The 243,793-nt window shown below is 56.4% G+C and overlaps 16 protein-coding genes, 3 long non-coding RNA genes and 2 pseudogenes across 41 annotated transcripts; 7 read left to right on the top strand and 14 right to left on the bottom strand.

The window, feature by feature from the left end:
* The first annotated feature begins 247 nt into the window (after nucleotides 1–247).
* Nucleotides 248–2,741, top strand: LOC103284661 (5-hydroxyisourate hydrolase-like). Its single transcript, XM_028143362.2, has 4 exons — nucleotides 248–413; nucleotides 764–903; nucleotides 1,845–1,980; nucleotides 2,475–2,741. The coding sequence occupies exons 1-4, from the start codon at nucleotides 354–356 to the stop codon at nucleotides 2,562–2,564; spliced, it is 426 nt and encodes a 141-aa protein (XP_027999163.2). The 5' UTR covers nucleotides 248–353; the 3' UTR covers nucleotides 2,565–2,741.
* A 54-nt stretch (nucleotides 2,742–2,795) lies between these two features.
* GAS8 (growth arrest specific 8) lies at nucleotides 2,796–16,294 on the bottom strand. Its single transcript, XM_054711030.1, has 11 exons — nucleotides 16,236–16,294; nucleotides 14,682–14,759; nucleotides 12,899–13,096; nucleotides 12,415–12,621; nucleotides 10,632–10,686; nucleotides 9,838–10,043; nucleotides 9,171–9,338; nucleotides 8,755–8,841; nucleotides 6,438–6,647; nucleotides 4,308–4,373; nucleotides 2,796–3,139 (listed from the first exon to the last, which is right to left on the bottom strand). The coding sequence occupies exons 1-11, from the start codon at nucleotides 16,236–16,238 to the stop codon at nucleotides 2,990–2,992; spliced, it is 1,428 nt and encodes a 475-aa protein (XP_054567005.1). The 5' UTR covers nucleotides 16,239–16,294; the 3' UTR covers nucleotides 2,796–2,989.
* Nucleotides 16,295–20,082: 3,788 nt separating this feature from the next.
* On the top strand, nucleotides 20,083–28,603 carry DBNDD1 (dysbindin domain containing 1). Its single transcript, XM_008140007.3, has 4 exons — nucleotides 20,083–20,188; nucleotides 26,205–26,354; nucleotides 26,690–26,830; nucleotides 27,706–28,603. Exons 1-4 carry the CDS (start codon nucleotides 20,158–20,160, stop codon nucleotides 27,861–27,863), a joined length of 480 nt encoding a protein of 159 aa, XP_008138229.3. The 5' UTR covers nucleotides 20,083–20,157; the 3' UTR covers nucleotides 27,864–28,603.
* A 1,485-nt stretch (nucleotides 28,604–30,088) lies between these two features.
* LOC103284848 (AFG3-like protein 1) lies at nucleotides 30,089–49,084 on the bottom strand (annotated as a pseudogene).
* On the bottom strand, nucleotides 33,221–34,254 carry LOC129147724 (uncharacterized). Its single transcript, XR_008554994.1, has 2 exons — nucleotides 33,726–34,254; nucleotides 33,221–33,594 (listed from the first exon to the last, which is right to left on the bottom strand). It is a non-coding gene; the product is annotated as an uncharacterized LOC129147724 (long non-coding RNA).
* A 257-nt stretch (nucleotides 49,085–49,341) lies between the features above and the next one.
* Nucleotides 49,342–62,080, top strand: CENPBD1P (Putative CENPB DNA-binding domain-containing protein 1). Of its 2 annotated transcripts, XM_054710329.1 has the most exons (3): nucleotides 49,342–50,296; nucleotides 61,182–61,276; nucleotides 61,724–62,080. In XM_054710329.1, the coding sequence occupies exons 1-3, from the start codon at nucleotides 49,765–49,767 to the stop codon at nucleotides 61,745–61,747; spliced, it is 651 nt and encodes a 216-aa protein (XP_054566304.1). In that variant the 5' UTR covers nucleotides 49,342–49,764; the 3' UTR covers nucleotides 61,748–62,080. The 2 variants fall into 2 exon arrangements, with proteins under 2 accessions (XP_054566304.1, XP_054566303.1); XM_054710328.1 differs by lacking the exons at nucleotides 61,182–61,276; nucleotides 61,724–62,080 and having other exon boundaries at nucleotides 49,354–49,397; nucleotides 49,486–51,524.
* DEF8 (differentially expressed in FDCP 8 homolog) lies at nucleotides 54,147–68,125 on the bottom strand. Of its 2 annotated transcripts, none has more exons than XM_028143380.2 (12): nucleotides 68,097–68,125; nucleotides 63,438–63,571; nucleotides 63,060–63,157; nucleotides 62,073–62,222; nucleotides 61,090–61,231; nucleotides 59,683–59,847; nucleotides 58,995–59,122; nucleotides 58,678–58,791; nucleotides 57,502–57,582; nucleotides 56,649–56,789; nucleotides 56,407–56,516; nucleotides 54,147–55,357 (listed from the first exon to the last, which is right to left on the bottom strand). In XM_028143380.2, the coding sequence occupies exons 2-12, from the start codon at nucleotides 63,559–63,561 to the stop codon at nucleotides 55,255–55,257; spliced, it is 1,356 nt and encodes a 451-aa protein (XP_027999181.1). In that variant the 5' UTR covers nucleotides 63,562–63,571; nucleotides 68,097–68,125; the 3' UTR covers nucleotides 54,147–55,254. The 2 variants fall into 2 exon arrangements, with proteins under 2 accessions (XP_027999181.1, XP_054566305.1); XM_054710330.1 differs by lacking the exon at nucleotides 68,097–68,125 and adding an exon at nucleotides 66,480–66,497.
* Nucleotides 68,126–71,673: 3,548 nt separating this feature from the next.
* TUBB3 (tubulin beta 3 class III) lies at nucleotides 71,674–78,807 on the bottom strand. The gene is made up of 4 exons (XM_008140012.3): nucleotides 78,722–78,807; nucleotides 74,255–74,363; nucleotides 73,724–73,834; nucleotides 71,674–72,997 (listed from the first exon to the last, which is right to left on the bottom strand). The coding sequence occupies exons 1-4, from the start codon at nucleotides 78,776–78,778 to the stop codon at nucleotides 71,922–71,924; spliced, it is 1,353 nt and encodes a 450-aa protein (XP_008138234.1). The 5' UTR covers nucleotides 78,779–78,807; the 3' UTR covers nucleotides 71,674–71,921.
* Nucleotides 78,808–81,113: 2,306 nt separating this feature from the next.
* On the bottom strand, nucleotides 81,114–82,902 carry MC1R (melanocortin 1 receptor). Its single transcript, XM_028143388.2, has one exon. The coding sequence runs from the start codon at nucleotides 82,734–82,736 to the stop codon at nucleotides 81,741–81,743; it is 996 nt and encodes a 331-aa protein (XP_027999189.2). The 5' UTR covers nucleotides 82,737–82,902; the 3' UTR covers nucleotides 81,114–81,740.
* A 3,071-nt stretch (nucleotides 82,903–85,973) lies between these two features.
* TCF25 (transcription factor 25) lies at nucleotides 85,974–100,622 on the bottom strand. Of its 3 annotated transcripts, none has more exons than XM_008140013.3 (18): nucleotides 100,318–100,622; nucleotides 98,769–98,933; nucleotides 97,749–97,823; nucleotides 96,574–96,692; nucleotides 96,027–96,092; nucleotides 95,461–95,543; nucleotides 94,199–94,329; nucleotides 93,756–93,855; nucleotides 93,000–93,093; nucleotides 91,675–91,767; nucleotides 91,476–91,581; nucleotides 90,714–90,873; nucleotides 89,493–89,580; nucleotides 88,905–89,063; nucleotides 88,663–88,753; nucleotides 88,290–88,369; nucleotides 86,556–86,628; nucleotides 85,974–86,230 (listed from the first exon to the last, which is right to left on the bottom strand). In XM_008140013.3, exons 1-18 carry the CDS (start codon nucleotides 100,507–100,509, stop codon nucleotides 86,072–86,074), a joined length of 2,034 nt encoding a protein of 677 aa, XP_008138235.2. In that variant the 5' UTR covers nucleotides 100,510–100,622; the 3' UTR covers nucleotides 85,974–86,071. The 3 variants fall into 3 exon arrangements, with proteins under 3 accessions (XP_008138235.2, XP_027999168.2, XP_027999169.2); XM_028143367.2 differs by having other exon boundaries at nucleotides 98,799–98,933; nucleotides 100,318–100,621; XM_028143368.2 differs by lacking the exon at nucleotides 96,027–96,092.
* A 1,610-nt stretch (nucleotides 100,623–102,232) lies between these two features.
* Nucleotides 102,233–127,336, bottom strand: SPIRE2 (spire type actin nucleation factor 2). The gene is made up of 15 exons (XM_054710438.1): nucleotides 127,030–127,336; nucleotides 117,753–117,796; nucleotides 113,296–113,652; nucleotides 110,623–110,703; nucleotides 110,355–110,519; nucleotides 109,906–109,992; nucleotides 109,583–109,706; nucleotides 109,311–109,480; nucleotides 108,580–108,769; nucleotides 107,383–107,504; nucleotides 106,597–106,731; nucleotides 106,403–106,470; nucleotides 104,309–104,336; nucleotides 103,483–103,598; nucleotides 102,233–103,174 (listed from the first exon to the last, which is right to left on the bottom strand). Exons 1-15 carry the CDS (start codon nucleotides 127,298–127,300, stop codon nucleotides 102,952–102,954), a joined length of 2,181 nt encoding a protein of 726 aa, XP_054566413.1. The 5' UTR covers nucleotides 127,301–127,336; the 3' UTR covers nucleotides 102,233–102,951.
* Nucleotides 127,337–134,170: 6,834 nt separating this feature from the next.
* Nucleotides 134,171–173,264, top strand: FANCA (FA complementation group A). Its single transcript, XM_054710424.1, is given in 43 exon segments — nucleotides 134,171–134,264; nucleotides 134,583–134,692; nucleotides 134,929–135,013; nucleotides 136,472–136,614; nucleotides 136,744–136,839; nucleotides 137,631–137,704; nucleotides 139,886–139,998; nucleotides 141,350–141,432; nucleotides 142,039–142,072; nucleotides 142,548–142,614; nucleotides 144,545–144,657; nucleotides 145,766–145,842; nucleotides 146,035–146,176; nucleotides 146,487–146,620; nucleotides 146,921–147,031; nucleotides 147,901–147,996; nucleotides 148,090–148,149; nucleotides 148,967–149,055; nucleotides 149,674–149,734; nucleotides 149,830–149,879; nucleotides 152,936–153,012; nucleotides 154,627–154,746; nucleotides 156,372–156,508; nucleotides 156,927–156,997; nucleotides 157,305–157,401; nucleotides 157,483–157,670; nucleotides 158,756–158,852; nucleotides 159,815–159,991; nucleotides 161,190–161,263; nucleotides 162,665–162,793; nucleotides 165,281–165,365; nucleotides 166,614–166,780; nucleotides 167,239–167,344; nucleotides 168,150–168,209; nucleotides 168,345–168,449; nucleotides 169,310–169,419; nucleotides 170,271–170,424; nucleotides 171,426–171,488; nucleotides 171,853–171,955; nucleotides 172,309–172,384; nucleotides 172,569–172,725; nucleotides 172,891–173,097; nucleotides 173,100–173,264. Coding segments are annotated over 43 exon segments (4,542 nt in total). The 5' UTR covers nucleotides 134,171–134,185.
* Nucleotides 144,218–144,499, bottom strand: LOC129147731 (40S ribosomal protein S27-like; annotated as a pseudogene).
* A 20-nt stretch (nucleotides 173,265–173,284) lies between the features above and the next one.
* ZNF276 (zinc finger protein 276) lies at nucleotides 173,285–184,712 on the bottom strand. 2 transcript variants are annotated; one of them, XM_028143369.2, is made up of 12 exons: nucleotides 184,270–184,712; nucleotides 182,926–182,949; nucleotides 182,117–182,420; nucleotides 181,765–181,811; nucleotides 181,223–181,669; nucleotides 180,282–180,360; nucleotides 179,211–179,294; nucleotides 175,387–175,497; nucleotides 175,239–175,314; nucleotides 174,815–174,932; nucleotides 173,953–174,052; nucleotides 173,285–173,879 (listed from the first exon to the last, which is right to left on the bottom strand). In XM_028143369.2, exons 1-12 carry the CDS (start codon nucleotides 184,478–184,480, stop codon nucleotides 173,633–173,635), a joined length of 1,848 nt encoding a protein of 615 aa, XP_027999170.2. In that variant the 5' UTR covers nucleotides 184,481–184,712; the 3' UTR covers nucleotides 173,285–173,632. The 2 variants fall into 2 exon arrangements, with proteins under 2 accessions (XP_027999170.2, XP_008138236.2); XM_008140014.3 differs by lacking the exon at nucleotides 182,926–182,949.
* A 289-nt stretch (nucleotides 184,713–185,001) lies between these two features.
* On the top strand, nucleotides 185,002–196,095 carry VPS9D1 (VPS9 domain containing 1). 2 transcript variants are annotated; one of them, XM_008140160.3, is made up of 15 exons: nucleotides 185,002–185,135; nucleotides 186,367–186,442; nucleotides 187,706–187,798; nucleotides 187,898–188,060; nucleotides 189,837–189,948; nucleotides 190,027–190,089; nucleotides 190,492–190,544; nucleotides 190,647–190,734; nucleotides 191,015–191,100; nucleotides 191,382–191,875; nucleotides 192,845–192,974; nucleotides 193,205–193,413; nucleotides 193,784–193,880; nucleotides 195,084–195,188; nucleotides 195,445–196,095. In XM_008140160.3, exons 1-15 carry the CDS (start codon nucleotides 185,037–185,039, stop codon nucleotides 195,536–195,538), a joined length of 1,962 nt encoding a protein of 653 aa, XP_008138382.2. In that variant the 5' UTR covers nucleotides 185,002–185,036; the 3' UTR covers nucleotides 195,539–196,095. The 2 variants fall into 2 exon arrangements, with proteins under 2 accessions (XP_008138382.2, XP_054566697.1); XM_054710722.1 differs by lacking the exons at nucleotides 185,002–185,135; nucleotides 186,367–186,442 and adding an exon at nucleotides 186,496–186,577.
* On the bottom strand, nucleotides 195,984–198,432 carry LOC129147675 (uncharacterized). Of its 2 annotated transcripts, none has more exons than XR_008554955.1 (5): nucleotides 198,361–198,432; nucleotides 197,797–197,898; nucleotides 196,836–196,935; nucleotides 196,169–196,290; nucleotides 195,984–196,069 (listed from the first exon to the last, which is right to left on the bottom strand). It is a non-coding gene; the product is annotated as an uncharacterized LOC129147675 (long non-coding RNA). The 2 variants fall into 2 exon arrangements; XR_008554954.1 differs by having other exon boundaries at nucleotides 195,995–196,072.
* On the top strand, nucleotides 197,238–201,065 carry SPATA2L (spermatogenesis associated 2 like). Of its 2 annotated transcripts, XM_008140015.3 has the most exons (3): nucleotides 197,238–197,340; nucleotides 197,623–197,926; nucleotides 199,272–201,065. In XM_008140015.3, exons 2-3 carry the CDS (start codon nucleotides 197,624–197,626, stop codon nucleotides 200,241–200,243), a joined length of 1,275 nt encoding a protein of 424 aa, XP_008138237.2. In that variant the 5' UTR covers nucleotides 197,238–197,340; nucleotide 197,623; the 3' UTR covers nucleotides 200,244–201,065. The 2 variants fall into 2 exon arrangements, with proteins under 2 accessions (XP_008138237.2, XP_054566714.1); XM_054710739.1 differs by having other exon boundaries at nucleotides 197,238–197,926.
* On the bottom strand, nucleotides 201,052–215,919 carry CDK10 (cyclin dependent kinase 10). 15 transcript variants are annotated; one of them, XM_054710731.1, is made up of 14 exons: nucleotides 215,888–215,919; nucleotides 213,475–213,615; nucleotides 206,024–206,096; nucleotides 205,422–205,489; nucleotides 204,993–205,077; nucleotides 204,791–204,893; nucleotides 204,437–204,504; nucleotides 203,708–203,760; nucleotides 203,480–203,549; nucleotides 202,871–202,930; nucleotides 202,467–202,590; nucleotides 202,241–202,380; nucleotides 201,935–201,987; nucleotides 201,052–201,625 (listed from the first exon to the last, which is right to left on the bottom strand). In XM_054710731.1, the coding sequence occupies exons 2-14, from the start codon at nucleotides 213,602–213,604 to the stop codon at nucleotides 201,528–201,530; spliced, it is 1,125 nt and encodes a 374-aa protein (XP_054566706.1). In that variant the 5' UTR covers nucleotides 213,605–213,615; nucleotides 215,888–215,919; the 3' UTR covers nucleotides 201,052–201,527. The 15 variants fall into 15 exon arrangements, with proteins under 15 accessions (XP_054566706.1, XP_054566711.1, XP_054566705.1 ...); XM_054710736.1 differs by having other exon boundaries at nucleotides 205,422–205,493; nucleotides 215,888–215,918; XM_054710730.1 differs by lacking the exon at nucleotides 215,888–215,919 and adding an exon at nucleotides 214,741–214,830.
* LOC129147676 (uncharacterized) lies at nucleotides 208,385–210,368 on the bottom strand. Its single transcript, XR_008554956.1, has 3 exons — nucleotides 210,354–210,368; nucleotides 210,068–210,236; nucleotides 208,385–208,475 (listed from the first exon to the last, which is right to left on the bottom strand). It is a non-coding gene; the product is annotated as an uncharacterized LOC129147676 (long non-coding RNA).
* Nucleotides 214,115–219,669, top strand: CHMP1A (charged multivesicular body protein 1A). Its single transcript, XM_028143394.2, has 7 exons — nucleotides 214,115–214,198; nucleotides 216,137–216,156; nucleotides 216,784–216,861; nucleotides 217,904–218,050; nucleotides 218,406–218,534; nucleotides 218,874–219,061; nucleotides 219,559–219,669. The coding sequence occupies exons 1-7, from the start codon at nucleotides 214,192–214,194 to the stop codon at nucleotides 219,578–219,580; spliced, it is 591 nt and encodes a 196-aa protein (XP_027999195.1). The 5' UTR covers nucleotides 214,115–214,191; the 3' UTR covers nucleotides 219,581–219,669.
* Nucleotides 219,670–222,267: 2,598 nt separating this feature from the next.
* On the bottom strand, nucleotides 222,268–232,457 carry DPEP1 (dipeptidase 1). Its single transcript, XM_008140021.3, has 11 exons — nucleotides 232,403–232,457; nucleotides 228,537–228,708; nucleotides 224,891–225,023; nucleotides 224,510–224,642; nucleotides 224,203–224,353; nucleotides 224,020–224,092; nucleotides 223,394–223,570; nucleotides 223,199–223,283; nucleotides 223,048–223,123; nucleotides 222,693–222,828; nucleotides 222,268–222,623 (listed from the first exon to the last, which is right to left on the bottom strand). The coding sequence occupies exons 2-11, from the start codon at nucleotides 228,638–228,640 to the stop codon at nucleotides 222,456–222,458; spliced, it is 1,236 nt and encodes a 411-aa protein (XP_008138243.1). The 5' UTR covers nucleotides 228,641–228,708; nucleotides 232,403–232,457; the 3' UTR covers nucleotides 222,268–222,455.
* Nucleotides 232,458–243,793: the final 11,336 nt, after the last annotated feature.

Raw genomic sequence — 243,793 nt, 5'->3', positions numbered from 1 at the left:
CCACCCTCCCACCTCCACCCGCCTCCCGCCCCGCCCCGCCCCGTCCCTCCCGTTCCGTTCCCTCGATCGCCGCCCATCCCGGCAGGTCCCAGCGATTTCACTTCCGGTGGGAGTCGCCTCTGCAGCCCGCAGGTCTGTGCGCCCCAGTGGCCCGCCCGGGCCCCTCCCGAGCCAAGTCCCTGGGGCCATACTGGTGGCACCGAGATGGACCTCCCCCCACAAACCACCCCATTGGGTTAGACACTCGGGTCCGGTCCAGGGAGGTGACAACAGGACAGGGGCGGCCGGGGAGGCGCCCTCAGGTGGAGGCGGGCGCGGGTGACCTCAGCTCGCGCCCTTTCCCTCTGCCGGGCATGAGCTCGGCGTCTGCCCCACGGCTGCGCGCGCTCCAGCGACACCTGGGCTCCCGGGAGGTAGGGCGGGGTTCGGTCCCGTTGGCCGGGGCTCCGGGCTGGAAGCCGGGACCGCTGAGCTGGGAGCACCGGGAGCGGCCTGGCTTCCGCACCAGCACTGACCAGCGGGGAGGGTGCACGCGGCAATGGTGGGGGGAGGGGAGGGTCCCAGTGGGGATGGACGGGGAGGGGGGGGATAGGTCCGCGTGGTTGATGACCTGCACCTCAGTGTGTCCACACCACAGCCTCTGTCATCCGCACCCCAGGGACATTTTGGGACTCTCCGTCCCCCAGGGCTGTTTGCTCCAAGTGTTGCCTCCTTGGGGCTGGTGTGGACACCAGGCTTGTCCCGTCCCTCTCTCCTGGCCCAGGGCAGAGGCATGGAGCCAGCCCGCAGCCCGCTGACCACACACGTGCTGGACACTGCCTCAGGGCTCCCAGCCCAGGGCCTCTGCCTCCGTCTGTCGAGGCTCGAGGACCACGGCCAGCAGTGGACAGAACTGAGGAGAAGGTAGGTTTGGGGTAGCACTGCGTCCAGAGCCCCTCCCTCAGCACAGGGCCCCCCACGGCCCCTGCCAACTCCTGAAGCCTTTCCCGTCAGGTCAGGGGTCAGAGGTCAGGGGTCGGCTCAGCTGGTGAAGGCCTGAGGAGGAACGGGAAGGCTTCCCCTCAGCACACAGCACTTTCTCTTCCTTTATTCTCACTGCACCTAGTGACCCTCAGACAGAGGCAGGGACAGCTGTGCTCTTCGTGGCCCTGGCTTCTGCCCCACGCTCAGCTCTGCTGGGGAGGCCCAGGCTGGCATTTTGGCACTTGGTGGCCCTGTGAGCAGGGGGCAGGCTCTTCCGGAGGCGGCAGTGGGGAGCTGGGCCCCAAAAGTTCAGGGCCTGAGGGTGTGGAGCGTGTCCCTCACAAAGGCCGCGGGCCCAGGTCCCACCTGAAGATCAGCTGTGGTCTTGGAAGAGCACGTGGAGTCCCCTGGGGGGCCACAGGGACCCATTCCCAACTCCCCAAAGTGCAGGGGAGCGGTGCTCTCTGTGACCACAGTGCCAGCTCACTTGCCTGCACAGCTGGGGTCATGGGGCACTGGGGCGCTCGGTGCACCTGGAACAGGAACTGACCCCGAAAGCCACACACGATGTACTACACGACTCGTCCAGGTTATAACACAATAGGAAGAGTATCATCCACCTTGCATTTTTTCAGTTTATGAATAAGCACACTCATAGATGGAGAGTACCTGGGAAAACATAGGTCAAATAAAGGGATGATTGCTCCTGGGGTAGAGTGTGGGAGGTTTTCCCTTTCCTGCTTCTCTGTGCTGCACAACAGCTGTTCCAGAGCCCCGGGCACTAGTCTCTCCCAAGTCAGGCTGCAGGGGTGTCTGAGGCTGCGAGGTGTGGAGACCCAGAGAGCCAGGCAGGGGTGCACCTCATCCTCTCTCCCCCACAGCTACACCGACCCCGATGGCCGCTGCCCTGGGCTCCTGCTGCCAGGCCAGATGAAGGCGGGCACCTACAAGCTGACCTTCGACACCGAGGGTTACTGGAAGAAAAGGGGGCAGGACAGCTTCTACCCATATGTGGAGGTGAGGGCACAGGCTGGCATGGAGTGGAGGTCTGTGATTCACCGTGACTCCAAGGTCCTGCAGTAGGCAGTGCCCCTCCCCCCTCTCCCAGGGCACTGGCAGGCAGTGAGTTCACCTGTTTTGAACTCCCAGGAGAAAGGTGTCCCTGCCCTGGCCCTGGGTCAGGCTGTGGGGGGCAGGGTCGAGGGTGACTCAGCCCCTGGGGACACAGGTGTTGAACAAGCCCCGTCCAACTCACTGGGCCTCACCTTGCTGCCCCCCTTCACCTGACCCTATTTCAGGGCGGCCCCTTGGGAAGCCCGGCAGGCCCAGGGGCCCTCAAGCCAAGAGCTTTATCTGGAGCGGATTCAGCCTTGTCAACAGCCCTAGTTTCCAGTTCGGCATCGGGCGCTGGCTGGTCTGGGGCTCCTGGGAGCCAGCCCTCGGCCCACAGTCCGGGCTTCTGCCTGGAAGCACGGGGGACAGTGCTCCCTCCTGGTGCCTTCTGTTCTCAGGTCGTTTTCACCATCACCAACGAGACCCACAAGTTCCACGTCCCCCTGCTGCTGAGCCCGTGGTCCTACACCACCTACCGAGGGAGCTGACCACCAGCTGGTCCCAGAGCACCAACGCCCTCACTGTGGCCTGAGCCTCCCCCAGCCCTCCACGGGGGCTCCATGCTCCTCGTGGGGCCTCAGTCCCACTTCCTGGGCGACGTTCCGGCCCCCAAGTCCTAGTGGCTCTGTGACTTGGGCATCAATAAAGTCGCTGTGGCACCTGCAGGCTGCCGCGGTCACTGGCAGAGCCGTGCTGGCGCTGCCCGGCATGAGGTGTGTGTACGGGGGCGGGGTGGCAGCTGGGAGGGAAACAGACTGGCCGTGGCCCTGGCGCTGCTTCTGCCCCAGTCGTGCACCAGGACACGCAGCAAACATGAAAGCCTTCATTTGCTGACCCAACAAATCAAAAAAACACACCTGCTGTCCGTGGGTGTAAAAGGGGGTGTCAGGCAGGGAGCAGTCCTGGGTGGGGGCTATGTTGGGGTGCTCACAAGTCCCGCAGGGCCCTGGCCCAGGGTCTGCCCAATCATGGCCGTCTCCAGGGGCTTGAAGCCCACGTTGTCCAGAGGGATCCCGAAGGCCAGGAGCTTCGCCTCGTAGGTGCGCAGCAGGTCGCTGTGGGCCTGGGGAGACAGCGCAGGTCATGTCGGAGGGCCCAGGAGCCCAGCAAGGGCAATGCCCGCCCTTAGCACACTCAGCTCTCTGGAGGGTGGGAAGGAGGGACCACAAAGACGACTGATGGGGAGCACAGGGGACCCCCACGTCCCAGAAGAGCTCAGGTATGGGCAACAGTGCTGCCAGGGGCAGGGACATGGCTCTGTCCCCTCCGGAAAACAGGCGTCTGTAAAAGGGTGAACGTCGTCGGTGGCTGGAGGGTCTGCAGAGGTGATGCCTGAGAAATGCCTGGAGCGTAGCCTGACTCAGAACAAAAACTCCAGAGGCCACATTGTCCTCACACCCGTGCTGGAACTCGGGTCAAGAGTTAGAGGGGGAACTGAGTGGAGCTCCAGAGGGAAGTGGGGGGCTGGGCCTGGCTCTCGCCATTCGCGGGGTACAGGCCTCCTGACAACTTGTGCAGATCCTCCCAAGAGCTGCACAGGCCAGCAGCTGGCACCGACTGTGGGTGCACACATACCAGGGCGCCGGGGCATCCAGGGGAGGGTCCGGATGGGCAGGCGAGGCGGGGAGGGGCCAGGGAAGGCCCCGCACACAGACGCCTTCATCTGAGGCTGCACAGCCCGGGGCTCGCCCGTAACAAGCACAGAAAACAGAACTGTGGGCACGTCTGAGGCCCCGTGAGGTGGCTGCTGCTGGTAGATGCGTGCTCAGGCAGCTATGTGTCTGCATCACCACAGGCAAAGCCCAGACAGCTGTGGGGAATGCCAGAGCGGGGGCGGGGGGGGGGGGGGGCCGCTGGGTGCAGGGCCCAGGCCGCTGGGACTCATGGGACAGACAGTGCGAGGGGGCAGGTGTCAAAGAGGCCTCAGCGCCAATGCGCATTTTCGGCACAGAAATGGCAGGCAGCTCTCATCAGACTCACAAAGGAGTCTGAAAGGTTAGACCTGAACTGCTCCCTGCTTGGAGGTGCAGACTCCCATCGCCCCAGAGGCCAGGTCAGGTGGGAGAGTGAGGGTCAGGGCGGGAGGCGGGAAGAGCTGCTGGAAGAGACCAGCCCTCCTTTTCCCAGAGGCAGGCAGGGCTGCCCTAAGCCACAGGCAGCGGGACCCTCAGGCTAAGGTGGGAATCAGGGTCCTGGGTGAGGGCGTGCACTAAGGCAGGCGGGGCTCCTACCTTGCAGACCCGGGCCAGCTCGTACTGTAGGTCCTTGATGGTGCTGTTCTTGGACTCCAGAACGTCCTGAGGAGAGAAATGCAGGCCTGAGCTGGAGACCTGTCTTTGGACCGAGACAGACTGAGCGGCCGTGGGTCTGGCGTCTGGGGCTCTAACGCTGACCCCAGATGTCCAGGGAATAGTGGCCTGGCCCCATCCATGTGTGTCCACACGGGGAGCAGGCCGTGCGGAAAGGTCCCCCAGGAAGAAAGGGAGACGGCACCTGCCTCTGTGCGGAGATGGGTGCTGAGAAGTGAGAGGCGCAGGCCTGGTGGGTTCCAACCAGGAAAGCCACGGGCTCACCCACACCCACCCTGGCCACTGGTGCAGCTGCAGTGACCCTATCACACCAGGGTGGTCCGCAGGGACAGAGGCACCAAGTCAGAGAGGAGCTGCCCACCAGACAAGCCCCTCCCATGTGCCTGCACTGCCCCAGCCCCGCCCCAAGCCTGTCCCAGGTGACCCGGGTCCCACAGGCACCGTGGCCCCCTGAGCCAGGATGCAGGAACGACCTCACCTTGGCTTCCCCAGCCCCTCCTCAATCGTGACAAGTCCATCCTGCTCAGCCTTCCCTGCAGGTCCCTGTGGGCGCTCAGATCCAGCCTGTCCTACCCAGAACCTTCCCCAGTCCTCCCCAGTCCCAAACTCAGGGAGACAGCTGACAGCTTCAGAATCCCCCCGCCCAGGTGGCAGCACCGTGCCAGCTGCAGGCCGCAGGGGCAGCTGGGTGGGAGGAGCGGCTGCAATGCTTCACATACAGATGTGGTGACTGACAGGCTCGTCCTCTGGGCGTGAGCCAAAGGGGTTCGTGTTCACCTGAACTGCTGACGGGACTCCCTGGTCGGAGCACTGGCCTGCACACCGAAGGGTCTCGGGCTCGGGTCCCAGTCAGAGCACATACCCAGGTTGTGAGTTCGACCCCTGGCCCTGGTCGGGGTGTGTGCAGGAGGCAACCAATCGATGTGTCTCTCTCACATGGATGTTTCTCTCTCTCTGACTCTCCCCCTCCCTTCCACTCACTCTAAAAATCAATAGAAAAATATCCTCGGGTGAGGATTAACAAAAATTAAAAAATACATTAAAAATCAATAATATTTTTTCAATGCTGCCTATGCTACTCCTCAGAATAAAACACACCTGCACCCAGATGGTGAGGAGGCCTTAAGCCGATACCCCAGACCTCTTTCTCCATGAAGACCCCGCCCAGCCCGGAGGGATCTGTTTCTGGGACAGGCCTCTGGAAGGAGACATGCAGGCCAGCTGCACACCGGATCTGTCTCCCAGGTCCCCACGGCCTGGCAGGAGCAGGCTGCCCAGTTGGCTGGGATCTGAGCATCGGTCACACTCCCCTGGCAGCACCAAGACCCCTTATCTCACATCACCAGTTCTGTTCGTGACGCCCCCCATCCCCAAAATCATGTCGGGGAGCAGAGGAACAAGGCCCACCTCCGGGTGAGAGGACCTACAGGTGCTGCGGGAGGCAGGAGCGATCACTCCCCTGACGCCTCAGCTGACCTGCTGGCCCGAGGACACGGCACCGAGGTCTCACCTGCCTTGAGTACTGCTGCACCCCGTGCCCGGGGCAATCCCAGCACAGAGGGGGCCATGAATAACTGGATTCAAGTCAACAAATGCTCCGGCCTCTGCCCAGATGTAGCTCCCTCTGGGAAGCCCTCCCAGCACCCACCAAAGAGGCTCACCCCTGCCTAACTGCCCAGGGGGGGGGCACAGCTTAGCGGCTTCCCTGGGAGTACAGGGGACTCAGCTGTCCCCCAGGCCTATGTCTGGGTCGGCTGCCAGATGCCCAAGGAGCTCAGGCCCACAAGTTCCAGAACAGTTGAGACCTAGAGCCTGACAGGCTAAGCTGAACCCATCCTAAGAAGTAGTGGCAGCGAGCTGAGTTCTGAGTGAGAGAGAGTGGGGAGCCCCTCCCCAGGGCTGACCGAGGTTGTTAACTGGGATGATGGAGGCTGCACATGCTTGGGGTCTCAACATGAGACAAGTGACCCCAGCCAGAGCCCTGCAGGCCACCTGCCGGGGCAGGGGCATGGGCGCCGCCCAGCTGCCTCCCGGAGCCCATTTGGCACTGACCTCCAGCTTGCGGGACACCAGGGACAGGGTTGCAGGGTCCAGGTTGGAGGCTGCCAGCACCTCGTTGAGCTGCAGCTCCTTCTTCTCCATGGCGGCGCTGAGGGCCTGCAGCTTGCGCTCCAGGAGCAGGTTCTTGAAGCCGGTCTTCTGCTGCACCTCCAGGATGGCCGCCGTGAACTTGCTGTAGAGCTCGTCCCGCTCCCGCTGCACCTGAAGGGACGCCTCCGCTGGGCCATCTCGCTGGCAAGAAGCCCTCCCACTTCTGCCCCTGGGCCAGGCACACCTTCCACTGGGCGTCTACACCGTGTCCTCCCACAGCCAGGGGAGCCTGTGCCGTCTACACCGCGTCCACCCACAGCCAGGGGAGCCTGTGCCGTCTACACCGTGTCCACCCACAGCCAGGGGAGCCTGTGCCGTGTCCACCCACAGCCAGGGAGCCTGTGCCGTCTACACCGTGTCCTCCCACAGCCAGGGGAGCCCGTGCCGTCTACACCGTGTCCACCCACAGCAGGGGAGCCGGTGCCGTCTACGCCGTGTCCTCCCACAGCCGGGGGAGCCCGTGCCGTCTACACCGTGTCCTCCCACAGCCAGGGGAGCCTGTGCCGTGTCCACCCACAGCCAGGGGAGCCTGTGCCGTCTACACCGTGTCCACCCACAGCCAGGGGAGCCCGTGCCGTGTCCTCCCACACCAGGGGAGCCTGTGCCGTGTCCACCCACAGCCAGGGGAGCCTGTGCCGTCTACACCGCGTCCACCCACAGCCAGGGGAGCCTGTGCCGTCTACACCGTGTCCACCCACAGCCAGGGGAGCCTGTGCCGTCTACACCGTGTCCACCCACAGCAGGGGAGCCTGTGCCGTGTCCACCCACAGCCAGGGAGCCTGTGCCGTCTACACCGTGTCCTCCCACAGCCAGGGGAGCCCGTGCCGTGTCCACCCACAGCCAGGGGAGCCTGTGCCGTCTACACCGTGTCCACCCACAGCCAGGGGAGCCTGTGCCGTCTACACCGTGTCCACCCACAGCCAGGGGAGCCTGTGCCGTCTACACCGTGTCCACCCACAGCAGGGGAGCCTGTGCCATCTATACCGCGTCCACCCACAGCCAGGGGAGCCTGTGCCGTCTACACCGTGTCCTCCCACAGCCAGGGGAGCCCGTGCCGTCTACACCGCGTCCACCCACAGCCAGGGGAGCCTGTGCCGTCTACACCGTGTCCACCCACAGCCAGGGGAGCCTGTGCCGTCTACACCGTGTCCACCCACAGCCAGGGGAGCCTGTGCCGTCTACACCTAACCCCTCTTGCCTCAGGCTACCCGTAGCCTGCAGGCCCCTCTGAGCGCCTTTGAGGGTATCGATCTGACGCACTCATGGGATTCCTGCACGTCAGTGGGAGGAACCTGGCCCACGGCGTGCCCTGCTCTGGCCCATGGCACACCCTGCGCTGGCCACGGAGCACCCTGCAGTAACAAACAGGGCGCAGGTGGCAATGCTCTGCCCTGGGCAGGCCCCGGACACTGCAAGGAGGACCTCTCAGGCTCGCTGGAAATCCAAGAAAAGCACATTCAATAGGACATTCTCCACCAATTACACATCAGCAGAGTTTGGAATTCACGAGAGCTGGTGCAGCAGGAAGTGGCCCATTGGGCACTTTGGGTGAGATCAACACTAGAACAGCCCTCTGGGCAGACTCTATCTGAAATCTGAATGCAAACCTCTGGCCCAGTAATTCCACCACCAGGAACTGACTTCCCTAAGGAGGCTCCCACAGGTGCACAGATGAGCTGACACTAGAGGACGAGCAGGCGTCCCTCAGGCACCAGCTGCTCTCGCCTGGGGAGCACTCGCCTGGGGAGCACTCGCCTGGGGAGCACGGGCGACACCACAAGGAGCTGCTATGCAGGTGCAATCTGCAAGCCGCAGGACAGACCTGCGAGATGGAAGGTGCTGCGCCTAAGGCAGGAAGTCCCACCCACACTGGACACACAGGAGGAGCTGGGAGGAGACTCGGAAGCTGTTAACACTTGTGAGGATCAGCGCTGAGCAGCCGGGGAACCCTCTTATTCTTACTTAGACTCAGGCCTCCATGGCTTCTTCCCACTGTGCACATAATAATTTCTACTAGATTCATGTATGTAGAGGAAAAGGATGCTGGCTGGAGGGTGGGCCTGAGGGGCCAGGTGGGCAAACTGCTCCCCACCAGGGATCTGCTGTGTGAGACCTGGGCCTTCCACAGAACGTGCCACGGGCTTCCTCGAGAGCCGGTAGGAGGAGCAGGCGACAGGACCTCCTGGAACCAGTCTTAGCTGGGCTGCTGGCTGCTCACCTGGATAAACCGCTGCTCCAGCACCTCGTGCTCCCACTGCAGGCTTTTGAGCTCTTTCTCGGTGACTTTCAAGCGTGCCTTTGTGCCCTGCAGAGAGGAGGGGTGGGCGCAGAAGGCACTCAGGGTTCAGGCACGCACACATGGAGGCTCCTGGAGATGGCGAGGCCAGGAATAATCTCCAGGAAGAACTGGCTCAAAGACACAGTGGCTCATCCCCACCACGGTGGATGTGGGCACCGACTCTACACCCCCCCCCACTCCTCACCCCCGTCTCCACTCACAGAAAATGGAGATTCAGACGCCCTCCCGCCCTAAGGGCCAAGCCCTGCACAGGCCCCAGGAGGCATTTTACGGATGTCCCTTCTCTCCTGAGCCCAGAGGAGCCAAGGAGGGAGGGGAATGCGGGTGACACTCACAACCAGGATCTGCTTGTCCCTTTCGTGGTCACCCAGTTTCTTCTGCATCTCGCTCATCTCCTCCCGGGCCTTCTGCAGCGGCTCCGCCAGGCGCCGGTTCTGCGCAGACACCTCCAGCATCTCCTTCTCCAGGTGCTCCTCCTTCTTCCGCATGTCTTCCATCTGCTCCTGTGGGCACAGGCGTGTGCAGGAGGGCTCAGCGGGCAGCGCCAGGGCTGCGAGATCACCTGCCACAGGCAAGTCCTGCCGCTGTGGGCACGCAGGCCAACGAGACCTGTTTTATGGAGACACACACACCTACTCTGAATGTCCTGGGAACGAGGTTTTCATGAGATTACGCTTTGTTCAGTACGCCGTGAAGGGCTTTCCGCAGTGTGGAAACCCCGTCCCTGCCAGCACGTGGGGGCAATGACACCTGCCCATGCCGCTATGCTAGGCTCCGACCACAGTCCTGCCTGAGCCTTTACTCTCAGAACGGACACTGTCCTACTCATTCTCCTACCCGACATTAGGGCAACAGCCTGTGTTCAGCTACAGGTATAGAGGGTTACATTCCCTGTGAATTTCAATCAAGAACAGTGAAGGGCATCATCAGGAACACTGTCATAAGGGATATTGCGTCTGGTGGGCGAAGAGCTGCGGGTGGACCCGGCGTGGCGCCCGGCACCTTGAGGGAGTTGATGAGGGCCAGGTTGTTGAGGGTGATGTCGTTGTAGTAGTTCTTCATGTCCGTGAAAGCCTCCTCGTGCCGCTGCATCAGCGTGCTGATCTGGCCGTTCTTCCTCTCCTCCACTTCGTGGATCTCGGTCTTTCTCCGCAGGTCGAGCTCATCCCTGAGCATCTTCATCTTCTTGTCATACTTGGCCTCGATCTCTGAAAGGCAGCGGCGCGCACAGCAGCTGAGCAGAGAGCAGCCAGCTGTGCCGATGCCGCGCACGCCCATCGGCCAGGGAGCAGGGTGGTTTCAGTGGGCTTTCCTGCTGAGGCTCAGAGGGCACGTGGGGCACACCCCACGCCTGCTGTCCTTTGCCCGTGGCAGTCATTGCTACTCCACCCCTGCAGGGCTCCCAACAGCTAAGCGTCAGCCCATCCCGTGGTCACTAGCCATGACCCCTGTGGCCATCCGGTCACCACACAGGGCTTTGTTACTAAAACTAGACAGACCGCCTCAGGCCAGGAGCCCTGGGAAAGACTAAGAACACTGCCCACGAGACTGAATGACCACCCCTGCTCCCGGCCACCAATCTCTGCCAGGAGCGGGGAAGTGGGTGGTGACCACAGCCTCCCCCAGCTGACATAGACAACACTGGGTTCTGGGGTGCTGAGGTCCATCAGCCTTAAACGACCAGACTCTCCTCGCATATCTGGGCTGTGCTGACCTGGTCTACCAGCCCCGTGAAGGGAAGCCCTGGAGAGGAGTCACTTTCTGACCGGATGGCACGCAGGAAGTGAGACACTGACCTCGCACTTGCCTCTCAAAGTCGTTCCGCAGCTTGGTGATCTCCTCAGTGTGTTTCTGCAAAGGTGGAAGCAGGCAGTTACGAGATGACAGAGAATCCGCTCGGCAAACCCTCTGCTGTTCTGGCGGGTGCCTCTGCTCCCAGCGCACAGACCACATCCAGAACAACATGGTTTTGGTAACTTCCCATTTCAAACTCACTTGGCTGAAGCCAGCTCTGAGCTTGAGAAAATGTTAACAGAGATTCTAAGGACTGACAGCAGCCGGCGGCCCCTTGCTGGCCTGCCTGCGGGATGGAGCCATGGCCACGTCTTCCAGACCTGCAGGCTCCACTAGGGCCTCCTCACACCTCTAGCTGTGGCTCAGAGCAACAGTAAGAATTATTTCAGTACATGGCTATTATATACAATTCTGAATATAAAATGGTAATTATTTTTATACAAAAGGGAACTCTGACCACATAACTGATCTTTATACAGGCCTTGGGTCAGCAGACAGCCTCACGTCACTGAATTCATTGGAAACCAGCCTACTGTGTGCCTATGTCAGGAGAGATCACACCATTCCTTTTTATTTAGTTACTAAATCCTCACTCCAGGGTATTTTTTCCCCATTGATTTTTAGGGAGAGTGGAAGGGACGGGGAGAGACAGAGAGAAACATCGATGTGAGAGAGACACATTGACTGGTTGCCTCTAGCATGGCCGGGGATCGATCCTGCAACCGAGGTACATACCCTTGAGCCGGAATCAAACCCTCGACCCTTCAGTCTGCAGGTCGATACTCTAACTATTGAGCCAAACTGGCTGGGGCCATTCTCGGGGGTCCAACACGTTCACACCCTCGGACTGGGCTGCAAACTCTGCAGCTTCAGTGTTTTCCAGGTCCGGTGGAGCCTGGCTCCCTTCACATGAGACGAATGTGCTGACAAAGGCTTCTCAACCTGCAGCCAGGAAGAACCTTCGAAACCCAAAGTCAGACGCACTCTCTCTCTGCCCAAACCCCCCACAGGCCTCTGACGCCGCCAGGGTCAAGCCTGGGCCTCCCATGGTTTCTGAGGCTGACGAGCTATGACCTACTTGCTCCTCTGGCCTTCATGCTGGCTCATCCCCTATCTCTTCTCCTGGCCTGGTCCCCACAGCCTGGATCAGACCTTACTGCCTTTACCCAAATGTCACCTTCTCAGTGAGCCATTCCCAGAACTCCATGAAGAAAAATGCAACCCACTCTCGTTCCCACTGCCCCGCTCACTCTGTCCTTCCTTATAGCCTAGGGATGTGCTGTGCGGATCTGACACATTATTTTGCCTTCTCTGCTCTGTGTAGTTTCTCCTTTGCAGACTACGTGCCACACGTGGAAAGGCATTTTACAGTCCTCCCCAGAGATCAGAACGGGGCCTGGCATCTTCCGGGCACCCCCACCAGCCTCCCTCAGAATGGACCAAAACCTCTCAAAAGTCAGCCAGGTGCTCAGGAGCCCAGCTGTATGACAAGCTGCCGTGGTGCCTGTGGACTGGGCTGCTGGACACGTCAACGGCTGTGTGTTTCCACATGCACCTGACGTGCAGCCTGGGAGAGCAGCTGGGGGTCAGGCGTCAGAAGCAGAGGAACCCTGACAGGTTTTACTCATGTCAGTTTGTTGCTCAAGTCTGAGACAGAATTCTGTACTTGACACCAAAGTAGATCTGCTTAGCTGCATGCTTTTAAAAGAATATTTCAGTTAATTGCCAAATGCAGGAGTTTTTAAACAAAAATGTGAATTCCCAGCCGCCAACGGCTGTACCCACCAGGCGCAGGTTCTTCACCACCACCTCGTTCGCCAGCTCCTGCTCCTTGAGCTCCACCTTCAGTGCCCGCATGTCCTTGCGCAGCGTGCCCTCCTGTGTGCGGTGCTCCTTCTGGGCCAGCTTCATGGCCACGGTGCCCTCAGCCTTCATCTCCGTCAGGTTGTTCTGATGCTCGTACAGCAGGTGCTTCACCTTCTGCTTGTAGACCTGTGGGCGGGAGAACTACCAATTGCTCACCAGCACACACACACACACCTGCACAGGCATGCTCTCCTGCTCGCATGCAAACACATGCTCACCAACACACACTCCTGCACACCCATGTTTACCTGTATGCACATCATCTTTTATAAAAAATACCTTCAGGTTCCCAGGGTGAAGGACACAAAGGGCTGTAACCCAAAAGCAAGGAGATAAAACGCCACTCACCCGACCCAGCATCACAGCAGTGACCTCAGTGGGACAGGTGGGCGGCCCCACTCACCTTGATCTCCACCTGGTGCCGCTCCTCGGCCTCCTCCATCTCCCGGTCTTTGTTCCGCAGCTCAGCCTTCTTCTCCTCCAGCTGCCGCCGGGTGATCTCCCAGAAGGTGTGGATCTTGTCCCGCTCCAGCTGGAAGTAGTTGCGCTCCTCCCGCTCTCGGTCCAGCTCCTCGCGGATGCGGTTGATGTGCCCCTCCACCTGCAGGCCCAGCAGAGACTGAAGGACCCAGCAGGGCCCATCCACCCGAGGGGCACATGGGAGGAGAAAGGCAAGCAAGAGGGAGGGGCCACTCTCATCTAAAAATCCTCAACAGCTGAAAGCAAGGAGGCAAAACACAGTGCGTCTGACTCGGGCCTCCACAGGAGACAACATCCTCCATCATAGGCCCTTAGTGCCACTCAGAGTCTGGTCATGGTTCAATTCCAGGCCAAGGCACATGCCCCAGGTTGCAGGCTCAATCCCAGGGTGGACGTGCAGGAGGCAGCCAATTGATGATTCTCTCTCATCAATGATGTTTCTATCTCTCTCTCCCTTCCTCTCTGAAATCAATAAAAGTATATATTAAAAAATTAGAAAATAGACAGCCCCAGAGTTGGATGCACAGGCTGTTCAGGGGCCTGTCTGCAGCTGCCTGGCTCTCACTGCCACCTGGACCCCGGGCCCTGGGCCCTGGCACCGGCCGCTGCCGAGGTGTCCAGGCCACTGCAGACCCACCACTGCAGGTCAGTGCTGTCTCCACAGGGACCGGAAGTACACAGGGAGGTAAGAAACAGCTCAATTGTTGGGGCGATGCAGTGTGCAGCCAGTGACCTCTCCAGAACACAGACTGGACGCCACCACCCTCTGCTTCAACTGGTTTCCCTGCACGGACAGTTCTCAATGTCATCACCGGGTTCTGAAGCTGTGACGACAAATGAGTGTGAGGAGACCAATGTTACCGCTGGCTAAGTGACACAAGAGCTAAGTTCCTCTGGCGTCTCATCCACGTTGTAACGATACGTTATTTAAGGACCTGCTGTAAAACAAAGCCACTCTTACCATCAAGGGCCCTTGCTCAACATCCAACTTCGGCTCATATGACTCTGTTAGTCTGCTTTGTATTTATTTTTTATCTTAAAACTATCCAAAGGCAGTAAGGGTGCTGACAGCAACACCAGTTGAAATAGAGCCCGCAGGTCCGTGGCAGATCACACAGGCAGTCCCGTCGTCAGAACACGGAGGCTGGAGTGGGCACCAGTTTACTCTCGTGATTTGCCATGTGCTGTAGTTTCCAGGAGCCTTTTAATTAAAATTGTGATTATACAATTACGTCATCTAGCCCCTGCCTTCATCAAGAAGGACACGTGGATTAAAATAATTCCTCATGTTTCATGGTAAATACACAAGAACACTATAATGCATGCACTATGTAAACAGCTCCGTAGCATCAGATGAATGAAGGGGTAAAACTGAAAGGGAATACAAAAAAATGAAAAATGGCTTTTATACCAGAAAAAAAACATTTCCTTCCAAATTCTTACCACCCTATAAAAAAGTTCTTCAGTGCTGTGCCTGCGAGCTTTGGAGCTGATGGGGATTATGGAGATGGGGAAGGATATGCTGGTTCAAACACAACTGCAGGAGCCAGAATGGGGGAGGTGAGCACAGAGTAGAGGGCAGGATGGGGGTGCACTGGTCTGACAGAGGTCCATGCAGACAAACAGCCAGAGAGATGAGGTGGAACAGCACCCACCCACCCACTCCACCCCAGGACTGGACCAATGCCCAGGGCCAGCCTGCTCACCTGCTCCTTGGTCATGTCCTCCGGAGCAAGCCCGTCAACAATCGGGGTTCCCTTGCCCTTCCCTTTCTTTTTGGGTGCCTGTGGTTAAAAAAGAGAGGCTTGGTTAAGGAAGGGAGGCTTTGGGCAATGGCTTCCCTTTCAGGCTGGCTCGGATCCCCTCCTGGTCATTTGGGAGGCGAGTACCTGCCTGGAACCTCCCTCTCCTGCTCACTGTCTTGTGCCCACCCCCCGGCAGCACATCACTCTACCCTGAGCTCCCACCCTTAACCACACGCACATTCTCTGCCGACACCTTTGGAGCAGCAAGAAGGAGAAAACTTCCTTTTCAGGAGAGAACATTTTTTTTCCCTCAGAAAGGAAGGGAAGGGAACTGGGCCAAATCCCCTCCTTAATACACGGCCGAGGCTGCCTTGGTGTGGATGCAAAATGTACTTGACCTCGAAAGGGAGAACCCCAATCAATACCAGTGTCAGATGTTACTTTGTTGGCTATAATGTCTGGTAACCACCACAGAGAAACAGGCAAGAAACTTTCGATCTGTGTTGGCAGAAATGCCTCGATGGCAATGATCAGGATGATAATATGAGGCTGTCTCTGTGCAAAATACGAAGCTCCTTCGGAGACCCTGGTGTGGGGAACCACAGCGGACAGCACCCACCCACCCTGGGGGCTCTACGTGGTTCACCACGCGCAACTGCTCAGCCGTCACGCCCCCTTTTACCAACTTTGACCAGATGAGAGACACTGAATTTCCAAATCCTGATCCTCTGCCCTCACTTCTCTCAACTGTCTGTGGCCCATGTTTGTGTGTGTCTACATGTGTCTGTAACATTTTTTGTGTCTATATCTCTCTGTAACATTTTCATGATTACAAACAAAATTATGTGGAAGTCTTATAAACATAGAGAAACAAAAAGAATATCCTATCCCTCAAGCTAGTCATCAGTAGAAGTATTTTGGTGGCCTTCACCCAGTTGATATTCAAACACCCATCCACTGAAACCTTCCCTCCTAATGTACTATTTAATCCCTCTTCTCCAAGAAGCCCACCCGCCAGAGGTCCCTCACCCGCAGCTTCTGGGACATTCACAGCCAAAGGCTCCCCACGGAGACATCCTCTCCACCAGCTACCTGCCCCATGCATCTGCCTGGAACCTGAGTTACTGACAACTCCTCTCTGGGGTGGGGTGGCGGTGGGGGACAGCTGACGGCCCTGTCACATGAGAGAGACAGATGAGGTCTGACTGCTCTCAGCCTCTGCTGTTCTGCACGGCAGGCCCTGCCTGGGCGCCCATGGCACTGGACATTCTGCCCAGGACCCCTTGCTGTAGAGAGACCTGCAACCGCCCTGGCACGCCCTAGGTTCTCCATCCCGGAGACTAGAGGTCCTAAGTTATGCCCTGCACCCCATTGTCCTGTATGGGGACACGTGTGCCCCAGGCCCCTGGGAGATCCCAAGGCTAGGACGGGCTGAGCCTTCCAGTCCAGGTAGGGCATCCCTCGGGTCTCGGCGCGCAGGGCCAGCTCCCGGGGCCGGCTCCGCGTCGTCCTCACCATGGCTCCAGGCGTCCGGACCCGCAGCGACCCACCGCGACCCGCAGACAAAAGCTCCCACTCCGCAGAGGCTGCGCTGTCTCCCAGCAACCGCTGGGCGGCCTCGCGAGATGTATCCAAGATCCTCGCGAGACTCCGCAGGCTGCCACAAGCCCTGGCAACGGTAAGAGCGCGTCCCTACCAACGCGCGCTGGGCCCAGTCCAGTGTTGCGGAAGTCGGGTAGGTCTGTCTGCAGCTGGGCATCATCCACACTCGTGATCTCCCCGGCAGCCCGAAACGCGTTTCCGTTGCTGGATATACGCACACATTGCCGCCCTCCCTCGCTGTTTCGTCCCCTTTTTACCTACAGTGCCTAGAAAAGCACATAGTAGGTGCTTGATAAAAATGCCTTTAATGAAGGAGGGAGGGAGGAATTATCCAAATCAGATTCAAAATTTGGGCTGAGACTCTGCCCGGATCCTGACCTCACCCTGTCCACCTTTGAAGATTCCTTCCCTGCTGGTTCGGTGAGGATGGAAAATAGCCAGGTTCCCACAAACCATCTGAATAACAAAATGTAAGGAAGCTCCAAAGTTTTGAAATCAGCAAGTGTCCCCTTCACAGAAGTAAACTGCTCAGCCTGAAGAAGCCTCTTCTGTAGCCCCTCCCCCCCTCCTGTTCATGGTGAGGACAAACTAGAAACTCTGCCCGAAGAATCCAGATGGGCAGAAAAAATGAGATATCAGTTCCTTTCCTAACCATGCTACAATTTCCGAAGGAATTTCCGATGCCTGACACTACACTGTTACCTGCATGTATCACTCTGTGTCCCCCAGAAGGCTGAGTGTTTGTCATAAGCTGGTGCCCATCTTTACAAGCCATTTCTGGTCTTTTTTTCCTACACTCTCAAATTTAGCATCCTCCTAACTCGTGGTTTTGCAGCAGGTTTTTTCATCTATTTGGGGATGAAGAGTCCACAATCTTCCCCTGCAGAGCTGCATCAGGAACACAGTGTGAGTCATGAAGAAAGGCTTGGCTCTGTCTGTCCCTGCCATGAAGGAATATGCCTTATTTGCTTGCTGGGCTTCAGACACCATCCAGTGTCAGGGATCTGAGAACCACAGTGATGAACCAGAGGGCCTTCCTCTTTGCCCAGCCAAGCCCTGATTGTTCTGGGAGTGGAGCAGCCGGTTGAAAGGGCTGCATTGACCTAGCTTGCACAGAGCTGCAATTTATTTATAGCAGGCCCTGAGGCCTTTGTGAGGTCTGGTCCTGCCACTGTGCCTGGGCAGCCAAGGCCTCTGTGCCAGACACCACTGGCCTGATAGGAGCCTCCTCCCCCAAGGCCAGGCCTCCTAGAGGGAATTTGGCAGGCAAGACAATGCAGCTGGATAACACAGTGGAGTAATTATTATTAATTAACATTTACTTTACAGACCCAATATGCTAGGCGCCTCATGCTGTTTTTTCCTTTAGAAGTCTGGCTCAGAGTTCCTGAGTTAAATAAATACATTAATAATAATTCCTTTCAGTAAAAAGGGCAAGAATAGGAAGGTTAACTCAGGATAACCAGACAGGGTGTTCATTTGTCGCAAACCAAGAATGTCTCTTGGTTCATCATCATGGATTGCACAGATGAATAGTTCATGGAGTCCCAGGGAGAACAGGGGGGAGGGGGTTGGGAAGAGATTAACCAAAGATCTTATATGCATATATACATACATTACCTATGGACACAGACAATAGAGTGGTGAAGGCCTGGGGTGGGGGTGGGGGAACCAGGTGAAGGGGGCAAGAAGGGGGAAAAGGGGGGATATCTGGAATACTATCAATAAAAAAATTTTAAAGAGTTAAAAAATGAGATCAGTCAAGAGCTGGTAATCACTAAATCGTGTGATGGGTACATGCTGGTTAATTGTGTTATTCTCTCTACTTTGGTTTGAAAATGTACTTAATAAAAAGTTAAAAGCCATGGCCAGCTTTGCTCAGTGGTTAGAGCGTCAGCCCGAGAACCAAAGGGTCATTGGTTTGATTCTGGTCACGGGCATGTGCCTGGGAGGCAACCAGTTGATGTGGGTCTCTCACATTGATGTCTCTCTCTCTCTCTCTCCTTCTCCCTACCTTCCACTCTCTCTGAAATCAATGGGAAAAAAATCCTCCAGTGAAGACTAACCAAAAAAAGGAAAAAATGTGAAAATAGACACTGGCCTCTGGATGCCTTTGACAAGAGTCCCTCTGTATACATGTATTCATCTCTCAAGCAGGCATTATTGAGCAATTACTGTTACAGTTACTGTGGCTGCATAACAAGTTATACCCAAGACACAGTGGCTTCATAGAGTGACATATCTGTTTTGCTCATGAGTCCCCCACTCAGCAAGGACTACATGAGAGAGTTCAGCTATTGGCTCCACATAGCACCCCACAGGGGATGGGTGCTCAAAGGAAACACGCGGTGGCATCCCCAGTGGCCTGGGCTTCCTCACCCAGGGTGGCTGGGCTCCAGCGGAGCTTTCTGAGAGATCCTCCTCCTGACCCTGCCTTGAAAGTCACAGAGCATCCTGCAGCCACATGCTACCGGCCAGAGCAGTCACACAGCTTGCCCGGCTTCAAGCAGAAGGAGTAAGATGGGGAGTCTTAATTGGAGTAGGAGGTTCTAGAAGACATGTGGAATGAAAAATATTGCCGGGACCATTTTGAGAAAATGCAATCTGCCACCCCAGCTGACTTTGAGCAACCAATGCCCGCACCACCCACCCTGTAGCTCAGCTTTGTACCTGAGAGGCCACATTCTCTGCCTCTCCGAGTGGCATAGAGACCAGTCAGTGGCTCACAAACTATAAGGGTTAGTCCCCGTGGGTCATTAAATCTTCGTAAAGGGTTTTAAACAACCTGCATCACCGACTGCCAGTGTCTCCAAGGCCTTGGGCTCTGGGCGACGGGAGCTGGGCTGTGCCGTGAAGGTTTGGGTGAGCTGAGGTTGAACGCACTGCCTGCCTTTGAGTGGGTGATTTGCCTGGAAGCCCCAAGTTCATACCCACCGCCCTCCTCTGCGAGCCTTTTCCGCTCTCAGCTGGGAACAAACCCTTTCTCCCGGTGCTTTTCTTTGGTTTGGTTTGTTTTTGTAAAAGTGCAGACCTTGGGCTTGGATTCGGGCCTCTGGCTTTGCAGTCTTAGTCGGGTTACTCACCCTCTCGTGCTGAGTTTCTACCCCTGAGAAACGAGGGTACCGTTTCCTTAGGATCACTGGGAGAGTTAATGCGAGGTTGTGCCCCAAGCGCTGGTGTGAGGTCCCACGCCGCAGACTGCATTTGGAGGTGGGACTTGAGCGAACCAATCTCTGCTTTCAGCCAGCCGGCCAGCCTCCATTCCCGGGAGCACCCCCCGCCCCCCACGTCGGCCAACGCCTCCTTATCTCCCATCCCCCACCCACGACCCCTCCAGCCTCGCCCCCCTCCCCACACCCCGGTTTCTTCATAACATGGATTACACCCACAAGTCCTAGGTGTTGGCCCCACGTTTGCCTCTCCTTGTGCGAAGCGCGGGATCGTAGCTGGCGCCCCATAAATATCTGGGGGTGAGCAATGAACGGAATTCAGCGCAGCTGCGGGACGAGTGTGCGCGCGGGGCTGGGAGGGCGCGGGTAGGTGCGGGAGGGTCCGCAGTGGGGCGAGGTCCCGCGGGCTGGGTCCGCAGGCCCGGGTCCGACAGGGGGCGCGCGCGGGCCGGGCGGGGCCGCACCTGTGCGCGGGGCTGAGGGAGGATGGGGTGGCAGGGGCCCCGGAACAGCTGCGTGCCCCGCCCCGCGGGCTCCTCCCCGCCGCAGCGGCACCCCGGCTGCTGCCCGATGCGCTGCGCCGGGAGCCGGGAGCCGGGAGCCGGGAGCCGGGCCGAGTCGCCGCCGCCGCTGCAGGGCCGCCTGGTCCGCGAGGCCGCGGCTGCATGGAGCCCCCGGAGGGCGCCCGCCCGGGAGGTGAGTGCGGCCCCAGCCCTGGGACCCTAAGCCGCGCTCCCCCGCAGCAGCCGCACCCCTTGTCCCGGGGACGCAGCCGCCGGGCCGCGAAGACCTCTGGCCGCGCCGGGCCCCGCCGCCCGGGATGGGGCTCCTCCCGGATCAGCCGCCGCCCTGCGGGGGGCTCCCAGAGCCGTCCTGTCCTCTGGTCCTCGGCGCTCGGGCAGCCGCGCCTGCCTGCTTCTGGGTGGGGGACCAGAGTTTCCCCGAACCCCTCCCAGCCGAGCCGTGGTTCCGGGAGTCAGGGGTGGGCGCGCCGGCCGGAGTTCGGGGTCCCGGTGGGCGAGGTTGGGGGGCGCAGCGCCCTCGGCCGCTTCTGCTTTGTTCGCTCCAACAGCGGCTGCCGGGGGAAGGGCGGTCGGGGGCGCAGCGGGGACCCTGTGTCCGCTGGGCGCAGAGGGGGTCCGGGAGGGGTGCTGCCTGCGGGGGTGGGGAGGGGCCTGGGCGAGCCCCAGGGACCGCGCGTCTAGGAGGGCAGGTGTGCACGGAGGGACGCTCCTCCAGCCGGTCCGCTGTCCTGACGGAATGAGAGGGAAACTGTAGGAACCCCCTCCCAAGCCCTTTCAGAAAGGATTTGTGGGTGCCGTTCATCCGACTGGGAGCCAGGATGCAAACGCAGGGCTCCAACCCGCCTGACCAGGCCCGGGTGCATCCTTGTTTCCTCGAGGTCCATTCCAGGGGCCGCTCCCTGACCACACAGGGACCCGCTGGGGGTCCCCCGCAGCGCCAGCGGCCTCCCCTGGAACCAAACTGCTGGCCCCGGAAGTGTCCCAGAGCGGTGGGTCCTTGCTGTCTGCAGCCCTTGTTGGGCCGGTTCATGCTAGAGGGTTGCCTGGACCCGTTACCCTCCCTGCAAGCACCACACACCAGGGGCTCGGGGTGCCGGGTTCCTTTGTTTTGTCACTTAAGGGAGGGATCCAGCCTTTTCTCACAACTGACAGCCCTCCCCCCCCACACACACTTCCCAGGGGCAGCTTGAGAGCAAGGGCTGCGAGGTGTGGGCTCCTGCGGGCGGGGGCAGAGGAGCCTAGCCACCCTTCAGTCTTCGAGTCCCACTTACTGGAAGCCCAAGATTAAGTCACCCGTGCAGACATGTTTCCCCGGGGCCTGTTCTGGGCAGGCAGGGGGCTGGTGTGGCCACGCCATGGGGTCTCACCAGGTCACACGTGGGTGGTTGTGACCGTCATCCTCTCGGTTCAGTAACTTTTGTAAACTTCATTTTGGAGAGAGAAGAGCACACGAAAGGAGAGAAAACAGTGTGGGAAAGCCCTGACTGCCACCTCCTGCTGCGCAACCAGACCCCACCAATCTCCTCCCTTCAGGAGTCATTTGTAGCAAATCTAGACACATTGTTTCATCCACAATTGTTTCTGCAATTATCTCTAAAAAATAAGGTGTTTGTAGGGCATCATTCAAATCTCATCTTGGACTTAAATGAATTAATATCTTAATAATCCAAGAGTGCAGATCCAGAGTTGACGAGATTAGGGTGTGTGGTGGGTAGTGAACTTCTTGAAGGACCCCAGCTGTTGACTCTGGAAAACTAGGGTTCTAGCCCACCCACAGGGAAAGAGAGCTGCTGAGCCTAAACGGGGTGAGGAGGAGGGGCAGAGTCTAGGGACCAGGGCTGGGGAAATGGGGTGCCGGTGCCCCACTTCTGTGACATCTCTCCCTCGCTGCAGCCTTCTTTATGACATTCATTAATTTCATTACTTTGTGTGCTCGTGGGTGCGCGCAGACGCCTCCTCGATGATGCTGGGGCAGGGCCCTGGACACACAGAAGGGAACTTGAAATTTGGGCCGTTCTCTGCACAGTTGTGCTGGAAAATAGGTCAGCGGCATAGCACAAGGTAACCCTATCCACTCTACACACATTAACAATCAGCCCTGGGGGGGCGGGCAGACTCTGGTACCCCAACTTCAGTCTCCCCACAGGGAGTGTCCTGGGCATCAGAGACATTCGCTGGCCTCGGCCCTGGCTTGCATGACCCAGCTTGTGGCTCCATCAGGCTGCCAAGCACTCTGCCCTGCTGTGCCCCAGGAAGAGCAGTGGGTTTGACCTGTGGGACATGTGTCCCTTTGTCCTCCAGAGATCAGACTAATTGACCAGAGAGCCTTTTATTAACTACTAGAGGTCCGGTGCACGAATTTGTGCACAAGTGGGGTCTCTCGGCCTGGCCTGAGATTGGCAATCGGGGCCATCTCACCCAGTCCTGGGAGGAGAGACCATGGGAGGTTGGCCGGCTGCAGGAAGTTGGCCCTGGGAGCGCACTGACCACCAGAGGGCAGCTCCTGCATTGAGCACCTGCCCCTGGTGGTCAGTGCGCATCATAGCAACCGGTTGACTGGTCATTCGGTCAACTGATCGTAATGGTCACTTAGGCTTTTATATTTTGAGAGATGGCATGAGTTTTTGGGCTCAGTCATTCCACAAACATTTATGATGCACCTACTGTGTACTAGGGCAAGCCCAGATCCTGGAGCTCAGACCCAGTCCCAGCCTCTGAGCCAGGTGCCTGGCACATAGTAGGTGTACAGCATATGGTACATGTCCAAAGTCATCCTGGCTTTGCCCTTTAATGCCAGCCAAAATCAGCCTTTGTTTCCATTGAGGATTTTAAAAATTGAGATATAAGTCACATGTGCTAAAATTCACCCTTTTAAAGTTTACAATTTAGTATTGTTAGTACTTAAGTTGAACTTAAGATGGTTCAACTTAATGATTTTTTTACTTTACAATGGCAATCAGCGCTAAGCATTCAGTGGAAACTGTACTTTGAATATTCAGTTCTGATCTTTTCCAGACTAGTGATACGATACTGTCTCTGTGGTGCTGGGCAGCTATTGGCTAATGTACGTGTTCTTCTGAGCAAGTTTGAGGTGGTCTGGACTAAGCTACAATGTTCAGTACATTAGGAGTCTTAAATGCATTTTTAAATTACAATACTTTTTCTTTTTTAATCCTTACCCAAGGATATTTTTTCCATTGATTTTTTAGAGAGTGGAAGGTAGGAGAGAGAGCAATACCCATGTGAGAGAGATACATCAATTGATTGCCTCCCACATGCCCCCGACCAGGGCCAGGAGCCTGCAACAGAGGTACATGCCCCTGACCAGAATCAAACCCGGGACCTTCAGTCCCCAGGCTGACACTCTGCCCAATGAGCCACACAGGCTAGGGCTACTTACAGTATTTTCAACTTACGACAAGTTATCGGGGTATAATCCTGTCATAAGTTAGGGAGCATCTGTATCAAAGTTGTGCAACCATCACCAGCATCTAATTTTAGGTTTTCAGCAAAGAAACCCTGTACACATCAGCAGTTATTCCACATCCTACACACACCCCAACCACCAATCTACCGTCTTCTCTAACTGACTTTTCTACTCTATGGATTTGCCTGTTCTGGACATCTGCACAAATGGTGTCCTAATATGTGGCCTTTTTGTGCCTGGCTTCTTGCACTCACCATGTTTAAGGTTCATCCATGTTATGGCGGGTGTCAGAGTGCCGTTCCTTTCTGTGGCTGAGAAGTATTCCAGTGATGGATGGACCCCATTCTGTTTATCCATCATCCATTGATGGACATTTGGTTTGCTTTCACTTTTGCCTTTTGTGACGCTCAGCGCTACTGTGAACATTTGCGTACAAGTGTTTGTTGCACCTGTGCTTTTGGTTCTTTTGGGTTTAAGCGTAGGAGCGGAATTGCTGGACCGTGCGGTGACTCCGCATTTAATAGTTGGACTGTCTAGCACCCTGGCCACATGCTTTACATGCCAAGCTCAACCCTGACCTTCCTGGACTCCTCTGTCCCTGGCATCTGCAGTGGCATATTGACTCTTAACCTCCCTTTCCATCGCAATCTTCTAGCCCAAGGATCAGTGTCCTTGATGGCAGAAGCTACATCTTCTTCCCCCACAGCTTGGAGACAGATCAGGGCACCAGGATTTACGGAGACCAGGCCACTGCCAAAGGAGATGGGAAAGACCAGACACGCACTATATGCCGTTGACTCTACGGCACACAGACACCCTGCTGTTTCTGGGATGTTGGAAGTTTATAACGTGTGCTTCTTACTGCCATGGTGCCTGTGCAGTCTGTCCCAGGGGCTGTCCGAGGCTCCCGCCTCCCTCTATCTATAAAGAGGCACGTGGACGCTCCCAGTCCCCCTTCCCCGCTAGATGGGCCAGGAGTGTGCTCTTTGGTTGAGGTCCTTTTGGGTCCCCCCAGCCCCCATCTTAGCACCGGTGGTCTTCATCCTTCCCACCTGGACTGTCACTTAAAAGTGCAAATAGATGGTGCCCCTCTCAGCTCAAACCCTCCAGCACTTGCCCAGCTGGCTCGGAGTAGCAGTCAACATCTACGTGATGCACCCCACCCATGTCCCCTGGGCCTGGCCCTGCTCCCCTCAGGTGTGACGCAGCTCCCGCCCATCTTCAGACCCCAAGAGGAGAACTGCTCCCCCACTGCTCCCCAGCACTGCCCGTCCTCGAGGGTGGGATCACCCACTTGGCTCATGCTATGGCCTGGCACAGAGTGTGCACTCAGGAGACCTTTGTTGGGTTGAAGAATGAATGAATGGATGCTTTCTTGTCTAGAGGAGGGCCCCACCCAGCAACAGAGGGACAGGGCAGCTGTGAGCAGACCCCTGCCTCTATCTTTCCATCTTTCAGAAGTCCGCTTCCGCCTGGGGAGGGCCCAGGAAACATTCCAGCTTCCCTGCGGGCACAGGCAGGGGTCTCCTCCCTCCTCTGCCCCTGCTCCCAGCCCTGCACCATGACCTGGGAATGGAGGCAGAGCGCTCAGACTCCATGGTCCCCTGGGCGGTGCCTGCAGGGAGTTGAGCCCCTCTCTAAAGCACAACGCTCAGCACTGTGTCCGCCCTCATGGCTGGTTGCGACGTCCACTTAGAGAGCAGAGCACTAGGCAGTGCCTGGCACAGAGCAAGTCTGAAAACCGAGAGGCATTGTCATAGTTATCACCCCAGAGCCTCCAGCCCAGTCACCCCGACAGGTCAGGTGTGGGAGTGTCTCAGGGTGTGACAGGCCCCAGACACTTACCCGGTGCCACGCTCCCCTTGAGGACACAAAGCCAAGTGTCCTGCAGACTCAGGCCCCCAGGGGCTTCCTTGGCCCAGCTCCCCCAGCACAGAGCAGGGTCCGAATCTCATCTCTCGTGGCCTCTGGGCAGGAAGGTGTCCTTGCCAGGCTGTGGGGGCCAGGACAGGGGTGGGTGTAACTCTACCCTCTAAGGATGCTCAGAAGCCACACTCCTGATGCAGCAGAAGTAGAAACCGGATCTCACGCCTGTCCAGCCTGGCCTGCCCACGTGAGGGCAGCAGGGTGCAAAGCTGGACAGGCCGCCCGCGGGCAGCAGGTACACCTTCCCTCAGCCCCATGCAGGCGGGTGGTGCCAGTCCCGAGGCCAGGCACACCGCGCAGCTCTGCAGCTGTAAGCCGGGGACCCTCCGGACCCACATGGTGGCGTCCAGGCTGCTGACTACAGTGGGGAGGACAGGCCCACCCTCACAGGCAGCTGTTGGCACCGGGAGCCCCAGCGGGGCCCCTCGTCGCGACAGCAGCAGCTGCTCCTGGGGCTTCATCCACTCTGACTCTGGCTTCCACCCGAGGCATCGCAAAACCCTGCTGGGGGCCCCCGGGTTGGTCCCTGGAGCCTACCTGCTCGGCTGTGGGGTCCCAGGGGACGTGTGGGAGCCTGTGTTGCTGTGGTCCCAGCTCCACCAAACACGGCCCTCAAGGGGCCTCCTGCCCTCACCTCACAACAAACTTAAATATGGAAAACGAGGAGCCTCCCCAGAGAAGCCCCCACCTCGTCTGGGGTCCTGGCCCGAGGCTGCCCCGAGCACCCTGCTCACTGTCCAGCACCCATGAGGCAACTTCTCAAGTCCTCCTGCCTGTGTCCTGGGATGAAGGAACCCTATGCGACCTCCCAGGTAAAGCATTCTGTCTTTTGCAGAAATAGTTAAGGAGATTGAGGTGCCACTGGCTGCCCTGGATGCCCCAGCCCCTGGGACAGGGGACAGCAGCCACTTAGCTGTGGCCGAGGAGGAGGAGGTGGGAATCCCAATACCGGCACCAGGGTTCCTGCAGGTCACAGAACGAAGGCGTAAGTATAGGGGAGCTGCCTGGCATGCTCCATGGGGACCTGTGACCCCCAGGGAGTGGGGACCAAGGGCCACATCCTGTCCAAACACTCCCCCAGTGTGGTGAGCACTAAGCTCTTCAAGCTTTTGGCTCGCTGGGCCTCAGCTGTACCATCTATAAGTGGGGCTCCCCAGAAGGCTTTTGGTCCTGAGTGTGGGGAGCAGAGTTGGGGGTCTGGCTGTCCCATCTTATTGGGGCCGTGCTGACCTTTACCCAGAGCCCTGGGTCTCCCCTGGGCCTCGTGGGGGCAGGGGGCCTCACGGATGACTGCACCAGTGACATGCCCCCTGCCCCCAGAGCCACTCAGCAGTGTGTCCTCCCTCGAGGTGCACTTTGACCTCCTGGACCTCACTGAGCTGACCGACATGTCCGACCAGGAACTTGCCGAGGTCTTTGCTGACTCCGATGATGAGAACCTGACCGGTGAATCGCCAGCTGGTGAGGCTGATGTTGGGACACGGTGGGCATTGGGGGAGGTCCTGGGGCCCGAGACGACTAAACACTGCTGCCTAAAATACCGTTTTTAAAAATAATTATCTCGATTGTGTTTAATTATTTGCCACCACAGCACTGTTTTACTCAACATTTCTGCATTCTACATATTTTTGTGCCTCCTGTTCCTACTACCCTCCTCAGTTCTGCTTTTCAAACACCACCAAGGCCAAAGGCACAGACCCACTGAAGGAAGAATTTACTAAATGGTCACTCGTTAAGCACCGTTGGCTGGAGCTCAGTTGGCTGAAGCACCGTCCAGCACACCGAAGGGTCACCATTTCCTTCCTGATCAGGGCACATACCAAGGTTGCGAGTTCGATCCCCAGCCTGGCTGGGGCAGGTGGGAGAGACAGCTGATCAATGTTTCTCTCTCTCTTCCTCTCCCTTTCCCTCTAAAAATGAATGAACATGTCCTCAGGTGAGGATTAAAAAAATAATCTAAAAAACAGTCACAAGTTAAGCTAAACACAGAGGAGGTGCCATTCACCCAACCTGGCCCCACCTCAGCGCAGCCTGACGTGGTGTCCGCTTTGGTTCCAAGGAAGCGTTGTCCTTGGCCCAAGACCCCAAAAGCCTCAAAATGGCAAGGCAGCCAGTGGGGTGAGTGGGACCAGGGACATTCCTCTCTCCCTGCTCAAACCCCATGTAGGCGGGGGGTTCAGACCCACGTCCTCATTGTTGGCACCCACATTTTCTAGTGCCCAGGGGACCCCAATGTGTGGCCGACACTGTGTTGGGAAGCACACAAGGGCCCAGCCCAGTAGCTTCAAGAGAGACGCAGGACCCCAGGCCATGTTGACCCACCCATGTTCCCACAGGCCTGCACCCACTGCCCCGGGCCGGCTGTCTGCGGTCCCCATCCTGGACGCGGACCAGGGCCGAGCAGAACCGCGAGAAGCAGCACCTCGGCGACCCTGAGCGGCAGCCAGCGATTGTGGACACGTTTCTCACTGTGGAGAGGCCCAAGGAGAACTAGGCCAGGCAGCCCCAGGACCCAGGCAGAGGAAATGTGATGTGGCTCCGTGGACACTCTGCCCACCCCACATGGCTCTGGGTCAGGGTCTCAAGGCACCCAGCACAAGCACAGCCCAGTGGCCTGATGTCCAATTCCTTCCTGGTCCCTGGATCAGGGCTGACAATGCCCGGGGATGAGACAGGAGTGGACTGGGCCTTCTGGAACCTTCTGTCCACAGGACTGGTGCTCTCATCTGTCACAAGGTTCCCGAGTGGATGCTGGGTGACGGGGGGATCTGAGCAGATGACTGCCGCTCTGCAAAGCCCTGGGGTCTAGCCAAATGCGTGGGTGGAAGAGTCTGTCCTGAAAACTTCCACCTTTGTCCAATCCTGTCCCCCTCCAGCCACCCAGGGGGCAGTGCCAGCCATGGGGCCCCTCCCAGGCCCAAGACCCTGCTCGTCTTGGTCCCTGCAAGACAGCGGGCCCACCCTCCTTAGCTCAGAACACCAAATACGGCACGACTGCCTCAGACTGCTCGGAGGTGGGCCACCTTCTTCCAGTCCCTTGCCCATGCTGTCCCCACACCCTGTCGATGCACATCCTGGCCCAAGGGGGGTGGAGGTGTGGGAGAACGTGGGCACAGCCCCTGGCCCCCAAATCAGGCCACCAGGCTCAGCTGCTCCCAACACTGCTTTTTCTGTGCTAAGGGACAGGACAGGCTTCTGGTCTGATTGCAAGTCCAAGATTGGTTTTAAAATAAATGTGTGAGCTTGCTTTTTGTTCCCACAGAAACCTGCCCTGATCGGTTCCCCACTGAAACCCCACTGACATGTGCTCCTCCGCAGGAGCCCTGGGCAAGAGGCCCCCTGTGCTTGGCTAGAGGAAGGCCCCCAGGCAAACCGGCCTGAGAAATGCAGGTGGTGGCCTTCCACGGAGGGGCAGGAGACACCCCCTCCCGCCATTCGGTGAGCAACAACACGGGGACACTGCCCAGGCACAGTCAAGAATGCCCCTTAAAACCCAATCCTTAAGGGTGGCCTGCCTGCCCCCTCCCCCGCACTGGGTATCCCCCCCTACATCCATCCTTCCTGCTGCTGTGGAGCTAATTACAGAAGCGGCATTAAAACATCACCCGTCCTAAGGCCCAACCGCCATCTCTTCCTTTGTAGCCGTCCCCAGTGTGGTGGGGGAGGGTGCGAGCCAGGGGGTGCTCCGTTTCCTCCAGCCTAAGCCCCTGGGGCCTGCTGTGCTGCACTCAGGGCGGCTTATTTGGGTCACCCGTCAGCGACCAGTGCCCTGACCTTGTCATCACAGTGAAGATCCTGCCCCTCAGAGGCCTGGAGCTCCAGGCCCAGAGTGAGGTCCTCACAGGGAGGCAGCCCGCAGGGACGGCCCCACTTGTGAGCACAAGGCCACGAAGGGCTGAAACCACCACCATTTTATTCACCTGAGAATCGAGGGCCCAGAGAACAGGCGCCCAGTGCATGGCAGGTGGTTCCTCAAACCCTGAGCCCCTATGGAAGGTTCTTGGCTGGTGTCCTGTCCACAGGCCAGGAGCTGACACAGAGCTCGTGGGGAGCTGGGGCAGGGGGTTGACGGGGGTTGGGGGGGGCCGATGGCCCAGAGAGGAGAGGGAAGGTGCAGCGGTAGGGGTGCCAGGCGCTGGGCCCGGAACCCCGGGAAGAGGCGCTATGCTCCAGGCTCTGGACGCCACAACTGCCCATCTATAATAATACAGGCGTAATATGCCAATTAGACCGGACGTCCTTCCAGATGAAGCCAGGGCTGGAGGGAAGACGGTGCCAGCATCCAGGGGAAGGCCGGCCTACTCTGCATGAATTTCATATATCAGGCCTCTAGTTTCCTCCATAACCACTGACAGGCCTTCCACCAACCCAAACGCTAACCAAATCCCAAAACCTTCCCTTGATAACTGGCTTAATTCTGCCCACTCACCAAACCTTGAGGATTTCTCCACGGAGCCAAAGCCTCCCTTCTCAGGAAATTAAGATGGCCAGCACTACAATCTGCCCAAGGCACTGTCCCCACCAAATGCACCCACTGCCACCTCATTGCAGGCATGAGGGTCCTGCACTCGGGCACCCCAGCAGGACATCCACTGTGGCCCATCCTCTAGGCACAGGGAGCACGAAGAGGGTCAGAGAACCCTTAGCTAAAATGCGCGCTTGCAGCCGTAAGTTTAATCTGTTTCCGGTGGTCCTGGAAGTGGTTTTCAAAGCAGAGTCCTAAGCTGGGCCCCCCTCCTCCCGCCCCTGGTTCCAGCCCTTCAGGGAGGGCTGTGTCCTCCTCCAGGCTGCCAGTGCCCTCCACAAACTCCTTGTAGGTGGACTTCCCCACAAAGGGCCGGGGGCCCAGTAGCTCCAACATGCCCGCCTTCTCCAGCACCTCTCTCTCCAGCAGCCACCTGCCCACCTGCAAACTATGGCTGCCTCCCAGGCCGCTCTCAAGGGGTTCATTTGATTCCTCCAGAGACAGCAGACGCCTCCAGGGAGGATGGCCGTGCCCCACCCAGTTCTAGCCACACTCACCTTGTCCACCTGCTCCTGGCACCACGTGAGCAGGTTCAGCATCCTGTCGGGGGCGCAGCCAATGCGGTGTCGCACTTCGTCAATAAGCTGGGCAGTGGCCTCGCTGAACGGCTTCTCCCCCAGCGCCTCGTCTTGTTTGGGGAAGTGGAAGGACACCTGGCCCAGCTTTTCCCTCATCCCAAACTGCACAACCTGGGAGCCAGCAAGCAGCCAAGACTGAGCCTGGAGGGACTTGGCCGTGCAGAGTCCTGTGCTGGGGTCACTGCCCTTTACCTGGGCATATGTTCCTCAAGTCGTCCTGGGCCCCCGTGGTGATCTGTCCTAAGAACAGCTGCTCGGCCACCCTGCCCCCCAGCATGGTGCACATGTGGTTGAACAGCTGCTCCCAAGTGTACAGGTACTGCTCTCTGGACAGCACTAAGCGTAGCCAAGGCCCCTGCCCTGGGGAATAATGGACACCTGCAAGGGATGGGGCGGTGCCCTCTTCAGGCCTGGTTCATTGATCTTTCTACAAGTGTGGGAGAGGAGACCCCCAGGCCCCACCACCAACCAGGGAGGTCACCCCGAGGGTTAACACGGAAACCCCTGCATCCTGCCTGTCCCGAAGAAGTTCTAGAGGACCCAGACTTCTACGGTGTCAGGTGGCTGGTGTCCAGACCCCACCTGGAACCAAAACTCCCTCTGCCTAACCACCCACCAAGGAATCTTTTGACAAATGCTAGACCATTACACTCCTTGAATGTGCCATGCCCACATGACCACCAGATGCAGCCACCCACATGGTGAACACTCGGGCCTAAGGCCAAGAGCTGAGCAGGGGGAGGCAGCCCGAGCCCCACTGCAGACAACCAGGAGGAGACTGGCCTTCAGCAGGGGGTCTGAGTGCTCTAGGAACCAGCCCACCACCACGTGTCCGGCCTCATGGTAGGCTACCGTCGTCTTCTCCATGCCTAGAATCCAATTCCCAGGGAGCCAGAGGTTGAGGAGGAACAGGCAGCTGGACACGGGTGCCAAGTGCCCTTGGCGCTCAGGGCATGTTGGGGTGTGAACCTCTGCTGGGCCAGGACAGACCCACAGGCTGCTTCCCACCCAGTGCTGAGCCAGCCTGGCAGCCACCCCTCCGCACCAGACACTGTGCTGCCTTCCACCCCAGCTCTGAAGGCCCCATGCTGCACAGCGACTGGCAGGAAGCATCTTGGCCGAGGGAATTCACTGCCACTTTCTGTGGCCTGACTAGACGGGATGCCTGAATCGTGGGGACAAGAAAAGATTCAAACTGCCCTCCTACCACCCAGCTGACAGGTAAGTGACAGGACACAAAGGGACAGAGCCCGGTTTTGTGACTGGCCAGCTCTCCAGAGCCACCAGGACATCCTCCAAAGTTGTGGGACTGGCCTTGGGTTATTCAGTACTCTACGAGCTTCTCTAAACATGTCACACGTTAGTAAAAAGTGTGAGGACAGATCAGCGACACCAGCCTGCTGACCTGGCCATGGACAGCTGCTCGCATGTCCATCCCTGGGAAGGCACTCTGGAGACCTTCAACCAACTGACTAGTTTCCCAAGCAGCTGAGCTGAGGATGGAAAGCCAGGCGGTGACCCTGCACGCACACGTACACACTCGCACACACAACACACAGCACAGCTGCTCACTGCTCCTCTCAACCACACTCAGCACCCACGTCTGGCTCTATGTCAGTGCCCCAAGGTTCCCATCTCTTTGAGATTCTAAATGTAGCTCTAGAAAAAACATGGAAGTTGTTGGCAGATCCAAAGTCCCAAATTTTGGTTTGGAAAACTGTCCATGGCTCCTGTGTGCTGAAGTGAACTGCGCCCTGGGGTGGGTGCCCCCGTAAGGGACATCTGCTCACCTCTGATGACCCTCTCAATGGCCTGCTCAAAGTGCTTCTGTTGTGCAAAAGGACTCAGGTGGCGAGCGGCAATCAGGGCTGCTTCATTGCAAACACTAGAGTATCAGCACCTGACCCAGGAGAGACGGCTGCCATTGGTGCCCAGCAGGCTTCATCCCCGGAAAGCCTCCAGCCGAGAGACCAGAGGGAAACCAGGTGAGCACAGGAAGGAAAAGGAACTACCTTGTCATGACCACTGTTTTAACCAGCTTTCTGGTTAAACAACTTATAAGGTTCAAGTTATTTAACATAAAATCCACATTCCATTCCATGTGTGATGCATCAGGTTCCTCCATCACAGGCTGGTGGACGAGTGCTGCTATGGACACTTGTATGGACTCTGAGGAACTGCTGGTCACATGGGGACTAGTTTACCCTGTGGAGAACCACTACACTGCTTCCCTCACCTGTACGACTGCACATCCCACCAGCAGTGTCTCCCACCCTCACCAGCTCTCCCTTCTGTCCATCCTTTACAGCCATCCGGGTGGGTGTGAAGTGCTACCTCACTGTGCTCGTGAGTTGCACTTTCCTAATGACTAACAGCACTCAGCGCCTTCCCATGTGCTTTTTGGCCATTTGTGTATCTTTGAAAAAGTGTCTACTCAAATCCTTTGCCCATTTTTAGACTGGGTTCTTTTGGTTGAGTTGTAAAAGTTCTTTATAGATTCTGGATTTCATACCTTTATCAGATGCATGATTTCCAAATATTTTCTTCCAGTCTGTTGGCTGGCCTTTCACTCACTATACAATGTCCATTGATATACAAAATTTTAGTTTTGAAGGAGTCTAATTTATTTTTTCCTTTGTTGCTTATGCTTTCAGCATCATACTAATTAGGAAACCATTACCAAAAGAGGTCATAAAGATTCCCCCCTTGTTTCCATCTAAGAGCTTGATAGTGAGTTAACATATATAAGGTGGTAGGGTCCAATTTCATTCCTGGTATGTGAACATCCGACTGTCCCAGCCCCATTTATTGAAGAGCCTGTTCTTTCCCCACTGAATGGTCTTCACACCCTGGACAAACTAACTGACCAGCGAGCTGTGGGCCTCTCTCTGTCTGTGGTTGTGCCGTAGCCATATTGTTGGCTAGAGCCGGTAGTAAGCTGTGAAGTAGAACAGTGTGAGTCTCCGCTCTGTTCTTTGACAAGATGGTTTGGGGTATCCAGGGGCCCTGCAGTTGCACGTGAATTTGAAGATCAGCTTCTCCACTTCTGCCTCAAAGGTTGTCCATGAGGAAAAGACAGTCTGGGTGGTCTACTCCAGTCTTTAACTTTGGTGTGTGAGTGACTGTGAAACCCCAAGGGGAGAAAGAGAAAGACAGAAAGCACATTCTGGGCAGGACACAGACCAGGGCCCTCCCCAGCCACCTGGTCAGGCGAGAAGTCGTCCCTCCCTGCCCTTCGCTGACAAATGCTCACCTGTGTGCACTGGGCAGGACACGAAGGAGACAGCGACTACAGAGGAAGGAGACAGCGACTACAGAGGCTACTGGCTCGCTGAGGTACCCACAGGCTTGCAAAAGGCTGCTGAGTAAGTGGGAAGCCCCCAGGAAAAGCCCTAAACCCCTGGGGTTGAAACCACTCTGGCAAACAAACAAGTTTTCTAGATCAGGTTCTTGGGTTTTAATTACAAAGAAGAGAGGCAAGCTAAGGGCTGCCAGGTGGGGAGCTTAAGCCCTTGAGTATGAAATGCAGCCTGGCTGTTCATTTCAGTGGGTCTGTCCTCAGACATAAATTTGGTTAATACAGTAAAAAATTACCAACTCTACACAAAATTAAAACAGAAATTCACATGGGTACAGATTCCTTTAGGGCCAATAACCTCCAAGGCCTCTGATAAATCTCAATAGATTCAAAGTTTTAAAGACAAAGATGGACACTTGCCAGGTCGATGGTATGACCAGAAACCAATTACACAACCTCCCAAGGTGAGTGGCATGGCCTGGCCAACACTCACCTGTGAAGCCCAGTGAGTGCCGTGAGCTTCTTCTCCAGGGTATCCGTACTGAGGCTCTTGTCTAACTTCAGTGGACACAGGTGTACCTTGAAGATGGAGCACCTGCCTTTGATGTCAGGGGGCCTAACAAAACAAGAGAAAGCCACAGCAGAGTCACCCGTACCACCTCGAAAAACCCCAAGGACAGCCTGGGGTTCCAGCACCTTCCTGGCCACAGGAGTCAAGAACAATAGCAGAAATAACCCAAAGGTTGTGCATGTTTGGCTCAAACCCATTAATCAAGTTGACGCTGGGCAACACCAAATCCGTGCCATGCTGTGCCGTGGCGTGGCATGCTATGATCCAACAATGCAAACACAAGGCCAGCCCAGGAGCTGGGTCCAGCGGCACTGAGGCTCTCACAGGAGAGCAGAAGGCAGACTCTGCTCTTGCACACTCTCTCGTTTCCAGTGCACTGCATACTCAGGAGACGAGGAACACAATTCGGCCACACCACTACCACCTGCATGGACTGACTCCAAAATCTCAATCAAAATTTCCACCACATACACAGCTCATGATTAAACAAACTTTTAACCAAGAGCACAAAGACCAGCCATGCCCAGTTTGGCTCAGTGGATAGAGCATCGGGCCGTGGGCTGAAGGGTCCCAGGTTTAATTCCGGTCAAGGGAATGTACCTTGGTTGCAGGCTCAATTCCCAGCCCTGGTCAGGGCACATCTGAGGCAAGCAATTGATGTGTCTCTCTCACATCAATGTTCTTTTCTCTCCCCGTCCCTTCCACTCTCTCTAAAAATCAATGGAAAAATATCCTTGGGTGAGGATTAACAACAAAATTAAATAAATTTAAAAAAATATCACAAAGACCAGAATCTGAGCGCCCAGCAACCACACTCACCAATATAAATCTGGCGGTCAAGCCGGTCAGGCCGCATCAGGGCCGGGTCAAGGATGTCGGGGCAGTTGGTGCCAGCTAGCACTAAGATGTTGGTGGCCAAGTTTAATCCTATGCATGAGAGAAGAGGGTGAGCCACATTCCTGGGCGTCGTTCCTCCTCCCTCTGGTCCTACCAGCATGTCCCTCTGCCCTTTTCCTAAACACCCACCTGTCCCCTTCCAGGCCCCTGCCAACCCCGACAGCCCACACTGGCTCTGCTTTCCCTCCCACTCACTGCATGCCCACAGCAAGTGGCTGCTCAGCCCAAACTCATGCCCAGGGCTGGCTCTGAGAGACCCTCCCAGACCCTTCACAGGAGGAAACAAAAGGCCACACTCTGGTTCTCAGTCCCCCATGCTCCAGCTGAGACACATCTCCATGGGTGGGTAACTAGGACCCCATGGCCTGCTCTCAGGCGCAGACCCCATCCAGATTCATCGCTGGTTCCTGCCAGCCTCTGGCTCCTCCCAGCGGATGGGTGACCTGCTATCATGTCAGTGCCCCTGGCAACCTGCCAAGGTCTCTGTTCACCCACATCCTGGCAGGCTCGAGGGGCCCAGGACCTGGTGCGGATGAGGGAAGGCAGTAGGGCTGATGGAGAGGAGGGCAGTGTGCCCACTACTGTTCTGTCCTGTCAGCCTCCCACGTCTAAATCTGATTAGAATTTCTGTGGAGTGCACTGGGGATGTTTTGGTGTGTGAAGAAAAGAACTAGCACAGGAGGCCTGTCTGCTCATCCTGACAAGGTGCCCTCCCTGCCTCTGGGACCTGGGATTTCAGGACAGTCCCCGCTGGGCCCTGACAAGAGGGGCTCCCTGTGCCTAGACTGTGTCAACAGTGTGGTTCCTGCTGAGCACCTGGCTTCCTCCTGGCGGCTGAGATGTGTGTACAGGCTGGGCAGAGGGTGCCACACGACCAGTCCCCCGTCCACTCTGTGTCCTCACGACTAGTTGCTGGGGAAATGAGTGGCCCTGGACTCGGCAGAGACAAGAAGCTGTGTCTTTTCCCTGTGCTGGTTTTGCCGTGTCTTGTCACTGTAACCAGTTACAGTTGTGAGTAGGATGACACCTGGCATTCTGGGAGTCCACCCAGCAAGTTGCTGAACCCAGGGTGGTCTCAGGGATCCCCAGTACAGCCTCAAGGCCAAAGTGGACATAAACCCTGTCAAAGATCCTGCGAAAGCGTCTCCAAATTCAAACACTGGCATCAGTGCCTAGACCAGTGATGGGCAACCTTTTGAGCTTGGTGTGTCAAACTTCGCCAAAAAACTGAGCATAACTCGGGTAGTGTGTCACTTTGAGGAAAAAACATTATTTCGCAAATGTTTCATCCTCAGGAGCAGCAAATGTTTCATCCTCGGCATGCGGCCGCCTCAGCGGCCGCGTGTCAACAGAAATGGCTACGCGTGTCAGTGCTGACACGCGTGTCATAGGTTCGCCATCACTGGCCTAGACACTTCCCGTGAAGCCTCAGGGGCCTGACAAGCACTCAGACTCACTTAGGGGGAGTCACTGTGCAACACTCGGCTGGGAGGAAGGGGAGGTCTGACCACAGGAAGCAGCAGGAGGCTCAGGGGGGGAAGCATGGCTGCCTCCATGCCATCCTGTGGGCACTGATGCCTGTGCTGACTGGTCTGCCTCTGTAGAGAAGTGGGAACCTCCCCATCCCCACTACCCCTTCCTGCTGGAGGAGGGCAGGGTACATGCGCCCTGGTCCTACTGTGAGCTCTGGGGGCTGTGATGATCTACCACAGCTTTCTCCATTGTGTCTGCCTGAGAACAGCCTTTCTTTGAAACAGAATAACTGGGGTTATCAGAACAAAAGGCTAGAGGAGGTAACATGAGGGCAAAGGGGCCTGCTCTCAGCAGCTGTGTCCACTCACTGTCCATCTCCACAACCATCTGGTTTAGGGTGACCTCCTGCTCACTCTGGCCTCCAAAGTGCCCACGGCCTCGCTTCCTACCGATTGCATCGATTTCATCAATGAACAAGATGCAAGGAGCGTTTCTTCGGGCCACAGCAAACATGTCCTGGACCTGAAATGGAAGTGCACAGGAAAAGCCGTTTGTTCTGAGTAAAAACAGGAGCAAGCCCTGTCCTCTGCCTGCCTGCACCTCCCTCCCTCACCTTTGGCTCACTGTGCTCGCCACAAGCCCCCACCCACCCCAGGGTGTCCAACTCCAGGACAAGGGCACATCCACCTACCCTTGCTGGCCCGACCCCCACAAACATCTCCAATACAAGAACTCCGACCCATTCACGGCGATGAAAGGCACGCTAGCCTCCCCCGCAGCTGCCTTGGTGAGAAGCGTTTTGCCAGTACCAGGAGGACCGGTGAGCATGGCCCCCTGAAACACAAAGGCGACACCTGGTTCTGAGACGGGCACCGGAGGAAAGGAGTGACAACAGGAATCCCATCCGATGCTGACCCTCCTCGGAAGCCGAGGTTTCCTTCAACACCTCTGCCCCCCGATCTCAGGCCACTGTGAGCATCAGCTTCCCAAGCTTGCTGGTCTCAACGAGTGTCGAGTGTTTCTTCAACTGTGAAGGCAGCACCTCTGTGGGCACCTGTGCTTCCTTGTCTACGAGTTGCCTTCCTCTGATTTAAAGTTTAAAATCACCAATTCATGCTTTTGTAACACACCTCAGTGTTCATTTTATGAATTACCATTACACCTGAAAATTTAGAAGAGATTTAAAGAGCGGAGTTTATATTGCTCCAATTCTGGTCAGGGCAGTGGGTTAGTACTTAATTATTTCAAAAGAGAGAACACCAGGATTTAAGTCTTTAAAAACAAAACCAAACTACGCACATACAGGTGAGAGGGAGGGAGCCACAAAACGTAAACCTGTAACAAGGCACTGGCACCTCACATCCCTGTGACCACAAATGTGGGATTCAGACACGGCATTGCCCACCACAAGGGTAACTTCCCATCCACGCCGACTGGTGACCACGCAGAGCAGACTCTGCTAGAGGACAGGCAGTGAGCCAGGGCCTGTGCCCACACTCACTGCAGGGCATTTCAGGGGTCCTTGTACTTCCTGCTGGAAGAGGCTGATAGCCACCGGGGTCCTGATGTCCTCAGCACCAACTGGAAGCCTCTCCCTAGTCCAGCCTGGTTGGGGGGGTGACCTGCAGGTGAGAGGTGAGTTACCTGGCTGCTCCCCACACTTGGTGCATCAGACCCATTTCCCCTAGTCAATACAAGCACCTGAAAGAAATCCTGAAAACAAACAGCAGCGCCCACTGCAAGAGCCAAAGGCCAAGCATGGTGTGTGGTAGCTGGGCTCCCTGCGGGAAAACCTCCCACAGGAGCAAAAGGCAGCCTGTGCACCTGTCACCCCACATGCTTTTCAGCTAACACTCACCAAACGGTAAAAGAAAGGCCACCTCCTGCCCTCTAATCTCCGGCTGACAGTGGTGCCCAACTGGGTGAAGCTGGGACTACTCAAAGGTCTCTGGTGGGCACTGCCCACAGTAGAGCTCGAAGCCTGGTCCTGAGCCCAAGACCTGAAGGGTCTGTGAGTCAATTTCGTATGAGATGCAACTCTTTCTGGAAAAAGGACTCATAGCTTCTGTCCAGTCCACAAAAAGGCACCAGGAGACAGACCCCGCAGCCAGAATGGCCAAGGCTCAGTTTCACCTGAAGGACACCCTGAGCCACACCCAAGCCCACACCATACCTGTGCCACCTGCTGGCCCTGGGCTTTCGAAGAGGCAGCTGCATCTGACCCCAAACCGGTTTGAGTTATATTTGTTTTAATTATATAAGTTGATATTATGTAAACTAATAAAAGAGAAGTAAAGAAAGTTGTTTCTTCAAAAACTAATTTGAAGGCTTATTACTGAAAAAAAAAAAAAAGTGCCAAATTGGGCAGGTGAGCCCTAACCGGTTTGGCTCAGTGGATAGAGCATTGGCCTGTGGACTAAAAGGTCCCAGGTTCGATTCCGGCCAAGGGCACATGCCCGGGTTGCGGCCTCGACCCACCCCCTCCCCCCCAGGTAGGGGATGTGCAGGAGGCAGCCAATCAGTGATTCTCTCTCATCATTAATGTTTCTACCTCTCTAGCTCGCTCCCTTCCTCTCTGAAATCAATAAAAATATATTTTTTAAAAATTGGGCAGGTGAGAAAACTATAAATGGGTAAGAAAAATTCATGAAAACATAGTCTGCACTCAGATGGCTTCAAAGTCCTCACTTCAATTCAGAGAAAACTGTCACCAACACATGGTTCATGTAGGACATTCAACAGAGGATCATGGCCACTGGGACCAAACTCACAGGAAGAGAGACAACACAGAATGTACATTTAAGTTAAAAACAAACACACCACACAGGGCTATGTTCTGTTCCTATGACTCCACTGCCTTACAGTTTAAAAATAATTTAACCCACTGTGGTCTCAGGCCAATCAGGTGAGAAGACTGTCACTGTTCTACTCGGCAAATGCTATTTCCACTCACTAATGCGATTAATAAAATACATTAGCATCACAGAAAGCTGCTGTCAACTACCTGTCAACCCTGGACCACAGGGACCTCTGGCTTTGACTTGGAGCTGGAGCAGTACTGCGTTTTCTGAAATCGATACCTTGGGAATTTTGGCTCCTAAGTCCTAGTACTCTTTAGGATTCTTGAGGAAATACACAAACTCTATAATCTCCAACTTGGCTTCTTTGCAACCAGCTACATCTGCAAACTGCATGCCGATGTTGTTCTTTAAGATCTTGGTCGTAGTCTCGCCCACACTGAAGAGGCCCCTTCCTCATCCGCCACGCCCAGTCCCCATCTGGCCCCTCCTCGCAGCATAGAGGATGCCAACCAGGAGAAGGGTGGGCACCAGGGTTCGCAAGAAAGAGCTAGAAAACCCAAGAAAACCACTCGTCAGGAGAAAGCCCATGAATATTACCTTCAGGCCACGGAGAGTCAGCAGTTCTGGGAGTGCTGTTGTTTTTTCATAATTTATTTTCATTGATTTCAGAGAGGAGGGGAGAGGGAGAGAGAGAAATATCCATGATGAGAGAATCATTGATTGGCCGCCTGCGACAAGCCCACAGTCCAGGTATGTGCCCTGACTGGGTATCGAACTGTGACCTCCATAGGTTCACACTCAACCAGTGAGCGGCTGGAACTGTTTTGATACAAAAGGGAGGGGTTTCTATAAAAATGTGTCAAAGCCCTGGCTGGGTTTACTCAGTGGTTAGAGCGTCACCCGAGACCAAGAGTCTCAGGTTCAATTCCTGGTCAAGGGCATGTACCTCGGTTGCAGGTTTGATCCCTGGTCCCTGGTAGGGGCACACGTGAGAGGCAGCTGTTGGATGTTTCTCTCTCACATCAATGTTTCTATCTCTTCTCTTCTTCCCTCCCTCTTTTACATTCGTTCTAAAAATCAATGAAAAAAATATCTTCGGGTGAAAACAAACAACAACAAAAAAGTATCAGAGTCTGTCCATGGCATCAAACCTTCCCTCAATTCTGAAGGCTCTTCATCCCACCCACGGGGGTCTGCCCGACTTCACCTATGGCTGGCCCATGTGGCAGGGAGGGGAGCACCCCAGCAGACCCAGCATGGCTTCCTCGCAGATGAGTCCTGCCCAGCCTAGTGTACCACTGTTTTAACCTACCTGATCAATTCTTTCCTCAATAAAAACAGAGCTAACAAATTATTTTCTTACTGTACATTAATATTATTAGCAGACGCCTGACGCGCTTGAAGAAAGCACACTCCACACCGCTCTGCCCAGAACCAGGCGCCCGTGCTGGAGCCGTCACTCACCCGTCACTCTCACGGGTGTAGACCACTGTCGCCTGGTTGGGAGCCTTGATGCCCAGCTTCCCATGAGCAGCCTCCAGGTTCCGCTCAAAGGTGTCAACGCTGCTGATGTTAAACCACACAAACCTCTGTGGAATCGAGATGTGAGCAGTGTGAGGTGCCCTCCCCACAGCCACCGCCTCGCTCGCCAACTCCACTTCCTGCAAAGCAGAGCCTAGTTCTGCAGGTGAGTCTGCTCACGACAGGAAGGTCCTCTGTCCTGGCCCATAAACCACAGGCCTTAGGTTTTAGATGGAAGTATAAAATTCTGTCTTTGTCCCTTGTTTTTTTGCCTTTTTATTCTTCTCTCCTCACAAACCTCGCCTTAGTGGTCCTCACATATGACTTGGCAAACTCAATCCTGTCTACTTGGAAGGCTGTTAGTGATCATGTCAGAGAGAGAAACAGTCACATGAACATGGGTTGCTGTTGGGTGGTGAATCAAAGGAGGCGTTTCTCTGAAAAACAAAAAACTACACTTTACATTAAAAAAACTGGAATGTCTTGAACCCAGCCCTCACCTCGGGTGATGTCCCAGGGGCAAGAATAACTCGCACAAACTGTTTGTTCATGGTCCACCCAGCAGAGAAGAGAAACCCAGTCAGAACAGCTGAGGTGCTGACAGGATGCTCAGCAGCTACCAAGGGCCTTGGACATGTTCTCCCCAGAGAGACAGCTAACGCTCTCCAAATACATAAGGGTTGTTTTCCTACTGACATGGACATTTTAACCCGGGGTATGTATGTATGTACCTATTTCCATTTTAATAAACAGGATCTAATTCAAGAAGAGGAATTAGAGTTTGAGACATCAGAGCACTAACATTCCAACCTGGCTCTAAAATACAAAAGGACCAGGAATGAGTCTTCTACTGACGACACAGGGAAGTCTTATATCCAGACCCATTCAGTAACACTCTTACCCCCCAGCTACCTGGCTGCAGAGACCACAGGAGAATGATGCCAATGAGAATAAGGACGCAGCCCCAATGGCCCACAGGCTGCTGTGGCCTCTGGACCCAGCTATCTGGGAGAAAAGCCCCTCGGGAAAGCAATCCAAGGACACATCGAAGGGATGCAAACTATAAGACAGTGAGCTCATGCATTCAACACAGGCCAGGAGGAGCCCAATAACAAGCCAACCTTGGTCAGCACAAGATGGTGATCACCTTCTGTACACCGTGACCTCCCAATGGTTTTTTTGCAGGAAGCATGTATTATATTTACTCTCATAAAAAAACACACAGAGGTGTAGGAAAGATTGCTACTGAAGTTTTGGGATGCTGCAGCCTTTTATTCCCAAACTAGAGGCCCAGTGCACGAAATTCGTGCACGGGGAGAGAGGGCGGTGTCCCAGAGCCCAGCCTGCACCCTCTTCAATCTGGGACCCCTGGAGGGATGTCTGACTGCCCGTTTAGGCCACTGGGATCGGGCCAAACGGGCAGTTGGACATCCCTCTCACAATCCAGGACTGCTGGCTCCTAACTGCTCGCCTGCCTGCCTTCCTGATTGTCCTTAAGCGCTTCTGCCTGCCAGCCTGATCACCCCCTAATCACTCCCCTGCCAGCCTGAATGATGTCTAACTCTCCCATGCCAGCCTTTTTGCCCCCAACTTCCCTCCTCTGCCAGCCTGCTCACCCCTAACTGCCCTCCCCTGTAGGCTTGATCGCCCCGAACTACCCTCCCTTGCAGGTCTGGTCCCTCCCAACTACCCTCCCCTGCTGGCCTGATTGTCCACAACTGCCCTCCCTTGCAGGCCTGGCCACTCCCAACTGCCTTCCCCTGCTGGCCATCTTGTGTCCACATGGGGGCAGGATCTTTGACCACATGGGGGAAGCCATCTTGTGTGTTGGAGTGATGGTCAATCTGCATATTACTCTTTTATTAGATAGGATAGGCTCTCCACTAAAGAATGTCTGTTCCAGGCCAAGACCTAGAAATGCATTTGGGGCTCAAGGGTGTCTATGTATAAGTCTACTTATTTCTGGGATACCCTAAGGCAGTATCAGGTGACCTCCTCAGAACCATTCAGGAGGGGCTGGGAGAGGACACAGCCCTCATTCACATGCTAAGCTTTTCCAGCTCACAGATCCTCTAAGTGAGCAGGACCAGGTACTTAGTCTCACTGAGCCAGAGAGGCTGCCCCCCAACAAGCACTGCAGGACTGAGCACAGGGCTGCACTGATGGGCTGGGGGTGAATGCTTCACCCTTAGGTACTGCAGGCTGTATTTCAGAACAAGCGTGTCACATCAGCATGTCAGACCTCCAAGAAACTCTAGAATCTTTACCAAATGCAAGCACGGGGGATCTGTCTTGCCCCTCCTCACAGCTGCACCTGCGGGTGGGAGGTCCTCACAGAACCGGCTGCAGCAGCCCCTCCCCACCCTACAGGGAGGACAGACATATGCACAAACAACAAAGGCCTCCGCCACAGACCCTGGTGGGAAACAATGGTTTCCAACAGCCACCATCACACAGAAGAAAGTCCAGATGTCAACCGTGTGTGATTTGGGGCAACAGGGACGAGTCCTCTGCTCTTGCATAAGGTTACACTCAGCCTGAGCAGCTCAGCAGCACATCACTCAACCTCAGGACCTGGAGGACAAGCCAGGGAGGGCTCTGCTGGTGGGACACCAAACACAGGGCAGCCCGCAGGGCAGGTATGTACTGAGAGAGAAGCTCTAAATCAGGTATGAGATGAAATGTAAGATGAATAAATAAACAGAACAAAGTCTTAGAAGCAAAAGCTAAAAAGGATCCAGTCAGGCCGTGATGCCAGGATACCTCCACCCAGCAAGATGTCTGTGCCCAAGGCTGGGCTGCTCAGGACTCAGTGCACAGGCCATGCACATGGACACACCACAGCCTTCCTGGTTGACAGACTATGAAGTCCCCTCACAGACCTCCCGCCAGGTAATACTGTACGAAGTGCTTCCAATCTTTCCCAGGATTTCGAAAGTAGAGGTAGGAAAATCCCATGGCAACACCTGCCCCCAGAACAGCCAGACTGTGGAAACCCTTGTCGTCCCAGGGGAACGCCCCCTGTGGAAGAAGAGAGCACATCTCACAGTTAATGACGGTGGTTCCTTCATGAAAATGGCTACGTATTCTTTTTTCTGACATGAGAGAAGTTGTCCAAACCCTCCCCTCACACTCTGCCATGTGGCCCCTGTGTGTGGTGACACCAACATTGGTCTTTGGTGGATGAAAACACACCCAAGCAGCGGCTCAACAGACCCCGGGAGAAGCAGGACTCCCACACAGAGCTCTGCCCTGGAGCCATCATTTCTGGTCTCCTCAAATTCAGATGGAACTCTCCATGTTTTCCTAAATTAAATTCCTTTCTCAGAATCTTTGAATTAGCTGCTCCAAAAGCAGCAACTGCTTCCTTGGACGGGCTGTCTGGTCTGGTGCTCAGATACGCACGAACCTTCTGGATTTCGCTTGTGTATCCACCAGGAAAAGGCATCTCCCTTTCTCCCTCCCCCGCCTCCAGCTGCTCCAGGCCCAGCATCCTTTGGTTCATCAGTTCCTAAAGAAAAGGAAGTCTGACCTCAAAAAAAATCACACATAACTCTGTAGAGAAAGAGGATTGAGAGAACAGGAAAATGCTTTCCAACATACATTTCCCTAACCCTGATGCAGGGCAGCAGGGGCAGAGTGGGAGCACGGGAGGGAAGGGTCGGGACCACACCAACCCCACACATTGCCAGACAAGAAGGAAATTTAAAACAATTTCCTCAAATCCCTAAGAAATCACCAGGGGCTGGTGCACACATGCCAGGCATAAAAAGTGACACTTGCTATGCTCCTGCTTAAATGCCTCGCTTCTTATGCTCCTGAATGCTCTGCTCTGCATAACTCCCCTTTTTAGGGAAAACGATAGTGCTGAGGAATAGCTTCAGATACACATGAAAGTCCTCCAATTTCACCTTGCTGGCCCCAGGACTGAGCTTCACTAAAAAACCTTTCCTGTTGTAGTCACCTCTCCACGCCAGTAGGTGGGGGAAGAAAGGAAGATAGTGATGAGACAGGCCAGCATGGGGGAACTTCTCAAGAAAACTGCAACACCAACATGTCACCCGTTCTCAGCACAGCCCTCTCAGATGAAGGATCCAGCCCCCTGCGTCTGTGCCTAAAGCGTGCACATGTAAAGTATCTACCAGTTCAGATTACACAAGTCCAGCTTGGAAGCACCCAGAAGCCCCACCCTCCGGAAGGTGCACGGAGAGACAGGTCTGACTCGGGATATGCCCCTCTGTAGTCTTGGACCCCCACTTACTTCACATACAATCAAGGTCCTAGAAAACTGGGCACACCCAAGGAGAAAACTCTAGTCTCCCCAAGTAACTAAATCCACTACACTTCTGATAGAAATTTCCAAAAGGTACAACAGCATACACAAAAGTGACAAGGGGGAAAACAGGAAACCAAAGCAAATACTAGCTTGCAGTGTCTGCCAGGGATTTAGCTTTGTTGAGCCTGTGTGGCATTTGATTTGTGATAAATATACCTTTGGTCTTCCTGGCAGAGCTCTTAAAACCCTTGTAATTACGCCGAAACCGGTTTGGCTCAGTGGATAGAGCATCGGCCTGCGGACTCAAGGGTCCCGGGTTCGATTCCGGTCAAGGGCATGTACCTTGGTTGCGGGCACATCCCCAGTAGGGGGTGTGCAAGAGGCAGCTGATCGATGTTTCTCTCTCATCGATGTTTCTAAATCTCTATCCCTCTCTCTTCCTCTCTGTAAAAAATCAATAAAATATATTTTAAAACACACACACACACACAAAAAAAACCCTTGTAATTTCCAGGTAACAAGAGACAAAAGGATGTCCTTTGTTATTCTTAACTAGCTCTTTCAAAAACACCCAGTTTGTGTTAATAAGGTGACTTCTGGGAAAGCGCTTAGGATAAAGGCTGGTTGGTAGGGAAACCAATTGATTACAGCCCCAGTTCCCTGTCCCAAAAGGGGGTAGAGTCTAGGGGTTGAGTTAATCACCAATGGTCAATGATTTAAAGAAACACAACAAGAACCCCAAGGGATGGGGTTCGGAGACCTTCCAGGTTGGTGGGCAAGAACACACCCACATGGCAGAGGGTGGCACACCCCAAACTCCAAAACTAGGGACTCTTCTGGACCTCGCTTGTGTATCTCTTCATTTGGCTGTCAATTCGAAAGGAGATTAACTAAAAAATTAGTGAATGCTTTAAAAACACTCCAATGGAAAGCTTTTGGCAGTCTTATGTGTAAAGTTGTTGGCCCTTTTGCTTTTTCTTGGAGCTGGTTTTTCGAAGTCTGTGCTTCTTTCACTCCCCTTCAAGAAGAAAACTCAATTTCTCCATCCCTCAGGAAGAAAACGGTGAGGTTTTGGCATGTGCATCACACTCAGAAAAGCAACCACACTGCAGTCAGGACTACGAGAGTAAGAGAGGAGACAATGTTCTTTCCCGACTTCTTGCTTGGTGAAATCAACACGCACCTCCAAGTCCTAAAGCTGGGACAACAGGCACGCCTTCCACTCCACACAGGGTCTCCAAGGGGCACAGAACAGAGCACAGTCCCACAGCCTGTCTGAAGGACAGATGTGTAAGACAGATGTGTGCCAAGCTAACTGCGGTTTGTACACTGTCTCAGTTCTGCTTTCCAAAGATGAAGCTCAGCCTGGTGGGTCCTTGGATGTGCAGAAAAAGAGGTTTGTTCCCACACCTCCCAAAAGAGGCAACTTCCTTCTGAAAGAGTTTCTCTTCCACCGTCTTTACTGGGTATGGAATCCGTGAAGATGTGGAGGTGCTGTGTGACCCAGAATGGTAAGAGCTTAGTGTGGCTCAATATGGAAGCTACAAAAGGGGGGAGGCATGGGCATCGGGGTCATCACACGCCCGCTCCTTGGTTCCCCCACTGTCGGGGAGACCCTGAGGAAGCCGCACTGGGTTCCCGGGAATCTTGTGCCGCCAATAACAGGTAGTTACCTTTGGGTGGTTTTGAACACAGCCGCTGGGAAAATGTTGTGTGGGCAGAACCTGCTGCTCAAAGCAGCTGCCTTGGAGGCACTGACATGAAAATGGGAAAGAGGATTAGCTTCTGAACTGGACTGCCTTTCCTCACGCTGGCAATTACAGGTGTGCAGGGACAGGGATTAAGCCCGAGGTGTAAGCTTGCTGCCTTTATTTCTCTGCTTAAATATCCCTTTTAGCCGAAACCGGTTTGGCTCAGTGGCTAGAGCGTCGGCCTTCGGACTGAAGGGTCCTGGGTTCGATTCCGGTCAAGGGCATGTACCTTGGTTGCAGGAACATCCCCAGTAGGGGGTGTGCAGGAGGCAGCTGGTCGATGTTTCTAACTCTTTATCCCTCTCCCTTCCTCTCTGTAAAAAAATCAATAAAATATATTTAAATAAATATCCCTTTTAAAAATTATTCCAACAGGAACTAACTTACTGCAGGAAGACATAAAAAACTTTTATTGCTACAGCTGTCAAAGAAAACTAACGGTTTCTTGACCAAGGCATTTTTGGTAACTAAAACTATTGCAGTCTCAAAAAACAAACATAATTCTAAGACTAAAATTATGTGAAACTTAAAAACCAAAGGATACTACATAATTTATATATGATCAACTAAAGATTAGTGTTTTTCTGGCCAAGGAGAGCAAATGCTCGTCTATACCCTGTTTCTTCAGTCCTCAAAGAGGAAAACTCTAGTTTTTACCATAAGCTGCTAATAGTTACATCAGTTAAAGACAGAACTAGAGACAATTTTTAAAAATTTTTAATTGATTTGAGAGAAAGGGAAAGAGAGAGAGACATCAATTTGTTGTTCCACTTCTTTACACATTCAATGGCTACTTCTTGTATGTGCCTTGACCAGGGTTCCTACCGCAACCTTGGTGTGTCGGGACAACACTAACCAACCGAGTAACCCGGCCAGGGCAGAACTAGGGATAATTGAGGTTTTTCACTACAGGTCAAAAGCCAGTATAATAAAAACAATCCCAATAAAAGCCACCATAACTAAAAATAAAAAAATAAAATCTGAAATCAAGATATCTTTCTTGTATCAAAACCCAACACGTAGGTGTATTAGGGGGGGAAATAATCAATGTGATTACTGCTCTCTGGGGTGTATCAATAAAAAAGTAAAACAACCTTAAATCATGGAGTAATATTTCAGATTCTAACCCAGGGGAAGGGGTACAACACAGAAGTATTTAAAAGTGGAGGTGCTGGAGCAGGAGGGTACAAACTGCAAGGCTCTGGTCTGCGGGTTCCTCTTTGGTAGGAGGGCTGCAACAGCGCCCACCTGCAGGACCGGTGTGAGACTTAAGTGAGAGTCTGTGAAGCTCAGCACGGAGGCCCCAGGGCAGCACGAGCGGTTATAGGTTGGGCGCAACGAGACGGCTGAATTAGAAACTCCTAACAATTCACAAAACTCTTTCGCGTCCATTAGCTCAACCAGTGCGGAGAGCAACTCTGCGAGGCAGACCAAGCGAAAGAACATCCGTGGAGCCCGGGCAGAAACGTGCTCGTGTCGGAGCGAGGTGCCGGGAGGAGCGGAACTCGAACCCAAGACGCTCAACCTGGGCTCTGCAGAGCAGAAAAGGAGGCGGGGTACCTACTGAGGTTCCCCAGGGAGCCCGCAGTGGGAACCGCTGAAAAGCGTGGAGGGGCAGCCGCCTCGGCAGCGGGGACCGAGCTGAAGCTGCTCTTGCTACTTTTCTGACCCCCTCATCCAGGCACCCCCAACACCATCCACCCCACCCCCAACACCATCCACCCCACCCCAACTCGCCCCCGCGCCGGCCGGCGCACTCGGATGGCGTCAGGCGTCACCCGCCTCCCGGAACCGGCGGGCAGCGTTTCCCCGCTTACTTGCGGAGCTATTTTGAGGGTTCTGAGGCCAGACCCGGCCGCTCTGCCAGGTCCCGGGCCACCGCGGCATCTCCACAGCTCGGCGAGCGGCCGCCACCAGCCGGTGCGACAGTAGCCGCCGACCACGCGCCGCTGGAGGGCGCCCCCGCGCAACGCAGTGGCAATCCGGTCGCGGGCTGAATACAGGCTTGGGGAGGCTGTCCGCATGCGCAGCGAGGCCGCGGAGCCAGCTCCCGGACCTCTTCAGGCGTCTACTTTTCGCCTGAGTTTAAGGATTTGAACGTGAGCGCCGCCTTCCCCTACCCAGAGAGCTGAGCACAGAAACCAGCAAACGAGTCGGACTAGGTGCTAGGAGGAGCGCTCTTAGACTTATTTTGAATCTGGCATATACAAGGGCACGCACTTCCGGGGTCCTCCATGGGCTGCGGCTCACGTAAGCGAACGCCACTCGCTCCCCACGGGGTGGGCCGCTGCGACTGGCGCGCGGAGGTGTGGAGCAAACGCGTAGCCTGCTGCCCGGGTAACCCTCAGAACGAAGGAACTGCTTCGGTGTGTGCTGTGCAGCGTTATTCCCCGTCACGACTTTTTGTTTGTTCTCTGGACCACAGAAACCCACTCCAGTTTTGATGCGCCTGCAGCTGTGCAGTCCAGGAATTTGGACACCGACGGGCTCCAGAGGCCCTTGCTGCCCGCCGTAGAGTCGAGGATGAAGAGCCTGTTGCTGGGCCACAGAGCTGGGCAAGCCTGTGGTGACCCACATCTCCGGGGAGGCCCACCTGTGTCTCTGCCAGCGGGTTCCCTTTGCCAAGTCCTGCAAGCGAGCCGAGTAAACAAAGGCCCTCTTTCCCCGGAGGCTGCTGTGATTTTATTACATTTTGGAGGCAAACATGCCCGGGAAAAGGCCCCTAAAGGTCATCCCAAATGCCAAAAGGGAACGGAAAGCAATTACCCTCGACGTGAAATTAGAAGTGTTAAGACGATTTGAAGTAGGTGAAAAGCTCAGCCAGATCGCGAAGGCCTTAGACCTTGCTGTCTCTACAGTGGCGACAATCCGAGATAATAAAGAAAAAATAAAACTGAGTTCACAAATAGCTACTCCCTTAAGAGCCTCTCGGTTGACTCGCCATCGAAGTGCAGTCATGGAGACTATGGAGCGACTGCTGCGCGTGTGGCTGGAAGACCAAAGCCAGCGAAACATGCCCCTGAGTGTTGCCATGATTCAGGAGAAGGCTAAGAGTTTGTTTGATGACTTACAGCGTGCACAAGGTGAAAGCTCTCAAAAAGAAACATTTAGTGCAAGTAAAGGGTGGTTTGTGAGATTCAAGGAGCGCCATTGTTTGCCCCACTTCAAGATGAACTGCACAGCTTCTAGCAACAAGGACACATACCTGGAAGTGCTGAAAAGTATTATCGAAGAAGGTGAGTACACCCCCCAGCAAGTTTTTAATGTAGATGAGATAGGGCTTTATTGGAAGAGAATGCCTGAAGGAACGTTTATTTCTGTGGAGGAGAAAGCTCAGCCAGGGTTTAAATCGTCCAAAGATCGTTTGATGCTGCTTCTTGGTGGCAACGCAGCTGGGGACTTTAAGTTGAAGCCCTTATCGGTGTACCACTCAGAAAACCCCAGGGCTCTGAAGGGATACTCCAAACCCAATTTGCCTGTGATTTGGCGCTCAAATAAAAAGGCCTGGGCAACCAGGAGCATTTTTCATGAATGGTTCACGTACTTTTTTTGTCCTGCTGTTGAAAAATACTGTGCCAAAAATAATCTAAGCAACAAAGCATTGCTCATCCTAGACAGTGCACCATGCCACCCAGTAAATCTGAATGATCTATCTGATCATGTAAGAGTGGAATATCTTCATGACAGTACAGCTGACTCCATCCAGCCCATGGGTCAAGGTGTAGCCTCTACCTTCAAAGCTCATTACCTGAGAAGGACTTTTGAGCACATGCTAGAAGCAACAGATGGGGAGGATACAGCTACGATCAGGGAGTTTTGGAGAAACTACAACATCTTGGATGCTGTAGACAACATTGCAATAGCTTGGGAGGCACTCAGGCCAGCAACGATGAACAGTGTGTGGAAGAAAATTTGGCCCCAGTGTGTTCAGTTCCAGAATTTTTCCCAAACGGATAACATTGCACAGCTTCAAAAAAACATTATGACCCTTGCCAAGACTCTGGCTTTTGAAGAGCTTGTGGAAGCTGATGTGGACCAGTTGCTACAGTCACACGAGGATGCTCTCTCTAATGAGGAGCTGATGCAGCTGGAACAGGAGCCAGCAGGAGAGGAGGAGAGTGAAGACACTCAGCCTGTTCTGCGTCAGTTAACCACAGGAGAACTCTCGGCAGCCCTCTCACATTTTGAGGCTGGCTTACAGATCCTTACCAGTAGCAGTCCCAATGATGAGTGGAAACTGAAAGTTTCGAGAGCTATCAGTGGTGCCATAAATTGCTACAGGGAATTGTACAATGAGAAAAAGCGACGCTCAAAGCAGCTATCTTAGGTTGTTTTTCAGTGTGTGTAACCAAAAGTTAAAGCCAGAAGCAACAAAATGACCTCAATGAATGAGGCTCAGCCAAGTCTCTCTGCTTCCAGAGATTTAACATCCCTGAAAACCCTATTTCTGATATATATATATTTTTAATATATTTTATTGATTTTTTACAGAGAGGAAGAGAGAGGGAATAGAGAGCTAGAAACATCGATGAGAGAGAAACATCGACCACCTGCCTCCTGCACACGCCCCACCAGGGATGTGCCCACAACCAAGGTATATGCCCCCGACTGGAATCGAACCCGGGACTCTTCAGTCGGCAGGCCAACGCTCTATTCACTGAGCCAAACCAGTTTCGGCTATTTCTGATATTTAATTTTGACACTTGAATATCAAATTTTGTCATTAAAATTTTATTTAAATATGTACTTTAAAAATTTGCATGAGCCCTGGACAGTGTGGCTCCGTTGGTTGAGTGTCATCTCATGCACTGAAAGGTCACTGGTTCAATTCCCAGTTGGGACACATTCCCAGGTTTTGGGTTCATCAGTTTCAGGCCCTATGGGAAGCAACCAATCAATGCTTCTCTCTCTAAAATCAATAAAAACATTTTTTTGTAAAAAAAAAGATTGCATGCTAGAATACTCATGAAAAAAAAAAAAAACAACTATGAGGAGACCAGCCCTTCTAGACATTAAAACACATTGGGTCTGTAATTAAAGCACTTTAGTAGTCAGAACTGTGGAATAAATTAGAAAGTCCAGAAATAGATAAAGGTAGACTTTTTTAAAAATAGCACATGACAACTTGTTAACCAATGTTAATTTCCTGATGTCTTCTGATAATTGCACCGAGGCCATGTAAGGTAATTTCCTTGGTTGGGAGGAATATACACAAGTATTGAGAGGCAGTGGCGTCCTCTCTGCAACCTACTGTCAGATGGTTCCGAGAAGAATGAACCAAATGGGGCAAATTGTTCACATGTAGGACATCCAGGAGACAGGTACATGAAAATGTTTTTGCAGCGTTTCTGTAAGTCTAAGTCAAAGTAAAAATGTTAATTACTATTTCATAACCTGAAAGGGGGAAAAAGATTGCATCTTCCCACTAATATCCAAAGTAGAGCTTTAGTTATTTGTAGCTGAGGTGTAGTTCAAACCTTTAGGAATAGGGTTGCTGACAGCTTATCTGGATCACAACTGGGTAGAGATGATGAGCAGAGATTTCCGAGGTTCTCTGGGACATAGCCCCTTTGCGATCCTGGTCAAATCTGCAGATTATATCTCTGTAGGAAAGTGAGGTTTGCACATGATTTGCAGTAGGGATGTATGGCTTCCTATAGTCCAAGGGTAATGGGAATAGCCTTGAGTTTCAGTGAGAGCCCTTGTAGTGGGCCCAACAAGATGTAACAGGCACGGGACCTGTGACGTTCTTGTGATGCTGGGTCAGTGAGACAATTCTTCCACCATTAGGACACAGCATTCTCTGCATGCCCTGCTCAGTGACCAGTGACTCCTAGACCCCAAACAGCCCATGAGACAGTCTGCATTCTCATCCATCTCATAGAATAAAGGAGACTGAAGGGAATCCGAGCACTCAGGCCTATGTCTGACACCCACGCCTGAGCTCCTCACCCATCAAGAGTGCTTCTCCCCAAACCAGATTAATGAGACTCAATTGGATGGGGCAGGTTGTGGGCTTTTCCTAGAACCTACAATTGGTTTGCCTGTCAACAAACTCTGACCTGTCCTTGATTCACCACACACAGCAAAGTCTAGAGAACACAGATTTAATGAGACAGTGGCTGCAGCATCGTTCCAGCTGGGTGCTCCTCGTTGCTCCTCTCTAAGGTGCTGGCTGTGCAAACTGGTTCCTCTGTGGGTTCTTGTTCTAGTGCTGTGGACTCAGACCACACGTGATTCTGTTTGGAGACTTGGTCATCCAGAAGGGATAGGTGGGGAAGAGGTGTTGGAGCAGGAGGTAATTGAGGGAGCCAAAATAAATTAAAAAAATAAAAAGCCAACTCTGTCCGACAAATGCCAGCATGCTAACGTTTCTTCTGGACACTGATTCTAACACATAAACTCAGGAATGGCTTATGTCCCCATGACAGAAATGTGCAGCTGTGAGAAAGGTGCAGAGCTGAGGCACCTGCCCTTAACCCATTGTACGCTGTAAGCATCTATAGACGCAAGCGGCGGACCTTCCCCACACGCCAAGCGTGTCTATTAAAAAAAAATGCTTTCCCTAAGTGGCAGCTCTGACCAACTTTAAAATCATTTTTTTGTGAGAAGTTTCAGCTGAAAATATTCAAGAACACCCAAATTGTATTATATTTATTTTTACAATATTCATTGCAAATTGATTTTTTAATTAAATTCAAAATATTGTGGCGTGTGGGGATGGTTTCTGTTTTGGACACGTGGTAGTTAACTGGTTAAACCCTCTGCAACCCTACCAGAGAGGCAGGCTGAGGACCTGCTGTTGACCCCGCCTTGCTTCTCGCTTCTGGCTTCTCGCTGTCACACTGAGGCAGGTCAGAGCAGACAGCAAGAGGATTGCCTAAAGCCGCCACATGACACTGTCTTGAGCACCCCTTGCGTTGGCCAGTGGCCAGAAAGCTGAGCTGACCCTTCTGCTGGCTGAGCCTCTCCTCTTGGGCTTCCTAGTCAAAGGTGATGGCAAACCCAGTGGCTGTGTTCTCTGCCCACCACCACTACCTGTATGTAACAGCCAATCACAGGGCAGGGCAGGAAAGACTCCCCCCCCCCCAGGCCTCCTCTCAAAGGCAGGGTCTCTGATGCATGAAACATCCCTGCAGATGTCGAGGTTGGCTGCAGCTCCCCCATGGAAGCGCTGTGGGCCTCATCCTCCGTCCGGGGTCCTTTGTCAGATGGGGCGTCACACACCTCGTGCTCATCTTCCTTCATTGACTCTAGGCTTCCTGCCTGAACTCACTGGAGCAAATATTCCCAGCACTGGACCTCAGGGTCCCTCAGAAAAGCCCCTGGCTGGTGGTCTTTGAGCTGTCCGGATTCCTCCACAGGCACTGTAGTGGGACAGACGATCTCAGGGGCAAATTTGGTCCCCAGAAATGCCACTCAAACCTACTGGAACCCTGGAACCTCTCCCAGGGCCACACCTGGAGGCAGGACCCCCAGCCACCCAGCTCAGAGCACCAGAGTGAGCCGGGCTAGGCTCAGTCAGGAGCCACGGCTGGTCCACCAGGGGAAGGAGCTCCATGGCCCCTTCCCTCCATGTTGCGTAGAAAGAACCGGTAACCTCTGGACTGGCCCTGTCGATCCCTGTTCTCTGCAGACCTCTAATCTATGGGAGAGAACCGTGGAGGCAGGGCCAGGCCCTTGGGAGACACCTGTAAAGAGCCTCAGCCAGGAACAACCAGGAGACCCCAAAGAGACAAGGGGTGAGGGATGGGAGCCTCCAGGTAGATCCCAGTCATCCACTACAGATAAGTCTCAGGCCAAGGCTGAGGGTGTGCAGCTGGCGTCCACTCCCCGGAAGCCCTCCAGGGTTTTTAGGGTAGCCAAGACCCAGCAGCCTGGCTCCAAGGACATGGGGGGCTCTTCACCATGGGGAAGACGAAAAACCCTCCTCCACTCCCCTGCCCATGGAGCCCTGCAGTGGTAGGGGGCACATCTGGCCCTCACAGCAGCACACCCAGAAAACAGCCAGGCACAGCCCTGAGTCCCAGCAAGACTGGGGGCTGATGGTCTTTGTGGTGCTTTCACCCTCTGGCCCAGTGGGTGAGGTCCAGGGGCTGCCCCCTAGGGGTGTCCAGAGCACAAGAAACACCTTGACTTTGGCAACGACCGGTAGGGTGGGCTCCAGAGAGGCTTGGGAAGGGTGCCCGTGGCTCTAGGCATCCACGTCTGGACCAGGCTCCTGGAAGAGAGACTGCTTCCGCAACATGAGCCGGGCACACTTGGGGCACGTGGTGGAGTTGTCATAGTAGCAATCCCTGGGGATAGTGACAGGCAGACAGGGTCAGACCCTGGGTACAGGGCGGGGCCTCTGATATAAAATGTTAGCAGTGAGTCCTCAAAAGCTTCCCAACTCAGGCTCCCTCTATAGTTGGGGAAACTGAGGCAGTGTCTCCCAAAGGGCACAGCAGGGTTTACCACATGGGCCTGTGACTGGCACCTATTAATGTCTGACGAGGACAGCCTGGCTCGGATCTCTTAGAGTCTCGGGGACCCTACCTGCCCCATCACCACTGTGCACTCTGCCCCGGGCACTGTGGAGGCACAGGGGCCCGTGAGCTAAATTTCTGAAGGGGGCACAGCAGCATTTGACATGTCACACACCATGCAAACGGCTAGCTCAAGGGACTTCACAGCTTCAACATGAACCCTTCCTGTGACAGCAATCCCAGTTGTGCAAAGCTGTGACGTCAGCTGCTGCTGTGACCCAACAGCAGGTGGCAGGAAACAACCACTGTGGGCAGAAGAGGGGGGGTGCTGTCCCATCTGAGGCCACTGTGAGAAGTTGTGCAGGGCCCAGCAGGCAGACTCATATTATTAGTAATTGTGCTTCTTAAACAGTTAAAATACTTCCTTCCAATTTATGTATATTCTTTTCCCAAACATTCAGGAAGTCTTTAATTCATAAATGCTTACGTTGTTTAACCTAAATACTTAATGAACAAAATGTTAGGCATTTCTTTTAGCGTAGAGAAGTTTGAGAAAATATCACTTGGACATTAGAAGTGCCAGGAACTAGATTTAGGAAACCATGGCCTATGCTAGTCCTGAGAGGCCAACCTCAGCCCTGGGGATAGGGAAGCAGGACAGCCGTGGGGCTCACACAGGGGCCCTCCCCAGCCCCACAGGTGTTTGTCCCAGTGGGTCTGGTGATGCAGGCACACGCATCAGGGCCTAACCCCCTATCTAGGATCAAAGCAAAGGGCTTTGAAAAGCAGGCAGCAAAGACCAAGCCCCAAACATCTTCCCCGTCCCTCTCCCTGTGGCTGGGCCCGGGGGGGTGTGGTGTGAGGGGGGGATCACCAACCTGTGGAAGACAGCGGAGCAGTCACTGCACACAGATGTGTGGCTGTCGAAGGGGAACAGCACGTCACCCTCTCTGCAGAGCTCACATACGAAACCCTTGGCCTGGCACCGCTGGGGGGGGGGGGGGGGGGCGGTGGGAGCAAGTCAGAGCTGCTCCAGAGACACCTGAAGCCAGGACACACCGCCCTCCCTGCCCTGGGGGCTGGGTGAGGAGAGATGCCTGGTCCTCAGTGGGGCACCCACCTCACAATCCAGCTTGATGTGCTTGGCGAAGAGCGTGTGGGTCTCGGTGAGCGAGCAGCCCAGGCGGCCCGTGTGCGCGTCCAGGAGGTCCTGGACTGAGTACATCTCATCGTTCTCCACAAAATGCTGCCGGTCCTGGAGCTACGGGTCCAGCAGCCATGACTCCAAGCCCCAGGCTCGCCCTTCCCCCTGCCCACCCACCGTCTGGGTCCCGGGAGCTCGTGGAAGAAACAGGTGTCAGCTCCTCCAGCCACACTGGCCACCTTGTTGCCGCCCACGCACCCCACCTCTGCCTGGCACACAGCTCTTCCTCCGGTCCTGACCCCAACATTCCCATCCCCTTCTCTGCCTGCTCTTGTCCACAGACCTCAGCAACCTCGGGAACAGCTCATTTTTCTTGTATTCCCCCCCTGAAGGGACCCTCTGAGGTGAGGCAAGGATCTTGTTTTGTTCACTGCTCCCCAGTATCTACAAGTGTTTGCCCACAGCAGGCACTCAGTGAGTACTGGCTGAACGAACAGGTAAGCCTTGAAAAGTGTGCTTCCTGGTCCGCCCTGCCCGGGCAGGCCTGCGCCTGGTCCACGTCAGGGAGTCACGTAGCGGCTGCAGGGACGATGCCTGCTTCTCACAGCGCCCCACACACTGATGTGATCAGAGGACACTTTCGGGGTAGAATGCCTGTTTGCTTATGACAGACCTGGTGTTGCCTGGGACAGTGTGGGAGGCCCTCTGCTAAAGGCTGTGGTGCCAACACAAACTGTCGAGCCATCTGAAAAAGACCTGCGCATGACGGGTCCTCATCTGTCTGGCTGTTTCCCACCTGCCCTCACACCTCCCTGGGCGGGCGTCTGACCTGCAGGAGCAGACGCGCTTCCATGGCTTCCTTGCAGGTGATGAAGTATGGCTTCATGAGCAGGATGTCCTGGCGCAGCTTCTGCGGACAAGAGAGGCAGGTGGGACCCTAGGCCAGGGCAGGGCTGCCCCAGGGCACTTCTGTGTGGCCGTGGGGGCCTGGCCCTGTAGGGAGTCGTGTCATCTGACACCCCCCAGGAAGGGCCTTGTTGTGAGTGCTCCGGCCAAGCTCAAGGGCAAAGCACAGCTTCCAGGCCAGCCAGGACCCTGAGGCTCCGTCACCCTGTCACTCTACCCCCCATGTCCGAGAGGGATGCAGAGCCCTCTGCAGCCCAGGTGGCCTTGGTTCTGCCTCAGTCACCTGCCCCGTAAATGGAATCTGATCCTTTCTGACTACCTCCTGGCCTGGCACTGCTGGGCGAGGAGAGATGCCTGGCATCTCTCCCAGCTGTCCCACCAGCCACGTCCCTCCTGAGCACTGGAGCTGGCTGGGCTGACCAGATTGCCACACGTGTAAAAGGCACAGGGAATTAAAAGACGGAGGACAAAAAAATAAAAAGAATGTAGCCACATTAAAAAAGTAAGAAGAAGCTGTTTTATATCTATATCTATATCTATCTATCTATCTATCTATCTATCTATCTATCTATCTATCTAACAGCCTAAGTGACCATTATGGCCTAAGCAACCATTATGACCGAAACGACCAGTGGACCAGTCGCTATGGAGCACACTGACCACCAGGGGGCAGATGCTCAACACAGGAGCTGCCCCCTGGTGGACAGTGTGCTCCCACAGCCAACCCCAGGCTGGCAGGCCCTGGCTGGCAGTTGGCAGCCAGCAGGCCCCAAATGGGACTGAGCGAGGCTGCCCTGATAGGCCCTGATTGCCGGCCAGGCCTAGAGACCCCACCCGTGCACAAATTTCGTGCACCAGGCCTCTAGTGTCTTAATAAGGTATAGTGACTATATTCAAACAATCTTCTGGGTATACTGGGTGAAATAAATACGTTATTCAAAATAACTTTACCAGCTTCTTCTTACTTTTTTAATGTGGCTACTAGAAATTTTCACATTTCCTCTGGGCCTAGAGGACAGCTGACGGGCCAGTAACCTAAGCAGGTGGGTCTCTCCTCTGCTCTCACAACACGGGGTTGCTGCCCCCACCCCCGCCTCACCCGGATTTCCACCAGCTCCTCCACGTAGTTGAACAGCAGAGGGTTGATCTCCCGAAGCCTGAGCACTGGCCGAGACACCATCAGCGCCAAATAACGCAGGCTGCAGCGGGACACCTGGGGGAACGTCAAGGAGTGGCCCCTCCAGCACACACCGGCCCCCCAGGCCCAGCCACGCCCCCACCGCCAGTCAGCACCTGACCATGCCCCTCTCCCCACGACCACGCCCCAGCCCACCTCCCCTCCCCCCCACACCAGGCCTCCTTGAGCCACGCCCCCTCACACACCCCAGGGCCGCACCCCAGCCCTCCCACCCTCACCTTGCGTGGCTCGAAGTCCCAGTTGTGCACCACGCGCGCCGGGATGACCGCCAGGTCGTTCCAGTGGCAGTGGCTGCAGTAGTACTGGCCCGTGTAGTCACACTGCCGGGCCTCACTGGGCACACCCCCTGCAGAGGGGGTGGGTTGTTACAAAGTCCGGGCTACTTTTAGGGTCCCAGCCACACGCATGCGCACAGGGCTTCTGCCGCACATGGTGCCGGTCCCATGGTCCAGCTAAACCCACCACACACAGGAGAAAGAGCCATGGGACATCAGGCAGGTCAGGGCGTCTTACTGCCCTCAATTTTCTCACCAGTAAAATGGGACAATAATAGGACTGCCCGCGAGGACTGCTGAGCGGACCCAATGAATCAACATTCCTACATCTCTAAGGCCTGACAGTGCGTGCCGACAGTGGCTTTCTGTGACAACAGGGCTGCACACGGGAGGCTGAGTGCAGGCCCACCAGCCCCGCGGTACTCCTAGGCGACCTGGGCTGGAACCCCAGTCTGCCTGTACCACCTGGAAAAGTGCCATAGCGGCCCCCGGTCGCTTCCCCGGGAGACAGACGGCACCTGCAGGAGCCATGCTGGCCTAGCCACTGATGTATCCAGTGCTCTCACCCAGATGTTGGCCTGTCACCCTGCCCAGGACAGCTGCCTCCACCTGCCCCTTCCTGGGCACTTACGCAGAGAGATGGGCGCCCGGCACTCGGCACACCGGTAGTCCTGGCTGTCCAGCCCTGCCTCTGGGCAGATGTTGAGCTCGTACTCGGCTTGGTGGCTGACTTTGGAACGCACGCAGGGCTTGGAGATGAGGTTCAAGCACTTGCTGTGACAGCGATAATAACACCCTGGGGGTGGGGGGACCAGTAATATGCCTCTTAGAGGTGGGGGGGGGGGGCGCGGTCCTGCGGCCCAGGCTGACCTTCAGCTGCCAGGAGCCCCAGAGGGGCTACTCGGATTTCCAGGCCAATCCAAGAGCTTCTCACCGCAGGGCCCTTGGCCTGAAGGAGTGTGCACTTTGCCCCTGAACTCCAGATTCGAACCTGCCATTCCCACCTGGACACCTAAAGGGCTTTAAACTGACCTTGTCTGAGTGGAATTAGGCTTTTCCTTACCAAACCCACCCCAGTGTTCCCATCTCAGCCTCAGAAACCTCATCATTCCACCTGCTGAGATGAAAAACTATAAATCCAACTGTTCTCTCATGCACCCGTTTCTAGTCCTTCAGCCAGTTCTTTAGTGACCACTTCTCACCCCCAACCGCCCCACCCTGGTCAGAGTGCCATCTTCCTCCCCCTCTACCTTGCATCCCTCCTTTAGTCCATGCTCAGCTCAGCAGCCAGAGTGACCCTGTTACAACTTAAGTATGTGCGGCACCTGCTGAGGCCACAGCTCACTCACAGGCCCAGCAACCTCTGAGCCCACATCAACCACACCTCCTCTCAGACACAACGCTCCAGCCACGCTGCTCTCTGCTCTTCACTGAGGACACCGCACACACGGACCACAGGGCCTTTGCACAGACACCTCCTGGCAGGAACCTTCTTCCCCAGATATATACCTGGCTTGTCCCTGACCTCCAAGTTTTTGCTTAAATGTCACATGATGCCTTTTCATTCCACCCTAAAGCCACACCCACCCCTCTCCCCGACACATGCTTTTCCCTTTTCTTGTTCTTCTTGACTGTACTCTACTGTCTAACACACCATGTCCTTCGCTTATTATCTGCCTTCCAATGGCGTGTTCTGCAGTGATGGAAGCGTCCCCTCTGCACTTCCCTCCTGTGGCCACTGAGCTCTTGTAATGTGGGTAGTACAACTGAGAAACTAAATATGTACTTTAATTCATTTAAATTTAAGTTTGAATAGCTATGTGTGGCTAGCGGCCATCATACCAAAAACGCAGGTGTGGATGGAGCCTGGTGAAGGCGGGTTTCCCTTATTCATGCTCAGGACTCAGTGAACACCAAGTACATGGTCAAGAATCATGTCACCTGAATACTAGATAACAGCAGCAGACCTGTGAGGTCTCTGCCCTGCCCTGGGGACCTGACTGCCCACCCAGAGGAGCCGGTCTGGGTCCCTGCCCACCTGTACAGGTGTACCAGGTCTGGATGAGCCCCCAGATGATGGTGTTACATTTGTCGCACGTCTGCTTGACACTCTTGCTCTTCTCCTTGTAGAAGCGATGCTCCAGGAGGACTCGAATGTTGGGCTCATCTTCATTGGGGTCCTGGAGAGAGCCCAGGGCGGGGTCACAGGTGAACCGGGGTCACAGGTAAGCCCCCTGACTTACTTCTTCCAGGCATCTCTTGTAACAGATTGAATTTCTCCCAATGTCACCCCTTTTCTCTTTAGCAATGGAACACCCCTGTGATCAGTCAGGCCTGGACCACCTTTTCAGCACCCCTTGCACCTGGGTGCTGCGCCTAGGGCCAAGGATATGTGAGCAGGAGGGACAAGACCTTCTCTGCCCTTCCTCCCTTCTTTTCTGCTGGCTCAGTGCAGCCCAGATGGGAGTGTGGCCACCCAGGGACTGTCAGAGCAACAGGAAAGGAGGACCTGGGGTCCCCATCACCATTACCTGCCACGGGTCCTGGGCCGCCTATGGCATCTCTATGAGTAAAATGACACATCCAAGTCCTTTAAGCCACTGTGGTTTGCAGTCTTTATTACCACAGCCTTATCTACATCCTAATGAATACAGCACTTTCCCAATTCCCAGGGACTCACGGGCCAGTGCAGCTAGGCCAGATGCATGGACTCCAGGACGACATTATAGACATGGTTTTTGGCTGCCAGGATCCATCACCCCGACCTTGTCACCTTCAGGAAGCCCCGCCTCCCAATCTGAGTCCCGTGGTTCAAGGTGGGACTTACTTCACCGGCTGGCTACAGTAGGTGGGCACATGACCCAGGACTGGCCACTTAAGATCAGACTGATGGAGAAGGAGTCTGCACATGGACCGAGAGCCCATCTCTCTACCTGCCCTCCTGCTAGCCTCTGCCAGCCCAGGCCTCCCGACTTCCACTCAGTTCCAGCTGCCTCCCTGGTGGGCTGGCCCGGCACCTGCCTTTAGTTCCTGGAGCTTCAGCCGGAGGTGGATGAGCCGCACGACGGCGTCCTTCTGCCGCTCTGACTGCTCCGGCAGCTCCAGGATCACCTGCTTGCACTCCTCGATGGCCTGCCGCAGCTGCTGGATGTCAGAGGCCAGGAACAGACCCTGGGGGGACACACCAGTCACATGGCTGCCCACGGTCTCCCGTCCACGCCAGACCCACCCTCATGGACAGGTAGGCCCAGAGCAGACCTTGCTCAAGGCTCAGGGAAGGTAGCAGCCCAGCAGGAACCGCCCACACCACCTGCCCCCCAGCTGGACCCATCTACCCACAGGCCTCTGAAGACCTCATTCAGGATGTTTTTCAAAATACAACTTCCTTCTTTTAGAAATTCGCTCGCTTCTCTGGCCATGTTATTTCACTAAAGCTGGGGAAATGACACTCGCCTGTCATCAAGGAGAGGAAGTGGCTTCTGGCTTAATCGCCAGGCCCAGAGACAGCCTAGCCCACCGCCCCCCGCAGTCCAGCACCTCACAGTGACCAAGCAAACCATGCAACAAAACATACAACAGACGAGAGTGGCCATCCCAGCTGCGTGGCTGGTGGGGGTTGTGGGCAGGGAGTTTCCCTCTCTCCCGCCCGCCCCCCCTCCCCCCGCAGATGTCTGCGGAACCCCAGATAAAGTCAGTCCTCACATTTGCTTCACAAGAAGCCAGAGTGCAGGGAGAGGAACAGCCCTACATGAGAATAGCAGCCCCAAACCCATTTCCCAGGTCCAGCCCTCCAATGGTTTTTGCTGATGGGTGTTAGGTGTTGCATGGGCCTCAGATGTAAAGAACCTTAGCTGAGATGCACATGACCCCTCTGCCTGCGGGTTAGGGGACAAGAAAATATCTGGCTCCTTACGCCTTGGGTGCTCACCAGTGTATCCCCACCCCCACCCCCAACCACACACACACACACACACACACACACACACACACACACACCCTGAACCTTACCACGGGGCGGGAGAAGTGGTCCTCAGACAGACCGAGATCCATCACGCGCTCGGCACAGTGGAACTCCGGCTCCCCAGGGGCCAGCTCAGGCAGGGTCTCTGGAGTGAGCAAGTGCAGGTGTGGAAGGCAACAGAGAGAAGTCAGTCTGCCTTTTCTTAGCGGAAAGCTGGGTAGCTGGGGGTCAGAGGGGCCCCTGAGGTTCAGGGAGCCCACAGGAGGTGCTGAGGGGAGCCTGGCCCTGCCCCATTTGCAAAGGAACGTGTGGAGAGAAGGAAGCTCCGGGGGGAAGCCAGCATCTTTCACCAGGGAGGGCGGGTGGGTGCTGGTGTGAGGGTCACACTGCCCACCCAGACCTCCTCCCCACCCCCCGGCACCCACCTTCAGAAGCGATGTCTGGGGCCTCCTCACCAGCCCTCTGCTCATGCTGCCTTGCCCCACGCTGCTTGTTGAAGGGGTTGAGGTGGGCCTGCCGGAACCGGGCCAACTTCTCATCATATTCCATAGCATCGCACCTGCAGGGCAGGGCAAGGCAGAGGCAGAGGTGAGCAGACAGCTTCCAGATCACCCGTCCCGACCCCTCTCTGCATTTCGGGGGTTTCAGAGGGATGCCTGGCCTCCTTCACTCTCCATGGTGATCCGGGTGGAGGCCCACACACCACAGCCTCCACCCTCAGCTAGGCCCAAACCAGCTCAGCCCCTCACCCAGGCCTCCTGGCGGTCCCCTCAGTAGGAGTGGTGGCATCCAACACACTCCCAATACTCACAGGCAGGGACAGGAGGACGTGACCTATCCCAGGTGCCCTGCAGGACAGCCTCCCAGCAGAGTCCTCTGGCCTCATTTAGTTCCAGTCCAGCCCCACCCTCACTGTCCGCTGAGAGGGCTCACTGCCCCCATGACACACACCCACCAGGACTCAGTTCCTCACTCCTGGTCCACAAACAGCTACTTCTTCTCCATCAGACCACCCCAAACCACAGCCCCGACCACAGCTCCGTGATGACCGCCAGAGCACGGTACTGGAAACCCTGGAGCCAATCTCTGCCACCTGCACGAGGCCTTGGGCAGGGCCCTTCCATGGCCTGGGTCCCGCTGACACTCCACGTGGCCTGCGTCAGTGGCCTCAGACCTTGGGATCCCAGGAAAGAGGCAGGAAGTGCCTACGTCACTGCCTGCACTGCTTCCCCGCCCGCCCTCGGCCCCGCCCCCTGAGAGCTCAGCAAACTGGACACAGGCTGCTATGGCTCCCAGAGAGGCAGGGGCTTTGGCTGGGGGCAGTTGACATCCAGGTCCCCACACCTAACTAGCTGGGCCACATTCCTTGTCCTCCAGGGAGAAATGAATCTACAGGAAGTAGAGTGTTAAGAAAAAGATTAGTACTAAGTGCCTGGGTGTGGGTTATGCTTTCTCTACACCCGTTTACAGTCAGAGGTAATTCCTAATTATAAATGACAATCCATCCTAGCCGGTTTGGCTCAGTGGATACAGCGTCGGCCTGAAGACTGTAGGATCCGGGTTCAGTTCCAGTCAGGGCACATGCCCAGGTTTCGGGCTCAATCCCCAGTAGGGGGCGTGCAGGAGGCAGCTGATGAATGATTCCCTCTCATCACAGATGTTTCTATCTCTCTCTCCCTCTCCCTTCCTCTTTGAAATCAATAAAAATATATATATGTTTTTTAAAAAGACAATCCCATGATTCTTACCTGCCCTCCTCCAAGAAAGAGAACTGAGCACAGAGGGGACAGCCCTACCCAGGGTCGCCCCCACCCTGCCCACTGCACCGTCAGGAACCCACCACCACCTCTGGGACCTGTTTTCCTGTCTGACCTCTGTGGTGGAATGTGGGCTGGCAGCTCCAGTCTGGCAGAGCCTAGCACCACTGACTGTCGGCCCCCAGGTCAGGACAGGGGAGGCCCAGGTGCATGGGCTCAAGCCCCCTCTCCTATTACCTGACGGCTTTAAGCAGCTCACACAGGGTGTTTAGACCCCGATGCCCAGTGACACGCCCCCCACCCTCCATGGCAGGTGCCAGTGTCCCAAAAAAGCACCCTCACCCTCCTTCCTGGGGTGACAAAGAGTCTCTGCTGGACCAGACTCTATTCAGGCTCCTGAACGTCTCCCAGGCCCATCTGTGCCCTTCTTGTGAAGTCAGTCTTGGCAAATATCCTGCTAAGTTAGTAAGTCAGTTTGGCAAGAGTCCCTCACCCTCACATCTGATTGGGGTCCTCGTTCCTCTCCCCACCCCTGCCCCCGCCTCAGCTTTCAGAGATGTTAGGTCCATTTAACCAGAATCCCCTGTACCCTCGACGTTACCGCTTAGCAATTTTTCATCCGCTGACCCCGTCCTGCCCCTGGCTATAAGCCAAGTGGCCAATGCTGTATTCAGAGTTCAGTTCCATACAGAGGTTTCTATCCCCTATTGCAATCCTCCTGAATAAAATATGTTTCTACTGTTTTAGCAACAGTACAGGTCTGGTTTTATGTTGATAGTGAGGAACCCTGGTGTGTTTTTTAATTTTTTTTATTTGTATTGATTTCAGAGAGGATGGGAGAGATAGGAACATCAATGATGAGGGAGAATCATTGATCAGCTGCCTCCTGCACACCCCACACTGGGGATCGAGCCTGCAACCCAGGCATGTGCCTTTGACCGGAATCGAACCTGGAACCCTTCAGTCCACAGGCTGACACTCGATCCACTGAGCCAAACCGGCTAGGGTGGGAACCCTGGTTTTCATCTTATCACATGATTTCCCAGCAGCTAGATGTTGTCATGTGACTATGTTCTGACCAATAGGATGTAAACAGAAAGCTCTCCTGAGACTTCTGGGAATTGTTCTTAAAAGGAGGGTGCCCCTCTTCCTCTCTCCCGGCCTCTTGTTGTCTGATGGGATGCAGACGTAAGGGGTGGAGCTGGAGCAGCCACCTTGGGTTGTGACACAAAAGCCCTGTATTGCTCACCCTGGGTCTTCATTAAAATGAGAAAGAAACAAACTTGTTTAAAGCACTGCTATTGGGAGGGGGATTTCTGTCTTTTGTGGCCAGAAGAGATCCTAACCTATCACCCCAGCATCCTTCTAGAAATCACACAAATTGGCCTTATTCAAATCCCAGCTCTGCGAGCGCCTCACTGTGTGACCTTGGGCAAATGCCTAAACCTTTGCTTTCAAGTTCTCATGTTTTAAATGGGGATAATAATGGTGCCCACTGTATAGTGTTGCTGTTACGATTAAATCAGTTAAATCAGGTTCTGAGCACCCTGGTCAGCACATAGTAAGCATCCCGTAGATACAGGGTAACACTTAACCATGGGCACTATTATTATCAAGAAGCAGACAGACCTGATTTACACCCTGCCTCTCCCAGCGATGAGCTATGTGACCCCATTTTCTTGTCATAAATAAATAAGGGAGCATGCCTACCTCCTGGGGTGGGTGGCAGGACTGAGTACTTGTATACGGCGGAGAAGTACTGTCCAGAGTTGCTGCTGAACAGATGGACACTGCCATCACGTGCCGACAGCCCGCCCCAGAGGTCTGTGCCTGGAGACCTCACAGAATTTAAAATACGGCCAGAGGAGCCCTGGCCACGGGTCAGGGTGCGTGCCGGGAGGCAACAGATCAATGTTCTCTCTCTCTACCACTCCCTTCCTCTCTCTCTAAAAACAGCAACAACAAAAACATATTAAAAATAGGTATGGCTAGAGGAACTCAAAGGCAGGATCAATTCAGCTCTGCCCAGCAGCTCTCATTGGCTGCCAGCCCCCTGCAAAAAGCTCTTTCATTCACCTCCGCGTGGGCGGTGCCAGTCCCAGGCCTGGCACAGAGGCCCTGGATAAATCAATGAGTGGGGTGACTTCACCTCTCTCGGCCTCAATCTCCCTTCTGACAAGTTGAAGAATCCCATTTCTCTCTGGGCTCCCAGGGGTGGACAGACGATGTTCTCACACGGGGGACCAGGAACACCAGCTACCCCACTGCCCACCAGGGTCACCCCACAGAGAGCTCAGCCCTCACAGAGGAACAGTCCGGAAGGCAGAGACTGGGAAGAATAAAGAAACCGGCCACCCTGGGACTACCTCCTCCGGAGAGTGCCCCTCTCGTGGGGGCAGAGGGCTCCCTGACGAGCAGTGAAAGGAAACCGAGGAATAAAGCCCAGGGCTCCCGGGTGCTGAGGGACCCCAGGCTGAGACTCTGACGCTCCCACCGTGACTGAACATGTCCTGCCTGTGGCTGGAACACCGAGGCCCTTATCACCCCAGCCACCCCCGGAGGTCCCCAGCATTCCTCCCGGAGAGGGAAGGTCTCCATCCATCCTATCTGCTCACACCTTGAAGGAGGCGTGCCAGGATCCCGCAGGGAGCAGCAGCAGGGTCACTGTCCCTTTAAGGATTGTTTGTCCCTGAAGCTGGGTAGGGTGGCCACCTCCGGCCTCAGGGACCCGGCCACCCCCAAATGGTACCTCCTCTACTTTCACTCCAAACAACAGGCATACACTCGGGGGACCCTCACTAACCAGCTCTCATAGGGGCAGGTCTGTTTCATTCCCCCGCCCCACCCATTTGATAGGTGAGGAAACTGAGGCTCGGAGTGGCCCAGCCTCCGCGGAGGGTGGCACAACCATGCGGGTCCCTAGGGCCTTACGAATCTCACTGACAGCGAGTGTTGACAGCCGGAAGCAGTGACAGGCAGTGACAGTGTCACGGGCGCGGGGGGGGGGGGCATTCCCCGTCTGGGGTGCTAATCCCTGCCCCAGCGTGTGAGGGACAGCCGAGGCCACCAACACCCCCTGCGCCCGGGTGAGGACCGGAAGGCAGGCGTCCCGACCCGGCGGGTCTGAACCCTCCTGGGCGCGGGCGGGCGCCTTGGGCGAGATCCCTCACCCCCTGCGTCCTCGGTGACCGCGTCGGGAAAAGGGGCTGCCCCAGCTCCAAAAGCGGCAGGCCGAGTGGGCACCCGAGGGCCGGGAGCCCCGGTTCCCTCCACCACCGGCACCCCCCGCCCTCACCGACCCTCCTGGGCTCCCCCTCCGCCGCTCACCTGACCGCCGCCGCCCTGGCTACATTGTATCCCGCCCGCCCTCCGCGCTACATTGTATCCGGCCGCCGCCCGCTGCTGCCGCCTGTGGCCCGGAGGCTCATGGCACGCGCGCCCGTCCTCGCCACGTCCCCCTTGGGGAAATGGGTGATACTTTATCTCGATACTTTATCTCGCCTGTTGAAGATGGTAAGGCCAGGCAAGGGTGGCGAGGGGCTGCATAAATCTAATCCACAACACTTTTGAAAAATTGGTGGCTTTTCTCTTTCTTAAACCCCAGGGGTTGAGCGGAGTAAAAGGAATAGGGAATGAGGGGCAAGCAGCAGCCCCTGCGCGCTGGTCCACCTGCCGACCCTAGGTGGGGTTCAGAGCTGTCGATCTACACGTTTTACAGAGGAGGAAACTGGGGCTCAGTGGAGGATGGGGGTGGTGGTGGTGCTGAAGCCAGTGTTCCCCGTCTCTGCTTTGCTTCTCTCTGTAAACCTCATCGCTGTCTTACACATTTTTACTCTAATTGTCTGTCTCCGCCCACTCACCCCCAGCACCACCACCACGGGAAACTAAGGGCTGGGCAAGGGTTTTGTCTGCTTTCTTCACTGCTTCTGGGCCTACAACAGTGAGCACAGTGGGCACTTAGTTCCATGGACGGAGGAAGAAAAGAGTCCCGAGAGGCTGGCCCTGCCAGGGGGGAATGTCCCACCTGGCAGGTGGCCCACTGCGCAGACGGGTGTTAGCACCAGTTGTCCAGCTGAAGATCCAGAGGGGAAAGTGCAAGTGCCAAGGCCCCAGGAAGCGAAAGCCTGCTGTGCCTGTGAAACGGAAAGCAGGTCAGTGCGGCAGGAGTTGGTTCCCGGAGTTGGTTCGGTGGAAGGGGAAGTGAGAGGACTGAGATGGGTGAGGTGCAGGCCATTGGTAAACACATGGCTTTGATTTGTGCTGAGATAGGAGGTATTGAAAGTCTCCTTTTTCTTAGCAGCTGATTGAAGCATTGTGCGCATACAATAAACTGCACGTGTGTACGTGTTCCATCTGAAAGCTCTGCCATGTGCAGGCACCTTTGCCATATGCAGAAACTATCGCCATAATTAAGTTCGTAAGCCTGCCTTGACCAGGTGCTTCCATTAGTTAGAACGTCGTCCCATACACCAAAAGGTGTTGGGTTCGATCCCCGGTCAGGGACTTGTTCTTTGCAACTGGAAAAGCTTCCTGGAGGGGAAAAGGGCCTGGCCACACGCTGGGGCCCCACTGCTTGCAGCGGTGCCTTCGGGCCGTCTCGCCTGTCTGCAGGCCTCAGTTTCTTCATCTGTAAGCATCTGCCTGTCAGGTTGTGACGGAGTGAAGAGCTCACCACCACGGGTGCTGCCAGGAGCCCCCAGTCTAGGATGATTGGCGTTAGCAACTCAGAAACCATTGCTTAGTATTAACATGCCCAAGTGGAGTGTTGTTTATCTGAAATTCCAGCTTCACTGGGCATCCTGTATTTGCTCTGGCAGGCCCACCCGGGCGTGAGGTCATCTCCTAGCTCCCAAACAGCCCCTGCACTTGGCCAGGCAGAGGGCACAGGGAGGGTTGGGGCTAGAGTGTGAATAGGTATGAACGCCTTGGCCCCTCACCCAGACTGCAATGGGCAGGTGGACCTGGGCAAGACAGCCAGTGAGGTGGCTGACCCAAAACACCTGCCACAGGGTCACCCACACTGGGTGGTGTCGGGCCTTCTAGGAGGTTCTGAGACAAAGCAGCCACGGAGCTGGCTCCTCCTGCCCCTCCTGCCCATGTGTCCCTGCAAAAAATTCCCCTCGTTAGTAATAACAGCCCGGCTGGCGTGGCTCAGTGGTTGAGTGTCGACCGATGAGCCAGGAAGTCACGGTTCCATCCCGGTCAGGGCACAGGCCCGGGTTGTGGGCTCCATCCCCAGTGGGGGGCGTGCAGGAGGCAGCGGATCAGTGATTCTCTCATCATTAATGTTTCTCTCTCTCTCTCCCTTTCCCTTCCTCTCTGAAATCAATAAAAATATATTTAAAAAATAACGACAACAGATACACAGAGGAGCTGACACTTGCGACCTTATTATGGACCACCTGCTGCTCTCACCACTTTCTGTGTGTGCTTCAAAGCCAGCTCCTCCAAGGCAGGGTGGCCGAAGGAGGTGGGACTGTCTGAGTGATGTGAGCAGAGATGAGGTCCTGTGGGCACAGGTGCTCGGGAGGGACGTGTGATTTGGAGCCATTTAAAGCAAAGTCGAGGAGGGCACAGCCTTGGGCCGGACACCTGGCTCTGCCACTTGCTAGCTGGCAGACATCCTCCCTGACCTCCATTCCTTTGCCGTGAAAGGTGGACAATGATGCAAAGGTCCAGTGAGAGGAGGCCCGTAAAGCAGTGGCCTGGGCCCAGCATGAGCTCCTGTGGTTGTTAGGAGCTGGGAAGACCTGGGTCAGCACCAAGCAGGTGTCTCAACTCCTTTTAGGTCACAGAACCCTTTGAGAACCTGAGCTGTGGACGCCCCAAATTTGTGGAGGCTGGCAGCCCTGAGAAGCAGCCCCCCCACCCGCCCCGGCTGTGGGGGAAGCCCTGCTGCGGTCCAGTTCCCGTCATCATGTCCATGCAGCAGTGAGAACCCAGCATAGGGCTCAAGACCGCTCCCCCTTCCTGCAGCCTCATGTGGGTGCTGAGCAGATGGGAGAGTCTCAGAGCCGCCCGGCACCTTGCAGGCGTCTCCAAGCGTCAGTTGCAAGGTTGCGCTTCTCTGTGGCTGCAGCCACAGCCTTGGCCCTTTCTGGGCTTCAGTGTCCTTGTCTGGATCAGGGCCCTCAGTCCCGCTGGCTCCCTCCTTCCACACAGATACCCACATAGAACAGCCGCTCTCCTGCTGGGAGGGAGCTGGTTTGGTGACACCACGGGCTGAGGGAGGAGGTACCTGGGCCCAGTGCAGCTCTGCACACACCCAGGGTGGGCCCGGGGCACTCAGCACCTCGTGGGCGTTTGCTTCTTTTCCTGTGGAGGACAGTGGGCAGCCAAGTTCCACCTTTCAGGCGCCAATGCCTGGACACCAGGTGCCCTGCAGCCACAGGAAATGGCCACTAGGGGGCAAAGGGGCCACCATCACTCCCTGCCAGCCTGCGCCTGGGTGCTGTGGCCACCACCAGCCCTTGTCCCCCCCACCCCCCAACCCTTCAGCACACATTTTCCCAGGGGGTGCTGGAGTCCTCCCTTCCTACCTCTCCCTTGGATCTCGGCCTTCCTGCCTCTGACACACAGCGCACAGGTGAGCCAGAGGAAAGCTCTGGAAGGTGCATCACCTGTAGGACTAGGGGTTGTTTCCAAGTCATGGGAGAGCCTGACTGGGGCTCTGAGTTGAGGCCCATTTCCCCACCATCACTTCCAGGAGTCCCTTGGGGGCTGGGCCTCGAGACACCTGCAGGCTCCAAGCAGAGGCCTGTCTCAGCCACCCGCCTGGGAGACAGTGGACTCCTGCCCTGCCCCAGGTTCCATCTGTCCCTCCTCAACCCTCTGGGCCCAACTCCCCAAATAAAAAGAAATCTCCAGCACCAGGGAGGGGTATCTGACAGCAATAAATTTATTAAGTACCCCCCCCCCCAAATATGAACACAAACAAGTTAAAAAAAACCACACATAAGACTTCAGACCCAGAGCTGACAAACGAGACACAAAAATGGGAACGACCTATGGAGGGAAGACAGAGCTGAGTGCTGCAAATACGAAGGACAGACACTCGGGGGCCTAGGGTGGTGTGCTGTGGGCGAGGCTGGGGCGGCATCAGCGGCTGCGTGGCTATGGGGACAGCCCTCTTGGCCCTGGTCCCCGGCTGCCTCACTTGGGGCCCTGGGCCTCAGACTCCTCCTCATCGTCTTCATACATCTCCCCTTCCTCCTCGGCCGTGGCGTCCTGGTACTGCTGGTACTCGGACACCAGGTCGTTCATGTTGCTCTCGGCCTCGGTGAACTCCATCTCGTCCATGCCCTCGCCCGTGTACCAGTGCAGGAAGGCCTTGCGCCGGAACATGGCCGTGAACTGCTCCGAGATGCGCTTGAACAGCTCCTGGATGGCCGTGCTGTTGCCGATGAAGGTGGAGGACATCTTGAGCCCCCGGGGCGGGATGTCGCACACGGCCACCTTCACGTTGTTGGGGATCCACTCCACGAAGTAGCTGCTGTTCTTGCTCTGGATGGCCAGCATCTGCTCGTCCACCTCCTTCATGGACATGCGGCCGCGGAAGATAGCGGCCACCGTCAGGTAGCGGCCGTGGCGGGGGTCGCAGGCGGCCATCATGTTCTTGGCGTCGAACATCTGCTGGGTGAGCTCGGGCACCGTCAGGGCCCGGTACTGCTGGCTGCCCCGGGCGGTGAGCGGGGCGAAGCCGGGCATGAAGAAGTGCAGGCGCGGGAAGGGCACCATGTTCACGGCCAGCTTGCGCAGGTCCGCGTTCAGCTGGCCGGGGAAACGGAGGGAGGTGGTGACCCCGCTCATGGTGGCCGACACCAGGTGGTTGAGGTCCCCGTAGGTGGGCGTGGCCAGCTTGAGGGTGCGGAAGCAGATGTCGTAGAGGGCCTCGTTGTCGATGCAGTAGGTCTCGTCCGTGTTCTCCACCAGCTGGTGGATGGACAGCGTGGCGTTGTAGGGCTCCACCACCGTGTCCGACACCTTGGGCGAGGGCACCACGCTGAAGGTGTTCATGATGCGATCGGGGTACTCCTCCCGCACCTTGCTAATGAGCAGGGTGCCCATCCCGGACCCCGTGCCCCCGCCCAGCGAGTGGGTCAGCTGGAAGCCCTGCAGGCAGTCGCAGTTCTCGCACTCCTTCCGCACCACGTCCAGGACCGAGTCCACCAGCTCGGCGCCCTCCGTGTAGTGCCCCTTGGCCCAGTTGTTGCCGGCCCCACTCTGACCTGTGGGGAGTCAGAAGGTGGCACGGACAGGGTCAGGCCTCCAGTGCCTGAACGTCCCAACCCAAAGGGCAACTGTCGCAGCCCTGTGCCTGCTTTCCCTCTACAAAGTGGGGGCCCGCCCCTCCTCTCCCTATGGCTCTCCACACCAGCTGTGCTGTGTGTCAGGGTCCCTGCTGCCCGGCGCCGTGTGAGGGCTCTGGTCAGAAACTGAGAACCTGGAGTTGCAGCCGCTGCTCTGTCTCACTTGGGGGTCCTGGGTGAACCCATCATCCCTTCCCTCCAGCCCACCCACACTCCTGGGTCATGCCGGAAGCATCAACTACAACCCCAGAGTCCTTTGCAGCTCTGGGTCTGGATTGGACTGGTGCCCGTCGGTTGGGGTGCTAAGCTCTGGAAGGCAGAAGTGAGGGAGGCCCTCCCACCAGAGTCGAGGGCACAGGATCACCCCACCTCTGGATCCCAGTGACACTGTGCTCATGACCTCCCGCCTCTGGGGCCACCAGTCCTTCAGGGTCCTGTCCACGTAGTTCTGTGTTGCACGAGCTCTAGTTGAAGTGCACAGTGGCTTCTGTTCCCTGCACAGAGCCCGCTCTCTGGGTCTCCAGTGCCAGCTGCAGAGTGGGGGTCGGCTCTGCCTGAAAGTTTGTGGAAGGGGGGGGGGGCTGTGCCCTTTCGTTCCGTTGACCTGGGTTTGCAGTGGAGGGTCTGCCGTGATGCGAAACTTACCGAAGATGAAGTTGTCAGGCCTGAAGAGGTGCCCGAAGGCCCCAGACCGGACGCTGTCCATGGTTCCGGGCTCCAGGTCCACGAGGATGGCCCGAGGCACATATTTGTGAGCTGAGGGGAGAGGGCGGGTGATGTGCATCATGGAGGCTCAGGGCTCCTCCTTCCTAATCCTGCCCCCACTTAGACTCTGGGTTAGAGGGCTGGAACCAAGTGTGATATGGGGACTGACACTGGACAGCCCAGACCAAATTTCTCCAGTTCAGCATGGACCTCATCCCACACCAGATGCTAAGCATCCCCTTCCCGAGCCCTCCAGGTGACCCCTGCTCTGGACCCTCAGAAGGACTCTGAAGGGACCTTCAGGATCCTGTCTGTCCCCCTGGACTGTGCACATGTCTGTGGCCGAGAATGTTTGATCTCACTGTGGTGAGTCCCAGGTTACACCTAACCTGCCAGCCCAGCAATGGGAGGGCAGGTCCAGGGGGCCCAGCTCAGGTGTCCCCCAGCCCCCAGGGAGGGTGGGGTGCTCACAGGAGGCCTCGTTGTAGTAGACGCTGATGCGCTCCAACTGCAGGTCCGAGTCCCCCACATAGTTGCCACTGGGGTCTATTCCGTGCTCATCGCTGATGACCTCCCAGAACTGCAGGGGAAACGGGGGTCAGCAGGGGCCATGACAGGCTTGGCCCCAAAGCCTGCAATAGCCCCTGGGAGAGACTTTGGAGAGCCCTAAGCTCCATCGTCTGTCAGGAAAGTTAATAAATGTCACGTCCACGGTGGCCAGAGCCCTCCGAGGGGTTCGAGACTCAGCTGACACAAAACAGCTCTGCACTTGCTGACCAGAGTTAGCAACAAGCTCCCCCTTTGGGTGGCTTTTATTATTCCATTTTCAGATGAAGAGACTGAGGCACAGAAAGGGGACAGAGTCCAAGATGCTTGTGCCCTCAGGGCAGAAGACATCCAGCGACAGGGCCCAGCAGTGTCCGAACACCATCAGCCTTAGCCACAGGAAACACAGGGGCCCCTGTGGGGAGTGACGTGCCCAGGGTCTCCCAGCCTCTCCATCCACAGCTGGCACAGCCCTAATTCTCAGGGCTCACGCTCCCCCTTGGGCAGGAACCCACAGTGCTTCTCACACTCTGCTCCCCCGACTGCAGCAGGCAGGGGAGCAGCCCAGGACCAAGACTCAGAGCTGGACCGCCTTTTCCCAGCCATGTGACCTTGGGCAGGTCCTAAAGGTGCTCTGTGCCTCAGTGTCCACATCTGTTTAATGGGTCTGAGGATGAAAACGGGTCGCTGTGAGAGTGGAGTTATCTGTGGGAGCATGTGACGGTGTGTGGTGAAGCCCGAGTGCTGCGTGGAATTATGAGCACATGTGTCTGCACAGGACAAATGCCCTGCCTCACAGAGCTCTGCCCTCCCCCAGGGGCACTTCCAGTTGGCCCTTGCAGGCAGGAGGTCATATGCTATGGCCATTGGTCCAGTGCCCTTCCCTTTTGCTCCTCAGGGTTCCTTTCAGAAGCTGAATGGGTGTGAAGTCATTGAGAAACAACAGGCCCCTCCATAGGAGTCATGTGCAGTGAGAAGGCTGTCCAGTTAAAAAATCAATCACAAATCAGTTTGCATGTGCTTACTAGTATCTATCTATAGATGCCTCGGACAGACACACAGACACAGCGGTGCCACGGCCTGTGTTCCTGGGTTGGGGGAGAGACCTCTGATCACAGCATGCCCTTTGGTTCTTTTGGAGTTCTTTGTTACGTGCACACGTTAACTTCACACGCAAAATAATAATAAAGATTAAATTGTTTAAAAACCAGAGGTGTAGCCCTAGCCGGTTTGGCTCAGTGGATAGTGTGTCCCAGGTTCAATTCCATTAAGACTGGTTGCAGACTCCTCCCCAACCCGGGCCCTGGCTGGGGCATGTGCAGGAGGCAACCAATCGATGTGTCTCTCTCACATCAATGTTTCTCTGTCTTTCTCTCTTCCACTCTCTCTAAAAATCAATGGAAAAATATCCTCAGGTGAGGATTTAAAAAAAAAAAAAGACATATCCTTGGGGAAAAGGCACAGAAGTAACAGAGTAAAAAAGGAAACCTCAGGACAGATGCCATATTTTCCACAAAGATCTAGGTGCACAGATCAGGAACTGGAACAATGACAACTCCCGCTGTAGGGGGACCTGGAGGGGTGAGGTGGTTAAATGGGCACAGCCTTACCTGCAATGTTTCCATTTGTTAAGGGGGAATATATTAATAACTGCGTTTGCAAACTAATAGAGATTATAATTTAAAATATTAAATAGATCTACTTAGATTATGTAACATTTAATAAATAATAAAGTACAATTTTTTACATTCAATAAGAAATAATTATGATCACCACTACAGGTGAGGAAACTGCCAGGTGGCCGCAGACCCCAGGGTCCAGGCCAAGCTCCTATTTCAGACCTCGTTTTTGCCTGGTGGCCCTGGGCGCGGGCGCTGTCCGAGGTGCTGATCCTTTGCGCGCCGCTGAGGGGCTGGAGGGGGCGGGCAGCATGGGGCGGGGGGCGGCGAGGACTACTCGATTCACTGGCTTTAAGCCACTTCAAGATCCCAAACCTCTTTCCTTCCCCCCCTCCCGCCGCCCCGCCCCAGCTAGCCCAATTGTAACCGATCAAGGAGGGGCAGGGAAGGGGGCGGGACAAGGAAACGGGAAACCCCTCCTTTGATTGGTTGGTAGGGCCCCACCCCTCCGCGGCCACGCCCTGCGGCCGGCGGAGAGAAGGGCCCAGACAAAGGCTCCAGGGCGGCCCTGCCTCCCGAGGGGCGGAGGGAAGGGTCTCTGGGCTTCTCGCCCCCGTTGTGGGGGGCCAGGTACCCCGTGCACCCTGATGTAATAAATTCAAACTCCTGTCTCGTTCCGGGAGAGCTGCTTTCTCATCCTTGGGGAAGGGCCACACCCTGTCACCGCACCCTGGAGGGGATTCCAGTAAAACACTGACACGGAGAGCCCAACATGTCAGGAGTCATGATGTCCCATCACTATGCTCAGGGAAGGCATAGTCCCCAGTCCCGGATCGCCCCGAATTCCCTCCATCCCCACCCCACCCTCCCCAGAGCCAGCAGCCTGATCCAGACTCCACTCAGGACTGTAGGCAGGAAAATCGCCCCCAGATCACCCCAGTCAGCAGATGCCAGTGGTGGGCAGGCAGATTCTCCAGATGGGACCTCGGGAAGTGGGGGGACCTGGGGGAAGTGGGGAGGCCTGGGGGAAGTGGGAGGACCTGGAGGAGGGGGGCTCTGAGCACTTTCTCCAGGGTTGGTCTCTGGAGACTTTCCAGGCAGGGAGGCGGCAGACGGAAAAGGAAGCAACAATTCCTTTCCCGCAAATGCACTTCTCTCTTGTTTGATGTGTTTAAAATGACCAGATATTAATTTTTAAAACTAACAAATTTAAAAGTCAATGCGAAAGGAATGAAAAGTCATGAGCAAACGCTCTGTCTGCAGAGGACACTGTCGCCAGCAGCCGGCAGGTGCACCCCACTTTCCCCAGAGAGGAGGCCGTCCTGGCTGTGGAGGGAGGGGCATGGACCCCCCTCCCCCCGCCCCCAGGCCCGGCGGGACTCAGGGCTGCCCCCACCACCACCCCCGTGACTCCTGACCCTCTGAGGAGCAGATGTTCAGAGCAGGCCTGGACCTTGTGACTGCATTAAGGAACCCTCGCCCCTCCCACCTGGTCTGGCAGCTGCCAGGACGGCCCCAGGAGCTCGGATTTGATTTGAGGCTACCATCCCCCAGGCCTCTCCTCCCCCAGCCCCTCCTCGGGCAGCACAGCTGTCTCCTCCGTGATTGGGAGTCTCAGATTCCGCCTCCGGGACCCCATCCGAGGGCCTCCACCCTAGAGCCCAAGTTGCAATTTACATGTCAGCCACGTGGGTGCCCCAGCCCTGTAGAAATTAGCTTTTTGTTCTCGCCGTTTCCATGACAACAGCCTCCAGAGGAAGCTTCTCCTGGGCCCCTTTCCCTCCAAGACCTGTCTCCAACCCCCGCCTCCTAGGGGAACCGCTCGACTACTTCCCCCGCTGGGTCCCTGGCCGTGGTCCTGACTAAGCCACGCTCCTCCCGCTCGTGGTCCCGGGACCCCGGCGGGCATCGGGCTGCGCTCGCCGCCTGGGCCCCGCCCTGGGTCCCGCAGGGACTGAGCCGGGGGCGGCGCGGCTGGGTCTCGCCCAGGCGGGGTGACCTTGGGCCCAGGACAGCCTCCCGGACTCGGTGACCTGACATCGCCTCCTGGGTACTGGCCATCCTCTTCCCGCCTCAGTCCCCACATCTGAGAGGGGGGCTAACAATGGACGGGAGGGGCCGCGCGGCGCAGAGCTTCCCACGCCCGGAGGCAGGCTTTGTTCCCACGTCCAACCCCCAGACTCGGTGGTGCCATCCCTTGGGGAGCTCGCCCAGGTGGGCTGCGCTGAGGGAGGGGCTGGTACTGGACCAAGGTCACCTCGAGTCCGGGCCCAACCCTCACCCAACAAAGGAACAGGGTGGGGCCGGGCAGCCGAGGGTTATCGCAGCAAGATTGGGGTCACCAGGCGGCTCCAGCTGCTCGGAGGACCTCCCGTTCCTGGGGGCGGGGGAATCATGACTTCGAAGGTGAGCCTCACTCAAACCAGCCCACTCACCCGTCCAGCTCAGGCTGAGCTGCGACCCCAGTGCGGGCCACGCCCAGCTAGCCCGCTGCGTCCGCGGCGGCCGGGGGTGGAGGGCGCGAGGTGACGATGGCGCTGCGCTCAGCGAGGCCCTGGTGCCGGCGGGGGTCGGGGAGAGGCGGCGGGGGCGTCAGGGAGGCCCGGCACTTTGTTCTCTGTTTTCAGGGGCGACTGCGGCTAGAGGTACGCGGTGCTCCCCGCTTCCCTCCTAGGGGCTCCCGCTTCCCTCCCAGGGGCTCCCGCTTCCCTCCCAGTGGTTCCCGGCAGGCGCGTGCGGCGCGGGTTCCGTGCGCGGGGCGGCGCGGCCTCACCTTGGCCCCGATCTGGTTGCCGCACTGGCCGGCCTGGATGTGCACGATCTCCCTCATGTCGGCGGGCGGCGGGCGACTGCGGGAAGCTGACGGGCCGGGCGGCTGCGGAGCCCCAGCCGCCCGCCGCTCTTATAGGCTGTGCCCCGCCCGCCGCGCCCTCCGGCGTCACCGCGCGGCCAATGGGGGCGCCGCCGCCGCTGCGGCACGGCCGCCGCCGCATCTGCACCGCGTCTCAGCGCGGCTGGCGAGGGGTTGGGAACCCGCTCACCGGAAAGGAGGGGCTGGCGGGATCCAGGGAGGACAATAGAAGGCCCTTGGTCCTTGGACCCCGCCCCCGCTCCCCCTCGGATCCACCCGGCTTTGCCAGGAGGGTCTTACCTCCCTACACCCGCTTAGGGACCGACCCCATCTTCCCACCCCAATGGGTGAGGTGGACGCCTCCCGCTCCCTGTGTGTGCACGAGGGGCCGACAAGGTACTCTGAGCTCTTCTGGACCCCAGAGAGGCTGGGGGTGGGGTGGGGAGAGGAAAAGGCCCAACAGCCAGCGCGGGGCTAAGAAATCCCGAGTCAGAGTGGCTGTGGGTGCGGGAGGGCAGCGGCGGCTGTGGCGGCCCCTTCTGCAGTGGGGGAGCCACCCCCTCCTCCCCCCCGCCCGCTGCTGCCGAAGATTACACACGGACCTTGCTGTGTCCCCCCCACCCCTCCCACCCCCCGCCAGGCACTGGTTCCCGGCAGTGCCTGCAGGTAGCACTGCTCAGGGAATATTGTGCCGGGAACTGTCATGAGGACACACCAGGCGAGGGACCGACAGGGTGGGGGTGTGCGGTCCTCTTACTCCCTGATGTCACCTGTGGGTCTGGACCCTTGGTCCACGTGGGGCCAAGGCAGTGGGGGGTGGGGCGCGTGTAGGAGCTGTGTGTGCACGAGGTGCAGGTTCTTGCAAGGAAAACTGGGGAAGGGGACGCCGGGAGGGGGACCCTCACGTGAACACAGACACTGTACCCCACACACAGGCCCACGGGCTTCCTGTTTTCCTGGGGCTTCCTGTTCTCCTGGGCTCAGACACGTCGTGAAGACACCTTATAACAGGTCCTTCTGCGGTTTCAGGGACAAATCCTCCAGGCAGGGCATCCCGTCAGCTGAGCGAGCTTGGGGGCGCACCTGTGTCCTGAGTGTGTGCCCAGGAAGGGCCTGGCGGGGTGTGGCCATGTCCAGGCCCCTCTCTCCCCCCTCCTCCCGAAGCTCCCCAATTTGGCAAGCCTAGAAGTGGGTCTTTTGTTCTCAAGAGAAGCCCCTCCCCCACAGTGTCCATGAGGTGGCTTTCTGTGGTTGGCTTCTGGCCACTGGGGCTCCGCCCTGTCCCCCTTTAGTGGGGTCCTTGGTGAGCATTTGGCTCTTCCCTGGAGCCGGCTGTGCCTCCCTGTCTGAGCAGCAGAAGCTTTGCAGCATCCTGTAGGCCAGGACCCGTCACCGGCTGGCCTCCCTGTGGAATGGCATCCGACCAGGCCGGCTCCCCCTTCATCCCCAGAGAGCTCAAGGCTGACTCGCCGTCCTGTCCATCTTCCAGCAAAGGCTGGCCCTGCCGGGAACCGGTTCCCAGCCCCAAGGCCAGCAGTCAGGGCTGTAGTTGCCAGCAGGGTGGGGTGGAGACTGGTCAGGCGGCTGCAGACGCATCTAGAACTACCTGGGAGTTGGCTGATGCCGTCACTTTCCCCTCCACTGAGCCTGTACCAGGAATAGGGCTGACTGCATGCTCTGCGTCTGGAGGAACCAGTGACTCCCCAGATAGAGGCCCAGGGTTTTAGTACAGGGAAGACCCAATGGCCCCCAACACCGTGCAGCAAGGCCCACCCCTGATACCAATCCCAGGGACACCGCCTGCAGCCACTAGACAGCCTCGCCCCATTCTGGGCAGCCTTGACTCAAATATCTGCCAGGGCTGGTAGTGCTGGAGGAACGAGAACCCCAGTCCTGACCCACCCTGCACCTTGGACCCCCTGGGGGTGACCCAGAGCAGGCGAGGAGGAGGGCCTGCTGTGCTCTGGCCAAGGTCACAGTGGGTCACGGAGGTCCTGCTTCTGCTGCAGCTGAGGGCAGCCTGGACCATTCAGCCTCCTCTCCATGGAGGTGCCTGGGGGAGGACTCCTCCCTCCAGCTGCCCGGGGCCGGGTTCGCATTTTCGGAGAAGGCAGACTTAACATCAGAGCAGGTGCAACGGGGCTGGAGCTTCAGGCATGCTGGGTCCTTTGGGGGTTCTGGGATATACCCCTCCCCCTGCATCACTCCCATCAGGCCCCTCCATGGCTTCTCCACTCTCAAGCTTCAAGCACCTTTGGAATGAGCCAGTGTGGATGGCAATGGAGCTGCTCCAAGCACAGCATTTATTCCCAGACGCTTCCCGGCCCTGGGTCCTGGTCACTGATTCGAACTAATGGCTGTGGCCTCAGCCTGAGCAGGCAGTGGCGGGTACTGAGGGGCATGTGTGGTGCAAACAAATGGGCCAAGCACCCAGCTCTCCAGCACCATGAGCCCCAGAACAGATCAGCCCCGTGCCCACTACGGCTCCTGCGGACACATCCCCCTGCCCAGGACAGGACCTCACTCCTTTCCCTGTGAGGCCGGGTCCTGCTCATCACAGTCCCTTCTCCTGAGGTCCTCGTCGAGAGAGCGGCGCTCTGCCAGCCACGGACTTCACCTCCGATGGGCGGGGCACAGGTGGGCCCTCGCCTATCTCTGGGTGCAGGTGGATGTCTCCCGGCGTGGCGTGGGCCGTGTCTGTCCAGGAGCCCAGGCCTGCCCTGTGCCTGTGGCCCCATCTCCCCAGCCTCCTGCAACCCCCAACAACTCCTGGAGATTTCTGCTGATTCCTCTCTGGCCCAGAGGGTCCATGTGCCCACACCTTCGGAGATCATCTAGCCTGACTTTTCTGGCAAGTGACTGCCCCGGTCACACAGGAGTTGGCCATGTGCTAGCTCCACTCCCCCTGCCAGCACCTGGCCTTGGGCCCTCGGGCACTCCCTCACCAGGAGCACTGCAGCACCTCTTGGAGTGTCTTCCGGAGCTCTGGGCTGCGGAAGGCATAGATGAGCGGGTCCACGATGGTGTTGCAGATGACGAGGGCCAGGAAGAGGTGGAAGTTCCTGAAGACGCAGTGGCAGGTGGGGTGTTGAGGACAGAGGACGATGAGCAAGAGGTGCAGGAAGAAGGGGCCCCAGCAGAGGAAGAAGATGCCCAGCAGGGTGGTGAGAGTGGCAGCCCCTTTGAGGCCGAAGCCCTGGGGGGTGGGGCGCTGCCTCTTGTGCAGCCGGGCGATGCCGCGGGTGTGCTGGCATGCCTGCACCAGCATGCGGACGTATAGCACCGCCATGAGCGCCAGCAGGGCCACAAAGAAGCTGACCAGACAGAGCAGGACAGCCGTGTGGTCGTAGTAGGCGATGAAGAGGGTGCTGGAGACGACGCTGGCCACCCAGATGCCCGCAATGGCCCGCCACACCCGGGGCAGTGTCACGATGCTGTGGTAGCGCAGCGCGTAGAAGATGGAGATGTACCGGTCCACAGCGATGGCGGCCAGGAAGCAGAGGCTGGACACCATGGAGCCACAGATGAGCACGTCCAGGACATCGTCCAGCTGCTGCACCGCGGGGGCCTGGGCCGCCAGTGCGCCCGCCTCCAGCAGCAGCACCACGGCTGTGCCCAGCACGTTGCTCACGCTCACCAGCAGGTCCGACACGGCCAGGCAGCAGATGAAGAAGTACATGGGCGAGTGCAGGTTGCGATTCTTGGCGATGGCGGCCACCACCAGCACATTCTCCACCAGGCTCACCAGCCCCAGGCTGAGGAAGAGCCCATCGGGAATGGACACCTCCAGGCACCAGGCATCCGTCTGGTTGGGGGCCAGCCCGAGGTGGGGGGTGGCTGGGGGGGTGGAGTTGAGGATGCCCAGCAGCCTCCTCTGGGGGCCCTGTGCAAGCATAGTCCCACCAGGAAGCAGAAAGGGGCCTCCCGCTGCGGGCATCCGCTCAGCTCCTGGTGCCCCCAGTGGGGCCCTACGCACCCCCAGGGCCCTCTCACACTCACCCTCTCCCTGGCTGGACAGATGCCAGCCTAGGTGCCCCCGCTTCTCGACCAATCTGGTCACTTCCCAGCCAGGACCCCAAGCTCCGCAGCACCAACCCTCTGGGCCCTCCACCACCTCTCCCCTGGGGTGTGGTCGCTTAGGCACTCACATTTCTATGCCTCCTGCCTCCCAGGCCAGGCAGGACTGAGGTCCAGGAAGAATGGACCCTTTCTCTACAACCTTCACATCGTCCACTCAGCCCCTCCTCCTGAGGGCTGCCACATGATGGGCGTGTGCCCAGGGATTCATCAGAGAGCGCCCTGGCACCACTGCTGCCACCAGGCGGCATGCCTGGCACCAGGGCCGTCTGGCTTCCCAGGCCCCCTGACTCCGGGCACAGCATACATTCCCCTTCCTGCTCACAGCCACTGCAGCATCACCGTGTTCTGCCAGCCAGCGCTGTCAGGCCTCGGCTCCAGGCGTCTGTGTGGGGTGTCCTCTCGACCTGCCAGAGACTCAAACCCTCCTCCAGGCCCGTGGCAAACACCACCTCCTGGAGGCCTCCCATTCCTGAGGCCAGTCGGTGCTGCTCTGCCTTGGGAAGAGTCTTTGGCCTTGGCCGTCCACCCCCAGCCCTCACCCCACTCCCTGTTAGATGTTCACTGAGGGCAGCCCATCCCCAAGGCCCCCCAGTCCCTTTGCTGAGTTCTGCCTGAGGGCAGCCTGGCCACATGGGCTGGAAGATCAGCTTTGTCATCTTGGCGGGGCGGGGGCGGGGGTGGGGGCGGGCGTTGGCACAGAGCTACCAGCAGCCCCATTTGCTCTGGGGAAGGACACCACAGGCTCCAAGTCAGGAGCCACTTCAAGACAGACCTCAGTCTCTAGCCACGTGGTCGCTGTGGGAACGTGGGTCCAGAGTGCCCGTGGGCACCATGCTGGCCTTATGCCACCCCAGCACTTCCTCACTGAAGATGGCATCTGTGACCACAAACCCTCCTCTGGAGGCCTAGGCAGAAAGGGAAGGGGAAAATGAGGCGACTAGAAAGGTAAGTGGCTGGTGGTGGAGATGGGGCCGGGAGGGAGTTGGGGAGGTCTGTGTTTTTTCTTTTCTTAATTGATTTTTAGAGAGAGAAGGGAGAGAAAGAAACATCAATTTGTTGTTTCACTTATTTAGGCATTCACTGGTTGCTTTTTAAAAATTTTATTTTTATTGTTGAAAGCATTACAGATACTGGTTGATTCTTGTATGTGCCCTGACCAGGAGATCGAACCCGCAACCTTGGCGTATGGGGATGATGCTCTAACCAGCTGAGATACCCGGCCGAGCAGGTCTGTGTTTTGAGTTGTATCTATGATATTCCTGCTCGTTCCTTCCCGTCCACTGGCTGCCGGATGGCTTGACGGGCCCATATGAGCACACACTGATGTCCACTTAGAAATATTAGTCACTCCTTCCAGCACAAACTTATGGTACAAAGCTCTCCCCCCACCCCCCTTTTGAAGGACATCACAGGTAAAGCACACACCTTACAAATACGCAGGTGGCGGACGCCCCCATCTGAACAGTGGGAAAGCAGCACCCGAGCTGGGCTTGTGCCTCCTCCACACGGAGACGCCCCGACCACACTGGGCATCGGGGCAGCTCCCAACCCATTAGAGAGCCGCTGGGCGCTCTTGCCCGTGTTCTGATGAACAGCCACCGTTCCTCTGGGTGACAAAAGGGATTTCATGGCCCGAGGCAGATCTCCAGCTTTGGTAGATTCGGCCAAACCACTTTCCACACTGGTGGACCAGCTGCCTGTTTCTGGAGGTTGCAGTCCCTGCTCCCCATGTGTGGATGGAATGACAGGCCTCTCCCAGCTCCACAGGCAGCAGGCACAGGACGGGCCCCACCACACACCCCCTCCCACCCTTTGGTGGAGGACCCCAGAGGGCCCCAGGGCAGGACCATGAGGCTGTGCTGTGGCAGGAAAGTGGTCCCAGCAGCTGTGAGGGTCCACGGTTCCTGCCACACCTCCCACTGGAGCTCACACCCCCAAGAACTGCCTTCTAGCACTGGGCACCAATGGTGCCCGCTGGGCGAGCAGGGCCCTGCCCATCACATTTCAGGGATGTCGTTTCCGGCTCTATAAATGAGGCCTTTGAGGGGGCCAGTGCCCCCACCCCAGCCTGGGACTTCAAAGGGCATGAGACTGGGCAGCCGTTAGCAGGTGACCACAGCCTTCTTCCTGGGAGGCCTCAGGACTCCCACTGGTTCTCATGCACTTGCCTGTCGGGGACTGTGGGAGGGAGACAGCAGATACAGCCGAGTTGGGAAAAATCAACTTTGTGATTAGTTCCGGTCATGGGGAACTGTGTAAGGAAATGAGATAATCCTGAGGCCGTTTGTATCCTTAGCTCTCTGTGCCCCTGGGAGATGCGTGAGGAATGGCAATGGACACAGAGCACATCCCGTGAGGAGGCTGTGAGAGCAGGAAGTCCCTCAGTCTTGTTACTGTTGTCTCCCCAGCACCAAGAGGCACACAGTGGGCACACAACATGCGAACATTGAGTATGCGAGGGAACTCCATGGGGAAACGGACAGCTCAATGAAGGGGTGCACATGTCCAGCCCGGCACACCAGCGGGGTAGGGTCACAGCTGTGCAGTGTGCAGCCTGCCCCGTGGCTCTCCGCGCAGTGGGATCTCAGGAACGGCTGGCCCAGAGCTGGGTCAGTGTCTTGGTTCAAATATGGTCTGGTTTCCCTTGAACTTGGGGAGGTCAGGGCTGGAAGGGTGCCCAGAAGACAGGATGCTTCCAGCTCACAACTGCAGTGCCCTGGATCCTTCCAGAACCAAACAGGCTGCCGAGTCGCAGGCAGCCTGGTGTGGTTCTCAGCTGCCAATCAGCCAACAAGCCTGCCTCCATGTTCTGGTCACGCTGCAGATCAAATGCCCCCAATCTCTGCCGTCCGTTCCTGAGCCACCATCTCGCAGGCTCCCCCGACTCAGTGTTTTCTAATAAAACCATTGTGTCCGACTGGAAAGACCCACCTGTGTGCCCAGCCCGGGGACCCGGTGCCTGCCCTCCCGCCTGGGCCTGCCTGCCCCAGTTCCGACAGAACACACAGGGCCCTGCCTCACGCTGGGCACTGACCCAGCCTGGGAAAGAGCTCACATGCGCAGGCGTAACGTTCACGTTTACAGGAGACAGGGAGGCAGGCGGACATGGCATTTTTACTTCAGGGAACTGGTCAGTTCTGACCAGACAAATCAGGAACATAATTGTACAGTGTGGGCGCGGCAGCTGTGCGCTCAGTCCCACTCCCCATCCCCCTCGGCGTGGTCCTCGTGCGGAGCCTCTGGGTCGTGGAAGTGGAAGGTGGCCATCATGTCTCGCACGGCCAGCATCAGCCTGTTCAAGCCCTGGTTGTGGTCCAGTCCCTCGGCCCCTCCGTCCTCTTGCCTCTCCCCCTGTGGCAATGAGACCCATCTGAGCAGGGCCCCTGGGCCCCGGCACGCCCAGGGAGCTCACTCGGGACCTGTCGAGGCAGCAGCTCCTGGAAGCCACATACATGCGTCTACCTAACAAGGCCAGGCCACCAGAGTGGGATCCAGCAGCCCTGCTGACGGAGGGGCGTCTTGTCCCATTGGCAGCTACAGGCTCCGGCAGCCACGCCCAGCTTCCTAGGCAGACTGGGTGCCCCTGCCGCTGGCAGTGCTGGCTCTGGACAGTCACACCTGAAGGGACCTGTTGCACCCAGTGGCCAGCAGAGAGAGGCCAGGTGAGCTCACCTACCTCCATGGTGTAACTGGGCAGTAGTGACCGAAAGAAGAGGGCGATTGTGTTTCCATGGCTGACGGGGCTCAGCCTGAAAGAGAAAGACAGTGAGGAAATGAAGCAGACAGAACGGCAGCGGCTGGAGACGGGGCTGAGCTGGGGCCTGGAGCCCCAGGGGGCAGCAGCCACGACTCATAGTCAGCTAAGGGGGTACTGCCGGCACCCAGAGGCAATGGGGAGCCTTTCCAGAGCTGGGGGATGGCCCTTTGTAACCTGGCTTGTTGAACCAGGTGGTAAGCATAGCCCACCGCAGCCAGGTGCCTTGCTGATAAGAAAAGCTTTGGTTGTAAAGTGTTCCTCGGCACTCAGGTTGAAGGAGTCTAATAAGCTGGTCACAGAGTCCAGCCCTGGCCAGTGTGGCTCAGTTGGCTGGGTGTTGTCTAGTGCACTAAAAGGTTGCCAGTTTGATTCCCAGTCAGGACACATGCCCAGGTAGCAGCAGGCTCAATTCCTAGTGGGGTGCGTGCAGGAGGCAGGCGACTGATGTTTCACTTTCGCATTGATGTTCCTCTCTCTCTAACAATCAATTAAAAAAAAAAAAAAAAGTGGCCTTAGCCAGTTTGGCTCAGTGGATAGAGCATCAGCCTGTGGACTGAAGGGGTCCTGGGTTCAATTCCAGTCAAGGGCACATGCCTAGGTTGCAGACTCGATCCCCAGTAGGGGGTGTGCAGGAGGCAGCTGATCAACGATTTTCTCTTATCATTGATGTTTTCTCTCTCTCCCTCTCCCTTTATCTCGGAAATAAATAAATAAATATATATATAAAACAAGTGTTAAGTGAAGTCCCCTCCTGGTGAAATGAGGTACTGCAACCCAGCTCTATGAGACACTGAGGTGTTGTTCGACAGTGACCTTTATTTGCTCTGAAAGCTCAAGGTCTACCCAGCTGGGGGTGGGGGGACAATGCTGAGTCACTGAAGTCCTACAGCCACTCCTCAGTGCTAAGATGTCCAGCATGTCGCATTTTTCTGAGCCTATGACACTAACAATAATTTCCATTGGAGCAGTTAACTGGGAAATGTTACCTTATGAATATGCAATCCAACTTTTATAATTTGGTGAGAGAGAAAAAGGACTTCTACAAAACGTGCTCTTTTGAGGTTTGAAAGCTCAGGCTCCCTTAAGTGGGACAATCTGTTGGTGACTCTTCCAGATCTAGGACACTGGTAAGGGCTCTGGCTAAGGCAATTACTCAGCTTTAAAGGCCAGAAGGAAAAAGGGAGCCGTCCACACACACCCAGCAGCTGTGGACTTGGCCCTGCTTCTCCTGGCCCAGCGACATTCTGATTTCTCTGCTGGAAGCCCAGCAGCTGTCACCTCTTTACCAGGCTAGGGCACTCCAAATCTCAGTGTACCCTCCTAAAGACCACACACCACCACTCTCAGCAGTTTCGGGTGGCAGTTTCCAGATTCTATATACCTGAGGTGTTTCCCCCACTGCATTGGACATGCCACCAGGACAGAGGTGGCCTTACTGCTTCCCACTGTATGTGCAGCACCTGCTACAGAAGCTGATAGAGTGAAGTTCCTCGGTCAGACCAACATACGGAAAGCACCATGTCTGGCAAAGCTGATCCATGACCCCAAACCACTCTGCTCTGAGAGCCTGTGTCTGGAGGAGGCAGCAAGTCCCAGGCCCGAAGCTCTGATCTGAGAGCCAGATGCAAAGGCACTAGGAGCAGTGACAGGTACCTCTCTGGCCTGGTGTAGGAGTAGATGGTGTCTGAAGGAGGCAGAGGGTCAAAGCCCATCACAGACTGCGTGGTCACATCCTGCAGAACGAGACAGAGAACGGAGATGAGCCGAGACCTGTGCTGTGCCTCTGTTCCACTCTCTGCCGCCTGACAGCAGATTCTGGTCTGGATTGGGCCTTTCTGCTGGAGTGACCCCAGCGGCCAGGCTGTGTTTACTGTACCCCAGGCTTTGGGTGAGGGTGAGACACCCACCACCATCACATATGCTGCAATCTCTGCCCAGGATGTCAGGACGCAGCTCAGAGCAGTCGACTACCGGCTGTGAGGCCCTGAGGGGAGGGGCCAGCTCCCACTGCAGCCCTGCTCCTTACCGGGGGCAGCGCAGCAACAGCTTCTTTGATCTCAGAGAGGACCACGTGACGGTGGATGTTTCTGGGCGCACGCTGGTAGAGCACCTTCCGCCTGGGCCCGGGAAGAAAAAAAGGACAGTCATGGAATGGAGCCCTCCTCAACCCCACATTCACGATCGCGATCCCCAAATAGTCAGCCCTCATTCTTCTCCTGTGGACCTATCAGGCCAAAAGCTGTCCAGCTGCCCCAGCCCCGGTCTCACCTGTTCTCACACTCTTCCACGGCGGGGTCCCCAGCATCCACTGCCTGTAGGACCTCACGGACGTTCTCCTCCAGCCAGCTCATGATGGTGGGCTCCTTCCAGAGGAAGTGGGACCGCCCAAGGTACAGGCTCACCAGCTGGCTCAGCGCAGGGGGCTGGCTGCGGGAAGGCAGGGCCTGTAAGCATATCCCCCCACCCAGGTCCAGGCCTCCAGGTGCCTGCTGGCACATGCTGGGCACATCCAGGGTATGCCCAAAGCCTGAAGTGAGCGGAGGCTGCCCAGAAGGGCTGCCAACCTGGGATATGCCACATGCCACTGCCCAGAGGTGGGGCGCAGATGCTCACTTCTGAACATCACATGTGGTCTCTACTAAGGATGAGTTCCTTAACAGGAATGTAAAATACAGAAAGAACACGGGGCACCCATGCCCTGCCCTCCGCCAACCAGGAAGCCTTGTGCTTTGGGCTGCAGGCTGCTCCCACGCCGCCAGCTCCATGTCCAACAGGCCAGGCCCCCGCGGATGTGCAGACAGCCTGCACTATGCACATGCCGCATCTGTGCCCCTCGGGGCATCTTCCCGTCTTTACCTTATTTCGGAACTGGGTCCAAAGAAGGGGTGACAGGCGACAGCGGCATCCGGCCGAACGCTGCAGCACTCGAGCAAGGGCATTAGAACTGCGGGAGGAAGCAGAGGCCCGATGGGACACTCACGCACGAGAGGCCAACTCTGAAGGAGGGTTCTCTGTCCTGCTGCTTCCCAGGGGCCCCGTCTGCATCTAAGGGGACCCACCTGTGATCCCCAAGCATGGGTGCCAGACGTTCTCATCCTAAAGACCACACACCCCACCCCTCTGTAGCCCCTCACGAGGGAGAACCCTGTCTTCCCAGTGACTCCCCAGGGATGGGCTAAAGCAGCACCAAGCTCCGTTCTGACACAGTGAGGCAGCTCCGTGTGCAGGGTGAGGCTCTGCCCTGTGCCCTGCCCAGAGGGGCTTCACAGAAGAACACGGACCTCTGTAGCCCAGTGAGCAGGGGCACTGCTGGCAGTTCTGTGGTGCAGGGCTCCACACTCCACACCCCCTGGCTGCAGACCACCCTCCTCCACACTAACAGCCACAGCTCCAGCAGATGGATGGGAGGGCCGGTTCCCTGAGGCCTGCTGGGCAGCCAGTGTGCAGAGCGGCCAGGCCAAGGGGTGCAGCCAGGCCAAAGCGTGTGTGCAGGGCTGGGGTGGCTGAGGATGCAGTGTGCTGGGAGCTTGAGCAGCTTGGCCTCCTCCCACCCCAGAGCCCCCATTTCCCCTCTAGCACCACCTCACATGCCATCCCTGTCCTGGAACATCAGCCCCAGAGGCGGGAATCTTGGCTGCTGCCTCCTTGTGAAGCTGCATGTGGCGTAAGGACGCGGGCGTGGGGAGGGGGACAACAGTGAGCTCCTTTCCCAGGCCACACTCCCTTTCAGGATGTGCGGGAAGCTGCTGACTGCCACTCAGGGAGGAGCCCACAGACCTTTGCACAGACGCCCATGGGAAGGTTGTCTGGGAGGCCACAGGATAACCTTATGTCTCAGTCCCTCAAACTGGTGAGAAGCAGCATTGCAGACCAGAAAGTGCAGCCTGGCTGGCTGGCTGCCCCTCTAGTCCCCACTTCCCCCAGAGCCCAGGGGCTTACTTCCTGCCCCTCAGAAAATGCCATACTTTCTTCAGAAGGTAACTTTTTCTCAAACTACCAACATCAAAAGACATCCTAACACCCCAACCACCCTGAGACTCAGCTTCACTGCCACTGGGCAGGCCTGATAGCACCCACCTCCAGGGAACATGATGAGGGCCTGTCGCACCAAGAGAGAGGCCTTCTCCCTGGCCGAGCTGAGCTCCTGTTCTGGGAGGTCTGCCTGCTGACTCAGCAGGAAATACGCCAACGGCACGGAGAAGGCAAAGTTTGGGAGCTGGGACAGGTTCCGGTGAGCCTACGAGGTGAAGACCAGAGCAGAGTTCTCAGACAGGGAGCACAATGTGCGATGACAGCCTCTCGTCCGGGGGCTTTCCCTTCGCAGAAGCGACAGACACAGTGGTTCCCCCTTATCCTGAGCGGCTGCGCTCGAAGACCCCCCGTGGGTGCCTGACACTGTGGGTAGTACTAACCCTGCATACACTGTTCTCTTCTGTACACGCGTACCTGTGCTCAAGTTCAATTTATAAACCAGGCAGAGAAAGTGATTAATAGTAGTGAAATAAAACGATAGTTTGGGGTACGATGCAAAAACAACGTGATTTTTTTCACAATTTCACAAATAGTCGATTCCTTCTAGCCATCGATCTTGTGACCTCAGGACATGATTTGCCATCAGGAGGCTTGTGGTTTGAGGCTATTAGGAAGTGAAATCGAGTGACCTGAGCACAAGCACTCTGACACCCCACAGTCGATCTGGCAGCCAAGAAGGCTCCTCAGTGCTCCTGTCCTAGTGACACCGAGCAGGAGCAGGCGGCGTCTCACAGGACCCTCGCCACGGTGACCTCAGCCGTCCCTGGATGACAGGACTGTGCAGGCCATCGGCACACCCCCACCTACCTCCCACTCCTGGAACAGGTGGATCAGGTACTCATAGTTGCGTGCCCGTAGGGCCAGGTGGTCGACCAGCAGCAGCATGCACAGGGGGTCCTCATCGGGCTCCAGGCTTCCGGAGGCAGAGGGAGATAAAACCCAAAGTGGGCCCACGTGGTGTCGCAGGCCTGTGGCCACCGAGCATGCAGCCCGGCCGGACACTCACCTCAGAATGAGCTTGCAGTACTCCAGCGCCGTGCGCGGGCAGCCCCGCTTCTCCAGGAAGCTCATCTGCTTGTAGAGGGCCAGGTAGAAGCTCCTAGACCCAAGACAGTTCCTCGTGAGCCAGAGCAACAGCAGGTGGAAAAGCACGTCGCCCAGGATCCTCATCCAGCACGGCCCACTCGTGCCTGCCGGCTTCGTCGCATTTCCTGTGAGGCCTAATCACTGTGAGTGTTCAAGAATGTTCCTGTGTCTGCAGAGAAGGTGACGCTTTGCTTGCTATTTGAGTTAGATGTGCACCCATGTACATAAACCAAGCTTCTTAGTTCAAACCTTTATCTTGGGGTTTTTTGCACCCCGACACCCATGGGAAGGTTGTCTGTGAGGCCCCAGGACAATCTTATGTCTCAGTCCCTCAAATCGGCGAAAAGCAGGATTGTGGTTATGATTTATGGGAAGAGAGTTAAAATCTGTCATTACAACCTTCATCTTTCCTCACATTTCCACAGTCACAGCAGCTCTGGTGGTGATGCGCCAAGGCTGTGACTGGAATGATCCCAGCAGGCCACTATTTTTATCAACACCTACTGCCTGGTTAATGCCTGGACTGTCAGTACCTTATAACCCGTCTGAAAGAACTAGGAATTCAACTGGAGAAACCAGGCTGACAAACACAGCAGTGGAGGAAGCTCAGATGCAGCCCCCAGTGCAGACGGGGCAGTGGGTCATCATGCCTGGGACCCAGGACGGCCTCCAGGGCGGGGAAACGCCCCAGGACAGAGGGCATGCCCACCCGCCAGGGCCCTGAAGACCAGGCCGAGGGCAGCGGGGAGGCTGTTGTGGCCATCAGGGCCTGAGCGGGGGTGGAAGTTCAGGACAGCAGAAGTCTCTGTAAGACAAGAGGGCCCGTGCACACAACTGCTCACTGCAGAGCAACAGGTCTGGCTGAATTCCAGCTACTCACTCCCGAACCACACACCCGCATGCAGAGCGTCGCAGAGCTTTCTAAACTCCTGGGCACGGATCCTTTTGTCCAGAAAACATGATGACAGACCCCATCACTCCAAGTGGCTTATTAGGCTCACTTATAATACAAACGCATTTAACCCCAGGCCAACTGACCAACCGTCCTGGAGCCCAGCCCTCTTGCATTCAAGCTTTAAACCTAGTGAGATGCCTGGCTCAAGCCACTTGGTAGGACCCCTTTCGGACAGCCCATGCCACCTCTTCCCACTCCCCTACCTGGGTCTCATGTCACCTGTGAAAGCTCCAACACCCAAGAAAAAGAACAGTGAGTGCGAACAAAGTCCTTCGGGGAGGCCGGCTCACCTGTTCTCGGGTCTGCGGTAGTCCAGCCGGCAGGTCCCACTGGTGAGGCTGAACAGGGGGTGGAAGGCACACTCCATGCTGTACAGCGCTCTCTCTGTGGGCCACACAAACACCAGGGGAGGGCGTCACAGCCACCATGTGGCAGCTGCAACCCGTCCTCTGTGGCTCGCAATAAGGAAAGCTCTGGAAGGAGTCAGGTTACTAGGATTTGGGGAAGCGACAGCACAAATGTGACTGACCCTGGGGATCACCGAGCTGGCAACACCGATTCCAGACAAAGAAATGCAAACACACATCCTCACAAAACTCACACCCAGGCCCAGCAGCTCACTCACAAGGGCCACAGTATGGGGACAATCCAGTGTGTCACGTGCTGGTGGGCACACAAATGGGGTCCATCACCCACTGAAACATCACCCAGCCTGGGAGACACTGTTGTGCATGAAGAAGCCAGACAGACATGATCAGAAATGTCAACAGGCAAATCCAGAGGCAGAAAGCAGACTGGTGGTTACCAGGGGCTGGGGAGTGGGAGGTGACTGAAGAGCTGAGGTTTCTTTTTAAGTAACGAAAATGGTCTAGGATCTACGAGGCTGTGCAACTCTAACGCTTAATAAAGCTGTTATTTTAACAATATCCTGGGAAACCCATTTGTACCCCAGTCACTTTATCAAATGGCATCTACGCCGCAGCCTCTGAGACACTCGTAGGAGGGGACGCGGGCGCTGCAGCAGGGCCAGAGCGAGTTGCTCTCACCTACGAGGTCTCGCGCCATCTCCTGATCGTCCTGGAACCGGCAGGCGTCACTGAGCTGCAGCAGTGAGTCCACGTGATATGGGCTCGTCTGCAGCAGAACCTGCGAGGCAAGAAGGGAAGCTGACGTGGCTGCGGTCAGGGCCTCCAGGGACAACATAGGCGGCGCCAGCCCCTGTGCACTTCTTTCTTTCAGGCATCTAAGCCTCAGGGAAAATGTCACCGGGGTGAGTCACGACATCCTCCAACCCAAACGGTGTTCAACACGGTTTCGAAGCCAAATCCCTAACCTGCCTGGAGTGGCAGCTCAGGACTCTGTGCCCAGGTGTCTCCCCCTTAACCCTCCCCGCAGCCCGGGCCCCACACTGGAGGAGAGCGGTGAGCCCCAGCAGCAGTGCCCTGGAGTATGGTTCCCGGGACCCAGTCCTGCTGTGGGACTCACGCACCACGATGTTGTTGGGCTCCATCGACTCCACGGCAGCCAGGAACTTGTGCTGTGTCTGCTGGTACTCCTCGCTGTGCTCGAATGCAAAGAAGGACAGGCCTTTCTTGGACTCCAGCAACCGCATCGACAAGCCTGGGGAGGACACCAGGTCAGGCCCTCCAGGTGCTCTTGGCGAGGAACCTCTGTGTGCACTGAGTGCGAGCTGCTGCATCGAAGCATTGGTTCTGCTGCTGAGCGTGGTCCCAGGTGCCTGCTGACTGCCTGCACCCTCTCTGCTCTTTTCCTACAAAGACGTTTCTCCTCCCAGGAGTGTGGACAGAGGACCAACACTCAGGACAACGGGCAGGCATAGAGAGACCCGTTGTAACCCACGGCCAGATGACCTTTCTGCCTGCTTTTCGTGCCCAACTTTGGGGGTACAGGGTCATTTCTGCTGATGAACCTGGAAACTCCCTCTTCAGCGCCTTCATGAAATAGGTCAAGGGTTCCCAGTCACCCTTGGCTTACACTTCACTAGCACTGCACTAAGGCACATATCACAGGACACACAGCTGATGCCCCCCACCTCTGCCTGCGCTCGGGGCCTCCCTCCCCTACCCCCTGCCTTGGCCGGAGGGCTCCCAGATGCTCCTCCAGGCCCTGCAGCCAAGCAGCCCCGACAGGACACTTACCCACACCCCATGCCTTTCTGCATGATTGCTGTTTTTCTTTCAATTATGTGTACTTACTAGTTTGCAACAAAATATAAAATGACACTTTAAAAATGAACTTGATTGCTTCTTATGATATAGTACCAAAAGGGAAAAGCAATACGGTAGATAAAAAGCTGCATTAAAACATGGCCAAGCCTGGCCAGTGTGGCTCAGTGGTTGAGCTTCAACCCAGGAACCAAGAGGTGATGGTTCGATTCCTGGTCAGGGCATAGCCAGGGTTGCGGGCTCCATCCCCAGTAGGGGGTGTGCAGGAGGCAGCCAATCCATGATTCTCTCTCACCATTTATGTTTTTATCTCTCTCTCCCCCTGTCCCTTCCTCTCTGAAATCAAGAAAAATATTTTTTTTAAAAACCCACACACACAAAAACTATGGTCAAGAAGAGACACCGTTGGCGTGGGATCTGTGCCCCAACACTGGTGGCACCATGCCAAGCACCCAATCACACACCTGCACGTAGCTTTGCAGAGGACTGACCTGGCCCAATGGGCTGACACCAACAGTGCCCAGCGCCGGCCAATGCACAACCCCGCACCTCTGAAGCCACTCACCTGGCTTGGCGTACCGGGGCCAAGTACTCTTAGGGCTCGTCAGCCACGTACACTTGGGGTACACACGCTGTCTCTGCCGCGGCCTGTGGAGAACAGGACATGGCACAGCTTCACTATACCGCCCGACCTCTGCTGGGCTGTGGGAGCAAAACCTCAGGGTGGGGGGCAGGGGGGTGAGGCCACAAGGACAAGGACAAAATGTTTCTCTCTCTCCCCGTCTCTCTTCCTATCTAAAAATCAATAAAAACATTTATTTTAAATGAACTGTTAAATTAACAAAGATCAAACTTGTCCTAGAACCGAAACTTCATGTTAGTTGTGATGCTGACTGAGATGCAAGAATGAACCTGCCTAAGATTTCAGGGCTAGAAGTTCAAAATTTAAGGATTTTTGGAACCTTTGCTACAGAAGGCAGTGAGCCCAGCAGCCACAGACAAGGTCAAACTCCAGCTCCTCCCTGACCCACCCTCAGGCCCCTCACAACGGGGAACCCTGAGGTCTCGTTTTTTTCACTCTGGCTTTGAGAACCCCGCCTTGAATTGAGAACATGCCCGTGTGGGTCTCACCTTTGTTCCCCTAGGACAGCTCGGGCACCGAAATACCTTTTCAGTTCTGTGTCTGGATTTAAGTGTCTAGAGAATTGAAAATTTTAAAAGAAAAATGAAATTGAGTTCTTATAACGATTCTGAGAATTTTAGAAAGTCCCATAAAAACCCAGTGAGGAAAGCAGCTATTCTGGTGTCCAAGACAACTAACGGGCCTGCTTTCTCTAACACCACAGCCCCAGGCGGGGACCTGAGGCCGGCCACCAGTCTCAGCCGAGTGAGGGAGTGAAAGACCTGGACTGCATCGGGATTCCCACCAACTCAGGACCAACCTCTACAGCGGGGACGGGGTTCCAGCATCTACAATCCAGGACATCTTACGTCAATAGTGTTCCCACACGTAAAGCTAAAAGTGAAAACGGAGGCATTCCCCTTTCCTCCTCCTCCTTGTCCCTGTTTCCTAAATGTCCGATCATGTACTTGTATAACTTTTAAATAGAGTTATTTTCTTCTGCTCCTAATAAGGATCTTCCTTGGCACGCAGTCTGCAGGCGCGGGAGGGAGGTACCTGTGCTCCACATACAGGACGTGCTTCCTCGAGCTCAGGGGAGGTGGGCTGGCGTGGTGAGGGCCACTGCTGTCCTCAATCCTCTCCAAGATGCGATCAATATCTTCTAGCCCATTTTCCTAAAGGCCCCAAACAACAACATATTAATCACCACCCTCACTTTACTTCACATGTTGTAACAACCAATAACTATGACTCATTTTTACAAAAAACTCATTTTTTATCATGTTTGCTTCCTGAAAGACAATAGGTATATAACAGAAAGACAGATTCTTCATAAGAAGCAGCTCAGAATAGACAGAATCACAGAACCAGAAGAGCCCTCAAATAGCTGAACCACAAGGCTACATTTCTGGTCTCACAGGTGCACTCACCTGCTCAGGTAAAAAAGCTGGGACTTGAGATTCTGACTGAACAGCCACAAAGACACAACCTCTTTTCGGAACAAACACAGGGACCACAGGGGCAGGGGCAATATGGCAATATACTTTCTGCCACACTGCTCCTGGGGGCATTTACGCCTCAGTACCGATACGTCAGGGCACAGGTGCAGCAGGCTGAGGGCTCTGCTGCCCAAGAGCAGCGTTTCAGAGGCAGAGTGGGGCTCTAACCCTCAAGGAATGAAGCGAACAAACAGAAGCGAAATTGGGTAGGTAATTTCCTTTTCACTTCTCTGACTTCTGGATTAGTTATACTCATAGCAGGAAGGAATCAAAGTATCAAATAAAAACAACCTGCTTTCCTGTCCCTGCCAACAGTGCTCTGGAAAACATGGTGAGGTCCCTGAAACCCTCCCGACTTTCTATAAGAAGCGTGGCAGGCACCAACCCCACAGGGTGGCACGGGACAAGGAGGGCAAGGACTTGCTGATACGCAGGGAAAGCGGTGTGATGACAGGACCCAGTGGCTAAGCTGATTTTCCCCTAAAGACTGTGCTGAGGCTTGAATGTGTGGAGCCAACTGCAGATCTAAGAGATGCTGGCCGTGAAGAACTGTGAGCATTTTGAACTGGGAGCAGATAGGAAGAGAAAGGCTAAGGGATCTAAGCTTCATAATCATGTGACAACAGAATCTGGAGGACAGGTTTGCCACAAACAAACAAAAACACAAACAGCTTCCAACAGCACCCTGAGAAACAGCCAGAAGACAACGGACAGGATAGCAGCCAGACATACCGAAGTTTCTCCTGCAGAACTTTTCTTATTTTTCTGTTTCTTTTTCTTCTTTCGGAGTTTGCCACTCACATTTGACTAATAAAAGAAGCACATCTTAGTCAATGTAGAGGGGATGAGATTTTAAACCCCGAGAATCAAAGCAGGAGCTGCAGAGGGACTTGGACGCAGGCTTGACGTCCCCTCGCTCCACTTCATGAATGTCCTGTGACCTCACCGACTTCTCTGACAACAAATACCTCCCACCAGTCTCCTGACTCAGTGCAGCCTCCACCTTCCTCTCACACCTCTTCCTGACACACCTCAGAGGTCCCTGTGACCCGACAACGCTCACAGGGTTCTGATATCCACCCATCAGCCCCCTGCTTTCATCATTCACTTTGTCACCCACTCTCCCTGCCACGATCAGCCACCTGGAGACCAGGCCCACACTCATGCCCCTCTGCCTCAACACCTGTCATGCCTTCACCTGGCCTCTCCTCCCACCATAGTGTGAAGACTCCTTAGGGAGCCCCTCTGCCCATTAGGTCCGTCTGCCCCCCCCCAATCAGGTCTCCCCAACTGTAGTTGTCAGTCCATCCATGTCACCCTCTCGACCAGAGGCTCCTGGAGGGCAAAGACTTGTCCCTAGAGCCCAGGAGGCTCCCAAAAGCATGTGCTGAGTAAATGAGCAAAAGGTCTCTGGAGGGACCCTCCGTGTGCCATGGAGAACACAAAACTAACCTGGCCTACACCTCTCTTCAAGGCACATCCACCCAGGCCCTGTCCACTGCCTGAGCCCCAGATGCAGTCATGAAGAGGGCACACCCACTGAGCAGGGGGACTCTCCCAAAAAGATCTCCTGCTGTGGAAACGTGTTTAGGGGACCCTGGATATAGCACCCGTGACGTCCACCAGTCTTCAAGATGTCATGCACATCTGATCACGACTCCCGAGGAGAGTTGGGGGCAACTGGGCATTAACAAGACGAAATTCAGAAAATGACAGCAGAGTGTGTGTGGCTGGGCACCCTTGTCCCCACACCTGCTCCAGGGGCCCTGTCCTGTCATCCACCTCTCCATCCTTCCTGGGCTCGGAACTTCCACTCTGGGACTTCCTTTTGCTCCCCGACACCACAGCTTCTGTGCGCAGACCATCAGACTTCTCCCCGTTCACCACAGGCCCCTCCTCAAGATCCTCAATGTTAATCTGCAGGAACAGAGGGGAGAGAAGAGGGCGTCACGTGTCATCCTGTTACAAGTGCATCCTGGAGGTACTGAGAGGCATGTCAGTAGCAAGAGCAGAGAGGAGGTGCTGGGGGGGGCACCTTCAAGGCCACTCTGAGATTGTGGAGGAGGAACAGGAACGTGTTATGCCTCAAAAGCCCACAGTGCCAACCATCTGAACAAGTCCTGGTTCAGGGTTCCTTCAGTTGATGAGCCACAGAGTGCTGGGGCACAGGTGGCTCAAGGTGTCCTGTCTTCAGAGCTGGCATAATGCAGAATCCCCGAACAGTACAACTTATTTCCCGCTCTGAGCGCCATTTGTCTGTCTAGCAAATCCATAAGTCTTTGTTTATGAAAAGAGCACCTGATGTGAAGATGCTGGAATTCTACCAAACAGGGTTTGTCTCCACCAGTAACAGGGCAATTCCTACCAGGCGCCTTCTTTTGTGCGGCAGCATTGGGACACCGGGGGCCCCAGTGTGGTCTGGCTGGTTAAGATCTTGCAGCAAAGGGAGGAAGCTGGAATGAGGCCTCTAGTGGACATTTCCTCCAAACTGGCACCCACACTTTTCCCAGCATTCAACTAACGGTGCCACCAATGCCTCTTGATGAAGGTGGGTGCTGGTTTCCTATTATTAAGTCATACTCCCTTCCTTTACAAGATCCTATTTTTTGAGCCCCTTTTGGGACACTGAGGTGTTTTAAGGAATTCAAATTTGTAACAACCTCTATGCCAAGCTCAACCTAAACAGAAAGAACGTTGCTGACTCTATGCCTATGCTGGGTACTGGCACAATGCAGGAGACACAGGTGAGCAAAACACGTGTTACCTGCCCACACAAGAAGGTCAAGGAAACAAGAACAAGATAAGGTTCGCACATACAAGATTACAGCCTGAGGCCTGCGCAGAGACACGGCTGTGCTGGACACCTGCTGTGCAACGATGAGCAACACACCATGTTCCACGTTGCGAGGAGTAAAGGTGAATGTTTGTAAAGACCCTGCAAGTGCCAGGGTGGAGATAGAAATCAAGGGACCACCCCCCAAGACTCTGAGAAGGGAAGCCCCGCCCACCAATTGATGCCCCGCCCCTCGACTTGACGACCACGCCCACTCCACTGCAGCCTAAAACCCACCTCCCCCACTGCCCCGCCCCTGGACACTACGGCCCCACTCCCAGCTGCGGCCCGAACCGGGCGTGGCCCCGCCCCCATGACTTCTTGCACCGCCCACTCCCTTCGTCCCGCCCTCTCCACTGCAGCCCGGACCCCAGGTGGCCCCGCCCCCTGACGTCACGACCTCGCCCCGTGCAGACCCGCCCCACACACCGCGCCCCCATCGCCCCCACCCCAGGCAACCCGGCTCACCAGCTCGAACCGGTTGTTGACTCGGACTCCCTCCTTCCCTGGGCTCCGGGGGCGCCGGCCACCTGGCCCCCGCTTTGGTCCTTCTTCTTCCGCATCATCGTCATCACGGAAGCCAAACTGGAGGGCGCCGGGCCCGAGGGGCTCCTGTCCGCGCTGTTCCCCCCTCAGCCTCCGGAGGGCCCGGCGTGACATAGGACCCAACGGCCGCTGACGTGCGGGGACGGGGAGCAGACCGGCAGGAAGGAGAGCGGCCGCGCGCCTGCGCACTGACGGCGCTGGCTCGGGGCTGGCGTGGGGCTGCGTGTCACGCCTGCGCGCTGCGCTCTCCGGAACTTCCGCTCTTTTCCGGTGTCACCTACGAAGGTGTGGGCTGGCCCGGATGTGTTCTCGCGCGAGTTGCGTGCCCGGACCGCGGCGTCTCCGCGTCTTCTGGAGGCGGGTCCGCGATGGCTGTGGGGCTGGAATGGGGGAGCGGGGCGCCCGGTTTCCCCGAGCCTCCCGCACCGGGACCTGGACCCTGTTTTGCGGAGGGACGCGCAGGTGGGGTAGGTGACGAACCCTGCGCAGGTGAGGGCTGGGGAAAGTGGGGGACCTGGCCTGCTCTGCGCGTCCTGCCTGTGACTCCTCGGCCAGAGTCGGAGGCTGCCCGCGGGACAGTCCCCTCGTTAGCCGTCAGCTCATCCAAACCGAGTCGCTCCCCAAAGCTGCGGACTCCCGGACAACCTCATGGACCACCCTCAGGCGGGATAGACTGAAACCGAATCCGCCCAGGTGTTTGTCTTTTGCTGTTGGTGCGCCCGGGTGGTTTCCTGTACCTCTAGGTTTGGGGACCCGGGTCTGAGTTGGAGGCTCGCCATCCTGTGCGTGATAACCTCCTGGGAGGTTTTTACAATAAAGATGAAGGACCCAGGCCAAGAAATTCCGAGGTGCAGCATTGTTATTTTAAAAAGCTCTTTGGGGAATTAAAATGTGCAGACAGGATTGAGAACCCCTGCACTGCCATCCTAGTGCAAGGGCAAGGTGACCAGGTGTGGGGTGACAGAAGATTGCAGCCTTGAGCGTGGAGTCAGGCCCGGCACCGTACCAAATACCTCATACTGCAAGGTAGGGATCACCCTTTTACAGGTAAAGAAACGGGACTCAGAATAACTGGCACAGGTAGAATCTGGATTTGCATTCGTGCCGTGGTTCCAGAGTTCATTTGAGGACGGCTACTGGCAAGGACGGAGAAGGGGAGGCAGGACAGGGTGTGAGCGCACATGCCTGCTCCGCCTGGCTGGTCTGTCAGCCTGTGCTGGTCACTTGGATCTTGAAACACTTCACACCAGCGGGCACATAGCTGCTGCCTCAAGCTCCCCACAGTCCCACCGGCTCCAGCCACTTCCCCAGTCTCCTAGAAACCCCGCTGCCTGCAATCCAGCTACTAAAGGGTTATGCACAGCCCAAGTGGGACCTCCAGGACCGATGTCCATGGGGCAGGAGCCTGGTGTCCAGTAGACCTGGGTTGACATCCCAGGAAAGCAGTGTCCTCATCCACAGGGTGGGATGCCAACAGAAGTCGCCTCCCAGGCACATATGGGCAGGCAGGGCACACAGGTATCCCTCCAGCCATTATCCTGAAGAGCAGGGCGGAGGTGCCCCTACCCTACAAACCCCAAGGGATCTGGGGGATGAGGACAAAGGGTGCCACAGGCTGGCCGGTGACAGGCAGCAGGCTAAGCTGCTGTCCCACATGCAGCCCTTGGTTCCACATAGGACTAAAGTGCCAGGTTACGAAGTTGTAGAGAATGGGAGTGGGTCTGAATGCCCTCATCTCATGATGGGCATCCTGACTCTGCCTGGGGGGCGGGGGATGCAAGACAGGTGGCCCCTCAGCCCAGCTTCTGCCCTTGGCGAACACACCCACTGCTGTGGCTGGATAGTCCGTAGTTCACGCCCCCGACAGGGGACTGTGAGACCTTTATTGGGCCGAGAGTGGCCGTGAAGACACATTTACAGGGGTCCTCCAGGTAACCATAGCGAAAGCATTGCAGGGCATGGTGTCTGATACGGAGTGAGCTTTGCTTCAGGCTTCCAAGGGGTGGCCCTGGGACACGTGCCTGGGAGAGTCTCAGTCCACTCAAGCTTCCCAAGTACCTCCACAGCCCATATCCTGACAAGGGAGCACAGATGCAAGTAGGACGCTCCAGTTCACCTGTGGACCAAGACGCCCTTCCATGCCTGGACATCTGCCCAAGGAGGGATGGAGAACACACACAGGGGCAGGGTCTTCCCCAGAGCCCCACCATCCCTCGCCTCTAGCCTGCCCCCCTTTCTATCCTATGCCATCCCCACTCCACCCAACGAGTCCTGAGAGGAAACAGCCTCTCTGGGGAGGGTCCCGGAAATAAGCCTGACCCCAAATGGGCTTGGGGCCAGGAAACATATATAAATATATCAGCTGTGTATATGTTATATAAATGTATATGTATGTGTATATATATATATGTACATGCATACTCTGGAGGCAGCTGTGCCCCAGGATGGGGCGCCCTCAGCCTTGTCCAGAACTGGCCCGGCTCCTCCCCAGAGGCCTGGCCACCTTAGGCCACCTGGAAAAGCCTCGGGCCAGGTAGCCTGGGGTAGCAAGGGCTGTCACTTGAAGTCAAGAGTCCAGGTGTTGGGGATGTAGAGGGACTGAGTCTGGCGGGCACGGCGAGGGGTGGTGTTAAGGGCATCCACGCTCTTGCGGCTGGAGCACACCACGTCGGCCACGAAGCTGGTGCAGTCGCTGCAGACGTCCTTCAGGACACAGCCGTGGGTGTACATGTGAGGGAACTCCTCCTCCACACTCTGCCACTGGGGCCTCTGCAGGGACCTGGGGAGGGACAGGGACGTCAGGGAGGTCCCCCACCCATTTCTCCACATCCACACCCCCCCGCCCCCTGCATCAGGCACGCAAGGTGTTTGGAACGAACATGCCGAGCAAAGTGCACCCTGGAAAAGGCCCTCCTCGAGAGGAGCCTGCGTCCCAGTCCCTCACCACCCACATGGTTTCCATCTCCTGCTACTCAGCCCCCAGAGCCCTCCCAGAGTCTGCGTCTTATTTCCTTGGAAACAGGACCCTCCCCCTCCAGCTCCTGGGTCACCGGCATTGCCTGACACAGTGTTGGCAAAGGTACGCACTGGAAGGCGTCTCTCCTCGGTGTGGCTGTGGCTCTGGCCGCTGTCACCCTCGGAGAACCCTCAAAGCCCAGCGTGTAGACAGGGATGTGGGCAAACTTCTTAGAAGGCATCTTCATCTGCAGACAGAGGGTCGTGGGTGGGCAAAGGCTTCCCTAAAGACAGTCCAGGCACACTCGCCCCTGCAGCTCTCTGGATACCCCTCCCCCCCTCATGCCTGGCATCTGCCTCCTTCCACACACACCCAAGCCATGCCTGCTCATATGCAGGCACGGAGCAGGCACTGTGCGCTTCACACCATGCAGGGTCTAGCGTTGGGCCCTGTGTACAGCAAATACCTAACGCGGGCAAGGTGGACACTTCCCCGGCCAAGTGGCCGGATCCAGAGTCAGGGTCTGAACACGGTGAGGAAAATCCCTCTGAAGCAGGTTCCTGTTTCTGGCCTGAGGTGCAGTGAGGTGAAACACTTAAACATGTCATTGCCCGCTTACCTCAGTGCACACGTGTGTATGCAGACACCTGAACTGCTATAAAGAGCCTCCAAACACACTCAAGGAAGTGGCAGGGTCAGAAGCTAGGACTCTGGAGGGGAAGTGAAGGGTTTCTTGGCACTGTCCTCCTAACATGGAATGCTAACAAAAAGCACCTACAAGGGTCTTTTAAAACTGTACAGTCTCGGAAAGTGTAGGAATGGATTCTGCCTGGAAGGAGGAGGTGAGATGAAAGATGAAAGTGGTGTCATCTGACAGGAGACTGCAGGCTCCCCCCCACCCCCCTGCAGAACACCTGGATGCCTAGAGGCCTTGCTCAGCCCCCACGTGAGCCTCACCTTTATGCTGCAGGAAGTGCAGACAGCTCTGGAAGGGAAGAAGAAAAGCGTCAGCCCTGAAGAGGCCCGGGAAAAACAGCTGCTTCTGCATAGGTGTCCCACCAGCACACCTGCCAGTCAGCTGCCCTGGCCGCCTGCTGGGCCCCTGGTCGCTTCAGTACTTGTTGGACTCCCAAATCCTGCTTACACCCAAAATTTTTCTGCCCCTCTTGGTTCTTTTTTAGAATATCGGGTCCGGAGGGTTTTTTTGTTGTTTGTTTGTTTGAAAATACATTTTACTGATTTTTTACAGAGAGGAAGGGAGAGGGATAGAGAGAAACATTGATGAGAGAGAAACATCAATCAGCTGCCTCCTGCACACCCCCTACTGGGGATGTGCCCGCAACCAAGGTACATGCCCTTGACCAGAATTGAACCCGGGACCCTTCAGTCCGCAGGCCGACACTCTATCCACTGAGCCAAACCGGCCAGGGCTGGAGTTTTCTCATACCCTCCACATGTGTGTGCCTGGCCCTTCCCACCACAGAAACCATCGGAGCCAGAGGGACCTCCATGGAGAGGCTCAGTTTTAAGCAGTGATTAACATTTTTTATTCCCCCTACCTGATTTCAAAAATGAACACTTTCTTGTGAAAATCTGAACGTTAGAATTGTAATTTAGACGATGGAATCCTCTCCTCAGAGATGGTCCCTGCTAGCAATATAGTCTTCATTCTCCTGACGTAAGTGTATGTTAACAAAAAATACACTTCCATAAAATACTGTTCTGTAAAGATGCATCAGGGGCTGCTCCACATTAGTACAAATTGTCCAAATTCATTTTTTACGCCCAGCCGGTGTGGCTCAGTGTTTGAGCATCGACCTATGAAACAGGAGGTCACGGTTCAATTCGCAGTCAGGGCACATGCCCAGGTTTTGGGCTCGATCCCCAGTAGGGGATGTGCAGGAGTCAGCCAATCAATGATTCTCTCTCATCATTGATGTTTCTATCTCTCCTTCTCCTTCCTCTCTGAAATCAATAAACAATATATAGTAAAATTTTTTATTATTATTCCACTCTGGCCCATGAATTACATTTCCATCATGGCTGGTGGGAGCAGACACTATTCATGGTACTGTTCCTTTAATCCTTTAGGGGAGGGTCAGTAAACTTTTCCTTTAAAGGGTTATGTAGTAAATGTTTAGGTGTGACTAAATAATGAATAATGAGTAAACAAATGGGAGTGGCTGTGTCCCAGTAAAACTCTGTTTACAAAACAGGCAGTGGCTGTGTTTGGCCCATGGACTAGAGTTTGCCAATCCTTGCTCCAGGATGATTCTTTCAAAGCCTTCAGTCATGCCCTAGCCAGAGGATAGAACATCGGCCTGCGGACTGAAGGGTCCCGGGTTCGATTCCGGTCAAGGGCACATGCCCAGTTGTGGGCTTGATCCCCAGTGGGAGCATGCAGGAGGCAGCCGATCGATGATTCTCTCTCATCATTGATGTTTCTCTCTCTTTCCTTCTCCCCTCTTCTCTGAAATTAATACATACATATAAAAAAGCCTTCAGTCATTTCCTTGCATGTATGTGCTGATCCATACTCTGCTGAATACTCTAAGGGGACCTTCTGCATGTCTGAGCTCGCTCTCCGGACAGCTCTCTCCTCTCTGGACTCCTTGCTGGGGTCTCTGGTGCCCTGGTCTCCCTCAAGGAGCCGACCAGTTTCTGACTCATGACCAAGCAACTCCCGGCAGTTGAGGCAGTCACAAGGCTAACCCATATTCTTCCTGTTTGCTGCCTGATATCCAATGTCTTGAAAGCCATTGCTTCATATATTTTGTTCTTGTTTTTTGTTGTTTCAGGTAGAAGGTGCCTGTTCTGGTGCCTGTTACCCCACCTTGGCTGAAAGTGGGAACCCCTTAGCTATTAGAATTAAAGTTAAATTTAAAATGTTAAATTCGGTTCCTTAGGTGCAATATCCACGGTGCAGGACAGGACCCCCACCACCGCAGGACGTTCCATTGGACAGAGCTGACCTAGAGCCTTCTTACCGCCCCTTCCCCGCCTCCACCATGGTAATTCACAGCCGAGCCCCCGTGCTTGCAGAAGGCTCACCTCTTGCAAAAGAGACAGGTGGGCGGCCAGGAGAACAGCGGGAACTTGGTTCGGCAACAGCAGCAAATCTATAAGAAAAGGCCTTGTTAGAGCCCAACTCAGTCCAAAACTCACTGGGTCCAGTCCTGTCCTCCCCAGGCTCCCACCCAGGGCTCCAGGGGGCGAGGGACAGTGCAGGGTGTGGGCCGCCTCACCTTCCCCTTCTTCAGGCTGCTGAAGAGCTCCTTGTTCTGCAGGAACTTCTCCATCTCCGCCTTCACCAGCACCCGGCGCACGTCCATCACCTCCTCCACAGTCAGAGCCAGGCTCTCCACAGGGTGGCTGAACTCCTGGGGGCGGGAGGGTCCGGGTGGGGCTCACTCAGGCCCTCTCTACATGTGCCCTGACTGGGAATCAAACCTGGGACCCTTTAGTCCGCAGGCTGATGCTCTATCCATTGAGCCAAACTGACCAGGGCTCCTTTGAGCCTCTTGATAAAACATCAAGGAAATGATAGAGATCACACCCCTGACATCTCTCCACATGCCAGCGAGGGGCCCATTTGATAAAATCTCACACCAAGGCTCCGGTCCAAATGGGGGCCTCCCAACATAAGCAAGTATTAGCTCTTCACAATGACAAGTCACACAAAATGTTACCTGATGAGACTGAGGTGCAGGGAGGGCCAGCATCATAGTGGTTGAGTCGGGACCGCCTCACCCCAATAAAATGCTCCCCTGTCACCTCACAAAGCCTTCAAGGCACAACGTTTCTCCTGCTTCCTAACCACAGAGCTGGGACAAGATTCCACATGCAGGCTGTCCCCTTAGCAAGGTCCTTCCTGGGGGGCCGCAGTGCTCCAAAGGCCCAGAAGGTGGCAGCAGAGACCTACCTCCCCAGATGGCGGCCCAAGCAAAGAGCAGCCACAGACACCAACCACTCGCCCCGGGTGAAGGTGAGCACTCACCCAGCCGCCCTGGACAGCCATGCCCCTCACTCACCAGCCACAGGTGACTGGGGTCGGCGGCCACAGAGGTCTCCGGCCTGTCCTTTGCTGAGCGCAGGTCACTGGGTCGGGGGGAGCTGGGGTCAGCCTGAGACTGAACGCTCACAGGGAAGGGACCTGGAGGAAGAGTTTGGAGGCCCCGTCAGAACAACCCGGCAAAATCCTGGTGTGGGAGGGCTGCCCAAGGGCCAAAGGAGACGCCGGCCGGGCAGCGGGGAGCCGGTGGTGGTTTCACGGCGGAGGCGGAGGCGGGAGTCCTCAGGCAGAGGTCAGATAGAGAGCATGTCACTCCATCACGGCCCATGCAGTGCAGGGGCCCAAGGGACCCATGAGGGAGTCTGAGCCCATGAAGAGCCAATGTGGAGAGTCCCATGATGGAGCCATGGCAGCCGCAGTGCTGGCCACGCAAACCAGACGTGCTGGCCACACGGGGCCTTCCTGCTCAGCCCCCTCGCCCCCCACTGCATTTCATACTGGAGGAAGGAGGCACAGACGGCAGGCTAGCCCACCATGGGGTCTGAGTTTTTAGCAGAGTTTGGTGGGACAGTGAGGTGTCTCCTGGCCTGGCCCTCTTCACACCAGAGAGTGAATCACTACCAAATGGGACTGTCCTGAAAGGGGCCACATGCTACGGTGACTCTGAGGGCAGAGAAGGGGGCCTGGCCATGTCTGGTGGGGGAACAACCCCATGTCCTGCTGGCATGTCGTGGAGCACAGCCCATACAAGGGTGAGACTAACCTCATGGCCACGAAAACCGATCTGTCCTCTGTGCTGACCGACAGGGAGGAGGAGATTCCCCTGCCACCCCCCGCCCCCGCCACCCCCGGTCTGGTTCACTGCGGACACAGGCCCACTGACAGAAACACAGCTAGCAGGACCTATCAATCATCTCCCACTCTCCATCCAGCTGCCCATCGTCCACTCCTCTATCCATCCATCATCCATCTTCCGACAGTCGTCTGTCCATCCGCCCAGCTTTCTTTCTGTATACCAATACACTAATGATGACTATCTGTAGGTAATGGGATCGTGGGCATGTTTTTCGTTTTTAAAAAAGGTTTTGCAATGAATATGGGTCAGTAAGTTGTCAGGTTAAAAAAGTGGGGTGCGCCTGCCTGAGCTGGTGCAGGCAGCACATGTACCCACAGGACAGGGCGGGGGCGAGGGAAAGGGGTGAGAGGCGGCACTTGCCCTGCTCCTGGGTGCTCGGCCGCCAGATGTGCACGCTGCCCGCGCGGGCCCGAGAGGGCTCCAAGCCTCCTGGGGGCTGGGTGGCCGGCTGCAGGCCAGAGGCCACTTCACTCCGCAGCTGGACGAGGTCGTGCTCTGAGAAAGAGCGGTCCCGCTTCAGTGTCACCTCCCCACACGGAGACTCTTCCTCCTGCGGACACACCAGCCTTAACCCTACCCTCGCCTTTGGCCCACCACCACCCCCTGCCCGTCCCGGACTGGGGCACAGGACACGCGGTACTGCCAGGCCCACGAAGCCATAGGTGCAGGGAGGGCCAGCATCATAGTGGCAAGAGCCCCCCAAACCAGACAATTCCTGCAGCCTCTGGAAGGTCTGGTGTCAGGTGGAGCCCACTGACATGGCTCTGAGGCAGGGAGGACGGGCAGGAGCCACGCTGGGACGCGCTGGCTTTTCACATCACCCAGGGGTTGCTCAGCCTCCGGCCCCAAGATGACAGCCCTCTTGTGCTATGGGAACGGGGGTGGGGGTGCAAGGCCACTGTCCCTGTCACCCCCGAGTCCACCATGCTCGCTCCCAGGGAAGGAAACCTGCGTCGGCAGAGGGCACTGCCCGAGGCTCTGAGCAGCGGTTGCCCCACACTGGACGCTGCGCCTGGACTTGCTCAGCCCCTTCTCACTTCCTGCCCCTCCTGCGCCTCCCTGGTCTCTCTCAGGAGCCCGTGGAGTCTGACCTCAGACGTGTTCATCTCCTCCATCTCCGCCAAGGTGGGCGCCTTGAGCAGGACCCGGGGCCGTGGGCGTTGGGCGCAGCTCCCGGCATCCGTAACGGACAGGTTGATGCAGGAAGTGGACTTGACGTCCCCGGAGCAGGCGTTGAGGATACAGGGCAGAGAGCCAAACCCTGGGGGAGCCAAACCCGGGTGGCGGGGGCAGGACAGGATGTTAGGGGGGAAGAGTGCAGGGAGCGGGGAGGAGCGGCAAGGAAGGGGGGTCCCTGGCTCACCCCGGCCACCCCAGCGCTGGGCCCCCACGGGGCGCAGCCTCCGCTCCTGCTTGATCTCCTCCAGGATCTTCTCGTGCAGGGTCCTCTGCTTCTGGGGTAGGGGGCGGAGCCTTCTCTCTGAGACCTGCAGGGGCGTGGCAGCGCAGGGGGGCAGTTAGGGAGACCCACCAGGAGCCCTACACAGCGGGGAGCAGACGGGTGTCCAGTGAGCTCCTGGGGACGCGTCCATCGAGACCAACCCTTGGGCACCTCCCTCTGCACAAATGCCACGCTGTCCTCCGGTCCAGGAAGGGGGCCCAGAGGTGAGGGCACCGAGCTGGCACCTGCTTCAGCGGAGGCCGGGAGCGGATGAAGTCGAGGATGAGCTCATGGGCGTCCTTCTTCACCCTGGGAGGGATGTCCCCATCGACCTGCGGGGACGGGGCAGCGGCTCAGGGCCTGGTCCTCATGTCCTCCTCCCCGTGGCCTGTCAGTGTGGCCCAGGGTCCTGCACCACCCCACACTTCCCTGCGCCTGGGGTTCTTCATGGGGAAACGGGGTCCGTGGCACCACCACCCAGGGTCGTCACGAGAACGAGATGAACCCGCACATTTAAAATTCTTAGGGTGACGGCGGCAGCGGCCACAGGGGATTCCACTGGACCATCCCACAGCCTCCGCATCTGCCCCTGGTCACACTAGGAATCGGGGCCACATCTGCCCGCTCCCACGGGACGCCCGGCGGTGGCCAGCACACAGGCGGGGGAGGCGCGGCAGGCCCTGGCCTGGCTCACCATGACCTTGCGCAGCTTGTAGTTCCTGGCGCGGATGTCCTGCATCAGCATCTCGAAGGGGGTGAGCTGGAACTCGGTGGGCAGCGGGTTGAACTCCTGCTCCTGCACCTTCTTGAGCTTCACTCCGTGGCGAAGCTCCCGCATGAGCTGGACCCAGAGTCGGGCCTGGGCCCCGAGAAGGTGAGAATGGCCCTGAGCCCCGGCCAGGGCTCCCCGGGCCCTCCAGGCACAGGTCCTCGGGGTCCCGGGTCAGGGAGGCGCGTCTTACCCAGTCCGTGTGCCTCAGGTTGTCAAGCTCCGCCAGGGGCTGCTCCGCCTGTGGCTCGTCCTCGCGAAGCTTCTGCAGCATCTGTGGGGCCAAGAGGAGGTGGGGAATGGCAGCTCAGGGGGTGGGTGCCTGCCGGGCCATCACTGTGGCCTGTCTTTACCACACGGGCTACTATTCCACCAGCAAAACTAGGGCCAAGGCTCGGGGCGCAGAAAGGTATCTGGGAGAACTAAGCCATCGGCCATGGAACCACACGGACACTTGCTGCCCCATGGCCATCCCTGGCAGCTTCTCCTTGGCAAGGGCGGGGACGAGAGCCTAGCACCCACAGAGAACCGCTCTCACCTGGTCTGCACACCCCAGCGAGGCGTGGGGCCCTCCAAAGGGCACGGAGCCCCGCTCTCCCGCGTCTGAAGCGTTTTCCCGCAGATCCCAGCCACAGCCCTTCCCCGGGAAGGCCTTTCTCAGCCTCTTCACCTGGGCCACCCCCGCCCACCCCCACCCTCTCAGAACACCCACGGCCACGTCTCCGCATGCGAACCAGCTACAGCTCTGCATCCATCTGCTCTTTAATGGTAGTCTGCACTAGTGACTCCACGGGGCCACAACCACATTTTCTGTTTGTGTGTTTTTCCTCATGTTGGTATTCCTGTCTCCTTAGCACAGAGTGGCACATGCCAGGCCTTAAATGTTGGCTGAATGAATAAATGAATGGATGGATGGATAAATGGATGGATGGGTATATGGGTGATGAATGATGGATGATGGACAGGTGGGTGGGTGGATGGATACATGGATGGATGGATGGATAGGTGGATGGGCGGGGGATAAGTGGATGGGTAGGGGATGGATGGATGGTTATATGGGTGGATAGGTGGATGGGTGGATGGATGGGTGGGAGGATGGATGGATGGGTGAGAGGGTGAGTTACTCAGCAAGTCTTGAAAACAGTCATGGGTATGTATTTTATGAGCTGGGGAAAATGCCGCCAGCATGTTCAGGGCCATAGAAGGATATCAGGGATTGTTGGATAACTACTACGCTGCGAATTTGAGAAGAAGCTGTTAGGTTTGCTGCCTCCATTGTCCTGGGTCTTGGCAGCATCTGGGGCCTCTGTTCTCACCAGCTCCCCCACCTGGAGAAGCATCTGCCCTTTAGCACACCGCCCCCCCCCGCCCCCCTCCCCAACTAAGACAGAACCGGTTTCCCTGGCTTTAGCCCCACGCCACTTGCCAAACTGCTCTAGAAAAGGCTGCCAAGTCTCTGAGAAGCACAAGGTATGTGATTCTAAAAATAGACCCGTGTGTGACCTGGTGGTCTCTGTGGGCAAAGGGCACGAAGGTGTGTCCACCATCCTTCCTGGAGCAGCACACCTGTCCCTGAGCAGCCAGTGTCTGCCCAAAATGCCTGCCCAGCTGTGTCCCCCCAGAGAACCTCCTGGCACTCCCTCCACCACCAATTCCCCGAGGTTCTCATGGGTCAACTGCTTGAAATCTAGAGCTTTTTAAAAGAAAGAGCGCCTGTCCTCTGGGTCAGAAATCAATCCTAGCCACGGAAAGATGCCTTCTGAGCACCCACTAATTGGAGCGTTAGAAGGACATCTCCCAGATGCAGTGGAGGATGGGGAGGGATGGTCTGTGGGAGACTGGCAGGGGCCGAGGAGCCACCCACCCATGGAATATTGATGGGCTGCAGACAAGGGCCAAGAGGCTCAAGCAGCGGCTGACTTGGCCTGAGCTGGGTCCCAGGCCCCTCCAGTCAGAACAACCCTGAGAGCCTGCTCAGGCCAGAGGGTCAGGGAAGCTGCCCGGAACGCTTCTTGGTTCGAGGAAACGAGAGACCGTGCCCCGCATCATTGAAAAAATGCCTTCTGCACTCGCACAGGAGACATTCCCGCCCCCCCACCCTCACCCCGCCCGATTTCTCCCAAGTGTCCACGTTCTCCTCTGTGAGGTGCGAATGGGAAGCAGGGGTCCGGGTGGGATCCCCACTTCAGTTTCCTCAAGACCCGGAGCGGTGAGGGGCAGACTGTCAGCTCCTAACTCTGAGACCACCCAGGGGCAGGGCAGCCCTGGGGAGACCTCCAGCGGAGGCCCAGCTCTGCCCTGTGCTAGTCACATTCTGTAAACAGGTGATAACCACGGGGGGGGGGGGGGGCATGAGTAGCAGGCGAGTGTCTGTCCAAGCTCCAAGCACCCCAGCACCTCTGTGGGTCCTGGGGGCAGGGAGGAGTGGCTGCCTTTAGCACCTCATCTTCAGGAGGAAGAGGACCTGTCCAGGTTAGCTGGAGGCAGGAGGCTGATACCTAACTGAGAGGCAGCAGGAGCCCGGCCATGGGGCCCAGGGGTCTCTCCAAGCCTCCCGTTCCCTCGGGTGTAAAACTGGGTAAGAAGGTGTGAGGGTTACTGCAGAGAGTGGATTTCCCCTCTCCAGGGAACAGACAGAAGGACAAAGGGACTGACACAGAGGAACAGCCTGCCACCCTGACCTCCCCTCCCCAGCCCCCATCACCCTGCACCCCAGACACCACCTTGGCCCCTCCTGCCTCCTCCTGAGACCCCTCCCATTTGCTCACCACCGTCGCACGGGGTCCTCCACCGTGTCTGTCCTTGGCCCCTTCCCCCTCCTGCCTCCGTCCACCCTGAACCTCCCCACACGCCTCTCTCTGCTCACCTCCTTGGCCTCGCGGACCCTGGCCAGGAAGGCCCGCAGCTCCAGTGTCTCCACGAAGAGCGCACGGCACACGGCCTGGTAGTGGGCCTGTGCGCCCCTGGGGTCGGTCAGGCGCGCAGCGCACAGCCGCATGGCTTGCGCGAAGGTGCGCACGGCGCGGGGGCCGCCCTCCGCCTCCTCCTCCTCCTCCGGGCCCCCGTAGCCCTCATCCGCAGCGCTGCATCCTCCGTCCTCGCAGTCGCTGTTGGCCATTAGGTCGATGAGCCGCTCCAGCTGCGGGCTGAGCTCCCGCTCCTCGCTCTCGTCCAGACCCCAGTCCAGTGCGCGGTAGATGGCGAAGCCCAGGGACTGCACCATCTGCGGACAGGGGTCCAGACCATCATGGGGCGGCGGGGGGATGAGAGGCACCACCGGGAGAGTGACAGGGGCCTGGGCCTGAGTCACAGGCGGACAGTGCAATGGAAGCAGCCAGCTGTCCTCCAACGGTGGTGTACCAGGGGGCCACAGAACAAGACACTGGCCCCCCCAATAGCTCGGCCACTGTGGAAAACACTGGCCAGTTCTTACAATCAAACATGCATTTTCCACATGATCCAGATGTTTAACCAAGAGAAGGAAAAACAAGCATCCACGAAGGCTTGTCCTGGAATGCCCACAGCGTCCAAGCCTGGATGTCCAACCATCTCCCACTGGTGGACGGCACACAAGTGTGGCCCCTTCTTACAGTGAAAACGGGGGCGGCTGTTCAAAGGCGCAGACCACTGCGCTCCTCTCACACCCTAAACGCAGAGTGGGGCCAGTCCAGGTCTCCGCGGTGCATGGTTCCCTGATATAAAACTCGAGGCAAGAAAAGTTTCATCTATAGCCACAAAAAGCAGGGCAGTGGTTCTGAGCCGGGCAGGGCTGGGGACTGGAGGGGGACAGGAAGTTCGGGTGATGGAAGAGGTGTGCGTCCCTGTGGTGAAATGGTAGATACATCTGTCAAACTCGAGTGTCAAGTATACCCCCAAAACTTCGATTACATAAGACAGAGACATCCTAATTAAGTGTTATCCCTTTAATGTAATATGACAGTATACTGTAAATCTGAGAAAGACCTTATTAACATATGCTGCTGGAATAAATGCCGTTAACTCTGCATGGTAAAGTTTGACACTTGAACTGATAAGAGATGACCTCCTCATTTAAGTGTTTTAAATTGCATGTAAATGTCAAAGTGTGTAAATTTTGCCTGAGAAAGAAAAACCTAAGAAATAATCGTATTTGTAACTGGTTATAACTGTCAGAGCCCCAAGCTGGGATCCACAAAGCTTTTTATTTTTTAAAGTGCAATTAGCACATTTAAAATCTGCAAGCTAAGGTGTGGCTCAGAGGTTGAGTGCTGACCTATGAACCAGGAGGTCATGGTTGGATTCCTGGTCGGGGCACATGCCCAGGTTGGGGTTGTGGGCTCAATCCCAGTAGGGGGCGTGCAGGAGGCAGCCAATCAATGATTCTCTTCCACCATTGATGTTTCTATCTATCTATCCCTCTCCTTCCTCTCTCTCTCTAAAGAAAATCAATTAAAAAAAAAAAAAAAAGGACAACAGCTCTGCTTATGCTGGGCACTGCGCTGAGCTGGCTGCCAGCTAACTTTGCAACAATGCACCGGTAACCTCCCGTGTCATAGGGCAGGCACAGAGGCACAGATGCCAGGTCCCTTGCCTGCAGCTAGCAGCTGGCCGAGCTGGACTTGAGACTCTGGTCTGCCCATGGCCTGGTGGAAGGCTGTGTGGTGGCAGGTGGAGCCTGGTCCTCACCAGGGCACCTTCCACTCCCCAACCATCTGGCCTCAGAGGACCCCCTGGCCCTCCTCTCATTTCCTGCCTTCCACCACCCGGCACCCAGGAGCTGAGCAGAGCTGAGCTAAGGAGGGCAGACGGTGAGCACCAGCATCGAGCAGGGAACGGGGTGTGAGAACGGGGCTCTCTGTCCTGCAGACAGGCCTTAGAAAGCACCCTGAACCTGGAGGGTGCCTGGGGGGTCAGCCAGGCTTAGGGGACTGGTGGGAAGGGAAGGCTCCAGCCTAAAGGATCATTGATTGGCTGCCCCAGCCAGTCCTGGAGGCTGTCTCACCTCTGCTTTAGGCAGGCAGGTCACAGACCCAGCTTGAGTCACACCCTGGAGTCACGAGTCACAGGGTAGAGCCCAAGGCCTAAAGGCTGCTGACACCTGACAGGTCACTGCAGGGCCCTGGCCAGGGGAGCCCCAGGCAGCAGGCCAGAGAACCCCATCATGCCCCTCAGGATGACTTGGTGGGCAGGAGCCACCATTTATTTTTTTAGAGAGAGGAAGGGAGAGGAAGAGAGAGAGAAACATCATTGAGTGGCTGCCTCCTGCATGCCCCCTACTGGAGATCAAGCCTGAAACCCGGCCATGTGCACTGACAGGGAATCTAATCGGTGACCTCTTGGTTCATGGGTCAACGCTCAACCACTGAGCTACACCGGCTGGGCCAGAAGCCACCATTCACACCAATTCCCATCAAGTCTTTCTTGGCCCAGAGGTAGGTGCCAGGAATAAGCTTCACGTCCGTCCACTCTGGGTCTGCCCCCTGGGCCCTGCTGACCCTAGTGGTGGCTCTGACCAGGTCTGTCCAGTGGGGACCACTCTGCCACAGGGGACAGGACAGACAGAGGCAAAACAGAAAGGCCCTCACTCCCAACACAACATAGCACCCCGCCATGGTGCCTCCCCCTCACTGTCCAGGCCGCGGCCTCAGCCAGCACCACGTCACCGAAAGGGTTAACTCGTCAAAGCACTCATCTGATAGCTGCTCCTCAAAGCTTCTCTGTGCCCCACCACCTGGAAGGCAGGCATTGCTTTCCCATAAGGAGAAATCTGGGAAGCCAGCCAGAGTCCCAGGACCTCCAGCCCTGCCTGCGGGGCGGCAGGCCAGCCGGGGATGGGGGGAGGGGGCAGCCAGGTAATGGAAGGAGAAACGAGCCACGGAGTGGAGGAGCTGACGCTGCAGGCCGGTTCCCACAAGGAGCCGCAGTGAGAATCAGGGCCAACATGACAAGTGTGTCCTGGGCTGGGGGATCAGGTTAGTTTATGGGCCCCAGGCACAACCCTCCAGATTAGACACCCCCCTACAAAGCCCCTTGTAAAAGGCTTCAGAATGGATAACAATGTGTCTCCTTTGCAGGGGCAGGTGTGGGCCACAGGGACAGCCCTGGGGACACGCTGGGCTGAGGGCTGAGGGGCGGCAGCATTCCTGGGCTGTAGATAAGCACCTAATCATGGGGCGGGGAAGGGGACCGAGAGCCATGCAAAGCAGCGGAGATGAGTCTTGAAAGCAGGTTGTTGTTTTTTCCCCCCAAACTCCAGAAAACTATACAGGATGGGGCAAGGTAGGTTTACAGATGTTCGTATGGAAAATAATACAACAATTAATAAATAATAACACAAGGGTAAACTGTGTGTACTTACAACTGTAAACCTACTTTTGCCCACCTCGTCCGTAGGCAGCACAGAACTCGAGCAGCCCCAGCGACACTGTTTATGCAGCCACGGGCGGACCTGCTCCCGACATTACTGAGCGCTGCCCCAGCTTCGGGATGGTTTTGTGATTGTTTTTAAATTCTCCACAACAAAGGATATAGTCTCTATCGGCCTGAGCCACCACCCCCTCCGCTTAGTATAAGCTGTGTTTAATATAGGAATGTGTATTTGCATTAAACTGGTTTTTAAAAGGCAGTGGAGCCCTAACCGGTTTGGCTCAGTGGATAGAGCGTCGGCCTGCGGACTGAAGGGTCCCAAGGTTCGATTCTGGTCAAGGGCATGTACCTTGGTTGCAAGCACATTCCCAGTAGGGGGTGTGCAGGAGGCAGCTGATCAATGTTTCTAACTCTCAATCTCTCTCCCTTCCTCTCTGTAAAAAAATCAATAAAATATATTTAAAAATAAAAGGCAGTGGAATGATAAACATCAAATTCAGGATCAATTACCTGGGGGCAGGTCACTGGGGGGGCACGGGGAGAAGTCCTACTGCTGAGGTCTGAGTTCTGGGGGGTGTGGGGGCCCCTGGCATTGCTCACGCAGCTGGTTTTCCTCCGTGGCCCCCTGACCCACACCCTGCCAGATACTCTCCGGGCCCAGGGGCTGACCCTAAACATCACACCGCCTTCACTCCCTCTGTGGGTAGAAGGAGAGGGGGGTAGGCTATCATGGCTTCCCCCTCCCTTTAGGGCCATCGAGGCTCACTGGGGCCCACACCACCCACGTGGGCTCCCCCCAATCCCCAAACCTCTGGGAAAAATCCCTTCCTCAGATCCCTTCAATAAAGCCCTTAGAGAATTGTACCCGTGTCCTGTCCCACAAAAACAATGGTATAACTATGTTTTCTAATTTATACTATACAATGCACGTATGTTTTAATATGCATCAAGTAAACGTAAAAGTTGTTCTGAAAGTACCTGGGCTTCTGAACTGGCCGGTGACACCACCATCATTGTGGGCTCTGCAAGAGAGAACAGGCAGTCAGGACAGGCCTCACCCCTCAGACCCGAGGAACGGGTGCCCAGCCACTTTCCCCTGGGGGACAGACAGCGCATCATCCCCCAAACCTTCCCTTCCCCCAGCAGGGAGCTCATAGCGGGCACGGCCACGGCCATTCGGCCATTTGGAAAGACCCTGTAAGACCCAGCCATGAGCTGGATGCCCAGGTGCGGGGCCAGGACAGCAGGGCAGCCCCTACCTACTCAAGGTGTGGAGCCGAACGCCCCCAAATCACAGCAGAGCTCTGGCTGCCGAGCTGGGTAAGGGCATCGGCCACCACTCTGGATCTGGAATGGAGGCCCAGGGAGGGGGGGCTCGTCTGCCCCAAGCTGCCCCAGCTAGGAAGTGGTGGTGCAGGGGGACCCCAGACTCTGAGCTCCAGCCGCCCCTCTCCCTCTCCACACGGGGCCTCCCAGGATACCGGGCTGGATGAGACCGGACCCAACGCTCCCACAGCCTTCCTTGAACTCGGCAGGTAGAGCTGCATTAGACAGAGTGTCAGCTGCCTGACATTCCTTCTGGAATGAGGGGGATGTAAACACACCAACCATGAAGCTGTCTGCTAAGTGAACCTGCTAACGACGCAAATATTTTCAAGATGCCATCAGGCGCCAGGAAGATTGCCGAGATAAAGGGACTCGGTGTTGGACAGATTCATTAAAATAACAGAAAACATCCACCAGCACCAGCGGGGCTGAAACGGTGAGCGCCATTGCACACAGAGGCTGTGCTGGGCTTCCCGTCAAAGTCTGCAGCTGGGATGGGGGAGGCCGTGGGAGAAATCAGACTCAGAACAAAGGTGCCCCATGACCAAGAAGGGGGTGCAGCCAGCCTTCAGGGCTCCTTACTGACTGAGCCTGTCTCCGATTTTTAGAAAGAGTGGAAGGGACAGAGAGAGAGAAACATCGATGTGAGAGACACACATCGATTTGTTGCCTCCTGCACATGCCCTGATCAGGGCAAGGGATCAAGCCTGCAACCATGCCCTGACTGGTTTGGCTCAGTGGATAGAGCGTCGGCCTGCGGACTGAAGGGTCCCAGGTTCGATCCGGTCAAGGGCATGCACCTTGGTTGCGGGCACATCCCCAGCAGAGGGTGTGCAGGAGGCAACTGATCCATGTTTCTCTCTTACCAAGGTTTCTAACTCTCTATCCCTCTCACTTCCTCTCTGTAAAAAATCAATAAAATATATATTAAAAAAAAAAAAAGCCTGCAACCATGTATATGCCCTTGACTGGGTCAAACCTGGGACCCTTCAGTCCACAGGCCGATGCTCTATCCACTGAGCCAAACTGGCGAGGGCTCTGGTTGCAATAATTTTAATGCTTACATCCATGGCTGAAATAATCCATATGTTAACCAAAGTAAATGCTCATGAATCCAACTGTGAACTTGGGTTGGGATGAGCAAGCTGCCCCTTGGTGAGGTTTGGAGCAATGGAGGCCGTGCCCAGCTCTCTACACAGAGCCCTTGGCTACCCCACTGACAAGTGATTTGTTACAGCTCCAACCTGCATCGCTACCTGATGGAGGTTGCTGCCATGACTCCCTCTTCACAGGTGAGGAAACTGAGGCTCAGGGAGGAGGAGAAATGTGCCCAAGACCACAGAACTAATCCGTGGCTGGGCTGGGACCCCCACACCAAACCCTGCCAGACCCCAAAGTGTGGACACCTAACCCGCCCAGAACGCGCAGGTATAACTGCCAGCCAGGGCTTCTCGGTCCCTGAGGGAAGCACACCCTCGCCAGGACCTACTAGAAAAGCAAGCTCTCCGGTTTCCTTTGTGTGAAATCACAGAGGAGGAGACATCAAGAAGCGACGGAGTTCTCTTTGAAGTGATCCTCTGCCGTAGTAGTAAGAGATGAAAGACGTCATTTGAAGAAGAGTCTGCAGGGACTGCAGGCTGGAGTTCCCTGGAGCAGCCTCAAGAGGAAGTGCTTCCACCTGTCGCCAGGTGGGTGGTGGGAGGAGGCTACCTGGCAGCCTCGGCCCCCTCTGCCTGTGTGTGTGTGTGTGTGTGTGTGTGTGTGTGTGGGGCAGGGGCGGGGGGCAGGGACGTAAGAAGCTTTGTTCAGGCCAGATCCCTACCCACCTCTGCCACCTGTGGTCGTGACCGGGGGTCCTGCCTCTCTGACCTCCTCTCCTCACCTGCAGATGGAGACCACACCTGCCGGACTAACTCAGAACCAGCGAGGGAAGGAGGCAGAGACACTTCCTGGATCACAATGGCCTGCAAGGATGTGGAGGTGCGACCCCCAGGGCCTCCTGTCCAGGACAGCGTAGTCTTGGGGTCAGGACAGGGAAGGGCGTGGAGGAGACCCCACCCATCTGGGAGGAGGCGGGCCACGCCTGGGCTCCCCCAGGCTGAACCCCAGGGGCCTTAAATACTGTCACTGAAGACTACACAGCAGAGGGACTCCCAGCCCGGAAGGCTCCTGCCTTCCACATCTCAGGCCTGGAGCGGCCACGTGGCCCTGGCACAGACGGAGGCCGTGCTGGCTGTGGGACTGGCCCCCACTCAGCGCTGGTGGGAGATGACAACCACGCAACGACACACCTGCTCGTCTCCTGACTGGCGTAGAAGGCACGCCCAGGTGGCATGACACCGACGACCACTCACCCTAACAGCGACACACGCAGGGGACCCTGGACAGCCACCAAAGAGAGGGAGGTGTCCTTTGTAATGAGACAGGCCGAGCCCCCTTTTAAGGGACGTGGCGGAGGGAACCCCGTGTTTGGGGTGTGTGTGCTGGGCCTTCCTCTGTGAGGAGGCTCGACTGCGTTCCCTTCACGCTCTCTGAACTGGGAGCCTGTGATACACCGTGGGGTCAAGAAACGAATCTGTGTGCGAGGGAGAAGGAGCAAACGCACAGCCTCGCCGCCTCGCTCGGCACGCGGAGCGGGGTCTGCGGGAAAGCAGAGCGAGGAGTCAGACAACCTGTGTGGCTGAGCAACCAACCGCCTTCTGGGCCCGCTCTTAGAAAGCAGGGCTCCGCCCCATACAGGTGACACTGAACAAAAACACCCCGAGCCTGGCATCGCGTGAGCCGCCCACACGTGCTTGCTCCTCGTCCGGAAACAGACTTCACAGCTTCAGTTCAGGCACACCTAGGCCCGGCATGGGTCCCTAGGAAGGAGCTGGCGGAGGCGGGCAGGGAAGACGCCTGCTCGAAACCACGGAACTCGTGTTTGTTTAGCAAACAGAGAGCTCTCTGGGTCAAAGGCTCCGTGTGTGTGCGGTGGTGTGGCCGGTGTTCCCCACTTCACTTCCGCCTGTGCCTCAGGATGGGTGAGGCCAACGTGCTTCGCCAGGAACTGAGTCACCCACAGGTTTGCCCCTGGAGCAGGAGCCCAGGACCCCCAGGAACCAAGACAGTTCAGTGGAGACTGAGTTGGGGAGCTGTGTGTTGGCCAGCGCCCTAAGCAATACACACTCAGTCTTGCATCTTTTTTTTTTTTTTTTAATCCTCACCCGAGGATATTTTACCATTGATTTTGGGGGGTGAGGGGAGAGACACTTCGATTAGTTGCCTCCTGCACATGCCCCAACCGGAGCTGGGGATTGAACCTGCATCCCAGGTACGTGCCCTGGGTGCCGGGACCGGGAATGGAACCTGTGACCCTTTGGTACTCGGGCCGATGCTCTAATCACTGAGCAACACCAGCCACAGCTGTCTCTGCATCTTCACAAAGTTCTGGGGCCTCTGCCCCTACAGACCCTCCGCTCCCAAGACCTGCCAGTGTCTCTCAGGGGAAGCCCAGAGAGACCGCCGATGGTCACACAGGCAGCAGCCGGAAGCGATGCCTGACATTCCACTCAGCTAGTGACGGCTCACGGGAGCTTCCTGAGCGCGTCAGGGACCATCTCCTTTGGTCCTCACTGTTGCCCCACTGTGCAGCCCAGAGAGGGTGAGGACGTGCCCAAGGCCACCTCGCTGATTCACCCCCACCCCCCAGCTGCTGGCCTCGTTTCACAGACCCTGACGTGTCCCCCTTGCTGACCAGTCATCCCGGTGCTGGAGGTGTCCCAGCAATGACAGGGGGACCCCTTCTCAAGGGGCGGCCCCGGGGACGGCGCACAGACCGGCGGTCCCACAGTGGGTCCTGGGCCCCACTGCATCAGCATGGGGGGAACGTGTCTGAAACGTGTATGCTTGGGCCACTCCAGACTGCGTGGAATGGACACTTCAGGATGGCCCATGATCTGTGCCTGCATTTAGCACGTCCACCAGTGTGAAAATCGCCCCCCGAAAGCATCAGAACTATAATTCCTGGACCCAGTGCTGCTGCTGCTGCTGATGGAGGAAGTGTCCCTCCCACCGGCTGGCTTCTCCGCTCTGTGGCGGGCAGGACACTGTCCCCAGCCTGTCTGTGCCCCCTCCCAGGCCCCGGGCACACAGGGACTGGGGTAGCAGCAGAAGCCAGGCTGCTAACCACCTGACCTTAAGGCAGAGAGAGTATCTGGATTTCTCACCTCTCACGTAAGAGAATGTGTGTTGTTTCAAGGAGTAAATATGTGGTTTGTTACCGCAGCCAGAGGGAACTCTTACACCCACCCTATCCCACCGTCTCCCACTGTCCAGTCCCTGGGGAGAGGCCACAGTGCCAATGCCCTCCGGTGGGGACAGCCGTGCCCACGCTGAACGGATGGGGGTGCTGGAGACAGTGAGGGGCACTTCCCCACATGCCTGGCTCACCTCAGGCTGCTTTACTGATTGCTGTTCACCACCTCCAGGCAGCCTTCCTGGAGGCCCAACTCCCTCCGAGGCGTCTAACAGGATCAGAGCGAAACCCCAGTGTCTTCCTGCGGTTGATACTCACTAGCATATTTGCTTAAATGCCTACATCTCCCAACCAGACCAACCAGTGCTACAGAGCTGCCTCTGTGGGGCCACCGTGCCCAGGTGGGGGAGAGTGGGAGGACCAGGGCCCTGAGGGTGGCAGAGGGGCTGGAGCCAAATCTCAGGGTGCACAGGGACCCCAAGGGCCCCTCCTCAGGGGCCGAAGCCTCTCCTAGGAGCACAGGGCAGAGCTTGCACATGGGGGTGGGCTGGTGGCCCGGCTGAGGCGGCCTCGCAGGCTAAGCGTCTCCTGGGGTCGTCGGTGCACAGGCCGTGTTAACCCATGTCTCCACAGAGATCCCAGCTTGCCAGGGACTGCCTTCCTGTGAGGTCATGCTTGCTCAGAGGTGAGACTACACTGGGAATGCCGTCAGCAAATATACCCAGCTCAGTCACACCCAGACCAGCGCCCTTCCTAGAGCTGCACCCTCCCACACACACAGCGGCCAGCCGGGCCCTCACCTGGCTAGCTGCCCACGTAGCACCTTCAGCCTCCATGCCCGTCTCTGAGGGGGAGGGGGTGTTCTCTGCACGGAGAACGTTTTACATCATCAAAAGTGTGCACGGGGGACAGCAGCCTCTCCCAGTCAGGGCTTGTGTGTGTGCACATGAGTATGCATGTGTCTGTCTGTGTGTGTGTATGTGTGCATGTGTCTGTCTCTGTGTGTGTGTGTGTGCATGCGTGTGAGCGAATGTGTCTCTGTGTGCATATGTTTAGTATTGGCGTGTGCACATTTGTGTGTGTTCATGCACGTGGCCGTGTCTGTGTGTGCATGTCTGTGTTTGTGTGTGCATATGTGTCTGTGTGTCTATGTGTGTGTGTCTGTGTCTCTCTGTGTGTGTGCATGTGTCAGTGTGTATCTGTGACTGTGTGTGTGTGTCTGTCTCGGTGTGCATGTGCACATATGGTGCGTGTCTGTGTGTGCATGTGTGTCCACACATGCTTCCTGGGTCCAGGGTGGATGCAGACTCCCTACTGATGTTCCCTCCACAGTCCTTCCCTCCAGGCATATTCCACCATCACCCCGTTTATGGAGGAGGAGTGGGGGTACCGGTGAGACGCCGAGCCCTGGCTGGAGGTAAACGTGGGAAGAGAACCCCAGCCCCATGGAGCTCGGGACACAGGGACATCATATCCAGTGCAGGGCAGACTGAGTTTCTGGGTTTGGAAGCCTTGTCCACTCAGCGCGGGTTGTACAGGGAGCTGCCTGCAGCTTTACCCTGGAGACTGCAGTGCTTGAGGGTCAGCACCTCAGGTCTACAGCAGAGAGGAAGGAAAAGGAGGGGCCTGGAGGGACAGGTGCGACCTGGCGGGCAGGTCATGTGAGAAAAGGCGGGTGTGACCCGGTGGACAGGTCATGTGAGGCACTCAAGTGTCTGAGGAGTGAGACCCGGAAAAAGTTTTAGCATCAAAACTGACAAGAAAGAAAAAAAAAATCAGAAAAATAGGGCAGTGTGCAAATTAGCAGAAGAAAGATGGAGGTGAGGGGGAAGGGAAGAGGGGATGGGCACCCAGCTGTGGAGAGCCCAGTGCCTGGAGAGAAGTACGGTTCACTGGCAGATACAGACCAGGAAAGTGGGGGTCTCACATCACGGTGACAGCCAAGCCCTGCACCAGGTGGACAAATGCCACTGCAAGCAGCCCAGGGCCACCTGATCTCCGACTGCTGCGGTTAAGAACCGAGCTTTGCCTGGGGCAACGGCTCAGCACCGCACTACACAGGAATTTTCCTGCCTCCATTAAAAAAAAAAGAAAAGCCTTTCCCAGCAGGAGGCTCCATAATGGTCTCTTTTTCCTTTTTCCCACTTTAAAAAAAAAGGGGGCTTCTAAGCAGTTATGAAGAAGTCTTCAGACTAAAGATTAGGAAAGTGATTCTCCCAGCTCTCCCCATGCAGCCCGAGGGGAGAAGGGTCCCATGGGCAGGTGAAGACACTATTATTCATTCCCCCCAGGGTGGCTGAGTTTTGTGGTTGATTTCTTGAAAATTATTGTAAACATTTACTTCACCTGAGAAGGTTTTCCTGATTGCTATTTACAGCGAGGAACAACCATGCGGCTCCCAGGACACTCCCTTATCATCACTCAGGCCCACGGGAGGCTGGCGGGCAGTTGGTCTAAAGTTCCAGCTGATTCACGAGAGGTCAACAGGACAGAAAGTGAGATGATCCATTTTCCTTAATCTTGAAAAGGCAGCCAGTCACTAACCTCTTCCGCCTTTATGAGGCATGTTTATGATCAGAACCAAAGATCGTAGCCACTGGAAAATGAAATTGGGCTCCTCGATGGCATGGGCTGGTACCTCCCCATAAAGGGCAACCTAGGGTGGCCACATGTGAGCTTTGAACCCCAGCCCAGATTTCCAGTTGACCTGTGAGCGTGGAGATAGCAGGAAATGCTATTGGGTCTGCAATGACCAGGAAGAAGGGGCTGGAGAGATGGACAGTCCCTGACCACTCCCTGGAGGCCTGCCCTCTTGGTACACTTTGGAGAGTACCAATAAGAAATCCAGTGTGACTCTCTCACCGTTAGAGGGATGCAGGGTGCATCTCCGTTCTAACCAGCTGCTGTGATTTGGGGCAAACTATTTACTACTCTGTGCCTCAGTTTCCCCATTACTAAACTCAGAGGGCCAGGCCCCTGCAGTCCTGTCCTGTGGTGCCAGGAGCCAGACCCTGGGTTATATGGTCTCCAGGGGTGGGGCGGGGCATGGGGATGGTGTTTTAATAAGGAAACTACAGCTGCAGGAGAAACGATCTTTGTGAATAGGTAACCCCAGGGCTCCGCAGGTGAGGAGGCTGTGGTGCACGGGGCTCCTAGCCCAAGCCTTTTTTTTTTTTTTAATGTGTTTTTATTGATTTCAGAGAGGAAGGGAGAAGGAGAGATAGAAACATCAATGAGGAGAGAGAATCATTGATCGGCTGCCTCCTGCACACCCCCTGCTGGGAATCAAGCCTGCAACCAGGGCATGTGCCCTGACCATGACCTCCTGGTTCATGGGTGGACGTGCAAACACTGAGCCACGCTGGCCGGGTCTAGCCCCACCTCTGAGGACAGTGGACTGAGTGCTGAGCCCCAGCCCGGCTGCTTTCTGTGTGGCCGTGAGTGGGCCTGAGCCTCAGCTCCCTGACAGTAAAATGGGAATGACAACGCTTACAATGTTCACCAGTCAACTTTCACCTGACTCGGTGCTTTCTGTGTAGAATAAAGCAGCTCACAAGTGTCCCACAGCAGAGGGGGACGGAAGCAGGGCACAGGGAGGAGGAGAAATAGAGCCATCATTCCGGGCAGGGTTCAGCAGACCCTCCCTGTTACAAGCAGCTGTCTCTTCCGTCTAGCTTTGCCCCGGCCCTTGCCAGTGCTCGATGGTGCCTGCCCCTAAGGATCTCTGCAACCCCACAGCTCTCGGGCTGGAGAGGGTCCAGCCCTCTCGGGCACACACAGTGGCCTTTGTGCTTCCCGCAGGGTATCAGCTTTGGGGTAATAGCATCATATACTCCATACCGGTATTCTGGTTCCCCAGGGAAGAAAACAATTCTTTTCCTTAACGAGGCAAAAAGTCACCCAAATTCATCATTCTGAATAGACTTCAAATACCTTTCAAGCTTAACTGTTGGTTCTTATTGATGATTAAGAGCAGAAAAACTACACAAGTTGTCTCCCAAGTTGTACACATGCTCCCTGCTCTCTAATGAACCCAGGAAATGGGTGGGAATTCAGTAGCGATTCCAGGGAGGCACTGTCCCTCCTCCTCCTCTCGCAGCCTCTTACCAACGAAAAAGACCCCGAGGAGGACTTTAGTTTCTTTCCGGCCCAAGGCCCCAGGGGCACAAGGATGCCACACCAGGAACCACTGGGAGGAAGAGACCACAGCCGCAGCAGAGGCCCTGGCCCAGGTGGGGGAACTCAGCTCCAAGCCAGGTGCTCAGCCATCCAGTTCCTCTCCTCCGAGGCGAACACGCCCAACCGCACAAAGCCCGCCCAAAGCACAGGGCACTGAGGTTAGGAGAGGGGGGGGTCCAGGTTGGGGGAAGGGGTCCAGGAAAGGCAGGGGGTGTCCTAGATTGGGGGAGGGAGGCTTGCAGGTAGAGAGAGGGAAGCATGTGGAGGCGCAGGGGACTTCCAGGTCCAGCAGAGAGAAGGCGAGGGGCCCCCTATCCAGCAGAGAAAGGGGTCCAAAAGGGACGCCGGGTCCAGAAGAGAGGATGGGTAAAGGGAGCTCGGACCCAGCAGAGATGGAGGAAGAGCGAGAGGAGGGGTCGCCGCCGCAACCCCAGGAGGAGGCCGCCCGCCCAGCCCCTCGGCGCTCCCCACCCTCCGCGCTGCTGAGCCCGGCCACACCCCCGCCAACCTCACCCGCGTCGCCGGGCTCCGGCCTCGCGCCGACCGAGCCGTCCCTGCGCAGGAGGATGTCCGCCGTGTCCCGGATGCGTCGCCGGCCGCCGGGCGCGCCCCGCAGCCCGCGGCAGCCCTGGAAGCACACGGCCCACGCCTGCTCCTCGTTGATGGGCTGCTCGTACGCCTTCAGCACCTCCTCCAAGGACAGCTCCCACGGCTCCGGCCGCCCGCCGCCCGCCGCCCGCTCCGCGGCCGCCGCGGCCGCGCTGGAGCTGCCGGCCCGGGCCATGGCCGCCCCATCATCGCCGCCTGCGCGCCCAGCCGGTTTCCATAACAGCCGCGCCGGGGCGGCCGACGCACCCGCCGAGCGCGGGGGGCGGGTCCCGCGCCTCCTGCCGCTGCTTTGTCATCCCTGCGGCCCCGCCCCGAGCGCGCGGCGCAGGTGAGGGCAGAGGAAGAGGCGCGGGGCGGGAGGGGGTGGCGTGGGGCCGGAGGGGCCTGGGGCGGGGGAGCTGGGTGAGGATTGGGGGAGGACCCGTAGTAGGGGGCGCGGACCCGGCACAGGGGGAGGCGAGCACCCAGACGCGGTTCTCCCCGCCCGGAGCTCCCGGGAAAGCCAGACGGCGGGCAACCATGCGCGGCTCTCACTTGTGTACTTGCCCGGCAACCAGCCCCAAACACACTGCAGTGATTGCGGGGCCTTGGCGTGTTTACGCTGGAATGCGGGGGAGCCGGGAGGACTGTGAATCATCCTGCCCAACACACACACACACACACACGCATACACACGCATACGCAAACACGCGCGCGCTTATGGCGGGCAAGGTGACCTCAGGAGGTTACTTCAGCGTGATGAGAGCGAGGGAGACCTCACGTATGAAGCACTTAATAAATGGCCCTTCTAGGAGGAGAGTAGTCTGCGTTAAACGCTCCACTGTCTCCAGGAAAAAGAGTCTCATTTCACCGGTGTGGGTAGCTGCACTCCCTTAGGCTGAGACTGCCTTCATTCCCCGCCAGCTCACTCACCGCGGGGGAAGAGTGGCACTAGGTAGCTTTATCCAGGCTATTCCTAAGACCACTGCGGCCATAGTTGTTTTGTTTTGTATTTTGTTAATCCTCAGCTGAGGATATTCCTCCCCCAATGATTCTTAGAGAGAGTGGAAGGGAGGAGGAAGGAGGGATGGGGGAATCCAACCCTTGACCCTTCGGTGCATGGACAGATGCTCTAACCATTGGGAAAACGAGCCAGGGCTGCAGCCATAGTTTTACATGGTCAGAGTAACAGCCAAATGCAATTGGAGAATAAATGGCAATAAGGCAGTGAGTCGCAGACGGGATTCCCTGGGGAGTACACAACATGCAGATTCCTGGAGATTTCTCGACACAGGCTTGGGTGAATCTTTGGATTCTGAAGTTCCCTGGTTGTTCTGAACAGTCACAGCAATGCCGTGATTTTGAAGGAGACTTGGGGTGGGGGGTAGGCTGTCACCTGGGGCCCTACTGTCAAATAATGCCATCTGGAGTTTCAATCTTAAAATGAAAAGGAGTTTGATGAAGACAGACCATGCCCCAAGTTTCTACATTCAGCAGCTGGACAACTTTCAGTTCTCTAAGCGTATGCTGCCAAAATAACAGTGTTAGCACTTGGGAGATGGGGCAGGTGGGACTTATGTTACCTCCTGAAAAAATGATGCAAAGAACCTGGGACTCAGGTAAAGCTTCCTGCCTAATCTTTTCACACACACACACACACACACACACACACACACACACACACACAGTTGTCAATAGAGGGAAGGGAGAAGTTTCAAGGTCTGCCTTGGGATGGCAACAGTAAGGACCCCTCAGTGCTGCTCGGTGGTTTAAGGAAAGTCCTGACCCGTCACACAATGCCAGGTGTGGGTGATCTGGGAAACTGTCCTCCCGCACCGGGAGCTTGTTCCTGATGGGCCCGCTCCTCAGGTGGTTTTGGCTTTTGACTCCGACTCCGTGGGAGTCAAGACTTCCATCTGTATCACCTCTGGTAGAGGGGGCACTCCCAGCCCCCACGGCAGGCAGGCTGGGCCACCTCCCCGCTGGTGTCTGGAGCACCTTGGACATGGCACCTGCCACACTGAGTGACTGGACAAAGAAGGTGACTGGAAGCTGGTTGGGTCATAGCAAGAAGCACCTCCCCTTCGGCCCTGGGTTTCGGCACCACACACAGAGTGCCTTCCCTGTTCCTCTCAGGGCCTCCTATTTCCCTGACCACATGGTTTTAGGATCTCATTTGATGATCAGGGGCTTCATTAAAGACCTGGTGACAACTCACACCTGGCTGACCCAGAGGCCCTTGAGGTCACCTGTGTAAGGTGTACAGTACCCTTTCTGATCTGGCATTGATCATTTTTTTAGGGATCCATGTGCATGATGCAAGATATCAGCCGGTGAGATTTAGAACACTGGGGTTTTAACAAAAGGTTTTAAAAATTAGTTTCTACTTATCTCTTGGTACCTGAAGGTTTGTCCTCCTGGTTGTGATCAAAATAGGGAAGTAGAAGCATCAATCGGCTCTCTAGATGCTCCTGGAAACCATATATTTCCCTCCCAGGTCATTTACCCACACATCTCCCCCCAAAAGTACCACATGAGACCTAGAAGTTGTCTTAAGGAGAGAGGGAAGCCCGGCATAGCCTAAGGGTGGGGCAGTGAGAGGGATTCCAACCTGGCACACTGCACTCCCCTGGAAGAGAAAACTGGTCAAATTGGCCCATGGCTCTGGCAACTAGACATATCCAGGTTCTGGTTGGCTGGTGGGAGCTTTGGGCACAGTGATAAGTTGCTCCCACTAGTCACAAAGTCAAGATAATCATTTCCATCTGGCTGGATCCCAAGCACTGCCCACATTTTTGATTGTTCAGACTGAGGGCTCTACCATGAGGAACTTGTGTATGTGAGCTGGCAGTTGTCTGGGCTGCACACCAAGGGGAGTGCCAATGCCAGCTTCTTACCCAGGAGCACAGCATAGGCACCTGGTAGGCGGGGAAATGGGTTTATTCCTGTCGAAAATGGCACTAGGGTTAAAACATGGGGCTATTTTTAAAAATATATATTTTATTGATATTTTACAGAGAGAAAGGGAGAGGGATAGAGAGCTAGAAACATCGATGAGAGAGAAACATTGATCAGCTGCCTCCTGCACACCCCCTACTGGGGATGTGTCCCAACCAAGGTACATGCCCTTAACCGGAATCGAACCCGGGACCTTTCAGTCCGCAGGCCGACGCTCTATCCACTGAGCCAAACTGGTTTCGGCAAAACATGGGGCTATTTGCCCACGAAGCATGATCAGAATCAGGGACATTGTTAGTTCTTCCATAACTTGAACTTGCCACTTGGATTTTAGAAATAAACAGTGTATTTCCGGCTGTTACTGGGAAGCACGGTAGAATTGATCGAGGTCAATCATTAACTCAGCTTGGAAAGCTTTGGAGCAAGGTCGTTTCTACAGTTATGGGATCACCTGCAGCCTAAAAATGTGCTCTTCATACTTCATTTCCAGGACACGAGGAAACCCCAGGGTGGGACATTACCCCTCACAGTGGGCTGTGCTTGGGGACAGAAGAGAAACATTTAGTGCTTGAAATTGGAGAGACACTTTTATCAAGTTATCACATTAGCAGAGACAGTCCCCAAATATTCAGTTTATGGTGTAGGATGTCCATTCACACATACTTGCTGAGCCCTGGGCATTGATGTCTTATGCCTGGGAAAGACCAGTGAAAACCCAAAACCACCCCCCATCCTTAGGGGGAAACAACACACAGAGTATCTTCCCTCTGGGTGGGTGAGAGCGACAGGTGCGTGATGTGAAGGAACCAACTGGTTGCTTTTCCCATGCTCTGTGTTTGGTGTTTGGTGGCTCCTGGATGCCAAAAGGAGCAATTGGGCTGGATCCCAGGTGCGTTGTGGACCGGCGGTTACAGGATTCTAGGAGGGGGTGCAGGGCTCCAGTGTGCAAGGTGGCATAGTGAGGGCACTGTGTGTATTGAGACAAAGGTCAGAGTGAGTCAGGTACATGAGCAATTGGGTTTAAGAACAAAGACAATTTGAGCCCGTGGACTCCCCTAGATGCAGGCAGACAGCTTCAGCTGTGGAGAGTGGGGTGCCAGGTTTTCTCTCGTCCCCTCGCTGATTCCACTTCAGATCAAAAAAACAGGTCGGCTTCCCCCAAGGGATCCAAGCACAGAGTGAGCGGCCAGGCCCCTGTTGCCATGGCTCAGAGGCCCCTGAATGCCCTCTTTGTCCGGCTCCTTACAGCCAGGCATGGTTCAGGGGTCCAGGAGGAAAAGCTGAAACATGAGAGGCTGAGGTTTTGTGCTTTAGGTTTATTTTGGGATAACGATAAAGGACATGAATCCCAAGGGATGCTAATAGAGCCAGGCCGTGTTCGATGTCTGAATGGGAGCCCAGAACAGCTCCCAGGGAAGGTTTCCAGGCTGGTGGTGGAGAAGGTGAGGAGGGAGAGGAGACACAGAGCGCCGGACGGGACACAGGTCCCAGAGCTCGGCCAGGATGGTGAGGGGAACCCCCAGACGACCACCACAGACAGGACGTCCTGTGTAGGGCACGAGTGGGAGAGGGGGGCTGCTCACCCTGGAGTTCCTGATCGGGAGGGAGTGGAGAATATACGGAGGATACGGTGTTCTTCCCATTGAAGACACTGGAGGTCATTTACAAAATCCGAATTTACGTTTTGAACAGGGAGTGCAGGATGGTTAACTATGAGTGGTACACTTTCCAGTGTGTGGCCCTAAGGACCTCTCTGCCCATGCCTCCCCCACCGCCTGCAGTGATGCCCGTTTCCATCACAGCTGACATCTCTGTAACATTATAGAAATCACTACCAATCTGTGTTGTTGATTTGACGTGGTTTGATGTGTACACACTGGCCCCAGACACACAGTTCCTGTCGCTGGTCTTTTGTGGTCTACTTATTACAAACTCACAGGTCCCCTTTTTACACTGAGGGCAGCACGCTCTCCACCCTATCCTGTGCTCTGGGGTGGGAGGCTTCCATTTTGGGGAACACGTCCAACCCCGGGGGGTGACCCATCCCAGCTCCGTGGCACTTGGGACCCTCCTGGACCTTGACCTGTGTATCTTCATCTGGCTGGTCACCTCTATCCTTCAAAAAATTGGTAAATGTGTTTCCTTGAATTCTGTGAGTCACTCTAGCAAATTAATTGAATCCAAGGAAGGGGTCGTGGGACTCCCCAATCTGTTGCCAAATCAGGCAGAAGTTGTGGGTAACCTGGGGACACAAGACTTAGAATTGGCATCTGAAGTGGGGGCCGTCCTGTGGGACTGAGCCCTTAACCAGTGGGATCTGTCTCCGTGTGGACACTGTAGAATTGAGTTAAATGGGAGAGCACCCAGCTGGTGTCAGAATTGCTTGTTAAGGGGAAAACCTCCACATATTTGGTGACCAGAAGTGGCAGGAGTGAAGTGTTCTGTGTGAAAGTTAAGGAGCCACAGAAGACTCACACAGGCGGGAAGAACGGGGGGTTTTCCTACTCAGGAAACTGCACTGGCCTTCTAATTCACGCTTCAGAAGGGCCAGAGGCCTCGGCCCTCCAACATGCTCTCACTCTTTTCACGTGTGCATAAAACTTGTGACTGGTAAAAATATGTGGAAACAAACCTAAAGAGCTTTTTCCATTTGAGGTGATAAGAAAGCCTGGGTCACTACCTGATGGGCCTTCTAGTTTGTTCTCGGCCCGAGGGAGTCAGCCAGCCAGCCCAGTGGTGGCTCGTCAATGAAGCCCTTGGCCCTCGGTCCACGGCTGGCTCCCCAGTCCTAGGCGAGGCGTGAATTGGGCTTGGAGGCCTCAACCCTCCTAACCCTAAGCTGCCCTCACTTTAACTTTTAAAAAATGTTTTGCATGCTTTTATGAGATGGTCACAAGAGGCTCTGGGTGGGGTGGGGGGAGTTTATTACATTCATGAGTCTTAGAGCCACATGGGGCAGCAGCAAGGGGGCCAGGAGTCAGAAGACAGGAACGAGGGGAAGGTTTAGGACATTGCCTTTTGGAGTTTCCACGGGAAAGGCGAGGCTGGGCAGGGTGAACAGTAAGGATTAGCTAGTTTGAATAATTTCGGGGTCTTTGGGCTGTAGCAGCAGTTCCAAGATGCCTGGCACCTGGCCCCGCGATGGGAGGACTGTTGCCTCCTGGGTTTGGGGCCAAGTGGAGCAGGTCTGGCTCTGGATTGGTCAGTTTGCAGATCACAGGCATGCCCACATGCCAGGCCCTTTGCTGCCTCTAAGAATTAGCTAGCCCAGGATGGGCGGTCTCTTCCCAGCCAGAAAGGCTTTTTAAGATGTCAAAACATCATACTACAGTATCCAGAAAATAAAACAAATACATATAAAATATTAAATGCAAACCCTGTATTCATACAGCTAGGAACACGAACGAACTTCAGCTTTGTATCACGAGAATGGGAAAGGCACCAACCACTAAGACTGCAGTGGGACTCCGCACCTGGGGAGGGCGCCTTACTTTGGAGTCTGACCTGTGTTAGGGACAGAGGAGGGCGCAGTGCTGTCCACTCCGGAGCCGGGCACGTGGGGTCACTGAAATGTAAAGTCAAGTGACATTAAGCACTTAGTTCCTTGGTGTCACTGGCCGTCTCACTACCGTCTTGGGCGGAGGGACACAAACCACGTCCGTCAGTGCAGGTCGTAGTAGGCAGCGCTCCGCGGGCAAATTTCTCCGATGGTCTGAAGGACGCCACCGCGGTTTTTAGAATTTGGGTTTGTCAGGCTGTGTCTTCATGGCCAGCTGTGCATCTTGTTTGCAGGAACAATGGATTAGGGATGCCGCACTTTTCTCGTAGGTGATGCCCTGCTAACCGCCAACTCCACGCCCAGCTCCGGCCGCCAGGTGTCAGGCGCTTCACTCGCTCAGTCCATCATCAAGATGGCCGCCGCACGAGGCCCCGCCTAGGTGGGGGTGTGGCCTGTCAGCCGCCAGCCAATGGTCAGTATTCAATGGGACGGCAGCACGGGCCGTCAGCCAATGGGAAGACAGCGCTGGCCGCCAGCCAATGGGAGAGCAGCGCTGGCCTCCAGCCAATGGGAAGGCAGCGCGGGCCGGACGTACGGAGCTGCCGCCGGCTGCTGGTTCTCACCATGTCGGATTCCCGCGCGCTGGCCGCCGCCTCAGACCTGGGGTCCGGGAGCCGCAGGAGGACGTGGGCCGAGCTGCTGGGTAAGTGGGTGTGGGGCCGCGCCTCCTTACCGCCCGAGCCTCTGCCGGCCCGACCCGGGGAGGTCAGGGTCCTGCGCGCATGAGTTGCCTTCAGTCCTCTCAGGTCTGACCCGACCCCGTGCCCTCTCCAGCCCCTCCCCGTCCTGTCCCCGGGTCGCCGTGGTGTCGGGACAGGCGGGTGTGGGAGGGAGATGCGGGCCCTGGAGCGCCAGTGACAGTGGCCTGTGGCCCTTGTCAGCGGGACTGGGCTCAGGCCCGGGTCCCGCGGTCGGCGGGGTCACTGACTGGCTGTCCCGTTGTCCGAACCGGGTCCCGCAGCGGGCAGGGCCAGGAGGCAGAAGCCCGGTCCTGAGCGGGGCCAGCAGATCCTGGCGGCCGCCCTGCAGCTCCTGAGGCGCCATGTGAACCTGAGCCAGCTGCTGCTTGAGGTGAGGAAGGGGCTGAGGGCTGGCCGCCCCCGTGCGGCGAGGAGCCCCCTCAGTGCTGACAGGGGAGGAGAAAACGGGGGGCGTTTATCTTCTCGGAGGTGAACCTAGTGATTATGAGGAAGTTTCAGGAGGTTTCGCTTCTTCAAACAAAGCACCTGAGCGCAGGGCAGGAGGCAGGTGTCCCTGGGCACTGGGGGTTGCCCGCGCCCGCTGCCAGGCTCTGTGCTGGGTTCCAGGTGGAGGGCCCGCCGCCTGCAAAGCCGCCTCTGAGCAGAGGGATGGACGGGTGGATGGACCGCGGCAGCCCGGGCGCGCTCGTCGGTGAGTCAGAGCTTCCTCCTCCGCATGCCTCCGGCCTCCTGTGAACCCCCCTTGCTGTGTGTGCTCCAGAAGCCGAGGTTCAGACCCACCAGAGAGTGGTTTCTCCTCGCGTGGAGCAGGGCGAGTCGGATGTTTGTGACTTGCTTGGGGCGTGTTATGCAGCTGTTACTTTAAAAAGGGTCTGGGCCCTGGCCGGTTGGCTCAGTGGATAGAGCACCGGCCTGCTGACTGAAGGGTCCCGGGTTCCATTCCCGGTCAGGGCACATGCCCGGGTCGCGGGCTCCATCCCCAGTGGGGGGCGTGCAGGAGGCAGCCTATCCATGATTCCCTCATCATTGATGTTGCTCTCTCTCCTCTCCCTTCCTCTCTGAAATCAATAAAAATATATTTTAAAAAACCCCAAACAAACGAACAAAAAAACAGGGTTTGACTCACCACGGGCAGAAGCGGGAGGAAGCACCTGTCCCTCGGAAATGTGGACAGTGGTGCCCATTCAGGGAGCCATTGGGAATTTGCCCGGTAGGAAGTCAGAGTTGTTAACTAATTGATTTGTTTTAGATTTCTGTTGAAATAACTTTCAACAGTAAGCTCAGTAAAGCATGTTGCTTTTCGCTGTCATACTGTGTTTGAATTTCACAAGTTATGCATCATCATTCCAGGGAGCGGAACTCAGCCACACACTTTTCTTGTACGGACTTTAGACCAAGGAGTAAGAACTTATACAAGAAGCTCTTAACTTTGACCACAGAAATATAAAGAGACCCTTAACTCATGAACTTTTTTAGTTTTTTCCTGCTAAAGGTAGTGACTATTACACTGAAATAAGTTAGTTATGAAAGTCGAATAACTTAGAAAACAATGTATTTATAGGCACCATCTGTTTTCAGACCGCCTGGCATTTCTCACTTGATTGAGTGCAGACCAGAGGCTGATGGCTGCCTGTACACCCAGCACCCAGGTTCCCCTTGGCAGCCCCAGGACTGAGCACAGCGGAACCTGGGCTGCCCACAGGTGTGAGGTGCAGCATTGGGAAAGCAGACTCACTTTCCACTCGGACATCACTGTGCCGTTGGCGAGAGCCCATCTGTCTTTGACACTGAAGTCATTAGAAAACCAGGAATTCATTGAAAGAGCCTACTGTGTTCTCGATTTATTGTGCTCCTTTGGAAACGTTGATAAAATTCTTAACCGGAATGTATCTGCCAAGCTCCCTCGTTTGTGTCCGACAAAACACAAGCGTGTGTATGCAACTGCAGGCTCCAGGTGCTGCTCTGGATTCTGTGAGCTGTTTCTGCCATGAAAGCATCTTCCCTTGATTCCTTGTGTGTTCCCTGGAGATCTATTCTGACCTTCAAAAGGCAAATTTCTGGGCTGCTACAGCTTACAAGAAGGTGTTTTAATCTCTTAAGTCTTCTGTTTTAGGTTTTGTGTTTCTACCATGTTTTGTGTTTCCTTAAGGCTCTGCTTTGCGGGATCAAGCCTTGCGGCTGGGGGTTCCAGTGGCAGTCCTGTGCAGCCACACGGTGGCCTCCAGCTTTGTGCAGATCTGTGCGGCGCATGCGGAGCCCTCTCGTGGGGTGCTGCTAGACCCAGAGCAGAGAGTAAGGCACAGCACGATGTGGTAACTGTGCTGCTCTTATTTTGTAAGCGATTGGGGGAAATGAGATATTTCTTGAATATTGCTTCAGGTATTTGCCCATTGTTAAAAAAGGTTTAACCTCTCTTTTCAGAAGAAACTGTCTTCCTTGTTAGAGATCGCTGGGCATTTATTAGCGCACAGTATGTTCTCCCGTCTCACCTTCTGTCAAGAATTGTGGAAAGTACAGGTAAACCTGAGACTGTAATTCTGACGCCAGGGTTTTTCCAAGCAGGGTCCTGTTGTTTGAGTGGAGCCACAGGACCCCTACGCTTCTTTTGGAATCCCACCAAGCATCTCATTAGTTGCAGAGAGTAGGGGAAAGTGTTCAGTAAATGCCGCTGGATGGGAAGGAGGTACCCGCAAACACTGTGTGCGACTGTTCACGGGGTACAGAGAAGAGGGGCGACTATCTGGATGGTTGGCAAAGGCTTCCTAGGAGTGCTGGGAGGTGCAGGAAGTGTAGGAGTGTGGTTTCTGGGAGACGGATGTGATTGGAGCAGGGTGACTGAGGGACGGTGTGCGTCGGTGCTGTAGGAGGGAGGGCCTCACTGGAGAAGACAGAAGAGAGGGATGGGGCCAGATCACAAAGGGCTGTGCTGTGTCGAAGAGTGAACTTTATCCTCAAAGCTGTGAGGAGCCACGAAGGATTCTAAAAAGATATTGGCATGTTCCTTTATATTTTGGAATCTTGGGTAGGCCACAGTGGAGAAAGGTCTAGAAGTGGGTCAAGCTAGTGACGGGGCAGGGTCCTATTTGAGCCTGCAGGACATGTGGTGGTGAGGATGGCAGGAGGAGGGGAAAGATGGTAGTGGGCGTGTCCGAAGGCTTGGTGAGTTTTAAAACTAGTGGATAAAATAGTTTAGGCTATGCTGTTATTCCACTTGGATTTTAAATAGAGTCTGGTGGTTAAGAGCACAGGCTGAACATTCTGTAGGAAAATGCATCCTGAAGGACTCACAATGCTGTTATTTTTTTCAGGATTCTTTGTTGTTGGAAGCTGTGTGGCATCTTCAAATACAAAACATTGTGAGCCTCCAAGAGCTACTGGAAAGGTAGTGATATATTGTTACCTTAATACCACGTGATTTATTTTTTGTAACCTAGTCTTGTATGTCTCATGTATCACAGCCAAAAATTGCCTGGAGAAACTATTATAGCTGACCTTTGAAATACATGGGTTTGAACTACGCAGGCCTACTTATACACGATTTTCCCCCCAGTACAAACAGTTGGCCCTCTGTATTCATGGGTTTTGCATCTTCAGATTCAACCAACTGAGAGGTTAAAAACAGTATTTTTGATCTGTAGTTGGGAGTCTGCTGATGCAAAGGGTCAGCTGTATGTGTGGTTCTACGCCATTTTACATACTGGACTTGAGCATCTGCAGATTTTGGTATTGATGGGAGGGTCCTGGAACCAGCCCCCTGCAGATACTGAGGGGTGACGACTATATTAAACATGGGGATCAAGTTATATACAGATTTTTAAATTTTTTAAAAATATTTTTTTAATATATATTTTTTATTTTTTTAAATTTCTTTATTGATTAAGGTATTACATATTTGTCCTCATCCCCCCATTCCCATCCCACACCCCTCCCCATGCTATATACAGATTTTTGACTCCTGTGTTGTTCAGGGTTCAACTGTAATTTATTATTTAAAGAGAATTTTTTTTGTAATTGAAGTCTTATCGTACACAGGCTTGGTAATGTTTTCTTTGTAGAAGATACATTATGTGATAAAATATTTTAAAAACTAAAAAGATGTTCAGATAAATATGGTTAATATATATGTGTGCAAGTGCTTTTATTTCTTCCTGAAATCCCACCAACTCAGGGGATTTTATAAAAAGGTGCAACCCATGAAGATGGGAGGGTGTGGGAGAGGAGTTAGCAGGAACAGAGTTTGGAAGAAGGAGGCAGATGGACCAGTGGTCGACAACTGAGCACACTTGAGGTGGGCTTGTGCAAACCAGCAGTGTGGAAAGAAGGGAACCGATCCAGTGTCGTCTTTCTCCCTGGAAGACTCAGGGATTGATGGCCCTGATGCCTCTGGATCTTGGGGAGAGGACGAGAAGCTGTGATTGAAAGCAGGTGCCTGAAGCACTTGGAAGCTCAGATGGCAGCTTCCTGCTCTAGGCAGCCAGGCAGTTGCTCCTCCCCTACTCCAGCAGGAGGCTGGGAGTCTGCATGTTTGTTCTCTGCTCAGGAAAAACAGCAACTTGTTTGGGGGATTGCCAAGCACAGTTGAAAATGCCATATTAAAACACTGGTGGTGGTACACGTGGGCCGCATCTGTATTTTTTAAAAATATATTTTTATTGATTTCAGAGAGGAACGAAGAGGGAGAGATAGAAACATCAATGATGAAAGAGAATCATCAATTGGCTGCCTCCTGCACGACCCCTACTGGGGATCGAGCCCACAACCTGGGCACGTGCCCCTTCACCGTAATCAAACCCAGGACCCTTTTGTCTGCAGGCTGACGTTCTATCCACTAAGCCAAACCAGCGAGGGCCACATCTGGATTTTTAAGTTGGATCTTTTTGTTGTTAATTCTCACCTGAGGATATTTTTCCATTGATTTTTAGAGAGAGTGGAATGAATGGGGGAGAGACAGAGAGAAACAGTGATTTAAGTTGGAACTTTATACCAAAAACATTGTTGATAAATCAAAGAAGGGGAAAAAAAGAAATTATAAAAGCACTGGAAGGATGTTTTTGTAATCTTGAAGTGGGGAAGGCCTGATGGCTCTAATTAAAAATGGACAAAGGATTTCAGTTGCCAGTTCCCCATAGAAGAGGTACAGGTGGCCAAGCACATAAACATTGTTATCAGGGAGATGACATGTGATAGGCGGGCAGGTGAGGGTTCTCCCATCAGGGCTTTGCAGGCCACGTGGATTCTCACACAGATTGTGCTGCATGGCCGATCCCTTGGTGACAGCCTACAGCCTGTAATGCTGCTGTCTGTTTTATTTGTATGATTATTTTATTACCTTTCTTCCCCCCTTCCCAACAATAGTTAGCTATTCCAAATAAGGACTAGTAAACTACTTGAAAATTATTATTTTTGATGTTAGTAGGAGGTGTCACTAACTTCTTGGTACAGAAGTCTCAGGTGGTTGCTAGCTTATTCTCAGTGGCCTAAGCTGCTGAGTGAAATGAGTGAGAAGAAAATGGCCTGGTGGCTGTGGAGCAGGGGTGCAGGTGTGCTGTATGCTTGTCCCCAGCCACTCGGACATGCAGGCGGTGGTGGCGTGGCTCTTCAGGAACCTGCGCTGTCTGTGTGAGCAGACAGAAGACACCTGTCAGCACGTCGACATCACCAGGGCTATGCTCTCTGGTAAGTTCATCACAGAGGCAGGTTTTGGGGTGGGGGTGGAGGGGAATTCATTTAGGTCAGTTTTCTCCTTTGAAGATCTGGGACGCAGAAAAGGCCCTTACACCCATGGTGTGGAAATCTAGCATGAAGTCATCTTGGGCCATACCTGTTTGCATTTAACTTTAATTGTGTGGAAATTTTGGTATGTCAGCCTGTTGACCCATTATGTTATAGGGCGTGTAGCTAGTGTGTTAAGTTAAATATTTGTGGATTATGACCTGCTGAATGAGGAGGCACAAGCCCTCACGTGGGGTTGGCAGGGAGCTCCCTCAGCACCCCAATTGGAGGAGGGCTATGCTAATTGAGGCTCAGTTTCACCCCCACAGAGAACGTGTTGTAGAGACAGCAGGGTAGGAGCACCTGTTACTTGCAAGGTGGTTAAGGATGGGGGCCACTAACTTTTTGTGGGCTTAATTATAATTTATTTTGAAAACTGCCCAGGAAAGGCCAAGTGGGAACTTGGGTGGGAATCCTTATCTAGGTCCAAACGGGCGTGAGCTTGTCACCCACATTTCCTGGGCATCTCTCCCTTGGAGTGGGCCCTCTCCTGCTGCTCTGGGAGCCAGTAATTCCCGAGGAGTGGAATCTACACACAGATGATTTCCTACAACTCTCTATGATTCCTGAATCGTTAATCTGGCCCCAGACAGTTTAAGTTTAAATTGAAGATTAGGTAGAAAATCTTTCATTTTAGCCCTCTCAACTCGAACCTTTTCAGAAGATTTGAGTCCCCTTCCTGCCTCAATGTAATGCTTCTGGGGTCTTCTATAAAGGTTCTTGTGTTGGTGTAGGAGATGGGCTGAAAGTCCCCAAGAAACCCTTGGAAGCTACTTTAAGAGAAAATCCCTTACATATAAACTCTATTCATTATAAGTACAGTTGACCCTTGAATAACATGGAGGTTGGGGCACCAATGCCTCACACATCTGAAAATCTGAAAACTTAGGTTGGCCCTGTGCATATGCGGGTTCCCAGGCTCGGATCTGATCTGAGGTAGGTTGACTGTGGATGCCGACTGTATTGAAAAAAATTGTGGATAAGTGAACCAGCACAGTGCAAACCTGTGTTGCTCAAGGGTCAGCTGTGTTTTCCTTCCGAATAGAATGGCAAGGAGGAGAGTCTAGTTCAGTCAGAGCTTTTAGGTTGGGTCTGGTGACCTGCAGGGCTCCCTGGGCCGGAGCCAGGGTGTCCTCGTAGCTCCCTGTGGGTCTGCCCTCCTAGCCCCTGAAAAGGGTGGTCTTGTGGGCCTCCTGGCCTCCTGGTTGCTTGGGGACTGCAGTGTATGTAAATACTTTGCTTTTGTGGTTTTCAGATTTTGTGCAAATGTTTGTTTTGAGGGGATTTCAGAAAATCTCAGGTCCGAGAAGAAATGTGGAGGCTGAACAGATGCCCCAGGTAGGAGGAAAAACAAAGGTGAAGCATTATAGGATTATCAAATAAGCCCCCCTACACCTCCACCCACCATGGGGTCCTTCCCTGGACATCCCTGGACCAGTGGCTGACCTTGCTGTGCTCATGAGGTGCCCCCATCGTGCCCCTCCCCCATCCAGTAGGTGTGGGAAGTGGGAACAGGTTGTGATCTCCCCCCCCATGTCTTCTGGTTTCCGGAGTGCTTGGGGGCAAAGGTCTTCATGGCCTGGAATCCAGCCTGTGCTTTCAGAGGAGGGGAGGGGGGCCGCTCTTTCCCAGCTACAGTCCAGACAGTGTCAGCAGGACTCTGCACGGACAGCACCTGGGTGGTACAGACATGTGGGAAGCAGGGGGCTGGCAGGATGTGACCAGGGCCTGGGCGTTCTGAGGCATCACGACAGATACTTCCAGAAAGTCTGCCTTTCACTCTGTCTAGTCTCGGTGTTGGGATGGTACGTAAACCTAAGAGGAAATCTTAACAGTGTACTTCTTTGAAAAGCCAGTTTTGTATTTGACTCTAGACTAACAACTAGCTTTCTTGTGTGGTTCACGGATGTGACTGAGTAATGGTAACTCGTTCTGTGTTCACAGATTGCTGTGGCCGTGTTACAGAGAATGCTGCTCTGTGAGTGCACTGCTCTGTGCCCCAGGCTGTAAATGACTCAGTTTGTTTATCAGGAATTTTCTCAGTTTCTGCCTTTCAGTTTCAAGTATTCTACCTGTTTGTGTATATCTCCCTGTAGAATCCTTGTACCAGAAAATCCCCTTTTTGGTTGTACTTTGGTATAAACTTAGCCTCCATTTTTTCTCCTGGCTCAGTTCCTGCAGAGCTGTTGAATGAATGATTATGTTTAATGGTGAATTGGGGACGCTTCATTGTCTACATATTCTGATTGGTTTTAAAGGCTTCACTGAGACATTTGGAACCCTAAAGGCCTTGTGCCGTCTGGGGGTGTAGGTGGCCTGGGAGATCTGTAACTTGACAGTGAGGGGCTCTTACCAAGGATGAAATGCCTGCCTTGTCCAGAAACACTTAGGGTTGTTTTTGATGGACTGTGATGATGTACTCTCTGTTTTCTGCTTCCATGTCCTGGCATCAGTTGCACTTGAAACCTTGGCTGCTGGCGTGCAGGAGGAGTCCTCAGCACACAAGGCAGTGAGGTGCTGGTATGTTCCTGGGGGGTCCTGGGGGCGGTGCTCACTAAGTTAGAGGCTCCAGGTATTTTAGACACTCGAATACCAACAGATGACTCCTGAGCACACTCCTGCCATCGTGTCAGTGTCAGGAGAGATGACAGCTGGGAAGCACTGGGGACCCCCGGGTCTGCCTGCTTTCTCTGAGATGAGGCAGGAGGCTAGGCACCCCCTCTCTGGGCCCCTCATTCCTCCAGGCCCAGACTCCTGCCGGTTGTGGTGTGCCCCTCTTCCCACCAGGGTGACCGGCTCACTGTCATGCTCTTTCCCTCGTGTGGCCCTCTGGGCCCCCTGCAGGGCTTTCTGGAGCACACAGCTGGCTCCAGGCTCCCGCCGAGCCCCACAGTAGGCCTGGCTTTGTCGTGCTGGCTCTCCCTCTGTGGTCGGAGCTGCACATAGACATGCTGGCTTGGACATGGGGTGTCCGCATTTCTTTCAGAGGCACATGGGTGAGGCTAACCTGGAAGTTGGCTCTCTCCTGGGAAACCCAGAGAATTTCTCAGCATTTCTCTACTCTAATGATTTTGCTCTGGTACTCCACAAATATTCCATAGTCCTCACTGTGCTGTACAATTCAGTACTTAATTTAAACAGTGAAAACACTGCTTTGTTCTCTAAATTTTATGCAATTTTGTAGTATGCCTAGATTGCTCAAACTCATATCCCAAGAATCAAGTAATGATCATCAGTGTGCTTGCTTCTTTTTAAATTTTTAAATTAGTTGCCAATACTTAAAATAAAATCAGATATTCCCTAACAGTCTGGGCGGCACACTGGAACCCCGTTCCCCAGGAAGGAGCAGAGCTCGTGGGCCCCTGTGTCCTCCTTCTGCCCAGTGCCCTCGTATTCGTGACCCTGGGGCAGCACATGTAACTGCTGGGACACTTGGTTTTCTCTCACGTGGAATCAGTAGGGCTAACCCTGGCGTACACCCCACTTCAGCCCTGGTCACCCTTCATCCCTCCTGCCCTGTCAGTGGTGTCTTGCTCCCTCTGAGGGATGGCTGTTTCCTTCCCTCCTCCTGCCACATGTCACTGTTGGTTTTAGGGACAGTTGTTGAGTTTGAGCCACCTACATGTGCCAGTCTCTGCACAAGGCTTGGCACAACCCTGCTGTCTGATTCCCACCTCACAGACAGGGATACCGAGGCTTTGTAACCCTGGCAATTAGCTGGGCCCTAGTCCTCCATTGGGCCCAGGTCACTGATTCCTGGGCCTTCATCACACCCCCACTCCCACCCCTATCCCCTGGTTCTGTAGGCTGTCTGACCTCCCCTCTCTCCATGCTTGGCAGGGGTCTTTGTTGCCTGCTTGTGGTTTTCTCTCCCCTTGAAACTACACTTCTCTCTTGTTGAAACTACTTCTCTGGGTTCCATTTTAAGCCAGTGGCATGGTGGCCTGGCAGAGAGAATTTCAAGGTCACAGAAAGGGCAAGCCTGTGAGCCCCTGAGCTGGGAGTGGGGGCCTCAGCGTCCAGGTCCGCTTTGCTTGACAGAATGCCTTTGATGAGCTGTCAGCAAGTGTGGTGTCTTTTATTTTATTCAAAATGTGTTTATTTATCTTGATTTGAGGGGCTTTTAGTGCTGCTTCCTTCTAAGGAGCATCCTTCTGTAAGCCTTGCTTTTCCTCCTGTTGGCTGACAAAGAACCGTGGAGCAGCCAACACTTAAAACTACCGTTTGTGCGTGGCTAATGACGGTGGTGGTTTATAGCATGCTGGGCGTTTGCATCCATGAAGTAGGAACTGGGGCTCTGCACCAGGCGCTTCTTCTTGTGTCTCCTCTTCTCCTCTTCTGGAGAGGGATGGAGGAGATCCTTAGCGAGAGGCCTATTGTCGGGAGGTCGTCGCCGCCGGAAAGCGCGTGCATCTTTTTTCTTGAGATCCTCTTTCTGTTCCATTTGCAGGTTCAGTGGATTCAGTGGACACACATTCCACAGTATAATTTCGACGGATTCTCCAAAGAGGTTTTTCAGGCACACGCTGACTCAGATACTCACTCACCAGCCTGTGCTGAAAGGTGGGTTCCAGATTCCAGTTTGTTTGGGGACCATTGCCTCCCTTGACAGGAGCTTGGGCCCCATGTTAATGCTCTCAGACACTTTGAGATCATGAAGGACATTTTATTATTAACCATCCTTTCATTTGAAAATAACACATTCTCATTAAGAAAATTTACAATTAAAGAAGCATGGAAAGAAAAACTCATCCTTCTCATCACCAAAGTAGAAGTAGCTTTAACACAAAATCTCGTTTTTTTCTAAATAGATTTTTGAAGATGTAGTTACACTTTTAAATTTCAAGGTTTTGTTTCCATATGTCATTAACTTACGTATTTTATGTAGTTACGTGCTTTTCTTACGTGTTTAATATTCATGTCATCTTTTACTAATGAGTGTCCTTTGGCTGCTGTCACTATCAATGACAACGTTCACTTTTAGTGATGGGCTGAATGCACACCCTGTCCACTGAGCCGGCTCTGTGCTTCGGTACATCCCCAGGAGGGTCCGCAGGTGGGATACGGTCGCTCTTGACAGAGGCTGCTGTCCTACCCCCGAGGACCTGTGTCAGCCATTCTCCTTTCCACAGCATCCTCATTGATCGCCTGTTGACATTTAAAGCTTAAAAGCAGCTAGACTTGCCCTAGCTGGTTTGGCTTAGTGGATAAAGCATTGGCCTGCGGACTGAGGGTCCTGTATTCGATTCCGGCCAAGGGCACATGCCTGGGTTGCGGGCTAGTAAGGAGCGTGCAGGAGGCTGCCAATTAATGATTCTCTCTCATCATTGATGTTTCTATCTCTCTCTCCTTCTCCCTTCCTCTCTGAAATCAATAATAATAATAATAATAATAATAATAATAATAATAAAGAAAAAAAAAAAAAAGCAGGTAGACTCAAGTGTAAATGATGGATTAGGAAGCAGCAAATATGATATAGTATCACCAGCAGGTATCTGGGCCAAAGAGAGACATTTTATAACCTAGAAATGGTTAACAAACAGGGAAATGGTGAATTTCACTATCGGAAAAAATGCAAATTAAAACAAGGTAGTTCTTTGACATTGCAGCTTTAAAACCCAGCTTTCCGATGATTACTGACTTGATGTTTTTGTTCTTCCTCCTGGTGAAGTCTCCGATGCTGTTCAAATGCAGAGGGACTGGAGCTTCGCCAGGACCCACCCTCTGCTCACCGGCCTGTACCGCAGGGTGAGTCACGGGCAGGACGAGGGCCATGGAGATCTCCCACAGAGTTCTGTGGTTCTAGCCAGTACTGACCACTGCAGCAAGGAGAGACACGGAAGTGTCCCTTTCAGCCCTGAGTTGTGTCCTACAGGAAGGGGGTGGGGTCTGGCTCTGCCAGCAGTGTTCTGCTCTGACAGCCCAGGCACTTTGTTTCAGCTCTTCGTGCTTCTGAGTCCCGAGGAGCTGGTGGGCCACTTACAAGAAGTTCTGGAGACGCACGAGGTGAACTGGCAGCACGTGCTGTCCTGTGTGTCCACAATGGTGATCTGCTTCCCTGGAGCCCAGCGGCTGGTGACCGGTGCGCTTCGGGGGGCGTTCTGGGTGTGCGAGTGTGCGTGCGTCTGCGTGCACTATGCGCAGTATTGTTGGCAAAAAGGGGAATCACGGTGTCCATCTCAGCGAGGATGCCCTGAAGATGCCCTGCATCCTGTGGACTGTGCCCTCTCAGGCTCTGCCTGCCGCTGCTGTCAGCCTTACATAGTTGCTGTTTGGGTTCCTCTGATCAGTTTTCAGTCCCTTGAAATTGGCTTTGGGTATGCAAGTTGTAGGGGGGCACTTACTCTCTAGCAGAACATACGCATTTTATTTCTATGGTTATTCTTGTCTAGATTGGGTAACCTGTTTGCTGGCCCGTGCGTTTGAAAGCTTCGACCTGGACTGCATGGTAACTGTGTTCCTGGTTGTGCGTCAGGCTGCGCTGGAGGGCCCCTCCGTGTTCCCGTCCTATGCAGACTGGTTCCAGGTGCGTTACCTTTGCTGACCTGCTGGTGCTCCCAGTAGGTAGTTGGCATGTCCCCCAACTTGCCAAGGAGAGTCCTTGTTAGGCAGTAAATTGTGCCTCTGATGTTCACAAGACACCATAGTTATGTTTCAGCCGACTTTAGTCAAAGCTTCGCCATGACATTCAGAATTGTGTGAACCAACTGGTTTTGTGGTTTCTCTTTCCAGTAGCAGTTTTCTGGTTTTGAGGTGCTGCACTGACAGGTCCCTTTGTGGACAGTAGGGCACGTGCTGTCCGTGCCTCACACCCATCTCCCTCCAGGCCTCCTTTGGGAGCTCGAGGGGCCACCACTGCAGCAGCAAGAAGGCACTGGTCTTCCTCTTCAAGTTCCTGTCTGACCTCGTGCCCTTTGAGGCCCCCCGGTACCTGCAGGTGAGAAGCCGGCTGCCGGCGCCTTTCTTCACGTCCTCCTCAGTCCAGGGATGGTCTTCCTGAGCAGGTGCCAGTTAAACACTGCAAACCCGACAACTAGGGTGTAGGCATGCCCTTAGTGAAAGCGTTGGTGATGGTAAAAGGCCAGAAACCACCCCCTGGCCGGTGGCCATACAGGGAGCTGTCCCAGGTCTTCCTTGGAGCAGCTCAGAGAGCTTAGACAGGGAGAACAGGAGTGTTGGACATCCCACTTTTTATATTCAAGAATGATATGTTTTTATATTGGAGGAGAAGAATCTGGAAGGATATACCCCAAACTGCCAGGGTTTGTTACCTCTGGGCCTGGGAAACCATATTTTTTTATAACAGGTCTGTATCAATCTCATGATTAAAATGTTTATTTCTGTAAGCCTTTAATTAGATAACTATACCTAGCATTTGTTTTGGGGGGTTGGGCACCTAGGAACTCTCACATTTCATAGAATCCAGGTGAGAGAATAGGTAGAGGAGTAGATCAAGCCGTGTACCAATCACGGGGTGAAGCCCAGAGCACTGCTCACGCCTCCAGGGCCTCCCCTGCCTGTCTGAATGCTTGACCCCTGGCTTTTAAGATGGAAAGGTGCCTGGTGACTAAAGCTTGAACACCGCCGGCGGCAGTGGTGCCTTCCATCTGAGGAGAGAGGTGTGCAAAGAGCTTTGTGTCCTCCCGCAGGACTCTTGCCGCCCACTTCTGAAGGCACACCTTCGGGTGCATGTGGAAACCCTCACCAGGATCCCATTCCATTCCGTCCGTTTCTCCCCCAGCTTCTGCCCTTGTGGTCTTTGGCTAATTCTCTGACTTTCCCATCCTGTTGTGTCGTCTGCTGCAGGTGCATATTCTCCATCCGCCCCTGGTCCCCAGCAAGTACCGCTCCCTCCTCACAGACTATGTCTCACTGGCCAAGACGCGGCTGGCCGACCTGAAGGCAAGTCCTGGCCTCCCCTCCTCCCTCCTCCCCTCGACCTCCAGCTGCCCACACCTATCTGGTCCTGTGTTCTCACTCCTGTCTTCTGTGCAGGTTTCTGTGGAGAACATGGGGCTCTATGAGGATTTGTCTACAGCCAGGGACGTCACAGAGGTAACTCACCTTGGTGCTGCTGCCTTGGGTGTCGTCCCCCACCACCCCCCGTGCTCACCAAGCACACTCTTGTTCTTGTTTCCTGTGATGGAGTTGAGCCTTTGAGCCTTTCCTGTCTGGGACCTGGGGAGTCTGGTGCAGGTGGAACGTGACAGTTGCCCCAAGTGCTTGTTCTGTAACATCTCTGTTGAGAACATGAGCAGGACAGTCACTGCGTGTGGGAAGGGTTGTCTTTTAGGAGATCGCCGTCCACGTGGGTTTGAGTGGACAAAGTGGTCTGTAAAACTGCAGGGAGGTGTCATTTTTTCTAGGAATTACAGAAAAAGAGGTTAACTACATTGATGTAAACCAAATGTCAGGTGTCCATGTGGTATGCGTGTCTTCTTTAAGACCATTTTACTTAAAAGTTGTGAGTTGCTGGAGAACTGTTACAGATGCTGTTAAAGTGAATGTTATGAAATACTTAATTCCTTTTTCTGTTTAAGATTTACTGCTGTATTTTAAGAAAAATATCAAACTTAATCTCTGCTCCTTCTCACCTGAAAATCTTTAGTTGGAGCACTTGACTGTCCTAGAGGGGCAGCAGAGAGGAGAGGTAGGAAGGAGACGGGAGGGTGGCAGTGACTTCCCACAGGGGCCGTGTTGTTGCCAGGCTGCTCATTGGTCTGACTTGCTGAGGGCAGAGAGAAAGCCACCAATGCCTTCTTGTGGTTCTGAATTCCCAGTGTGCCACGCATTGACTCCACACCTTTTACCTCAAATGACAAGCCTTCTATTAAGTCTCCTGTTCTTTTCCTTCCTCCCTCCATGGAGTCAGCCCCACAGCCAGGCATCCCAGGATGTGGAGAAGGCTATCCAGGTGTTTGAACACACAGGGAAAATTCCCATTGCCGTCATGGAGGCCAGGTAGGGTCATGCTGGGGTTGTCCCTCATCTGTTCACAGAGCCACGAGCCTCAGGGAGGTCGTGTTTGTGAGAGACCCAGGAGTCCATGTAAATGTCCCAGGAATGGTCTTGCAGCTGGCTGGTGCAGAGTCCTTGACGTGACATGCGTTTTCTTTAGAAAAGCACAGGGAACCCCCAAAACAGCCAACAGGTGGAACTGAGTGGAACCCACACTGTTCAGAGAGACGATGGTTTTTATTAATACTTCATTGGTGACCAGTGTGAAGCTAGTACAGGGAGTCAAATACCAAAATTGTGTTGAATTTTATGTGATCACAAAACTTGTTAAGTTCTGGTTGATACCAGTGTGGGGTAGCTTTATTTTAAGGTATTGCTTCTGAAAAATGTGGTCCCACTTCTGGGATTTCCAGGGGGGCAGAGTGTTATCCAGATTCCACAGGATACAGGTCACCAGCAGACTACCCTTTGCATGAACTGGGAGTTTAAAAATGTGATGTAACGTCATAGCCGTGAAAGGAGACGGCCCACCTGGTGCCACTCTGGAAACTGACGTTTTTGTTGTGTTCACTGAGGTGTCCTGACGCTTCTGTTGTCTGAGTCCGCTCTTCTGTGTTGCAGCATATTCAGGAGGCCCTACTATGTCTCTCACTTTCTGCCCGCCCTGCTCACACCTCGAGTGGTCAGTACACATCTTCACGAACTCGGGACCGAGACAGCAGAGAGCAAGGATGTTCCTGTCTGGATCTCACTGGAGTCTCGTGTTTCCTCTCACAGATCCCGAGTGCCCCTGACTCCCGGGTGGCCTTCATAGAGTCCCTGAAGAGGTGCGCAAGGACAGTCTGTTTCTAGTAGGGCTTTTGACAATGCAGAGAATTCTGGGTCTTTTGTAGAGACGTTTTATCACATGTATGATTTATTTATAAAATATTGGCTCAAAATTAGTTAAGATTTTAAGAATTTCTTTGATTCTGAGTATCGCCGCTTAGCATAATTTTTCAGTGAACATGTAGGAGATTGATTGGTCTGGGAGTTAAGTAGTGTTATTGGTACAAAGTCATGAAAGGAAAATGAATGCCAGCTTTTTTTGTATTTGCGTGATGTAGCTTAATTTTTTGACATTTATTTCTAGTCTTAAAAAATGTTTTGTCAAAGTTAAATATGGTTTAGAAAAAAGAATTATAGTTCTGAAATTTATTAAGGAAAACAGCCACCACTCACCCCTCCCTGCCACTTCTTTCTCTCTGGACGCAACTGTTTTCAATTTCAATTCTAGCTGGTTTTATTTCTCTCTGTATCTCTAAATAGCGTGGGTTTTTTTTCTGCTTATCACTTGTTCTGTTTTAGGAAATATCAACTGATAATCCACTGTGGAAGAGATTCTTTACCTTCCTTCCATCAATACAATTAGCTGTCCTTTGTATAATAGTTTTAACCCTTTGCACTCGCTTGCTTTTTTCTCGATTCCTTTATTCTACTCGGGATTTAATTTTTTAAATACCCCAGATTTTACAAAGCGTGGCAGTAGAATAAAAAACTGGAGTTTCTTTTCATACAAACTTATTTATTTGGATTTTTTTTATATTTCAAATTATTGATACATTCAAAGAGTAATTTTAATCTTGACATCCGAGTGCAAAAGGTTAAAAACTCAGTTTTTACTTTCATTTTTGAAGGCTGTCTGTATAAACACTGTTCAGATTTGACCTTAGGAATCCAGTTGTTTTCTTTTGTTTTCTCTGGAGTTCACATTTGTCTTATCGTCATTTTCCTTGTACATATCATGATTCACCTGCAGATTCTGCCAGTTGTCTAGAGCCCTCTCATTCAGAATCGAGTGTCCAACAATTACATCTGGAGACGCCTCTTGCAGAGCCTCCCTCCGACCTGCTCCAGTTTGAATTGTTAGCTTCTGTGCTTCTGAGCACAGCTATCATCCGTGTCTCTCTTCGACATCACCCAGGAGTGTTCTCTGGCTTGTGCTGACCCTTCCTTTTCTGTGTCTCAGATCATCCTCTTGGCTTGCTCCTTTGTTTTGGTGGAACATACCCTGTTGATGCATATTTTTCATAAGAAAGGATGGATGGGAGGTAAAAAAAAAAAAAAAGTTTGACACCTTACTGAGCCTTCAAGTTCAACAGGTAATTTGGTTGAGTATAGAAATCTAGGCTGGAGCTTGTTTTCCTTTCAGTCTTAGAAAATATTCCTCCATTGATTTTGAGGCTCCTTGTTGAGATGTTATAAACTTATGGTTTCTGGTTCTTTGCCCTGTGTTTTTCTCTCTGGAGGCCTGTAGTGTCTTATTTTTTCGCTGTGTTCTGAAATTTTATAGTAATGTGGATTACTGTGGGTCTGATTTCATTTCTTGGCCGGGCAGATGGTGGGCCTTTAAATCTGGAAATCCGTGTCCTCCAGTGCTAAGAAATTTTGTCTATTTTAAAACCTTTTGTTATGAGAAATTTAAGACAGAAAACTACAGATCAGAGTATATATAACCCAGCTTTCATAGTTATCAACAAATGGCCAGTCTTATTTCATCTGTAGCCCTCAATTCACCCACTTACCTACCCTTCTGGGTTATTTTGGAGCAAATCCAGACACTATTATTCCACCTTAGCTTATTTCACTGCAGGCTTGCTGCCCTCTGCGTGGTTTTTTGGAGCCTTGATTTTCAGGTATTAGAGTTCTTGGATTGTCTTCTGATGTTTTTTCTCTTCTGACATATTTTACATATCTGGTGTTTGGGGATTTTTTCTCCTCTCCTTTCTTCAAGTTTACCTGCCTGTCCTCTAGTGAGTTTCAGTTCTGCCACCAGATGCTCTTTTTATGGCAGTCTGTTCTTGCTAAACAGCTGCCGTGTTTGCCTTCCCTCTCAGAGTAGTAATGATAGTGGTGCCTGAGTGTTTTCTGTGAATTTCTCCATTTTCTTTTGTTTGCATTGATTTCTACTTTAAAAAAAAATACTTTTATTGATTTTTAGGGAGGAAGCGAGAGGGGCCGATGGAAACATTGATTGGCTACCTCCTATGTACCCCCTACTGGGGATCGAGCCCAAAACCTGTGCATGTTCCCTGACGAGGAATTGAACCAGTGACCTTTGGTTCCTGGGTCAGTGCTCAACCACCGAGCCCCACCAGCCAGGCTGGTTTCTATTACTTAAGCTAAAAGCTTTCCACTTCCCAATTGGTTGGTGGTCCCCCTGGGTTCCTACTTTCCAGGCTGTATTCCCTGCCTCACTTCAGGTCCCCTGATGGGCCCTCCCTCTGGAGCTCAGCTGTGTCCTCCTCCTATTTGTATCGTCAATGTTTGCAGCACTGGCAGGTCAGATGCTCTCCTGCCTCATGGCTCATGTGGAGGCTTCTTGTCCTGCAGGCCATGCCTGTGTCCATGCGTCCCATATCTGAGCTGCCCCTTGTGGCTCCTCTGAGGGTGACTCCATGGCTTCTGTCCTTGGACTTGTCACTGTGTCCTGAGACAGTGCCAGCCGTGCTTTGTAAACGCCCCTTGTCCTTATCACAGGACCTGCTCTATAATTCTTTGTGTTTTTCATCACATTTCGGTGTTTTTATTAGTATTATTAATTACAGTAGTATAAGTTCCCTTTTAAAATTTGTAAATTTCTGAAACTTGAATGAGAGAAGTAAAAAACATGCATAATCTCTGTGCCAGTGAAACCACTGCTGGCAGATGTGCACACATGGCATTGTGCATCAGTGAGGACGTGATGTAGAGTGGTTTTCTAAACGGGGTCATAATGTACAGTGTTGTGTAATTACATTTACTCTGTCACATACTTTTGCTTTATTAAAGTTTTTGGAATTGTAAGCTTGAGAATTAGCTTGAGTTATAGTTGACCTGATTTTAATGTTTTGTTCTGATCCAGAGCAGATAAAATCCCCTCGTCTCTGTATTCCACCTACCGCCAAGCCTGCTCTGCTGCTGGAGAGAAGAAACCGACAAGTAAGGGCTCTTGGCCATGAGCTGTGGCAGTGGCGCCTTGGTCAGTGCTGTCTGGTTAGGTCGCGTTGGGTCTGGCCAGGGCTCTGGGTTCAGAGACTGCCCACCAGCAGCCCCAGTCATGGACCAGGATGTGATGCCGTCAGCTCACAGGCTCTGAGCCTGGAGACGCTGATGTACCTGAAATAGCACGTTCCTAAAGCAGTTCCTGCGCACAGCATTCACTCTGCTGTTTGTGGCCCCACTGAGGGTGATGAGGCTTCTGCTTGCCTGTCCTGAGTTCAAGCTTTAAATTCGGGTGACCTCTCAGACTCTGTAGCCGGGCTCCAGGACTGTCTCATTTCTGAAGCCTGTTGTAGGGCTGGTCTGTGACAGCTTTCTGACTGACCCTTTGGATGGCAGTTGAGTTTTGTGGTGGGTTGGGGGGGGTGGTCTTTCTGCTTCTAGGGAACAGTGACATGGACCTAGGACACATCTGAGAGGATGTAGAGGTGAGACGGCCATGCTCGGAGCAGCTGGGCAGACTCAGAGTGTTCCTGCCCACCCTACCTGGCCATTAACAAGAAGGCTGTCAGCAGTGCCGTCAGGCTGTTTTCCCAGCAATGTCACTGGACAAGGGGCAGGAGCCACGCTGATGAAGCAGCTTGTGTTTGCTGGTTTCAACCCTCTGACACCTGCAGGGCCATGTAGGCTCATGGGGCTTCTGTCTGCCAGAAACCCCTTTCACTAGCATGGATAATTTATAACAGATGGAGACCAGCCCCTGAGCAGGCAAAGAATGAAGGTCCCAGATCTCACCGCTCTCAGGTCCAGTGAGATGGCAGCTCTGCTGGGGATGCCCTGTGTGGCGTTGGTCCTCCTCGCCCAGCCCCGGGTCCCACCTTTGGGGGCTTTCAGAATGTCTTCTGCTGTAGAACTTGATGCAACGGGCTCATTAGTAGAAGCCTTAGGCTCTGGCTCCTGGTGTCACCGGAGACCTGTGAGGCTTGCTGCACACAGTGTCCTCTCCAGCAACACCAGAAATGAACTGATTTTGCTTTTAAAACACCGATTCTGCCTTTTTTCTTTGTTTTATTTTTTTACCATCCTATGATAAACAACTTAGAAGTTTGAGAAACAGGGAATAAGTCATTCATGAGTGTCTCCTGCCCAGCCTCCCTTGCTGTGCTGCTTATTTATTTATTTTTTTAGAGAGAAAGAGAGAGGGGAAGGGAGAGGGATAGAGAGATAAGAACATCAATCGACTATCTCCTGCATGCCTCCTACTGGGCATTGAGCCCACAACCTGGGCATGTGTCCTGACCAGGAATTGAACCAGTGACTTGGTTCATGGGTCAATGCTCAACCACTGAGCAACACTGGCTGGGCCTCATCTTTTTTCATTAGGCACATGCTTTTCCCACTTGTGGCAATGGGGCGGGTAGACCATGCTTGTTCTTGAGCTTATTTATGAATGTTTTGATTTTTGATGTGACAGCATCCAGCCTCGGGAGGGTTTCATCCCCCCCCCCCCCCCCCCCCCGTGGGCAGAGAACCCATGGGAATGAGCAGGTCCACATTCAGCTGCATGTTTCCTGTATGGCTTACTTGTTAGAATCACTCTTCCTGGTCTCGCAGATGCAGCCCTGGGAATGGAGGTGGAGGTGGAACCTGGCTGTACGGAAGGCTCCCTGGGACTGCTCACAGCTGCACTTCGAGAGCTCAGGGCTGCCATGACAGACCCCGCCCAGTATGATGGTGAGGACGGGCAGTGGGCAGGCTCAGGAGCTGTGTGCGGCCATGGATGGGGCTCAGTGGCTGGTCCACTCCCTCACGGTGGTAGTGGCTGGTACTTATTCCTGTGGTTCAGTGTTTGGTAGTGAAGCCTGACCCTGGTGCTGGCAGGTGTCAAGAATGTGGTCCTCTTTAGACAGGATGGGAGACCAGTCACTCAAGCTGTCACAGACCCTTGGCAGAAGGTGACTGTTCCGCTCTTTGGCATCCCAGTAGGACAGGTGGTGGAGAGGAGGCTGGGCGACATTACTAGTTGGAGTTTTCTTTCTTTTCCTAATGCCTGAGCCTCTGCTGCTGTGTGCGTTGTGAGTGTTTCTCTGGAGTAGGAACCTGGACAGTTCATACTTCGCAATGGTGCACAGCAATCTATGAAATAAATCCTAACTTCCAGCACTTTCAGACAAAATCCCAAATAGTAGGCTAGCCTGCACCGGCATGGCTCAGTGGTTGAGCGTTGACCTATGAACCAGGAGGTCACGGTTTAATTCCTAGTCAGGGCACATGCCCAGGTTGCAGGCTCAATCCCCAGTGTGGGCATGTAGGAAGCAACCAATCAATGATTCCCATCATTGATGTTTCTCTCTCTTTCCTCTCTCTCTCTCTCTCTCTCTCTCCCTCTCTCCCTCTCTCCATCTCCCCCCCTTCCTCTCTGAAATAAATAAGAATATATTAAAATTAGTAGGCCATATTTTTACCTAGTAACTGTACGGATTTTATTTATTTTTTTATCCTTACCCAAGGATACATTCATTGTTTTTAGAGAGATAGAGAGGAAGAGAGGAGAGAAAAACATCTATCATGTATGTGCCCTGACTGGTAATTGAACTGCAGCCTAGATATGTCCCCTGACCAGGAATGGAACCTGCACCCTTTTGGTGCATGGGATGATGATCCAACCAGCCAAGCCACTCGGCCAGGGATATTATGAATTCATTTTATTCCCGCTAGGAAAGGATATCCTGAGAGAGCCTCCCAGAGGAAATACTAACAAAACTATCTTAGTTCTGCTTGCTGGGTGCCTGCAGGGCCTTAGCTGTGATCCTACTGAGTGTGCCAGGGGTGGGAGCGTGGCCTTTCAAAGCTGTGCTGCAGAACGTGGTATCTGGAGATCCTGGGACCTGGCGGGACCCAAAGGCTCCAGCAAGGTGGCTGAAAGGTCAGGTCAGCCTTATTCCAAAGCAGCAAAGGTTCCATTTCCACACAGTATGGTTGGCCCACTCAGCACCCACCCAACCTCTGGTGCCCCAAGGCTGTGGCTCTTGGCCATCGGAAACATGATGGCAGCTGGGACGCAAGCCTCCAGCAGATGACACAGTTTGGGGGAGAGTTGGTATGTGATTCAGATGAAGAATTTAAATAAGTGAAGTTTGTGATGGTGACAGAGTGCATGCTCCTCACACGTGCAGTACATGTGTGAATGGTGACTGCCCCTTTGCCGTGTCACCTCTCCACGCCCAGTCACTGCCGCCTGCAGGGAGTTGGCCCTGGGGTGCAGTCAGGGTGGTGTTGGGTAGTTTCTGCGCCCTCATCAGCCCCTCTGTGCACCCCTCCCTGCACCCCTGCTCACCTGACGACTCTGCCATTTGCAGTTTTGTCTGCTCAGATTGCGGTGGTTTCTGAGAGGCTGCACTCTGCCCTGGGCCTCAGTGAGGATGACGGCAGCTCCGAGGTCTCGAAGATCCAGCTCAGTGTTCTTGCTCCCAAACTGGAGCAGCGGGAGCAGCAGGTGAGTGTGGGATGCCAGAGAGCACAGCTGTCGCGCCTGCTGGGTTGTGCTAGAGAACCGAAAGCCCTTCTCTTCACTCTGGTCCTGCTATATAAAGTGTGTACATGAAGCCAAGATGGTCAGAGTCCTCGGTGCCAGGGTCAGCACCCCACCTGTGTGCGCAAAGAACATGCAGCAGAGGCCGTCTGTGGCCTCAAAGTCCACAATATTCACTCTCTGGCCTGCTCTCTGCTGTAACATTTCACCAGAGGAGATTGCGGGACAGCACGCGGCCTGTCATGTTCCCAAGGTTTGGGAGTGGGGATTCTTGTACCTGTTTGCTTTGGGGTTTCCTCTCCGAATGCAAACCTGCCAAATGTGTGTAAATAATACAAGATCCGACTCATGCAGGTTCCCCTCCGGGTGTCTCTCCTCTCAGGTCGTGGATCTTCTGCTGACATCTTTCTGTCAGAACCTAATGGCAGCCTCCACTTTTGCCCCACCGGACAGGTAGTCTGGGCAGTTTGTGTGCAGGTGGCCTGCTGCTCTGGGTGGGCCCCCTTTGTGGAGCAGAGCTTCTCCCTGGTTCCACGATGACAGTGGCCATCAGTTCCTGGTCCTCTGGCTTCCTGCTGGGCTACTGGTGGGGGCTATGCTGACTTTATCCAGTGGGGATGGGGCAGGAGTTGAGCATTGCACAGGAGACGCCACTATTTGGGGAACTGCCTGCTTCTTGCTGAGGCCTCCTGTGCCGAGTGCTGGTCCCCCAGACCCTGGGAGGGCTGATCAGGACTGGAACTGGCCATTGTCTCTGCAGGCAGGGCTCCTGGGCGGCCCGCTTTGTGACGACCACATGTGGACGCTCGCTCCTCCCCGCTGTGCTCACCAGGCTCTGCCAGCTTCTCCGTCACCAGGTAGGGCTCCTGCCTCTCTCCAGCTGGGAAGGGGGCTCTGTACCCTCCCTCCTGCTGAACTAGTTCTTGGTCCCATTTTAGGGCCCGAGCCTGAGTGCCTCGCACGTGCTGGGGTTGGCTGCCCTGGCCATCCACCTCGGCGAGTCCAGGTCTGTGCTCCTGGAGGTTCACATGGGCCCTCCTATCCCTGCCAGGGACCTCTCCATCCCTGAGTTCTTCAGCAGCCTCCTGACATGCAGGTCCAAGGAGTCCTCACTCTTCTGCCTCAAGTGAGCTCTCCCCTGGTCCCTCAATTACTTGTGTCGTCTATTAGTAAAAGTTACAGATGTGTCCCTCATATAATCACGGATTAACCTCTTGGTGTCTGTCCTTCCAGAATCTTGTTTCTATGTATTTATGTGAGAGGGTTGGTTGGTTTATAAAAATGGGATCACATGCTGCACTGAACTGCGTGTTAAGACTGTGGCGCCCTTGCACGTCGCTCAGCGTCCTTTGAGCCCGTGAGAGCTGCTCCATTTTGGCTCGGGGTCCTGACTTCTGGTTAGGTCCCTGGTTCCCTGTGCAGAGCAGCTGCTGCAGCTGTTTCTCTAGGGGAAACCCCTACCTGTGGAACAACCCGTCCAAAGGTAGACTCATCTTAAAGGGCCCTGAGACCCATCATCATCCTATAAGTCCGGGCCAGTTCACACCCCACGCGTCCCATCATGCACCACTGAGCCCATTCCTACCCTTCTGTGTGGGGATACCTGCTAACTCAACAGGGTGACACATGTGGGGCGGCAGGTGCTTGGGGCAGGTGGGTGGGTGGGGTGAGAGTGGCTGGCCTGTCTGAGGAGTCCTGTGTGGTGGGTCTGAAGTGGAGCTGTTGGCTGGGGCTGCGTTTGAAGTTTACTGACAGTTGACAAAAGGCCTGAGGAATGTAATCAGCAGAAAGGATAAGTGCAGGAAGGCCTGTCTCTGCCTACTGCCCACCTGATGTCTGTGTTGTCCACACTGGAGGCAGATTGCCCATCCCTGTCCCTCTCATGGGCTTTTGGCAACACCAAACAGTCCCCACTGGGAGTCAGTCCTGTAGGTGCTCTAGTCCCCCCCAACCCCCCCGCCCCCTTTCTCACCGCCTTCCTGACTTTCTCTGGGCCCCTGGGTGAGTCTGTTCTGGTTGGTCTCTCCCTCCTCCAAGTCTCCACCTGCAGCAGTGACAGAGCTCAGACCCAAAGGGTACGATGTGGGGGCCACTTCCCCAGTGCTCAGGAGTGGAGGCTGAGGATGGGGACTCAGGACTCACGCTTAATTCTCTCTCCCTTATTTTCATGGACCACATTTCTAGGTTACAATTTCCATTTTCTATTTTCAGATTTTGTACCGTGACAATTTCTTACGCTTTGTGTAAGTTTTCTCCCCAATCATGTGATGCTTGGTACAGCTGTTTATCTCCAGGCCTCATAAAAAAGGTGGGTCTCTTAGGTTCCTTTCTTCCATCCTCCTGAGTCTCCACTTTTATGCAGGAGTCCAATGCCCATGCCCCTTGTTTATCAGGCTGTCTGCTTGGGCTGGACACGGCCTTTTCCTCCTGTTCCAAGTTAAACGAGGGGGTGTAAGAATCTTCCCATTCAGAGAATTCCATTTCCTCTAGAGAGTTCTGTCTTCTTGTGAGTGCTTTTTAGATTGTTAGGAGATGAGAAATTTAAAGTGTGTGAGAATGTGTCAGCCAGGCAGGTGAGGTTGCTGCTCCTTTTGCAGAGATTTAAGGAGCCTCCCATGTGAGGTTTAAACCTGGTTCTCAGTCAAGGCTCACCCTTAGGATCAATGGAGAAGCTTTAAAAGCCCAGCCTCTTGGCCTGACAGGTAGATTGGTGTTGGGAGCAGCTGGGCCCCTATGGTTGGTGTCGAGGAGCTTAGACCAAGCTGCCAAAATGTAAGGTATGGAATGAAGAGCAGAAGGAGTGGCCCCAACAAGGAAGTCCCCAGTCACACTGTCCAGTCCCAATTCCCATATGGTGCAGCCTACACGAGAAACATAGGGAAACAGCTGACTTCCTCAGGTGCAAAGGGGTACAAAGGAACACCCCCCTGATAGGCTTTGCTTGCCCAGTGTGCACTTCCTGGGGAAGATAGCAGTGCCAGCCGAGGCCTGGGAAGACAGCACCACCCTGTGAAGGGCAGGTCAGACCCAGCCACCAGCTTCTAGGCGTCCACCCAGGGAAACCATCCTGTGTGCACCGAGGTTTACATACAGGCTGCTCACAGAGATGCTGCATGTAACTGGTCATGGTGCCCAGGGTGCCCCACAGGGGAAGGCGACGCTGCAGGTGAGGCCGCTGCAGGTGACACAGGGTCTTTGCTGCCTGCTGTATGTGGCCAGGCTACGTGAGTATTTTCTGAATCTCACAGATGTATTCCTGTCTCTCTTCAGTTTCAGTTCATTGTGCTCAGATTGTTCTCAGAAGCCCGAGACCCTCTCTCCGTGGAGGACACAGCCAGCCTTCCCTGGAGGCCCTTGTGCCTGCCGCCTGCAGACTGGCAGCAAGCTGCCTTCTGTCTTTGGAGACAGAGGGCCTTCCGGGAACTATTGAAGGAGAAGGAATTTCATGTAGGTCCTACTGTCCCTCCCCTTCTTTCTCACCTTGTCCCAACTCGCGGGTTGCAGGTACAGATCTGGGGCCTGAGGATGTGATGGGCAGGCAGATGGGCCTGACCCAGTGACGTTGGAGCAGCATAGACTTGGCTTTGGTTGAGACTGTTATTGGGATCATTGTAGATTCACACCTAGGTTTAAGAAACCAGATAGAAAGAGGCCTTCTACTCTGCCCAGTTTCCCCCAACAGTAATATTTTGCAGACAATTTTAAGAGTGGATAAAAATGTATCTTAAACATCTGCCAGGCTCCAATTTGGGGCCGGGCTTCTCCGAGCACAATCCCTGGGAGCCTCGGCCACTGGGCCAGTGTGCCCTGTTACTCGTCTCTGCTTCCTTTTCATAACTTGCTATTATTTCTGGGATGCTTGCCTGTTTGTTTTGGTCTTAGAGAAAAATTCCCATTTGTTTTATTTTTCAGTTTTATTGTTAACTATATCATTTATGCACGAGTAGGCCTGATGGTCTGTGTAAGGCAAGGAGCAATGACGCTGGGCATAGCTGCACCCACCGGCAGCTTAGCAGATGCCTCCCCTGCACCTCAGGGCGCTTTCCAAGCCCTGGGCCATTGCAGCCCTGCAGGTCCTGCAACAGGCGCACCCCTGAGCACCGCACTGCTGCCTGTCACTGGGTTTGGCCCTCACCCTGTTGGGATGTGCTATATGCATGTTTCTGTGACGTGCTCTTTTAACACGCAGTGTTAGGTTCTGAGATTAGTCTGAGTTGATGTGTGAAACTGTTCCAAGAATTTGAAAACAAGAAATACGCTACCATGAATGTTTGAAGCAGTTGTTAAGTTTATTGGTTACTACCCAGCTCCCGGAACTAAAGAGTGACTTCTTTCCCGGTGTTGCTGAGCGGCAGCCTGAGAGGTTTGCAGATGCCACAGGCCACTGCTCATACCTGCAGTGTGTGGAGCACTCCACTTAACAGTCCAGTTTTCCTGTCTTAGTAGCTTCCCATGCACAGTTAAACAAAGCAACAGAGCAGTTCTTCTCAGGACCTGGGGCTGGCACCGCCGTCCAGCAGTGGGAGGTGGCGTGAGGTAGTTTACTCTGACCATGTGAGGGTGCTAGCCTGTGGGACTATTGGGAAACGACCTGTGGTTTCTGGGTTCCATCCTCGCTGTGGCACCCAGCTGGTCCTCCTCTCAGTTAACTTACAGAGACTGGGTGCAGCTGGAACTGGAGATTCACCCGGAAGTGGACTCTCTTTCAGACATAGAAAGGTAAGTGTTTAATGCATTCTGCCCTCAAAATGTTTTATGGTTTTCTACATTGTCTTAAAGTCTTGAGTTTTGTCATTATATCCTTAATGTTTAGTTTAACACATCTGTGAGCACAATTTCATTCACTCCTTTACTCAAGAAACATTGAGCTGTTTGCTAGATACTTCTAGAATGTTCTAGCAGCTGGGGATGCCTTGTAAATGAGACACTCCTGCCCACGTGGCACCTCGCCCCTGACACTCCTGACAGGTCGGTCTGGCAAAGGAACCACACAGAGTTGACCCCTGTGTGGCCTGGGACAGGCATGTAGACAGTGGATAGAGGCAGGAATGTGCTCTCGGAAGGCACCAGGCAGGGCTGTGAGAGCAAGTGCCCAGAGAAGGGGCAGCGGGACAGCAAACAAGTTCCCCAGGTGGGGCCTGACCGACCATGTGCTCAGCTGGTATCTGCTGGCCCTGCGTCCGCTGTCCATGTGGGAAGAACACATGCAGCCCATGGAGGAGGCAGAGGGCTGGGCATGTGCCCCACAGAGTGCTGGCTGTGAGGGGATGGTTCCAAGAGTGGGTCAATCAAGGTGTGAAAGCTGATTACTGAGACCACTGGGAGGTCCAATGTGTGGTTCTGGGCATGCAAGTGGGGTGCTGACAGGGCCATGGGTTTTGGGGCACAGAGGTCAGGGAGGGCACGGGAGCCCAAGGGAGCAGTTGAGGACAAGGAACAGGGTCCTGGAGTCTCACTGAGCTTTGTGAGATCAGAGACCCCAGTCACATGGAGTAATGTCTGTCCCCAGACTTGTCTTGCGATGTCAGATTCTGGACAGAACTAACAGAAATAATGAGAAAAGGAAAAGGCTGTGGCAGTGAAAACAGCAACTCACTCTTTTTTTCCTGGTGCCAGGCCAGCTTTGGGAGGGCTTTGCACCTGTGCTCAGGTGCCCTGGGGTCTCGGCCCTTCCTGACCTCTTTCCAGCAGGAAGAGAAGGGTCAGCTTTCTGGTGAGGGTCCATGGCCATCAGTGTCCCTGAGCCACCGCATGTGGACACTGTACTTGCACCTGTCCTGGGGTTTCCTTCCTCAGATATGTCTGCACAGGTTTCAGAAGGAGAAAGCACGGGATGATCACTGTGGCTCCTTGCCCACTCATGCTCGGGTTTGGCTCCTTCACTGACGGCAGTGCCGGTGGCTTGGTGCTTTTGGTAGTTTGTCCTCAGACCTTCCTAAGGGCAGCTGTCCACATCTGCACACCTGTGCTGTGATCTGGGCAGCTCACAGGCATCCTGGGAGGAGTCCTCAGCCTCTGTCCCAGCTCAGCAGGTTGCTGTGCCCCTCACTGGGGTTCATTTCTTACTGTGGGAGCTCCTGCTTGCAGACATTACAGCACAGACCTCGTATGTGCTTGCAGGCGGGACTTCCACCAGTGGGCCATCCGTGAGCATTTCGTCCCCATGCCCTCCGCTGCAGGGGGCTGTGATGGAGACCTGGAGACAGCGTGCACCATCCTTGTCAACGTTCTGATGGACTTCTGTCAAAGGTCAGGAATGCTGATGCCAAAAAGCATCTTAGTTTTAATTTGGGTAGTTGTAGGAATATTTTTATTTCCCTCCAGTTTCCCACATTATCACCAACACTGTTGTTACCTGACTTCTTGATAATATTTATCCTGGTGGGTGTGTAGTGATATATTGCATTATGATTTTTATTTTCTTTTCCTTGATGGCTAATGATGTTGAACATCTTTTTATTAGCTTGTTGACCATTAGTGTATCTTCTTTGGAGAAATGTCTGTTCAGATTCTTTGCCCGTTTTAAATTGGGTTATTTGTTTTATTGGGTTGTAAGAGTTCTTTATATGTACTGGATGCCAGATCGTTATCAGACATATGAGTTGCACATACTTTCTCTCATTCTGTAAGTCATGTTTTCACTCCTCAATGGAGTACTTTGATGCATAAGAGTTTTACATTTTTATGAAGCCCAATTTATTTTTAGTTTCAGCTTTTATGTTTAGGCCTTTGATCCATTTGAGTTAAATTTTGTATGTGGTGTATGTTAGGAATCCAACTTTATTCTTCTGCTTGTGGATGTCCAGTTCCCCCAGCACCTTTGTTGGGGAGAGTGTCCCTTCCCGATTGAATGGTCTTGGTGCCCTTGTCAAAAATCAGTCGATAGCACTTGGGAGGGTTTTTTTCCTGGACTCTCTTCTGTTGAGCTACAGGTCCATCCTTATTGCCAGCCTCACACTGTTTTGATTACTGTAGTTTGTACTAAGTTTTAAATAGGGAAATGTGAGTCCTCCAACTTTGTTCTTTTTATTTTTTTATATTATATAAACCAAGCCACTTAATTTTTTTATCCATAACTGAGGGCACATTCATTGACCTTTGCGGGGAGAGAGAGAGAAACATCGATGGGTTGCCTCCTGTAGTCACCCCAACTGGTATCAAACCCACAACCTAGGTATGTGCCCTGACCGGGAATCAAACCCACGACCCTTTGGTGTATGGGATGACGCCCCAACCAACTGAGCCACACCAGCTAGGGCTGACTTTGTTCTTTTTCAAGATTGTTTTGGCTGGGTCCTTTGCAATTCCATCTGAGTTTTAGCATCAGCTTGTCACTTTCTACAAAATGATCTAGGATTCTGATAGGGATTGCACTGTCTTTGTAGATGAATTTGAGTAGTATTTTACTATCTTTTTTTTTCCTTTACTACTGAATTTATCAGGGTGACATTGGTTGATAACATTATGTAGGTTTCGGGGGTACAATTCTGTAGTACATATCTGTATATTGTATTGCGGATTCTCGACCCCAAGTCAAGTCTGCTTCCATCACCATTTGTCCCCCCTTTACTCTCTTCTACCTCTCTCCCCACCCCCACCCCCAGCATTGTTGTCTTAACAGCACTGAGTCTTTCTATCTATGAACATGGGATGTCTTTACATTTATTTAGGTCTTTAATTTTTTTCAACAGTGTGTTACAGTTTTCAGCATATAAGTCTTGCACCTCCTTGGTTAAATTTATCCTTAAGTATTTTATTCTTTTTTAACACCATTGTAAATGAAATTATTGTCTTTATTTCATTTCTTTATTATTCCTTGCTAGTATATAGAAATACAACTGATTTTTTTATATACATTTTCTATCCTGCAACTTTACTGAACTCATTTATTTGTTCTAATAGTTTTTTATTGTAGATTCTTTAGAATTTCCTATATATAAGTTCATGCTATCTGGAAATAGAGATGGTTTAATTTTTTCTTTCCATCTGGATACCTTTTCTCATTCTGGCTGAACTGTCCTGGCTAGAACTTCCACTATCGTGTTGAATGGAAGTCTTGAGAGAGGGCATCTTTGTCTTGTTCCTGATCTCAGGAGGGAGTTTTCAGTTTTTCATCATTCAGTGTGAGGTTAACTGTGTCTTTTTCATAAATGCTCTTTATCAGGTTGAGGAAGTTCCTTTCTCCTAGCTTGTGTGTTTTTAATCTTGAAAGGGTATTGAATTTTGTCTAATGCTTTATCTACATCTATTGAGATGACCACATGGTTTTTGTTTTTCTATTGATACTAGAGGCCCGGTGCACAAATTCATGCATGGGTGGTTGGCCTGCTGGCTCTGCCTGCCCCTCCAATTGGGGTGGGGGGGTGATGGGCGGGGCCGGCCAGGGGAGGGGCTGTGGACAGTTGGCCAGCCGGCCCCGACTCTTGGTTGAACATGCGGTCAAACTCCTGGTCATGGGGACAATTTGCATGTTAGCCTTTTATTATATGGGATGTGTATTATATTAGTTGATTTATGGATGTTGAACCAGCCTTGTGTCCTTGGGATAAGTCTCAGTGGGTCATGGTACATAACTGTTTTTATATGTTACTGGATTTGTGTTGCTAGTATTCTGTTACCAGAGGTTTTGTTGTTTGTTAGTTCCTGTGACCACACACCACTCTGGAGGCAGGGGAAGCAGGCGCTCCAGCACAATTAGGAGATACTCAGGAGGCTTTTACTTTGTTTTTGTTTCAGTTCAAGGAGTTGTGACCACTCTGAGAATTCTGATTTGGTTCTTGGTGGCTACATGGGAAATCGAGATATTTTTTCAAGATTGCAGGTGAGTTAGAAGGTGCAAAATCCAGTGTGTTTATTGCATTAAGCCTTCTGTTACTAAGGTATTTATTATGAATATCCATAATGGGTCCTAAGGCAACTGAGCAGAATGAAAACTTGCATCACACACACAGAGGCTGAGACCCAGGGTGACAGGTGCTCTGTGAACGAGTCCAGTGCACATGATGGAAACAGAAACCAAAGCTGTGATGCTGGCATCGTCTCCAGGCTTCAGGACATTTCTGAAAATAGAGGCAATTAAGAAAATTCCAACTTTGATGATAACACAGGTGCTACCGCACTGTTTTCTGCTTTACTCTTGGCTGTTCCATTTGGGTGTCGGGCTCTGAGAAGTGATGTCAATCACTTCAGAGGATCAACAGTTCACAGAGTGTCACAGGGTCGGCTGGCAGCGGGCTCTGTCACCTGTGCAGGAGCACGGAGAGAGCGAGAGCAGGTGTAGTCAACATGCCTGCTGGCCTCAGACCCTCAGGCATAAGGGTCAGGATCTGAGCACACCTGCCTCCTCATCCATGTGTACATGGGAACCTGCCTGCAGAAATGCACAACGTTCTGTTCTATAGGATTTTGTGTGTGGATTTCATGCTTCCTGGTGGCATTCCTGCTGCCTCTCAAAGTGCCTGGATTTAGGAAATAGGAATGGAAAGGAAAACATGGAGGTTGTGGTTTAGAGCACTGGGAAAATTTAACAAATGAGTGAAAACCCCACAAAAAAGAGACCCGATTCCCCTGACCCACCTTGACCTCTTGTTCTCCGCATCCTTCATGACTGTGTGACTGAAGAAGGCAGACACAGCCGAGTAGACATGTGAGGTGGGCAGTGATTAGATGGGGCATGTTAAGGACACTGTGTGTGTGCACTGAGGCATTTATCAAGTGTCTGCTATGTATAGTCCTCACCTGAGTAATTCATCCTCACATGTGTGCCCCCACACTGTATGTGTAGGGTAAGAGCAAATGATAAATGAATAAAACATTAACTGTGGGTCAGTCTGGGTAAAGGTGTTCTTTGTGCTAGTCTTATTTTTGCAACTTTCTAATGATTTCACATAAAAAGGCTTATCCCACTTATCCTGAGCCCTGAGGAGACCTCTCTCCCAAGCCCATTTCAGGCTCCTCACTGGGGCAGACAGGAAGCCCCAAGGATTCTCTGCCTTCACATTTGGGGACAGAGAACCACTTGGAACCAGAGATGAAAATGCATGAGCGTCTCAGCCTTGCTTTTTTCTAGGAGATGGCTGCTGACCTGGAACAGGGCCCAGTGGTGCCCCACGGCCATGCTCAGTCTCGGGGACACTTCCTCTTCAGGATTTTCCGCAGCCGGCTCCAGGCTCTTGCAGGCGGGTGGGACATGGCTTCGTGCCTTCAGAGACAGCGGGAGCTACTCATGTACAAAAGGTAACAGCACTGGAGTCTGTCATTCATTTTAGCCCCCTGCTCCCCAGCCTGTGGTGGCTTCTTCTTGGGGTTCCATGGAGAGCAGGGCCTGGAGATATGAAAAGCACTTGGGAGTAAAGCTTTCTGCTCAGACCCAGTATCAAAATGTTGAAAAAAACTCATATCAAAATAAGGAAGACCCTGTGTGCTCAGAGAATGAAATGCTGGAACCCTCCAGTTACTTAGACTGGTACCCTACTTCTTAGGTAACTTACATTTTGGTTTTGGGTCACATCTTTTGAGTGTCTATCATAGGGTTCAGTGGCTCAGCCAGCCCCAGTCTGAGGACAGTGGGGGCTGCAGACCACACTCTGGTTCCAAGAGTGAGTTGGAAGGGTCCTTGCAGCCCTGAGACCTAAGTTCTCGAGAAGCAAAGTTAAGTGATGCCTCCACCCTTGATGCACTGCCTCTTCTCCAAGAATCCTTCTCGGACTCCCTCCGTCTGTTCTTGTCGGCAACCCCCGGGCAGAACAACCAGCCACCCCAGACTGCGCCGAGTTCTTCCACTTGGTCAACTCTGAGCTGGTAAGTGCCGTGCAAGTGACCTCGGGACACAGGAAGGAGGCGCGATCTGGTCACTCAGGGCTGGCTCCTGAATTCATGAGTGTGTCTGTGGCCTCTTGGAGCTACTAGTAATTGCCACGGTGCAGGTCCTGACCATGTGGGATGTGGAGCTGTGTTGGCTGGAGCTGGGTGTGCAAGCCCTCGCCCACCACCAACACAGGCCAGTGAATGCAGGCGCGGGCTCGCTCCCTCCTCCACAGGACCGTCCCCGGCCTTGTTTGGACCCATGAGAGTTGCAAACCATTCGCTCACCATGCATTTCTCTTTCAATTTTTGACTCTCAGTGATGCTGTGACCACAGTGTTGCCTACCAGGTGGCACCGTTTCCTTCCATTTTGCAGGTGGCTCAGTGTCGGGGGCTCTGATCTTACTAGGCGGGTCAGTAAGGTGACAAAAGTGTCCCCTGCTCACTTCAGGGAACAGCTTCTACCCCAGAGATATTTTTCTAGTTTTTGGAAAAGCACAGCTATGACTAGAGATTGAACTAGGGTTCCATCCAGCACACAGAGCTGCTCCCCTGCCTCACTGGGTACCCGGCCACCTGGCTGCCTGGAGGACCCCACCCCGTGTTGGCACCAGAGCGGGCAGGCTGGGGGAAATCGTGTTGCTCAGAGGGTAAGTGTGGAAAGGCAGTGAGCAGGGGCAGCCCTCCAGGGTCTGTGGTGGTGCTGTGAAAGGGCAGCAGTCTTCACACCTCCACCTGTCAGACACCATCCTCATCCTCCCACCATTGGCTGCTCTCTCACTGACCTGTACTATTTTTCAGAGAAATTTGTGTTCCCGCGGAGGTGCCCTGACACACGACATTACCGTCCACTTCTTCAGGGTAATTCCCTTTCCCTCTACCTCCCACCTGGCCACTCAGGAGCCTCGTGTCTGGTGCTGCTGGGAAGCCACAGTGTCTTTCAGGGCTTGGGTTTACGTGCAAACCGCTAAACTTCTGGTACATTCTCTTCTCTAGGGGCTCCTCCAGGCCTGCTCACGAAGCAGAGACCCCGCCCTGACAGCCGACCAGATCCTGACCTCCTGTCAGACCGAGTGCCCCTTGGTTTTAACCTCTGCTCTGGTAGGCCCAGCTCTTCTGCTGGGGGTGTTGTCTGTTTCCCACTAAAATCATATCCCATTTACTATAATTCAAGAGAAAAAACTTGGGGAGAAGTGGGGGTAGGGAGAATATGTCAGGACACAGGTGGGGTGACAGGTCCCCCTGGCTGCCAGCCTGCGCCTGCATTGGGCAGCATGGACACCTGCAAGTGTGAAGGAGCAGCCTTCCCACCATGTGCCTGGGCATTGGCTCAGTCACCTGTCTGTTCAGCGTTGGCTGAGGTTGGACGGACGGTATCGGCCTGTGCTCTCCTGTGGGTGTAACTTTGTGTTTGCTGAATCTCCATCTTGGCTGCTGTCTCAGGATGGAGAACAGAGGCTACCTCAGCCCCGGCCAGTGGCCTTGGGTGGGACCTTTGGGTGCGTTACTGGCTGTCTTAGCATCCTGACAACCCAGCTTTCTCTCTCCCTTCTCCATCTCATTGGATTCTGACACTCACAGCGTGGAACTTGAACTACTTTACAGGCAATAGTGGCATTTCACCTGTAGCTCAGTGGGTGGCCTGTCCTGTGTTTCTCAGCGGGGATATTGGGGAACTGGCTGAGCTATTGGACAGTGTGGCTGACTCCACGTACAGGCACCACTTTAGGCAAGGCTTCTGGTTTCCAACCCATGTCCTTGGCACAGGCAGATGAGGGTGCCCCACGGAACAGCTCTAAGCCTTCCTGAGATGGAGTGCACGAGAGGTTGCCCATGACCTTCTGAAGTGTTAGATAGGTGTGAGCGGGCTGGGGGTGGTGTCAGCTGGTGGAGTGGACATACCTCTCTTGCCTAAACCTCAGGGCCCTCATCTGTTGATTTGTGACCTTTCTCTCCACCAGTTGTGGTGGCAGCGCCTAGAGCCCGAGCTTCTCTGTCGGTGGAGATGCTTCCAGAGCCCGCTGCCCCGAGAGCTGCAGAGGCTGTGTGACGCCTGGCAGTTTGCCAGCAGGTGGGTGCTGACAGTGGGGCGTGGGGAGAAAGTGCTCTGGGTTATCTCCATGGATACCTTGGGGTGTTCACAGGGTGCCTTGTGGGCAGTTGCTACAGGACCCATGTGAAAGGGGAGCGGTAGAACTGATCTGACAGGTCCCTGAGTGAGAATTCAGGAATGTTTTGGGAAAGACCGATTTCAGCCTAAGTTATCAGTTAAACCCTGCTTAGGTTTCTGGGCCTGAGTGACCTGGTTGACTCCCTCTCCTGGGACTGATGGTCTCCAGTATCCTGCTGGATGTCGGGTGCTGTGAGGTCATCGAAGGAATCTCGAGTCCCCATCTAGCCGCCTTTCATTTCTGTGACTCGCGTTTTTATCCCTGATGTGCACCTGTCTCCCTGCAGGGTCAGGGTGCTCCAAATCTGTTCAGGAAACAAGGAAGGCAAGTCCTGCCCACCAACCTAACTCGACAGAGTAGATAGTGCATTCCATCCCATTATGAATTTCCAGCCTCTTTTTCACCTGCCACAGAACCTTTCTGAGCAGCACCGCAGTCAGAATAGGGTCCGAGCCACAGACTGGGCCATGGGCCTCAGCTCAGGCACTGGGACCAGTGCCCTGGTCAGGCCCTACTGTGCTCGTGTCCAGGGCACAGGCATGCTGAAACCTGAAACTGGACCCTAAACCAAGGATGAGCCCATGACAAGCTTGGGCTCTGCAGACTGTTCCTGCTGACTCTGAGCCCCTCATTGCTCACCCTAGGTGGGTGGGTCTGCACTATGACTGTTTTGGGAACAAAGACCTTAGGTTTTTCAGTGGTGACTTGATTGTCAGGCTCCTGTGATGACACACCTCTCTCTTCTTCCCAGCCTCCTGTCCCCCGACACAGAGTCCCCTGACACAGTGTCTCCCACCCCGGGCCCGGCCTGGGTCTCCGCTGCTGCACTGCACTTTGCGATTCAACAAGTTGGGAAAGGGAGTCTGAGGAGAGGCCTGGAGAGGCTGCGCTGCCCCACGGAGGAGGCAAGGACAGCTCTTCTCTCACTTTCCCTCCCCAGCAGGCCCGTTGTCAGTGTTTCTCAGCTCACTTAATGACGGAGCTTTCCCAAGCACACACAGACAGGCAGTTTGGAGATTCTGACACTTTATTTGAAAGTAAAATTTGCTGGGTTTAAGATTTCATATGACTGTCAAGTTTATTACTAAAAAGAATATCTTAGTTTCATTTCTGAAGTCTTTCATTGATCTTTCTCTCATTCACATCACAACCCAGGGCAGGGCTGGAACCTGGTGTCCGTCTCCACGGCCTCGGTTCACATGCACCAGTTAGGCACGGCCGAGACAGGGCAGCGGAGGGCAGGTGCTCCAAGTTCAGGCTGGCACCTTGAACTGTCCCTACTGGGCGTTGTGGGACTGTCTGTCCCCAGGGCACTAGAGGCCACCTGTCAGCTCAGCACGGGCCCACCTGCTGTGCAATTAAATCAGTTGCTTAGCCAATGTATTTTTGGTGATTATAATTTAAAGTAAAACACCTACAAATAAGATTCTTCCATGATTGTTTTCAGGTGGTTCTGTTGAAAGGCCTGGTGTACCAAGGGGATAGGACTGGGCCACAGAGGCGCCATCCCGCCTGGTGTGCCTGGGGTCAGGGTCAGAGAGGCGGGTTGTAGCCTGTGGGTTTACCACCAGAGTTTTACAAACATTTCTGGACACAAAGCTGGGGAACGAGGCTGAGCTGCACAGAAGAGCTACCTGTGGTGGGGACACTCACGCCAGGGAGACCCCTGGCAATAGCCTGGTTTAAAGAGGCATAAAAATGATCCAGTCAGTAATAAGTTTACACAATTAATTTCTGCTTAAAAGTGATTGGAAATTTTTCTTTCTGAGAAGATCCACTTAGAGGAAAGATTTGTGCCCTGGGCCTGTAAGTGGTGATGAGGAATGCTGCGTTCCACACCTATGACTATTCTGTGGGGACAGCACAGATGACTTCACGTTGCAAGTGTCCCTGTTTGTATTTGCAGCTACTGGTTGTCCTGTTTTTCTTTTCCTTGATGGGCCTGCTGTCGACACATCTGACCCCACACGTATGTTATCCCTCATGTCTCGGGGTTCTTCCCCAGGTTGCTTGAAACTGCAGGTCCTCAGGTGCCCAGCCCTCCTGGGTCAGGGTGGAGGGTGGAGTCCTGTGCTCACTGGAGTAGAAGCTCCTCGGCCTTGGGCCTTTAATGTCTTACTTCAGCACTTGGGCCCCAGGGTCCCTGGCCACCTCCTCCTGCTGGAGTTCCCTCCATCAGAGGCCCTCAAGCAACACTGTTAACAAGGAAAGGCTCCCTTCTGTGAAGAGGGTTGTCCCTCTGCCCCATGTGTGCCCAGCTCTGAACCCAGCGGGAACATTCAGCTCTGCAGCCACTGCCGTCCAAGTCATTCCTCCTCTTCTGTGGGTCACAGGCTGCCAACTGCCTGACGGCTTTGGACATTTGTGCCGAGATCTTGGAGTATTTGGAGAAGAGGAAAGTGCCCTGGCTGCCGCTCTTTCAGTTGACAGAGACAGGTAAGAAATCCACTGAGACCTGTTAGCAAATGGATGGTGGCCTGTGTCTCCTAGTCATCTGCCATTGTCCAGGAGCACAGTTGACCTAGCAGGGTCAGACTGTGACCCCTGACATTTGAGTGCCTTCAGAAGCAACTTTCAAATGGTTATCTTCTTGCAAAGCATATAAACCCCTACATTTTCATCAGGACAAAAGCGTATAAAAGAATTTAGTGGAGCACCGAGGACCCCAGGGTGGTACTGAGCTATCATGTGGGGTCCACCTGCCTGGCCCACAGAGGTACACAAGGTCCTCTGAAGATACCGGTCCTGGGGGGTGGCGACCAGGGCTGACTGAGCCCCTTGGGTTGCAGATGCTGGCTTGGGTCACCTCCTCCTCCTCCTGGCCCCGGACCAGCATGTCAGGCTGCTGCCAGTCGCCTTCTACAGGTAACTCCCTGTTCTGGTCAGACCACATGCTGTCTGTCCCTCACAGGAGGAGCTCACACACCGGGGCCTTCCTGACCACGGTGGGTCTCCCTCCAAATGGCACAGGTGGCCTGGAACTTCCTGTGCCAACTGTACCTATCTCTGGGAGGTCTTGGTGTCACCTGACATCTAGTCTCACCATCAGCCTCCTCTCCTACTTTGACGAAGACGCCCTCACCCAGGACGATGCCTTCCTGCACATTGCTGTGGACATGTATCTGAAGTTGCTTTGCCTCTTCGTAGCCGGGGAGACAGGTGTACTCGCAACTCGGGCCAGCAGGACCCAGGAGCTCCAGGGCCAGGCAGGTGAAAGGGTGGGCTGTACAGGCAATTGGTACATCTCACGTGCCTACATCCTACAACCCAAGGGGCAGATGGCACATCCCACAGGCCCACAGGCAAGCTCTCAGGTGATGACCCCTCCTGGCACACGTGTGGGCACCTGACTGTTGCTCTGTCCTCTCTAGGGCTGCCCTGTTGGCCTGATAACAAAAGCTCGTCTTTTTCTGCTGCGATCAATACCTCGGTGCTCCAGAGCGAGCTTCTCTAACGTGGCAGAGGTAACGCCCAAATGTTCACCATGTTGTTTGTTTATAAATCCAAATCGCTATACAAGTGTGAGGATGCGGGGGTCCAACACTTGGCCACTTTCTGGTCAGCTCTGGTCACCAGCTTCCCTCCCCGTGCCTTGGTGTTGGGTCTGTGCTGCACTGAGCATGGTGTTTTCTTGCAGCTGCTGGCCACTCGTGGAGACTGTGACCCTGAAGTGAGTGCTGCCCTCCTGAGCAGGCAGCGGGCCATGCAGGACACTGGCCTCTCTCAGGAGCCCTTCCTCTTCTGACTGGACCTGCACACGCACTATTCCTTTGTAAATAATTTATTACGAGCATAATGTGGAGCTCTTGTTGCACGAAAAAGTGGGTTACGAATCTCCGTGACTGCTTGCGTGAGGAACAGGACTCAATTATTTAAAATTTGTATCTGGCCCCAAGTCCATGTTTATAGGAAAATAAATTGCTGGTCCCAGAATGGATGCAGAAAGGCTACCTCGGCCTTGCACTGAGCCCCCCACCTTCCAGCACAGGGGTGAGGTTCAGCATGGGGTCTCTCAGAGTGAGCCAAGCTGCGCCTTCAGGTCTCATGGGAGGAACTATGAAAGTTGTCCTTCAACCCCACCTACCACCTGCTGAGTTCAGGTGCTGAGCACCCTCAGGTGGGCTCAGGCTTCACAGCCTGACCCTCTGTGGTCCTGGGTGGTGGCTCCAGGGGCAGGGCCTTGTCTTGGGTCTGCGTCAGAGGGTGGACCATGGACATATGCACGTTAAGATTGTGAGCCTTCTCGAACCGCCGGCCACACTGGTCACAGGCAAAGTCCAGCTCAGTCTCAGCCTTGTGTTTGGTCATGTGGTACTTGAGGGATGCCCGCTGCCGGCACTGGAACCCACAGACTTCACACCTAGGGGACAGGGGAAAGTGAGCAAGGATTTGGGTGCCAGTGTGGCCACAAGGAGACACCAGGCCACACTTACTGCAGAGGCTTGGCTCCCGAGTGACGCATCTGGTGGACGAGGAGGTGTTTCCGCTGCTTGAAGGTCTGTCCACACTCATCACAGATGTAGTTCCGCACCTCTGAGGAGAGACAGGTGAGCACAGGCCCCAGAAGGCCCACCTTGCGTACTTTCTACACTCAGTGCCCAGGCAGTGGACCTTGCTGACCTGATTTTACTTGGATGAAAGACAACTATCATACAAATCATTAGCGGAGCCCTCCAACTCATGTCTGGAGCTTCCTCTAAATCCACTACACGTTGGAAGCCAGTTTTCTTAAACGTCCTAGAAGGCCCTCTACCTACTTGAGCACTGATTCTGAGAGGAAGCCACATCACAGGTCTCAGGTACTGCTATTCCACATTGGACCCACCAGGGGAGCACCCATCTTGGAAATCCGTTTCTTAGACTCTTGACCAAGAAACCAAATGGTCAAACTATACGTCCGATTCCGATCCTGGACAGTAGGTGTATGTGTGGTTCTTGTGTTTCCTGACATGGGTGGTGTGGGTCACACCATGAAAACGATGAATCTGTAGCAGCCCAGGTTGTGACAGAGCAGTGGCCCTCGAGCTGACAGTGGTGGCTGCCTCTGAGCTTTTATGTCTCACCATTTCTACAATGCATGTGGCTTCCTCTTATCCCAAAAGCATGACTTTTTTTTAAATTTAGAAACCCCCCCACGATACATGCACAGAAAGGCACTGGGATTTCTTTGCTGCCAGTTCCACACTGACCAACTGAGCTGACTTGCCAACACTACAGCCCACGAACAACACACTACCTACGAGGCCAAGATGGGGACCCTGGGGGCTGTTCCCACGAGGGGGTCAGGGCATGCACCTGTGTGGATGAGCTTCACATGCCGCTGCAGGTAGCGGTCAATCATGAACACCTTGTTGCAGCCAGGGTGGGGACAGGGCCTCTCGCGGACTTCTTCATGGTGCTCCTTTATGTGTTTCTGCAGGGGAACAGTGAGGCCCTGAGTGCTGGGCTGGGCCTGGACAGCAGCTCACCCACCACGCAGCACCTGCCGCCTCTGAGCCCTGTGCACCACCCTCGAAGGGACAGATCCCACCATTCCTCACTGAAGACAGGTGCTTTCCCAAGAGCAAAGGCTGGTGCATCCTCCCACGGAGCATGGCAATGGGGGGGCTGCTTCACATCTCCATTTCCCCAGGTTCATGCACCCTTGGGTGAGTCTGCACCTGACACCTCCTCCTGCTCCTGTAGACTCCTGCCCTGGTTTCAATAGCACCTTCCTTACCTTCATGCCATCAGCCCCTCGGTACACAGCTGTGCAGCCTTGATATGGGCACTTGTAGATGGTGGGCAGCTCCTCCCTAAAACACAGGGCACCATGGAGCTGCCGCCCTGGCCACACACCCGGCAGCACAGCCCACACCCGGCCTCACCTTTCACAGCGGAGCTTGTTCTTCCAGCCTGGCTTCGGTCCAGGCTTCTTTCGGATTTTTGGTTCTTCAGGCTTCTTGGCTTCTTTGCTTCCATTCTTTTTACCAGAGACTCTGGGGGAAAAAAGTAAATCAGATGCAGTGATATGTCTGACCTCTGTACATGGATCTCACTTTCCTTCATGTTCTCTGATATGGTTCAGCTTCCAGGGCTAGCCTGCTTCAGTCTATGTGCTAACTGGGTGCCCTGAACAGGACTGTCAGCCACCAAAGCCAGAACAACTCAGGAGGTAATACCCGGTACTGCCCCCATGGGAGGGCCAAGTGCAGGGACGATGACTACAGGGGTGGGTTTTTAGGACTGAAGTCTTAGTCCTATTTTAAATATCAAAACCAAACACTGGAGATACCACGGAAAATGGTGGGATACAGAAGCTTTAGGGGTCAGTCCCTGGACCAAAACAACCATTGAGCTAGAAAAAAGTTCAGATTCAACAATTGTGGAACTTTGGACCCTGATGGGAGACTCCCAGCAACCAGAAGTCCTTGAGGGGCAAGTGCTGTCTCTGGGAAGAGTGCTCTGTGTGCTCCACCAGCTGCCACCCCCCATTCTTCAGCTCTGCCACTGAGGCCAGAGTGGGCCATGGGGACTTTGTGCGGGACCAGTAGGGTCTGTTAAAAGTTTAGAGAATGTACTTGTTTTCCTTTTTGGACCCAGACATTTAAGGAACTTGGTCAGAAATGGAAGGGAGCCCTGGCTGGTGTGGCTCATTTGGGCATCATCTTGTGTACCCAAAGGTTGCTCGTTGATTCCTCATCAGGGCACATGCCTAAGGGTGTGTAGGAGGCAGCCCATCAATGTTTCGCTCTCAAATTTATATTTCTTTTTCTCCCTCTTCCTTACTCTCTAAAAATAAAAAAATCTTTAAAAAGGGGGGAGGGGCATCTGTAATACTTTTCAACAATAAATATGTTATAATTAAAATAAAGTTAAAAAGAAATAGAAGGGAGCACTTGGGGCCATATGTGACTAGCCATAGCTGACATCATCCTCAATGGTTAGAGACTGAAAAGTTCCCTCTGAGATCAAGAAAATAATATTGTTATCCCAGCCAGAGAGATTAGGCAAGAAAAAAATAAAAGCCATCTAAATTAGAAAGGAAGGAAAATGACCTCTATTCACAGATGACATGATTTTATATGCAAAAAACCCTACAGAGTCCCCATACAAAATTAATTCAGCAAAGTTTCGGGGTGCAAAATCAGCACATAACACCAGTCCTGTTTCTACACGCTAACAACAAACCCAAAAAGGAAATTAAGAAAATTCATTTGCAATCACATCAAAAATAATAAGGAATAAATTTAACCAAGGAGGTGAATGACTTGTACACTGAAAACTACAAAACACTGATGAAAGAAATTAAAGGCCTAAATAAATGGAAAGGTATCCCATATTCGTGGATTAGAAGACAATATTAAGATGACAATGCTTCTCCCAAAGCAATCTACAGATTCAATCTCTATCCAAATCCCAATGATGTTTTTAGCAGGAAAAAAAAATCCTAAATTTCACATTGAATTTCAAGGGACCTGAATAGCCAAACAATTTTGAAAAACTGATGGAGGACTCAACTTCCTGATTACAAAATTTGGTACAAAGTTACAATAATCAAAACAGTGTGATGCTTGCATAAAGACAGAGGGATAGACCAATTGAATAGAATTAAGAGGACAGAAATAAACCCTCAAAAGTACAATCAACTATTTTCAACAAGGGTGCCAAGACTATTCTCTAAGGAAAGGACAGTTTCCAACAAAGATGCTGGGAAACAATATCTACACGCAGAAAGAAATTAGACCCCTAATGTATGCTACATACAAAAATTAGATCAAAGGCCTGAATATGAGCTAAAACTAGAAAGTTCTTAGAAGAAAACAGCAGTCAAGCTTCATGATCTTGGATTTGGCAATGGTTTCTTAAATATGACACAAAAGCACAGACAGCAAAAGTAAAAATAGGTAAACTGGACTTCAGAATTAAAACTTGCACACCAAATGACATGACCAAGAGAGTGAAAAAGATAACGCACTGAATAGGAAAAACTATCTTATAACTCAACAGCAAAAAGACAACCCAATTAAAATATAGGCAAAGGATTTGAGAGGGCATTTCTCCAAAGAAGATATAAGCATGAATGTGGCCCTGGCTGAGTAGCTCAGCTGGTTAGAGTGTCATCCTGATACGCCAAGGTTACAGGTTCTATCCCTGTTAGGGTACATACAAAAATCAACCAATGAATGCATAGATAAGTAGAACAAATTGATGTTTTTCTCTTTAAAAAAAAAAGCATGTGAAAAGATGCTCAACATCACTAATCATTAGATAAATGCAAAGCAAATTAACAATGAGGTACCACTTCTCACCCATTAGAATGACTATACATCAGTGTTTAGAGCATTATTCACAATAACCAAAAGGTGAAAAACAACCCAAGATGTGGTTAAGCTCTGACACGGGCTATAATATGGTAAATCTCAAAAGGAGCCAGTGACAAAAGGACAAATATAATTCTACTGAGATCCCTAGAATCGGTACCTAGACAAGTGGTTGTCAGGGCCTGGGGGGAGGAGGACAGCGAAGTCATTGCTTAATGTGTACAGAGTTTCTGCTCAGGGTGATGAAAAGTTTGTAAATAGTGGTGATTATTGCACAACATTGTGAATGTACTTAATGCCACTGAACTTAAAAATGGCAAACTTTATGTGTATTTTACCACAAAATTTAAGGAAGAATTGTAATTGTCCTCCCTTTAACGAGAATATTAAAAGAACCTTTTTGATGACTCCATAGGCTTCTCCTCTCTTTGTCTCAAGTAACTGTGCTTTGAACCTGGCTGCGTGTCCCCTGATCGTTGGCCTCTACCCTCTTCTCAGTGGCATAGGCACCTCTCAGCTGCACTGACAGGTAATTTGCCATTTCCCTCCCACCGTGGACTACATTTGCAGAGAGCAGGAGGCTTCAGGGAGCCTGTGGGTTTCAGAGGTGGGGCGTGGGAAGGGGGGGCCTCAGGGCTACACACTGACTGATCTCTCGCCAGAGCCGCCTATAGTCCCTATTGTCCTGTTTCTCCGTAACCCATGTCAGAACTTAAAGGAAAAGAACTCGTGATTGCTTCTCAATCGGTCTCTGCGTTTTCTTGGCTGATGGTGTGTGCTTGTTTTCACTGCTGTGGAATAAATGCTGAAGGACAGTGCCCATGTCGGGCATCGACAACTGCAAGGGTTTGGGGGTTCCTGGGCACAGGGTTGGGAAGAAAGTGACACAAGTAAAAATCGTCCCTTCCTGCCAGGATCCTACGTTCTACCTGCAGAGACAAGTCCTTGAAAAGAGGTCAACACAAGGTCATAGAAGCTCCTCAACAAGGAAGTGGCATAGAAATTGGTGCCCGAGGCAGAGCTGCGAACAAGTGCAGGGCTGAGTCCAACCCCAGAGACTCAACACCAAGAGCAGAAAGAAAGCAGGAATCAGAGGCTGGCAGGGTGGTGTGGCCGTGAGCAGGACTGGCGCAAGGAAGGCAAGGAGCTCCAAAACGAGGCTGGGTCATGCCCATGGGGCTCCTGCCATCCTCACCTGGACATCAGCTGCCTCACGAATGACACTGAGGCCAGGTCCCAGAGCTGTCCTGGGAAAGGCCTCAGCTCACTCAGAAGCCACACTGCACTGGACTTGGCGGGCTGACCCAAAACATGTGCGGGGAGCACAGATGTGGCATCCAGTTCCCTGATGGACACCAGCCCCAGGCCTTGCACCAAGACCCACTTACTTCTTTTCGGGGTAAGGCTCAAAGGACTCATCTGAGGACTGGGTGTTCTGCTTCTTGTCATTGTCGTCTTCACTCAGGAAGTCCCTAGGACAGAAGAGAGAGCCTTTAGCAAAGCTCTGCGTGGGTGACAGATCCGATGCGACTTCCTGCCTGAAGACATCACACAGATCCCCATAGTCCATGTTTTAGTTCTGAAAGGTTGAAAGAAACCTAAAACCCCCCAATCTCTATCCCATCTCCTAACATGCTCTCCTCACATCAGGACCCCAAACTCAGAAGGCACCTCTCCAAGGAGGCCCCAGGCGGGTGTGAAGACCCCGCAGGTGGTGGGCTTCTAAGTGGACGCTCAGAACATCGCCTCATCCTGTGAACACCTGTCTGACAGGTCAGCTGTCAGCCATTTCAAAGGTCACAAAGGCCAGAAAAAGCTCTCTGCCTGTAACCTTTGCCCTGAAGTATGAATCACTGTTCACTCTGTTGTCTCGCCATGGCCTTCCCCTTCGGCCACCACCCGTCAGAGAACAGCTCGAGGCTGCAAGACAGCCCCCGGCCACTCCTGTCCCAGGGGTGTTTCTAGCACATACCCTCGGGTTCTTCCGGAACCTTGGTCATTGGTGCACTAAAAACGGTTCTACTCTATGGACAAGGATGCATCTGCCTTCCAGCCACAGCTAGTGGGGTCAGGCTGGAAGGGTCTGAGTGGTTCCTGGCTCAGCGGCAGGTGGTGGCCCAGGAGCAGACAGCCCCAGTCACACGCATGCCATGACAAAGGGCCAGAAGCTGCATCATCTGCTCTAGGAACGTGGGGTCAGCACAGAACTAAGGCCGGAAGGAGACAAGCGGCAGCAGCAGAGGGTGCCCAAGGGACCCTCCCAGGAGCTCCGCACACGCAGGTCCTGCTGCCTGGTAGCTGCATCAGCGGGGTACCCTCTGGGACCCAGGAAGCCCCTGATCAGGACCGAGAAGCCTGGAAGCACCCCTGGCCAGGACATGGACAGCGAGCCCCTAGGATGGTAGAGTTTGGTTTTCCAAGGAGAAATTTTAGGCTGTTTAAACCCACTCTTCTCTCACCCCTCAGAAAGGTCACTGAACTCGTCTTTTACCCGATCATCCGAGGATGAAGATGGAAACTGCTTCTCACCCAACTGCCCTGAGAAACAAAGAACAAGGCTCCTGTTACCAACTGGTGCGTAGGCAGGGCTCCCAGCAAGGAGGCATGGCCATCTGACAGGGCCTTCCTTGTGGTGAGCCTGGGGTCCTCCAGCCTCAAATCCCACCCACCTCCCAGCTCCCTCCCCCGCAAGGTCCCAACACTGCCAAGCTCACAGGCCACCCGTGTCCAGCACAGGCAGCGCTGAGCACCCGATACCCAGCGACAGTCACAGCTGCCAACCTCCTCCCCAGAGGTTCCGATCCAGCTGTTTCAGGGTGGGATGACTCACATGTCATGAATGTTTCAGGACATTTAAAAACATCACTGTTATCAAGTATTGCATGCAGTGTAAATAGCCGTGCAGCCCTACGGGCCCTCCGCACAGTCCCCGCTTCCTCCAGCCTGAGCAACTCCCTCTCCAAGCCATCCTGTGGCTGGAAGGCGCTTTCTGAAAGGACTCACACTCAAGTGGCCAAGCGCCCACTGCAGACAGGGGCACACATGGCAGCCGACAGGCAGGAGCCGGCCTGGCCTAACGTGATGCCCCTAAATAACCACCACCCCAAGGGCCTGTTTCCCCACCACGCAGCAAAGGAGCCTGTTCTCACTGGTCCCACTGGGGTAATGACCCGAACAGCCTCAGAGGCTCAGCTGTCCTCTTCCCCCACACCCTGCAACAAGGCCCCATTCTTCCTCCCTCGTGCCCTGGCCGGAGCAGGCGGTGAGGGGACAGCAGAGGAGTGCGCCTCACAGGCACAGTGAGCCACCACTGCCCACACGTGCAGACATCCACTTCCTGCGAGGGCCCTGCTGGCTCCGGGGTAGGAATCCTGGTCTAACAGCCCAGAGAAGCTCCTACCTGGAGCCCCACTTGGGGGCAGGCTTGACTGAGGCAGGGGGCTCGGCCCAGGCCCCACAGGGCTGCCATCTGAAGGGGGCTGGATCACATCCGTGTTGGGCAGCGTCTCCGTCTCAGTCCAGGCTGTGGTCGCTCCGCCCTGGGAGCGCGGAGGGGTAGCCCCAGTGGGGTTGGACCTCTGATGCTGGGTGAGCCGTGGGGCCGTCTCCTTGTCCCATGTCCACTTGACTGCCAATGCGCTGTCCAGCAGGAGAGCCCCGCAGCTGGGGTCAGCGTCCATGGTGTAGTCGTGGCCTTGGTCGCAGCCCCACACGGCCTGGATGACACCGCAGTACTCGGAGGCCAGCGTCCTCTGGAGGCTAGGCAGGGCCCCACAGCTGGCCGCGTGTCCATGCACCCACCCCACCAGGCCACGCAGACCTTCCGGGCTTGATGTGATCAGGTCCACTGAGGAAAGGCACAGACAGCAGCCCCGTGGCCGGTCAGCACCCAGCCCACGGGAAGCCCCCTATACCCCATGCTCCAGGGACGGGGACACTCACCCAGACACGCTCCCTCTTCGGCCTCTGTTGGGGGCTGGGCACCCACCCTGCAAAGGATCAGCATGGACATGAGTGGGGCCCCGCAGCAAGCGGGGGGCAGGCTCGCTCCCTTTACCCGCTCTCTCCCGCATGTGGGCTGACCCTGCCCCTCCATGCTGTCTCCTTACACTCAGAGCCTTCTCGGCCCTCGCCTCCCACACCAGTCGCTCCGGGGCTTCCACGTGACCACTGCAACCGCACCATGGCCTCCCCACTGCACAGGCTCCCACCAGGCACTTCCTGTGCCAAGAACAGCACAGTACATGGGGCTTAACCTGAGCACCCCCAAATGAGCAAAGGAGGGAGCGCCTACTGTGTGCAGGGCTTCCGGGAGCCCATCGGGGACACGTTGACTCTCTGCAGGAAGGACTTGAGGAGGCCGTGGCATTGGTAGAACTGGGCGTGGCAGTTCTTGCAGACAAACTGAGACAAAGCTGGGTCCTGGTGGATGGCCACCCCCAGCAGGTGCTGGAAGTCCCTGACGAAAACGCGCTCCCCTGGGGGTGGTCTCTCAGAGATCTGCCCAGGTGCCCGGGCAGAGATGCTGCGGAGGCTCCGTGCAGAGAACTTCCCGTGGCAGAGGCGGCAGTGCCCCATGGCAAGAGCCCGGCCTGTTCCTGGGCAAGCACAGGAGATGTTAAGTCAGGCCAGACAAGACACAAGCTCCAGGAGGGGAGCCACGTGGCCAGTAAAGTCACAGTAAGGGATACAAAGTCAATGTGCAAAAATCAGCCCTAACAAACTATCAGAAAGGGAAATTAAGGAAGCAATCCAATTTTCAATTGCATCAAAAAGAATAAAATACCTAGGAATACATTTAACCAAGATAGTGAAAGACCTGTACACCGAAAACTGTAAGACACTGATGAAAGAAATTGAAGACACAAACAGAAAAATATCCTGTGAATTTGAAGAATTCATAGTTAAAATGTTCACACTACCCAAAGCCATCTAAGATTCATCACTGTCCCTATCAAAATTCAAATAGCATTGTAAAAATTGATTTTGAGAGAGAGAGGGAGGGAGGAGGGAGGGGGAAAGGGTAGGGGCAGAGAGAGAAAAACATCGATTTGTTTCACTTATTTTACATTCATTGGTTGATGCCTTTTTTAAAATCCTCACCTGATGAAATATTTTTCATTGATTCTAGAGAGAGAGGAAGGGAGAGGGGAGAGAGAGAAACATCAATGTGAGAGAAAAATATCGGACCAGCTGCCTTTTGTAAGCACCCTGACCGGGGACTGAACCTGAAACCTTGATGTATCCGGACGACGCTCTAACCAAACGAGCTATCCAGCCAGGTCCAACAGCATTTTTAACTAAATAGAACTAACAATCTTAAGATTTATATGGAACCAGAAAAGACCCCAAATAGCCAAAGCTGGAGGCATCACAATTCCTTATTTCAAACTGTATTACAAAGCTAATCAAAACAGTATAGCATTGGCATAAAAACAGACATAGTGGAAGAACAGAAGACCCAGAAATAAACCCATGCAAACATGGTCAATTAATCTATGACAAGGGAGCCAAGAATATACAATGGTGTTGGGAAAACTGGAAAGCCACATGCAAAAAAATGAAACTAGACCACTATCTTATGCCATACACCAAAGTCAACTCAACATTGATGTTTCTATCTCTGCCTCCCTCTCCAAGATCAATAAAAAAAATTTATCTTTTAAAAAGTACAAACTTCCACTGATAAAAGAAAGGGAATGTGACTATAATTAACAACGCTAATTATAATTGACTATAATTGTACACGTGGAACTTGCTAAGGGAGTAGAGCTTAAAAGTTCTCAGCATAAAAAAAAAAGTCATGATGGATGTTATGAGATGTTGTGAGATGATGGATGTTAACTAGACACTGGTGTTCATTTCACAATATTTACAAATATCAAAGTATTGTGTTGCATATCTGAAACTAATATGCTCTATATCAATGATAGCTCAGTAAAATTTTTTCCCAAAGAAAACTCTTAACAAATAGTTTTTAAATAAATAAATGCCTCCACAACTGTGTCAGTTCATAAAGGAAGCTGGAAACTTCATCCTGAGACCAGAAGTGAAGGGGGTGTCCAGCTCCTCCCGTCTGTCTGGGTCCGTCTGCCGCGTGAGGATGAAGCCGAGGGCAAAGGCACCCAGTGCGGAGGCACAGACCCGGGCCAGGGGGCCCTCACCGCACCGGACCCACTGGTCCTGTGCGAATGAGCCGGCAGCTGAGGCTGGGGAGGGTCAGCAATGACCTCAGGCTGCAGACCACAGCGCGGACTAGGATCAGCCCAGGCCCATCCGGCCGCAGAGCTCGAGCGTTAACTGCGAGCTCCGTGGGCAGGCAGGGTCGGGTCTTGCGAAACATCACCCCGCGCGGGCGCCAGGGAGGCTCCGCCTGCCTTCCAGCGGCCCAAGGGCGCCGGGGAGAGAGGCCCCGGGCCGTGGTCCCGGGCGGCTGGCTGAACCTACCTGCCTCGTCGGCGCCGTCTTCGCCCGCGTCCCCACAGGCCCGCGCCGGCCCCCAACCCAGCCGGGAAGCTACCAGGGGCGCCTCGTCCACGCTCGGCCTGCCGCGGGAGGGGCGGCCCCGGGTCCGGCCGCCGCCGCAGCTGCCGCCCGAGCCCCTGCGCGGCCCCGCCGCCCCAGGCGACAGGAAGCGGCCGAGCCGGTCCCGTTTCATGGCGGCCGCCCCTGCGTCCGCCCCGCTCGGTCCCGCTCGGCTCCACCCGGCTGCACTCGAGCCCGCTCGGCTCGGCTGCTCGGCCCCGCGGGTCCTGCTCGGGCCCTTGAGCTCTCGGCCGCTCAGCCGGACTGTGCTCGCTCGTTCCCGCTCGACCCGCCACTCGGCTCCGCTCGGCTCCCTGGAAGCGGGACGGGCGGGGCCAGCAGGGGCAGGGCCGCGTGAGGAGAGAGGCGTGGCAGTTAGCGCGAGGGGCTGGGCGAGGGAGGGGCGGGCCGGCACCGAGGGCCCGTCACAGTCGTGGAGTGAGGGGTCGTGGTTGAATTCGCACGCTCGTGGCAGCGTTGTGAAGAGGTTATTGGAGGATTCCGCCCCTTCCGCCCTCGACGCCGGGCAGGCGGCGCGGGCGGGGCAGCCGGAAGTGCGCCCAAGAAGGTCCCGTGTGTTCCGGCGGTCAGCGGCTCGGGCGGTCCCCGCTCCCTCGCATTCTTCGTTCCGGTCTTCAGGCCGTTCGCCCCGCCCCTGGGCCGCCAGCACCGCCTCCCCGCCCGGCGCCATGGCCGCTGCGGCCGGGGACGGCGCGGTGAAGCCGCTGCAGTGCGCTATGAAGCTGGCCAACGGGGCCATCGAGCTGGACACCGGCAACCGGCCCCGGGTGAGGCGAGACGCGGCGAGGCGAGGCGGGCCCGGTCCCCACGAGAGGCCGGCTCAGTGGGCGTGGGCAAGGGCGGGGCCGCGGGGTGGGCGCCGGCAGGACCCCCGGCGGCTGCGGGGCGCCGGGCGCGGTGTCGGCTTCTGACCTTGGACAGCTCCCAAGCCTGTCCGCCCTGTTTTCCCTTCTGTTCAGCTAGTCGGAATCGGAGCTGCGCTTGCATTTGTAAAGGGGATGCTGTAGGGTTCGCGAAGCAGCCTCCAAATAGATCCGGCAAACGGCTCCGTGTGTGTATTTCTCCGGGAAGACGCTGTAGATTTAATCAAATTCCCACAGGGGACGGCATCCGGAGAAGGTTAACTGCGCCTCCTCGGTGCTGTGTCTTCCCCGTCGCCTCAGCCCCTGGCGGGAGGCTGTGCCGCGCTCCCAGAATGGGTGTCATCCCAGGCTGGCGACCAGGTGGAAAAGCCGGCTGAGCCGCCCGGGGCTGCGCGGGAGGGAGCAGGCTGCAGGCGAGCCCAGGAAATACATTCCGGCCCCTCAGTCCACTGCTGTCCCCAAGTCAGAAATCCTCCCCGAAATCCATTGTACTAATCTCTGAGGCGTAGATTTAAACATGAATAATTTGGAAACTGGGATGCAGTAAACACACACACACACACACACACACACACACACACACACACACCATGCTGTGAGTTCCAAATGCCCTGCCTGGCCTCTGTGCAGGGAGCCCGGACAGAATGCCCACACCCTTGAAACTGGCAATATTCTAGCGTTCTAGAATCCGGTGTACCCGGCAGTGGGGTTCAGGAAAGGGATTTCCCAGAACCCAAGCCAGAAACAGATTCTAAGATTTGCAACAGCACTCCCTCATTAACCTCCCAAGAAAATAATTTACAAGCCAGCGAATGAATGGCACAGAAATGAAACTTGTTGCATAGAGTGGAAAATGACAACAGCTCTCAAAGTTGCTTCCCCAGGCCACTTCCTTCCTGTGCTGGAGAGAAAGGCGGTGGGAGAAGGGATGGGTACTCAGCTGGGCACCTTCCCCTTCGCGTCTGGACAAGACTGATACACCTGTGTCCCAGGCAGACCAGCGGCTCAGCCAACCACCTCAGGCTAGATGCTCAGGTCTATCTCAGAGATAAGCAGACACAAGGGCAGCAGGTGGCGTGATGGAGTCCTTTGCCTCTCCTGCCTGACCCGTGCCATTTCTCTTCCCTGGGCACAGGAGGCGTATACAGAATACCTGAGGAGCATCCACTACATCTCCCAGGTGCTGCTGGAGGAAGTGGAAACCACCGAAGGTACAGCTCTCAGCCTCGCTGCCGCTCCTGGGCTGGTCAGATTTTGGACACCTAAGCCCTTGGCGGGTTTCAGGCCTGGGGGTGTCCTGTCCTACCCACTTGGTCATTAGCAGAAGATGAATGGCTGGGCACTCAGTAAGCATGAGCTATCGTGGTGTGATGTGATGAGGGGAGCGGTGGGGTAAGGACATGGCCAGCGGGGAGTGACCTGAGAAAAGGCTGGGGACAGCCTTCCCAGCAGAGGGGTGAACAAAAGCCCTGAGCTGAGAGTGGGTGCTGGGTGAGAGGAAAGGCAGGCAGGCAGGCAGGCTGGAGCAGGTTCGTGCATTAGGGGCAGGCCAGGAGCTGGGGTGGTTCCCACAGGAGGGTTAGCTCATGGAGGCAGTGCAGAGGCCGGCATGGGGGCAGAGCCTCCCGGCGGTCCCCATGGCGGGGACAGCAGTGGTGAGACCTCCTGCAGGTGGATGGCCTGGGGGATGTTCTTTGAAGGTGGACTTCACCAGACTTGCTGGAGGGGGAGACTTCTGCTTGAAGTGTCTAGCAGTCCAGTGCACAAGGCACCTTTGTTGGGGAGAGGTGGGAGTCACCACGGTCGGAGCAGCCCTAGGGAGCCCAGGAGCTCAGCAGAGGTCTGGGCACTGCAGGATGAGGACTGGGAGGAGTTTGGTGGCAGTAGCCCAGGGGTGTCCTGGGGGAGAGAGACCCTGACAGGTTGGGGAGCACTTGGGACTAGGGCAGACATGGGGGATGAGGGCAGTTTCAGTGGGAGTGTGTTGAGGGGCTGGCTGTGAAGGGAGCAGGAGGTGGGTCAAGAACTGGGCTGATGGCGTCCAGGGGTTTGAGGAGGCAGCTCCTACAGCAAGTGTCTGCTGGTGGGAGAGCCTATAGAATGGAAGCCCTAGGGAGTGTGAGGGTGGGCTGAGCACAGCCGAAGGCCAGGAAGTGGTGATGAAGTTGTCTCTGTGACATGGTCCCTGAATGGTGGCCCACCTGGAGAAGGGCTGTGGGTGCATGTGAAGTCCTCAGGAGAAAGGCCCCGTTGGGTAGAGAGAGGCTCTGACGGTCCAGCTGAGACAGTGGGACAGTCAGTCAGATGCTGGGCTGGCCCTACTCAGAGCCCGAGGGCCGATGGTCAGAGATGAGGTGGGGGGCTGGCCTGTGAGTCAGAGGTTAGGAATCAGTAAACTTGCCCTTGTGCTTCTCTCAGAAAGAATCTGGTTAGTGAATGAGTGATGATAACCAGTCTTCCTGTCCGTACCCCAGACGCTGGGGAGACCGTGCCCCTGGATGCCCTGAAGATGCTGAAGCTGGCAGAGCAGTGTCTGGAGAGGGCCCAGTCGACGGTGGCCAAGCTTGGTGGGTCTCCAGCAGGTTGTCCTGGGGCATCCCCCCAAGTTTGTCTCCTCTGTGGCATCGGGGGCTCTGTGCCAATTCACGGCTCTGTGTGCCTCGCAGGGAAAGCCTGCCTGAAGCCAGCCATGCCCGCGGCTGCTGCCGTCCCCTCACCTACCAGCCGACACCGCCGGGTGTACTCGGACGAGGGGGGGAAGCTCCTCCCGTTTCTGCCGCCAGAGATCTTCCAGAGGCTCCAGGTGGTGGAGTCGCAAAGCTCTAAGAAGTAAGATGGCGGCACGAGGGAGGTGGGTGGAGCCTGGGTTCGGAGGCCAGGCAACGGGAGCTCACCGTGGCTAGTTTAGGTGAAATGGGGCCCAGGATGGAAATGCCCATGTGCCTGGCGGAAACACATACAAACTGTCCTTGGAGAAAAGCTCCTTTAACTTCCATAAAACAAGTGGCACACAGGCACACAGGTGGCACACAGGGCGAGATCACCAGGCACACAAGAAGTAAGAAACCGAAGGAACGACCGCAGAGACAGAGGACAGAGTTGTCGAATCGAGTGATCAGACACAGCCTATAAAGCAGTTGTGCTCCCTATATGTAGAGAAATGAAAAGCACGTGTGAAAATACCTGCAGGTTGCCCTGGCCAGTGTGGCCCAGCGGTTGAGTGTCGTCTGTGCACCAAGAGGTCACAGGTTCGATTCCTGGTCAGGGCACATGCTTGGGATTTGGGCTTGATCCCCAGTAGGGGGCAATGCAGGAGGCAGCTGATAAGTGTTGTGTTTTTCTCTCATCGATGTCTCTCTCTCTTTTTCTCCCTCCCTCTCTCTCTAAAATCAATAAAAACGTATTTTTTAAAAAGAAAAGAAAATACCTACAGAGAAGAGAAATACCTGCAGGAGCAAGAAACTATAAAATCTGACCTAGGAAATAAGGAACCAAGTAGAAACTAAATGAAAACTGTAGCACCACCATTGTTGTTAAAATTAAGTGGTAACAGTAACAACAAATTACAGTTGATCCTTGGAGTGCTGGGGGTTGAGGGCACTGAACACCCTGCAGTTGCAAATCCAAGCTTGACTTAAGTTGGCCTCTGAATTCCCATCAGCAGATTGAAAACACAGCTGACCTTTAAGTAACACGGGTTTGAGCTGTGGCTTTTTATACCTGTACTTTAAGTGAAGTTTTAATTTTAAGTGAAATCTGCATAGAAGTGGACCTGGCCAGTTCAGACCTGTGATGTTCAATGGCCAATTGTATGTCCTCCAGGAAGCACCCACGTATGTGCCCAAAATGACCAGTTTGTAACAGTCAGGCAGACATAGCTGAAGAGAGAATTAGTGAATTGGATCAGAGGTCAAAGGACAGCCAGAATGACTCACAGAAGGAAAAAAAACACATGCAAAAAACCAGAAAATTTGAGAGATAGAAGGTCTAACATGAGGTCACTGGAGTTCCAGAAAAAGAGACAGGAGAGGCATGTTCTTTGAAGACATAGCTGTAATTTTCTAGAACCGATGAAAAATATCAAGACCCAGATGCCAGCATCCCAAGTAGATAAACAAGGAGAACCTGCTGCCTCCAGGCCACTGGGTTCCACCTGCAGCTCTGGGGCAGGGCCAGGCCCAGCGCTTCCACCCCAGGGCAGACTGTCTTCCCCTCCCCCACCCAGGAAAGCAGAAAGAGGCGGGACTAAAGCTTTGGTGGTGGGTGGCTGTGGGGAGCTCTCCTCTAGTCGAGGTGGTTGTCCCTTCTGTGGGCTGCTCACGGCTGCCTTAAGAGTTTCATGTTGCCAAACACACATGACTGAATTGCATCAAGGTCTGAGGTCTGGCTTCCTGTGAAAGGCCAGCCGTCCTGGCAACAGGACACCCACATTTCAGGGGGCTGTGGTCCCGTCCATCCAGACACCCTCCCTCCTTTACACTTCCTGCCGGCCCCTATCGCTGCTTCCTCACGTTCTGGCCTCAGGGCTGGGTCAGGAAGTCTTCTCAGGTCCCCAGAACATTGCTGGGCTTCCTGGGCCTGGACAGTAGCGTGTCACGTTTCCAGGGAGCTGACACCCCTGGAGGAGGCCTCCCTGCAGAACCAGAAGCTGAAGGCCGCCTATGAAGCCCGGATGGCCCGTCTGGACCCCAGCCAGGCCCTGCAGAAGACGTCGCTGGTGAGCAGGTCCCAGGGAGGCTCTGTGTTGCTGGGGGAGGAAGCATGAAGCAGGCCTTACTCCCCCCTCCCCTCCTAGACCCTGTCCCTGCAGCGGCAGATGATGGAGAACCTGGTGATCGCCAAAGCCCGGGAGGAGACTGTATCCTTTCTGTCCATCCAGCCTCTGTGTCCAGAGGGGGAAATTGGGAATGTGACCTTGAGCTGAGGGAGGAGGAGGGGGAGAGAGTAAACGGTGACAGGGTCAGGGTGTGGGAACCAACTTTTTCAGCTTCAGGAGAGCCATGTGCTCAGGGAATGGTCTGCACACACCCCCTTTGCAAAGACCGTCCTGCCCCCCAGCCAAGGGGCTCCTCTCTGTCCTACAAGTCACCTAGGACTTGCCTCCCTCCCTAGTGGTTGCCCGTCCTCCAGCGCCGCCACTGGACCGGACCTGAAGGGCCGAGGCAGTGCCCTGCCCCCTGGCCCCTGAGTCCGGCCGAGCCCATACAGGCCGGGCTTAGTGCACGTGCCGGGCATCGATGCGGCCTTAACTCTGCGCCAGCTGCAAAGGAAGATGGAGGAGCGGCGGCTGCGGCTCCAGGAGGCCGCCAACAGGTGCGTCCCCTTCCGTTGGTCTCAGCTTCGGCCTCAGGGCAGCTGGGAGGACTGGGGGGTGCACCCAGACGCCCGAGGCCCAGCCCCGTCCTTCCTCCCCAGGAGGTTCTGCAGTCAGGTCGCCCTGACCCCTGAGGAGCGGGAGCAGCGGGCCCTCTATGCCGCCATCCTCGAGTACGAGCAAGATCACGTGAGTTCCAGGGGCAGGTGCCTGGGTGGGGCCACGGGCTGCGGCTCTGGGTGGGGGTCCTTGGGGCCAGAGTTACCCTCCTCCCCCCCTCGTGGGGCCCAGGGTCCCATGGGCCTGATGGCGTTGGATTTGCACTGCACTCCAGGGTAGGTATCAACAAGGAGGCCTGGCCTTTTGGGATGCAGCCCTGGCGGGGGGGGGGGGGGGGGGATGGAGGAGGAAGGAGGAACCTCCCTTCGTGGGGGTCCCGTGCTCTCCTCCAAGGTCTCCTGTCCTGCAGGAATGGCCAAAGCACTGGAAGGCCAAGCTCAAGAGGAGCCCTGGGGACCTGTCACTGGTGACCAGCCTGGTGTCCCACCTGCTCAGGTACAGGGTCCGCAGGCCCCGCCCTCTGGCTGCTGGAAGGCCTAGGAGGGGAGGAGGTGATCGGGCGGTGCTGCCCGGGCCCGTTGCCCGATGGTCTTTCAGGGCGTTTCTCTGCTTCCTCCCAGGGGTGGGCCAGACTATTTGCAGCGTTTCCTCTGGAGGAAGGAATAGAGATGCTTGATGGACGAAGGGTGTGGGGAGGGTGGGCTGCTCAGCCCCCGGCCCGAGGCCAGCCAGGGACCACAGTCCCTCTAACCCACGGCCTCCGCTTGTGCTGGCAGCGTTCCCGACCACCCCATCTCGCAGCTCCTGAAGAAGCTCCAGTGTGCGGTGTACCGGGCGCTGTACCACATCGTGAGCAGGGGCGCTGCGGCCGCCCCAGCCCCCGGCGGCTGCTCCCTGCCCCCTGATGCCGAGGGGCTACTGGCTCCTGGGAGCCGGCGCCTACGGCCCTCCCAGAGTCTCTACTGCATGCTGTCCTCCCTGGAGCCCAGCCCAGCCCCGCATCCCCCTGCCGGCCCCCCCACCAGTCCCCCCACACCCCCACTCCAGCCTGGGCCCCCCAACAGAGGGGCGGACAGCAGCCCTAAGGGGTCTCCCTCACCCCTGGTGCGCAAGGACAGCTCCTTTGAGGACCTGGAACAGTTCTTGGCCACTTCAGAGAGGTGGGGCCAGGGCCCTGGGCCGGGGACTGACCCTCAGGCCTCAGGGGTGAAGGAGGAGCCGCTGCTGGAGCCGCTGAAGAGCACCGTGAAGGACATTCACAACGCGGTCGGTGAGGGCTCCGCAGGACAGGCGGGCGGTGGGAGCGCAGGACGGCAGCCAGGCCAGCCCTGACCTGCAGGGCCCTCCCCTCCACCTTCCTCTGAGCCAAACATCCTGCTAACAGAGAGGCCCCACCCTGCCTCCGGAGCAGCTGGGCTGGCTGCCGTCCCGTCCCTCAGTCCCGGGCTGTGTCCTCCTGGGCTGCCCGGCGGGCGCAGCCTGGCCCACCGCAGTCTGTGGTTGGGAAGGTCCACCCTCAGGGCCTCGCAGCCGGGTGGCCCTGCTGTCTCGTAGGGCTGGACTCGCATCCTTCCAAACGCAGGGCTGTCGGGCACAGCCTGAGGGTGACGATGGCTCCTCCCCGAGAGTGTGGGCTCCCTACGGTGGGCCCAGTGACTTCCCAGTCCCGAGGAGGAGAGCTCTCGGGGTTTTCTCAGAACCAGCAACCGAAGCCTGACAGTCAGGGCCCTGTTCTCACTGTGGGGCCCACACTCTCCCAGGGAACAGGCAGGTCCCTCTCCTCTCTGGGTGGGTTCCCCATCTTTTTGAGCGGGTCTCCCTCATCCCCAGGAGGGTGCTCCATCTCCCTGGGCCTCAGATTTCTTGTCCTGGAATGTGCTTCTAAAGCTTCTCCGGGCTCCTGCAGTTTAGGCACAAACCCTTTCCAGAAAGAACCTGCTTCCTTGGCCCCCCAGGGGGTAAGGGGCTGGGTGTGACCCAGTGAGCACCCAGGGATGAGGGTCCCGACTCCGGCTCTGACCCTAGGCCATGTAGACCAGGAGGGGGTGATGTGAAGGGGAGCGAAGGGAGGGCCAGGCAGCTAGCCCCCCCACTGAGCCAGGACACTAACTGTGGCCCCAGCCACACCGAGGCTGGCGCTGGGAGGCAGAGAGAAGGTGGTGGGTGAGGGACTCGTCTGGGTGACGTCCAGGGGCTGCCAGCTGGCCCACAGTGCCGTGTGTCGGCTCTCTCCCGGCAGACAGGCTGCTCTCGCTGACCCTCCTGGCTTTCGAAGGCCTCAACACGGCCGTCTCCAAGGACCGCTGCCTGGCCTGCATTGAGGAGCCCTTCTTCTCCCCACTGTGGCCCCTGCTGCTGGCCCTCTACAGGTGCCGTCCCAGCCCCAGGCCCCTCCAGGTCCCCGTGTGTCACCGCCCTCCCCATCCCGGGCACACGTGTGACTGCTTCCGGTGCTTTCCTCCGAGGCATCCTCAGCGGGGTCCATTTGCCATGGTGGTGCATCCATTCCCTGGGACTGGGGGCAGGGCCTGCTCGCCCCACCCTGCCTGTCTGGGGCAGGGTCCCCTGGGCAGTTGAGCCTGGCCTCTCTCTGCGGCAGGAGTGTGTACCGCCCCCGGGAGGCTGCCCTGAGCAGGAGCATGGAGCTCTACAGTAATGCACCCCCAGCAGTCCTCGGCATCCCCCCCAAATTGCTCCCTCGGGGCCCTGAGGCCTCGGGAGCCGGCGCCTACCCCTACTGCGCTGCGGCCCAGGAGCTGGGGCTGCTGGTCCTAGAGTGCTGCCCCCAGAAGAAGCTGGACTGCATTGGTGAGAGGGGGCGTGGTCACACCAGCCTTAGTGAGGAGGGAGGAGGAGGGGGCGTGGTCAGCCAACCAAAGGAAGAAGGGGGCGTGGTCACCAGCCTTGGGGAGGGGAGGGGCGTGGTCACACCAGCCTTGGGGAGGAGGAAGGAGGGGGCGTGGTCACACTAGCCAAGGTCCTGTCCCAGCTGGCGACCAGGCCTGTGTGCCTTGTCTGAGCTGCAGATCCTCCTGGCAAATGGGGTGTGTCCCATGGGACATGAGTGGTGTGAGCGCGATGTCCACGGGAGGGATCACCCACACGATGGGTGTGGGCAGTGCTGGGGGCTCTTCTAGCTGCCCCTGCCCTCACCCCAAAGCTCGCTTCTGTGCTGCAGTGCGGGCCCTGCGGGTCATCTGTGCCTGTGCTGAGAGCTACTACTGGGCCCAGGAGCCTGCACCTGAGGCGAGACCACAGCCTGGCGCAGCCGCCATGTGAGTCCAGGGAGGGCACCACGGCCTGGGGTGGACACTGGGTGCATGATGGCCAGGGACCCTCTGGCTAATCTGATGATACTTGGGGTTGCTCACCCCAGATGCACGTGCTTCGTCCCTCCATGCACACCTGGGGGAAGCTGCCTGCGCTCAGTGAAGAGCCTGCTCCCTGCACTGAGCCCCCAGCCCTGGGTTCCTGCATCGTCCCTGCCCACCTCCCCAGGTGCTGCAGCCTGGGGCTCTGATGCCTGGTCCGGCCTGTTTCCCCTGGTCCTGCCTGTGGCCGGCAGCCTCCTGCTCTGCTGCCCATCTGGGACTGGCGTTCCCATAGCCCCCGCAGGGGCTCTGCCTCCTGCCACCCTGCCCCTGGGACCAGGGTCGTCCTGAAGGCACCTATCATTGAGCCTGATGGGCAGGCTGTGGCACCTACCCACACCCAGGGGCCTGCCGGTGATGGGCAGGTAGAAATCAGAGCTGAGTGTGAGGTCGGCAGGAAAGTGGGAGACAGACGCCACCCCCACCCGCCCCAGGGCCAGGTGCGGGGCCTCAGTGCAGGGTCGGCAGGGCTTTCGGCCTGGCTCCACAGGCCCCTTCACCAGTTGTCACCTGGCTTCCAAGCGAGTCCCTGCAGGGGCACCGCTCCAGGCTGGAAGGGTTAGTCTGGCTGCAGCCCTCACCGCTCTCTTGTGGGCATCTGCCTTGTCCCTGCAGCTGTGCGGTGCCCATGGGACATGGGGGCAAGGCCAGGAGCAGGAGCTCATGGTGTGAGAGGCCTTCCTAGTCAGACTCAAGCCACAGTCTGCCCTCTTGCTCTCCCCAGAGAGCACTGGTCGTGGGGCCCTTGGGGTTGGGGTTATGCGGAGCCCAAAGGGCCTCACCCCCCACTCAGCTCATTTAGACTCCTCTCACAGAGGGTCGGTGCCTGTGTGCCCAGCTGAGTGACACGTGATTTCAGGAGTGAGCAGGCTGCCCGGGACCTGCTCCCCAGGCTGGGGCAAGCTTATAAGGTTAAAGCTGCCCCACCGGCCCCCATGGGGCTTGACTGGGGATGGCCCGGCTGCTCCTAGGTGCTCTGTGCCAGTGGGTGCAGAGAGAGCATCAGTAAACCAGGACCTCACGGGGGCTGAGCTGGGGCTTCGCAGTTTGGGGTTTGAGCAGCCCACAGGCCCCCAGCACCTCAGGCCAGCATGCCCTGTCCTACAGTGGTGCCGACGACCTGCTGCCCATCCTGTCCTTCGTGGTGCTGAGAAGCGGCCTCCCGCAGCTGGTGTCGGAGTGCGCTGCTCTGGAGGAGTTCATCCATGAGGGGTAGGGCCTGGGCTGGGGAGCCGGGCAGGCACGTACACACGGCCTACGACCCCTCCCAGCCCCTTTCTGCCCCCCTCGCTCAGCACACTGCCTAGATTGGGGGTGCGGGACAGTGGGGCAAGCTCTGAGCAGCATCTGCCTGGGGAGTGGGCCGTCTCCCCACCCAGCCTCCCTGGCAGTCCCTGGTCCTGCCCCCCGAGGGCAGATGCCCCTTCTAGAACTCGGGGGCCTCCTCAGCGACAGATGCTGTCCACAGGTATCTGATTGGAGAGGGGGGCTACTGCCTGACATCCCTGCAGAGCGCCCTGAGCTATGTGGAGCTGCTGCCCCGGGGGGCCCTGGGCAAGTAGAGGAGATGGGACACCAGCACCGGCTCCGCAGCTTCCGCCCATCCGCACCTGCATCTCCGAGGAGCTGCTCCCGACAGGACGGGGCCAAGCTGAGCCAGGCCCTTCTCGTCCCTGTTTTCGGCCTCCAAGAGGCCCCCTTGCTCTCCCCGGAGAGCTGTGGGCTCCCCTGGGGGGCACAAGGGCAGAGCAAGGCCGTGGGCCGTCTGTCCCCTGTGACAGCTCCCTGAGCCGGTTCTTGTCTGATCCGGAAGAGAGCCTGTCAGCCCTGCCCCTGGAGGCCTGGGGCCCGGTGGTTTGAACAGCACTTTTATTTATTGGACACTGACCACTCCACTCTCCCCTGGAGGCCAGGCGTCCCCAGGGGACCTGCCCACACCTGAGGACTCTGAGCCACATTCCCACCCTTGGCAGTGGGCATCGAGCACCCCCTGGCAAGTTCCTACCCCTGCACATCCCCTCCGGGTGGGTGGGAAGCAGGGTCAGCGCCTGCACGGCCTGCTCTGACTCGACGTGCGCCCAGCAGCCACTGACCTGCTGAGAATAAAGAGGTCACTGCACTGATGTCTCCCTTCGTGTAGCCTGCTTGCTCCCCACTCCTGGCCTAGGCAGGACCGCACCCCCTCTACTGACCAGCAAGAGCCAGACTCCCAGAGACCAATGAGGTCCACGACACCGGGCCTGCCCGTCACGCCCTCTTTGCAGGAGTGGGACAGCCCTGGGGTGGGCCCCTAGGACAGGATGCTCTGCAGGACCTGGTGGGGTAACAGGGTTGGAGGTCACACCTGGGCAGAACACTCAGTTTTGTACTCCAGGTGGCGAGCACACGGGGGCACCCTGAGCAGTGGTACCTTCCACTCCAGGAGAGGAGAGAGCAGGGGTCTGGGCCCCAGCCATGGGTAGCACCTGCCCGGGAAGGAGGACACCCCCCCCCCAGCACCCTCGAGGCTACAGAGGTGGGGGGCGTGGGCCCAAGCACAGCAGATGCTGGTCGTGGGAGCAGTGTTCAGGTTCTTGGGGAAAAGCTCCTACAAAAACAGGACCAGTTGGCATTTATTGGGCCAGGCAGTTTTCTAGGTCTTCTGCAGGTTTGCACCTCACGAGAGAGAACCCCATGAGGTAACCGCCACGGCCCTTCGCCACCCACATATTATGGCGAGGGGCGTGGGTTTGAGCCCAGCAAGCCAACCCTAGAGGCCAGTGGGCACCTGGGGCCGCTGTCCTGTCAGGATCCTCCGTGGGCTGGAGTCCGCGGCCTGCCAGCGCCGCAGGAACGACGGGCCAGCACCTGCCCACTCACCTTGCGGAGTAAGGCGAAGGGTCCCACCCGCCAGAGGAGTTCCCCGCCCGGCGGGTTCGCGAGGAACTTCCGCTCCTTCGTCCCTGGCGCTGCAGAGGGCCTGGCCCGGAGAAAGGAGCCCGCTCATCCCTCGGAGCCGCGGTGCCTCCTCGTGGGACCCGCTGCTGGGATGCACTCACTCACTGAGTGCCCGCTGAGCTCGCTCTTTGGCGGGAGGATCCGCTGTGCACCGCACCGGGCTCGGCGGGGACAGGTGGGAACGGACAGGCCCCGCCCTGGGAAAGGCCCCGCCCCGCCCCGCCCCGCCCCGCGGGAACGCACAGGCCCCGCACTCGGGCAGGCCCCGCCCGGCCCGTGTTAGCAGAGGCGGCGGTGACTGATTCCAGTCCCGCCCCGCGCGTCACGGCCGCGGCCGGTGGGCGGAGCCGGCTCTCGGCGGAAGCGCCCTGCTAGGGGAGAGGCCGAGCTGAGCAGCGGGCGCCTGGGGACCGCTGGGGACAGACAGGTAGTGGGGTCGCCTGCAGGGCTCACGACAGATCTACCGGAGAGGGGCTCTCTGTTCGGGAGGGGACTCCGCTGGAGGGCGGGGCGGGGCCCCAGGTAGGGGTTGCTGTAGGTACCGGGGGCCGCTCAGCCGGCGAGGACAGGATCACCGGGCTGGACGGGGACCTGTGGATGCCCCATCCTCATCGCCGGCGCCCTACCTTGGATGCTGGGTGGGGGCTCTAGGGCGCACAGCTGGCGGGGAGGGGTCCTGGTTCCTAAAGCCCTGCCCTCGCCCCCCCAGGATGGGCAGCAGCTCGCTGTCCGAGGACTACCGCCAGTGCCTGGAGCGAGAGCTGCGGCGCGGCCGCGCGGGCGTGTGCGGGGACCCGTCGCTGCGCGCGGTGCTCTGGCAGATCCTGGTGGAGGACTTCGACCTGCACGGGGCGCTGCAGGACGACGCGCTGGCGCTGCTCACCGACGGCCTGTGGGGCCGCGCCGACCTGGCCCCCGCGCTGCGCGGCCTGGCCCGCGCCTTCGAGCTGCTGGAGCTGGCCGCCGTGCACCTGTACCTGCTGCCCTGGAGGAAGGAGTTCACCACCATCAAGGTAGGGCGCCGGCGATGAGGGTGGGGCTTTCTTGACCAGGCGTTGGGGTGGGGGACTTCTGTTGTCTCAGCCCCTGGTCTCAGGGCGCAAAGCGCGCTGAGGGGTCCTGCGTGTGTTGGGTTAGCTCTGGGCCGAGGTCCTCGTGGCCACTCCCAGCGCGGAGAACAAGGGGTGGGTGGAGACCACCCCCAGGGTGCACCTGCCTCCTGGGTGGATCCTGCCTTTAAAGCTTCCTTCACTGCCCTCCCCAAAGTGGCCTTGCCGCCCCAGTTGCCATAAAAATCATAGGACAAGCCCACGGGAAGGACTTGAGTTTCCATGGTCACCCTAATTCCTCCAGGATGTGGGCTGATCCCATTTATGGAGAATGAAGCCAGGTGGGTGTACCCCTATGAAAGCAAGCAGGGGCTTGGGGGGGCAGACTGGGCACGAACCTGGTTCACCCATGGCCCAGGTAGGAAGGCTGTGCTCGGGGCTGGCCTGACCCCTGTAGATGAGCAGCCGCCAGCAGAAGGGGGCAGGCGCTGGTGCTTAATTCGGAAGGGTAAGGAGGTGATGATGTCACTGGGCACGTGGGCGAGTGGCCTCCACTGGTTGTCATGGCAGCGGCAGCCTTTCTGGGGAGAGTTCTGGAACCCACTGCTCATAGAGGACACAAGCTGGTCTGAGGTTCTAGGACTTGATTCATCCATTCAGAGGGAAGGGGGTGGAGGGTGGGGGCGTGCAGGGCCAGCCCCATGGCAGGCTGAAGCGGAAAACAGGCCTGCCCGTGAGGCGCTCCTGGGCCTTGGTGTTGGGCAGACCTGGTGAGGTCTGGTTCTGCCTCCTCCTGGCTGCGTGGCATTGGGCCGGTTGCCTACTCTCTCTGAACTCATTTCCCAAATGGACTTAACAATAGTCCAGTTTATGGTTCGTTCGTTGGGAGGGAAAGGCAAAGCCCCGAGCACAATGTCTGCACTCAGTGAGCTGATGTAGAACTGGCAGGGAGGTACTGGCCTAGGCTGTGAGCAGAGGAGGGCTCACGGTCGCAGGGTTGTGGGTTTTTGAGCTGCAGGAGGCAGTCGCCATCCCAACAGGTTTTCTTGTTGTGCACACAACTCCGCAGTCCGAAAGCACTCACCCACCTGGAACCCAGAAGGCGGTGGGGTTTCTGTGTGTGGGGGGTCTTTGTTGTGTTCTGACTCCTGAACCCGGAGAACATACGTGTTTCTTAAACTGTGGTGAGGGGGGCTGCCCCAGTCGCTGAGTCACTGGCACCACGCTGCCATCTGGAGTGAGGGTGTGGCCCAAGTGGCGACGGCGGCGTGCGGGGCTGGGCTGCTGCTAACCAGGCCCTCCCTTGCAGATGTTCTCGGGGGGCTACGTGCACGTGCTGAAGGGTGCGCTGTCCGAGGACCTCCTCATTCAGAGCTTCCAGAAGATGGGCTACGTGCCCAGGGACAACCACTGCCTCAAGGTGACTGCCCTGCCCCCCGCCCACCAGCTCGTGCAGGTGGCCCTGGGCTGCTTCGCCCTGCGGCTGGAGTGTGAGATCCTGGGCGAGGTGCTGGCACAGCTGGGCACCAGTGTGCTGCCGGCAGAGGAGCTGCTGCAGGCACGGAGGGCCAGCGGAGATGTGGCCTCCTGCGTGGCGTGGCTGCAGCAGCGGCTGGCCCGGGAAGAGGAGCCGCCGCCCCTGCCACCCCGGGGCTCCCCTGCTGTATTCCGGGCCCAGCTGGACCTGTACCGGGACCTGCAGGAGGATTCGGACTCGGACTCAGACTCAGAAGAGGCCAGCCTGTATGGAGGGCCCTCTCCCGGCCCAGGCTCCCCCTCCTTGGAGCCGGCCTACCGTCCTCTGCCTTGGGAGCAGAGTGCCAAACTGTGGGGCCCTCAGGGTGAGGCCTGGGAGCCCATGGAGGAGGCTGAGGCACTGCAGGAAGTCAGCAGTCCGCCCCGCAGCCCGCCCTACGGGGCCTTGGAGGAGGGAGAGCCAGAGCCTGAGGCCTTCTCCTTCCTTTCCCTGCGCAGAGAGCTGAGCCGGCCCGGGGACCTGGCCGCTCCCAAAGCCCCTGGGAGCCCCAGCCCCCAGCACGTGCACGGGCCCATCGCCGAGCCCCCAGGCTACCAGGTGCACAGCTGCCTGGCCCCTGGTGCCCTGCCCACCCGCTGCTGCGACACATGCCGCCAGCTGCACACTGCCCACTGCGCCTCCCTGCCCGCCTGCCGCCTGGGCCATGAGCTACGCGCACTGCTTGGCGACGCCCACCAGCGCCTGTGGCTGCAGCGCGCAGAGGTGGACACCCTGCTCTACAGCAGCCCCGGGGCCCGGCCTTAGGCCCAGCCAGGCCCCTGGTCAAGGGCTTCCCCAGTGTTTCCGTGGTGCTTCTCCAGCCCTGGTCCCCTCCCAGGCCCAGGCCACTGCTGCCCCAGACAGAAGAGTCCTGGCTCAGCGTCCTGCCCAAGGTCACAGGTAGGGCGGGGTCTTGGCTCCCATGGAAAGTTCCTCTTACCCAGACCCACCCCCACCTCAGACCCATGCCCGAACGTGCTGTGTAGAAGGGTCTAGCCCATGTGACCGTTATCAAGGCACCCAAGCCTGTCCCTATGAAGGACCCTCCCCCTCCCCCGTGGGGGCCCCATGGTCAGCCAGGAGCCCCTGATGCTCCCTGTGGTTTTGATTTGGGACATGCTGCCTCCAGGTGTCCGGGGGACACCCCACATAGGTGTCCAGAGGGCTCTGCCAGGTGCATGGCTGACCTGGCTGTGGAGGCCTGGCCCCTCACTGTGGGTGTCACTGGACACGTGCCCTGGTCACAGCTGTGAAGGAAGCTGGGTCCGTGGATGGAGGAGATGATCTGATCTCAAACCAGAGAGGGTGCCCGAGCTCTGGAGGGCAGGCAACAGCAGGCAGGGGCTGATGGAGCCTGGACCGGCCGTCAGTCACTTCTGGGCACAGCCCCCAGGCTTCCCATGAAGCCCACCCCAGGCCCAACGGTAAACACGTGTGCCTGCCAAAGCCCTCGGCGCCGGTGGCACCCCCGCGCGGCCTCTCCTTACTGGCCCCGTCCACCCCACCCCTTTCCCAGCACTCGTCACAGTACAGAACCCCCACACATTAAAAGGACACAACCACCTGCCTGTCAGGAAAGCTTTTATCTCAGTTCCTGTAGCACCGACCGTACCCTCCCCTGGGCTCTGCCCCCAGGAGGCACTTGCTCTGGTGTCTGAGTGGTCACGGCGCAGACCCGGGTCCAACCCACACCCAACCCCTCCACACAGCCCCGCCCGAGGACCACGATAGGACTCGGCACCCAAGGTCTGCACATCCCTAGCCAGCAGCACCCCCAAGATGGGCCCGTGGGTGCTTCCAGAGCTTCTGGGAGCCTTGGGCGTGGCGGGCAGAACCCAGTAGGGCCCCAGGTGGGGCCACCACAGCTCTGGTGGGGCCCGGCTCATGGTGCCCCCACCCATACACCGGTGCACACCCTGCTGTTCTGGGGCAGTGGTGGGTGAGGAGGCAGGAATCGGAGCGGTCGGCTGAAGCAGCTGGTGAGTCCTGGCCGAGGGTCCAGCTGGGTCTCGGGAGCCTGTCAGCCGGGCCGGCAGGGGCCTCCGGCAGTCAGGGCCTGCAGCGCTTGCTCTGGCTCTCAGACAAGGCGGGAGCAGCCCGCTTGTTGCGGTGGTGAGGGAAGGTGGGCATGAGCTCCGGCTCACAGGCTGTGGGGAGTGGGTGTCAGCACTGGGGGGCACTTAGCACTCACCTCAGGTCCCTGAGCCCCCCCGCACCTCCCTCTGCTCCCCTATGACCTGCAGAGAGTATGGCCAGTGTCCAGCGGCTGCCTATGCAGGGCCAGCAAGCTACCTGGATGGGTCTGGGCTGGGAGTGCCCCCCACCCCCACATCACGGGCTGGGGCTTGAGGAGCTCTGAGGCCATCCCAGCATCGCCCCCCCCCCCGCCCCCCCCGGAGAAAAAGGCCACCAGCCAAGAGCTCTGCAGATGGAGCCTGAGGGTCCTGGGGACTCACGCAGGGGCTTCTCCTTGAAGTAGGAGCTCTCCAGGCAGTCCCCGGCCGTCGCCCTGGGGGACAGTCACGTGAGCACACCTTGCCCAGGCGGGTCCCCCTTACAGCTGCCTGACCCAGCGACCCTGGTTCCCATTCCCCAACAACAGAAGGGTGGGTGAGGAGGAGGGGGCTGGGGCCCAGAAAATGATGGGAGCCTCGCAATGGGCTCCGTGATCTGAGTGGACCGAGACCACAGAACTGGGCACCTGGCCTGCCACACGTGTCTGGGAGGGACCCCCTGGTGGCGGCACGGCCTGTGGTCAGCACCTTTTCGTGGGGTCGTACATGAAGAGCAGGTTCAGCAGGCGCAGGCCGGCCTCTGACAGCCACGGGAACCTGTGCTTCAGGTTGTTGTAGGGCTGCTTCCGCAGGCTGTACTGGCTGACCAGCGGCAGCCGGGAGAAGCCCTGTGGATGGGAGCGCAGCTGCAGGGGCAGGCCCAGCGGGGGCAGGAGGGGTGCAGGGAGGGTGAGGGCGGAGGCTGGGTGCTCACCGGCCAGATGTTCTCACTGGGTGTTCCCAGCAGCTGTACAATCAGGTCCACCTGGTGGATCTCAGACGTGCCCGGGAGAAGGGGCTTGTGAGCCAGCAGCTCAGCCAGGACGCAGCCCAAGGCCCTGCAGAGCGGAGCAGTGCCTCCTCTCACACACCTGTTAGCACCACCCCGACGTGGCCCTTGGACAGGCCTGGAGCTCGAGGTCACATGGAGGGGCCACAGACGGGCCCAGCAGGCCTCTGACTGCAAGGGCAGGGCCTCCTGCGGACGCAGTGCTGGGCCGGGAGTGCTGTTCTCACACTTCCCTTCGGGATCCCAGGCGTAGGCCACCTCCCTGAGCTGGGAGCACAGATGCCAGCCCCATCTGCCCAGACAGCGCCCACACGCCCTCCACCTCTCACCACATGTCGATGCTGGTGGTCTGCGTGGTGGTGCCCAGCAGCAGCTCTGGGGCTCGGTACCTGCAAACAGAAGCGCACACCTCACGCCTGGCGCTCCTGGGCCTCCACAGGGCACCGCGAATCTGCAGCCCACCCACCGGCCACCTGTCTTTCCGGAGCCCGAGATGTCCCGGGCGGCAGCATTGCTGACACCACCCAGTCCACCTTCCTGGGAAGCTCTGTTCATGCGAGCAGCGCCTGGTAACAGCTGCCCTCGCTGCACAGCCCGTGTGCACCCCCAACAACACTAGGTCCCCGGGCGGGCCTACTGTCCACCGTTTTACAGATGGGGCTGAGTAACACATGGCAGGAGGCATCCGACTAGTGTCTTCCCTTTAACCATGCCCCTGAGCTGCCTCTGAAAACGTGGTGAGCAGTTAGTCAGCCACGTGGACCACCCATCCTTTAGGCAGGGTGGCAACCTCCCCTCCCGACACAGCTCAGAGCCAGGCTGGTGTCCTGCTGCCGGGGAGCTGCCCCAGACCCAGCCTCTGAGTGTGTGCAGCTCCAAGGCCGGCTGGGACACCCCTCATTCCCCTCCACCAGGCACCCCCAGCACCAGGGACTCACCACAGTGTGACCACCTTGGGCGTCATTGGTCTCACGGGGATGCCATAGGCCCGGGCCAGGCCGAAATCCGCTGACAGAGGCAGACAGGTGGGAGAGAGGCGTGTCACCCAGTGGGGGGCCAGCTCTTAGCCTTCAGGGAGCTTATAAGGATAGATCTGCCCCCGCCCCCACAACCAGGAAGGTGGCAGACACAGAGACACCCACCTCAGAGCCAGCACCCACACCCACCTGTCTTCACGCAGCCCTTATCGGTCATGAGCAAGTTGGAAACCTTCAGGTCCCTGTGACAGAAAGGGAATGTCAGGGTCCCAGGAAGTGAGCGCCACCAGCAGTCTTGTCATCACCATGGTAACACTCAGACGCTTTCCCACATCTCCTGCGTGAACTTATGAAAATGAGGGCAGGCAGCATATGGCAGCTGGACACCCAAGCTCTCAGGACCTCTGAGAAGTGGCAGAGCCAGGCCTCTAGCCCACATCTAACTTCCAGTCTTGCCCTAGCTCCCCACCCAGGGCAGCACCAACTGCCCCAGGGCACAGGGAGCTGTTGTCTGCACAGTCCTGCTCTGGGCTCAGATGGCCACACTCCACCCCCACCCCCCCAAGTCTGGGCCTTTCCTGGCCTGTGTCATAAGACCCCAGGCAGCTCTCCACTGCGGGACTTCTCAGAGCTTGACTACACTCACACCATCAGAGCAGGAGGAGGTGTTATTTGTCCTGGATGCTTCCCCAGGAGCATAGAGACAACCTCCCTGCACTGAGCCTGTGTCTGCTCCTGTGCCTCTCCTGGACCCTGGGCACGAAGCACTGGAAGCCGGGGTCAGTACAGGGTGAAAAGCCAGCACAAACGCCCAAGACCCCACCCTCCTTCAGGCTGCCATCCTAGCACCTGAGGCCCTGCCCCCATCCAGACCCAGCTCCCTGAGACTGAGCCCCTCTGGCCCCCCAGAGCCCCCACCTGTGGATGATGAAGTTCTGGTGTAGGTACTGGAGACCCCGCAGCACCTGCAGCACGATGCACTTGACCTGTGCAGAGGGCCAGGATGTCAGGGCGGGCCCTGCTCGGCACCAACGTGTTGGACCAGAACCCGTAAAGAGCCCTCAGGGCCCACCCTCGCACCTGGGCCTCCGAGAAGGGCGTTGGCATGTTCTCCAGAAGGCTGGCCAGGTCCTGCTCACAGTAACCCATCACCAGAAAGATGCTGGAAGCAGCAAGGGGAGCACCATGCCACCTCAGCCTCCTCGCTGGGGGGCCGGGGGGTGGGGCTGGCAGAGGGCTGGGCAGGGCCAGTGTGGAGGCCGGAATGCTCACCTCTCCAGGTGGTTGCCCACCACCACCTCCTTCAGCTCCACGATATTTGGATGGCGGAGGCGGAGGAGCAGCGTGATCTCGCGAAGGCTGCTGATGGGGACGCCTGCAACCGGACACGCTCAGCAAGCCCACCTGCAGACAGGACCCCTGCACCCTGCAGCCTCAGTGAGCCCCGCCCTACAGTCAGGGCTCTGGTGCTCACTCAGGAGAATCGAGGCGTCCCAACAAGCAGCTTGAGCCCCTCCTTCCTACATCAGAGGCACAGCAGCAGCTCTCAGCACTGACCACTGTGGAGAATGGGCCCACTGAGCACGGCAGAGCCCTGCCCACGCGGCAGCCAGGGAGGTGAGGGAGTGTGCGCACAGGGCTGCCTGCCCGGCCTTGGGAGGGGAAGGCCCTGAGGAGGGTGAGAGCTGAGAAAGATGATGAGGGAGATGGAGGAGGAGGATTGCAGCCCAGAGGGTGGGGGTGACAAGCTGGAGCCCTCACAGACCAGCCTCCTTCCACCACCATGCAGATGCTCTCCGGAGGGCCGCCAGGCACTCTCAGTACCGGGGGTCCAGTCCTAAGGGAGCCTCGATCAAACTGTACCTTTCTGCCCCGCCCACTTTGGGCTGGAAGTCCTGCTCACCATCCTTCTCCTTGTCCATCCGTACTTTCTTCAGGGCGACAATCTCATCCGTCTGGGTGTCCCGGGCCCTATCTGGGAAGGAAACTCATCCATGGTGGGATGCAACCCGCTCCCCAAGCACATGCCCTTGTACCACATGACCTCTGCCTGACATCTGGGGCTCCTGCTTTGACAACCAGGTGCCCAGTTGCAAACCAACACCTGTGGCCCCACTAGACACGTGATCCTGGGGGGTCCTCACTTGCCTGGGCACAGGGTGCCTCGTTAGAAAGAGCTCCCCCTGAGTGGGTATGCAGGTCACTGCCTGGTGCTCTGTGGTTACCCTGTTCTCACACCAAATCAGGTACTTTGTCTACAAAAAAGATGGCTCCGCACAGCACTGTGCTGGCCTGTGGAGATGCTTAGCAATGGGATGCACACCAGTGTCCAGCTGCTGCAAGCTCTTTTGGGAGTTTTGCACTTTACTACTGTAACAGCTGGGGCCACTCCTGGTTACACGGGAGCAACTGGACGGTTATTCAGATGGGTAATCACTCGTACAGGTTTTCATCCTGGCTCCTAACACAGCTACCGTGGGACTCTCCCATGCCTTGGCCACTCACACACGATGCCATAAGTGCCTTCCCCGATGCGGTTCAGCTTCTCGAACTCCTTCACGCTCCGGCACCGTCCCAGCTAGAAGAGAGAGTGCTGGTAGTGCGAGGACTGGCAGCTAATGGAACTGAAGATGGATATTTCACACTTCCTTTGTATCACTTAGGTCTCACTCACCGAACAGAAAGGTCACCACACACTTGGGCTTGTCAGATGAGAAAAGGGGGATGAGGATATTGGGTGGGCAGCCACGCCCTTCCAATCCCACGGCCCAGGTGTGCCTGTCTAATAAGGTAACCACCAGGAGCTGTGGTTGAAATGAACGGTTCACTTCCTTAGCTGCACTAGCCACATGGGAAGTGTTCACTGGCCTCAAGTGGCTCATGGTGACCACACTGGACGATTCAGAAAACAGTTCCGTCACCACAGAAAGTCTACCGAGCAGCACTGGTCTCAAGGACGCTCTGCAGATGGCAAAAGCTTCAGAAATACTCGCCAGGGTGGGAATGTTTCCGTGGCAGAGACTCCTGCCCCTACACGCAGACGTCACTGCTTCCTCTGAGCTATGAAACGCGGCCCAACGGCATGCGGCCACCGTGGTGGCTGTTTCCCCAGCCTCCCTTGCAGCTGGGTATGACCGTACGACTAAGTTCTGGCCAACAAGAGACAGCCTGAGTGCTTGGCCCACCTTGTGGAAAACAGCTGCCTCTCTCTGGAAGGTTAGGGGAGAGAGAAAAAAGCCCTGTAGTTAAGCCATTATATCCTGGGGTCTCTCTGTCCTAGCAGAGAGCTTGTACCCCAACATACCTTCATAATGGGGTACACTCACAGGCAGGCTGAGAAGCACGGGCTGCAAGTTAGAACTGAATTCTAGCAGCTCCTCTGTGGCCTCTGCCTCTATTCTCTGGCAAAACCTTGCCCTCCAACGCACTGCTTTCTAACACCTGGGAGCCAAGCGGCCCGGACTGAGGAAGCTCTTCGGTGATCTCACCTCCACCTCCTTCCCACCTAATTCCCCTTCTCTTTCTCTCCTCCCTGACTTGGCTCCTGCCACTCCCTAAGTCTGGCCTCCTCATTTCTGCGTGCCCGAGACACAGTAGCACTTCTCAGCCCGGCGAAATGCCAGCCCTTCCACAAGTTCTTCCTGCCCCGCTCTCCCCCCCCCCCCCCCCCCCCCCGTGAATTATTCTCTGAAATGCTGGTGGCTGTCTTGAACCACCTACTACAGTGCACTTGGCGATGTCCTGATCTGGGTGTGTCTTAACTCGCAGCGGAGAGCAGGGCTCCCAGCACTCAGCGCACCGAGCCGGGAACGCGCCCGCACCTGGGCGCAGCTGCGGGGCCAGGCGATGGCGCAGGGCGGCTCCTGGGCTCGCTCCGCCAAGGGCTGTGAATGAGCCTTACTGGGTACGCGACTGGGCCTTTCAGAGCACCATCAAGTAAACTACAATCCAGCCGCCAGGGTTCAGGCCATCCCCCGCACGAGTCGATCGTGGTAAAATCATTCAACGCCCCTAACCTTCACCCTCGTCTCTACAAAAGGGGCGGCAATGGTGCCTGTAAAGCTAGACCGAGCCTGGCCCGACCCATTCAAAGCCCACGCCCCCGAGGCTTCCACGGGCAAACCCCCCTCCGACACAAGGTGCTTCTGCGTCAGTTTGCCGAGCCCGTCGAGGGCGCAAAACTAAAAAAACGCTGGAGAGGACGCCCGGAACCCAGGCTGCCCCTCTTTGCCGGGGTTGGCCGCCGGCTTCCGCGCCTGCCGCGAGGAACTCTGGGACTGCCGTTCCCGCCCGTGCCGGAAACCTCGGCGCTTTAGCACGACACTGAGGGCCCGGACCTTGTCGGGCCCGCCCGTCCGCAGCGAGCGCGGCTCTACCCCGAGCGACCCCCGACCGCACCCTGTGTTCCGGAGGCACCGTGAAGAAGCCTTCCTTACGGACGCACTTCAGGCGGATCTGCTCCGACTCCTGCTCCGGCTCCCCCATGCCGAGCGCTGCACCCACTTCCTGGGGCGCAGGCGCAGACGGCTCCCTCGGCTCTGGAGCGACCCCACTTCCGGGGCGTTCCCTCTGGCGACGGTTACCAAGGGAACCGAAGAGCGCCGTAGACCTAAGCTCCCAGGACGCGCTCCGGCTATGGAGGTTCATATCCTGAATGGGTACCTGCAGCTTCCCACAGGCAGGGTGGCCCTTCTGTCATCACGGCTGGGACTCAGGGCACAGAGAATAAGGACAGCGACTCAGGTGGTTGTTTATTCTTTGCTCTGTAAAGCATAGGCGTCTATTGTGCTGGGATTCCTGTGTCGGGCATAGGGGCCCAATACTTTCTCCTCGTGAATGGTCCTCTGCTTTTGGCCTCCGCTGGAACCGATGAGAGCCTCATTTGAGGCTGAAGTGACGATGATCTGTGGAATGACGGCTTTGTTCCAGCCCGATGTTACCTTTGCCTCAGGTTTCTCTAGGAGGAAGGAAACATCCGGGTATTTAGTAAGTCTGCAGCGAAGCAGACAACGTCTGGTGACGGCCAAAGCACAGGGACTCGATTCGTGGTTCAGGACAAAGAAACAGGTGAGGTTGGAAGCAGTCAGAACTGTGCATTAGCGTTCAAAAGCTTAACCCAGACACCTTCTAGGACTAGAGGAGACTTCTGCCATCCACCGTGGGGACCCAGCTGCCAAAGGCTCAGGAGGTAGACAACCTCAAAAAGGCAGGCGTGCCTCAGAGGTGCAGTTTCAGGTGCACAATTTCCAAAGGATCCTAAAGCTGGTAACAGCTCTCTATACAGAACTTTATCAGTCAGAACGCTGCACAAATGGACACTTCTGATGTTGGCCACAGTTTCTTAAACTTACTAAGTTTACAAGGAATACATAAAACTTGTGAAATGCTGAGTTTGTCAAGTGTTACAAAAAGCAGAAGGCCCTTCCCTGCCTGCACCTCTGGGAGTTACAGTTCGAGGCATATCCCTCCATGCCTCTGGTAAAGCACCACAGGGGTCTCTGTGCATATGTGTGTGCGTAAACAGCACTCCCAGCATCACATCCTGCACCAGATGGCTTGGCAGTTTCCCTTGTTCCCACTTAACACCTCATGGGCCTAGCCACACGGGAAATAGTCGCCCGTGCTGAGCCCTGGAGTAATGACAGTGAATAATGACCCACGACAGGCTTCTGATGTAGGCCCTCGAGAACCCTACGTTTGACAGATGAAGGAGCTGAGGCGCAGGAAGTTTAAATCACCTGCCCAAGGCTGATGGCAGAGGGAGATGCTGGAGCCTGGTATCAGGTCCAGAGCTCCCTTGAACTTCAACCCTGCAGCACAGTCTGGGTGATTTTAACCATTGCCGAGTGACCACAGCCTGCCCTGGGCACTTTCATGTCATCCTTTCTCCATTTAATTTCATTTGGGGAATTTATTTTTTCACATTGTTTCATACAAGTGTTTTATATATTAAAACTACTTTTTTTTAAAAATGCGTTTTTGCCCTGGCCGGTGTGGCTCAGTGGATAGAGCGTCGGCCTGCGGACTGGAGGGTCCCGGGTTCGATTCCCGGTCAAGGGCACGTGCCCGGGTTGCGGGCTCCACCCCCAGCAGGGGGCGTGCAGGAGGCAGCCGATCCTTGATTCTCTCTCCTCATGGATGTCTCTCTCTCTCTCCCTCTCCCTTCCTCTCTGAAATCAATAAAAAAAAAAAAATGCGTTTTTATTGATTTTTTTTTATTTTTTATTTTTTTAAATATATATTTTATTGATTTTTTACAGAGAGGAAGGGAGAGAGATAGAGTTAGAAACATCGATGAGAAACATTGATCAGCTGCCTCCTGCACACCCCCTACTGGGGATGTGCCTGCAACCAAGGTACAGGCCCTTGACAGGAATCAAACCTGGGACCTTTCAGTCCGCAGGCCGACGCTCTATCCACTGAGCCAAACCGGTTTCGGCTTAGAACTAATTAAAGGTTATGAATATTTAACTTAAAGTAATATGTGTTGATTAAAAATTGAATATGGAATATTCTTCTCCTTGTGGGACATTCAAGGTGGCCACTCACAGGACTGCGAACACTGGCTTCTGCTTGACTTGTGGCCTCTGGTTGGAAGGCTGAGATGGCACAGCTGACTGCAGCACCTCCACCAGGGGGCAGCTCCAGGCCCCAGGCCCCAGCGAGCGTTCCAATGAGCTTGTCCGGGCCCGGTCTCAGAAGTCCCCTCTGCCACCTTCTGATGGTTACAAGAGTGATTTAGGGAGAAGGACAAGACCACATCCAGGTGGGAGGAGCGTCTCGTGGTGGGTGACTTGGGCTTGTCTTGGGGAAACACCAGCAGCCACGCATGTACCTTCACTTTGCAGCAAACCTCAGACACCATGTCTATCCATCACATCCAGTTAGACTTAAAAGAGTTTGGGTGCAGCTCTCAGAGACCAGGACTCGCCTATATTCCATGGTTTTTTGAGGTGTAATCCACACAAGATAAAATACACGTTCTTAACTGCTCAGCTGGGTGAGTTTTCACACTTGCACACGCCAGGGTAACCACCCAAACATGATGCAGAACGTACCATTGCTCCAGAGTTCCCGCAGGCCCGTTCCCCTCAGCCAGCACCCCCAGCCCAGCCCAGCAGTCCCTTTGGTTTCTATCCCATAGTAGTCAAGCTTACTTTAAATACTTGGACAATACACAGAATTCCTGACTTGGAACTCTCCATTTCCCTGAAGCTGTTACGGTATTAGGTTAAAGAGACTCCGACTTCCAAAAGGTCTGTTTCTCAAGTGAAAAGCAGATGTGCGCGCCCTCGTTCGATGTTCTTCCTGGCAGACTGTCTCCCCTCGCTCCCTGCAGGCCACCAAGACAGACTGGCCACTCTCATTCCACGTGGCCGTGTCTGGCTTTACTCAGCCTCTGCACAGCGTTGAACACTGCGGACTAATTTTCCTTTCTTTTCTTTTTTTTTTTTTTTAAATACATTTTATTGATTTTTTTACAGAGAGGAAGAGAGAGGGATAGAGAGTTAGAAACATCGATGAGAGAGAAACATCGACCAGCTGCCTCCTGCACACCCACTACTGGGGATGTGCCCGCAACCAAGGTACATGCCCTTGACCGGAATCGAACCCGGGACCTTTGAGTCCGCAGGCCGACGCTCTATCCACTGAGCCAAACCGGTTTCGGCTCCTTTCTTTTTTTAACAGCTTTATTGTGGTGTAATTTACATACCACAACATTCACTTGTTTATAAAGTATACACTTCAAAAAATAAAATAAAATGAAACATACACTTCAATGATTTTTAGTAAACTTTCAGAGGTGGGCAACCCTGGATCCAGTTTTAAGACCTCTTGTTCCCATGTGCGGCCACCCCTTTCTCACCCTCACCCCGGCTTCCCTCTCTACACGTTTGCCTCTTCTGGACGTTTCCTGTACATGGAATGGTAACGGCATCGTCTCTACATGTGGCTCCGGGCACCTGGCGCCCGGCTGTGGAGACTCCCTGAGGTCCCGCATGTCGGTAGCTTGACCCTTGTTGCTGAGATGCCCCACTCTTCATCTTCTTTCTTGAAACTCTAGAAGCCACACTCTTCACCTTCTTTCTTGAAACTCTAGCCTCACTTTTTTTTAAATCCTCGCTCAAGGATATATTTATTGATTAGTTTTTAGAGAGAGGGGAAAGGTAAGAGAGAGAGAAAGAGAGAGAGAAGAGAGAGAGAAGAGAGAGAAAGAGAGAGAGAGAGAGAGAGAGAGAGAGAGAGAGAGAGAGAGAGAGAGAAACCGGTCAGTTGCCTCCCGTACCGGAGATCAAACCTGCAAACATAGGTATGTGCCCTGACCGAAAATCAAACTCGCAACCTTTCAGGGCGTGGGACGACGCTCCAACCGAGACACACCGCCAGGGTGTCCATCCTCACTCTAGCTTTCTGACCTTTCCCCTCTATGTGCAGCCTCTCCCCACCCCTCTGAAATGACAGTGTGACAGGCAGTGCCCTGCCTACAGCTTCCCTTGCAGAAGTCCAGCCCTGGAATTTGCAGATGAGTCCATCCTGAGATGCCAGGCAGGTGAGGCCCACCGGGAAAAGGTTCTTGTTGACACGATGCAATGCCTCTTCTGGACTAGACGGTCCTGTCTGTGTGTGACACCTGGAGCCATCCAGCAATCTGGGACTATGGATCCCGAGGGTGGCAAAGTGTAGGCGCACACAGTCCTGCTGGGTTCACCAGCTGTGCCGTGTGCCCTGCCGCTGACCCTCCCTTTACGTGGGAGACATTGAGTTCCTCGGCAGTAAAGCCTCCTTTGGTTGGCTTTTCTGTGATTTGCAGCCAAAAGCCTCCCAATAGGCTGGTAGCATTCTCCAAACCTCCCTAGGACTCTGGCTCCTCCTGTGGTCTTCCATCTTCAAAGGAGGGTTCCTACTGGGATTTGAGATCCAAGCCCTGCTCAACACCCTCATTTCAAACTGCTTCCTGCTCCTCCTGACCCCACAGATGCTAAAATTTGAACCTGCCTGAGCCCAGCTCCTCCTGACCCAGCAACTACTCAATCTCAAGGTCACTGCCACCCACCCTCCTGGCTCGGGTCCCCACCTCTCATCACAGAGCAGGTTCCGCTGGTCCTACCTCCTGGATCTTTTGTAATTCCCACTGCCAGTGGCTCCTTAGTTCCTACCTAATAGCAATGGGCCTCTGACAGGTCTCGCTGCCCCCAATAGCCTTTATTCTGGAGACATTTTTCCACGGCACAGACCCCATCACACGTCCCTTGTTTTAATTAAAAATTCCATGTCCACAACCCACACGGTAGAACCGAGAGAAGACTTCATCTTCTGGCTGCTTCTGTGGCCTCATCCCCCTATCCACACTGGACTGGGATGAAGTGGATAAATTTGCCAAACGACTGCAGCCCTTTGTCCCACTGAGGTTCTGCTCCCTCTGTCCCTTCTTATAGGCCAGTGGTCGGCAAAATGTTGCTTGCGAGCCACATGCGGCTCTTTGGCTCCTTGAGTGCGGCTCTTCCACAAAATACCACGTGCGGGAGCGCACGTACAGTGCGATTGAAACTTCGTGGCCCTTGCGCAGAAGTCGGTTTTCGGCTCTCAAAACAAATTTCAATCATTGTACTGTTGATATTTGGCTCTGTTGACTAATGAGTTTGCCAACCTCTGTTACAGGCGACTGTGCTCCAGCCTGGGGCAGCCTTCCAAACTTCGGGTCCAGTCTCGAGTGTTGAGGAGCGACAGTGCATCCACCCGCTGGGACAGAGCGGTGTTCACTGTGTCTGGGCGCTGAGCCCCTCCTGACTGTTATGCATGTAACACTTGGCAACTTCCCCCAACCTTTACTGAACTTGTTCCCTCTTACATAAAGATCCTAACCCTCCACCCTGTTGTCAGGATCCCTGTTCACCCATCCCTAAGCTCCTTGAAGCTGCAGCCTCGGGCTCTGTCCCCTTTTGGGTGGGTCCTACCTTTGACTCCAGGTGCCGGCAACTGCTGCTTGGCGGCCCCTTCCTTCCGAGGGGAGCCCTCTGCAGACTTATAGGAAAGGCTGTCCATCGACCTTTCCTTAGGCTTTGGGCCTGAAAAGGTGCACCCCATTTGCTCCTCACCTGGAATATATGGATAATTAATTGGACATGATTTACTGAATCTAGGGCAATGGATGCATTCTTCTTCAGTTGCCTTCTTTGGTTCAGAATGAAATAGGCAGCTTGAAAGACTTGGGTGACTCCATTTCCCTAAACTGGTTATTTCCATGGAAGAAAAGGTCCCCGATGCACGGTCATCGGGACTCAGGCGTAGGAGGGCGGGGCGCCCAGCACCCCAAGCTCCCGCCGGTGCGGCCCGCTCCACAGAGACGGCGGGCCGGCGGCCCTTTACCTTTCCCGGGCTTGTGTTTGCTTCTGCAAAGCCTCATAGGCGAGCCCGCCGCCCCGCCGGCTCGGCCCGGCCGGGCACCCGCTCCTCGGCGGGCGCGCCAAGCGGTGACTCACAAAAGCCGTGGCCAGGCGGGGCGGCGCGGTCGCCACGGCAACGCCACCACTCGCGGGACGGGCCGCCGTCCTCTCGCGAGAGGGGCCGGCCGCCGGAAGTGAGGAGCAACCCGGAAGTTCCCACCCGCCGTTCGTCGCCCCCTGGAGATTCCGTCTCAGGGCCTCTGCGAGGGCTCCCCTGCCGGCCTGGCCATGGACGGTAAGAGGCCGCCGCCCTTCGGAGCGCGGGTGGGCCTCAGGCGGGCGCCCCAGGCCTCCGTCTCCGGCCCCCCGATGCTCGGCACCCCGCCCTGTCCCCCCCAATGCCCGTCGATCCGACCCCGGCCCCAGGCTCCCGATCCCCCGGCCTCCGCGCTTCGATCCCCGCTGCCCCCATCCCCAACTCCGGTACCGGCGAGGGACCTCGGCATTTGGGGCCCTGGGACCTCAGGTCAGAGGGCCCCGAAAAAGGAACCAGTGACAGGACTGCCCCCGAACCCCGCGAAGAAAGATGGGAAAGCTCAGGCCAGCAGCCCCCCGGGGCGGGACCTGCCCTCCAGCAGATGGGAAACATTTGAGGGGCCGCCTGCGCCACCCGAGGACACACCGACGGAAGGGGGCTGCCCACCTCTGCTGGATGCTAAGGGCTGGCCCCGTTTTGTGACGTGTGAAAACCAGCACCCGTGTCGTCTTTGTGTGAAGGGAATTGGGTACAAATGGCCTCAGCAGCTGAACACCCTCCCCCCCTCCCCCAACACACACCTTGGTGTTGACTCCATCCTTCAGTCAGTTCTCAAGGGAGTTTCGTGTTGCCCGTAGCACTTTCTTCAGGGTGAGGGTTTGCCTTCACAAAGTTTTGACCTTTATGAGTCTGGATGAGATAGCTGGGCCGGGGAGGCGCGGTGGGGGGGGGGGGGGGGGCAGAGCTGGCCACACCCGGCCAACCCTGCTTTCCTGCTCTAAGCCCACTGCGCCCCAGGTCAGGTTCCCTGGGGTTTCTCCAGTCACAGGTCTGCCCCATTCTGGTTGTAGGACTTGATGTCTTCATTCTGAGCTAGTGTGGTCAACCCTTTGAGGTGTCACCTCCAAACCTAGACGTTGGATCCGTTGAGATAGCTTTAAGATGTATTGGAGCAGTGGTTCTCAACCTTTCTAATGTCGCGACCCACAGGTTGAGAACTACTAGCAGGGTCGCCTAAGACCATTGGAAAACACAGATATTTACATTACGATTCTTTAACAGTAGCAAACTTACAGTTATGAAGTAGCAACAAAAATAATTTTATGGTTGGGGGTCACCACAACATGAGGAACTGTATTAAAGGGTCGCGGCATTAGGAAGGTTGAGAACCACTGTACTGGAGTCTGCTGGCTCTTGAGCTTCGGTGCATTCCTAGCAAGTTCCGTTACCGAGAGGGTTAGCCAAGAACACAGTCAGGTCTCCTCGGCTCCTCTGTGTGGATGGTGAGGCTCCTGGGCCTGATTCGAAGGCTCTGCTGTTTTCATCCGTTTACTTTCGGGGGAAAGAGTGTATTATAAAAAAGCAGACCAGCCGAAACCGGTTTGGCTCAGTGGCTAGAGCGTCGGCCTTCGGACTGAAAGGTCCCAGGTTCGATTCTGGTCAAGGGCATATACCTTGGTTGCGGGCACATCCCCAGTAGGGGGCGTGCAAGAGGCAGCTGATGGATGTTTCTCTCTCATCGATGTTTCTAACTCTCTAGCCCTCTCTCTTCCTCTCTGAAAAAAGTCAATAAAATATACTAAAAAAAAAAAAAAAAGCAGACTATCCCGTGCGTCCTCAGCCTTATTAAACCGGGAAAGAATCACAGGGGACCTTTGTAAAGTAGCTTTACTTACAAACCACCACCTTGAGTTTTCACCGTGGGCCACACGTTGCCCGCACACTCACCCTTGAGGTCAGCTGGTGTTGCCGGTGAGGGACAGGAGGTTCAGGAGGCCCTGCGGTCGCCCAGGCCCTGTGTCCGCCACGGGAGCAGAGCTGCATGCCCATCTGTCTTCCCGAGCCCTCGGCAGTACCAGCCACCCCTATGCTTTGTCCAGCTCTGCGTGCCTAGAGGGTCCACTGACCCTGTCTGCTTGTTGGCAGTATTGCTCGTCACATTTCTTAAAATCCTCAAATCGTCTCCTCTCTTTGCAGATACCCTGTTCCAGTTGAAGGTATGTACCGAAGGGCCGTCTGCCCCAACCCGCCCTGCTGGTTAGTGAGCGGGGACATTGGTGGAGTCGCACTCAGAGGGACAGACTGTCAATTGTGACCGGAGCACAGGCTCAGCCGGACTGGTGATAAGGGGGGTTACAAAGTTGCTTGGTGGCATGTTCATTCTTACCTCGAGCTGAGGGCAAGGGTCACGTGGGCTCATCCGTGAAAGAGGTGTGCTGTCTTTAAGAAACACACTTGGGCATGAGGCTCCTCCCTTGATGTTCCACTAGGCTTTTAACACAGTGACCTCAAGTCCTTTAAAATCCCATTGACGGCGGCTGTGAGAGCACCTGAGTGTCCCTCCTGTCTGGGCGCCGTTTGCACTTCTGGTGAATCCGGGGCAAGCTCTGCCGCTCTTCCCTCCAATGCGCAACACCACCCCCCCCCCCCTCCGTTAACATCCTGGTTAGTTCTGAACAACCACGGGGCCAGCTGCTGCTGTCGCTCGTCACCCGGGCTTTGCCATGGGCAGGAGGGCCGGTGTGGGCGGCTCTGGGCACTTGGTTCACAAGCTCGGGTGTGGAAGGCACCTTGTTAGGGGGGCAGGGCTTTGCCAGCGTGACCAGGCTCTTGCCTCTGCTCAGTTCACAGCGAAGCAGCTGGAGAAGCTGGCCAAGAAGGCGGAGAAGGACTCGAAGGCGGAGCAGGCCAAGGTGAAGAAGGTGAGGCGGCTGCCACTGTCCTTGCTCCTGGGGTTTCTTCCTCTTCCTCTTTTTAAAAAGTACATTTTTATTGATTACAGAGAGGAAGGGAGAGGGAGAGAGAGAAACATCAATGATGAGAGAGAATCATTGCCTCCTGCACACCCCCCACTGGGGATCGAGCCTGCAACCCGGGCGTGTGCCCCAACCGGGAATCGAACCCTGACCTCCTGGTTCATAGGTCGACGCTCAACCTCTGAGGCAGGCCAGCTGGGCTCCTGGCATCTTCTCTTCCTGGCTGTGGCTTCCATGCAGGGAAGGGGAGGGACCGCCAGCTAAGGCCACAGTGGCTCCTTTTCTGCTCCCACCCCCAGGCATCCAGAGCAGAAAGATGAGGCATTGCCTGTGCTTTTTCCTTGAACGTCCATGCCTGTTACTCATTTCCACCGTTCTGAACTTGGTTTTTTTCTAAATGGTGGAGGAAGTGGGCTTCTGGTGGTCGCTCCTGACCCCTGTCACCAGAGCATGGGCAGAGGGGAGGCAACCCCTCTGTGGGGTGAGGGCAGGGCTGGAGGCTCCCGGGGCCTCTCCAGGGAGGGACAGAAGGAAAGCCCGGAGGGGGTCTGGCTGCCCTGGTGGGGCCTCTGTGACAGCTATTGAATGGGGTGTTGCATTGGGGGACGTCTTGCCCACACGCTCCCAGGGCTGAGAGGGGGCCGGAGAGCCTCCTTCCCGCTGAGGCCTGCGTCCTCACCTTCAGCCCTGGTGTGTGTGGGGGGTGGTGTGAGAGGCTCGGGAGGGAGCTGAAGAGGCCGAGTGAGTTGTGGGAGTGGAGGGGTGGAGACAGGTGGCCATGTTTCCAGGGCTTTCCTGTCTCACCCGCGCGGGCTGGTTGGGGGCCCTGCCCTGGACACCCTGGCTCCTGAGCAGGCTGGGGGCCTGGGCGCCTGCATTTCCCTGAAGCTCGCAGCCCTGCTGAGGTGGTGAAAGGGGCACGTCAGCAGCCGTGCCCCAGGAAAGGCCAGGCCAGGCCCCTGAGCAGGTGGGCATTGCCCCATTTCAGGCCCTGCAGCAGAAGAACGTGGAGTGTGCCCGTGTGTACGCGGAGAATGCCATTCGCAAGAAGAACGAAGGTGTAAACTGGCTGCGCATGGCGTCTCGCGTGGACGCAGTGGCCTCCAAGGTGCAGACAGCTGTGACCATGAAGGGGGTGAGTGTCTGGCCCAGGCCTCGTACCTGTGGGTGCTCCCTCTGTTGGCCACGTCCAGGGGACTAGCTGGGGCTGGAAGGGGTCATGCCAGAGCCCTTTGGGTCTGCGGGGGTGGAAGGGGGAGCCCCTGCACAGCAGTGCCTGCCAAGGAGAGCACACAGCCCCGGAGCCGGGTGTCCTTGGGCTTTCCCGCGAGTGTGACGGCGTTTCTTGGGGCCTGCAGGAGGGCCTGTGCGCCCGAGGGCTGCTTGCTCGGCAGGGCTGGATCTCGTTGGCCTGGGTAGAGGAGGGCTCGGGCCTGTCCCTGGTAGGATGTCCCCTCCTCAGTCCTGTTGCCTCCTCCCTCCTGTGCCAGGTGACCAAGAACATGGCGCAGGTGACCAAAGCCCTGGACCGTGCGCTGAGCAGCATGGACCTGCAGAAGGTGTCTGCGGTGATGGACAGGTTCGAGCAGCAGGTGCAGAACCTGGACGTGCACACCTCGGTAGGTCGCCCCTTCCAGGCAGGTGGGCAGCACGTCGGGAGGGCGGCTTGTGTGGCTGCCACGCGTTAGCAGGTGTCCTCTGTGCTGAGCCCCTGTGGGGCCGCCTCCGGGTACCTGACTCCTTGTCGGGGTCCCGACAGCACACAGCGCGAGCACAGCGGGGCCAGCAATCTCCAGGGCGGTGGCTGGAAACACTCCCTGCGTGACACAGAGGCTGGAGAGAGTGGCAGTGGGGAGCGAGCGGGAAATGAGATGGTGACTGTGCGGTGGCCGGGGGCCCCTGTGAGGCTGCGGTGGGGGCTCCCGGGCTTGGCCTGACTGCCAGAGCCTGGCCCCCAGGTGATGGAGGACTCCATGAGCTCGGCCACCACGCTGACCACGCCGCAGGAGCAGGTGGACAGCCTCATCGTGCAGATCGCAGAAGAGAACGGCTTGGAAGTGCTGGACCAGCTCAGCCAGCTGCCCGAAGGCGCGTCTGCCGTGGGCGAGAGCTCCGTGCGCAGCCAGGAGGACCAGCTGTCGCGCAGGTGGGTGATCGCTTGAGCTGCCTATGAGGCAAGGGGGCAGGCTCTGGGCTGGTGGCGACTGAAGGACAGCGTATGACATGCGGCTTTGGCTGCGGGGCCCCAGTCCTTCTGAGGAGATGCCCGACTCAGAACCCACTCCCACCCCACCCCCTCCACACCCCGCAGCACGATGCGAGGGAGCGTGGCTCCGTGCCCAGCTTCCTAAGTTCCTAAGTTTAAGTGAAACTCTTCTGCGTCAAGTCCATCTGAGCTCTCCCTGCCCCGCTTCACGTCCGCACTGTGCATCGGGCGTGCTGCTCCCCGTCCACAGCTCCCCGTGGAAAGGGTTGTGCATGGCTGTTCCCAGAGCCCTTCCTGCATGTCAGCTCAGAATCGCCCTGAGAAGCTGGACTCGGGGAGCGGAGAGTGGAGAGGGCGGGCGGGGTGCTGAGGCCTCTGGCTCCCGGTGGGCGGCTGCGGCCCGCCTTCCCTCCTGGCAGCGCTGCTGTGCTTTGCAGGTTGGCCGCCCTGAGGAATTAGGAGCCGCGCGGGCAGCCTCCAGGCCCGCGTGCCCTGCCTCTTGCCTTTGTGCTGACCCTGCAGCAGCCGTCAGCCCTCACTGCTCTCAGCACTCGCCTGCCGGGCCTGGAACCCTCCTGTCCTCCTAGGCTGGGCGGCGGGTGAGTTTGCACAAACTTCTGACTTTCGTGGGTGGTTTCTGTGACTTTGGGCCCAGCAGCTGGAGGGTCTGTGGGCTCCCTTCTGTGCCCCGCTCTGCGAGGGTGCCCTGTGATGGCAGGTGTGCTGCTGACCAACAGCAGTGGGGGTCGGGGTCCCCATTGCTGGGCGGTACCTGGAGCCCTCCCAGCAGCGGGCAGGCCTCCCCCACCCCTAGATAGGCACAGGCGCAGGCACGGCCCCAGGACGTGTGGAGGACGCCTTCGAGGGCCACCCAGCAAACACGGGACGTGTTTGCAGAACGTCCAGGGGTGGGGTCCTGTCCCCTCCAGCCTGGTCCTGCCCTCTGCTGCTGGCTGAGCTCCTGGGGGAAGCTGGCCCCAAACCCAGGCATGCCCACTCTGGGGGCACGTCCTCACTCCCCTGCTGCCTGTGGAGGCCTGGGGTGTGGGGTGACCCCTTAGAGCCCTGTCTGTGCCAGGCCTCCCGGCTGAGGAGCAGTCAGCCACACAATCACATCTCCTGCAGTGCCTCCTCCAACGGCCCCTCCTGCCTGTGCTCACACCTTTGACCTTGGAAGCCAGAGTGGCTGACAGCCCAGAGAGCCACCCTTGGGAGGGGAGGGGGCAGCGCGTCCAGGGCAGAGCAGCAGGGTGTCCGATGACCTGCTAGGACGGCCAGGAGACGGCTGCACTTCCTGTTCTTCACGTTCCTGAAGTTTACTTTGTTTTCCTGAAGCTGTTTGGTGGTTTTTTGTTGGGTTTCTCTTTTTGCCAAAATACAAGGAGCAAGTGGCAGGGGGGGGGCGCTGGGTCTGCGTCCTCCTCTGTAGGAGCTGGTGGGGGCTGTGCGGTGGGTGCGGCTTCTGTAGGAGCCGGTGGGGGCTGTGCGGTGGGTGCAGCTTCTGTAGGAGCTGGTGGGGGCTGTGCGGTGGGTGCGGCCAGGCCAGCTCTGCACAGCTGACCGCCGACCAGCCCCTCCCAGAGGCTCCGGCTGTCCAGTCTCCTCGCACCTTCACCTTGACTCCTGCGCGGGCTTCTTCCTGGACGTGGGAGCCGTGATGTCTGTGCAGTGGGCGGCGTTGGGCAGCCGAGGGGACGTGGGCTGTGCGTGAGACCTGGCCTTTCTCCTGCGATACCGACCTCGCCTTACTCCCTGGCCATGCCCTTCGGGGTTCAGAGGAGGCTTTGGGTTTGTGGGACCCGGGGGCTAGGGGGAGGCCGTGGCAGGGGCGTCTGTGCCCTTTGCCTATAACGCTATTGTAAATAAACGCTGATTGTGGAAGAATTGCTCCAGGTTTGCTTCAGTGGCTTTGGGGCGGGGCGGCGGGGGGGGGGGGGGGCGGGGAACGTAGGTGGGACCCTCAGTGTGGCCATCCAGCCCCCCACGCAGGAGGCTGAGGGATATGGGAGGACAGCTGGTGGGGTCCAGGGATTCTCTGGCCCCAGGCAGACAGAATCTGCAGTTTTTACCTTGAAATAACTTTAAACATAATGTGGTTGAGACTATTTCAGGACGAGTATTAAAGCCTTTCTCACAGCCGCCAGGGTCCCTTCCCACCGCCTGACAGCCCCCCAGAAACAGCCCCAGCGTAGTGTGGTGATGAGCAGATACCCACACACGTCCCTTCTGGTCACTTGGGATGGTCCGGGAGAGGTGCTAGCTGGGGATGAGGCAGAGCCTTGCCCACGAGACCCCTGGCTGCCCCAGGGCCTGGGCGATTCACCCTCCTCCTAGGGGTTGGGGAGCTAATAGTTCGGCTGCCCAGGTGGCTGCCAGGGTCCGCGGGCCACGCTGGGCTGGGGTGCCTGAGCAGGGAATTCCTGCCCGTCGGCTTGCCCCCCGCCCAGCGTCAAAGCCTGCCCTGTCCAGAGGGCACGTTCTTGGGCCTGGAGAGGGCTGACCTGGTGGGGCCCCACAGGGGTCTGTCATCCACAAGAATGTTCATCTCAAGACACAGGCACCGAATGTCCAGCAGGAGGTGCTGTTCCCCTCCTGACTCATGCATGAGTGTGCTCTGCCCTGTGGGCCCGGCGGGGCGGCAGGACCAAGTTCACTGTGAGGAGGCCCTACCGGGGGCCCCAGAGAGGCCTGCTGGCCTCACCTCCAATTTCTCAGCAGGCTGAGCCCAGGGGGTGCGTGCAGGTGTGTGTGTGTGTGTGTGTGTGTGTGCATGCACGTGTGGGTATGTGCACATGTGTGAGTATGTACATGCATGTGTGGGTACGTGCACATGTGTATGTGTGAGCGTATGTGGGTGTGTGTATATGCATACATGTGTGGGTGTGTGCACGTGTGTGCATGAGTGTGTGTGTGGGCATGATTAGGAGGAAGTGGGGGATAGGTGGGAGTGTGCAAGTGCAGGGGGGAGTGGTACTGCAGCCAGGACTGTGCTTAAAGGCCTCGCAGTGTCCACGTGAAGCCCCTGTCAGCCCCGAGCCCTTCCCGGCCTGTCCACCACGACTCGGGCCTCCTGGGCCTGGACGTCCAGCCAGGGGCCCTCCCACAGGATGTGCCCGGACGCGGGAGAGCACTCCAGGATGACACCCTCAGGACAGAGGGCCGGTGCCTTTATTGAGGATCCTCTGTGGGCCTGGCCTGTGCCCCCCACAGCGCACGGCCCAGGGGAGCCCAGGGCTCGCGCAGGACAGGCCAGTCCTTGAGCGTGGGAGCAGTTCCTGGGGTCGGCTGCCCCGATGGCCAGTCTTCCCTCTGCCGGGGGCTTGGTCCCAGGGTGTCACAGAAGACGCAGGCTGAGGAGGAGGGGGGCGAGGGAGGCCAGCAGGGCTGCGGGCTGGAGGTGGAGGCCGGGAGCCTCTGAGTAGCCATAGCTCGTCCGGCAGGAACTGTCCAGGTACCTCTGCTCGATGGGCTTCTCCTCCGGGTCCCGGGCATGGTTGCTGGCCTGTGGACAGACAGGGTTGGCTGCCTGCGGCCGCCGGTTGAGGAGGACGAGTGCGCGGACAAGCCTTACCTGCTCCACCGCCTCAAAGACCCTCAGCAGGTTGTCGGCCAGGGCGCCCCTGACCTCCGCCTCCGTCCATTGCCTCCTGAGCAGCTCGGCGATCAGGTTCGGGTACTTGGACACGTCCTCAAGCCCCGTCGGGAGCCTGGATGAAGGCCAAGAGGACCAGGCTGTGCGGCCAGGGGTCGGGGCTCTGGGGACCCAGCTACCTTCCCATCCTGAGGCACTGGGGGTTCCGGGGGATGGCCTTCGGAGCGAGACATGCTGGGAAGGCCCTCAGGACACACTTCTCTCCTCCAGCCCCTGGTGACAGGTTTTTGGGGGTCTCGACCCCCAGCTCACACACAACAGTCTCCGTCCTCACCTTGAAACACCGTCGAAGTCCCCACCAAAGCCCACAGCTCCGGCTCCCGCCACCTTCTTGATGTGGTCCAGGTGGTCTGGGGGAGGCAGCAGGTGTGGGTCCTGGGAGAGGCGCCCTGCCCCCAGCCATGCGTCTGCTGGCACCCACCTACCTGCCACTTGAGACAGGTTGGCCTCCATTTTGCAGGCGACATAGTCATTGTAGAAGTTCACCATCACCAGGCTGCCCGTCTGCTTCTGCTCAGAGAGAGAGGAGCCGTGGGCACAGGGCTGGGGGCAGCACTGGAGCCCGGGAGGACCACCGGGGCCCAGGACTGGCCGGGGCAGAGCCCCTCACCCCCGCTCACCACCAGCTGGAGCACGTCGTCGGGCACGTTTCGCCGGTGCTTGCACAGCGCGAAGGCGGAGGAGTGGCTGAAGATGACGGGGGCCTGGGACTGGTTCAGAGCGGCTTTCATGGTGGCCACAGACACGTGGGCCAGGTCAATGATGACCCCCAGCCGGTTCAGCTCCCTCACCACGCTCTGAGGAGACACGGGGCTCAGAGGCTGGGAGCGCCGGGCCCGGTCAGGGGATGATGGCCGCCGGTGCCCCGGGCCAGGCAGGCTGCGCTGGGTACACTTTATTGGCACAGGCTTCTGGGGCTCACTGCTGCCCCCTGAGCGGTCCAGGGAGGGGGAGGGCATTTGGGCAGGGCCCCTGCTGGCTAGGTGTTCAGCACTTCCCTGGCTGAAGACTGGGGCCACTGCCGTCACCAGTGGATGCTCAGCCTGGGAGGCCCCTGGCCAGCTCCGTTTTTTTTTTTTTTTTTAATATTTTTTATTGATTTTTCACAGAGAGGAAGGGAGAGAGACAGAGAGTTAGAAACATCAATGAGAGAGAAACATCGATCAGCTGCCTCCTGGGGATGTGTCACCGGTTAGGGCTCAGCTCCATTTTGCAAGTGAGGGAGGTGTTTGCCCCTGCCACCTACCTCCCCGAAGTCCTCGGACAGGCCGTCGCTCTGGGCATCGTCATCCCCGGTGTCCACCAGCCAGTTGTCCGCCCTGGAGGGAGGAGGCAGTGGTCCCCGCCCACCCACAGGGGGCTTGCCCCAGCACCCAGCGGCCTCTCGTCCACCCCGCACCCCCGCCAGGGCCTCCCTGGTGTCACTCACCAGGGCGTGTTACAGCTGTGCGTGAGGGTCAGGTACCGCATCCCCAGGTGGTAGAGTGCCCGCAGGACACCCAGGCTGCTGTCGATGGAGTGACCGCCCTCCACCCCGACCAGACTGGCCACCTTCCCCTCCTGGAAGGCCTGTCGGATGCCTGTGAGCAGAGCCGGCCGTGGCTATGGGCACCTGGTGGCAGGTGTGCCCGGGCGTCCAGGGGGAGCATCACCCCGAACGGCTGGCCGAGCTGCACTGGCAGCCTCTGCTCACTAGAGGGTGGTGTGGGGCCAGGGAGGCGGCCGGCGGCACCCACCTTGGCTGCTGTTGACACACAGGAAGGTCTCGGGGTACATGTGGCACATGCGGTGGATGACGTCGATCTGCTCCAGCGTCCTCTTCACGGCGTCCTTGTTCTGGGTGTCGCAGGGCGTGTACGCAGACCAGAACTGGGGGCCATGGGGCAGGGCTAGGACCTGAGGCTCCAGGCCCGCCCCCCCACGTGCGTATGAATGTCTGGTCCCCCTCCCCCGTCTTGGAAGCCGTCCTCACAGCCTGTCCCTCCAGGTCTGTGGCCCCAGGGAGACTGGCTGGGGGTGGGGGATGCCACCACCAGGGAGGGGCTGCACCATAGCCAGGGCCCAAGGGAGGAGGGTGGACCCCAACATGGGTGAGCATAGGGCTGGCCGGACGGTACCTGGCCCCCCACAAAGCCAGCCCTCAGCTTGGGGATGTTGGTGTGTGTGCCGACCAGGCTGTGCAGGCTGGCGTTCTTCTTCCGGAGCTGATTGTTGAACTTGGTCAGCAGCCTCCAGGGCAGGTCGTTGTGCCTGGAGGGACAGGAGGAGGGGGAGGAGGCAGGTCCTGGCGGCCACTGGACCCTGGGGCTCCAAGCTCCCTCTCTGGCCTCTGTCCCCTGTCTAATTGCTGCTTCTCACACGCTCAGGGCTAAGGCTGGCCCCAGGGGACACAGACTACTCATTAGCGGAGCACACCTGAGCCAGGCCACCTGAGCTGAGAGCCCGAAATGGATAGGTCTTCCATCCTAGGTGTCCCATGCACCTGTGCAAGCCACACAGGCCCTGGGAGCTGGTTAGAATGCAGAGTACCAGGCCCATCCAGACCCCAGTCACTGTGAGCAAGTGCGTGCACACACACTCACGTGCAATCTCACACACACCACATACACACATACGGGCACACACATCACACGCATGTGTGCTCACACACCCCCACACACATGGGCACACGCACACATCACACACGTGCATGCTCACACATACCACACACATGTGCATGCACACCCACACACCGCACACACATGTGCATGTATACACGTGGGACATCTAGGCAGGTGCCCTCTGGACTCCTAATCTGGTAACAAGGGGCTGTGAGGACAGTCTGGGCCTGGAGGGGGCTTTGTCCTGGGGGGCCATCCCCGCCATGCCCCCCTCTTCCTCTGCAAGCTCCCCCTCAGACCCTGGAGGCCACCCCCGCTCTCTGGGGAGGGGCAAGGGGTTCTGTGAAGGGTGAGATTTGATGGACGCGACAGAGACTGGGCTGGGGCTCAGACACCTTGGCTGCCCCAGTGGTGGAGGGTGGGCAAGGTCACTCCCTCCCTGCAGGGGTGGGGGCGTCCGCCTCTGGGCGCTTCCGGGAGGCAGGGCCTCTGGAGGGGACAGCGCTCCTTTCCTGAGGACCCCAGCCCCTGAGGGAAACGCGGCCCCCCCTCCCGCTGCCACCCCAAGGGAGGGCTTTGTCTCCCCCCTGCCCCTCAGACTCTCCACCCGTGGCTGGAACCCCAAGTGGGAGAAGCGGCTGCCTCCACCCATGGGCCGCCCTGCTGTCTGGAGCCCGCCGCCCGCCTCCTGAGCGTAGTGGCCTGGGCCGCGTCCTCAGCGGCGGGGAGACCACTCAAGGGAAGGTGAGGCTCCCGAGTGCGAGCAGCACACACACGCGGGCAGCTGTTGTTGGAGACGCTGCTGGTGGCCACTCCCCGCTTTTCCTTGGTAACAGTGCCAAGCGGGCACATGGCCACTTGAAACAGAAACTTTCCACTCCCTACAGCTCGGTGTGGCCATGCCACTCCATCTGCCCTGTGACAGCACCCCAAGCTCTCCTTGACAGATGGCGTGGTTTTCCCTTTTATTTTATTTATTTATTTTAATATATTTTATTGATTTTTTACAGAGAGGAAGGGAGAAGGATAGAGTTAGAAACATCGATGGGAGAGAAACATCGATCAGCTGCCTCCTGCACACCCCCCACCGGGGATGTGCCCGCAACCAAGGTACATGCCCTTGACTGGAATCGAACCTGGGACCTTTCAGTCTGCAGGCCGACGCTCTATCCACTGAGCCAAACCAGTCAGGGTGGTTTTCCCTTTTATTACTGCAGGACGGCAGGCAGATGTGATGGCTGGAGCTGCTGCAGCCACTTTACACTACGAGGGGGCCTGGGGACTGGTGGCCACACCAAGTTCTCAGCATATGGAACCCCTCAGAAGCTACTTATTTGGGTCTCTTACCTGCAATCCACTGTTTTTTAAAAATATATTTTTGTTGATTTCAGAGAGGAAGGGAGAGGGAGAGAGAGATAGCATCAATGATGAGAGAGAATCATGGATTCATTGCCTCCTGCATGCCTCCTACTGAGGATCGAGCCCACAACCCAGGCACATGCCCTGACCAAGAATTGAACTGTGACCTCCTGGTTCATTGGTCGACGCTCAACCACTGAACCACCCCGGCCAGGCTGCAATCCGCTATTATTGGTCTTGATTCTGTCAGCCTAGTCCTAGCTTTCCAGGACTTTGAGTATTCCTGACTGGCCTATTCCAGCCGTCTGACTCCCCAACGGCCTCCGCACAGCCCCCAGCCCCTGAACTCGGCCCCCCTCTCTCTGTGCCCAGCTGCCCTGAGCCCCCCAGGATGAAGGAACAACAACTCCGGCTCCTGCTGTGGGCATCTTCCACCTGCCCTTCCCCCCCCCACGACTGTAGGCCTCCAGGGCAGACACCTCCCACAAGACCCTCGGAGGCAGAGAGAAGAGCAGGGGACTCGAGGTCCAGGAAGGAGATGGAGGGAGGACGGGGTGGGGCAGGCAGAGTGGGGCACCTGGCACCCCTCCTCCTCTGGGGCCCCCACAGCTCCCTGTCTTCCCTGCACCCCCGCCCCCCCCCCCCCCCCCCGTTTTCTCTGCTTACCTTGCAGAGTCTCTTGTCCAAAAAACCCTGAGGCTTCTGCCAAGTAGTGATGCCTGCACATTAATGAGCAGCCAGCACATGGGCGGGGGGTGGGAAGGCTCTGCTCACACTGCCAGGCCCCAGGGTGCCCGTGAGTGCACGGGACACAGTCCCTGCTTTCAGCAGTATGTGTGTGGGGGGGTGTCGAATGCTGCAGCAGACAGGCAGGGGTGTGTGCAGGGTGCACCCCCAGGTCAGGGAAGGCCTGCCACTAGCTCTGGAGAGCTGAGGGGGGTGCAGGTGCAGGACGAGCAGGGACCGTGTGAGCCTTGGGGGGCACTGGGATCAGCTGCAGCCACGGGTGGGGCGGGGTTGAGCGGGACTAGATCTCCCAGACTCCCTCTGGCCGTGGTACTGATACAGACTTTGGCTGGAGGAAGCGGAGAGTCCAGCTCACGAGGTGCCCAGCATTGGGGGGAGAGGGGGGCGGGGGTGGCAATGCCGCTGTCCTAGGAGGTGGGGGGGGGGGGCAAATGCATGGGTGCTGCCAAGCTGGCTGTGACCTCAAAGAAAGAGTGACAGGTGGCACCAGGGTCTGGGGTGCAGGCGTGGGCACAGCCGGGTCTTGGTTGGGGGCTTGACCTATGGGGTCCTCTGAGCATCGAGTGAGGTCAAGCTGACCCCACACCTGCTGGGGTCACCCCAGGTGGACACAGGAGAAGGAAGAGGCATGAGGAAGGGTCTCAGGGAGGAGGGCCAAGGCCTCCCGGGGCCTGTGGTGGACACCACCCTCACCTGCAGCTTCAGGTGAGGAAGCTGAGGCCGTGTGGCCTGAGTGAGCTAGACCCGGCCAGGCCCCCAACGTCTCTTAGCCCAGCACCCACTCTGCGCTGGTACCAGGCTGTAGGGTGCCCCAGGGACCTCACCATGTGGCTCCTGCTCCTCCCCGATGGGCCCCATCTGCAGGGGCCCTGTGAGACCCCACAGAGAACCAAGGCCAGCAAAGGGCAAGACCCACGTTACAGCTAGAGAAATGGAGTCCAGGCGGCGGGAGGGCGGTGCCTGCCTCATGTCCGGGGCACATGGCCCGGCTCCCGGCTCCCGGCTCCCGGCTCCCGGCTCCCGGCTCCCAGCTCCCCAGCCCACGGAGGCCACTTACCCATCAATGACAGGTGTGGTTCTCATAATTCTCTTTGCCTCGTCCAGAAACTGGTCAGCGGTGCAGATGGCCACCAGGGGCCAGAGCCACCAGCGGGTCCACATGGCGAGTCCCCAGGGCCCTGGTCCCGCAGCTGCTCCGGGCCTGGCTGCCTTGTGCGGACGAGCTGGGGCTGGAAGACAGTGCAGAGGCCTTTCGTCAGGCAGTGGCTGCCAGGAGGGGCCACGTTATCAGCAATCAGCACATTCCTGGTGAGGGAGGGTGGGTAGATGGCTGGGCGTTGCTGTCTGGGCCAGGCTGAGGGGTAGTAAGAGGCTGCTGACCCCTGGGGAGGGGCCGGAATCCAGACGGAAGGACTCACTCCACTCAGAGGCAGTTGGCCCAGGGCCATGCAGTTATTGCCTCCTGCACCAGGACGGGGGGCCTCTCTCAGGTCTACAAACAGGAGCGAGAAGGCACTTGAACTTTGCTCCCACCACACCCACCTGTGCCAGGGTCTGCACCCCAACTCCTGGCCTGTAGCCGCTGGCCTCGCAGGCTCCGGGCAAGTGGGCTGGACTTTGGGGCGTGAGCCAGAAACCCAGACTGCCAATGTTTCCTCCGGAGGCTGCACGGTGTGGTCCCCCAGTATGGGAAACGGCCCATTGTCTTCACTAGCAGAGAGGTGTGGACAAGGAGCCCGGAAGGCTGGAGAGCTTGAGCTCTGGCAAGGGTCAAAGCCATACACCGGCTGTCTAGTTCTTTTACCTTTTAGTCTCATGTAAATCCTTGCTGATAAGATAGTCTGCCTGTTACTGGAATTGCCTGCCTTAGGGCTATGGGTGGATCCCAAATCTGAATAAAAGAGATCACAAGGCCAGAGCAAAGCAGAGTCCTCCCTTGGGCTTCCACCTGCCCCCCAATTCCCAAATTAGTATTTCTTGTCTTGTTTCTTTCATTTGTGTGCAGCCTCCTCCAGAACCCGTACCCTGAACCCTGAACCACACGGGACGTGGGGGGACATTCGCACCCGGGGCCCTAAGCACCCAAAGCCCAGGTCCCAGGATGACGGCCTGTTCTTGAGCCACAGACATGGCTTTGGCTCAGCCCGCCCCGCTCTGAAGCTCAGGGGGTGCTGGGCTGGACGAGGGTGACAGAGCGAGGCACTGGCCTGAGGCACAGCTGCCAGACCGGGCGCACCAGGAACCTCAATCATCACCACGAGTAGCATTTTAAAAATATATTTTATTTATTTATTTATTTAATATATTTTATTGATTTTTTACAGAGAGGAAGAGAGAGGGATAGAGAGTTAGAAACATCGATGAGAGAGAAACATCGATCAGCTGCCTCCTGCACACCCCCTACTGGGGATGTGCCCGCAATCAAGGTACATGCCCTTGACCGGAATTGAACCTGGGACCCTTGAGTCCGCAGGCCGACACTCTATCCACTGAGCCAAACCGGTTTCGGCTAAAATATATTTTATTGATTTTTTACAGAGAGGAAGGGAGAGGGAAAGAGAGTTAGAAACATTGATGAGAGAGAAACATGGATCAGCTGCCTCCTGCACATCCCCCACTGGGAATGTGCCTGCAACCAAGGTACATGCCCTTGACTGGAATCGAACCTGGGACCCTTCTGTCTGCAGGCTGACGCTCCATCCACTGAGCCAAACTGGTCAGGGCGACGAGTAACATTTTTAAAAATACATTTTAAAAATTGATTTCAGAGAGGAAGGGAGAGGGAGAGAGAGACACAGAGAAAGAGAGAGACAGAGAGAGAGAGACACACAGAGAGAAACATCAATGATGAGAGAGAATCATGGATCCACTGCCTCCTGCACGCCCCATGCTGGGGATTGAGCCCACAACCCGGGCCTGTGCCCTGACCGGGAATTGAACTGCAATCTCTTGGTTCATAGGTTGACGCTCCATCCCTGAGCCACAAGGGCCGGCTGTAGGTTTTCTGTTCGCTGTGGAGTTGTCGGTCGCCTTTGTGTTTGGAGCTCTGTGCTTTAATTTGCAGTTTCCGGGTGATGCTCATACCTGGAGAGTCCCCCCTTTCTGTTCTTGTGCTTATTTTGTTGGAGCTGGTGCTCCAACCCTCGTCTCCCCGCCGTGTGTCGTCGGGCCTCTGCGGGTCTCAGAGGCACTCTGGGCGCAGATGTCCCCTCAGAGCCCGAAAGCTCGGCTTCTGTGCACGGGGCGTGGTGGGTGCGGAGCCCAGGGCCATCCAAGCTCCACTTTGCCTCATCCTTGGGGCTGCGCAGTCTCCCGCACAGGCCTGAGCTCCGGCTGTGTCCATGCCGCTGGCCGGCATTCGGTTCCCAGACCGAGTCTCTGCCTTTCTCGAGAGAAGTCCCCAGTCCTCGCTGCGAACTGCTCTCGCTCGGAGACCCGCCCTCCGAGGTGGCCCCTGGGGCTCCCGTTTTCTCTCCTGTTTTAGCTTCTCTTCTGAGTTTGCTCCGTTCCCAGCTCGTTCACTTAGTATCTCCTTCGGGGGATCCGGTAGTTAACGTCCCGAGAGCGGCTTTGCGTGCGCTTCGTGGCGGTGATGTTTCCCGTGGCTCCACGCTGGTGATGGGAGCGGCACTGTGGGCTCCCGAGGGTTTGTCCCCTGCCGGCTGGACTCGCTCTCCTCGTTTGTTTGTCTGTGGGGACCTGTGGTTTCCGTTGCAGCCTCTCCTCGCGCAGCGTGGGGTCTGGGCGGTCACTCCCCTCCCCATTCAGCGTCAGGAATGGCCGCAGCCGCGGGGGAGCCGGCGGAGCTGTGCATGCTGCCCGCTCAAGGCTCCGTGCAAATGGGCGAGCCTCCCACCTTCGAGGGGCTGGTGCCAGAGCTGGACTCCCGAGATCCTGCTTCCAGTTCTGACTCCTGCCCCACGGGCATCTGCCCCCCTGGAGGTGAGGCTCAGCGGGGAGCGGGCCTGGCCCCCAAGTGCTCGCCTGACGGTGCAGCATCGACCTCTTCCCCGGAGGCGGTGGCCAGAGGGACATCTGTCCATCCCCCTCCATGGGGTCTGCCTCCTGGAACGCCCCCCTGGGAACCTGGCTTAGCTAGTTTCTTGTTCGTTTGTTTGTTTTTAATCCTCACCCGAGGGTATTTTTCCACTGGTTTTTAGAGGGAGTGATAGAGAGAGGGAGAGACCAAGAAGCATCCATGTGAGAGAGAAACATCGATGGGTTGCCTCCTGTGGGTGCCCTGACCAGGGCCTTGGCTGGGGAGGAGCCTGCCACCGAGGTACGTGCACTTGACCGGAATCGAACCCGGGACCCTTTGTTCCTCAGGCCGACGCGCTACCCCCTGAGCCGAACAGGCCAGCGCTGGCTTAGTTGGTCTTGCCAGCAGCCCCCACGTGGCCCCAGGCAGACCTGCGCCTTCAGGTGGCCCCCACCAGCCTTCCACTTTCCCAGCTGAGGCCCAGACCTCCATGGATTTGCAGCTCAGGGCCTGGTGGCTTCCCCACGTCCCCCTGATGGTTCCGCCCTGACCGCCCTCCCCGGTGGCCACACAGCCTGCCTGCCCTGTAACCCTGCACAGTGGCGGGTCCTCCATCAGGGACACCCCGAGAGGAGGTGGCTTCAGCCTTATCTCGCTGCCTCCCCAACCCCAGAAGCCGCCCTCTTACCCCTTGACCTGGCACCAGTGACCCCTGCTCCAGCCCGCCCTCCATCCATGGCCAGAGAACCCCAGACCCAGCCTGCGGGCCCTCCCCTCCCGGCCCAGGACGCACTCACCTGCCTGTCTCCCCCCAGTTCACACTCAGCGGCTTCCCTGGGCATACAGCAGGTGCCCACTAACAGGCGCACCCTCCCCCAGGTGGCTCCGGAGGTGGGGGGATCACAGAGCCGAGGCCCCAGACCCGTCGGGAGCCCCCGACTCACCGGCAGCAGGAAGGGGCCGCTGGAACCTGCCTCACGGCCGCTCTGCTCCCCAGTCCTGAGCGTGGGGGTTTATTGCTCTTTTTCTCAAGTTTCACCCCTCCCCCGAGCCTGCTGCCAGAGAAGCCACCTCTCAGAAGGAAAACTCCCGGGGCCTTCGCAGCACCACAGGCAGGACCGGGGCTAATGCCTCCCACATGTCAGCTGGTTCTCGTTTCTCAGACGCAAACGAGGCTCCTCGGCCCGGCCCTCTGGGCTCAGGCTCCCTCCGACCCGCAGGCTGGGCCTGGGGCCCAGGACAGGCAGGTCCGCAGGGACGGGGTTGGAGTCAAGGCATCGAGGTCCCCCGGGCAGTGATGTGGGGGCGATCTCAGCAGGGGGGTGTGCTGATGGAGGATCTAGGAGGAGGAGGCTTGGTGCTGGGCTCCCAGAGGGTCCCTGAGTCCCTGCTGCTCAGCCCACAGGGTCCCTGACGGGTCAGTGAAGGACTCAGGGTTCCACCAGGTCCCTTCCCTCAGGCCCCCGAGGCCTGCCACGGCCCTCACTCCCGGGGGACCTGCCCCTGATTCAGGACCCGACTGCCCTGCCGGGCCCAGGGACCGGGGGCTCTGGTTTCCATCACTGAGGGGAGGGGGTGAGCTCCCCATATTCCCAGCCACCAAGGATCAAAAGCAGCCACTCTGGTCGGAATGTCCTCTGGCAGAATCCCCGGGACTTTCGAAATCGAGGGCAGATCCGTGGGTCCCGGCCCAGCCGGGGGTGTGGGGGGGGTCACCGAGTGGTTTTGGGATTCTGAGGTCGTCGTGGGGACACACCCGGCGGGCTGTTCCGTCCCCACCCAGGCCCCAGCAGCCACTGTCCCCCCCGCCCTGCTCACCCTCTGCCAGCCATTGTCTCTAAATGGGAGATAGTCCCCAGTCGGGCTGCTGCCATGAGGGGTTCAAATGCCAGCCTTGGGAGGAGGGGGACACAATGATGCCCACCTGGGGCGGTTTGGGGGTTCCCCTCACCTCGGAGCTGAGGGGGGTCTGGAGGAGAAGGGGCTCTGAGGGAGGGGCATCCAGGGAGAGGCAGGCGGCTGTGCGGGCGGCCCGACCCTCGCTCTGACCCTCGCCCTGGGCAGGGCTGGCTCTTGGCAGGACACGAGGTGACGGCCCAGCAGAGGGGCTGGGGGGTCCTGCTCCTGGGGAGGCCGGCCAGGGCTGCATGTGCTCAGGGCGCCCCAGACGGGGTCCTGGACTGTGGGCAACCGACTCCACATTCCGGCTGCCCTCCTGCCGGGCCTGCCCCCCCACCCCCACCCCCCCCCGACCTCACTGGGCTCTTCTGGTGAAACTCCCATTTAGGGACGGGCAGGAGGCCGGGGTCTGGGGGAGGGCCAGGTATGGGGGACAGAGATTCTACTTTTAATGTCATTACCTTAAACATTGAGGTTGAGCGCCGACCTATGAACCAGGAGGTCACAGTTGCGTTCCCGGTCAGGGCACAGGCCCGGGTTGCGGGCTCCCTCCCCAGTGGGGGGCGTGCAGGAGGCAGTGGATCAATGACTCTCTCTCACCAATGATGTTTCTGTCTCTCTCTCCCGCTCCCTTCCTCCCTCTGAAATCTATAAAAATATAAACAAAACAAAACAAAGAAAGCCCAGGACTCAGGCAGGCCACCCCATCCCCCGCACAGCTGTGGGATTCCCCACGGATTCCCGGTCCTCTGAGCCCGCCATTCCGGGCTGCTCGGCTGGCTCCCGGCCCCTCTCCCCACCCCACCTCGGGGTCAGGAGTCCGGACGGGACCAGGGACAGAAGGAAGTGTGGGCATGCAGGCAGGTTGCTCCTCCACCTGCCTCGTGTGGCACCTCACGCTTCCTGCTTCCCCAGGAGCGAACACGGAATTATGGGGAGGAGGGAACAGGCCAGACGCCCAAAGAGGGACCGTGCCACCGCCCCGTCAGGCCTGCGGTGAGGCTCCTGGGGAAGTCAGAGGTCAAGGACTCACACCCGCACAGTGCACGGCGGTGGCTTCACCATTCCGAGGCTGAGGGGCTCTGGGTCCCCCAAACTCTTTCCCGCATGCGCGTGTTCAGAGCCAGCGCCCGGGCCCCGCGGGGAGGGCAGGAGGGAGCCACCCGAGGGACTGCCGGGCCTGAGAAGGGCCGCCGGCTCTGGGGGGCATGGGGGCCGTGTCCTGGCTGCAGGCTCACCTGCGATGCGCCTGGGGGGGGGGGGGCCTGGCCGGGCACCTCGCAGCCGTGAGGGCTGCTCCCTGTGTTGCTCTTGCCTGGGGCTCCATCTCAGATGCTGGGCTTGTCCAACTGCCCGCCGTCCCCAGGCCAGGCTCAGCATCCCGAGGGCGGGGGAGCCGCCCCACACTCTGCCCGTGGGGCCCCCGGGCCGCCTCTGGCTGCCTATCGGCACCTGGACGGAGCCCCAGGGAGGGAGGCTCCGTGCCCGCGGTTTGCTGTAGGACTTGGTGTGTCTGAGAGTGCGGGACACCTGTGGGCAATTCCGAGTGCCCGCCCTGTCCTGCGCAGGCTGCAGGCTCCCCGCTCCTGGGGGGCCTCGTGGGTGATTCGGGGCCCTGGCGGAGGTGCCCCCGAGGGTGGGGTCGCGTCCTTGCCCCGGCAATTTGAGCACTGAGGTTCTCCGGCTGCATCAGCAGATGGCTCTCCTGATAACGCCTTTATAGCCCCTCATCCAGCCTGAGTTCCCGGTCGGGACCAGGAAGCCCCGCCCAACCCCCCCCCCCCCCACATGGGCATCAAGGCGAGCTGGACGCACTCTGAGCCTCGGTTCCCCTCTGCACACGGGGCTGGCAGCCGCTCTCACCTCCTGGAACCCACTGCTCCCGCTGCCGGTCTCCAGCTGTGCCTGCTGCCTGGGCTCCCGGGGCAGGCACTGTGCCTGGCCACCTCCCCTGCGGGCAGCGCCTCCCTGGGCAGCAGCACCCCCACCCCTGGCCCACTGACCCCAGCCCACTCACGGTGGCCTCGGCGATGCAGGCTTGTCCCCAGCCAGGGCCCCGCCACCGGGACCTCCCAGCTGCCCTGGCCCCGCCCCAGCCACCTGTGCCTCTCCCAGGCCTGTCCCCAGGAAGGTGCCCACTTCCTCCTGTAGGGGCCCTGGTTCTCCTCCTGTGGGAAGGAGCGGGGAGGAGGGGAGGAGGGTGGGAAGGAGGGCAGACAACACCCTGCCCTCCTCCCCTCTCCGCAGAGGAAAGAAGGGTCCCCTCCGGCCATTAAATGCTCGTCTGAGCCCTGAGGTCAGAGAATATCCCAAACAGGATAGCTGTCACTCTTTTCTTCTTTGGCCACATTATACATTTTTATTTTTATTTATTTATTTAAAAATATATGTTTACTGATTTCGGAGAGGAAGGGAGAGGGAGAGAGATAGATAGAAACATCAATGATGAGAGAATCATTTATCGACTGCCTCCTGCATGCCCCGCACTGGGGATGGAGCCCGAAACCCGGGCATGTGCCCTGACCGGAAATTGAACCCTGACCTCCTGGTTCATGGGTCAACGCTCAACCACTGAGCCACGCTGGCGGGCATACATTTTTATTTTTTTAGTTAATCCTTGCCCGAGGATATTTTTCCCATTTTTAGAGAGCATGGAAGGGAGGGAGGGGGAGAGAGAGAGAAACATCCATGTGAGAGAGGCACAGCGATTGGCCAGGACTGGGGACCGGAACTGCAAGCCAAGTACGTGCCCTTGACCAGGAATCGAACCTGAGACCCTTGGGTGTACGGGCCGAGGCTGTAACCACTGAGCCACCGGCCAGGGCCCAGCAGTGCGCATTGTTCAGGGCTCCTGGTGCGGGTGCTCTCCTGTGGACGACTAGCGGAGGGAGCTCGCGCTGGCGGCCCGCGCAGCCTTGGGCTCCGGTCATCAGGGATCGGGAACCTCGCCCGGCAGCTCAGCGTCTCTTCACACCCCACTGACCTGCGTTTTGCCAGCGAAAGCGTTTTGGAGGGCCCCTCCCGCTCCGTGTCCCTTTCTCCTGCCTGGCCCTTCGGCCGCTCACGCTCACCCTCACCCTGGTCCCTGTCACCGCTGAGCAAACCGCCGCGTTCCCTGCGGGCTGGGCTCTTTCCCCGCCTGCGTTAGTTATTGCTGATTAAAATGTGTCCGCACTTGAACTTAGCGAGTGTGTTTGTCTTTGAAACGCGCTTGGCTGGCAGGTGGCCGCCCTCCGCCCTCGTCTGCCCTGTTTGTGGGGACTCCATCCAGCTGCTCTCCCTGGAGGCACCCGGCAGGAAACGCAGGCGACACAGCCGCGTTCTTGACGAACAGCAAAGACAGGCGGAGCCCGGAGCCGGGAGCCAGGAGCCGGGAGCCCGGAGCCGGGAGCCCCGCATGGGGAGCTGGGCCTGGCCTGCCTCTGCCAGGAACCAGCAAGTGCTCACTTGGGTGAGTCCCTCCTGGGCCTAGAAATACCCCGGCCCCTGTGGGGACGGCCTGGGCCACTCAGCCGGCTCACAGCCCCTTCGAAGGAGGAGGGAGGCCGCAGGTGCCCCATCCCGTGGTCCTCAGGTCCTGCAGGAAGGATCAGAGATAAAAGTTAAGTCTGACAGCAGCATCCCGGGGACAAAAGGGACACGATCGGACAAACAAACGGTTCCCCTGCAGCCACTCGCGCCCCTCCAGAGCCCGCCTGGCGCCGTCCCCTCTCTGCGCCCAGCGTGCGTGCGGGAGCCCTGGAGCAGGTGTTCGGGGTGGCGCCCGCGGGAGTGCGATGGGCCTGAAGGGCGGAGGACGTGAGTGACTGCCTGCTCTCCGTTTCTCCACACACGGCCAGTCGCTGCCCTGAGGAGAGACGGGCATCCCCTGTGCCCAGTGGAGGTGCCCCTGCGGGCGTGTCAGCCCGGGACCGCCCCCGCCGAGGGGTGTCCTCCCCGAGGACGCCATGCAGGTGTCCCCTTCCCCTGGAGGTGGGAGGTGAGGAAGCCCTGAATGTTTTCTCCAGGAAATTCAATAAAAATTTTCAAGTTACCGCATTAGAAAGGGGGTCGGGCCCGGCCTGTGTGGCTCAGTGGTTGAGCATCGAGCTATGAACATGAGGTCAGAGTTTGATTCCGGCCAGGGCACATGCCCTAGTAGGGGGCATCATTGATGTTTCTCTCTCTCTCTCTCCCTCTCTGAAGTTAACACACACACACACACACACACACACACACACACACACACACGGGATCTGGGTCCCCGAAGCCCATCTGGGGGTGCTAACTGGCCTTGTCCCAGCCAGGCCCCTGCCCTCCCACAGGGACGGCCTGTCCTCAAATGTGGCTGGGACAGCAGCCAAGCCCCGGGCTTGGAGACTTCAGGGCCTGGGCCGTCCCAGGGAGGCGGCTTGAGCGGTTAGGAACCAGGGTAGTGTTTGCTCGGGTCTCTACAGGCCAGACTCAAGGCCTTTTGAGAAGAGAAGAGGGCGCGGGGGCCTGGCTGGGTCAGATGGGGAGCCTTGGGGACAGCAGTACAGGGCTGCCCTCACTCTGATCCAGCGAAGAGCCCGCGTAACATTCACCGTGGGTCCCGCTGGGCTGGCTAACAGGACCTGTGCAGGCCCCTGGCCAGGCTAACAGGTCCCCTCCACTCGCCTCCAGGGTCCCCACTCTGCCCCCTGCCCGGTGGCCGCCAGCATGAGCACACGGACCAGCTCCGTCAGGTCACCTGCACACTAGGGTCCCTGCAGGACATGTGGACAGTCTGGTTCCAGGACACAGTGTCCTCGCGGTGACCCCCCCCCAAGTCAGGTGAGAGACTGTGGCTTGGTGGGGTGCCCACTGCCCTTCACCCGACCTGGACTCATTCCCTCCTTGAGGGCGGGGAGCAGACCCCGAGGCCCTTGCATAGCTGCCACGGCCTTTGTCCTGTGCCTTGTGATGGCAGGGCCTTTGAGACAGGACTGAGTCTGCCCGGCGGTGTGGTTCGGGGTGAGCGTCGACCTAGGAACCAGGAGGTCATGGTTCAATTCCCAGTCATGGCTCGAGCCCAGGTTTTGGGCTTGATCCCCAGTGTGGGGCGTCAGGAGGCAGCCAATCAATGATTCTCTCTCATCATTGATGTTTCTGTCTCTCTCTCCCTCTCCTTTCCTCTCTCTGAAATCAACAAAAATATATTTAAACACACACACATACAAAACAAAACAAAAACAGGACCGAGTCTGTCATGGGCAATTTCAGGCACCGGCCATGCCTTTGCGGCTCCCGGGAGCCCCCAGCAGTCTCTTTGGCAACAAAAGCCCTCCTGTCCGGGCCTTTCCACAGCTGCAAAGCCCTCCCCTGCTCCCACCGACAGGCCGCCCCTCCCTAAGCCAGGCCCAGTGTGTCTGCTCACCCACAAACGCCCCTGGCCTGTCATGTGCACGTGGTATGAACCCCAAAATAAAAAGCCAACGTGAGAGGCAACAAGCGTTCATTTCAGATAGAAAAGGATAGCTACTCAGGAAGCACTGATTCAGGGCACACCCCAATCCTGTTCCAATTGGGGTGCAGGCGAGGGGTTTCCTGAGCCGGGAAGGGGAGCAGTCACATGGACAGGAAGGACCGACTTCGGGCACGAATGAGCTGCATTTTTTTGTGAGCGGCACACGGTGTTCCTAATTCTGGAGAATGTGTTTGATTTTCAGCCCCCTCTTCGCTTTGCAAGCAGCTGTTTGAAGTTCAGGCTGCTCTGCCCCGCCGGAGGCCGATCCTGCCCAGGTCAGACGCTGCGCGGGTTGGCGTGCAGGCGGGACCCCAGGGAGCCTGCCCCGCGGCGTCTGAACACGGCTCGCTCGAGTGAGCGTGCCACTTCCTCACAGTGCCTATTGGTAGGAAGGCTGCTGTGGATGGTGGGGGGTGTGCACAGGACGGGCCATCGGTCACCCCTGGGGTCCTGGTGGGCATGTGGCCTTCGGGGAAAGACGGGCTTCCCCTGAGCCACTGTGGGAACAGGTGGCATTGAGCTTCGCTCAGCCCAGGGGGCCAAGGACCGGCCTGAGGTCCTGGGCGAGGCTGTGTAGGCCCTGGGGCTCCAGTCGCCCGGCTCCTGTGCAGAGTGGCCAGTAAGAGCGGAGCCCCACCCCTAGGGGTCAGTGGTGAGCCGGGCACGACGCCAGCTGATTGGAGGGAATGCTAGGCAGCAGCTGTGCAGGACTCGGCTGGACTGGACGGGGTCAAGGCTGCCAGCTGGTGCCTCGCCTTTCCTGGGTGAGGGGTCATGGTGCTCAGGGGAGGGGACAGGTGCGAGCAGGGCGGTGAGCAGAGAAATAGCATCGAGGTGAACTACACACAGACCCTGCACAACACAGAGTCAGTAATAACCGCACGGCAACGGAGATCCCGGGCACAAACGGGAAAGGGCGATCAGACTTCAAAGGTCCTAACACCCTCGTGCGGGACGGGTGGGAGTTGGCGTGTGGATCCGTGTCCAGCTCTGACAAATGCACGGCACAGAAGCATGAGACTTCCAAACCGGGACCGGGGAAAACGCAACCAGGAAGCAGGCAGAAGTCCATTTAAATAGCAACCTGGGCCCAGCCGCCTGGCTCAGCGGTGGAGCGTGGACCCAGGAACCAGGAAGTCAGGCCCAGGCCCAGGCCCAGGCCCAGGCTGTGGGCTCGATTCCCAGTGGGGGGCGTGCAGGAGGCAGGTAACGATGATTCTCTCTCATCACTGATGTCTCTCTCTCTCTCCCTCCCTCCCTCTCCCTTCTCTGAAATCAATAAAAATATTTTAAAAACAAAAACAAAAACGGCCGAGGGACCAGGGAGGAGGGAACACAGAGAGCGAACAGGCGGAGCTCCTGCTGCTGCCCTCACGTCCGTGGGGCCCTTGGTGCCTGCGTCTTCGCCACGTCTCGCCGACGGTCTCAGGGGCTCGCGGTTAGCATGCTGCCAGGGCTCCAGGTGGCTCTCCTGCCCGTGGCCCGAGGGGCACCCACCGCCTGCGTGTGCTTGTGCGGGTGTTGGGCGAGGCGTCAGGCACTCCTGGGACTGGACCAGGTCTGCGAGCAGCTCTCCAAAGGGGCTGGCGAGGCTACCCAGCATGCACTGGGGGTCCTGGCTGGCCCCCTCACCCACCCTCACCTACTGGGTGTCAGTCTCTGCTGGAGACTCTCTTGTGTCTGGGTGCGGTCCCGTGGGGCCCTGGGTGCTGTCCCGTGGGGCCCTGGGTGCTGTCCCGTGGGGCCCTGGGTCCTGTCCCGTGGGGCCCTGGGTGCTGTCCCGTGGGGCCCTGGGTGCTGTCCCGTGGGGCCCTGGGTGCGGTCCCGTGGGGCCCTGGGTGCTGTCCCGTGGGGCCCTGGGTGCTGTCCCGTGGGGCCCTGGGTGCTGTCCGTGGGGCCCTGGGTGCTGTCCCGTGGGGCCCTGGGTGCTGTCCCGTGGGGCCCTGGGTGCTGTCCGTGGGGCCCTGGGTGCTGTCCCGTGGGGCCCTGGGTGCGGTCCGTGGGGCCCTGGGTGCTGTCCGTGGGGCCCTGGCTGTGGGGAGAGGGCACCAGCCCAGACCACACCCAGTGGTGCCTTCCCACCCTGGGCCTCACTCTCTGAAGGAGGCCCCGCCAGCTCTGGAGGGTGAGCTGAAGCTGGGCCGAGGGTCAGCTCACACCTCAGACCCCCAGGCTGGGCACCTGGGCAGAGGGTCCTGCCTGAGACTTCCTCCTACTGAAAGCAAAATGGGGTGACAGGCCCCCTCCCCCCTTGCTCTGGGCCCAGGAGGCGGCAGCGGAAGACGGGCTCACGGCTCCATCCACGCCTCACCCCGGGCCAGCATGCTCTGGGCGGGCTGCTGGGTCCGACCTGGGCGTTGGGCAGACGTTGGCTCAGTCCGGTTTCCCAGGCCAAGGCCCTGAGTCCCTGTGGGCCTGGAGCGAGGGGAGGGGGGCTGAGTCCCTGTGGGCCTGGAGCGAGGGGGGGCCCTGAGTCCCTGTGGGCCTGGAGTGAGGGGGGGCCTGAGTCCCTGTGGGCCTGGAGCGAGGGGGCCCTGAGTCCCTGTGGGCCTGGAGCGAGGGGGGCCTGAGTCCCTGTGGGCCTGGAGCGAGGGGGGCCTGAGTCCCTGTGGGCCTGGAGTGAGGGGGGGGGGCTGAGTCCCTGTGGGCCTGGAGCGAGGGGAGGGGGGCTGAGTCCCTGTGGGCCTGGAGTGAGGGGAGGGGGGCTGAGTCCCTGTGGGCCTGGAGCGAGGGGGGGGGGGCTGAGTCCCTGTGGGCCTGGAGTGAGGGGGGGGCTGAGTCCCTGTGGGCCTGGAGCGAGGGGGGCCTGAGTCCCTGTGGGCCTGGAGCGAGGGGGCCCTGAGTCCCTGTGGGCCTGGAGTGAGGGGGAGTGCTGAGTCCCTGTGGGCCTGGAGTGAGGGGAGGGGGCCCTGAGTCCCTGTGGGCCTGGAGCGAGGGGGGGTGCTGAGTCCCTGTGGGTCTGGAGTGAAGTGGGGCCTGAGTCCCTGTGGGCCTGGAGTGAGGGGGGGTGCTGAGTCCCTGTGGGCCTGGAGCGGGGGGCGGGGCCTGAGTCCCTGTGGGCCTGGAGCGAGGGGACCTGAGTCCCTGCCTCCAGGAGCCCGGCCCCTCCCCCAGGACGACTCCTCCCGGGGCTGGAAAGCCTTGGCTGGTCTGACATGTGCATCTCATGTTCTCAGGGACGTCAGCACGGAGTGGCCCCGGGAAATGTGCGTCCTGGGCAGGACACATGGCCGTCGGCCCGCACACCGTGGTCTGGCCGACTCCCAGGATCTGGATAGCAAGCCGTGCGAAGGGGGGTGATTGTGGCCGCCCGGGGTGGCCAGGGGGTCGGAAACAGGCTTCAGGAGAGCCGCTGAGGACAAAGACACACACCCCCACGCCACCCCACGTACACACACACACACACACACACACACACACACACACACGCACGGCCAAGGCCTGCAGGCTCTGGGCCTGAGTCCTGGGAACCAGCTCCAGACCCCGCCCGCCCGTCCTCCCAGGCGCTTCAGTTTCTGAGTGAAATGTGCTCACAGTGGGCGGCCACATGGGCTTGTTGTGAGAATTCAATGCACTGATGTTTGAGCCAAGCTGGGCGGGTGCCCCAGCAGAAGCCGTGCTCACACGAGGGGGGGCTCGGGGGGCGCTGCAGACCTGGATGGGGATGAGTGTGGGTCCCCTCGGGCAGGGGTCCTGTTGCCCTCCTCAGGGGCAACACCAACGCAGGGAGCGGGGCGGGGGCCAGGAGGACCCCCTCCTCCCGTGCCAGGGCCAGGGCCCCGCGTCTGGCAGCCCTGCGCCCGGCAGCCCTGCGCCCCCGCACCAATTACAGGCACTTAGTCACAATTTCCTCTCGCGCTTCCTCTCGGCGGCAGCAGAACAACAGCCTTGATGCCGAGCTGCCCCTGTTCCCGGTCCCTCCAGCCCACGGCTGACGCTGAGGATGGCAGGGGGCCCGGGGGTGGGACGTGGACCCAGAGTCCCTGCTCCCCCGCAGAGGGGGCACCTTCACAGCCAGAGACGGAGCTTGGCACAGTCTTCCCGCGGAACAGGCGAGAAGCCTCGCTTTGTGAAAATGATCTTTATCGACCAAGCAGGCATCTTCCGGCAGGCCTTGTTAGTCCTCACAAGACCCTGTGAGGAGGGCGTATCAGTCTCCTGCTGCTGTGCAAAAAGTCACACCACCCAGGCTGCGTGGCTCAGTGGTTGAGCATCGACCTAGGAACCAGGAGGTCACGGTTCGATTCCCAGTCAGGGCACATGCCCTGGTTGTGGGGCGTGCAGGAGGCAGCCGGTCCATGATTCTCTCTCATTGTTGATGTTTCTCTCTCTCTTTCTCTCCCCCTTCCTCTCTGAAATTAATCAAAATATATTTTTTTAAAAAGTCACATGGAAATGTGGTGGCTTCAAGCCCAACAAGCACGGTGGCCTCGGGAACACAGGAGGGACCAGCTGGGTGGTTCCGGCTCAGGGTCTCTCCTGAGGTTTCGGGAAGGGGAAGGGGTCGGCAGGCTGGAGGTCACGGTGGCGCACTCCTGCAGCCAGGAGTGGGTGCCAGCTGTCTGGGGGGCCCCAGTCCCCCCTCCCCGGCTGCTTGGGCCTCCTGGCAGCTAGGCCTGGGTCCCAAGAGCCCGTGTCTCCAGTGGGCAGGGAACAGGGGCCTTTCATGACCAAGCCTTGAGGTCCCACAGGACCCACATTGGCCTGGATTCAGGAGAAGGAACATTCGCCCCACCTCTCCGTGGGAGGGGTGGCCAAGGATTTGGGGCCCACGATGTAAAGCTGCCAGACCCCCGTGGGACAGGTGAGGAAGGAAGCTCAGACAGAAACCCACCCCCAGTGAGAGGGAGCTCACGGCTCCCCTAACAGGAGAGTCTTGGCTCAGGAGCTGGATTTGGGGAGCTGGATTCTGGTCCGCTTCCCCCAATGTGGCTTCATTCTCGGGGAGGGGGGGGGGGTGGGAACGGGG

This window comes from Eptesicus fuscus, chromosome 21 (assembly GCF_027574615.1).
Source record: "Eptesicus fuscus isolate TK198812 chromosome 21, DD_ASM_mEF_20220401, whole genome shotgun sequence".
Taxonomy (NCBI): Eukaryota; Metazoa; Chordata; class Mammalia; order Chiroptera; family Vespertilionidae; genus Eptesicus; species Eptesicus fuscus.
Note: the sequence above shows the minus strand (reverse complement) of the source record. Positions and strands in the feature narration are given on the sequence as shown.

Coding starts and splice junctions, on each gene's coding strand:
- LOC103284661 (XM_028143362.2), top strand. CDS start 354: ATGAGCTCGGCGTCTGCCCCACGGCTGCGCGCGCTCCAGCGACACCTG. Junction 904..1,844: donor TGGACAGAACTGAGGAGAAG/GTAGGTTTGGGG, acceptor TCTCCCCCACAG/CTACACCGACCCCGATGGCC. Junction 1,981..2,474: donor GCTTCTACCCATATGTGGAG/GTGAGGGCACAG, acceptor TTCTGTTCTCAG/GTCGTTTTCACCATCACCAA.
- GAS8 (XM_054711030.1), bottom strand. Junction 12,622..12,898: donor GGCACCAGGTGGAGATCAAG/GTGAGTGGGGCC, acceptor TCCCGCCCACAG/GTCTACAAGCAGAAGGTGAA. Junction 8,842..9,170: donor GGGACAAGCAGATCCTGGTT/GTGAGTGTCACC, acceptor TCCTCTCTGCAG/GGCACAAAGGCACGCTTGAA.
- DBNDD1 (XM_008140007.3), top strand. CDS start 20,158: ATGGAGCCCCCGGAGGGCGCCCGCCCGGGAG. Junction 20,189..26,204: donor GGAGGGCGCCCGCCCGGGAG/GTGAGTGCGGCC, acceptor TGTCTTTTGCAG/AAATAGTTAAGGAGATTGAG. Junction 26,355..26,689: donor GCAGGTCACAGAACGAAGGC/GTAAGTATAGGG, acceptor CCCTGCCCCCAG/AGCCACTCAGCAGTGTGTCC.
- CENPBD1P (XM_054710328.1), top strand. CDS start 49,765: ATGCCCGGGAAAAGGCCCCTAAAGGTCATCCCAAATGCCAAAAGGGAA.
- DEF8 (XM_028143380.2), bottom strand. CDS start 63,561: ATGGAATATGATGAGAAGTTGGCCCGGTTCCGGCAGGCCCACCTCAAC. Junction 59,848..61,089: donor GACCTGGTACACCTGTACAG/GTGGGCAGGGAC, acceptor CCCCACCCCCAG/GGTGTTATTATCGCTGTCAC. Junction 56,517..56,648: donor ACATCAAGCTGGATTGTGAG/GTGGGTGCCCCA, acceptor CCCCCCCCCCAG/CGGTGCCAGGCCAAGGGTTT.
- TUBB3 (XM_008140012.3), bottom strand. CDS start 78,778: ATGAGGGAGATCGTGCACATCCAGGCCGGCCAGTGCGGCAACCAGATC. Junction 73,835..74,254: donor CTACTACAACGAGGCCTCCT/GTGAGCACCCCA, acceptor CTCTCCCCTCAG/CTCACAAATATGTGCCTCGG. Junction 72,998..73,723: donor GCCTGACAACTTCATCTTCG/GTAAGTTTCGCA, acceptor GACTCCCCACAG/GTCAGAGTGGGGCCGGCAAC.
- MC1R (XM_028143388.2), bottom strand. CDS start 82,736: ATGCCCGCAGCGGGAGGCCCCTTTCTGCTTCCTGGTGGGACTATGCTT.
- TCF25 (XM_008140013.3), bottom strand. CDS start 100,509: ATGTCACGCCGGGCCCTCCGGAGGCTGAGGGGGGAACAGCGCGGACAG. Junction 94,330..95,460: donor GCCCCGGTACGCCAAGCCAG/GTGAGTGGCTTC, acceptor TGTCCTCCCCAG/GCTTGTCGATGCGGTTGCTG. Junction 86,629..88,289: donor TCCTACACCAGGCCAGAGAG/GTACCTGTCACT, acceptor TTTCTCTTTCAG/GCTGAGCCCCGTCAGCCATG.
- SPIRE2 (XM_054710438.1), bottom strand. CDS start 127,300: ATGGCCCGGGCCGGCAGCTCCAGCGCGGCCGCGGCGGCCGCGGAGCGG. Junction 109,707..109,905: donor CCCGGCCTCCGCTGAAGCAG/GTGCCAGCTCGG, acceptor ACGCCCCTGCAG/GTCTCAGAGAGAAGGCTCCG. Junction 107,505..108,579: donor GCCGAGCACCCAGGAGCAGG/GCAAGTGCCGCC, acceptor CTCTTCCTCCAG/GTCCCTTCCCTGTGAGCGTT.
- ZNF276 (XM_028143369.2), bottom strand. CDS start 184,480: ATGAAACGGGACCGGCTCGGCCGCTTCCTGTCGCCTGGGGCGGCGGGG. Junction 182,421..182,925: donor AATGAAAAATATTTCATCAG/GTGAGGATTTTA, acceptor GTGCTTGCCCAG/GAACAGGCCGGGCTCTTGCC. Junction 181,670..181,764: donor CGAAGAGGGAGCGTGTCTGG/GTGAGTGTCCCC, acceptor GCCTTTCCTCAG/TGGACCTGATCACATCAAGC.
- VPS9D1 (XM_008140160.3), top strand. CDS start 185,037: ATGGCCGCTGCGGCCGGGGACGGCGCGGTGAAGCCGCTGCAGTGCGCT. Junction 190,090..190,491: donor CCAAAGCCCGGGAGGAGACT/GTATCCTTTCTG, acceptor ACTCTGCGCCAG/CTGCAAAGGAAGATGGAGGA. Junction 193,414..193,783: donor GAAGAAGCTGGACTGCATTG/GTGAGAGGGGGC, acceptor TCTGTGCTGCAG/TGCGGGCCCTGCGGGTCATC.
- SPATA2L (XM_008140015.3), top strand. CDS start 197,624: ATGGGCAGCAGCTCGCTGTCCGAGGACTACCGCCAGTGCCTGGAGCGA. Junction 197,927..199,271: donor AGGAGTTCACCACCATCAAG/GTAGGGCGCCGG, acceptor CCTCCCTTGCAG/ATGTTCTCGGGGGGCTACGT.
- CDK10 (XM_054710723.1), bottom strand. CDS start 213,763: ATGGAAATAACCAGTTTAGGGAAATGGAGTCACCCAAGTCTTTCAAGC. Junction 203,761..204,436: donor CAGAACTTCATCATCCACAG/GTGGGGGCTCTG, acceptor TTTCTGTCACAG/GGACCTGAAGGTTTCCAACT. Junction 201,626..201,934: donor CTTCAAGGAGAAGCCCCTGC/GTGAGTCCCCAG, acceptor CACTCCCCACAG/CCTGTGAGCCGGAGCTCATG.
- CHMP1A (XM_028143394.2), top strand. Junction 216,862..217,903: donor AGCAGGCCAAGGTGAAGAAG/GTGAGGCGGCTG, acceptor GCCCCATTTCAG/GCCCTGCAGCAGAAGAACGT. Junction 219,062..219,558: donor GAGGACCAGCTGTCGCGCAG/GTGGGTGATCGC, acceptor TGTGCTTTGCAG/GTTGGCCGCCCTGAGGAATT.
- DPEP1 (XM_008140021.3), bottom strand. CDS start 228,640: ATGTGGACCCGCTGGTGGCTCTGGCCCCTGGTGGCCATCTGCACCGCT. Junction 223,284..223,393: donor ACGACGTGCTCCAGCTGGTG/GTGAGCGGGGGT, acceptor CTCTCTGAGCAG/AAGCAGACGGGCAGCCTGGT. Junction 222,829..223,047: donor GACTTCGACGGTGTTTCAAG/GTGAGGACGGAG, acceptor GCCTTCATCCAG/GCTCCCGACGGGGCTTGAGG.